Source organism: Periplaneta americana, chromosome 4, assembly GCF_040183065.1.
Source record: "Periplaneta americana isolate PAMFEO1 chromosome 4, P.americana_PAMFEO1_priV1, whole genome shotgun sequence".
Classification (NCBI taxonomy): domain Eukaryota; kingdom Metazoa; phylum Arthropoda; class Insecta; order Blattodea; family Blattidae; genus Periplaneta; species Periplaneta americana.
In genome coordinates, this window is record NC_091120.1 from 148040563 (window position 1) to 148300112 (window position 259550).

The 259550-nt window shown below is 34.9% G+C and overlaps 3 protein-coding genes and 1 long non-coding RNA gene across 8 annotated transcripts; 3 read left to right on the forward strand and 1 right to left on the reverse strand.

Annotated features, from left to right (window-relative positions):
- The first annotated feature begins 4180 nt into the window (after positions 1-4180).
- On the forward strand, positions 4181-92286 carry LOC138698300 (cytochrome P450 4c21-like). 4 transcript variants are annotated; one of them, XM_069824111.1, is made up of 12 exons: positions 4181-4316; positions 49604-49828; positions 56237-56343; positions 68198-68288; positions 70486-70671; positions 72465-72534; positions 75109-75235; positions 81839-81911; positions 84493-84602; positions 87732-87800; positions 90720-90888; positions 91177-92286. In XM_069824111.1, exons 2-12 carry the CDS (start codon positions 49657-49659, stop codon positions 91530-91532), a joined length of 1530 nt encoding a protein of 509 aa, XP_069680212.1. In that variant the 5' UTR covers positions 4181-4316; positions 49604-49656; the 3' UTR covers positions 91533-92286. The 4 variants fall into 4 exon arrangements, with proteins under 4 accessions (XP_069680212.1, XP_069680213.1, XP_069680215.1 ...); XM_069824112.1 differs by lacking the exon at positions 4181-4316 and adding an exon at positions 20312-20429; XM_069824114.1 differs by lacking the exon at positions 4181-4316 and adding an exon at positions 20563-20684.
- On the reverse strand, positions 89074-121608 carry LOC138698301 (uncharacterized). Its single transcript, XR_011331821.1, has 4 exons — positions 121414-121608; positions 91288-91373; positions 89514-89655; positions 89074-89429 (listed from the first exon to the last, which is right to left on the reverse strand). It is a non-coding gene; the product is annotated as an uncharacterized lncRNA (long non-coding RNA).
- LOC138698299 (cytochrome P450 4C1-like) lies at positions 92432-174970 on the forward strand. The gene is made up of 12 exons (XM_069824110.1): positions 92432-102596; positions 115603-115808; positions 125886-125992; positions 131604-131694; positions 138819-139004; positions 146382-146451; positions 157179-157305; positions 157968-158040; positions 161869-161978; positions 165909-165977; positions 170544-170712; positions 173100-174970. Exons 2-12 carry the CDS (start codon positions 115634-115636, stop codon positions 173453-173455), a joined length of 1533 nt encoding a protein of 510 aa, XP_069680211.1. The 5' UTR covers positions 92432-102596; positions 115603-115633; the 3' UTR covers positions 173456-174970.
- Positions 174971-198157: 23187 nt separating this feature from the next.
- LOC138698302 (cytochrome P450 4C1-like) lies at positions 198158-240267 on the forward strand. 2 transcript variants are annotated; one of them, XM_069824116.1, is made up of 12 exons: positions 198158-198295; positions 206335-206564; positions 211913-212019; positions 214314-214404; positions 217284-217469; positions 220213-220282; positions 224282-224408; positions 226894-226966; positions 230828-230937; positions 234234-234302; positions 235171-235339; positions 238245-240267. In XM_069824116.1, the coding sequence occupies exons 2-12, from the start codon at positions 206393-206395 to the stop codon at positions 238598-238600; spliced, it is 1530 nt and encodes a 509-aa protein (XP_069680217.1). In that variant the 5' UTR covers positions 198158-198295; positions 206335-206392; the 3' UTR covers positions 238601-240267. The 2 variants fall into 2 exon arrangements, with proteins under 2 accessions (XP_069680217.1, XP_069680218.1); XM_069824117.1 differs by having other exon boundaries at positions 198164-198308.
- Positions 240268-259550: the final 19283 nt, after the last annotated feature.

The following is a 259550-nucleotide window of genomic DNA, read 5'->3' on the forward strand; positions in this document are numbered from 1 at the left end:
AAACATTCAAACAATTAAGCGTTCAAAAAACAAAACAAAAAGCCATAATTCAATATTTAGTCTATCTTCCTCTTATCTCGATCATCTTGCAGTCGAGTGGGCATGGAATTGACTAGTCTATGCAAATAGCGACTGTTTTTAGACACGATATTCCAGGCATTCTGAACATACATACATAATTGTTCTGTCCATGGGCAGGTCTTTCATTGCAAACCCAGCAATCTCCAATATTTCTTATTTTCTGCCTTCCTCTTAGTCTCCGCATATGATCCACATATCCTAATGTCGTGTATTATTCTTTTCAACCAGAGACCCAACCAGTTACTTTTTATCTTTCTAATCAGTTTCAGCATCATTCTTTCTTCACTCACTTTTTCAAACACAACTTTATTTCTTATTCTATCTGTCCACTTCACACGCACCGTTCTTCTCCACATCCACATTTCAAATTCTTCAATTCGTTTCTCTTCATTTCGTCGTAATGTCCATGTTCCTTCCCCATACAATGCCACACTCCACACAAAGCACTTCATTAGTCTCTTCCTTAGTTCTTTTTCCAGAGGTCCGCAGAAGATTCTTCTTCTTCTATTTAAAGCTTCCTTTGTTCATGTTTGCAGTTTTTCTTGGGAAGGATAGGCCTAAATGCGGTAACATCCGTTGCTTTCCGCACACCACTATCTCTTTCGCATGTTATTAAATTCCAGAGGGCCCAAGCGAGGAGATGAGGGGAGTGGATTTGACTGATTGGGCCCTCCGGACTTCACCGAAAGTCACGGCAAGGGTTAAATATTAATTCTATCAGGATGTTTGACCCTATCAGAGATCGGGAAATCTCAATTAGCCTTTGCCCCCCGCATCCTGGACTAGCTTCTACGAATCATCAGAAAATCTTAGTGTGATTGGGCCAATTTTTCCGAAAATGTTTCCACACTTTTGCCCTCGTAGCTCAGCGGACGAACGTCGGGATTTAGATGTCAACGTCTCAGGTTCAATTCCTCGTTACTCCTTTTCATTTTATTGTGGTTCAAGATAGTATAATGTAATAATACAAAAAGAAAAACTAATAGCAGTATTATGCAACTGGATTTTTCCAAACCTAATATTAAATTTATGTTATTTATATCGCTAAAGAACGAATACAATATAAATAACTTGAATATTATTTATATAGTATCACTAAAGAACGATAACACAATATAAATGATAAATATCGGTTTGTTTAATTAATATAAGATATTATATAATACGTGTTTAATTATCTAAATAAAGTAACCTATTTTACAAAGAAAGATGTTTATTTGTGTTATAATAATTACCTACATAAAACACAGATTATTTATATTGCGAAAGAACAATAACAATATAAATATCTTGAATATTATTTTATAATGCTAATGAAGGAAAACAGAATATAGGGTAAATGATAACTTGAATATTATTTATATCGCTAAAGAACGATAACAATATAAAAAACGTGAATATTATTCATATCGGAATTTCACAGATTTATTACAGATGTATTTAAGAAATTGTAGAAGAATAGTAATTAGTAACAGTGTCCTATTTATTCTTCTTGGAGCCAAATTTGTAACTTTTAAAAGTGTGGTTACTATGTTGAAGTGTATGTGTTGCAACGGATGCTTGATTTGTTATGTATGTGAGTCAGTTATGGGATGCTTGATGTCGTCGCAATGTCGTAATTATAGTTTGATTGTGTTTGTGTGACTATTGTGTATTAATTTATGATGTATGGTATGGAAAGCTGCATATTTGTGTTATAGAAGTGTTACGTATGTGTGTTGTTAATGTTTTTGTATGTTTCAAATTGATAGCTGATGTTTGTTTTGCAATCGCAATGCCTAATTTACGGATTGTTTATGTTTTGTTTACATCGAATAAGCTAATTAAATATTCTTTTCCATTTCTCTTTATGCTTATCTGTTTTGTGTATAAAACTATAGCCCTAACATACATATGTAAAATAGGGCTAACCCCCGCTGGAGATACAATAATAATAATAATAATAATAATTATTATTATTATTATTATTATTATTCATATCGTTATAAAACGATAACAGAATACAAATGATGACTTGAATTTTATTCATATCCCTAAAGAACGATAACAAAATATAAATAACGTGATATCCATCAAGAACGATAACTGGATATAAATGATAATTTGAATATCATTTACATCGCTAAAGAACGATTAAAAAAATAAAATGAAAACTTGAAGAAGGCGCGAACCCACAACCTTTGAATCATTAAACAAGCACTCTACCGCTGGTCTGCGAGGAGCAAATATGGAACACTTCCATAGTTCCGGAACTGCTTGTACAAGCACATGCATCGTGTAACATCGCCGCGACCCGAAGTGGACTTTGAAAATATTCGCTGTTCACGAGTGCGACCACTTTTTTTTTTGACAGCTGTACATACGTACGTACATACAATACGTACATACATACATACATACATACATACATACATACATACATACATACATACATACATACATACATACATACATACATACAAGCATACATGCGTACACACATACATACATAAATACATACATACATACATACATACAAGCATACATGCGTACACACATACATACATACAGTACGTACATACATACTGTACGTACATACATACATACGTACATACAATACGTACATACATACAATACATACATACATACATACGTACGTACATACATACGTACATACATACATACATACATAGGCCTACATACATACATACATACATACATACATACATACATACATACATACATACATACATACATACATACATACATACATACATACATACATACATACATACACACAGAGAGAGTGGCGCGGTTTGGAGCGAGTCGAGACGGAACCGTTTCAAGGGATTGAACAACAAACGTAACTCGATGCGGAGAGGTTCATTATTTGACAATACGACGCTGTGAAAGGTAAATCGTACAGTTTTCCTGTGTGAAATTAATATTTGCAATGGAAAACTTAAAACGGACGGGGGAGTTGCACTCATATAAGTCTCATATCTCTACTGTCATAGTGAAGTAGAAATTCTTTAAGACTCCAAATGTTTATACATTGCCCTCAAAATGAGGAAAGCTGAGTTTCCTTCCATATTCATTATTATACCAATATCTACTACTTAGGCTCTTGAACATTAAATAATTACCACTATGGACAGCTACAATTATTAGTACCATATACATTGATTACAGCTGAACTTTAAATCGTATTTAATTTTATACCATTATCAGACAGGCACTTTGCGAATGTACCTTGTGAGATAAATTTGTGTACAAAATTATATCCTAATTTTTAGTTTTAATTTAGTTTAACGTAATAGTGCAGTACAGTACAGTACATAGTACATAGCTATAGCCAATGCCTATGTGTGCTTAGCTTGTTTTTATCAATAAAAAATTGGGTTTTTACTTTGTCAGACATTGTTTTTTTTTTTTTGTTAATTATTCCTGAGCTATATTCAATTATCCCGATTTCTGCCCGATCCCCAATTAGTCCTGATAACTGGTGTTCTACTTTACTTTATTATCGACGGCGTAAGTTTAGAGAATGCGATATACCAGCATGCACTCGTAACCTGTTAAGAAGTGAAAGCTAGTCTCGACGGTATAAGCCCAAAAAATGCTAAGAAGCACGCATTCGTAAACTGCTTAAGAAGTGAAAGTCAATGTCGACTTGCTCAGGTCACTCAATAAGTCGCAAATTGAAAGGACAGGGACCTCTCAAATTGCAGTTTAGATTTCACGGCGCTTTTTCCGACGGCCTTCACCTGCTTTGTCATCGAACAACAGATGACGGCGTCTTGCCATCCAAACGGCACACACCAGCCAACTCCTCCTCGCCCCGTTCCGTGATCAATTGATCAGTCTCAGCCCCCCTCGCGTATGTGGTACCTAAGAGGTTACGTCCAATTTCGGCTTCCCCTTCAAAATTTTCTAGAGCTCCTTCAGGGGAGCAGCGTAACCCGGAGTGAGACTAGTGGCCAACAGGCTTGGAGCTCACATATTTAGTTTTGTACAGCCCCCAACCCCTTGCAAGGACGCGTTTTGCGTACCTTTTAAATTTTCCTCCCAATTCTCCTTCGATTTTTCGATTTTCGATTTTTTTTCGATTTTCGACTTGCTCAGTCTACAGGTGGGATGCACACGAAAACAGATCGCACTGTACCCTCGGAGCTGTTGGGACTTCGCCAGCCGCATATTGAAGACAGCCCAGCGCAGTGCAGCAGTGGACAACCTAGCTGAGAAATCTGTAAACGGTAAGATAGAATAAGGCACCGCAGGTTGGACAAAGGGGAGGCTGACAGAGGCCTGGGTCTAGTTGTGCGAGGCTCACAGGTTCCTCTGCAGAGTTGGTGTAAAATCAATCAAGTATGGAGAGGTTGGTGTAAAATCAATCAAGTATGGAGCGATTAGTAGACGTTGTAAGAGAAAACCCAACGTCATAAGATTATATGAAAATGAAGCTAACAGAAGAGATATATAGAGCAAAATAGTTAGTGAGCTTAATTTTCCTAATGGTAAGTTTTAGAAAAATTCATAAAATGAATTTTCTACTTATTTTGTGTATTTTCATTATTATTAATTTTTTTGCTTATTAATTATTCATTAATTTAAGTCAGAAAGAAAGTTATCTGCAAATATGATATATTCTAAATGTACCTTTTTATAAATGCATTAATTAATTAATTGATTAATTAGAGCGAAGAAAGAAAGTTGAAATGAAATGTAACTTGTTCATAACTTAGTTTTCTTTATTTATGTGAGAAGATGAAGGAACAATGGCGGAAACGTAGGAATAATTTATTGTCGTAGAAACGCATTGTGAAGAGGAGTGACAATGTCGGTACAAGTAGGTCTGTAGTTATTAAACTTTGAAATAAATAAAGTTCCTCTTGTGTTATATGAACAACTGGCGATTCTCAACTACTTTTGCTGAACGTGTGGTCTTCAACAATGTTGTGGAGATGGAAGAATATTTACGCAGGCGAGAGGAAACTGAGGAAGTTGAGAACATGGATGCTGATGATGAAGAGTGGACTAATGAAAGTCCTGTAGTAAATAAAAAGCAAGAGCTACCTTCCGTAGGGTAAGGGGGTACAATTTCTAACAGTAAACACGTGTTTGTATTTTGTGGGCAAAATAAGCATACGAAATTTCCAAATTTATTGTGAATACAATGTTCAAGACCTAGTTGTCGTTCCACAACAATATAAGAAACAGGGGAAGTTTAGATTGTCCATAGTTATAAATGTTTCAATAATAAAAAAAAATTCGAAAATGTACCACAGAGGTACAATTCTGAACAGGTCAGGTACAATCGATCAAAGGCATTTTGCCACAAGAATCATATACAAACCAATATTTATCATTGTAATACAATACCACAACGGAAAACTATGAGCCATTTTATAACAGAGCATATTATGTAGCCAAATTGCTTACCTTTGTTTGAAAAATGATTTATTAGTGGTACTGTAGTAACACTTTACAACACAGCATTTTAGAAGACAAACTTATAGAAGACTGACTATCGACGCTATATAACTTAACCCTCAACTACCCAGGCATGGTCACTCAGACCTTTGCGGGATCAGGATCAAACGAAGGGAGCTGAATCTAGCAAGACACTCACTGGTAAAAGTCGCCAGCTTACAACCAACGAAAATGAACAGCGGGAGCCGGCCGCCGCCTTGTGTCGACAAGTCTCGGCCGGACGGAGGCCAGCCACCGGAGAAGCGGAAGATGAGACGGAAGACGGTGAAACCGACGGCCGCCGGAAAACCTGTCTCACCGGAAGCAACATCACCACCACAACCATCATCATTTGGTAAGTCCAGCGCTTCACCAACCAAGACGATCGACGACTTAAACACACTAAAGACCATGGCACCGATCACTGCTAATAGAGCAGTAGTGATCACAAACGCTGACCCCGACCTACTGGACGCAGTGACTCCACGGAAACCCACAACGACCTTGACTATAAACTCCACCACGAGAGCCTACGTATTTGCCTCACGAGAGAACTTACGTCAGATGACATTAATGCATCCACGACAATTCGGGAAGCACGCCCGATACCAAACTCCACCAACCGCCACTCTCCTCGGACCTTGGGAATTAACAGGCCACCCATCCCATCCCTCCTCCTCCCCACCCCACTCTCTATTGGACAGTGAATCTTCTTCTTCTTCTTCTGAGGAAGAGGCAGAGGTTACTTCCAATCCACAAGAGGGGCCCTCAGAAGGGCCGACTCCCAATCCAAAACCTAGAGCAGAGAGGTTTCCTGTCCCTAAACCCACAGCAGAGAAGTCTCCCAACGGACCACCTCCCCGCTCTGAGGAGTCGTCTCACGAATCCTCAGAAGGGAAGCGGTCCAACAGGCGCAAACCAATTTCCACAAGTATATCCGGTTCGACTCCGGCAAGCCCCACTCCTCCCACTCCCTCTGATACTACGCGTCAAGCCGCGCAAGAACCCAAGACAAGGACAGTACTGAAAATACTGAACCACACAAAAAACGGCAACAACCCACTACACATAGAGCGACTAATGAAACAGTACCGACTCGACATTCAAACCCCACGACAGTTCTGGGCACACACTACCAAGACAACAACACTCACATTCCCCACGATTGACGACGCGGAGAAGTTCGCTAGGGCAATTCCCCTGTACAACTTCGGCCCGTCCGCAGAAATCAACATTACGCCGCCCAGTGAAATAAGACAGAAACAGACCAGAAATAAAGAGATCAGTGTCGTCATGAAAAATGCCGACATGCTGATCTCTGAGGACGAACTAATGCAGATCCTGGCTGTAAAGCATCCAGGTATCACACGCATTACGAGAATTATCTCCGCACAGACTGACAAACCCACCAACTTAGTTCGAATATTCACAAAAGACATCACCACAGCAGACAAGTTACTAGCAGGAATTAAACTCGCAGGACGATACTACAGAGTAGAGCCATTACACGAGACAATCTTCCACCGACCGTGCCTTAACTGTGCGCAATACGGCCACACAAAGACAAACTGTGACAAGCCCAAGACTTGCTTTAAGTGCGGCAAGAATCCCGACCTTTGCAACCACAACCGCCTATCCGAGATTAGGTATTGCGCCACGTGCAACAGCGACACCCATTATACGGGCCAAGCTCGCTGTCCAAAATATCCAAGGACTAATCTCATAACGTCCACCGATCCCACGCATATCCCCATAGACACTCACAAACCAATACCGCCACCTATACCCAAACCATCACAGTCCGTCTTCAAACCAACACTTCCCAAACCCGAATTGTCTTATGCGGATGCAGCTAAGACTATGACAACCAAGACAACCACTACAGACGATCCACAGACAGACAAAACAACCACGGAACAGCTGGTCGAGGGGGTTCTACGTTCTGCTATGCAGAAAATAGAATCCTACATTGACCGGCAACTAAACAGACTACAGGACGAAATAGTGACATTCACTATTTCCTTACTCACTACAGACACAAACCCCACGAAACGACACACGACACTTGCCACAGCCAACCAGGCAGCCAGACGGCTTCTACGGAAACGAGTAGCCCACCACTTTGTTGGTAACAGGTTACGAGTCTCCCTAGCGCCACTACAAAAACGTGACTAGGACAGAACTGACCAGAGCACTGGACTCTCCACCTCTCATTAACATCTGCGAGGCATGGTGCTAACTTCACTTCATTCACTTCATTCACAATTCAACTGTTAACGTGTACATGTTTCATATAATCATTTACAGGGGAAAATACACTACTGTTAGATGAGAGGGCAAACGGCCTTCAGCTGGGAACCTCGATCTAAAGTTAGTGAATTGCAAGTCGGGAACCAATGGAGGCATGGGATGCTTACCCTGCCTGCCATTTTAAACATCATTCATTCTTTCTTCGTCCCCTTTCATTCATCGCGGCTCATCGTCACCTTTGCTTATATCTCCATTTCAAATTTAATTGCCACACCTATGGAGTAACGGTCAGCGCGTCTGGCCGCGAAATCAGGTGTCCGGGTTCGAATCCCGGTCGGGGCAAGTTACCTGGTTGAGGTTTTTTCCGGGGTTTTCCCTCAACCCAATGCGAGCAAATGCTGGGTAACTTTCGGTGCTGGACCCCGGACTCATTTCACCGGCATTATCACCTTCATATCATTCAGACGCTAAATAACCTAGATGTTGATACAGCGTCGTAAAATAACCCAATAAAATAAAAAAAATTAATTGCGCAGCTGTGATTCTGTGTAATTCTTGATTGTTGTCGACGAATGCCTCTGCCATAGGGATTTGTTTGTATCTGGCTCTGGCAGTAATTTATCACATTTAGACTAGTTCGGGCGGTCTTGTAGACCATGTCTGGGTACTCACTTTGACTAGCAAACTTGTTCCTTCGTACAATGTGAATGTGAATGTGACTAATTCTAAGACTGTCACTAGCAAACCTGCTTCTTCCTTTAAAGTGAATGTTATTAATCCTAAAACAGTGACTAGAAAACTTGCCTCTTCGTTCAAAGTGAATGTGAATGTCAATGAAACTATAAGAAGCAAACCTGATTCTTCGTTCACCGTGAATGTGAATAATCCTGAGACTCTGATTAGCAAACCTCCGTTTTCGTTCAAAGTGAATATGAATAAAACTAAGACTGCGACTAGAAAACTTACTTCTTCGTTCAACGTGAATGTGAATAATCCTGAGACTGTGACTACAAAAACCTTCTTTTTCGTTCGAAGTGAATGTGAATGTGAATAAAAATAAAACTGTTACTAGCAAACCTGCTTTTTCGTTCGAAGTGAATGTGAATGTGAATAAAAGTAAAACTGTGACTTAGAAAACCTGATGTGAATGTGAATAGAACTTAGACTGTGATTAGAAAACCTGCTTCTTCGTTCAACGTGAATGTGAATAATCCTATGATCATGGGTAACAAACCTCGCCCTTCGGACACAGTGAATGTGAATGATCCTAATTTCAACAGTACTACATATATCACAGTGTTATGAGGACGATGAAGGAAGTGATTGTGATCTAGAGTGCACTGAAGATGTCGTGATAGAAAGCAAGCATGAGTCAGAATCTGAGTTAGAATTGAGTGATAATGGCGAGAACAATGAGCAAAATATGAATGATGTAGATAGTTTTAGTGACGGAAACGGCTCTGATCATACTTTCACTAACTTCTATGGCAAAAATCGCTTCAAGTGGTCTTTGAAAGAAAGTCTGTCCCGTTCCAGAACAATACAACATAACTTAGTCTTGCAGTTTCCTGGTTCACGTCGTGAAGCTCGTGTAGGTGATGTGGTAAGTTCTGTGCAAATATGGAGTTTTCTTGTGACTAACGAAATGTTACTTGATATAGGAAAATGGACAAATACGAAAATAAGGATAGAATGCAGGAAGTATAAAGGTAAATACTATGTGCATGAAGTGGATCTGACAGAACTGAAAGCATTTATTGGTTTGTTGTTGTATACTGCAATTTTCAAAACAAACAATGAAGATTACAGACTTTTATTTGCAACTGATGGTACAGGTAGAGATATTTTTCGTTGTGTTACATCCAAGAATAGGTTGGCATTTTTACTAGCATGCCTGAGATTTGATAATCTCAATGACAGAGACGAACGAAAGAAACTTGACCCCACATCTCCAATATCAGAACTTTTTAATCAGTTCATTCGCAATTGTAAAAATGTGTACAGTATCGGTAGTTCAGCTACCGTGGATGAAATGCTGGTCAGTTTCAGGGAAAGATGTAAATCGTCGCTTAAGAACCAATACCGCGCTGACAAAATGTAAATTTTACAGGAGAAGGAAAAAAAAACGAATAAAAACCATAAAAATAACGTAATAGTCTTGAAAAGTGGTGTATGGCTATGAAATAGCTTAAATAATTTGTAACTAAGTGAAAATGGATGATCGTGGCCGTAGACATTTGGCCATATCACTTACGCGGTATTGGAACTCTGCCGTTGACTACATTTTGTTAGTTACGCGGTATTGTGAGACAACTTTAGCACCTTCAGGACACATGTTGACTAGCTTTTACTTTGCGTTAAAACTCCCTTCTGGAAATATTATTCGTGCTCTTGTATATGTCAATGTGTTATCTGAATTGTTGTCCTACCATCTGGCTTGAGGTCAAGATCGGTAGGCTGTAGCTTGAATCAGCACTAGATTACATTCCGGACAATGATTGCTGTATTCTTAGTCAATCAAATGCTGAAACTATTGGAAAGGAAAAACGAAGACAGTTCAATGTTTATTGTTATAATAATAATAATAATAATAATAATAATAATAATAATAATAATATGATAATGATAAAAATAATAATAATATGATGATAATAATAATAATAATAATAATAATAATAATAATAATCTGTTACTAGGTATTCGTACTTTATTTTCACACTACGTATTTGAATATATATATATATATATATATATATATATATATATATATATATATATATATATATATGTGTGTGTGTGTGTGTGTGTTTGTGTGTGTGTGTGTGTGTGTGTGTGTGACACTGTGCGTGTCTATTTTTCATATCTCCCTTCTATTTTATTTGTATTATTTTTGTGAAATTTGGTATAAAGTTAGATTAGTTATAATAGTGGTAATCAATGATAACGGTAGTAATAATAATAACTGTTGTTTCACTATTTTATTATTAGTAGGCATTATTTTCGTTTTGAAGTTTCAAACTGTGCATAGTTACAGCACGAATGGCTCGTGCAAAGGATCTTGTGTACATGAGTTTGTATAATTTATTATGCATCAATAAATGCACTTATCTATCTATCTACTTAAACGTTGCTGACAAGTATAACTTTATAATATAATAATAAATAATAATACTTACTTACTGGCTTTTAAGGAACCCGGAGGTTCATTGCCGCCCTCACATAAGCCCGCCATTGGTCCCTATCCTGAGCAAAATTAATCCATTTTCTATAATCATATCCCACCTCCCTCAAATCCGTTATAATATTATCTTCCCATCTACGTCTCGGCCTCCCTAAAGGTATTTTTCCCTCCGGCCTCCCAACTAACACTCTATATGCATTTCTGGATTCGCCCATACCTACTACATGCCCTGCCCACCTCAAATGTCTGTATTTAATGTTCCTAATTATGTCAGGTGAAGAATAAAATGCGTGCAGTTCTTATTGTGTAACTTTCTCCATTCTCTTGTAACTTCATCCCTCTTATCCCCAAATATTTTCCTAAGAATCTTGTTCTCAAACACCCTTAACCTATGTTCCTCTCTCAAAGTGAGAGTCCAAGTTTCACAACCATACAGAACAACCGGTAATATAACTGTTTTATAAATTCTAACTTTCAGATTTTTCGACAGCAGACTGGATGATAAAAGTTTCTCAACCGAATAATAACAGGCATTTCCCATATTTATTGTGTGTTTAATTTCCTCCCGAGTATCATTTATATTTGTTACTGTTGCTCCCAGATATTTGAACTTCTCCACCTCTTCAAAAGATAAATCTCCAAATTTTATATTTCCATTTCGTACAATATTCTGGTCACGAGACATAATCATATACTTTGTATTTTCGGGATTTACTTCCAAACCTATCTCTTTACTTGCTTCCAGTAAAGTTCCCGTGTTTTCCCCAATCGTTTGTGTATTTTCTCCTAACATATTCACGTCATCCGCATAGACAAGCAGCTGATGTAACCCGTTCAATTCCAAACCCTCTCTGTTATCCTGGACTTTCCTAATGGCATACTCTAGAGCATAGTTAAAAACTAAAGGTGATAGTGCATCTCCTTGCTTTAGTCCACAGTGAATTGGAAACGCATTTGACAGAAACTGACCTATACGAACTCTGCTGTACGTTTCACTGAGACACATATTAATCAATCAAATTAGTTTCTTGGGAATACCAAATTCAATAAGAATATCATATAAAACTTCTCTCTTAAGCGAGTCATATGCATTTTTTGAAATCTATGAATAACTGATGCACTGTACCCTTATACTCCCATTTTTTCTCCATTATCTGTCGAATACAAAATATCTGGTCAATAGGTGATCTATTACGCCTAAAACTACATTGATGATCCCCAATAATTTCATCTACATATGGAGTTAATCTTCTCAAAATAATATGGGACAAAATTTTGTACGACGTCAACAAAAGTGATATTCCTCGAAAGTTACTACAGTTAGTCTTGTCCCCCTTCTTAAAGATAGGTACGATAATGGACTCCTTCCATTGTTCTGGTACAATTTCCTTTTCCCAAATAGCAAGTACAAGTTTATAAATTTCGTTAGATAATGCGCTTCCACCCTCTTGTATTAATTCTGCTGGAATTTGATCGATACCTGGAGACTTATAATTTGTCAGATTTTCTATCGCAATTTCGACTTCAGAAAGTGTGGGTTCGGGTATAAATGGCTCAGCAGTTTGTATTTCAATTTCGTGCCGATCATTTCTATTTGGCCTATGTATATTTAGTAGTTGTCCAAAATAGTTTTTCCATCTGTTCAGGATTGAATGAGCGTCTGCAAACAAGTCACCATTCTCATCCTTGATCACGTTTACCCTTGCCTGATATCCATTCTTGAATTCCTTTATGCCCTTATATAAATCTCTAATGTTTTTATTCTTACTATTTGTTTCTACTTAATTCAGTTTTTCCTTTAAGTGTTCTCTCTTTTTATTCCTAAGCGTACGATTTGCTTCCCGTCTTATATTGAAATAATTATCTATATTCACCTCAACTGGATCCTGTATGAATTTCAATTTTGCCTGTTTCCTCCTTTCTACTACCATGCAACAGTATTCATCAAACCACGGTTTCTTTTTCTTAGTTTCATAATAACCTATGCTCTGTTCAGCTGCAATTTTGATATTATCTCGGATATTTTCCCACATGCTATTCACATCTAACTCTTCCTGAACATCGTCGGAACTTGCTAACACGGCAAACCTATTTGAAATTTCGACCTGATAATGTTGCTTAGTTTCCTCGTCCTTTAATTTCGGAATATTGATTCTTCTAATATTAACTTGTTGCTCTTCTCGCTTGGCTACTGATAATCTTTCTCTTAGTTCTCCAATTACCAAATAATGGTCAGAATTACAGTCTGCCCCCCTGAAGGTTCGAATGTCTACTATACTAGTATGTCTTCTTTTATCTATCAAGATGTGATCTATCTGGTAATGAGTCAATCCATCTGGAGAAGTCCAAGTATATTTATGTATATCCTTATGGAGGAATGTTGTACTTTTAACAATTAAATTTTTTGATGTGGCAAAGTTGACTAACCTAACTCCATTGTCATTAATAGATATGTGTAGGCTCTCTTTTCCAATAGTCGGTTTAAAAATATCCTCCCGTCCTACTTTAGCATTGAAATCCCCCAATAAAATTTTCATGTGATATGTAGGTAACTGATCAAAAGTCTGTTCCAATTCCTCATAGAAGCTATCCTTTATATGGTCGTCTTTCTCTTCTGTAGGGGCATGAGCATTTATAACTACGATAGCGCACCATCTACCTATAAGTACTAAATATGATAATCTACCACTGATAAATTCGACGTTTTTTACTGCTGATTTTATTCTTTTATGAATAAAGTACCCTGTTCCTAATTGGTGATTATCGTTTCCTTCCCCATAATACAACAAATAATCTCCTATTTGTGTTATGCCATTCCCATCTAACCTAACCTCCTGTACTTCCACAAAGTCTATTTAATATCTAGCTAGTTCTTTTGCTACTAATGTTACCCCTCCTGTTCTATATAGAATGAATAATAATAATAATAATAATAATAATAATAATAATATTATTATTATTATTATTATTATTATTATTATCATTATTATTATTATTATTATTATTATTATTATTATTATTATTATTATTATTGACAATGGACTTGACTGACTTGCGAATAATGAAAAGAAAATCATATAAAAATATAATAATGATGATAATTTTTCAGGCAAAATATTCGTTAAACACAAAAAAGAAATAATTATAGGCCTATGCTGAAATCACAAAAAGGAATCCTTGAGTAACCCTAATGTGGAATACTATCATAAAAACTGTGGCACAATCGGTTCTACATACAATAATGTGACGGTAATTTAGGCAGGCTACTAATGCTCTTTTTTCTGTGCTTTTGCAGGAGAACATGACTTTATTTTTACTGAAGGGACGCCATCAGTACTATTACCTAACCAATATCGCACAGTTCATTCTTTAATTCCCGATGTACACAGAAACATCATTTTGCAAACCTGAATTTTTTTGTCATCAACTTTTAGATTGTAGACAAATGTTCTCTTTCTTCTCGATTCAGAATTTGTACTGCTAGGTCTTTTCGTAGGAGTGAAATTCACAAGATTTGATACGTGAACGGTCCTCTGTTCCCAAGTCATAGTTTTCCAGAATGCCTGAAAGATGTGTCTTCTCTCATTAGAAATTAAATTACACCCTCTTACTTTCGAATTTTGGCACATTTTATAACTACACTCTGGCCTCAAATTCCTTGCATCTCTTTCCGTATTATGTGTCACTTTGCCATCTTTCGATCTCTTGTAGCTAAGATCAGCTTCCTCTTCCATTCTAAGTTTTCTATTTTTCATTTTCTTCCACTTAACCTTGTGTGGCTTTGAATTTCTTTTTCTCTTTTCTGTCAAATTTCCATGAAACGTTTGTAGATTGTTCTCTTTACCTTTTTGTGAAGAATGTAAAGATGTAGAATAAGTAGCACTTACGAATTCTTCGGGGTCGTCTACATCTGAAGACGCATCCGAAGTTTGATGTAGATCCTTCATTGCCGGGGTATTGTCTTCGGTTTCTGTCCTATCCTATTTCTAGCGGTATTATTTTAATAGTTTTGCTTTAAATGCACGAGCTTCTGCTCTTTCAGGCTGCAATGCCTAATGTAGCTCAAGTGTAAAGTATTAAATAAATAAATTAAATTAAATTAAAAAAAAATAAAATCATACCAGACTGCATAATATGATCATAACCTTACCGGTAACACTGGGCGGACAATGCCTGATCTGCAGCAGCCCATTTTCAGAAGGATGGTTTTCTTTTGCATTTGAATTATCATGCAGTACACCTACGAATAAGATGAGAATACTAGTGTTTATAAATGTGACATAAATGGATTAAAAAAACATGTGTAGTAAATATTATCATCAATTTAGATCTTCCTCCTATCGGAGGAGATGGAAGGAACCAAGCTCAAGACCACTGAATGTAGCGCAAATTATTTTAGCGGCCCATTCATGATTATTTATATTACTTAAATTAAGTTTGCTGTTATGATTCCGTAACTGAATAAAAATAAACGTTTAATAACTGTGATACTTCTTATGCCATACTTTGTTAATGTTCACAGAAGTTTCTCCCGTCTTGAATGCAGAACATACCACTGATAGGATTTCGTTCTCGCTAAACTGACCGTCGTCTGATTCATTGTCCATTTCTTTTCTTTTATCTGTAGGCTTATATAATAATAAAATATTAAATGTACTATATTTCAGTGAATGAACTTGCAGTAAGATTCTGCGTGAATTCAGCTCAACTAACATTCAATTGAAATCAGTGAAATAATTCTATTATATTTACCTTTTAAAATATTTGAAACATAACACTTCTTTAATCTTCTCAGAATATTACACTGTTGATACAATTTTACAAGGCAGTAACGAGAACCAGCTTCCGTACTGAGGGCGCGCAGGGAGTAGGCATAAGAGCCTATCTGTTGTCAGATACGCGGTATTTCCTATAGACTTCTCGTGACTTCAGATACGCGGTATTGTACCCCACTCCTTCGCACGCAGGCCATTCATGCAATCAAATTCCCGCGCTTGTCAATGCATGCAGATGACAGTGGAGGTACCATCTGTGCAAAAAAACAGTTTTGACCAAAATTGTCAATTACGCGGTATTGTTTCTTAAGCGACGAAATTCAAAGTGTATTTCCTAAAAAGCCTGCCAAAAATGGTGTAAAGATTATGTGTTTGACAGACGCAAGAAATGGATATCTACATGATGCATATTTGTACAGTGGTAAAGGTTCAGATGAAAGAACTCTTACACCAGACGAGCAGAAAGTTTCCATACCAACACAAGCTGTTCTTCGTCTCACAGCCCAATTGCAGAAGTCCAATAGGAATGTCACAACAGACAATTGGCTCGGATCAATTGAGCTTGTGAAGGAACTACAGGACAGAGGACTGACTTACGTTGGTACTCTTAAAAAGAACAAAAGGGAAATACCCAAAGAATTTTTACCACATAAAGCAAGAGCTGTTGACTCGAGTATCTTCGGCTTCGCCAACAATGTGACCATGGTGTCTCACGTTCCAAGAAAGAACAGAGCTGTTGTCCTGGTATCTTCTATGCATCACTCAAAAACTTTTGATGATGTAAGTGGTAAACCAGAAATCATTGCATATTATAATATGACTAAGGGTACCGTCGATTCCCTAGATGAGAAGTGTGCACAATATAGCTGTGGACGTCGAACCAGACGCTGGCCTATGGCCATATTTTTTCAGAATTCTTGACATTAGTGCAATTAATGCATATATCATGTATGGTTCCTACAAAAACAACGAACCAATTTTCAGAATGATTTTCATGAAAAATCTTGCAAATGCACTTGTTACTCCACACATGCATATTAGACTCAACAACAGATTCCTCACATTTGAAACCCGAGTCCCAATTCGAAGAATCTTGGGAGTTGAAGACCCAGTGCCATCATTTGAAGAGAAACTTGAGAAACGGAAGACTTGCTACACCTGTCCGCCAAAGAAACAACGGAAAACAGCATATATGTGCCATTGTTGCAGGAAACTTGTCTGTTTGGAAGACATGCCATAACTGCAATGGTACACAGTAAGGAAAAAGTGAAGAAGTAAATAAAAAGACACTTAATTATTATAATATGTAACTTGCAAAGTTTAAGTGTAAGAAAACATATATCACATTTTTACAATTTGCCGTTTTATAACAAAAGTACGTTCTTGTTAAAGTAAATATCAATTATGTACTATGCAAGGTGTAATCTGATGTTTAACATTGAAAAATACGTAAAATTGCAAGAAAAAATTTACAGAAATGAACATTTTCAAAATCTGTCCAATTTTAACAACATTTATGATAGGTTTAAGTATTATCAAAATAGTATCTTGATATTACTGCTTTAAATAATAATCTTATTTTAGACATATTAAAATATATCTGGAATAATTTTCAGAAGTTTGTGATGTTTTGTTATTTTAATATTTAAATTTATTTCAGCTGTCTCTGTGACCATGTCTGGGTGAAAGTGTGATTTAATATAACCTGGGTGGTTAAGGGTTAGTGCGTTCAGAATAATGATTGTTCTATGTTCGAAAATATACCCCCTTACCCTATCTGATGTCATCAGAGAGGCTATGGATCATAATATGAGAAAACGATCCGTAGAAAGAGATGTCATTGTAAAAAATTTTGCTTCCCAAAACGATGATCCGTTGTTTCAATTTATATGTCCATGTACAATACTATGAAAAGGATTCTTCTTGCGTCACTATTGAAGATTGAAAAGAAAATGTTCCTTGCAATTTTGGAGGACTTACAACGGAAGTTGATTATATAATTTTCTACTTTACTTGGTACAATCTGTAAGATATCTTCTTTTATATTGTATTGTATTGTATTTATGTATTTCATTTATATTATTCAAACTTAGCTGAGTGGAAGAGAAGGCCTTATGGCCTTAACTCTGCCAGACAAAATAAAACTGCTACTGCAACTGCTGCTGCTACTACTAAAGAGGAGAGGAAATCGTTCCTGAGGGAAGTTCTTGTAGAAGAGAGACAGATTCTCGGAAAGAAAAAATATTCTTTCAGCATGCATGGAAGTCGATAAGCTCGAGTTGATATTTAGCCGACACTTTGTTCATATTTCAGAGAAGGGAGACGCAAATAGTATTAAAATCGGTCTCAAAATAAGCCAGATCACTAAACCTCCGCTGAAACACGCATTTCATTTCAGAGAGCAGCACAATGTAGTCATCCAACGTCGACATAATATTATGTTCCCCATTTTCAGCCCTTAACAATGAATAGAGTTTCGTAAACGGATTAAGTTTCTATTTTGCAATTTTTTAACCCGAAGATCAAATTTTCGCTGAAAACCGAGAACTTAGTCGCAGATATCGATTATTAATTTGTTTTTACTCTATAGAACTGTTTGTAAAGCATTTGAATGGGCAGTTAGGTCAGCGAGAAAGGCGAGATTTTGAACCCAAGCTACATTGTCGAGTATGCTTACATGCTTACTTTTAGGGTCCATCAAAGATTGTATTTCAGTTCGAAGGCTGAAAAATCACTTTAAAATAGCCTTCCTCGTAACTGGTACCCAAATAACTGGAAATACCAAAACAATGGAATGCAATGATGCATATAATAATTCAAATAATGGACTTAAATTAATAAAAAATGGTTTTACATAAATTACCTTTCTATCGACGAAAATAAAACCATAATTATTACATTCTCATTATCTGAAAAATGTAACAAACCTCCTACATCTGTATTAAGTATTAAATTACATAATTCTGATTGTTGTCTTATACAGTGTAAATGTCCGATTATTAAAGAGTCCTCTGAAGTTAAGTATTTAGGCATAATTTTCGATAATCATTTCAAATGGAACCAACACATTAATTACCTTTGTAATAAATTACGTAAAATAGTATATTATTTTGTTTTATTGAGGAATTACTTGTCAATAAGTTTATTACGCACAATATATCTAACTTTATTTCAATCGGTGATTATGTATGGAATTATTGGATGGGGAGCTCATTTAAATCCAATTTTAATCCACTTTATTTATTACAGAAGAAAATAATTAAAATATGTCTTCATAAACCTATTGATTTTCCATCTCAAAATTTGTTTTTAGACTTTAATGTACTTAACGTAAGACAAATTTATTATATTGTATTAATAAAATTCATACATAAAAATCGAAATAATTTTGAATTGTATTCTCATAGTTATAAAACAAAAGGTATGAATTCCTTAAGATTGTTTGAACCAAAATGCAACATTGTTACAGTATTTAATCATAGTAGTAATTTAGGCCCAAGAATATATAACAAATTTATATTTAAATATCCTAATCTTGTCAATTCTGATAGTTCTAGTATTAAATTAAAAAAGTTATGTATGGATTTTATAAAAATTGAAAAATTGTAAATTTAAATTTATATACTATAATTTCATAGTAGACATAATACAAATTGTATTGTATACTTATTAATTTCAATTCAGGAATCCGCCCCTGAGCACGAGTTCTCCTCTTTCAGGGGCGAGCTAAAGTTTTTTTCCGTATATATTATATGTTATGTAATAGTTATTAGCAAAATAATAAATAAATAAATAAATAAATAAACAAATAAATGAATAAATAAATAAATAAATAAATAAATAAATAAATAAATAAATAAATAAATGGCACTTTTGTATGTGCCAAAAGAAATGTGTAAATCTGTCACATTGCCACAGTTTGGGCCGTCAGTTTTGCCACACTAGGAAGTTCGCACGAACTTACATTTTCAATGAATATTCGAACCTAAAATTATTGTATTACTTGTGTTGTGTGATGTGTTTTAATAAGGAAAATCCAGAAGGCTTTTATGTTTATTTTATTATGTTCGGGCCGTCAGTGTTGCCACATTAAGAAGTTTGTACGAACTTCATTTTTCGGTAAATATTCGAACCTAACATTGGTGTATTATTTGTGTTGTGTGATTTGTTTTAATAAGGAAAAACCACAGTTTTTATGATTACTCAGTTATGAGCAAGTCATAGAGAAATAAGATCCAGATGACTGCGGTTTCAACATTTGGCACCATGAAATACGAACTTATTTTGTATGCCTATATACCTGTATTTATTCAATTATCCGGCAAAATCTCGTATCAGGAACTAGCCTGGTCCCTTTGGTGCCGTATAAGAGGGATTCTACTATACTTCTCCTCGGCTAAGCCATCGAACTTCAAAATGATGAGGGATGTCAGAATAATCACAATCCAAATCCTACAACAAAGCTTTGAATCCCTGGTGCATCGTGGCTTGAGAATGCACATACGTGATTGTTTTGTCAAGCACACCCATAACATTACGCAGTTTTATATAACTACGAGTGAGAGGAATGGAGGGGAAATTGTTGCAGCTTGGAACTGCAGCTCTGCATTCCGGTCTGCAGCATGCGACATACAGTAGCTGCATGCACTCAGCTGTTTAAAAGTTTGCAAGTGCGAAAGGCTGCCAGACAGGTAGGAATCATTCAATGTGAATTTAAAGTAAACGAAGCACTAGTGTTACAATGATAAAAGTGAGAAGTGATATGAAAGACATGGTACGACAGTATGCTTTAACACAAACAATACCGGTATTAAAGAAATATGTGTCATAATACGATATAGGATGTGAAAAATGCGTCAACTTATGTAACGTACTACGTATTACAGGGGTGTCATTTGAGTTTTTGCTTGAGGGTGAAGCAAGTGTTTTACGAAAGGCTTTATAAGGTATATCGCATGAGGTAATCTGTCTTTTTCCATTCTAAAATTAACTATTTTCCATGCCGTTAAAGTATGTATTGACTCTAGAAATGTCAGATTTCTTAAAAATTTTGCTAAATAATATTTTTTCCTCATATGGAGGCTCGTTTCTATTAGTTTTCAAAAATATATAACTTCAACCAATTATCTCAATAATTTCATAATTATTTGGGTATTTATAAATTAATCGCACTATACTTTCTTTATACGCCATCTTCAGTGTCTGTTTTCTCCCATTTCACATGTTTCGACATGTTTATTATCCTTCCGACGGACAAAAAATAGACTTCCAGTTGGGCAAAAGACTTCATTGAGTACCAAATTAAATCTTGAACTTGTTGCTATGATGTAAACGTAAATTAAAATTATTATTTCCAATCGATTATAATTATTTTATCCCCAAATATATGTATGTTAAAGTGCTTAGTTAATGTGGCATATATTTTGAATGGTTCAAGAGAAATAATTGTAGTATGTAATATTCTCCGTATGTAGTGGTTCATTTTGGGAAATAAAAGTTTTCCCCTGGGTCAATTTATATTGGAGTTAGGTCTGCCCAAAGTTTTATTAACATTTCTAAAAAAAAATTCTTTGAGTTTCCAAATTCCATTTTAAATTTGAAGAATATAAATTGCTTAGTCAGTATACTGAGGCTTAAGAGTCTACCTCCGTTGGGAGACAGTTTGAAATAATAATAATAATAATAATAATAATAATAATAATAATAATAATAATAGTGAATTACTCGTACTCCCAAGAATCATGCCACCAAAGTTTCAAGGACATTTAAGAAAAATGTGGGTTTTTATCCTACGAGTCGATCTATACCTTAACTGAGATAAACTTGATCCCTAGGGTAAACTTAACACTAAAACAAAAAAGAAAAGATTTTAACTATGATACAACAGATGCACTGAACACATTCTGAAGTTCATATTTTTGTCCATTTCTTAAGTTTTTTTTTTAAATTTAGGTCACAAATAAGGATGATATCACAGTTTAATTCTTTTAATATCTAGTTTACCTCACTTTACACTGCATTTTAATTTTCCAAACTAGGGTTACTTTTAACTTCCTAGTCTATATGTACGACACGTAGTTATTATGCACTGTCTGTTACTATAATATATGTACGAAAAAGTGAACACACGCATTTACATTGATAAAGAAATTTTATTTTCACTTAAAAAAATCATATTTTTACTTCCAATATAGGTAACAATCACTAATGTAGCAAAGGGTAACCACTTGGTTTCATTTGATCAGTCATTAACTAGATAGCTCTTTTATTTCTTAAAAGCATTTATAAAACTGGATTATTTATTAGAAGTCTATTTCTTCCATATTTTTTTAGTAAGTACAGTATGCGCCAAAAAAAAAATACTGAAATTATCGCTCATGTGTTGTCCATGTTTCCCTAGCAACCAAATATTTATTTATTTATTTATTTATTTATTTATTTATTTATTTATTTATTTATTTATTTATTTATTTATTTATTTATTTATTTATTTATTTATTTATTTATTTATTTATTTATTTATTTCACATAAAATATCATATAAACAAAATCACACAATTTATATTGTCGTTATTATTTTTTCAACAAATGCTCAGTAGTACATTGATTGTTTTCATTTTTGTTAAATTTTTTAGGAAAATTTAAGGAAATATACATGTTCATATATAAACAAATCGCAAAGAAAAGGGATTTTAAGAACAAAAAGAGAAATAGGAAAAGTTAATTGTTTGTAAACCATTTTCCTGTTGAAAGCAATTATTTATTATTAAATACTTCACTTCATTGGTTAGGAGAAACTAATAGGTTCTACCTGCTCGACGTGTGTGATCTCTAAGTATCTCGCTATCACCAATCTCATCGGCGCTAAATAACCTCGTAGTTGATACAGCGTCGTTAAATAACCAACTAAAAAATAAAATCATATCTCAAAAATTAGGCTTCTGCGTCATGAAAGGCAGACGACATTGAGCTACCCAGGATTTTCAGAAATCTTTGCAAAACGCGATTATCAACGTGTACCTTTCAATTGATATTTCCTCCTCTCTCCCCATTCATTCTTTCATTCATTCATTCATTCATTCATTCATTCATTCATTCATTCATTCATTCATTCATCCATGCATTGCAGTTAGGTATCGTCAGAAGCAACAGATCATGAAACTACAATCGTCGTACCTTGAGAGTGTTTTTATTTTTATTAAAAACTTTTTATCCCCTTAAAAATGATTTATTAATGAAATAATAATAATACATTCACTTAGAATAATTAAAAGGCATAGACTTACACACATACACAATGCGTACACAGTTTTGAATTATTTGCATGATTAATACAAATTGAAATATATTACAAATACTCCAGGCCTACTGTATATTTCTTAAAAATATCCTAGAGACCTAATCTCAATCCATTTAGATCGTTGTAATCTTTTCAAAATAAACAAAATTTCACACTACTGTGCTTCACATTCTACAGCTAAGGCCTGAGAGCCTCACTACATTAATATGAGCTTCGACCCTAAGGTTGAGAAACACTGGAGTAAAATGTAGAACATCTATACTAATAATAAATCTGTAGCCGAAATTTTTCTGGTAATTTTCGATTTTCCAAAATTAATTCGTCCTAACATATATAATTAACCACCCTGAAACCGAAAATCGCTTTTTTGAAATTTTTGTTTGTATGTCTGTCTGTATGTTTGTTACCTTTTCACGCGATAATGGATCAACGGATTTCGATGAAAATTGGAATATAAATTATGTTCGTTGCAACTTAGATTTTAGGCTATATGGCATTCAAAATACATTATTTAAAATGGGGGTTATAAGGGGGCCTGAATTAAATAAATCGAAATATCTCGCTTATTATTGATTTTTATGAAAAAATGTTACATAACAAACGTTTCTTTAAAAATAATTTGCGATAAGTTTTATTCCTTGAAAAATTTTGATAGGACTGATATTTAATGAGATAAATGAGTTTTAAAATTAAAATAACTGCCATCTAAGGCATTTTAATGAAATAAAAAACAAATGACTTCGTCTATAAGGAGACTTGGACAGCAACAATCGAAAGCTATGAAAGATAGCCTACAGAGAATGTTTCTGTGTTTGTATGAAGTAATATCGGAAGTTAAATTAACCGATTTGTATAATTAATTTTTTCACCATTGGAAAGTGTAGTTTCTCTAGATGGACATAATGCTATAATGTTATTACAGTAACTTCTGATATAATATAATATAATATAATATAATATAATATAATATAATATAATATAATATAATATAATATAATATAATATAATATAATATATGTAATGTAATATTATTTAATATAATTTAAGTTCAGAACCATAGTGGGCCAAACGCCATTTACTGAATACGTAGAAATCAAGGGTTAAAATTAAGTTATTACCATAATTCAATGGAAACCTAGAACATGTAAAATAAAATATACACATTAAATCTAAACGATGTCAATCTTCATTAAACTATGGTTGCATGTAATAAAAATTAGAAACATGTTAAAGGAATTGTCATTGCACCAATGAGTGGTCTCTGGACCAAAATGATCGCATTTTAATTATTTAAATATAATTTAAATTAAGTAACATATTAAACGCTTTATCCTTCTATCAAACACGAAAGTTCCCTGGATCAAATGTCATATTTTAATTATGTAATTACTTTATATTTATTTCTAACGGGTGCAGCGAAGCGCACGGGTAAGGCTAGTAATAATATAAAATTCTGTACCAATTAAAAAAAAAACAAATTATGCCTTTATTAATGGAAAATAGTAGTAGATTTAAATTTTCATAAAACAGCTTTTAAAAACCGTTATTATTATTACTAATTATTATTATTATTATTATTACTAATTATTATTATTTTTATTATTATTATTATTATTGTTATTATTATTGTTATTATTATTATTATTATTATTATTATTATTATTTTGTTCGCGGCTCCCACTAACTACTCTGCGGACTTCCAGTGGACCGCGGCCTCATTTATTTTAACATTAAAATTACTTGAATGAACCAATTGCACAACTTCTAAATCAATGATTGTATATCTCGTATCATTTCTAGCATTCGAATCGAACATCCACTTATTTGAACAATTAAAGTGGACACATTAAATATCGGTATCTATATTTTTATACATCCTATGATTGACCCTGACAATAATATTATATGCTATCTCTGATATATTTAATCACACTATTCTTATTATGGATAGAAAAAATCTATTGCTACGATATAAAGAGATACGACAATATTACACTCACGAGTTATAATGTGTTATTGATTATAGGCCTATAGGGCGTCGGTTTCAAGCTGTCCATAAAGTGTTTTAGACATCACGCACAACACGACTAGGGTGGATACACGATACTTTTGTGCGTAGGTCATTACGAATTTCTTCCTTAAAATACTAGGCTATACAGTAGGGATGCAAAACTGTACTAGAATTGTGATAAACGTCACAAGTCAGAACACCTTCCCTTTAACTCTCGCGTCATTAGACATGGTAGGGGAAGAAGAGATTTGTATTCAGTATGCTTGCCAAACGTCACAGATATATCATTGAAGGCCGGATGTTTGTGGATGGGGGAACAAACTCCTTCCCCATGCTTCAACCCCCTCTTTCCCAGTTCTGCATCCAGTTATATAGAGTGTTTGATTTAAGGCGTTCATTTTGTATAGGCAGTCCAACCGTCGAAACTTATGGGAGGTTTCGTAAGCGGAATCTGGGGTTGGAACTACATAGCTAGAGAATTTACCTACGAAGCTTAGATCCTCGAGTGGCATATACAGTATTACGACAATATTTCCTGAATGAAAAGGGTACACTAGAATCTAAATAGAATACATAAAATTTTCTTAATAAAATTGCTTTCACTCCATTATTTTATATTAATTAAAATTCTAGTGCAGCATGAATTCTTACTGCATGCTGATTAATAATGGAATGATGATAATTGTTTTAGAAATAGTTTCGAAAACTTTTGAAGACTAAAAATATTCAACGATCATGTAAGGTAGCGATTTATTTGATCGACGCGTTGTTACATGAAGTTACGTAACCAATTCGTTATAATTTATTGAAAATTAAATACACATTTGATTTTATTAGTATAGAACTGCTCTTTCTTTTCTCTGGCATGTTCTGTAATTGTTTCCTTTTAATGCTGTTTGCTTCTCTAGCATATTTTAAATTCTTAATCTACAAACCGTTGAAATTTCGTTGATATTACTGAAAAAAATTTTCGTATCAATTTTGCGGCCACATTCCACATGGCTTTCACAGTAAGTTTATAATACATCCTAATATATTCATTATCAGTTGATTTTCTCTTGCTTAAACATCTAAAATATTTGGAATTTATTGACTTGGTGTTTTTCTTTTTAAATCATAACTACGTACTTCACAGAACTGTTGAAACTGACTCCACACGTAATTTATAATTATGTCTCTGTTTTATGGCTATGCGTTCCGAATTATTCAATTAATTTCGTCATTTGACGCTTGGCAAAAACGATTTGTAACTCCAGTCAGTGTCGCCATGTTGCAGTGCATATTGAATTGAATCACATTTACGCATGTTCAATGAACAGGGAAGATTTGAGCTGATAAAGTACAAAACATCCAAAACAATAAAGGTGAACCTGAAGTTGCAATAATTTTTTGAAAAATGACGGTAATACTTCGTAATTTGTTCATATCTCAAGGATTGTTCGCTTATTGGTTGCAAATAAGACGACATAACGTAAGTGAAAAAATGAACGAAAATACTCGCTTGACGACCTTCTTCCACAAGGCATTATGCATTTATTGGTAGGAAGTAGGATGACGTAATGAAACAAAAATGACTGAACATACTCGTTAGACGACCTTCATCCTCGTCGATTAAAACTGGGGAATGAAGTTCTGACGTAAATGTCTGAGCGAAAAGAATAGGACTATATTATGCAAAAGAGTGTCGTAGTCAAGAAGGGAAGTAGCAATAATGATTGGTATTACAATTTGACCGGAAGGGATGAAGTAACATTAGGGACACCGAATAGAGGTTTGTCAGTGGGAAGAAGTAAGGGACAGAAAACTTATAACTTAAGAGGTTGGTGCATGAGTGGCATGAGTGACAAAACGTAAGAAAGTGACAAAGTGAAAAGAGTGATAGTGACAGAAAAGACGGTAAGGCAAGGGAATAATGGTGAAAAAGGATACGATGCAAGTAATAACCAGAGAGTGATAATAAGTAAATAGTGATACAAATATAATGAAAAAAGTGGGAATGGAAAGATAATGAAACGGTAGAAACTACTTCATCTGAAAATATACAGATTAGATTAAGGGGAATAAGTGGTTAGTGAATGTTGGTGATTCAAGTGAATAAATAAGTTAACAACTGTGGAAGAGTTCAACAAATATAAACAATGTTCGGACCAATTAATAAGAGATTGAGAGAAGTCATTGTTTAGTTAAATGAGATTAGTAAGAATAAGATAGATAACTAGGAAAGGGAAGGGTAAATATAAGAAGAAGGGAGGGAAACAGAGGAGAGTGACGTGATAGAAAAGTGATCAGGGTCATTTATATGTAATAGCTGGATGTTTAAAAAAGCGTAAGCAGAATATTATGTATCCAAGGGAGTGATGGCACTGTATACGGAAATGTGAAGAGCCGTCACGACCGATGTAAGCTGGTGGAATAAATATATCATATCATATCATATCATATCATATCATATCATATCATATCATATCATATCATATCATATCAAGTAAAGTTTGATATTTCCGTCTTTGACCTATTTATTAAAATATCAACAAAGATATTTTTGCTAATACATCTTATTATATGTGAACGTTTTCGCCCCTTGTTATGGGCATCATCAGATATTTATGTGGATATCTATCTGTCAGTCAGTCAGTCAGTCTGTCTGTCTGTCTGTCTATCTATATATATATATATATATATATATATATATATATATATATATATATATATATATATATATATGGTAAATAAATCCATATTACATATTGCAAGAGCTTAAACCTTTTTTACAAACTTTAAAACTTAAAAAACTTTTAAAAACAGCTCTCGAATTGAAAAGTAAAGATTAAAAATAATTAACAGGAATTACATATAAAATTGTTTTAAAATATACATATTTAATAATATCATCCTAAAATTGTCTATGGCAGATAATAAATCTTACAAAATACCTGCTTCACTATGTTATGGATAGATTGTTGAATGTGTATTTTGCGCAGTGATTATATACATGTGGAACAACCTATAGGTAATCACTTGTTTATTTGAGAATGTGGAAAAAAATTAAATATGATACTTTTACATATCATTTATTTGTCATAATCTGACAGCATACAACGATTGTCTACAACAGTATATGAATCATAGCACCATATTACAATGCTCCACAACATATATACATCTATTTTATGATATATATTCGTAATTCAATAAATAGAACACTAAAAAATAAAAATAGAAAAGAGACAGAACTATAGTTCTATAAAATTGTGGCGGTACCCGTGTTGACATATGGAAGCGAATCATGAATAATTAAAGAAGGAGATAAAAGTAAATTACAGGCTGCAGAGTTGAGGATTCTTCGCAGAGTAAAGGGATGTACAAGAAGGGATCTGATAAGAAATGAGGATATCCGTAAAAAATTAAATATATACAACCTAAACGAAAAAGTTGAATATTATAAAGAAAAGTGGAAAGAACACCTGTCTCAAATAGATAATGAAAGAATTCAAGCACTGATACAACAATACCAACCTAAAGGCAAAAGAGATGTCGGACGTCCTAGGAAGAGGTGGAACTGAATAAAATGTGAAGACGAATCAGGCACTAAGCCTAAACCATGAAGTGATGATGATGATGATAATGATGATGATGATGATGATGATGATGATGATGATGATATTCGTAATTCAAGAATGTTCATACAATCCACTTTAATTCTATGATTGAAATAATGGAATGCATTAATTTTTAAATGTTCGATAAATTCTCAATCACCATATTGACTTTTTATCCATGGTTCTAGCAACATAATTATTAGTATACGATCTTATGTATAGTATTCACTTGTTTCTTTTATCTGCCTAAACAACGCTTATCTAAAATTTGCATATTATCTAATTTATGACATGCATTTATTTAAAAAAGTTCAATTTTTATTTTTCACATCTTCGAACATTGTTACACATATACAGGTTTCAGTTGTATAGATATCACTATTTTAGCGATCGTATGCACTCATAATGTCAATTTAATTTATTTCATAATCTGTTACACGCAAGTCTTTGTTACTTATGCTGTGTTCTTCCATTCACGTTCAGTACACCATTCTAGGAGTTCAGCTATATTTTTCCGTCACTGGTTTTTTAAAATTTGTAATTACAGAATTCTTTTGCAGACAATTCTTGTACATTTATCAAAAGAATGAATATTTAATTTTTTTCCACATTCTCAAATGAACAAGTGATTACCTACAGGTTGTTCCACATTTATATAATCAATGCGCAAAATACACATTTAACAATCTAGCCATAACATAGTGAAGCATGTATTTCGTAATATTTATTATCTGCGATAGACAATTTTAGGATGATATTATTAAATATGCATATTTTAAAAAAATATTATAGGTAATTCTTGTTAATTATTTTTAATCTTTACTTTTCATTTCGAGGGCGTTTTTAAAAGTTCTTTAAAAAGTTTTTTTTTTCTTTTTATTTTAAAGTTTCTAAACAATTTTTTAAACTCTTGCAATATGTAATATGGATTTATTTACCATGTATATAGATCTCTACATAGTTCTCTGATGATGCCCATAAGAAGGGCCGAAAACGTTCACGTGTAATAAGATGTATTAGCAAAAATAACTTTGTTGACATTTTAATAAATAAGTCAAAGACGGAAATATCAAACTTTACTTTTTCTATTTTTTATTATCAATGAGGTAGAAACAAATAGTAAGAATAAAAACATTCGAGATTTATATAAGGGTATAAAGGAATTTAAGAACGGATATCAGCCAAGGGTAAACGTGATGAAGGATGAGAATGGTGACTTGCTTGCAGACTCTCCATCAATTATAAACAGATGTAAAAACTATTTTGCGCTACTACTATATGTACATAGGCCAATTAGAAATGATCGGGACGAAATTCAAATACAAACTGCTGAGCCATTTATACCCGAATCCACGCTTTTAGAAGTCGAAATTGCTATAGCAAATCTGAAAAAGTACAAGTCTCCAGGTATCGATCAAATTCCAGCAGAATTAATACAAGATGGTGGAAGTGCATTACATAGCGAAATTTATAAACTTGTACTTGCTATTTAGGAAAAGGAAATTGTACCAGAACAATGGAAGGAGTCCATAATTGTACCTATTTTTAAGAAGGGGGACAAGACTAACTGTAGTAACTTTCGAGGAATATCACTTTTGTTGACGGGGTACAAAATTTTGTCCAATATTCTTTTGAGAAGATTAACTCCGTACGTAGATGAAATTATTGGGGATCATCAGTGCGGTTTTAGGCGTAATAGATCGACTATAGATCAGATTTTTTTGTTTTCGACAGATAACACTGGCCAACAAAAAAAAATTTTTTGAATGTTTCTTGCACTTCATGAGTCAATTCTTACAAATTTTGGGTTGAGAAAAACGAATATGACAATGAAAAATTTTTCTTAGCTCTAGTTTCTGTGATACACAATAGGTGGAATTCAGTTTAACGGATTAAAAGAAAGATACATTTTAATTACATATGCCAACAACATTGAAAGTGCATTTATTTTTTTTAAATGGCAGTTACATTCTAGGAGTTCTAAATTTATGGAAGAATACCTGGCAGATGGTTTGGTCTGAAGAGTATCATGTGTGGCTTCATGAGATCGTCGTCTTTTCGCTTGCCTCTTGTAAGTGAGTTCAGGAGCATCCCTACGCAAAGACAGCAGTAATCCGCAAGCATTGTTTCATTCCAGCGGCCCTGATATCTTTGTTTCATAACAGATATATCGTGATGGAACCTTCCTCCGTGTTCATCACTGAAAGCTCCGCAACTAGGAGGGAAAAAGTCTAGGTGGGAGTGGAGAAAATAGATTTTAGGGCAAATTTTGCATCCGAGTTGATGGTATTTTTGCAGGAGCACTGTCACCAACTGAGTGTAGTTATCATCTCTTCTGTTGCCTAAAAATCCATGAATAACTCCCTTGAAGGCTTCCCAAACTTCCTTTCCTTTCCCCTCCAAAACTTCGTCAAATGCAGCATCCTTTACAAGTTCTCGAATTTGTGGCCCGACGAAAATACATTCCTTGACTTTGGCATCACTTAATTTCGGAAATTTCTCTCTTACGTACTTAAAGGCCTGTCCTTCTTCGTTCATACCTATGACAAAATATTTTATCAAACCCAGCTTAATATGCAGGAGTGGAAGAAGAATATCTTTTGGGTCCATGAGAGGCTCGGCAACAACATTTTTCTCGCTAGGGTTATGATTTCTTGCAGGTCAGTCTGCCTGAATATAATGTGATTTCCTATCCCTGCTGTCCCACATACATAAAAAGCAGCAATATTTTTTGTACCCCAGTTGCATTCCTAAGAGTACAGCATTGAGTTTTAGATCACCACAGATTTTCCACTTGCGTTCATGATATTCGATTGAGTCGAAGAGGGCTGTCATATTTGCATAAGTCTCCTTCATGTGAACTCCATGACCAACAGGAATAGAAGGAAGACGGTTGCCATTGTGAAGTAATACAGCTTTCAAACTAAGCTTGGAGGAGTCTGTGAATAGCCTCCATTCAATTGGATCATGGTTCAAATTCAAACATTTCATCAAGCCATTAATGTCGCAGCAAACAAGATTCTTTTTCTTCTTCTAAAAAAAAAAAAAAAAAAAGGAAGCAGATCCCTGTGACGTTGTCTGTACTGTGAGACCCTGACATCACGTTCGAGAACATTCCATTGCTGTAGTCTAGATCCTAGAATTTCTGCCTTCTCCTTTGACAGGTCAAGGTCTCTAATGAGATCATTCAATTCCGCTTGACTCAGTCTGTGCGGTTTATCATCTTTTTTTCCTCAAAATCAGAGTCCAGGGATGTGGAAGGCTTGTTGGGTTCTTCTTCTTGTTCCACACTGTTTTCATTTTCTACTTCAAACACACAATTTTCGTGGCGTTTTCACAAATTTTACGCTTTAAAAACACTTCCAAACCAGAAATTCTGTATTAATTACAGCAGAAACAATATGACATTCACAGTGACAGCAACAATACCTATGTTTGTAACTGACAAACAGCTGAAGAACATTTGTGTTTTGTTATTTGACAGGTGTACCAACTCCCAAAACAAAATTTCCCCCAAATTTCCCCCAAAATTGAAAATATTGACTCTAAAAAATGAAATGTCAATTTATCTACAAAGCAAGAGCTAATATGTCATTTTTATGCTGATTTTTTTTAATTCAGCAGGTAGAAATACAAAAGAATTAGCTATTTTTGAGCAAGAAACATTTTCATTGTTGACCAGTGTACCTCAGTTATTCATAGATTTCAAAAAGGCATATGACTCGGTTAAGAGGGAAGTATTATATGATATTCTTATTGAATTTGGTATTACCAAGAAGCTAGTTCGATTAATTAAAATGTGTCTCAGTGAAACATACAGCAGAGTCCGTATAGCTCAGTTTCTATCTGATGCTTTTCCAATTCACTGCGGGCTAAAGCAGGGAGATGCATTTTCACCTTTACTTTTTAACTTCGCTTTAGAATATGCCATTAAGAAAGTTCAGGATAACAGGCAGGGTTTGGAATTCAACGGGTTACATCAGCTTCTACTCTATGCGGATGACGTGAATATGTTAGGAGAAAATACACAAACGATTAGGGAAAACACGGAAATTTTACTTGAAGCAAGTAAAGCGATCGGTTTGGAACTAAATCCCGAAAAGACAAAGTATATGATTATGTCTCGTGACGAGAATATTGTACGAAATGGAAATATAAAAATTGGAGATTCATCCTTCGAAGTGGTGGAAAAATTCAAATATCTTGGAGCAACAGTAAGAAATATAAATGACACTCGGGAGGAAATTAAACGCAGAATAAATGTGGGAAATGCCTATTATTATTCGGTTGAGAAGCTTTTATCATCTAATCTGCTGTCAAAAATTCTGAAAGTTAGAATTTATAAAACAGTTATATTACCGGTTGTTCTATATGGTTGTGAAACTTGGACTCTCACTTTGAGAGAGGAACAAAGGTTAAGGGTGTTTAAGAGTAAGGTGCTTAGGAAAATATTTGGGGCTAAGCGGGATGAAGTTACAGGAGAATGGAGAAAGTTACACAACGCAGAACTGCACGCATTGTATTCTTCTCCTGACATAATTAGGAACATTAAATCCAGACGTTTGAGATGGGCAGGACATGTACAACGTATGGGCGAATCCAGAAATGCATATAGAGTCTTAGTTGGGAGAACGGAGGGAAAAAAACCTTTGGGGAGGCCGAGACGTAGATGGGAGGATAATATTAAATTGGATCTGAGGGAGGTGATGATAGAGACTGGATCAATCTTGCACAGGATAGGGACTGATGGCGGGCTTATGTGAGGACGGCATTGAACCTTCGGGTTTCTTAAAAGCCATTTGTAATAAGTAAGTAAGTATGACTTAATGAAATACACATAAAAATGAATTCAAAATTCAATATACTTAGGTTTAGACCAATGTTATTCCTTAGTATTAAACTGGGATAATATTCTAAAACTTTTACCCCATGGAACAAATTACAATAATATCTAAACCTGAGAAGGCATTACTTGTATCCCATTCTCTGGGATATTTAAACTATACCATCTTTCGGACTCAATATGTTTGAAATCATGCGCTTCAGCATTAATTTCAAATACCACATATTTATACATTGAGTTACGAGTTTGCTTCATCTTTCATTTATTTAGTACTCCTTGGATCTCTAGGGAGAACTATACTATTATCTAAGGGATATTGTAGGTTTTGGTGAGCAAGTGCTTCGTTGGACAATCAAGTGAACTGGAAAACACATATATGAGTAGAATGTATTATTCATAGATTGGGCTCTGCCTGTTATGCAATAAGATCTTTATCTTCTATTGACGACTTAAGTACACTTGAAATAGAATAATTTGCACACTTTCATTCTTTAATTAAATATGGATTTGTATTATTTGACAAGTCTTCTGATGTTGAGCGTATGTTTATTTTGCAAGATAAAGTCGCTAGGATTATTGCAGGTGTATATAAAAGGATGTCATATAAAAGCATTTTCCAAAATTTGGAAATACACTACTTCACCGATTTAGTAGAATGCGTTTGAGTCTTAAGAAAGTATAAAACAACACAACACGGTATGTTTTAACGAAAATCCAAGCCTTCGCATACCGGTAACGCATCGTGTCACAAAACGTTCACGTCTGAGTATTTTTGACAATGTAAATATTATTCAACGCCTAGAAAACTGCACAAATATTAAGGATATTGCAGTAGAGTTTAAGGTAATATTTATTTATTTATTTATTTATTTATTTATTTATTTATTTATTTATTTATTTATTTATTTATTTATTTATTTATTTATTTATTTATTTATTTATTTATTTATTTATTTATTTATTTATTTATTTATTCATTTATTTATTTATTTATTTATTTATTTGCTTATTCATAAAATATGTACATTTGAATAATAATGTTCTGTACCAAAGAACTGAAGATATACATAATTACAACACAAGAATTATAATTAACTTGGCAATTCCTGTTTGCAGACTAACTGAAAGACTTGATAATTTTTTGTTTTTAGGTATTAAATTTTATAATAAATTACCAACACACTTAAAAGAAGCCAATAATTTTAATAAACCTGTTAGGACTTTTCTAATTGAAAGTGGTTTTTATAGCATAGATGAGTTTCTTAATACATAATGGTTGTTTGTTTGATGTATTTCAATAATGACGAAGCCTATTATAATTGAATTGTTTAATGGCTAATAAAGGTTATAATTATTATATTATTATTATTATTATTATTATTATTGTTATTATTATTATTGTTATTCCGTTCGTTCATTCGTGCATTCGTTCATCCTTCATATTATTTATTTATTCACTCACTCACTCACTCACTCACTCACTCACTCACTCACTCATACACTCATCACCAATTTATCTATCTAGTTATTTATTTATTTATTTATTTATTTACTTACTTATGTATTTGTGTACCGTAATTATTTCTTTCTTTCTTATATATTTATTCATTTTTTATTTATTTATTGCATTTTATAAGTAGATGAAGGCCTATTCTATGTAACCAAATTAATGTATAATAACGTTATATCAGATTCACTTTTTATAATGAATTAACAACTCTTAGCCACCGGCATAGCTCAGTCAGTTAAGGTGCTTGCCTAGAGAGCCGGAGTTGCGCTAGGACGAGGGTTCGATTTCCGTTTGGGCTGATTACAGTGTTAGGTTTTTCCGAGATTTTTTCCCAACCGTAAGGCAAATGTCAGGTAATGTCAGGTAATCTATGGCGAATCCTCCGCCTCATCTCGCCAAATACCATCTCGTTATCATCAATACCATCGACGCTAAATAACCTCGTAGTTGATACAGCATTGTTAAATAACCAAGTAAAAAATAACTTTTAAATACCCATTCCCGTATGATCGATATTTTCCTGTCCATAATATTCCTTGACTTTCATGCTCTACGGCTTGCCGATTACAGGGAACTTGCTCCGCGTGTTTTATCTAAATATGTGAGCATTGACTTTCTCCTATATATTGAAGGAGCAGTGTGCTGACTTTACCTTGTGTGACTCTTCTTTTCCTGATGTTTTGCGTTAAAAACAACATAGCATTCATCATTTTAAAACAACGCAAAAAATAGATATTCATATACCCTCTGTTAATCTCAGCTGTTATGAAAACGGAGTACGTTATTGATGTTTTATAGTCATCAGTGCAGTGTATGTTGTCTTGAAGCTTTGAATAGACAAGAGAAAAGTTTCGGAAAAGAATTAACGACATTTCTGCATAGTCATATGTTACACTCATGTTCCTAAATTATGAATTATTTGACATTGTAAATTGAATTAATCTGTTTACTATGCAATTTATATTTTGTACAACTTTAGATTTCTTCAATACCTTAAAATTACATTGCTGATATTGGATCTATGGAAAACAATAAATGAAATTAAAAAGTGAAATGAAAGTTCAAAGTGTTGGCACTCTTATATTTCAGGCTAAGAAATGTATCTACCTCTTACATGATATCATAGACCTAATGAAACTCTCTATCTGTATTTCGCCAGAAAATTGAATGACCTGCCATCCACTGTTCAATTTTCACTTTACCATCTCTTCTGATATACCAAAGATAGGATCTCTTAAGCAAACATTCTCATGGGGGCAGATAAAAAAGATATTTTTTTCTTACACTATGTTAATAATGTGAAAACAAGTGATTATACAATTACGAGACTCTCCAAAAAGTAATTTTCCTTCGGACCGTTTACAGAAAGAAAACACAATTTCACGGAAAGATTTATTGAAACAGGTAAAGCAATTGTTGCGCTATTTTTTCAACATATTCCCCACCAGATTCAATACATTTGTCATACTATAGGATCAACAGAGCAGACGTCTACGACACAGGGAACAAAGATTGGTCCCATGACAAATGTTTCAATTTCGGTGGGGAATATGTTGAAAAATAGCGCAACAATTGCTGTATCTGTTACAATAAATCTTTCCATTAAATTGTTGTTTCCTTCTATAAACTGCCCTAGAAAAAATCACTTTCTGGACGATCATTGCAATTGCGCCCGAGTAGGAAACATTTGTACAGGAACATCATTTTATTTTTACTTCTATTTTTATTGTACCTGAGTTTTTGAATGTACTTCACTCCCACCCCTTCTACTAATGAAGTTCAACCATCCTCCACACAGATCCAAGACCGCATATACAGTCATAGTAGCATTACGGTCATAGTAAACAGTACGTTCCAAAAATATGTTCGCGTTTTCCAGTGACGAAAGAGCTTTCAATATTGCATCATTTTCCATTTGCCTACGTCGTATCCCGGTTTCCCCCACCTGCTTCTATTCGCCTCTCTGTAAATGCTAGTGGCTGGGCTGTCTTAGCTCTTTTCTGAGAACATTAATTTCTATTAGGTATTGGACGTCTACGTAATATTATACAACTGTTTAAAATAACTTAAATAAAAGGGCCTCGTTAAGTAATTAACTGTCACGTGATTTCCCCCCTTTCTACGACGCTGCGACGTAACCACTTGGACGGACAGTAGATAGCATGTCTGAGTAATTTTATCTTTTCGGATCGGGCAGAAGTGATGATTGAATTTACAGTACGTAAGGTCTCTTTTATAGAGTAGGTAGAGAATTATTTCAACATGAGTTACTGATACGAAGTACGAACCTGGTAATTGGAATTACGTACAATAGTCTATAGTGCGGTAATATGCACATTAGAACTGAAGCCTGTATCAAAATGAACGGCCACCATTTTAAAAAATGTGTTTAAATATCCATATTATGATTATTTTTCAATTTAACTTCATTCTCTATAGGCTAGAGTACGCTAATGTGCTGTAGACAGTATAATATACGTACACTGCATAATGTATATGTCCACATGGACAGCTCAGTTCGTGAGTAAAAACACTCATTGTTAATAATGTACTGTATTTTTATTAAACAAAAACCTAATGAAAATGATCAAACACAAAAGAGCAATATTTCATAGTTTACGTAAATGGATGAACTACTTTTCTTCCCTCCTATACCTAGTAAAGTGATTTGTTTGTATATTACGCCAGTATCATCGAACTCCAGTCGTGGAAGGGGGTAGGAAACGGCGTTGATCCAGAGGTTTAGGCAAGTTAATATTAAAAATGTTAGTAAAAATAAAATGATGTCCCTGTAAAAGCACTTGTTTTGACATTGTTTTTTTTATTTGTCCATAAAATAGTTAAAATCATAAGACTTGTCAAAGAAAGAGAGAGAGAGAGAGAGAGGAAAAAGTAATAAGTAAAATAGATAAAAATGCAATAATTAGGACCAATGTAAACCCACACGTATTTCATCTAATATTTGGGGACAGAGGTTTGTTAAAATTCTTTTGGTGTATGTTTTAAAATATCTTAAATCATTCGTATTTTTAATTTCATGAGGCAACGCATTATATATTTTTAATCAATAGATCGTATACGTTTTGTTGGAACTTGTCAATCGGTGTGCTGGAATGTTACAATTTTCCTTTAAACGAGTATATCAATAATGAAAATCACTATTTCGATAAAAGTGATTCTTATTAGAATATATTAATTTCATAAGCTTAAAAATATATAAAGCATACACTGTTGAAAAATTAAAATTCTTAAAATATTCCCTACATGATGTACAATTATCAACACTTGTCATCATCATGGTGAAACAAACAATAAATAACTTTTTATCTGCCTCCATGAGAATGTTTGCTGGTCAGTCAATAAATGTCTATACAGTTAACTCATTACGCTGCAACTTTCGCTTTTCGGAAACTAGAATGACCAGAACTATAAACAACACTGAGTTACGTAACAAAACAAGTTTTTTTAACCAATAGAGGCTGCTCTTGAAGGACGTTGGCTGCATTGCCTTAACTTGTCTGACAATTTTTACCACTGTCTAGTGAGCGCGCTGTTGTTTGTTGACATTTGTATGTGTTGAGCAAGAGGGAAGGTATGTATATTTCCCCTGTAAAAGAATGAGACACTCTTGGTCGTCGAAAGTTAAAGGTTCTACAGCGCGGTTAACGCGATATCGACGTAGCCAGAAAGACAACTTGTCGCGCATGCGTAGGGCCATTTTCATCCTACTCCAAAGTACACACCAGTGGAAAATGTTATCAGTTGTCTGTCTACTTCTGGTGTAGGTCTCTTTTTACGTCCTTCATCGTTTATCTTTTATGAAAGTTCGAAATATATCGTGTAACACGGAAGTCATTCACAAAAGAGGGAGAACAATATTAATTTTGAAATGACAAGTGTAGACAAACGGAAAACATTGTAAGGACCACGACAAGGCCAAAGATCAGGACCACGATAACATATTACAAGCAACACGACAAGGATTAAGATAAATAACACGGCATGGACCACGATAAGGATTACAAGGACCAGAACCACGAAAAGGACTATTAGAAAGAGAACAAGGACAACGATAAAGACAAAGATCAGAACCACGATAAGGACAAAGATCAGGACCACGATACGGACAAAGATCAGGACCACGATAAGGACAAAGATCAAGACCACGGTAATATACTACGACAAGAAACACGACACACACCACGACAAGAATTAAGATAATTACCACGACGTGGACCACGATAACGATTACAAGCACCAGAACCACGAAAAGGACTATTAGAAAGAGAACAAGGACCACGATAAGGACAAAGATCAGGACCACGGTAAGGACAAAGATGAGGACCACGGGAATATACTACGACAAGAAACACGACAAACAACACAACAAGGATTAAGATAAATACCACGATATGGACCAAGATAAGGATTACAAGGACCAGAACCACGAAAAGAACCATTAGAAAGAGAACAAGAACCACGATAAGGACAAAGATCGGGACCACGATAAAATACTACAAGAAACCGACAAACACCACGACAAGGATTACGGTAAACATCACAACATGGACCACGATAAGGGTTACGACAAAGGACCAGAACCACGAAAAGGACTATTACAAAGACAACAAGGACAACGAGAAGGACCACGACAAAGATATCAACGACCTTCATAAGGACCATGAAAAGGACCAAAATATGAACACAAGGACCACAATAAGGATCACGACATGAACCATGGTGAAGAAAACGATAAGGATCACAACATGAACCACGACAAGAAGCACGATAAGAACTACGGCAGAAACCACTGTAAGGATCATGTCATGAAATACGACAAACTTGAAAATAAGAATCATAATAAGGACCACAATGTGGTCTACGATAAGGATCACGTCAAGAACGACGATAAGGATCACAAGGACCAGGATAAGGATCATGGCGTGAACCGCGACAAGCACCATGACAAGAATCGTAATAATGACTTCGACATGGGTCACGATAAGGATCACAGATATGGACCATGATTAACACCACGACAAAATAACGATAAGGATCGCGACCTGGACAGCGACAGACAAGTCAAGGACCACGGTAAGAACCACGATATGGACTTCGAAATTTAACAAGGTAAGGACCACGACAAAAAACAAAGAGTACCACTATAAAGACCGTGACAAGGACAACAAGTGGAACGATAAATAACATTACAGTGGCAACAAGCAATATGGTAATGGCCATGGAGAAAGCAACAAGGACCGCTCTAACGGCTGCGGTAAAGACAACGACCATGATAAGGACCACGAAATGAAGAGTGATAAGTACCACGATAAGGATTACGTTAAGGACCCGAAAGGATTATGATAAGAACCAAGAAAGAACCGTAAGAGGACCACGAAAAATTTAACGAAAGGATCGAGATAAGGACTGGGTCAAAAATAACAAGGACCACGACAAGGACAAAGCAAAGACAAGGACCACGATAAGGATGGCGATATGGGCAAGTGTTGAAAGTGGCCCAATGTAAAAAATTAAATTATGATTTATTTAACGACGCTTGAAACCACAGATAAACGTCGCCGTTGTGTCGGGATTTTGTCCCGCAGGAGTTATTTTACATCCCAGTAAATCTGCTGAAATGAGCCTGTCGCATTTAAGCACACTTAAATTCCATCGACATGGGCCGGGATCGAACCTGCAACCTCGACCACAGAAGGACAGCGCTATACAAACTACGGTATCGAGGCCGACCCCAATTTAAATGATGAACTCTTGTGTGACATAGGAAATGTAATAGAAATTATTTCTGAATCCAGACAGTTCTCAAATCGGAGATACTTAAATGTTCCAGAGATATCAAAATACTTAAATTGAATAAAAACAGGAGCTGCATTATAGTGATGTTACGATGTCCTAATTGTATCATTATTGCTAGGATTCATCGCTGTAAAATACTATTGTACTAATAAAGATGGTCTCTATGATGTGAAAGATGAACTAGGTACAGAGTTGTAACTTGGCGCCATTTGAATGTAGTAGGGAAATATAGTAAGAATAATCGTTTGGTGTAAAGATGTCCTCACTTTGCTCTACAACATTGCACCATTTTTTAAAATTGTTTCTGAACGTATTTATTGTTCCAAACATCTGAATTTAGAATAAATGTTTAGGTCTTAAGCATAGTATTGGCATATATATTTCAAGCAGCACATAAATAATTTTTTGTCGAGTTATTTTAAGAAAACCTTAAAATATGGTGCAAAGTTGTCCACTTTTATTGTACATAAACATTATAAGAAATAAAAAGGTACATTCAGTTACTTTGAAATCTAAAGAAACAAGACTTCGAAAGAAATTGTAACTAAATGCAATGCTAGGAATATAACTGCTATTTTTATATCGTATCACACCACACACGGGAATTATGTCTGATTTTCATTGCTTTCTTTCATGACCAAATGCAAGTGAGAGATGGAATAACTTTACAAACATACTCGTACACGCGGCACATATTACTTATTAATTATTCTGTATGGTAGGCCTACACATTCTTATTAGTTATTACTTATACGTTGATCTCTTTTCATAACCTCGAAATTAATTAAATTATATCAGCAATTTAATGTGTCTTTATTTTTAAATTATAAACAATGATAGACTTTTGTATTTCGGATATAGGTTAACATTCCTCGTTACTGATAGTCATAATCTCACTTCTGCTAAATAAAAAACCTATAAATAAAGTTATTTAAATAACTATCATTCAAAATATATATAATTTAGCTCAATAAAGTTGTTGTACACAGTAAGGATACACGTACCTCCCAAGGCTTACACCTCACACCCGTGAGGAGACGAGAGATGGGGCTTACACCTCAGACCGTTTGAGGGGCGAATGTGGGGGGGGCTGTTGGGGTGGAATGGTACACGAATTTAGAAGAATGGCGGGACTGGTCGTCAGGATGTTAGCGGTTAGGTCGGTTCGGCGTAGGTGCGGTCGGTGGGATTGCACCTCATCCCAGGGGCGCACGATAGACGTCAGGTCGCAATGCACAGAGATGTTCCCCTCCCGGTCTCATTGAGGGAGAGAGAAAAAGAGAGAGAGACAGGGTATACGAAAATTTATTCTTGCTTTAAACTTCAGAACCGGAGAAAAATATTAAATATGAATGCTTGTGATCCAGGTTCGAGGATATTAGTCGGAGAAAATTCGAGAGTTAAATGTGAACTTAGATTGAGATAACATGAACTTAGATTAGCGTTTATATAACAGAAAATCCGGGCTCAACTTGACTGAAGTCCATTTTTAACCATTAATCTCGGTTCCAACGTTTTATACAACCGGCCCTTAAAGTTTCACGTAAATTCTGACTCGGAATAAATTCTTCTTACGATTATAAATCTTGTTGGATTATTCGAGTAATCATTCAGTTCTTTCATACGGAAAGTAATTACAAAATATAGTGACAAGCCTATATTATCAATAACTACTAGAGTCGGGCAGACTGCCTCATATTATCGCCCGTTCTCGGTTGCGTAATCTCCACAGTCTCGCTTAGTGCGCGCGTACCTAACGTAGCCAAATGACTCATTGATAGAGAACACGAGATTCTCTTGGTCCCGAGATTACCGATAGTAGACAGTGTTGCCAATTCAGCGGTTTTCCCGCTAAATCTAGCTTTTTTTGGATAACCGTCTCGCGGGTAAAATTATATTATCCCGCTTAGCGGGAATACTAGCGGGTTTTAATCTTTAAAATTTCTGAAATGAAATTCATATTAGCATTATACGTGGCTTTCATAATTACGTTTAATCCGTTCAGTGTGTGTTCTGTGAAATAATGAATGTGTTAATGTATTGATAATTCCATATTATAGACTATATGTCACGGTTCAAACCCGAAATCCGTCAAAACCAGTTTCAGCTAGTAAAAACTAGTTTAAGCAAATAAAGATAGAAAGTGAGTTTTCGTATGATCTACAATCAATGTCAGGTTATGTTTGATTTGTTTAGGTTTTTGTTTGGTAAAAGTCTAAAAGAAAAAAACCTATACAAACCAAACCTGACCTGTCATTGATTCTAGATCTTACGAAAATTCGCTTTCTGTCTATCTATGTTTTAAAATTACTTTTTACTAGTTGAAACTGGTTTTGTCGGATTTTGGGTTTCAACGGTAACATATATAGTGCAACAAAAATTTAAATATGTTGTGTCGTGATAAAAGTGTTCAAAATTGCTTTATAGCGCCACATTGGGAATGAAAAAAGTATGCAATATTCGTTACATTGGCGGGTGGATGCTCTATCTTAACCATTATTATTATTATTATTATTATTATTATTATTATTATTATTATTATTATTATTGAATAATAAGTATACATTAAAATTTAGAGATATTTGTTAGAAAATCGCGGGTTTTCGAAAGTCATCTAGCGGGATTATACGAACAATTGCTGGCAACACTGATACTAGATCACTCCCGACAGTCTCGGATGTCTAGGCGGGACTGTAGAGCGTATTCCGAATCTCACCGGTAAGCAATCCGATGGCATCACGGTGTTCCGAATTCCACCGATGACGTCATTGATGCTCCACCGGTGTCGCACCGGTGCCATCAACTTGCAGAGGTGGTGACAGGCTCCATCAGCCGTCATCAGTGAATATGATTGGTTCTTGTATAGGGCAGGAATTAGCAGACGAATGACATCGTGCACTGTTCTGTCATGGCGGTGTGTTCTGTTTTAGTTCTGCTGTATTGTTTGTAATGAGCACAACGTAAAAACAATATGTTAATGGCTTATGAGCGAACATGTCAACCGACCAGTTATTACTACCGGTTCAAGAAATAAGTTGTTTATGATCTCTTTTATTTGAACGAGATGGCAGTACGGAAATTTCGCAAAATTTTGCTAGCGTAGCACAGATAACCGCTTACACAGTCGCCATGACAGCATCGATTCTTCCAGCAGTTTTGTTCCTTATTTTCGTTGCAACGTGACGTCATTGATGCCACCGGACCGGTGAGATTCGGAATACGCTGGTAGTAATGATAAGGAAGCAGCCGTGCAATTCTATAGGAAGCATTGGCTTATACATTTTCTGGTCCTTTAAATATATATCATGTCGTAGCTCCTATAATACTTAATCAATCGCGCTGTAATTTTTTGGATTGATAGCTCAATGTCTAAGGAAAGCATAGAAAAAAATCGAACTGAAAATCTTTTTTGAAAAGTGAGAAAAAAATATTAATTCGATGGAGATTGATCTATTCAGAAGTGACATTTTCAACTTCACCTTTGGTAAGCGGAAAACTTTTTTGTTTTTCACGTTAGATGGGAGGGTCAAAGCGAGAGACATGTTGAGAAAGGATGGAAATTACTTTTAAAAGTGATGGCTACTCTAAATCTTTACTGGTTCTCGAATAACGGCGAGTTAACCAAAGAAGCTATTGGCGCAGGACTCATGACTCAAACGTTTGTTCCGTAAAATTTGTAAGAGACCCTTCAACGCATGAAAACCCGTTATTTTACGGATGGTATTAAAGGGTATTTTCATATAGTATGTATAACATGAGGCTGGCCTTCCATCTAGGCCAGTGGTACTCATTACGCGGTCCGCGGCCCGTTTGCGGCTCTCAGAAACATTTATTGCGGCCCCTGAACTAATAAGTCTATTACTATTACTATTATTTTTATGATATATATATATGTATATATATATATATATATATATATATATATATATATATTTCTGTAATAATGTGCAACTGGAGAAAACTTTGGTTACCCTGCATCATTACTGCCAATGAAGATTTTCAGCTACTACACGTAGCTATTTGTTTTCTTTATAAAAGGATAGAGTCATGATGTCCCATGTGCTTATGTCTTGATATAATAATGTGTTGTGAACGTGTTTATCTTAATATATATTACAATAGCATGCATTCAAAATTTGATAAGAAGTGTCCAAAATATTCTCATCCAAGAACAGAACGCTGAAAATATTAAAAATGTCTCTGATATCTAAACAGAAATCAATGTATTCCACTGTACATAAAAACGAACTAAAACCAAAGTATCGTATCACGTAGCAGAAATTAAGCCATTTACAGGTGTGGAGATTGTTAAAGGAGTATCTTTCAGCTGTAGGCCTATGTGACACTTTATTTTCAAAATTTGGAAATTAAAACCAGATTACAGATTAAATGACAATTCAACCTTCTCGTACTATTGATGTGATTTTGCAGAAGAGTAGCAAAGTTCGCCCTTAATTTTCAGAAACACCAATCACATATTATTATTATTATTATTATTATTATTATTATTATTATTGTTAAATAACTAATAATAATAATAATAATAATAAATCCACGTATTTTGTTAAGCTTCAATACTATGAAATGCATTGTGGCTCTCGGAAAATAACCATTTCTCAATGTTGGCTCTTCAATAATTGCTAGTGAGTACCACTGATCTAGGCGGTTCGGGTTCACACCCCGGTCATGTCTGGATGGAATTTGTGATGGATAAAATAGACGTTGCAAATGGTTTTCCTCGGGTTACTCCCGTTTCTCTCATTCATCCCACCAATACACTCCACCTTCTCTCATTTCACTTATCATCTGTAATAGTCAAAAAGAGGCTGGAATGATATCCAGGAGTAGTGCGGATTTCCGATGCTTACCGAGGTTGTAAGAGCTTGAAGCTCCGGGCCCCGGGTTTGGCTTGTTAGTAGATTATGGGACCTTGCCTGCAAGGTACAAGAAGGATGGCGTGCTTGTCAGTGTCGATACACGGATGCCACCCGGGTCATCTTTCGGACTTATTGTTAGACAATCATCGCATATAGGGAGTACAATGGGCCTAACTGGCCTAAGTGCAAGGATCCATCCCGTATCCAGCCCTTGTGAAATCAATCAATCAATCAATCAATCAATCAATCAAACACAAAATTAAGCTCAAGTATAACTTAGTACATCTCACTTCGATTTCAACACAAACTGTGTAACCTTCAGGGAATAAGGACGTATGGAGACAGGCATCTGTGTTATGGTTACTTGGGTTAAAACGGGTCAACTTGGATGCGAGATGATAACAGCCCTTCACATTTTTTCGCAGATTGGACGATATGCTCAAGAGCAAATGTCATCGATATCTCAAGCTATTTATGAAGTGTAGACTCTGTAGAGATCACTCATTAACCCAGTATGCTATACGTGGTGATGAGTAAGGAGCGGATTTCTATGTAATTAAATATTATTTTTGCGTGTGATAAAACAAAATTAACAAAGTTAAACATTCCGAACATAATGTTTCAAGTTTAAAACCCGAATTTTATTTCACATAAAAACACATATTTTCACAAAAAAAATATGTAAATACATATTTTCAGGAAATCTATTATAAACACATAAATCTTGGAGTTTTTTTACTTAAATAATTTTTAAAGGAACTTTTAAACATTTTAAAACTAAATCAATTATGTCACTCAGAAGTACGTTATCTTTTTAAGAATTCTTGGTTGCTTCGAGTTTCTAAGCGCTGTGTGGTGTATCCGTGATCCATTTTTGTAATAGTATATCCGCAAGTTCTGAGAAATGCTAGGCAGCATATCAGTGTTATTATTAGAGAATAAATTAATGTGGACAAGGAGGAGAGATCTTGCAACACATAATTAGGAACGTTTATTGTTGCTGAAGATGATTTCATTCCACGCTTTGTTTGTGAAACGCAACAGATAAGAGCTCGGGTATGAATTTTAATTTAAACAAATTTCTCGCCTCTCGCTCATGTACATGAAGTAAGTATATCTTGTTGTGATTCCCTGTTATCGGGCTTGGACAATCGATATCCTTCAAGATATACTGAAAGATGGTTATTTAAAAAACGATATGGCTTTCCTATTAGCAAATTTAAGCTTTTTGTGTAACACCATAAAAAAACTTGAAACATCCAAAAACCTGTTGTCTGAAACAGGGAGGTGCGTGCCGTGGAAATTAAACTAGACTCGCTACCAGGTTCAGAAGCACAATTACTGAGGGACAAATTCCAGAATGTGTTTGGGAAAAACAGTGGATATAAAAAAATGCGTAAAGTTGCTCAAGTATTGGAGGATGTGCCTGTAGGTGAAATTGACGGTGTATGTGTTTGCGACATTCCTCTCTTTAAATATGCACGTCTGACGTCCTGTGGTGCGGAAAGGTCGTTTTCACAATATAAGTCGTTGTTCAGAGATAATCAGCGTGCATTTGTGATGGAGAATTTGGAGATGACCTTTGTTGTTCACTGCAATTCTCGGCCAACTACTAGCACTCAAGTGTGGTTGGTGAGTACCTAGTAACATTTTTTTTTTTTTTCCAAGCTAAGTAAGGTATTTTTGTCATTTTTAAAACAAATATTTTTTTGTTTTTAGCAAATATTTTTTTTTTTGTTTTTAGCAAATATTTTTTTGTTTTTAGCAAATAAAGAAAGAAATATATTTAAATTTTTAGCACATAAAAATCCGCTCCCTAGTGATGAGTTGCGCTTGCTAAATACAATGCGGTCTAATACAAAAGAAACCGTGAGGAGTAAATTAGAGGATGGAACCTACAAATTAGTGGGAAAGATTGTAAATGACAAAACAAATGCATGTTGGATAAATTTTCAGGTTTGAATTTTTAAGGAAGTTAAGGAAATTGTTCTTTAGTTATAATATTTAATTTTGACAAATTAATACTAATCCACGGTAATACTATAAATTCGTGAATTAAAGACTAATATTTACTGTATGTAAAGAAACGCACGGTAGCGTCGCTGTTAAGGCGTAACGCTCAAGCCAGAAGGTCGCGGGTTCGATTCCCGATGGGGTCATGGATTTTTCCACTGATCTAATCCTTCCAGCCGCACTATGGCCCTGAGGTCTACTCAATCTCTAACAGAAATGAGTAGGCCTACCAGAGACATATTTCATTGGGAGGTAAAGGCGGCGAGCACGTAGGACTGACACCCCTACTGCCATTAAATGCCGAGTGTCCGTAAAGATGGAAGCCTTAACCTCTCGCCATCCTCTAGACCTATTTGGCATGTCATGGGGTTGGCTTTACTTTATTTATAATAGTACACTTTTTTAAATCTTAAATATTTAAAATTACTATCTCAAATTATCTCATTTTGTAGTATTTAATTTTGTAATGACATAATTTGAAACCATAATTTGTCTTTTATGAGTTCGAACATTTATATTCCTATTATTAATGATTTTAAATTGCCATTATACTACCTCAAATTATTTAATTTTGTAATATTTAATTTTGTAATGACATAATTTGAAACCATAATTTGTCTTTTATGAGTTCGAACATTTACATTCCTATTATTAATGATTTTAAATTGCCAGTTATACTATCTCACTTTATTTCATTTTGTAACGTTTTATTTCATGTGAAAAAATTGGAATACTTTGCTTGTCTACTATGCGTCCTATAATTAATTTTTTATTGCCAATATTCTACTATCTCAATTTATTTTTTATGTCATTTTATTTCATAATGATGAAATTCGAATGACTACTTACTCTATTATGCGTTCTAACATATTATATTGCCGTATTAATTATTTTATTGTCAATCATACTAACTCAAATTATATCATTTGTTTTATAATATGTACTCTTATTGTAAAATCGTTCGTGTAATTTGTTGTCCAGTACCTACTGTTTAATTAGCTTTTATTTTTACTAATTTCGGAACCGTAGTCTGAGGCTTATTGAACCTAGACCCACAACTATATTGAACACATGCACACACGGCAGGACTTCCCCCTTTACTGGGTCAGAGTATTCGGGGAGGGGGGCCACTGCGAGACACCACACACACTTGGACAATGGACAGACAACCAGTCCCCGTGAAGAGGTTCGAATTAAATCCCCCTGATTTTACGACCGAGAATCGAACCCGGTCCATCTTGATCAGGCCAAGGAGGCGGACTAGCTTTTACTTACTATTGTAAATATACACTATTGTACATCCATTACAATAGCGGTATTCAAAAACACTATTGGATGAATAAAAACAATGTAAACGAAATACTGATAACAAGAAAACACGTTATAGATCCAATCACAGCTTGTTATTGAAGAGTTTAGGCAAATACTGAAAATGCTGCAATATTTTGTCTCCCGAGGAAGGCAACAGTTAATTAAAATAATGTGAATTCTATAAGAATGGCGTCATCATAATATGTTGTATTATTGTGTAGCCTACACACTTTATAAGCATTAACATTTCAATAAGAGTCACGAATTATTGTGATGAGCGGTAATTAAGCCGGCAGTCAGTGTACGCATTTCATAACGATAAGTCGGCCGTGCGATAACAGGCCGGGACCCGGTATTCCTAGTTCCCGAGAGTGGGAATCTCGAGAATACGATTTTCGGAACTGGCGTTATCGGCCAGCTAGTATCGCCTACGAGAACGAGCGGGAGTAAGAGGCTGTTTGCCCGACTCTAATAACTACTAATATAATTCAATATTACATTCCGTGAAGACGGAAAGAGACACAACATTAATTTTGGTGCATTGGCAATACCACATTAAGAACTACATGTTTTCTTGTACACAGGTAAATACACACTGCAATTTAGATAAATCGTTGCAAGAGAACCATTCGTGTAAATGGAACCCGCAACACTGCTGCTGGCTGCTACATTCATCTTGGGACTTCTGCTTCTATGGCCACGAGACCCAGAGAAGATGCGTATGAAGCGCATGATGGGTGAACTACCAGGACTGCCAAATTTTCCCATCCTTGGAAGCTTTCTGCCATATGTATTCGTAACACCGGAAGGTATGTTGCACAAACACAAAATACTATTAACGGTAATAAATGAATGAATTAGCCATTGTGTTCCCGCTGATAAGGGAGGGGGAAAGAGGTCTTACACGGTTGGCTACTCTGAGTATGTGATTATCAGGCTTCGGTCCTGGGCACAGAAACGCATGAAGTTCAGAACGCACTGACGATAGTGTTGTATCGGGCGAGTGGAGTGGGAGATGGAGCGCGCCGTTACTTCGTGTCTCAACGTGTAAACAGTCCGTCATAGTACGGCACAAAGTATATTTCACCCTGTACAGATGCAGTATACAGGTGTTTCAAAAATACGGGGCATAATTTCAGGTATGTATTTCCCACATGTAGACAATCAAAATAGTTCATTACAACATGTGTCCGGAAATGCTTCATTTCCGAGTTATGGCCTTCACAACATTGAAATTCACCAGAACATTTTTCTTTCCGCAGGTCGTTGTCATTACAGAACATGTTAAAAATGTCCACCTCCTGCTTGAATACAGACCTCACATCGATGTCTCATTGACCTGCGATCACGATCCCAAACTCCAGGAGTATTGCGTATGTCCTCAGAACATGCCACAATTCGATTCCGAAGGGATTCCAAATCAAGCACCGGAGACGAATAAACCAATGATTTTAAATGGCCCCACAAGTAGAAATCGAGAGGGTTCAGATCAGGTGAGCGTGGAGGCCAAGCAATTGGGCCACCTCTACCTATCCATCGATCAGGAAACCTTCGATCCACGTACCGGCGAGCCGTACGACTGAAGTGTGTAGGAGCGTCATCATGCAAGAAGTGAATATGTTGACGATTGATCAGTGGAGTGTCTTCTAAAACATGAGGTATGGTGTTTTCCAGGAAGTTTGTGTACGCCTGCCCCGTAAGTCTGTTTACAAGTACATGGGGTCCAACTAATCGACCACCAATGATACCGGCCCACATGTTGAGGGAGAACCGCACCTGGTGATGATATGGAACAGTTGCACGTGGGTTTTCATACGCCCATACATGCTGATTGTGGAAATTTGTTATGCCATCTCGTGTGAACTGTGCTTCATCTGTAAATAATACTAAGGCAGGAAAGTTCGGATTTACACCACACTGCTGCAAGAACCACTGACACAACCTAACTCGTGCAGGGTAATCTGCTGGTGACAGGGCCTGTACACGTTGCAAATGATAAGGATACAATTCATACTCTTTTAACAGTCTCCAGACAGTTGTATGAGGAACATTGACTTGCAACGCTACCTTTCGTGTGCTGATAGAAGTAGTCATGTTCACAGCCTCCAGAATCTCCTCCTGTACTTCTGGAGTTAGATCTTGGTCGTCCCCTACCCAAACCAGGAGAGTTAAATTTTCCATACTCGCACAGACGGTAATGGAGACGTACAAATGTCTTTCGATCTGGACATTGTCGCTGTGGGTACCTCTCCTCGTACAAACGACGAGCCAGCGCAGCATTGCCGTCCGCCTTACCGTACATGAAGTGTAACTCTGCCAGCTATTGATTTGAATACATGTCGCACAGTCTAACGCCTACACAACACTGAATGTAACCTTCGCCTCGGAATGAACAGTCAGAGTGCCCTCTTAATGTCTCCTTTGACGGCAACGACCTGCGGAAAGAAAAACGTTCCGGTGAATTTCAATGTTGTGAAGGTCATAACTCGGAAATGAAGCATTTCCGGACAAATGTTGTAATGAACTATTTTGATTGCCTACATGTGGGAAATACATACCTGAAATTATGCCCCGTATTTTTGAAACACTCTGTATACAGTACATTCCTAGTGGAGACAATAAATGTCTACCATTAAAGTATTAACGTGAGTTGTAACCTTCAATCAGGTGTCCCTACGCCGAGGCCTGTTACACATACAGCAATCAAGCAGCAATAAGCCTAAAACACAACGGCAATGCACATTACGGACCCACAGTCGGGTGACTGCACACGGGTCATGACGTCATTTATACTCCGTGTACTCTAACCCTCATACTGGTTACTCTGTGTCCCTAGGCCGAAGCCTGGTGATTATACAAGTTAAGATGTTGCATGCTAACTTAATTAAGATTTCACCCGCTAACTTACGGCTTCCACGCTCTCGTTATACCTTTCTAACAGGTCGCTTAACCTAATCCCTTACTGGCAGGCTTAGGATTATGGACAATTTAGCAACCAATGTATGCACAACTTGACTATACAGTTCCTTGAACATAGTAGACAGATATACCGTACTATGAATGTAAACAACGACGTCAATATCCTGCGTTATATTCCACTGTTAATAGCAGTGGCGATTCCTCCATGAAGGATATGAGGATGATCCTACAGTTTAATTTCGTGCCTCTGAGGATAGAAAACATTTTAATTACAGATTTTGATTTTAAATCCGTCCCGACGTATTAATTTCCTTTAAGCTTCCACTTTCTGTCGTGAGTTGTCGCGACTGCACAGCTCAGAAATAATTTCCGAGGAACCATCCAAATATCTTACAGCAAATGGTATTTCTACCAGTGAAGTTAGCGGACAGGAGAGGGTGCGGAGGGCGGGGTACGGCTTGAGTTTAGTCGCGTTTGAGGATTTGACCGCGTATCCTAATACTACGACCCTTCTTTCTGAGTGCTGGAAACCCTCTCAGACATTACAATAAGAATTTTCAAGTATTCTTATAGCCTCTTTAAATGCAATTCATTGGTCAATTTAAAAGAATAAAATAAAGGCAATGATAAATAATTTAAAATGATATAATATGAAAAACAAAATGAATATAAAACAAAATTACATAAAAATAAATAAAATAAGTTATAATAAATACAAGAATTAACAGGACTTTCAGATGACAGGACAGCCGAAAGAATATCTGAAGATATATTTGATCAATTAGAAGAATTTAACTGTAGCAAGAAATTAATTGCGCAAATGTACGACGGAACATCGGTAAGTACAATATCGGGCAGTACAATGGCTTAGGAGCCATCTTCGCAACTAAAAAGGGGAGGAGAGTCGAACTTCACTACTAATAAATTGCCAGTTTCAGTATGGTGTGACAAAGACTAACGCAGGCCTATTGTATTGATTTTGCGTTCTCTATTATTATTATTATTATTATTATTATTATTATTATTATTATTATTATTATTATTAATATTAGTTTCTGTCTTGGTTATCAGTCGCCAATCTCATATCCTACATACAAAAAATATCACGAGTCGCCACTGGTTAATAGTACAATCTAGTGACGGTGGAAAATGAAGTAGGATACATACCTCGCAAGTTTTCATGTCCCTCGGCGACGTTGAAGGCGTTGGCGTTACACTGAACAACCATGTACATACTTGCAACTAGTTCGAAAAAACAGCTCACTATGAACTGAAAATGCACTGTGATGGCCTGAGTTCGCTTCGTAGGGAGAGACGGAAGAATACTGTACCTCTGATCACGAACAGACTTGTACACTAACGCACAGGTAAACAAAACGCAACGCGCTATCTCACTCCATCTGTACTCCGTTGTACTGTAACTTCACTTCATTCTAAAGTAGTTCTCTCGGATAGTAAGCCTGCTTATAGGTATATATCTACGCGCACCACTGACACTGCGGTAATCTCAACAATGCTGTGCAGTTACAGGTTCTTGGTTTCTAGGCTGCGTAACTTACAGTTACCCTAGTCATTCTATTCACTCTGTAAGTTCACTAATCTCTGTCACTTTCACAAACTTACTGTAGGACTACACAGTCCTTTATTGTGGCGGAAATTGAAAGTTTTGCCAATCGTTTGCACTTCTTTCTGCGTTTTTAAATCCTTGACCACTGTCTTCCTGTGATCTTCTTGAACATGTCACACCATCTGAATCTGGGCGCGTACGCCATCTCGTCAGAGGTAGTCTCGACATGTGACCTCCCCATTTCCATTTCACCTCCAAGGAGCGTTTCACTCCATCAGTGAGTTGGATAGCTTGTGTAGCTCCTCGTTCGGTATAGATCACACGCTATGCGTACGACACACACAGCAAGAACCTTATGGTGGTGGTAAATGAACTACTGGGTGTTCATTTCAAAGTGTGTCATGACGTCACTGTTGTTGGGTCACCGATTTGAAGCGAGTTTCAGCTTATATATTAGAGAAGTTGCCTATTATTTAAGGCGTTCTTCAATCTGAACTTGAGAACGTGTGCGGTATAACTTGAACGTCGTAGCAACAGATGGCGGTCTGTACGGTCTGTGTGCTACCATAACCTCTTTCGAACTGTGTTTTGCGCCGGCAAGTCGTACGCAGGGTATTTGTTATCATCGGTTGCGTACGGTAACATTCCACAACACAAATCAAATGCTCCGTGTCCATGTTGACCGTCGAAGTTAATGTCAACAAATACGTAAGTAATCGTCTTAACCCTCCCCCCATATCCCGACAGTACGTATTTCCAAACAGTTCACATTCCTGTCACTACCGGCGTTACCGTACGTATCGGTACGTACTCTTCAGAATGAACGCCGTACTTGCTAGGCAACTTCTCTACCTCATAGGTTATACACCTCTGCGGAAGTGTAGGACGATTGAATTCTCTAGGCTCATCGGCTAGCCACATGACGGCATACAGCGAGCCATGACACACTTTGAACTGAACATCCTGTAGCTAGCTGCTAGTCGGAGCGTAACGAGAGTGGGAAGCTTCCCTGTCTACTTTTTCCTTCCCCTCAGGCGCAAGTAGATTTCACGAGATAACGAATGGCCTATACTATCAGCGTATTCCGAATCTCACCGGACTGCTGGACAACAATGACGTCATGCTGCAGCGAAATAGGAACAAAACTGCTAGAAGGCATTAACTTTTTTTTACGTTATGCTCATTACTAACAATACAGCAGAACACACCGCCATGACACAACAGTGCACAATGTTATTCGTCTGCTAATTCCCGCCCTATATAAGAAACAATCACATTCACTGATGTCGGCTGATGGAGACTGCCACCACCTCTGCAAGCTGATGGAACCGGTGCGACACCGGTGGAGCACCAGTGACGTCATCGTTGAAATTCGGAACACCGTGATGCCATTAGATTGCTCAGCGCTGAGATTCGGAATACGTTCTTTGTCTTTCAGGAAAAGGCCTAGAATTTTTTTCTCTCTTGCACTAGGATATGGACCGATGGCGGGCTAATGTGAGGGAGGCAATGAACCTTCGGGTTCCTTAAAAGCCATAACAATAATCCTATATACAGAGTAGTGGTTCTGATGGGAATAGTGATTTGAGGGCAATTTCTTATAAAATATTATTTCAGTTGTCTGCAGATGCCTCTATATTATTATTCTTTATCATTATAATTAACTCGTGTTATACTTTCAGTGTGATGGCACTCGTCTTTCGTATCATCATCATTATCATAATCACATTATTTTTTCTCCCTCACCTTTTATACCTTTCTCTTTTCTCGTCACATAGGCTAAGAAATATGATGGTATTAGGTGGTCTTTTATTATGTAAAAATGTCCTAATGTGGACACTCATTTAAAATTAGGAGAAAATAATACACAAATTAATGTAGGAAATACAAAATATATTTAATCTCTTGAATCTGGATTTCTCTTGCAGAGAGATGACAGTGATTTAACTGTAAAATTTAATTGTCATTGATGACGTTTTTGATTTTTCTGTTTCCATTGGCCACTATAACCTGTCAGGTTGCACAACTTCGGCTTAACCCATGATATATAATAAATATTGTAACAATGCTCTTGTAAAATTGACAGTTAATATGTAATGTACTTATTATTATTATTATTATTATTATTATTATTATTATTATCAGTTATCACTATCATCTTTGTACGGACGTGTAGAGCGTATGTCAGAAACACGATGGCCCAAACAAATTTTACAGTACTCTCCGAGAGGTAAGAGGAGAAGAGGAAGATCAGCTATGAAATGGAAATCTCACATAGCTTATGCTATGGAAGAACGTGGACTGCAAATAGGAGACTGGAATAACCGGCAATTTTGGAAACAAAAGACTAACTCTTAAAAGGAGAATGTCAAAGAGGAAGAAGAAGAAGAAGTTCACTATCATCATTGCCATCTTTGTTTTCTTTCTTTTTTCTTGTATTAGCTCGATTGGAGCTCTGTAGTGTTTTTTGACCCTGTTCACCTCTATAGGGCTTTAATTTAATTTGTATTATTTTCATCAGTGTTTGTATTTTTTTTTTGTATTTATGTGTGCTACCTGATAGGATGGAAGAGAAGATCTTATGGCCTTAATCCTGTCAGATTAAATAAATAAATAAATAAATAAATAATATAATGCATGTAAAATTGTGACAGATAATTAATATTAAAATTAAAACATTGCTTAACAAGTAGACTGTTAATTATTTCTTGACTCTGAATTTCTATTGCAGAGAGATGGAATTTATGTGTAAAGCTTATGAAAGAATACCAGCCTTTGATAAAGTTTTGGGTTGGTCCATTTCCAGCGATCGCTATAACTCATCCTGATTTTGTAGAGGTATGTATTTAATCAAGTGAATCTTATCGTTTGGAACTTAACGTTTTTGCCAACATAATATAAGACGCAATTTTTTTGTACGCATTTATCAGGAGAAAACCTTCATCAGTGATTATTGTGATGAATTCAAAATATTTCAAATATTAAGTAATTACTGGTCCATAGGTACATTCGTCAAGTGCCTAAACAGAATGGAAAAGTATACCTTCTAATCTTCTTCGTCAAAACGCTAAAATTAATCTCCAGAGATAAATTGAAGACATGGCCCGAATAAGGACGTATAAAGAAAAATAATATTTTCAGATAAAAGTAATTTACATGTTAAAGAGCTTGCTACGCCGATCGAATTCCAGTTAAGCAAATATTCAGGAACGCAACCTTATGTAAATTCATTTTGAAATAAATGTAATAAAGGAAACTGTTCACTAGCAGCTTTACATTTCTGTAATAAAACGTTTTGTCAGACTTTTCATACGTCCTTTTTCCGACAACAAGGTTATTTATAATTGGTATATTTAACAAACTTGTAAACCACTACAAAACTGGTTTGTTGAAGGACACAATTTTCTTACATCAGCTATACCACAGTTTCTTAAATCGTATCTCCCCTTTGCATTTATTGTACTTAAATAATTGCACGCTCTAATACAAATAGGGAATACATAACTTACACATATATAACTACAAATATGTTTATTTTTTACTTTTCTTCCTTCTTTTCTTTGTTATCATGCGACATCAGACGTCTCTTCTCCCGCTGTTGATGCTGTTGTCATTTGTCAAAACATTGTATTATACCATACTTTTCCTTCTTCATCGAAGAGAGACTTCTTACGTCTTTTTCCTTGAAAGGGTTAATAGGTACTGGTTGCATTTGTTGTGGATTCTTTAAAAATTCCACTGGAGTCTTCCAGACGTTAAAATGAATTAAAGATAATGACGTAGGGAGCGGGTTTTTATGTACTAAAAATTAAAATATATTTATCTTTATATGCTAAAAAGTACGAAAATATTTGCTAAAAATAAAAAAAATATTTTTTTTTTAATATGACAAAAATACCTTACTTAGCTTGAAAAAAAGTTACTAGGTACTCATCAATCACACTTGAGTATCAGTTGCTAGTAGTTGTCCGAGATTTGCAGTGAACAACAAAGGTCATTTCCAAATTCTCCATCACAACTGCATGCCCATTATCTCAGAACAACGACTTATACTGCGAAAACGATATTTCCACATCACAGGACGTCAGACGTGCATATTTAAAGAGAGGAATGTCACAAACACCTACAGGCACACCCTCCAATACTTGAGCAACTTTACACATTTTTTATACCCACTGTTTTGCCGTGAATGCACACGTGAAGCAGTGGCAATGTGCTTGTTTCCAGACAAATGTTGGGTTACCTGAGAGCTATGATCTGCACTTACTGATTTACCACATGGTCGGCAAAATAACACTTTTCCGTCGGTAGTAAAAATGTTTTAAAATTCATCTACGTATTGCTGTAGACGTGATCTTAAACTCAATTTGATTTTAGGCATCTTAAGGGGCTAATATACACACGTCTTAATGTAAATAATGTTTCTAGCTACTGACTGACAATGTCGGAGAAAAGCTTCCTACAGCGACGCCACCACGTCTACACTACGCATCTTATGCTTATGGCCCAATAACGGGGAATCACAACAAGATGTATTTCCTCACTTCATAGGCATGATCGAGAGGCGAGAGATTTCTTTAAATTAAATAATGATTGTACCCGAGAGCTCTTATCCGTTGTGTTTCACAAACAAAGCGCGGAATGAAATCATCTTCAGCAACAATAAGCATTCCTAATTATGTGTTGCAAAATCTCTCCTTCTTTGTCCATGTTAATTTATTCTCATATAATAACACTGATATGCTACCTAGCAGTTCTCAGAACTTGTGACGATACTATTACAAAAATAGATTACGGATACACCACATAGCTCATAGAAACACGAAGCAACCAAGAATTCTTAAAAAGATAACGTATTTCTGAGTGATATAATTGATTTAGTTTTAAAATATTTAAAAGTTCATGTAAAAAAATTATTTAAGTAAAAAACTACAAGATTTATGTGTTTATAATAGATTTCCTGAAAATATGTATTTACATGAATTTTTTTGTGAAAATGTGTTTTTCTGTGAAATAAAATTCGGGTTTTAAACTTGAAACTTGACATTCGGAAATTTTAACTTTGTTAATTGTGTTTTATCACACGCAAGAAAAATATATAATTACATAGGAACCCGCTCCTTAATGATGAGTACAATGTTGATGCTGAAACTACGCCAGATGGACTATACCATGGATGGGCATCGTGCCTCACTTGAGAAATAATGCCTCACTGACCTTCACACAGCTTATCCCTCTGAGTGACATCATCTTCACAGTCCCCGTTTCTCCCTCACGCAGCTTCTAGGCGTGGGCAGGTTCTATATCAGTTTCATAAGCAATATCAGTGGTGGAATAATGGCATTATGAAAGCAGTGTGTACGCGTTAGAAAACGATTATTTCATGAGAAATGGGAGGAAGGGTTTTTTTTGCTGTTTAGAAGAGGAGAACATACGATGTATGTTATGCTCGAAAATCCTATTAGGCATTAATAAATTTAATATACAACGACATTACTCCTTATGTCATAAAGAACATGCTGAATTAGAAGGTAAGACAAATTAAATGTTATTTTTCGTATTATTCCGAAGAAAATTTATGATCTTAACACTTGCGTAGTATACTAAATACGACATTATACCTTAAACACGCTGCATTAAAAGGTGCGAGGAATTAAATGTTGTTTGTACGTATTATTTCCTAAGAAATTTATAAAATATATATATATATATATATATATCAAGTGTGCGTGGAAAACGAAATATGATTTTCTGAAATTATTTTAGGTCGAGAACGTGCAAATCTATTAAGTAATCTTGATAAACGCCAGAATATTCAAGAAAATAAACGTAGACAACGTGATGGAATACTATTGGCTAGTTACGCAATTTCTCGTCTGTGATTTAAATCAATTCAATGATGGAGAAATAGTAAAGAGGTTTATGATTAAAGCTGCCGAATTAATTTGCCAAATTGAATAAAAGTTTTCGAGTCTCTCACGTTAACCAAGCGCTTTCCTAATAATTCGCCACTGACCGCCTTAGCGATTACGATAAGGTGACGCAGGTCACAGCAGTTTATATTTCCCATCCTACTCTGCAGTCTCCTCTCCTAGTAAACAAGCTATTTCAAATCGAGTGCCTCACGTAACCGAAAATTGTGCCCATGTATGGACTATACAGAAGTTGTTTGTATTTATGCATCAGGAAGGTCACTCCTTTGCAGCCAAGAAGCAAGAAAGGAATCTTGCTGAATTTTAGCACCCATGTCCCAAAATAATGAACAAATGGATTGTTGATCATCTTCAGACTTGCTGTGATGACAAGTTTCAATACAACACTTTCTTATCGAAACAAATAATTTTTCTATTAGTGTTCCCTTAGAAATCGTGTATGATTTACTATTGCTTCTAATAGTTTTCCGTTCTTCTCTTTTCCACTTGTTTTTGTCCACAGCTTTCATTTCCCCTTTGTTTTCAGACATGGTTTACGTATGGCACAAGGCACAGTCGTGAACAACTGTTTGGACTGACTCATTAGAACAACCTGAGGTTCCCAGTTACACTGACGCACGCGCAGAACTATGTCACGTTTAATGAACCTAGAGATACAAAACTTTGCTACAGTGTATAGCTCGCGCAAGAAACGATTACCGAAAACCAAAGGTGGCGTTGCTGTCTGTTTTGGCGTATGTATGTAGGCACTCCGAGAGGGGAGAGGTGCGAGCCGATGGAAGTATTGTCTCTTTCAAGATGATGAACAAATGAGGACATTGCTGTGAAAATAAAGAACGTCGCAAGAGAAAAATTCGAAACTAATTAAACGCGCAACATATGTTTACGAAAGAAATAATAATACCGTGCGATACAAGACACGTATTCACATGGAATGGAACAAACTAGAGACGGGTAAAAAATAACACAACAGTTATTTTGGAACTGTTCCGGTCTCGGACCTGTTGCAAAAATGAACAGTAGGTCGGAACCTCCTGTTCCGAAATAACACTGTTCCGACTCCGAGATGCTCACTTGTCCAGCTGTGGCGGGCCCGCAGTACTGCGTTGCGCAAGGCATGTTCCGACTCCGAGACAACAGAGAACAGTCGGAACCTGTTCCGTTGAACCATGACAGTTCCGGCTACATTGTTCTCGTCGTTCTTTATGTTGTACTTGGAACAAGTTGGAACTTGAAACTCTCACGTGGATGGATGGGGAAGCATGGAAATTGAAATGCTTGGAGTGTGGTCATGATTAATGACACTAATGACACAGAGCGAGGTGCGATGCGAAGTTTAAATTCTTACATTGGTACAGATACGTTTCTAACATTTTACTAAGCCAGTGGGGAGGCTTCAGTTTTCACTACTGCTAATATATAAATGTCTTTTTATTATTTATGAAATTATAATGTAATTATTATTATAACTAAGCATTAAGAAAAGTAAAAATAAGTATTAATGATTTGTTTTGTTTGTTTTTTTTATACTTAACACGGAGAACAAAAATTACATGCTACACGTTTTACATGTCATGTTAAATTTTTGAGTTGGCTACCGTGTCATTATGACTATGTACCAAAACTCTGTGTTGCATTCTGACCTTGTATTCAACAGCTGTTTAGTTACTGAACATGAAGCTTCTGTTCGCATACACAGCAAGTTTCCAAAATCTATTCGAATGTGCGTTGGAATGTCATCTATTGAGAAGCATGTGTGCTATGTCATGCCGATAACGTATTTCAAGAGGAGTCCGAGCGATGAGTGCTCCAACGCTATGTGGAAGCTGCTTGGGGAAGAGGGAGGGTACTCTTTTGAACTCCTCAAAAGGAGCGAGAGTCAATAAACGATTCCGACTCATCTCTAGACTACTTGTAAAGTTGTAACTGTTATTTCGGAACTGTTGTTTGGAACATAGTATTTTTCCGGAACATGAACAGTCGGAACTGTTCCGAGAAAAGAACAACTTTGCCCATCACTAGAACAAACTAAAGTCGTAATGTAACTATCACAACGCAAGACTGATTCTATCGATGTCATTTCTCTTCCGACTGTACTCTTGAATATCATTCAAGCTATCTCGTGACCTTTCCTGTCGCCCGGTCTTCCTTATCGCAGTGTTTGATTCGCATTCCTTCCGTCGGTAATCCGTACTTGCGAGACCTATACTGCAGACACCCTACTTACAGATTCAGAAATAATGGGAAAAGAAGCATATTGTACTCACCAAACTTAGACGACCCCAACTCGGAGGAAAGAAGTCAAAGAAGTCACATCAACATGGTCTCGATGTTTACGTTATGCAGTTGGCCGCGTCCGATAACTGAATTGCTGTATAACAGCATCAGCCTAAGTAGATAGGTCAGCTTATATTGCCGCAAGAGATAACTATTATACTAACTTATGTTTTAAAAAAACTTCATACTTGAATCAGCACAGCTGCTGTGCTAATTCAGAGTCATAATGTGACAACGCTGCATAACTAACAGTCATGCACAGTGTGATTTACTACGTTTTGGGTAAGGCACGAGTCAGCAGAGTGGTGTGAGTGAGATCGTCTAAGCTTGGAGAGAACAGTATAGCGGTAAACGCCCTTATTCGGGCCATGTCCTCAATTAAGTGTCACTTGAACACTCTTTTAAGGGGACTGGGTAGTGATTAGAGTTCAAAAATCGTATTATTTATTTTGTGTTTAAAAAAAGGTAGAAAATTTGCACCTTATTGTGCGTAGTATCTCTGCAGATAAGCCCTTTAAAGAGCCTCGTTAAATTTCGAGGAGCATGTAATTCATACAACTACATATTTATTTTTTAAATACAGTTTTCCGTAAGTTTATATTTTTCAAACTTAAATGCATTTTTGTCTGAAACCACTGAATCTATTTACAAGAAATGTTTACAGTGTTTTCTGGACCCTGTGATCCTCAAAGTAGATCCACGGGTTTATGAATATCACACACAAAACAGGAAAGAATATATTACATGCATTGAAAAATGCCAAAAATTGTTAATCAAAGTTCAATATTTTTTTTCTGTTTCACTAAGGGTCAAATATTCAACTAAATTTTGCTTTATAATTTACAATGTACACTACTTGATAACATAAAATAGTACAAGGCATATGAGTGAAGATTGTAGCAAGTAATATGTATAATGAAAAATATGCAAGTTCAATCATAAGACTTATCTTTGCAAATATTTATTTGCTATGAAGATATGAAATATATAAACGTTTTCGCCTTATTTGGCATCATCAGATATAATAAAATACGTGATCTGGAACTTGAGTAAATTGACAAGCGAACAATATGATATATATGGTAAATGGATCTTCATGAGTTTTATGTATGGAGTTATTAGTAAGTTTGTTAGAACTAATTTCAATACAGTGTGAGTTAGAAGGAATCGAAAAATAGTTACATATACATATAACTCATGTTACAAGTATATATACATGGTTAGATGATAAGCAGTTAAATTATGCAGAGTAACAGCGATGTTAAAACTTTGGTTATCATGTATATCATATTGTTCGCTTGTCAATTTACTCAAGTTCCAGATCACGTATTTTATTATATCTGATGATGCCAAATAAGGCGAAAACGTTTATATATTTCATGTCTTCATAGCAAATAAATATTTGCAAAAATAAGTCTTATGATTGAACTTACATATTTTTCATTATATTACTACACTTATCTGAACACAAAAAATGAATTGCAAAATAAGTAATATGTACCTGAAGCTTGAGATACATTCAGCAAAGTGGGAAAAGACGTTATCAGTTAGGACCTTATTTTGAATTTGGATAAGAAACTAATTAGTTGTTTTTATATCACTGAATTCAGAATGCTTTATTGTATAAATATGTAAATTTTTATTCCAATTTGAACATTAAAAACTTATTGAATTAAACTTTTGTACTGGAATTCTTTAATCGCACAGGCATCACTACCCATCAAGTAATGTGTACCTGAAATTTGAGATACATTCAGCAAAGTGGGAAAAGACGTTATCAGTTAGGACCTTATTTTGAATTTGGATAAGAAACTAATTAGTTTTTTTTATATCACTGAATTCAGAATGTTTTATTGTATAAACATGGACATTTTTATTTCATTCTGAACATTAAAAACCTATTGAATTAAAATGTTGTACTGGAATTCTTTAATCGCACAGGCATCACTATCCATCACAATCAGAATCAGAGTCCTCATATAACAAATTCTTCTCTGTATCATATAGTACATTAGTACATTTCTTAAGTGATTTAAGCACTATCTGAGTTTTCACAGCATTCCGTGAAGCTTTGATCCATTCACAAACTTAGTATTTGCGTATAAGACGCACTCTGTTTTCGGGCCCATATTGAAAGAAAAAAATTGCGTTTTATACACCGTGAATACGGTAATTAAAACTATATTTCAGTGCATTTATTCTATAAGCAATTGAAACCATGAATTTCAAAAAAGCACAAGTCCACTTACCAAAAATTTGATATAAACAGGTTTTCTTTGTATTTCTTTAAACCTAACAAGATATTACTTTGATTTCTTTCTGTGTATAGATATTATAATGGCTTTGTGGCTTACAAAGTATTACATCAAATCTATGAATGGATTCAGTATAAAAAATGTTAAAAATCGTGTTTTTGTGATGTTTTGGAAATCCCTGAAACTCTTTTTAACCCTTTTTAACACACAGACTGCTCAACATACCGTAGCTTCCCCTAACTATGGTCCACATTTGTCACATTTTTCTTTGTATATTCAGTACTAGTCATCCAGATTAAGTGAAATTTTGGCTTCGGACTCTTGTAAGTTTATATTAAATAAATATTGACATATGTGTTTGAAATTATTTAATTACAAGTGTTAAAAAATAATAAGCATTAGTACGTAGTTGTATTCTGAGTTGCCCAAGTATGGTCCACTCATATATTTATGCTTGAAAGCATGAATGGACTATAGCTGGAGCTGTTATTATGCGTAAATCAATACATTGAGTTTCTAATTTAAGGGTAGAAACATAATCTAGCACAGAAATATTAAAAATAAATGAAAAGTACATGGATTCTTTTATTAGTACACATTACATAAACACTCAATAAACAAGTGAAATATGAAAGTCATTTTTCTGCAATAATGAACAACTACACTCACCGGCAAAAAAAAAAAAAAAAAAAAAACCGGGCCACCTAAAATTTCTCAATTTTGTTTTCTGTTTTTTTTTTTTTTGAGGTGAGAATCAGAAAATCCTTTATCAAAAGTGAAGAAACGATTGCTTTCCAGAAAAAAAAAACTTATTCATTATCATTTGCGCTATTATTTTCAACGCCAAACAATGGATATAATTAAAATGTGTAAAAACTTACAAATTATATCAATTTTCTTCCAAATGTTCAACTGATTTTGTGGCCACCCAGATGTTGGTAATAGCGGGTATTATTTCCCCGTGACTGTACGACTGTTACCATTCGCCGATTCAACCCTTCGATCAGATTCTGGATGTCAGTCTGGTCGATTCTATTCCATTCTTTACTTAGAACATTTCGGAGCTGCTGTAAGTTGCTGTGAGGAGTTAGGCGACTTCTAACTTGCTTCCCTAGCAGTCCCCACACTTGTTCAATAGGGTTTATATCAGGACTTCTTGCTGGCCATGCCATTCTATTCAATCCAACGTCGTGAAGGAACTCATCCACGATTCTTGTAGCATGAGGGCGTGCATTGTGATGCATTAACAGGAACGTTTCACCAATAAGTGGGGTATATGGTACCATATGTTAAATTATACCTTCTTCGATGTATCTTGTAGCAGTCAAAGCACCTCTATTAATGAAAACAAGTTCTGTGTGAGCTTCATACGAAATGCCACGTAATCGTTCAACATGATGTTGCTGGAGCAATTCTAGGCCTTTAGCTGGTCTTCTGGAATCAGCCCACATTCATCCAGACGTATTTTTACAGTTCTCTCACTCACGTTAACTTGTATTATTTTCTGGAAGGTTCTTCTGGTCTCAATAGCTGTGGAATGGCGATTTCTTAATGTGTTTAGGACAATAAAATGGTCGTCACGAGCCGAAGTTACTCGTTTTCTCCCTGAACCGAGTCTCCTGGAATAACCTCCTGTCTCTCTAAAGCGATGGTACACTCGTTGTACGGTCGATCGAGGAATCCCAAGAACTGCAGCCACATAACGCTGACTATTCCCTCCTTCTATCAATGCAATCACTTTTGCTGAATCGGTAGGACTTAGTGACATTTGTATACAATGAAGTACTCCAATACTGCCTCAAAAGAGCTTACCAGTCTGTAGACATCTTCAGCTTAGCTCGAAATGAGTCCGAGAAGTTTACACACAATATTAAAGAAGAACGAATCTTCTTTTCAGATCATTGTTGGCTATTACGTATTCAGTATTACAGTGTTACGTATCACAAAATAAATGAATAACTAAATGAACTTCAGTACACCTACGATTATTAAAAAAATCCTCAATTTTCAAAAATTTTAAGGAAAATGTAGTTGGCCCGGTTTTTTTTGCAGGTGAGTGTATATCAAAGAACAAAAGTACGGTATCAAAATAAACTAACACATTCTTAGCAAAGTATTATGCAAATCAATTCACTGATAATATTTATTTATCGTACTGAGAACTACTTCCATTAGGCTTATTTCGATCCTTTGAATCTCCACTTCTCTTGTAATTCTGAAATTGAATCATAATCTGTATCCAATTCAATTTCACCGCTCTCATAGTCACTCACAGGGACGGTTGTTTTCCTTCTACCCTGAAGTTTTCGTTTTACCGGACCATCATTCGTGCTAGTACCATTGATCCTGGAACAGCCTGTTTCTTTGTTTACTGGACTATAATGTTAAATGGCGTTTTAGAATATACTGAGATACCGTATTTGCAGAAGTAAATTATCACATTGATCACATTTTATTGAAACAAATATTTCAAAATGAAACACAACTATGGTCCACGAAAACTTGTGGTACATAGTTGAGGACTGACTTCTAGCCTTGAGGTTAAACATTTTTCACGCAGAGTCCTTAACCTCTGCCAGTGTAATTATTACGTGAAAGTAAACACTATATAGCCAGGTTTAATTGTACAAAAAATCATATATCTATAACGTACCAGTTCTACAGAGGAGAGCTTAATAAAACAGACAATCACAAACTGAATGATTTCGTGTCTTCACACATTTAATAGAACGATCCACACTGACCTTGTTAAGCATCCATATGATTGCCACGTGTAATGGTAGATAGAAGCATCTATGGGGAACATAATTCCATCACAGTGGCGCCTCAGATGGCAAACATCGAACTCTTGGGGGACTAAGTAGTACATAATGCGTTTTGGACCATAGTTGGGTACCTGGACCATAGTTATGGGAAATTACAGTACCAATGAAACAGCAATACTACAATCAAGAAATACACACCATGAAATACATAGAACAAGATAATGTATACAAGCCCAACATAATAGACATCATAAAAAATGATAGAACATAATGATAAGAAACAAAGAAACACAACTAAAACACAACAACATAAAAATGACATCACATTAACATACGAAAAGGAAAACACACACACACACAAGATTGCATCTTCATTCAGAAAATGAAATTGAATTATATTATTAATTTGATCCTAAAGAAATCCCGGCCGCCTAAGTCACTCATATGCGTTCCCTTCTGTATGATGACCTAATAAAATGTCGAAATATGGAGTAGATCAAAAAGGTAAAAATCAAAGGAGAGGAGTTCAATCCGGTGCTGTGTATGCGGCCTCGGTTTAGCTCAGTAGTAAAGCGGCCATTGGTTCGATCTCCAGTGCCGGATCGAATTTTTCACCATTATTAATAAATTAAATTAAATATCGTATATGCAACACAAAAATTCTACAAAATCATCTAAAAACACAAACAAGACAAGCAAATACAACCTAATAGACATACACAAACTAACATGCAATAGTTATAACAACTTCTAACTAAATCACACAATATCTCCAAATCCGCAGAACAGATCCAAACACCAACCACAGCTACAGCAACATGGAAACAGACATGGAAATCCTTCACATCGAAACGTAAAACTATACATAAAATACACTAGAACAGTACGAAATATACAGACAGAAAAAGTACATTCATAACACATCCTCCATATACAACTAAATTTCAGAACACACAGTATTTGACTCCACACTACCAAAACACATATGCACCTCCCAGCAAAACAAATGAAGAAAACGGAAGGGGCAAGAACCTCACTAGTTTCGAAGATGGCTGATACGAAGTCGAAACTAGTCAACTAAGTAATTTACAACTTCGTGTTTATTTTAATACATGGAAGATGTTATTATAAAGTAAAATCAAATTAAACTACACAAACACACCCCCACAGAAAACACAAACGAAAGGCGCCAAGACTAGCAACAACCAGTTCTGAAGTTGGCCGATAGCAGGCTGAAACATGTTAACGAGGTAATATAAAATATTTAACACAAGAAAGACAAATAATACTTTTTCCGAAGTTGTGTAATCAAGATGTATAAAATAAAAATTGAAATTCTCATTAAAGGTCCGATTCACAAATATACAAATTCCATTCCGAAAATACATTGCGAAACTTGAGATATATGTAGTAGCCCACGTAATGGAATTTCATTTATTATATTACCAGATTTTATTTACAGACGGTACTCAGCGACACGAAGATGATAGATAAGTCTGAATTCTACAGTCTTCTCCATCCCTGGCTTGGAACTGGTCTACTCACTTCCACAGGTATATTTCCATTACTCAGGTCCTCAATATTACATATTCTAAACATTATTTTAACTTTTATGCTAACAAAATGTCGGTTGAAGCATGGAGTCGATCACACAACCTTATTCAAGTGCAGAGGTAATGAAAACATGGAGTTATAACTTCATGGCGTGAAGGTGATAACTTCATCCTTAAAATAATTCAAATAACTATTTTGATACTTGTAACAGTTTTTGGCATTGCATTACCAAGATGGCAGGATATATTCTTGAAGAAATGGTGAAACATATTCTTCACAGCGGTTAAATGATAACGTAAAACAACATCCAGGCGTCACAGACAATTCAAATCGTAAGTCGTCTTATGCGTAAGTAATAAATTCCTTATCTAAAAGTCACATTTAGTAATCGAGACTTCAGGCTCAAGGTACCTTAAGTTGAAGCATTAGTATACAGCTAACTAACATTCAGTGCAGTTCAATTTAGTTTATAGGAATATAATACACATCATAACAATCAATCTTCATTCATATATGACCCGCTCCTTCAGAAATTTAATTTGACAGGAAACTTAAGGAACTCTCAATGATCGGGTGAATCATCTACATTCTTCAGCGAATTGATTTTATAAAATTTATTTTAATCCATACGACAAAAATAAAGTATGACTTGGATATGGCTACTAACTTATTAAAATGTCCACAAAGCACTAATTTTCCTATATGAACAGCGAATCTTTCCAAAATTGAACACTAGTATAGCTGACTGTAAATATTTTACTGTTTAGTTGCAAAGCGAAGAAATGTATAGACCCTATTTTAAACTATATTGAGAAATACATTAAACACATTTGGATATGAATATTTTTATAATATGTACAGTGATAAGACACGGTTAGAAGTAACACCTAAGGAAAAACAGTAACCTGAATATGACAGTAATTAATACAATAAGTAAATTATTTTAGATACCCTCTAAAAAGAGGTTTTAAATGCATTTTCAATATTTGTATTAAATAACACTGAGGAAGAGACATGGCCCACTCATTTATATCGTAGCCTATGACTAAAACTTCTAACCCGTTCGTATAACTGGGACCGACATTGTACTTCTGGTGACTTCACATAATGGGACTATATTGGCGAATATTGTAATATGAACTATTTAATTTTCAATATTAGAAAGTTTTCGCACCCTCCTGGACGCTAAACTATTAACGCTACAGTATGTTCACGTCAATAATGACGTATTTGGTGACGTATGTTAATGTTCGTAAAACTTCGAAAATAATCATTATACGATATTTGCAATTCCTTTAATATTTATCATGACTTAGCTCCTATGATAGTCAATTAATTGCACTGTAATTTTTTTAGTCGATAACTCAATGTCTAGGGAAAGCGTAGAAAAAACTCTAAATATAAATCTTTTTTTGATACGTGAGAAATAATACTAACTTCAATGTGATCTGTTCATAATAGACATTTACACTTTCAAAAGTAGGTAAGCAGCAAACATTTTTATTTTTCACGTTAGATGGGGGTCAAAGCGAGAGAAATGTTGAGAAAGAATGGAAATTACTTTTAAAAGTGGTCGTTACACAAAATCTTCACTGGTGTCCAAGTTACGACGAGTTAAAAAAGGTGCGTTTTTGATTGACGGAGCAGTCACGACTCAACATTTTGTCTGTTCGAATCTCAACGAAAAATTGTTTCCTGTGCCTTCTTGTACTCCTGAATGAATAACTTATTCATCTTGAGCTGTTCTAAGTAGTAGTAAATCTCAAACGAAATCCCATGTTTTAACACCGAATTAGGCCTATAGTAAACTTCATTCACATCACGTTATCCGGCTAGAAATAGCGGGTTCCGCTATTGAAATAACGTGAGGTGAATGGCTCTGATTGGCTCTTTCATCAATGACGTCAACATAGGATTAGACGTTTGGCAGGCGTCGAGGATGAGAAAGCTCTTCATTATATAAGCAACAAATAATTTCTACTCTTTATTTTCCATTTAATATCATATTGAAAATACAAAGATTTATGTATGACTAATCTATACTAATTCTCAGCTTCAACCAAAAACATACTACATTTTTCTGCACACCATATTATTTAAATACTTTCCATTTTAAAGTTGCACGAATATTCTTAACACAAAGAATTATATAATTCAGATTATTTTAATAACGAATTGTACCTTTGATTTTTATAGGACAGAAATGGCACTCACACAGGAAGATTATTACACCCACTTTTCACTTTAAGATACTAGAAAATTTCGTCCCAATATTCGCCGAAAATTGTGATGTTCTAGTAGACAAACTGAAGAAAGAAGTTGGAGGAAAAGCATTCAACGTCTACCACTACATCTCTGCCTGCACCCTGGACATCATTTGCGGTAAGGGCCGTCGTTCGTTACAGGTAATAGAATAAAAAAGAGCTGAAGTAATCACACTTAACATGGAATTTTGCAGGAATGATATGAAACAATAATATTACATTTTGGACCCGTAAAAAGAGCAAGCAATTTACATCCCGGTTTTCTACATTTTAAATATATATGAATTACTCTTTCTGTCGAAAAAGAGAGCCCAGCTTTCTCTAACCGAATGTAAATGTTACAGAAAATCGGTGAAAAATTATCAACTGAAGCCCAGAAAAAATATTTCAAATTCAAAGAAATATAAATGAATCGCTGATTGCAAAAACACCTTAAGTAACAGAATACAAATTCTCAGAAACCTGAATAAATATTATAACGCCTAAATGAAATGACTCAAAAAGTTAAAATAAAATAACTGATTATAGAATGCATTGTTTCACATAATATCCCAAAATTTTAAATCAAAAATGGAATTGCAAATATAAAAATAAAAAATATTTGTTTACGCGGACTTAGGTTGTGTTTACAACCAGTTCTAAAAATTCGTACTTGGTCTAAAATAAATATATTCAGATTATTTAAATTATAAATAAACTTCAATTACATTATAGAAAAATAGGTTTGTAAGCATTTCCATTGTATTAACGCTACACTTCTTATGTTTCAATATTTCCCACATTATTTTATTATTTATTACGTTATATGAATTTTGATTGCCACTGAACATAGACAAACATTTTTTTCTATTGAAAAACCTTAGAATACACAACTACAAAACACATTCTACATCTTTTAACACTTTACACAACAGCTGCTGACCATGCCAGTATTTCACTCCAGAAAGAAGAAGAAGATTCATCATCAGAGACATACTGAACACACTTTCTAATGTCTCTCAGTTTCTTTACACATATTGTTACTCTTCAATCTGTGTAGGCTTCTTTTGTTGGTAGCTCTGGTTTTCTCTTGGGGTCTATTTTCAAGGAAAATCTGTGATTTTGAAGACTATGAATGAATTTCTTAGTCACAACAACTCCTAGTGTTGACATGTTGTAACAAAAATGGTAAAATGATGATATTTTCATTTGAACCTTGTTGGATTTACTAGTACTGTGGTTTTGGTAATACGAATTCACAACATTTTGTAATAGTCCAGTCTATTTGAAGAAAAACAAAATAATAAATTATTAATGAGTATATGCAAACATTAAATTTATTAATATGAAGTGAATAGAAAATTAGTATTGACTTTTATTTATTCAATTAAATTCATAGCTAGTTTTACAGTAGTGGCAATAATACTATTAGGAAATAGCAGTAGTTAATTACAGCACGCTACTGCATTTGATAATAATTGAGGACGTCACCCGAATAAGGGCGTACGAGTATAGAGCAAAATGTAGTTCCGGTATAAAATACGTTCAATGTGTGTCAGCTGTCAGATTGATCATAGTAATGTCGAAAAAGTATACTTTAACAGTGGAGAAAAACTTTTTCGACAAAACTGTGATGAACCTGACAGCTGATAAACAATTGAAATTAGTTTATATCAGAACAACATTTTGCTCTATACGCCCTTATTCGGGTAACGTCCTCAATTGAGGCTTGTATGCCATATTTTCTATATCTGGAATTTTCGATAACTCGAAGCATTACGCATTTCCCAAAGAACTTCGAGATTCAGAAATTAGAACTGTATAGGCCTATCAGTGCTACGCCTTTTAAACACTACAAGAAGTTTGGAAAGAGAATACTGATCTTGCACTAGCATAATTACTATTAAACACGTGTTTTGCCATTATTCACAGAATCAGCTATGGGGACATCTGTAAATGCACAGAAAGATGGAAATTCAGAATACATCACAGCAGTATACGAGTAAGTATATTATGATAATATTAACTATCATCTACTTTCACGTCGACCTGGTTGGCGAGTTGGTATAGCACTGGCCTTCTATGTCCAAGGTTGCGGGTTCGATCCCGGGCCAGGTCGATGGTATTTAAGTGTGCTTAAATCCGACAGGCTCGTGTCAGTAGATTTACTGGCATGTAAAAGAACTCCTGCGGGACAAAATTCCGGCACATCCGGCGACGCTGATATAACCTCTGAAGTTGCGAGCGTCGTTAAATAAAACATAACTTTAACATTAACATCCACTTTCACTATTGGACAAAATAAAATTGTATAAAATTATATGAAGGATAATCACGGAGTTATTACTGACGGTATATTGTTCATTGTTAAAGCCATTTTCAGCCAAGAAGTCCACATGAACATTTGTCCCAATACTCAATATATTTTACATTTTTAAATATATTCATATTAATTAAATACACGTAAGTAATAACTCCGTTACCTACTTGAGATTTGAAGAGGAAGAACTAAAGTATTTTAGTTTTATAAGAAATCTAATTATTCTACACAAAATAAATTAGAGAGAAAGGCATACCATAAGTGTAGCAAAATCAATGAATTTGTAGCTTGGAGATAGCATCGAAAACATTTTGTAATACATCGCAATGAGTAAATAATAGCGCGTATTATTAGGACTAACACTTTTTGGTGTGTTTCGACAATGTACAAGGGAGGATAGGAAAGTAACGCACAACAATTATTTTACGAAATACTATTTTGGTTTGGACGTTCAAACTTGGCAGATAGTTTGAATCTTGCGCTACAGACAGCAATGATTCGATCGGATATCACCCTGGCGGAACGAGCTGTAACTACTGAGTAAAAAGGTCACGTTCTCTACTATCGTTCACTTGTGAAGGGCAGCGAGGTGTAGTCCGTTTATTTTTTTGCGAAAAATGAAAAATTTGAGTGAAATCCACAGGGAAATAATGGAGTTGTATGGCGCTTGATTGTCTGGACCATAGCAACATCTCCAAGTGGTGCAGGTTCTTCGAAAAAATCCGCCGACGAAGCACGTTCCGGCGGACCAGTAACCGCTGCAACACCACTCAATGTCAGAGGCATCATGAAGGCGGCAATCACCCACCCTACAGTCCAGGCCTCGCACCGTCTGACTTTCACCTCTTCGGACCAATGAAGAAATTCCTATGAGGACAACGCTTCGGTTCGGATGAAGAAGTGAAATCAGTCGTGCACAAGTGGCTATAGGCTACGCCCAAAAGACGGAATTTTATGAATGAGGTGTACTGAATATGGTGTCACGATGGAGAAATGTATCGTGTGACTTGGTTCAAATGTCGAAGAATAGGTAAAACCTGTAGCTTTCTTGTGCACTATTTCATTTTGTTTAGCTATGAAATATGTTGGCACAAAAAATTGTTGTGCATTATTTTTCGATCCACCCTCGTAGTACCTATTTGACTGGAAAATATGCAATAACCATGATATTTTTATAACGTGTGACCACTGAGCGTAACTCCCCCTTTATAATTTGTCTATACAGTCTCAAATTTTCAGTTCTCTTTTCGGAAAGCATTTTTCCATTTAATATTCAGTATATGAACATTTATCTCAATAATCCATAATCAGTCGGTATTTCATCGTTAAGAGTCTTGACAAGAATATTACTGAGAGGGATGTGACGTCCATGAGAAAAATTATGATACAGTGTATTTCCTTAAAATACGTCACCTTATGAAACTAAACCATATAAATACAAATAATTTACATTTTAGTTCAAAGTTTAATTTATTATAGTCTTTCATACTAAATAAAATTGTACTACAATCTACTGATTATACAATATCTAATTGTAATTACAGATTAGAGTTAATTATTTAATCAACTTATTCTTATTCTATACAACAACATACCTTATTTCTCTCTCCTTTTTTTTTCTTTTTTTGTTTGACATCTTGTAACACTTACATACAGATAAAGCGTTGAGGGCTCCATACACGCAAAGACTTACCGAAAGACTTATCTGTACAGCCTTACCTCTGGGAAGTATGTCAGAATTGGATCATTCTCCAGACTTACCTCTGGGAAGTATGTCAGAATTGGATCATTCTCCAGACTTATCTCTGGGAAGTATGTCAGAATTGGATCATTCTCCAGACTTACCTCTGGAAAGTATGTCAGAATTGGATCATTCTCCAGACTTACCTCTGGGAAGTATGTCAGAATTGGATCATTCTCCAGACTTATCTCTAGGAAGTTTGTCAGAATTCGATCATTCTCCAGACTTACCTCTGGGAAGTATGTCAGAATTGGATCATTCTCTAGACTTACCTCTGGGAAGTATGTCAGAATTGGATCATTCTCCAGACTTACCTCCTACACTTCCAGTTCACAAGGAGTCGTAAGAAGTCGTTTAAATCAATTATCCCTATTCCTCATGGAGAAATGTGATCACTCGATGCATATTGTTGCTTCATGATTCTACGTTATAGAAATATGTAAGAATGGTTTCTCAAATAGTGTTCATTTGCATAACATTTTGTTTAGCTTTTTTACACTATATTTCGATTTCAGACTAAAACACTGCTTGTCAGAACGAGTTTCGAGGCCTATACTCCTTCCTAACTTCATTTTCAATCTCACCAAGTGGAGCAAAATTCAAGAGAAGAGTCTGAAAGTAATACATGGCTTTACTAAGAAGGTAAGATTTCTAGCTTTAAGAAGCACTATATTGGATCGGATTGAGTTTACTATTATGGAGAAGGTGGGCTTTATCATCAATGCTACAATCTTATGGTTTATTATTTTTGCTTCTCATTATAACGATAGACCTACGTAAACACTCTTCGACACTTCCCTGGATCAGTTCAAGCGAACTTTTAACAATAAATTTCCTTTAAAATATCACCTTGGAATTTAATTTCTTCTCCTTCATCACAAAACCTGCGAGCTGGTCTTTCCTCCAAGATAAAATTAAATTTAATCATTTTATCGAGGACATTATTCTTTAATTAATCATACTAAGATATTATCACACACGATCCATTAGGTTACTTAAAATCAGTAATGTAATATGTATAGGTGTACAGACCGATTATTTAGTCCTGACAGCTCAGCGACGCGAAAGAGGGGAAGTAATAGGAGTAGTGGGGAGAGTTCTGTAGTAGAGATAGGAGTGAACTGTCAGTAAAGAAATACTGTACAGCTTAACTGTACTGGAAACACACCGCTCTACCGCATGCGTGAAATCCAATCGCTCTGAAAGCAAGCGACTGACTAACCTGAACATCCCTTGGCGTAACTTAATGGACTCGCCTGACCCAGGCGCACATTGTAGGAGACTGTCAGGAATAAATAATCGTACTGTACTAATAGGAATGCAAAGAGCAATATTAGGATCCGTCTACGACGGTGACCTATCATGACTTCAACAAAATCCTGTACAACCACGTCCGTTCTCGCTTCACATATTCTCAAATTAGCAATTGATCTCAGTTTTCTCTTAGGTTTCTTTAAGTACAAGTTATACCTACTGATTTCATGTCAACAAATCTATAACTTAAGCAAGATTCAATATTCGAAGACTCTGTATATAAACTGGCTTGAGTGTCCGTACATTGGCTGTTTCAGAATTACTTCAGATTCTCATTCTTGATCATTAAAGCAAAAATGTAGAACTGAAGCAAGCAGTGAAAATGAACAATCAGTAATACAATTGCAACTTAAGGCGATTTTTTAAATTTTATTTGATTTCAAATTAAGATATAGGTACATATTTTCATAAGTTTCATGTATGAAGACAGCTACAATAGGCCTATAGTTAGATATATTTATTTATTTATTTATTATTAATACCACGTGCCGTTCTACATAAGGACATAATTCACCAAGAAGATCATCGCGTCTGTGAAGCTCTTAGGTGGAATGAAAAATGACACTGATAAAACAAATTTAAAATAATAACATAAAACATGTAATGTATTTCATAAGAGAAAACACTTCGGAAAACATACGATGAATAAACTTAAATAGTAAAAAATACGTCCTCCAAATGTTGGTAAATCAGGTGCAAATAAGATAGGGTCAGTAATTATGAACATATTTATTATTTTAAGAAATTCTGAAGAAGAAGAAGAAGAAGAAGAAGAAGAAGAAGAAGATGAAGATAGTGTTCTTCAATGTGGAATAGAATGTTTAAGATAACAATTTGTGATAAGAATACAGATTCTGTTACGAAACTCTGAAATAAAAAATTATAGATTTCAAATGAGATAATGATCACAAAGAAGCATTAGAGGCATATCCATAACATTATTCTAGACCAGCGATTTTATAACCTTTATGTCACACACTAAAGGTGAAATTTAAAAACACACTCATATAATCCAAAAGTCTAGACAAATGACGCCCAATTTTATTTTAGTATTTTGCGTAAGTATTTCTATTGAATTGTAGTTATTCAGCAATCGCAGGAAAAATGATTTGATCTTTACTAATAATGAATCTGTACGCGAAATTGTTCTGGTAATTTTCGATTTTCCAAAAATAATTGGTATCCTGAAACCAAAAATCGTTTTTTTTTTTTTTTACATTTTTGTTTGTATGTCTGTCTGTCTGTTACCTTTTCACACGATAATGGCTGAACCGATTTGTATGAATATAAATTAAGTTCGTTGTAACTTAGATTGTAGGCTATATGGATATTATTCAGTGCAGCGAATTCTTGTGTATGACCTCCATTACTACACTTATGCTGGGTTGCAAGAAATCTGTTCCATAAATTGTTATTCTCTCGTTAAGTAACGGACCTTTAAACTGCTCCAGTCTTTAAAGTATATGTCGTTGCAAATGTGATATTTAACGATCTGTTAGCTATTCCATCTTTAAACGAAAAAGATTCAAAACGACAGAGCCTTCGTAGCCGGCGCAAATAATTCGCCTATTATACGTGCGTGTCGCTATGGTAATTTTGTGCTTTTGGATAGTCATTGTTTTCAAACTTTGCACAAGACAGGCACCAAATACTGACCCAGGCCAACATGCAACGATTTTTGGTACAGATTGATAGAGAAGTAACTCTTCCTGTTTCGGTACATCTCATTCAGTGTCCACTAGGGCTTTGAATTATCATATGGCTACAGTCTATGCACCAATAACGTTGGAAAGATTGCAAATTGAGAAGAAATCCTGTTTTACTGTTTGTACAGAATTTCCTTGAGGCATAGTAATGTATTGTTCTCTCATTCATGCATTGCAGTCACACATCTTATTATTCTACAAACTGTAGATTTATAAACATGAATATGATCCACTATCACATTCTGAAACGCTCCTATTGCGTAATAGCGCAAGTCAATTTACTGCGTGCGATTTGTTTTCCAATACAATGCCCTCTTTCATGCAAGAGAGCCATGAATGTGTATTTCGATAATCTAAATCTAACCTTAAAATCAATATTATCGCATTCTTCTAGAGGATTCGCTCTGTCTCTCAGTATTCTTGGTTTTGGTAGATGTTGTACCATATCAAACATAACCTCTACGTCAAACGATTCTATAACAGTAATAAAATTGTTGTATTCACAAAACTTTCCTATATACACATGAATCTCGAGTTCACTGTGATATGTATATTACATTTCACTTACTTACTTCTGATGATAACATATCCACGAAATTACTTAATACTGTCAGATACAAAAAAAATAAATATACGTACAATATGGCAGCTAACGATTCGTTAACAGTTTACAGCTCCGATTTTCGACCTATAGTTTACAGAGTGCTTTAACGAACCAGTAGCTTTAAAGGTCGTTCTTGCAACGCTTACTGGCGCTAAATGAACAATTATAGGACCAATAGCATTTAACGAACCTATAAATGCTTTCTTGCAAACCAGCAATAGAAAATTTAGTTAACGGAGCATCTGAAAGTGACCGAAACGAGAAGAGGCGAAATTTTGTTGGCTGAGTTTTGAGAAGACAAGAGGAGGACGACGGCTTTGCGAAGAAAATCATCTTCAGTGAAGAGGCATTCTTCCACTTAGTTGGATTTGTGAACAAACAGGATTTACGTATCTGGGAATCAGAAAACCCTCACTTGATTTATGAAAAGGAAATGCATCTACTGCGAGTGACAATTTGGTGTGGATTTTGGACGGGTGGTGTCATCGGCTCTTATTGCTTTTGATGATAAGGCAGGACAAGCTGTGACAGTTAATGGAGACCGATAAGCGATTTTTTGCAGCCTCATTTTGATTCAACGGACATTCAAGAGTTGTGGTTGCATCAGAATGGTGCCACATCTTACTCAAGTGAAACAATTGCGTTGCTCCATGAGAGGTTCCCGGATCGGTGCATCTCGCTTCGTGGTGATCTGCAATGGCCACCAAGATCATGTGATTTAACTTTATGCGATTTTTCCTTTGGGGGTATCTTAGATCATTGGTTTATGTCAACAAACCCTAAAACATTTGTGAGTTAAAGGAGGAAATTCGACGAGTTGTGGCGAAATCGAAATACAAGTTTGTGAGGCAGTCATCGTGAACTTCCTGGACAGAGCTCTTGCTTGCCAGCAAGTTTGCCCGATATAATTTTCAATACCTCATTATGGGAAGGTGTGATGAACATGTTTATGTCTGCGTTTAATGTTAAAAATAAAGTTGATATTTGAATAAAATATAATCAGTGTGCTTTTTGAAAAAACTATGTGAATGAAATCACCCTACTTATCTTAGTAAAGGAAATGCAAGTTGCTTCATATTTCAAAGAGGAAATAAAACCTGGTACCTCATCTACTGTAAATGAAGCAATATGATACAATATAATATAATATTGTTTAATTAATTCAGTCTAATTGACATATCACAAATATAAAACGTCAATGACACTTACCCATGTACGTGATCATTGTGTATTATACAAATATAAAAATTAAAAATTAAGCAAACGTTTTCGCCCTTCGGGCATCATCAGGCTTTTTTACATACAATGTCTTGTACATTTTGTCTCTTATTGTGGAACGAATGATTAATCACAACCTTTTTAATAATGAAAAATAATAACTATTTAAAATTGACTTATGGTAATTAACAATCTAAAATTAATGTACAGATATGAAAATGTAATACACAATAATGATATAAAATTGTGGCTGCACTGCTGTGTTGTGTTTAAATTATAACATCATAAAACTATGAATATGATAAAAACATTTAATTCCTCTTTAAACTTCATAATTTAATTAATTGGATGTTTAAAGAGGAATGAAATTTTTTAAATGTTATATGGGTAAGTGTCATTGACTTTTTATATTTGTGATATGTCAATTAGACTGCATTAATTAAACAATATTATATTAAATTATATCATATTATATTGACTATCTGAACATTTCAACATGCTTTCCAAGATAAATGAAGCAAGTTGATTTTCATTTTTACAGAGGAAGAAATCTGAAAGTATTGAATTGTTATTATTTTCTAAAATTGGTCGTATCGGCATATTAGCCTCTATAATATTAGTAGGCTACTATTCATGAAACGTGTCAATATAGTACGGTGTGTGCTTTTTGTGGAGTGTAACATTATATGAGGCAGAAACATGGACATTACGACGAAGTGAAGAGAAGCGACTAGAAGCATTTGAAATGTAGATATGGAGAAGGATGGAGCGTGTGAAACGGACAGACAGAATAAGAAACGAAGCTGTGTTGGAAAGAGTGGGTGAAGAAAGAATGATGCTGAAACAGATCATAGAAAAAGGAATTGACTGTGTCACTGATTGAAAAGAAACTGCCTTATGAAGGATGCATTCGAAGGAATGGTAAACGGGAGAAGAGTTCGGGGCAGAAGAAGGTATCAGATGATAGACGACATTAAGATTATGGATCATATGAAGAGACAAAGAGGAGGGCAGAAAATAGGAAAGACTGGAGAATGCTGGGTTTGCAGTGAAATACCTGTCCTTGGGAAGAACACTATAAATAAATGAATGTACACCTTACCGCATTTTAAGCTGTAACGCGCGCGTTTAGTAGGAGAGATCCGAACGCTCCCTGGCATGGAAGGAAATCGAATGGGCGGTGAATGGCGGTGACTTAGATCTATAGCTATTGCCGTACAAATAGTGAGCTGGTGAGAATTGATAATAAAACGTTATGTTGATAATAAATTTTATAAATATATGTTAAAAATTATGTCCACATTACCGGATGCAAGAATCACATCTTTGTAATTGTACCTTGAGCGGAGAGAGGACATTTTCAGCATTTTCCATATACTCGTAGGTTAGTAATATTCGATTGGACAGATTTATGTATCTTCTCACCATTCGTGAGCTGCCACAAGGGACAAAGAGTACTTAACCATAGAAATTTTTACAAGTTCATGAAAAACCACTAATTTTGTTTTAACAATGAAATTCTTACAAGTACAGTATAGAGCTGCAAATATATATATATTTTTTTTTTGAGATTAGTGGAAATATACCTATTTTTAGAAAGGTAAGTGTTACAAAAAAGTAAAGAATGTTACTGAACTTAGTTTGATTTCGAATATAGGTGATTCTTCAGGAGAGCAATTGATCCTTTCAATGCAGCTAAGGTTATAATCGGAATAATAGATGTAGGTATCCCAAGCCTCTTAAACACATCTTTCATGAAGTGAGTAGCGGTACCTCTTGCTCCAACCAGAAGTCCGATTACTTCAAGCTCTTTTAGCTGGTATTTTTTTGGGTAATAGGGAATGGTAGGATTGTAATATTCTTTTTTTTCATTATCCACTTCTGCTGGCTGTTCCTCATCCGTTTCGAAACGCACAGTGGGATCAATTATGTATCCAGATCTTGTAGATTCCTTGAAAGCAATTATATCTATGCGCCGTGTACTGCCAGTGACGGAGAGACCATGTACTTCTTCAAATGTGTTGTAATCGGCATGTTTAAGGGCAGTGGCTATAATTGATCGTACTTGGTATTGTGTAGCGTTTCGCAGAGCTTCGCCGTGCTGTAAATTTGTGGTATAACAGATTGTAGTTAGCATCACTCTTGTCGAATAAAATAAATAAATAAATAAATAAATAATAGATAAATAAAAAAAGAATTGTGTTATTTTCATATGAATCACTTTGTAGCCTATATGCCGCGCGCTATACTATATTATAAGTTTATCTCTTCAGGAACAAAATAGGTTTTTACTTACAAACCGAAGTCTAGAAGTAATAAATAATTATATGAGGTACTGTACTTTCTAACTCTCTGTTTTGTCACTGAATTTTCATTTCAGTTAAATGAATTCCTTGTTTACAGGTGATAACACAGCGTAAAGAAGAGATGATGAATGAAACTTTGCACAAGGCTACAGACAACGATGTTTCTCTTGGTAATGGAGAAGACTATTTGGAGTTTGCATTGATTACTAGCTATTTAATTATACATGTTATAGTAGGACTGTAATTACTAATCATATTTCAATATCGTCTATAATAATCACTAGTCTCTGTCATTATATGCATTCATACGAATACGTTAGACTACAAACCTACCAGTATTTCTATTTCTACTCACATTAAAAAAACACGATATTTCTGTTTAAATATACAACAATTTTCTTTTTATTTGTTAAAGTATTCAGATCAAGTAATTGAATCAGTGCCTAATCCGCAGTTGCCGGTGAGTTGCGTTCCATACATAACTAGTCACAGAATCTACTAATTCTAGCCGAAGACTTTGAGAAATAACTCTTTATGTATATTGTGGGGCATATGAAGGGTTCAGAGCCATAGTGGGCCAAGCGCCATATATTAAAAACGTAGAAAACAAGAATTAAAATTAAGTGATTACCATAATTTAATGATACATATAGCAAGTGAGATAAAATATGCACATTGAAATTAAATGATATGCCAATCTTCATTACACTATGGTATTCACTTAGCTTTAACACTTCGTTTCTCTGTTATTAATAAATGGCGCTTGGCCCACTATGGCTCTGAACCCTTCATATAAATCTTCGGAAGTAGAAAAAAATGTTTTTTTTGTTAATTTAGTGAATGGACTTTCAATAGCATAGTGAACACATGTGTAAATATCTCTAATACTGTTCGAATTATTACCTAAAATGTTGACAGAACTTCTCATTCGCCGTACTTTATCGCTCATTTCCCATAACTTAAATTTTCGAAATCTGTTTAGATTTTAGATAAATTCATGAAATTTTGCACGCAAATGTATTCCATAATGAAGAACAAATCCTGATTTTAATTCAGTTTCATTACTAATTCTTTATTTAAAAATAATTAAATTTTACAATTCAAGACGAAAAAAATTCAAAATTATTTCTTATTTAGGCTAAATATCCAGGTCTTAATGGTAATATTGATTAACGCACTCATTATGAATAAAATAGGGAAGAAAGCATTTTAAAATATTCAAAATTGTACAAGATATTAGCAGCACCAATTTTGCTTGAATAAATTGAACGCTCCCTAATTTAAAAACATATTTACTCTTAACAATTAAATATTTTTAATTCTAAGACTTGTTTATGAACCTAGAAGTATTATCTAATCATTATACCAAATTCCAGTGTAAAATTTCAGTGTATGTAAATACTGAATCTTTAATTTTACTAAATTTATAATAGCGAAACGTGTACATGTCTCCTTAAAGCAGAAATATGGCAAGTTTCTTGTGGAAGTGCGGGAAGAAATTAGACTGATATAATGGCAAAATGTTCATTCTGTTATCTTTTTTGTCTATATTACATTGTGAAGTATTTGCAATAATAACTAGAGTTACATTTGGGATTTCTGTCATCTATGAATCTTGCCATAATTCTAAGATCTAATTTAGTGCTTTAATTGGAATAATATCTTTAATTATTATCGTTTGAGGTATCTAAATATCTGTTTTCTATTTCATACGAAGCAAAAGAAGAATACTCATTGCAATTTAATTCAAATATAGACGTAGAACGTTCCCCACATTTACAGTAACATGAAAACTAAACTCATTATCCCACAGTTGTCTTATTATTTACAAGAAGCAATTTATTGCATGTATTTTATCCATTTTAATCCACGTTTACACATAATAAAATAGTAAAGTTTTTAATAATAGGTATATATGTAGGCTGCACAGGTTGTTTAAAAAGGTGTCGCATATTTTTACAGGAGGTAACATTGGTCGAAATTAGAAAAAAAAGTTCTATAAACATGTGTCCGGAAACAAATATCTATTGAAATATGGATCATGCAGTATTGTGACCTACAATACCCACCTATCTGTTACGCAGACACTACAGAAAGTGCTCTATGTGGTTACCACGCACTTTTACACATGATTCAGCCCTTCTTAGTGAATCACGAACTCTTGCGACCACACCTGGCTGTTGTCGGATTTGCTCACATGAATTGAATACACGCTCCTGTAACGTTTGTACGTTGTCGATGAGTGTGCCATACAGCAATGTCTTCAAATATCCCCAGCAATCCAAGGGATTTGGTTCAGGTGATCGGGGAGGTCATCCTAGTAAACCTCCTCGACCCATCCATCGCCCATTAAACCTACGGGTTATGTATTGTCGCACGAGGCGTAGAAAATAGGGTAGTACCCCTTCGTGCATAATCAGAATGACAGTCTATACCACTGAATAGTGTACGTACTTACTAACACAAGTAAAATGATAGACTCCATAGTATCCTGGACCTTTCTTTACTACTGCATTCACTGTTTACGTCTGTTGAGGGATTCTATCCACCCTGAAAACATGAATTATTGTTTTGTGTTTTTAAACGAGTGACTGTCATAGGCTACAAAACAGCATGGCTCATATCTGAACAGATATTGGTTTCCGGACACATGTTTAAAGGAATTTTTTTCTGATTTCGACCAATGCTACCTCCTGTGAAAATGATCAACAATTTTTTAACACTCTGTATAAGCAATTCTTTTTTATTTAGGACAAAAGAAACGTGTAGCATTTTTGGACATGTTGCTGGAAGCAGCGGAAAATGGTGCTGAAATGACAGACGAAGAGATACAAGAAGAAGTGGACACTTTTATGTTTGAGGTGAGTAAATTAAGATTTTGCACTGATGTGAGAAGGAAAACGTTTCTTTGACGTGTAAGTAGTAATCTTCAGATACGAGGAAAAAACTCCGCGCCATATTATCCCTACACTTTTATAATATGAATGATGTAAGGATTATGCATATAGAGAGTTAGCTGGGAGACAGCAGGAAAAGAGACCTTTGAGGAGGCCGAGAGACGTAGATGAGAGGATAATATTAAAATATATTTGAGCGAGGTGGGATGTGATGATAGAGACTGGATTAATCTTGCAGAGGATAGGGACCGATGGCGGCCTTATGTGAGGGCGGCAATGAACCTGCGGGTTCCTTAAAAGCCGTGAGTAAGTAAGAATAATATAAGGATTAAGGAATGTAATAGAATAAATCTCCTTTCAAAGCTCAACATTCAGGTACACGATGTCCATCCTGTTTGCAACTAAGCAGAAACTGGTAACAGATTTAAACTCTTGTTACTCTTCCATGAAGAATATAATATACCTAGATAGACCCTAATATTATAAATAAACGGGAACATTTTCGCAGTTTTCAGGATGGCTGACTTACAAGTGAATATACTGTAATTTCGCGAGGAATAATTTAGGACAGGCTTCTGTGGCTAAAGGTAATAAAATTTAATTAATTTTAAGGACAACTAGGACATACACATGTAGAAGACAAACTGATGTTCCTATCATGAAAGTGATACATGCTTTCTCACTATACTTTTAACATGGAACGTTCCGTTAACATTTCTCTAATACTCTAGACGCATCTTGCTCTTAGCGAGAGCGTGTCGATGCAAAACGCGACACAGCGTAAAGAATAGGTTACAAATAAAAAACTCTTACTTAATAATGCAACATGCATTATGATATTTAACTTATTTCATACACATCATAACCTACAATCATCGAAAGTAATACAAATACACAACCAACAAGTACACAATTACAGGGATCTTAAGAATGCCTTGCCATTTTATTTAAGAAATACATAAAAATGAAATTCTTTAACCCTTTACTAATTATTTTCTTCACTGCGCAAAGAAGTTCACTTTTTGTAACATCTTAATGTGGGACCCATGAATGTTGAATAAAAACTGTTAGGCCTAAAATAAGTCGATATTTGTAATACATTTTTAACATTTTTCCATGACACAGTCCTTCATATTAAGCATCGCTCTCAACACTATCTTGTTCCCCATGAAATTAAGTGTATTTTAAGACTGACAAAAATGTGGACAATTATTAATTTACAATACGAAGTAACATTCTGATCAAGTTACTTGTTTATGAGTGAAGAGAACTATGAAAGCAACAATGGAATTATTTTTCTACAAAATATCTCTCAAATATGAAAGTAGTGCATAAGTCTGACAACGTAAAACTAGCAATCCTTTATTCTAGAAAACAAACAAACAAGTTCAGTGTGAGTAAGCTTGTTTTATATCACTTATTAATTTTGAGATAGAAATTATGACTATATATTTCCGATTTCTAACATTTTTACATAAGGCAATAAAGATCTCAGTATTTGGCCTCTTTTCATAACGGATAGAAAGCACAGTTTTGAACAGTAATAGGTACGTCAATAGTAACTGAAAAATGAAATATATGTGCCAGCAATATATTTCAATTTGTTAAATAAGTCATTGTCAATATCAATGTGGATGAGGATAGTGTGACGTGTTACGGCTACGAAGATTTGGTTTTGTTTTTTTTTTTTCTCTGAAGTCACCAATACACCTCTTTCTCGGGCTTCTATTCTACTTACATCTGTAAAAGTAATAAGTTATGAGCTAATGTTGTTGTATTTGTATCTTTTACATGTTGGTACCACATCTTCTTATAATCTTCTTATGTATTCTAACAGTCCAAACTTGTTACTAGTAATAAATCTACTTGTCTATTTTTTTCTATTTGTAATCTGTTAAAATGTAACCTGCTACACGTCTTGAAAGTTTCATTTCCGCTATGTCCCGTCGGTTCGTTGCTTTTGTCTAGTCGTTAATGCTCATAATAATTTTCTAAATGGTAATTATTCACTTACAGAAACGTTTATTTCCATAATAATTAGGTTTACATTAATTCTGAAAGCAATTTTATATGAAAACTAATTTATTAATATTTTGTCTGAATAAATATAGGATGTCCGGGAAAGACCTGACGAAAAATAAATAACTATATTTCTGAAACTATTGCATTTATTGTCGTGATGTTTTCACACTTACAAAGGGAAACACAATAAGTTTTAATGTACCTCTATATGAGCACCATTTGTGACCAGACCTATGTCCAGGCGATACTCAATCTTCTGCCACACACACGGAAGCATCTCCGGTGTGACTAGGCCTATTAATTCGTAGATTCGGCCACATAACTCACGTCCTTCACAAGCCCCACAGACAGAAATCCAGTGGGATCATGTCCGGTGACCGTGATGGCCATGGTGTAGGTCCGCCTCTTCCAGTTCAACGGTCAGGAAACGTGTCATCGAGAAAAGCGCGCACATGGTTAGCATAGTGTAGGGGGCTCCATCCTGTTGAAACACGGTTTCTGGTGATAGTTGTAGGACAGCGTAATTTCGCAGCATATCCAGGTATGTGTTACCTGTTACTGTGAGCTCTTGTCCGCTTGGAAACGACCGTTGTACACGCTTGATTGACTTAAATTCAGCCAGTCATAAAACGAATTCTGCTTTTTCTACTGTGGTAAACAATGTTCGGCTGTTCACTTGGTACACGCACAACTTGCATTCCCAGCTCTGAGAGCAAGGCTGTCTATATACGCTGCGCAGAACGAGCTTTTTCTCGTTTATCTCTAGCACAATGATATGCGCACGCGTGTAACATGCTGCTAGGTAACAAAACTTATTGAGTTTCTCTTTCTAACTGTGAAAACATTGAGGTAATAACTGTAACAGTTTCAGATATATAATCACTTCTTTTTCATCAGGTCTTTCCCGGACACCCTGTATTATTCGTCTGATTGTGCATTTATGAAAATCTTAAAGAATTTCTCTGATTAAATTTCGTTAATCCAAATGAAACTTTCTTTTTGTTACATGAATGACTAGAATATGATCAAGAACAGAAATCAGAATTAGGTTAAGTCTTTCTTTATTCACAGGGCCATGATACGGTAACAGCTGCAATTTGTTTTTCCATTTTCCTATTGGGCCTACATCCAGATATACAGGTAAAACTAATTTTAAAAATTATCTGTACAATTTCAGCATTGTTATTACTAGAACACAAGCAATTTCATTACAAATATTATAAGTTAAAATGAATTGTTATCAGTAAATGATACCTATACTTTCGCATTATATATACCATGAGTAATGTATTAGAATGGTAATCAGTAAATGGTAGGCTACTTATAATTTTGCATTATACAGAATGTTTCCGGGCTAGTGTTACAAACTTTCAGGGATGATGGGAAAGGGCACATGTATCAATTTGAGATAAGGAACCCTGGTCCGGAAATGACTGAGTCGAAAGTTATAAGCAAAAATAGTTGTGTGGAAATGGAATTGTAATTTGGCACCACGTGCCCTCCTTCCCTTAACCTTTGGAACAGTCGTGGAAAGATGATATGGGCTGGATGTCTCCTACGTGGGTACTTGTCGGATACACTCTGTGAGCTTGTCTACTATTCCCATTGGTTCATCCGTATTCGAAAATCATGTCTGCTTATTCCGCTCTCGTGTACTCCTCCATTTCACTAGGACTGATCAACTGGACACTGCAAGTTGTATACATACACTGCTGTATACAGACGTGCATATCAGGACCGACCATGTCCGTTACACATTACGCCATCTGCATTGATTTAGTGTAGTTTCCTGTCCCCACCCCTCAGACAGCGCACTGAAAGGAATACTGGAAGTAGACAACGTAAACAACGTCAATGAATACAGTATGTGTAAGATGTACAGATAAATACACATAAATAAGGTTTACAGAGGAAAAAAAAATATTTCATTTCCACACAAGTATTTTTGCTTGTAACTTTCGACTCTGTCATTTCAGGACCAGGGTTCCTCATCTCAAATTGATACATGTGCCCTTCCCCATCATCCCTGAAAGTTTGTAACACTACCCCGAAAACATCCTGTATATGTTACAGTCAGAACATGAAATCAGTCAAAATCTGAAGTTTCTAGGAAATTCTAGTTCTGACAAAGCTCTTTAGGAAATTCTGGTGTTCACTTACATAATTCAGTTACATCTAGATATAACTATGGCTTTCTAGGAAATTGTAGTTAGATGTAGAAATAACTGATTGTTATTAGTAAAAACCCGTTGTAACGATTTCAGAACTCGAAATCAATCAAAACCCGAGGAAATTCTAGTTTTCACTTACGTAATCCAGTTAGGGACTAAATACAGAAATAACTTATTAGTTATTACAGAAACGACTTTAGGAAATTGGTACTGACACATGAACATTATTATTACTATTCTCATTGTTGTTGAAAAAATAGTTTTATTACATAAATAATTATGTTAAGTGATGCTTAAAGATTACTATTTTTGTTGTTGAATTACGAATAATTATGTTACAGAAATCATTATTATTTTTTGTCTTACAAGTCATTATTGTTGCGACAAGGCATGCTATTGTTACATGCAGAGTTGCAGAGAGTATTATTTTTCATACACAAGCACTACTTCGAAATACAATTTGTTTTGTAAGCACAACGGACGAATCCTTGCCCACTTTCGACGGCTTTTTTCTTTGCTGCAATCCTGAGCGAAATTTCTGCATCTGGCACCTGTTCTAGTGTCATTTCTTGAGGACATAGCTATATCAAATTCGGATCTGAAAGAAAGAAAGTGTTGTGTACCGAGTGTTATTGAAATTAATTACACTATCAGTTTTTACTGTAAAGTTCAGTGAAACTACCTGAAATATAGTTTATTCAATACTTCATCCTTTGTTCCAATTCTGTACAAGTCGTCATTTCTCTCAAACACGACTCCTAAAAGGTTTCGCAAGTCGGCCTTTCCCCTGTCGATATCCGGAATGCTTATTGTGATGTTACCTGCTATACAAAATAGAAGATGTGTTGCATCTTAGTTGAAATCGTTACAACGGTTTTTTTACTAATAAATAACTACCAGTTATTTCTAGATCTAACTTAATTATATTAGTCAAAACTAGAATTTCCTTAAGAAACATAATTATTTCTAGATGTAACTGAATTACGTAAGTGAAAACTAGAATTTCCTACAGAACTTTGTTAGAACTAGAATTTCCTAGAGACTTCGAGTTTTGACGGATTTCGCATTCTGATTGTAACATATATACCATGACTAATATATCAATAAATGGTACTTATAATTTTGCTTCATAAATTTCGTGAATAATATAGTAGAATGGTTATCAGTAAATGGTACCTATACTTTTGCATTATATATAGCACGAATAATCCATTAGGATAGCGATAGTTTATAAAGATGACAGATTTTTTTACAGTAGCACTTTTGCATATTCTTTTTTATTTGAAGTTTCAAACATTTACCAACCGAAACTTATACTACCCTAGCATCCTCCATACGAATCTGCAACACAACAGCAATTACCAAATCGAACCAAAGTTCAAATTTCGTGCATAAATGTACTATAGATACTTTATAATTCTGATTAGTATAAGAAATGAGATTGTTATAAACTACCATGAATGGATATGACAGCATATAGATACCACTCTCTCTTTCTCTCCCTAAAATTAACTAATCTCTAAATGAATCCAATATTCTATAAAGACATAGGCCTACTCATTATTAATAAAATGTATTTCAAACAACTCATTGGTGTCATATTTATGTCTGAATCGTTTCAACTATCAATTGCATTGTTGTCTGAAGGCTAGGATTCAAGGAATGAGTAAGCGATTATGAAGTAACTAACAAGAAGGCTCCGCCTTGGCATATTTAAATGCGCAGAATATAATGCCAGGAATGAAAAGAAAATAATACTGTATAAATGTATCACGTAATTATAAGGATTTCATGAATATTCCGTTTTGATCTAAATAAAACTTGCAATAGTATTGACCATATAACAGCATTCCCCAAATATGATAGGCCTCTATGGGACGTTTTGCAGGATAGAGTATACCAGGAACTCGAGGATATTTTCCAGGACTCCGGCCGCTCTCCTAGCCTGAGGGATTTACAGAACATGAAGTATTTGGATATGGTTATCAAGGAAGCTCTAAGGTTGTATCCAAGTGTTATAGCAGTTGCAAGAACTAACGTCCACGATTTTGAACTAGGTAATGTTGAAATAAATATATATCTCTAATACAAATATTGCTTGAAGTTATTGTACATAATATATCAGGTTTATAAACATTACATTACTTTAGACTTTGTGTAATTAAATAATGAAAGACGATTTCAATGCATTTTTTCATTAGACAATCGTTCCTAATTCAGCTGTTTTAGATTTAGATGATTCTTGTTTCTCTGTGGATTAATTCACATACGTATAGGCCTATAAGAACTTGTTATATATCTTAGCAAACAGAAAGTAATGGCGACTGTATAACTTTTATTTGCAGGACCCCACAAGATTCCAGCCGGTGTTAATGTTATTATACCAATGTTCATCTTCCATTTAGATCCTAATATTTTCCCTAATCCAACAAAGTTTAATCCTGACAATTTCCTACCTGAAAATACGGTGAATAGACATCCCTATGCGTATGTTCCCTTCAGCGCTGGTTCCAGGAACTGCATCGGACAGAAGTTCGCCATGCTGGAAGTGAAAATGGTGTTGTCAAGTATTCTACGACATTATGAAGTTCGTTCTGTTGACAGAATGGAAGACTTAGTACTTATGTTGGAAATGATAGTAGAATCAAAACATGGATTTAGAATATGTGTAAATCCAAGGAAGTCTAACACGATGATTTGAAATTATATCCCAAAGGAAAGAACTTGATCATGCAATAAAAATCAAATGAATCGGTTTCTTTTAAAGGGCGTAAGTCAGGAAAGTTACGTTTGCTGGAAATTGAAAGAAAAAACTATTTTATACGAAAACTATCTGGAAATACATAATTCTGGTTATGTGGGCTGATAGACTAGGTTACGTTTCTTGGTTTTTAAAGTAATTAACAGGCGTTATGCGGGTACTTAAGGTTAAATCGAGATTTAAAATATGAAAAAGCCGTCCTTTAAAAAAATAAATTTCATAACAAGTAAAATCAAATAAGATACAAAATATTTTAGTGGTATTCTTGAATTACTTTACTGAAAATCATACGCAATCCACAACAAAATATATAGTAAAGATAAATGGAAAATAAAATACGAAAACATCATGAATGACAAATAAAGACAGATCAGTCTTTTCACTTGGGATGTAGTATTTTTCAGTCATCGTGCGTTGCATTTGCTCTCTGTAGGCCAGCTGAAAAGTTCTTAATAAAATGTTATATGCTCGTTTGGGATGCACTGCTTCATTTTTCGAGGTCTTGCATTTGTTTCTGTTTCATTGTCATTTTTCTTACTGGATTGACTAGCTTGTTGGTGGAGGAACAGATTCTCGCTGAAGTGCCATAAAGAATGTGTGACTTATTAATCCATTGATATTACTGGATTCTTTGATGTATCCAACTTTGTTATGTGTATACTCAAAGTGTAATAGACACAAATTGCAAAATTTATTCTCGCATTTCTTTGTTTGTTCCTGGTTTCTTCAGAAACAGCAATCTTTATGTAATATTTCCTTCGTTTTCATATGTTCCGCTGTTCCCACAAAACCACAATTGCCGTTTTAAAACAGCGCATGTCAATGACTACAGCCCATTTAAAACAAATTATGATTTTAACTTGCACCTAAGAAACTAATGAACAATATCATTGGAGCCCTTTGAAAGAACAACAATGGATTTATTCACGTATTTTCGAAACTACGATAAAAATGAAAATGACAAAATGACGACTTACATCCCATAGGCGGATTTATGGGGTGGCATGTGGGGCAGCGATCCCTCCAAACTTATCTGAACTCTCTATTTTATTAACATTAGAAAATATTGAATGCAAAAGACTTTTCTTGCTTTTGCTTTTGATTAAGTTTCTGTGCTTAAATTGACGAATTAATGTCTTCAGATCATATGTCTAGACTGTAATATTTATTTTAAATTTCTGACTGTATAAGAATTTCTATGCCTCGTTTGAGGAATGGAAGCACTGCAATATTTCTTTTGTAACAGTCTGTACTTCTGTGTTAGAAGTCTGTAGCGGCCATCTACTGAATTAGGTGTTAATGAAAAAAACACCATACTCCCATGTTAAAGGAGTGGTAATTTTCAGTAGTTTTCATAAAACAGCCATAGTCCAAAGATTTTTTTTTGTGAAAACAGTCATTTTCCAGGAAGATGGTACAATGGTAGCATTTACAAATTAATAATATCCCATTCATAAACAAAAGCAAGAAAAGTCTTTTGAATTCAATATTGTGTAATGTTAATGGAAAAAAAGAGTTCAGACAAAATTTGGGGGTGGGGGCAGTACTCCCACATACCCTCCCTTAACTCTGCCTATGGCTATGCCCTATTACAATTTGTAGTAGACCTACAGTTGAAGACCTATACAACTCGATCCGAAACATCGTGGATATGAATGTAACACTGTAAGAAACATGCACCCCACACACAAATTCCACAATTTGGGACATCTGGCCGAAATCTACGGCTGACCACTAGGATCCAGAATACAAAGCAGAGGTTAAATTAAAATACAATATGATTGCGGAGAGAATATGGAACAATGATAAATTTAAAAATGAAGTACAATTAGATTTCGGAGAAACATGATATAAAAATACATTAAAGAGGAATGAAATGAAGTAAAAAAAATGCATAGTATTATACAAGTGATTGGATAATGGATAATGGATCTCTCAATACCATTAGACAAATTTTGTTAATGTCCTCATTAGAAAATTTAAGAGAAAGGAGAATGGTTTTGGTTAACTTAAATGAAGTTCCCCTAGCGCCAAAAAGAAGTCCTTTCACTTCCCATGTGAAATGATGAAATGATTAGCCTAAAAAATGTCCCGTTAAGGGCAAAGGCCTCCTACTATAGAGGGAGAGCTCTATTTGTCTCACGCGTATTAATATTAATTTTGTATCTCTCACTGAAGTGAGGAATACATGGGTTGTAAATAGACTTCTTTTCATCGTTAACGTTATTGGCTTGTTGATCATCCTTCTCAAAACGGACAGTGGGGCCAAGAATGAGGGTTCTTTGATTCCGGCGATCGATGGCTATAATGTCTGCTCTTCTCGTTGACCCATTCTGAGCCAAGCAGTGTACTTCTTCGTAAACCTCCCACTTTGCCTTCCGAAGAGTGGTTGCGATGGAGCTTCTCACTTTATGGTGGCGACTGTTCCTCAGTAGTTCTCTTTTATTAAGATCATATTCCGATATTCTGTACCACGGTCAAGCTATAACGGGGAAGGAAATAAATTATATCCCCCGTAACTTCGTTATATCGGGATTCTTTGCCACCCCAAGGAAACCGCCTATGTTACACCCATTTCTACAAATTCAATTATCGGAAAATACCATGAGAGGATTATTTTCTTGTCGCAGAGAATCACTGCCAGTTACAAAACAATGGACTTCGATGAATGTTCATGGAATAGGAACTGGGAATGTAAAAGTGCTTGATGTCATTATTCGACAAAGTTAAAGGAAATAACTAATTTCTTTACTATAACTATCTGAGCTAGCACTGTCGAATGACAAAGTTGAAGTGGTATATTGAACGGTTTGAGAATCTCTATGATGATAGATATTTGTGACAATTTATTTTTAACTATAAAAGTTACCTAAACTGGTATTTTTTCCACATCCGTAGAAACCTAAACAATGACTTTATTCGCAGCAATGAATAAAAGGGTTTTAAGTCTACTGTGATTATTTTTAAATCAATACTCCATGACAACCAACACATTAGCAATATTAATATCTATAAATTGTTACATTTGTAAGTTCTTCTCAAATAGAACATTTCAGAGAAAATACCTATAATTTAAAATTAGTTGCCAGTAAACAGTAGCATTAATAGATAATATAACGTAAGACACACAAGAGTAAATAGATTTTATGCGTTCGTGGAAATTATTACCTTCAGCTTCGTCTCGCTCGTGCATTAAACTTTTCACTCGCGGATAAAATCTAAATTTACTCTTTTATACTGCAGAGTGATACATATATACCTCTACAATTTTAATGACAGAACTTTTGAAGCAATAATAGCAAACGTGTGCAATCTGCTATGAATTACAGACTAACTGTGGGAGATTCTTCAGAGTAAATGTGGAAAATATCTTCCACCTGCATCCATACACAACTGTATTCGTCGCACCATATTCCGTTACATTCTCCGAAGTGTATCCTCGTCAGTGTTGCTGATTTCATTCCCAATGGTATCACGGAGTTCAGCAAGTAAGCGAGGGTCTTTCTTGTATACTCTGTTCTTAATTAGCTCCATAAGACAAAATCCGGAGAGGTTAGGTCAGGTGATCTGCGGGGCCACAGATTTTTTTAGATTAGATGATCACCGAAGAAGCTGGCTATAAGATTCATGGAATCGTTGGACGTATGACACGTTGCGTCATCTGTTTCAATCGGTGCAATAATTTCTTTGATAAGTTCACTAAACGTCCTTGAACATCATCAACACAATTTTGACTCATTGTATGTCTATCTCTCCAGCTTTCTTGTCATCGATAAAACTGTTGGTCTAGTTGGAACATTCCGCAAGCCGAATTCTCTTCGAAATGTCCGTTATGTTTGAATCAAGGAATTTATGTTCCAATTAGTTTTCACAATAAAAACACGTTGCCGAATTGAGAACTACATGTTCGTGTTAAGGTTGTACAGTTATGAAACTTTGACTCTCACTTTGAGACAATAATATAGGTTAAAAGTGTCTGAGAATAAGGTGTTTAGTAAAATACTTGGGGCTAAGAGGGATGAAGGTACAGTAGAATGGAGAAAGTTACACAACGTAGAACTGCACACATTGTATTCTTCACCTGACATAATTAGGAACATTAAATCCAGACGTTTGAAATGGACAGAGCATGTAGCACATATCGACGAATCCAGAAATGCATATAGAGTGTTAGTTAGGAGGTTGGCGGGAAAAAGATCTTTGAGGCCGAGATATAGATGGGAGGATAATATTAAAATGGATTTGAGGGAGGTGGGATATGATGACAGAAACTGGATTAATCTTGCTCAGGATAGGGACCGATGGCAGACTTATGTGACGTCGGCAAGAAACCTCCGGGTTCTCTAAAAGTCATAAGTAGGTATATTTGTGTTATGGCTTCAAAAACTAGAGACTATAAACTAATTACTAATAGCCAACAATAGTCATAATATTCAGCAATGGATAGCCTCTAAGATATTTATAGCCTCTAAGATATTTAACTCAATTTCAAGTTTATACTAGCTTCCAGAGGAAAATTATAACCCATTAAAATTGTGTTTGTATGGATCGCTCTGAACAAATTTCTATTATACCCTTCATAATCTCAGATTTCATATTATAGTGTACAACATCTGTCTTTCGATTAGAGATAAAAGTGTATAATATTCAGAATTAGGATATATGAAGAGTCCACTGCAAGAATGATGGAAGTCACTTTCTTGTCGAAAATGAACCAAGACTGTCAATGCACAGCTTAAGACATATAGAATGTACGTAGAGAGTTACATGGCATTAACACTGATAGTCATTGTCCAGTAATGATCGGAAAATCACAGTTAAGCTTTGAGCGCTAAGCATTTCAAACCTTCAATTGCTTCTCCTGCAAAATGTATTCCAAATGACATCCATCATTCTTGCAGTGGACTCTTCATATGTTTTAAAGCGATTGTTAGATTTCATATCCAGTGTTTTAAAATACTTGCATATTCCAACAGTAGGGTTGTATTAGACATCTATATGAACAGAGTTCTGGGTTCCATTTCTCATTCTGAAGGTTCGTTGATATAACTAAAACCTTTAGATTTCTGATTGTGTCATGACATGTAGCCTACAAACTTCCAGAGCTTCCTAGCTATGTAATGTAGCACTTAATTTTGTGTAATATTTAACATGCCTATAATCTTGGACCTAATCTACTTTCAATACATAATTGTTTATCAATGAACACTGAGAACGAGGTATATAATTATGTGTTTTATTCTTTTAAGAGATGGACTGAAGAACAAGCTTTTGGCATCAGATCCAACAGATTCACATTTTAATGTTTGTGTATTAAACTACACATCAGGATAGAATTGTACATGAGTTTGAATTGAATGTATACAGGGTGTAAAAATATATGTTACACGGCTCGGTTGTAGGTATATGGGTACCATGTGATCATATTTTGTTAATAAACCCATGTTCAGAAACGCTTTGATTACATGCTAGCGTGTCTGAAATGTGGAGGAGGACGTAGGCAGTACGGATCACAAAAGCTAGGAAAGAAGTAAAAAATACAATTCAAATATTGCAACTAAATAGCATTTCAATCAACTACAAAAGGTGCTCCAAATGGCTGCCACCAACTTCGATACATTTTGTGCATCGCCTGGTTATGGCATGTCGAACTCTTGGAAAGATTTCCGGCATATCTCGATGATTCCAGTTGCTGCTTGAATTTTTTTGTATTCGACAGATAATGGAGAAAAAATGGGAGTATAAGGGTACAGTACATCAGTTATTCATAGATTTCAAAAAGGCATATGCCTCGGTTAAGAGGGAAGTATTATATGATATTCTTATTGAATTTGGTATTCCCAAGAAACTAGTTCGAGTAATTAAAATGTGTCTCAGTGAAACATACAGCAGAGTCCGTATAGGTCAGTTTCTATCTGATGCTTTTCCAATTCACTGCGGGCTAAAGCAGGGAGATGCACTGTCACCTTTAATTTTCAACTTCGCTTTAGAATATGCCATTAGGAAAGTTCAGGATAACAGGCAGGGTTTGGAATTGAACGGGTTACATCAGCTGCTTGTCTATGCGGATGACGTGAATATGTTAGGAGAAAATCCACAAACGATTAGGGAAAACATGGGAATTTTACTGGAAGCAAGTAAAGCGATCGGTTTGGAAGTAAATCCCGAAAAGACAAAGTATATGATTATGTCTCGTGACCAGAATATTGTACGAAATGGAAATATAAAAATTGGAGATTTATCCTTCGAAGGGGTGGAAAAATTCAAATACCTTGGAGCAACAGTAACAAATATAAATGACACTAGGGAGGAAATTAAACCCAGAATAAATATGGGAAATGCCTGTTATTATTCGGTTGAGAAGCTTTTATCATCTAGTCTGCTGTCAAAAATTCTGAAAGTTAGAATTTATAAAACAGTTATATTACCGGTTGTTCTGTATGGTTGTGAAACTTGGACTCTCACTCTGAGAGAGGAACATAGGTTAAGGGTGTTTGAGAATAAGGTGCTTAGGAAAATATTTGGGGCTAAGCGGGATGAAATTACAGGAGAATGGAGAAAGTTACACAACGCAGAACTGCACGCATTGTATTCTTCACCTGACATAATTGGGAACATTAAATCCAGACGTTTGAGATGGGCAGGCCATGTAGCACGTATGGGCGAATCCAGAAATGCATATAGAGTATTGGTTGGGAGACCGGAGGGAAAAAGACCTTTGGGGAGGCCGAGACGTAGATGGGAGGATAATATTAAAATGGATTTGAGAGAGGTGGGATATGATGATAGAGACTGGATTAATCTTGCACAGGATAGGGACCGATGGCGGGCTTATGTGAGGGCGGCAATGAACCTTCGGTTTCCTTAAAAGCCATTTGTAAGTAATTATTATTATTATTGTTATTATTATTATTATTATTATTATTATTATTATTATTGTATCTATTTCTTACCATGTTTATTATTGTCACACTAACATTACTTATCCAACTTTCATTAGTTACTTTCATGTTGTTTTATGGTCTAGATATTAATGTAATAACTATGTAAGCAATTGTATTCAATTAGAATTTGAGTCTGGCTGGGCGCAAGAGAAGGCCTACTGGCCTTAGCTCTGCGAGATTAAATAAATAAATTATTATTATTATTATTATTATTATTATTATTATTATTATCATTATCATTATTATTATTATATTAAAAATAGCAATCTTTATTATATTGTTATTTGTTTATATTAACCCTTAACTGGTATTGCTTTTAAATGTACATTACGATATTTATCCATATGAGTCTATATTGATCCATAGATACCAGTTGAGGGTTAAGATCTACAGATAATTTTTTTTCGGACTATAATCTGTTTACCGATTTTATGCTCAAGTGCGATGAAGTATTTTCCTCTAAAGCCAAACATTATTTATGTTCGGGGATGAAATTAATAAAATATTACGGAATTTCAACTTCTGATGCCACTTTTTTAACAACAACATTGAGTTATGCCACATTGTTCTAACATCAATTACTTTGCAGGAGATCAGATTCTCACATCGGTATGGTGTTAGCCTACTTAATTGCTTGCACGAATTATATTTATTTCTTTTATCATAGACACTTACTAACAGCTATCCTGCAAATACAGTCAAAAGAACAGAGTAATTCTATTACTCATATTTGTAAATAATATGTGGTGTATATCTAATAGAGGAACAAATGAAAAATAATCACTACTAATAAAACAGATAAGTTGAATTAAAATATTAATTTAATTCTCTGTCATATTCACATTCCTTATAAATAATAACCAATTCATTAAAAATATATCACCATAACATTCAACCGAGAGCATAAAAATTTCACGCAAATGCAAAGATTTTATTAATCTTCTGCAAACTTTTGCCTAAAATTTGTGTTACGAAATTGATATATGTAATTATCTTACAGGTAACTTATATATGATGAATAATACATAGGAAGTTGAATAGTATTTATGGTAATAAACAATAATGTTCAGCGGCAATGCCGTTTTACAGCAAAAGGACATTTCCACTGATATAATACATTGTCATATAAAAAAATTCAAATTAATTTAGTTATATTCTTTAATAGTTATTTACGTAACAAGGACTGGAAGTGATACTTTTGTGTACGAGTGAGATGTTTACGGACGAGTCTGGAATTTCTACTAGTTAGGTACAACATTTTTTGGCACAAATACATGGAAATTTGTACGTGAATTAATTAACTGGTTAAATAAATCGTAGACTACTAAGATTTTTGTAGGCTAGGAGTCATGGCCTACTAATACTACATTATTTTATAGCACCACGTCTAGCTATAATTATACTAGTGGCTTGTGCAGCAAATGCTGCAAACTAAGTTCATTAGACGTTCAAATAAACCTTTTTCAGGTTTATTTTCAATGAAGAATACCAGACATTCGGAAAGTTACTTGCTTCCATAACAATGAAAGATTCTCTCGAGCCAATACTGAAGAGAACCACGCATATAAATATCTACACCACACCGCCATTAAATATATGAAAAAGACCCAACCCCACTTGATTAATAATTATAAAAATATTTGATTTTTAATAATATTGTTAACTTACGTAAGTTTTATAGCTTTCAGTAACATATACTATATATACTATATAGCAGCCACTCAGTAAAATATAGAAATCAAAATCTAATTTAAGTTATTCTCTACATCTACTTATATAACCCCAAAACGTTTCACTTTCATATCATCAATATAGCATTAATATGTATAATTAATGAAAAATAGTCACATCATGGCATTAACTACAATAATATTTCATTTCTAATGGTAATAATGTCATCAAACCACCTCAAGTTTTGTAGTTTTTAATATCCAATACACAGCTGTACCCAGAAAATTACACACCACAGAATCGAACCTGTAAATTATTTTTAGTAAGTTAAGTTCTAAATATGTCAGCATTCTTGCAGATCATGGCCTTCGTGTAATATTGTTTACTGTAGTATGTGTTTTGTTTTATTCTGAAATGCAATACGGCCGACTTGTTGATCGCTTCGCTTCTCCTTTACAAAAAAGCGAAGGGAATATCAAGTCGGCCGTGAATGCTATTAGCTAGTTCTGAAAACTGACGAGAGATGGATTTTGGAAAATAGGAAAATTATGTTTAAAAATTGACATTTCACTGAAAACTACTATTTTTCCCAAAAACTTTGAGTTCCAAGCTTCAAAATGAGGGGTCATTTATTCAAATCCGTCCAGCCGCTTTCCCGCAATTTCCATTACCAGTTCAAATTATATATATAGATTATATTACTATGACAACTTTTCAGTATTAGTACGTAAAAGCGTAACAATGTTTTTGATATACCGTACAGCAAAGAAGAAATTTCTAATCAATAATGTGTTATGAAAATCAGCAGTTTCCATGTATGTGTGCCAAAAAAGAATTAATAGTACAATTGAAGGGTTCAGAACCATAGTGGGCCAAGCGCCATTTACTAAAACCGTAGAAAAATCAGGCTTTAAATGAAGTTACTACCATAATTCAATGAAACATATAGCAATTAATATAAAGTATAAACATTCAACCTAAAAGATATGTCAATCTTCATTAAATTATTGTAATCACTTAAGTTTAACCCTTGCTTTCTCCGTTTTTAATAAATGGCGCTTGGCCCACTATGGCTCTGAACTCTTAAATTATCCTCAAGAATTATCTCTGTTTTTTCATGTATTGTAGGTATTTATTACTGTCACGAAAGTGTTAAAACAAGCTACAGTGGCACTCTCCGGAACCTTATCTTCCTGTTCCTCAAGAAAAAGTAAAAAAAAAAAAAAAACTACCATAAGAAAGAAATAGAAAATTCAATAATTTTATATAAAATAATTCCTTCAAGTTTATCGTATTCATTTCTCCACAGTTACAGTCTTATAGTTCCTTTAGTCTTTTGAATCATTGCAAGGATGCATTATTCAAAATAAATGAGGTAGCTCAATATATTGAATACTTGCTTGCAAATTTTTTGTTCAGATATTATTGTGTCAAATATTTTCTAAAAAATGCCCAAAACATATATTTGATAAAAGATGATAAAGAGTGTCACATCAAGGTTGTGAGGGTGTTGAAATTTATAGACAAGAATGAAGAACATAATGGTGATGATTATTATGAACACTGGTGATAATGGTTTAGAATGCTAGCAGATGATAACCTATTTGCATTTCATCTATTCCCTACATATAAACTTTTACACAATTTCATAACAAATTAAGATATGAAGAGTCCACTGCAAGAATGATGGATGTCATTTGGAATACATTTTGCAGGAGAAGCAATTTAAAGTTTGAAATGCTTTAGCGCTCAAAGCTTAACTGTGATTTTCCGATCATTACTGGACAATGACTATCAGTGTTAATGCCATATAACTCTCTATGTACATTCTATATGTCTTAAGCTATGCATTGACAGTCTTGGTTCATTTTCGACAAGAAAGTGACTTTTTTTTTAAGTAGGTTATTTTACGACGCTGTATCAACATCTTAGGTTATTTAACGTCTGAATGATATGAAGGTGATAATGCCGGTGAAATGAGTACAGGATCCAACACCGAAAGTTACCCAGCATTTGCTCATATTGGGTTGAGGGAAAATCCAGGAATAAACCTCAACCAGGTAACTTGCCCCGACAGGGATTCGAACCCGGGCCACCTGGTTTCGCGGCCAGCCGTGCTAACCGTTACTTCACAGGTGTGGACACAAGAAAGTGACATCCATCATTCTTGCAGTGAACTCTTCATATGACATTGAAGATTAATAAAAGGCTGTAAAAGAAGTAAAGTCGATGGCCTTCAATACACGAAAAAACAAACTTAAGAAGTGATCACTAGCCCACTAGCCGAAAGTCTGGTTCCATGGTTCCAAATTACAACAGACTTGCAGACAGAAAGGTCTTCGTTCACTGCTGATCGCGAGAAGGCAATCGACAAAATCCTCAGTATTGTGTGAGTACCATTGGATGTTTCGTATTACGTTGAATTATAGTGATGTAATTGATTTTTTCACATAAGGCATAGTTTATTTTATAGGAACTGGCCATAGAAGTGACGTATCACGTGTTACGATGTGATGGATCACACATTGGTGATGTAGTACGACTTAGATTATACCATGCAATAACTCCTATGTGACATATTTATCAATTTTCAGATTTTTGCTCTATTACATAACTTAAATAGTGATACAGCAAATAACAATATGTCCTATATGTAATTATATTTCTTTCTTTCGAAAATGTAAGAATTCACACTCTCCTATGTACCATTGCCATAGTATGAATAAATGTTTTTTTTTTCTTACTGGATAATAATGCTAACTAATGTAAGTTCACTCTTAGCTGAGAGACTACAACGTGTTCATATTGTGTGAATACGATTCATCTGCAATACTCGTAAATTTGACCATATAACACCTTCCCTCCAGTTACTTTCATGGATGTGTCTGAAGGAACGAAGAACAATATATTCACTGTCTCTTCTGTTTAGAATCATGCATACTTTTACTCCGAATTATCTGTTATCGCGCTTTCAATTTCTTACAACTCTTCGAAACCGAAATAAAGCACTTCTTTCTATCCCTCATCATAGAACGTCTTTATACTCATCTTCCTATACTGTAGAAATACCTCGCCTCTGGAATTCGTACCTAATGACGTCAGGGATTGCCGGACTTTATCACAATTCAAAATTAAATTGGAAAATTTTGTCTTAGTTAATGTTTTTAGGTATTGCTAGAAGTATTGATTTGTGTTTTTTTTTCTTTTTCTTTTTTAATCTAGATTAAAATTGCAAGCTTCTTGTTTATGTTAGTTAATTAGTTAGGATACAATTGATTATAATACTTAATCACTCATTTAAAGTTTGTGTCACTGCAACCTGTGCATATTTTTGTGTGGCTTTACTTTGTTTATAGTGTTTTTTTCTCTCTCTTTATTTTTTGTGTAGCTTTATTTTGTATATAGTGTATTTTTTCTGTTTATTTCTATTATTGTATTTGTATTCCTGGTGTTGTGGAAGAGAAGGCCTGATGGCCTTAACTACACCAGAATAAATAAATAAATAAATAAATAAATAAATAAATAAATAAATAAATAAATAAATAAATAAATTATATATATATATATATATATATATATATATATTCTACATAGGTGTTATTGCAGGAACAATGACAATATGTAACACGTATTATACAGGGTGTATCTCTTGCTCCTATTTTTTTTTTAAGTTATATAGTCCCATACATTCGCAGTCAGAGCTGTAAATGCAAATCTGTGCTCCTTCAACCGGTGTGCGCGTCATTTCTGGACACAGTTTCGTACGTACAGCTGTTCCCTTGTTTATTACAGTAGAATAGGTGTAAAGCTTGCGTGCAGGGGGATTTTGCTATACATTCACCAGAATTCCAATGTCATACCATAAAATATAATGTTGCCAACATTCCGACAAATAGGGGCAATAGATACAACTTGTATATGTTAATGCAATTTGTTATAAATTTTATACTTGATATCGGAATTGTATATTGTGATGTGAAATGTTACGCATGATATACACAATACATAGGCATGTAACATATCATGTGATATTGACAATGATGAGAATCAGGATGGCATGAATGAACAGGTGGTCACTTCAGCTTAAGGGGTTAGGTACAGCTTACAGCAGTAAAATTTTTGGAAATATTCAACATTTTTTCCTCCATTACTGTATCTTGTACAATAATGAAAATTGGTGTGTTTAAAACACTGCCCTTCTGTATATGAAAAAAAAATATTTTTACGATTTAATCCCTTCAGACCTGAATTTATATTAAACAAAATTGAAAAAAAGAATGGTCACATAATTATTCTGGGGATCCACAATTCCCAAATTAAGTCTTCACAGAAAATAAAAATTTGGGGATAATTTTGACCCCTCGAATCCCAAAGTTTTAAATTTAATTTTAATTCAGGTTATAGAAATATTTAAAAAATAATATTTTCTATTTCTATCACATTGAATTTTTCGAAATATTTTAAAGTATCGAAGACGTTCAAAAAAAGAAAAAAAAGAAACAATATACACTATAATGTATATCAGGTCTGAAGAAGTTAAAAAATATTTATATATTTTTTTTTTCAAAATTCAATATGGTGGCAGTTTACTGTGCAGTGATGAAGCGTTTCCGTCATAACTTGTAAACTTGTTAACTTTTTTATGTTCTCTCCCTTTTATTTTATTGCTGAAACTCGTGTTTACAATAGGTATCATGCACTTTCAACTACATTCCTTAATAAATAATATATATTTTTTTTATTTTTTGTTAGAAGAATATACTGATATTTGACCATTTTTTTAAATGAATTTATTTTTTATCTTACAATCTATCAAAGGTAGACAAGTGATTTTAAATCATAATATAGATATGACATGTATAAATAAACACAAAAAATTTCATCACAGAATGTTGGATAGTTTTTGGGTTATGTGGAAAACGCTTCATCACTGCACAGTGAACTCAATTTTGAAAAAAAAGAAAGAAATGTCAATAATTTTTTTAAATCCTAATGTACATTATGCAACGAGCCTATAATGGTAGTAATTAAGACGCGAGTATGTTTGTTTATGAAACTCGCTTGCGCTCGTTTCATAATTTTCATACAAGCTTCTTAATTACCATTATAGGCAAGTTTCATACGACATTTTATGCTCGACCATATTTCTAACTTGAAATTATTCGTAAGTATTCATGTTATGGTTATGTAAGTGAAGAGCGGAAGTGACCTTATAAATAATTTATAATTATTGTGAGATATGCGCAGACGCGAAAGTATTGATTTTTTCCGAGGGACGAATGTCATTGACCTTGATATAATCTAGAGAATAATATGAACATTAATATTGATATAACCTGGAAATTGATTTAGAATTGAAAAACGAGATGACAAATTGAATTTATTTGATTATTATTTACAATTAACGCTAATTATTATAGTAACAGAACATAACCTTCTGCGACAGTATTGGATTTCCAGCCTCCATGACGTTTCGCTAATTGTCTTTCGATTGCATATCCGAGAATAATCGATACTTGCGGTTTTATAATGGTGCAATGGTGTTTTCTCATTGGCTGAACAACTGAAGTATAATGAATAGGTGTACTTTAATGAGGTGCATTAAAGGGCTACTATCAGGTGTATAATTACTACATTTCAGTTCACAAAGTGCAGTCGTAGAGAGCGGTCGTGTGGTAAACAGTGTCTATAAGTAGGTTAGCGTGTGGAAGAAGTTATGGTTGACGATCTAGTTTCCTACAGAGCGCGGATCGGAGGCTATAATGCAGGGCATTACCACAGGCATACAAAATGTGAAAATGCTGTAGTGATAGATAGTTTCAATATATTTCTGACCGCGGCTGTTTTATCAATCCTCTTAATTATTGGAAATGTGGAGTTAAACCCTGGGCCTGGCTCTAGGGAAGGAAGAGATAACAGTGATGAAGTGTTTCAAAGAGAATGGATAAACTATATGAAAGAAACGAGAGAAGACGGACAGAAAGCAAGTGTTCTACTAAATAAAGTTTCAAATGACTTAGATACACTAGTTAATAGGTATAATGAAGTGGAAAATAAGTTAAAAGAGGTCATTCAAGAGCAGGCGGTGTTAAAAGCAATAGTGGAAAGATGGGAAATTGAAAGCAGAAGAAATAACATTGTTTTCTATGGTGTGGAAGAGGAAAATTATGAAAAAGGAAGTGACACTTGTTTCGTTGTGTTAGACTTATTAACTACATTTTTCAGACTTAACTTGGACGTAAGCGCAATAAATAATGCTTATAGAGTTGGGAGAGGAAAGAATAGACCAATTGTCGTGAAATTAAACAGTTATTTCATCAAAGGACACATTATGGCTAACACGAATCAACTTAAAGGATCTAAGATTTACATCGAGAATGACTTCTCGAAAGAAATAAGAGAGAAACGAAAGAAATTAGTACCATTATTAAAAGAAGCCCGCTTTATAGGCTTTAAAGCAAGCTTAGTGAATGATAAAATAAAGATAAATGGGAATATAGTCGACCTAGAATTCCTCAAAGATAAAAATATTGAGGATGTATTGAGCAGCTGCAAAAATAATAGAAATACGAAAATGGCGACAGATAGAAATAGATCATCCTCTCCACATAACGCAAACAGAAGAAGAAGTGGGTCACGAAGTAAAAAATCTAGAAGCGTAGAGAGAACCGAGCAGATAAGTAATGCTACTGATAGGCTTCAGCAACCTGAAATAACAAATTGGAGAATGGATGGGCTTACAGGAGCGAAGGAGTTAATAAGCTACTTAGATAAAACTGAGAACGATGTTAACAGAAATCCCGACAGACAAAACAAGAGTGGAGAAGGAAAACCTAGTTTGGAAGAAGTTACAGGAGCTAGAGAGGATGCTGTTAGGGGAAGTGTACCACAGGCTACCAGGGAGGGTAGTCCGAGGAGCTCGAGTGGATGTATAGCAAGAAGGAGCGGTTTTGGACCAACTAATGAGGTCAGCGCAAGTGAAGATCTGGTGACACAGTCTGGTGGAAGTTCGTGGTGCTTGAGAGGAAGTGAAGCGTCTACTGTAAGGAGAAGCGTTGCTGGATCAAACGATGAGGTCGATGCAGGTGACGAACATTTGCTCAGAGGTAAAATGATACATAGGAACTTTAATAGAAATAGATATGAACAATCTAATTCGAATAAGGATATAGTTAATGAAAGAATTTACTCGCTAAGAGATAGGCAGCAACAACGAATAAACTTTCCTGCTATTAGAAAAATTAATAATTAATTAAGTAAGAATGGTAGACATATTTAAAAAAAATAAATAAGATTTATTAGTGTCGAAGTTTTAATAAATAAAATTGAAAATAATACTTTTATGAATTTATTAAGTAATAACGGTGTAAATTATTATAGATGATAAAAGTGATAAAAAGATTAAGACGTTATAAATTGGTAAATATTATTCTTTAATTTGACAGGATGGTACTAAGTTATAAATGTATTAGAAACATAATAGCAATGAATGTAAATGAGTGCATGCGATTGAATTGATTAAAGTGGAATTTATGTTATCATGTAATTAGTTTGACAATGTGTTTAAACAAGTAAGCTGACAGCTGTAATAAGGTTACGTCGAGGATTTTGCTGACAAGCGTAAGCACGAGGTTAGACACTGGCCTACATATTCACATAGAATGTAATGATTCAGCTATTCTGTTTGTTCACATATTGTCTGCATCTGCTAACCTCTATGCGATATTTATTACATGAAATAGTTAAGTATTGTGTAAACGAGGAACTGAAATTTAAATATAAATATGACTGTGGTAAAAGATAATTAGATGAATATAGCAGCAAGGACGATTTATATACACTTGTTTATTATAGAAAAAAAATGAGAATTTCTATCTTAGCATGTAAACAAGTTTTGAATGTGTAAAAAATAAATGCGATAGGGTGAAAACTTGCACTAAAACCAGAAGTAAGTGTAAGTTAAACCACATAAGTTGAATAATTATATGATAGAAAATTTGTTATTAAATTGTGTAAATATTGTGTATTTTCATTATTTGTGAATGTATCAGTTTTAAGATTAAGTTTATGTACTTTTGAACTATTAATAAATAATATCAATAATTACTACATTTCGGCATGGTCGAGCATAAAAATATTTTTTCCATATCGCAGAAGGATAGCGTTTTACACATACTAGTTTTCATTATTGTACAAGATACAGTAATGGAGGAAAAAAATGTTGAATATTTCCAAAATTTAACTGCTGTAAGTGTACCTAACCCCTTAAGTAACACAAAATGCAGTACGATTTTTGGAGTTATAAATTTCATTTTAAACTGATCATTATTATGACAATCTCTCATAACAATTTGTCATTTGAAATACTTTACAGTCGGAAGCTTCTTTTCACAGTTATCAACAAATTGTAATAATAATAATAATAATAATAATGATAATAATAATAATAATAATAATAATTAGTGGCATTACAGCCCTTTAAGGGCTCAAACCTGCCAGCCATCTTTTGGCCTCACCTCCACATGTCGAAGCAGAGGTGGACGATCATCTAACCAGAATGGACGTATCGTGTGGTTAGCACTATGATCCCCCCAACCGTTATAGTTGGATTTCGTAACCGGATTTCGCTATCTATCATAGCTCTCCATTTTCATTCCGATGCTGGGTGGGCACCTGTCCCATACACTGTTCGAAATTTTATAAGAAAACATTTTCCTCCACGAGTAGGACTATCGAACCAGCACGTATTCCGGAACACAATTCCTAGACAGGAAGCCTTAGACAACAAAGCCATGGCGTAATTATCAACTAATTGTATGCAAGCATTCGTTATTTATTACGTTCAAAACTTTATTACTTTTGATATTTCTGTTCATCCCGTAAGTATTCTAATTCTATACTGATAATGTCTATTTTTGTTGGCCGTCGCTTCATCTTTGTTATTGTCGTTATCATCATTAACTATTATTATTATTATTATTATTATTATTATTATTATTATTATTATTATTATTATCAAATCTGAGATTGAAACTCCTCTCCACTGAAATGAATTGTTTTAGGCGTTCCACTAGACATTCTAAATTGGAAAAAATTCGAAACACAACCATTAGACAAGAAATGGGAGCTAATAGTACATTATTAGATTTCGCTAGCTGCAAGCAATTAGAATGGCATGGCCACGTACGCGTAGAATGCCAGAGACAAGATTGCCCAGACAGATTTTGGAATGGATTCCGCCAGGAAGAGCAAAGAGGGGAAGACCAAGGAAAACCTGGATGGACGATATAAGAAGTGGAATGAAGGAGAGAGGCTTGGAAGAACGGGATTGGGAAGCAAGTGAAGAATGGAGGAAGAAAATAAGAATTTAAACACTTTGGATACAGGAAGATGTAGTTTACATTGTAACCCTGTTAATAATGATCATTATTATTATTATTATTATTATTATTATTATTATTATTATTATTACTACTACTATATCTAGTTTCCTAAGCGTCTTATTTTTAGTAGGTTATTTTAAGACGCTTTATCAACATCTCAGGTTATTTAGCGTCTGAATGATATCAAGGTGATAATGACGGTGAAATAGTCCGGGGTCCAGCACCTAAAGTTACCCAGCACCTAAGCATCTTATTCTCGAATAGAATTAACCTATGTTATCCTCTCAAAGCGAGAGCCTAAGTTTTAAAGTCATACTGGACATACTGTTTTATAAGTTCTAAGTTTCAGTTTTTTCAAAGAAGACCAAAGCTGTCCTTTATATGATCGTCCTTCTATGCTGTAGAAGCTTGACTAGGAAAACATTTGGGGCTAAGAGGGATGAACTTACAGGAGAATGGAGAAAGTTACACAACGCAGAACTGCACGTATTGTATTCTTCACCTAACCATTATTAGGAACATTAAATTCAGCCTGTCCTCTTTCAAAATTATTTCGCAAAGAATGTTGCTATAAAGAATTTGTTAATTTTGTAAGATTGTAGATATTTGTACGTATTTGTAGGTACATGTTTGTCGTTCTGGTTCACTATCATTAAGAGATGCGCTTTTACTTTTCATTCGGTAGAGATATAGTCAAGCTCACACAACTCAACAGTTTTGATGCCAACTTCGTAGTTGTAGTGATAATTTTCACGAACGTATAATAGGCTACATTACGATACAAGATTGGGGAGGGCTTTTTACAAAATCGAGGAAGAGTTTAAAAAACGAGCAGAAGAGAGTTTTTCATGAATACGGTATAACTAAATACAATTCTTAATTATACTTATAATTTGACAGAATAATATTGATATATTTTTATAAACATACAGTAAATACATCTACAGTATAATTGATGCAATATGAGAAATATGTACTTAATGAAATAGCTCTTCTAGTCTGTATTGGAATTTTTCTATCAAGTATTTTTTTAGTTTCAGGTTAAAGGTATTATCCTATACAGTTCTTATATGTTTAGGTAATGTGTCATATAGGAATATTTCTAAGATATATGGTCTTTTATCTATTGCCGCTTTGTTTATGCTTTCTCTATGATGGTTCGTGTGTCTTCTTGTATTATATCAATATAGTTCCTTATTCACTGGTTATAACTGTTTTCTTAACTACATAGTCTTATTAATTAGAAGCTTAGATACTTATTATTGTCAGTATGCTGTATTATTTTTTTTAATATTGGTTTACAGTTTTCATCTAAAGTTGCCTTGTTACAATTGAAACAAGTGATTATATATATATATATATAATCACTTGTTTGCTTCTATATATATATATATATATATATATATATATATATATATATATATATATATATATAGAAGCATTCTAGTGTTTTCTAGTGTTTATAAATGATCTTGCCCCCCCCTAATAAAAGATGTAGGTCATCCCATATTATTTGCAGATGACACAAGTATAGTAACTACAGCCAATAACTCCAACACATTCCAATCTTCAACAGAGGAAATTCTCTTCAAAATATGTGACTGGTTCTGAATGGTATTAAATTGTAACAAAACTAACATAATTCAATTTAAATCCTGTGCAAATTCAACCTCGCAAATTTCTAGCGCAATAATTAACATCAGATCCCTATTAGAAAGAACGACAACCAAATTTCTTGGCTTAAAAATCGATAATGTGTTAAATTGGAAATTCATATTAAAGAAATTACCCCCAAACTAAATTCAGCTTGTTCTGCTATTATATCTATGCAAAAGATAGTAAATATCAATACCTTAAAAACAATAAGTTATACTTTGCATACTTCCACTCGGTAATGAGTTTTGGAATAATATTCTGGGGAAATTCCACAGATAGTAACAGCATATTTCTATTACAAAAAAGAATAATTAGGTGCTAAATCTAGGGAATCTTGTAAGACTATTTTCAAAAAACTACAAATAATCCCCATGGCTTGTCAGTATATCTTTTCATTAATAATTTTCCTCGTATGTAATCCTGAAAACTTTGTAACTAATTCAACAGTTCATAGCATAAATACACGTCAAAAAATGACTTTCATACTCCATCGGCAAGTCTATCGTGCTATCAAAAAGGAGAGCGTTATATGGCAGTAAAAGTTTTAATAGCCTCCCTATCGATATAAAAAATGAAACTCAAAACATAAGATTATTTAGGGCCAAATTAAAGAAGTACCTAATTTCTCACGCCTTCCATTCTGTAGGTGAATTCATGACATTCAATAACACTTCATGAAATTGATACTAAAACTATGTGTTGTACTAGTAGACTATATTGTAAATCTCGTCTGTATATACTTGTATATATTTCATCTAGACTGTGACTATAAATTAAGACTTTATAATAGTATTAAGTTTTTTGACGTGTTCCTTATTCTAGCTGTAAAGCAATGTGTGAATACCATGGAATGTTAATAAATACAATACAATAGTCACTTAGTTACTATTTTCTCCGCAATATATCCGCGTACCCTCCAGTGCGTATAACACAATAACATCACATTTTGTAGCAACTAAGAGTACTCAGTTAGGAAACTATATGACGTTCCAGAATCTTAATTTTTAAGTTATAATTTCTCAGTTTTTTTTCACTGGGAAAAAGAATCGCGTATTATGATAATGCAAAAGAAAATTTTGAGACATTCATGAAACCATTAAAATTTTAGAAATATAGGTGTTATGACCCGCTAGTTTAAGAGATAAATTACGGTGGTCAAACATAGTAACTGTCATGAATTTCATAGCAAGTTTTACGGACAGCACCATGTATACACGAGTCCTTGGCGAACAGTACGCGTTAGCCGGAATCTGGACTCGCATTGTCAAGCTAGTGCGAAGTCAGCTTTTCCCACCTTATATTTCACGTGCTAAGAGTTCGCGTGCGTGACTAGATTGTTCCATAGCCCTCTCTTGCTTTGAACTCCACATTGAAACTATGCTGACAGCAGAGAAACTCATGATTTTCTTGTATGTTAAAATAACACAAATCTAGCATTTGCATCGAAAGTAACACTGGCGTATACGAAATACACTTCCTTTCAGTAGTAGCCACGGTTTTTCTCGCTCCCCGGATAGCGTCATGACCAGAGGGCGGATCAGAGTGACCAGGTTCCGTGGCTTCATGTTACTGATGCAGAGAGCAGAATGTCTCGGCACGTGTTCCCTAGGTACAGACAGTGGCTAAAGAATTATACAGAATGTAGTAGGAACATCACGTTCCGCTTCGCAAACAGGCGGCGTATGCTACTACTAGTAAAAGCAAATGCGAAGTTATTATTTGGGAATACAAGTATCCGATGAACTACTCATAGTAGTGGCCTACTGGAAAGAGATATTTACTAACGTGTGAGACGATAGAAAAGGTGAACCACACAACAATGGCAACTGCATTTTCTAATGCCATGGATATTTTGTGGCCTAATCATATCAGGTATAATAATGTATTTCTTTTAGCCAAAGATGCTGAATCCTATATGATATAGACGGCCAAGGACACAAAAATAATGTATCCTAAGTTGGTTAACTTAGCTCTTGATTAGCACTCCATAGGGTGGACTCCATAGGGTGGCGAAAGTAATTCACTCTTCTTATACTGACGTCGATAGCTTTATAGGTAATGTTAAGAAAATTTTTCTGAAAGCGCCTTCCCGAATACAAAAATTCAAGGAAATCGCTCCCAGGGTTCCCCTTGCACCAAACCCCATAATAACAAGATGGGGTAGTTGGCTGGACGCTGTCTTCTATTATGCCACATATTATGTTCAAATTGTGAAAGTGATCAATAATTTATATTCTACAGAGGCACATGCAATTGAAATAGCAAAATCCCTAATTTCAGTTGATCTTTCGAGCAGTTTAGATTTCATACAGAAGAGCTTTTGTCACTTACCGAAAGCCATAACGTTGTTACAAACATCTGATTTACACATGCCAAAGACTATAAACATAGTGAAAGAAGTATCTGCAAAACTTAAGAAAACCAAAGCCGAAAAAAGTGAACGAGAAACTTCAGAATGTGTTAGCAAAAAATAATGATTTTTCAATTATCTGTGTGTTGTGCGAGATGTGTTGCTGCAAAAATAAATAGAGTCCTCCAGGTCAAAAAGTGAAAGAAATATATCAGATATTGATATAAGTTAGAATATTATTCGTATGCACCTATTAGGTCTTGCGATGTCGAAAGGAGTTTGTCACGATATAATTTTTGTTTAAGTAAGATACGCAGAAACGTTCACTTTCGACAATCTCCGCATGTATATTATTGTCCACTGCAATGCAGAGACTACGTAGTATTCACTTTACACGTAAGTACAATCTAGTGTTTTATAACGGAGTACAAATTCACAGCCGTCATATACGCATTCTTTTGATACAACTGTACGGACATAGCAACTACGCGCCCGTTGTGTACTTCTGGAATCACCGTCTCTGCTTCAACATAAACAGACTATAGTAAATGGTAAGTAAACTTGTAAGAACAGTCACTCTGATCCGTCCTTTGGTCATGACTCTACCGACCTAATAAAACCAAAGATCTCCACGGGCGCGGCCCTCATTTTCGAGTGCTCACATCGATCAGATCAGTCAGTTTCGTTGCCGCAAGATAGAAGACGAACGAGAAGCTTGTAAGTCAATCAACTGAAGCCGGGACCATGGCGTCCGCCATCGTCAACATTACTTTCGTCTTACGTATCGCAAGTTATAATATTTCATCTTATACCAATTGCAACTAAAGTCGAGAGAGATTTACTAAATGCTACTAGTGTCTGAGTAATTTACCACATAGAATATAATAAGGAAATATCAGGGCTTGAAACTCAGTGAACTGTGTATATTTCAAAGTTCTACTTTGAACGAAACTACTTAGACATAATGGATTTTTCCGAGGTTTTTGAATGGTATTACCTCACGAGATATTTTGATGAGCAATATTATTATCAGTATTCGGGAATCCAAGCCCAATGGTAACTAAGTCAACAAACGCCTTTGTAGATAAACTCTTTAAATGAATTTTCATTGTTTTCCGAAGTTTGTTCGACTAATTGCACCTTACGTAACCAAGCTAACACACTGAAATTTCAATATTATTTCATTGTTTAATCAACTGCATTCAAATATAATCTATGATTTACGAGTATTTTACCATTTTGTTTTCATTTAAACTCATGTAACTGAGTAGGTATACCAAGTAGGTATATCCTAGATTCTCTTTTATTGGTTAAGTAAAGTAAAGTCAAGTAACGTAACAAGAAATATATATAACTAACTAGACCTGTTAGACATTTTGCAACTATTCATGACATAGCTAAATATATAATTCATGTATATAAGAAAGTTTTACAATATATTATAGTATAACCAGTGAAGTGACTTATTTGATTTGATTAAGCTAATATACTTCGAGCCTGATTCAACCTGTGATCCTGTTCTTGAATACGCAGTACCTAAGTTAATAGCTCGACCATTACCATCCTAATTATCCTGTCTTAAACATAACAAACTGGTGTCTGAAATACCTTGACAAAAGTAATGCTCGGTAGGGCAGAACCAGAACATAATAATTTGGTGTTAGAATTTAATCCTAATATAACTGTGACCGATAGCACCGGCCACAACAAACGTGTGCCCAACAACAACAGCAGGCACAACAAAGGCATAACTCTAAGTCCTTGATGATTAATTAATGTAATTAGTAGGTGAAAAGATTACAGGATAAAGTGAAGTTCTATAAGTAAACCTGTCTCATGATGTGTTAGTTAATAAAAGATCATGCTGTATATAGGCCTTTAGAAATGAAAATTCGACTTCCGAAAAATATAACTTAATAACTTGAAATTATGTGTAGAAGAGAATGCTAACTTTAAAAATATTACCTAAAAGTTCATTTCTGAAAAATTATATCTCTGTATTACAGATAATTTTAACGAAATCTGCTGCTGCATTTGATGATGGAGCCTACAACACTGCTTCTGGCCGTTGCTGTGTGCTTGGTAGTCTTGCTTCTATTTCGACGAGATCCAGAAAAGATGCGCATAAAAGAAATGATGGATAAACTGCCTGGTCCACCAACTTACCCTATCCTAGGAACTGCTTTACCATATATATTTCTGCCAATTGAAGGTGCGTGTGACTATTATTATTATTATTATTATTATTATTATTATTATTGCAGTAATGGTAGCAACACTGACAATAATAATAAATTATAATGACACCAACGAAAATAATTTCTGCAGTAACAGATGTAACAATATTAGTCATGTTAGGAATTAGTGCTGAACACGATAATAATAATAATAATAATAATAATAATAATAATAATAATAATAATAATAATAATTTATTTAACCTGGCAGAGTTAAAGCCATACGGCCTTCTCTAACACTCAACCAAGAGTAAAACTGCGATACAAAAATCACTACAAATTTACAAAGTACACTACAATTTTACACACAAACCTGAAAAAGATAATAATAATAATAATAATAATAATAATAATAATAATAATAATAATAATAATAATAACAATAATAATAATAATAAAATGTAAACAACAAGTAAGTAGAAATCAGACATAATATATAACATACAGAAAGAAAGGAAAAAGCATAATAAAATGTGAACAACAGGTCAAAGTAAATGAGACAAAGTATAAAAAATAAGACAATTGTTGACAATAATAATAATGATAAAAATAAGAATAGTAATAATAATAATAGTAATAAAATAGTGCAGTACAAAACATACAATGAATACAATATTTTTAGGTACACACAGTAAGGAGAATTATGATTACATATAACTCAACTTATCACATTATAGATATACCATTAACGGAAAATATAAAAAAGACATAAAATAAGTTAAATATCAGTAGAACATAAAAAAATGTGAATACGTGGAAACATGCAATACAACACTTGTCATAATAGTAAGTTAGTTTGGCAACTCATCATAAGATAATTTTCTAACTTGGATTTGAAAGATTTCAATGTTTGGCAGTCCTTGACTTCAGGCGGCAGAGAGCTCCAGTTACGAGAGGTAGCAACAGTGAATGATGAGGAATATAGAGATGATGTGTGAAGTATAATTTCTAGCGTGTTATCGCGTTGTGATCGAGTATTAATATTATGATAGCGAGAGAGAGAGTATGAAAACGAGCGAATAAATAATAGGGGCATGAAGTGTGAATAATTCGATATAAGAGAGAAAGCGAAAGAGATTATGTTGTCTCCGGAGCAGTTGTTTGCGCGCTTTCAATCGGAGTCCTCCGATTACTTCCCATTGATGCCACGCAGGTTGTATATGTGCTGTGGCGCAGAACATTTCTTTATTCGGATCATGTAGTGGTTCAAATCCGAGTATTTTTAATAAGTGTGTAATTTTTGTTTATTTGCTCATTTTTTACTCTCTCTCTTTTTTTTTTTTTTTGCTTTAAGTACTACTTTAGCCGACAGATTTTTTATACATTTGAAATTCACAGCATTTATGGAAGAGGGTGTTAGTTTTAGGTTACTGATCAAATTAATGGCATAAAATTCAATTTTTGCGAAATCTACAGCAAAAGTAAAGTTTTCAGTAGTTAATGTAAAAAATTATAGATCGTTTATTCACAAATAGTTACTGCCAGTTAGTCTAATCGATTGAATTTAACGTAAAATATATTAAATAGAATGTCAGAGTGGAACCAAAGAAACGTGTGGTATGATTGTTCTAAGTTTCACTGTTTAAAAATAATTTATTCAGGTACTTCGTTAGCTTTAACTCGGGGAATCACATTTACCTAATATTCAGGAATATGTTCTGTTAGAACATAGTATAATATCAATAAATATACGTTAATATAATAATAATAATAATAATAATAATAATAATAATAATAATAATAATAATGATAATAATAATAATAATAACAACAACAACAACAACCGACGAAGAATATCACTTTTGTTGACGTCGTACAAAATTTTGCCCGATATTCTTTTGAAAATATTAACTAAATACATGGATTATATTATTGGGGATCATCAATGTGGTTTTAGACGTAATAAATCGACTATTGATAAGATTTTTTGTATTCGACAGATACTGGAAAGAAAAAATGGGAGTGTAAGGCCACAGTAAATCAGTTATTCAAAAGATCTCAAAAAGACGGATGACTCGGTGGAGAGAGAAGTTTTTATATAATATTCTTATTGAATTTGGTATTCCCAAGAAACTAGTCCGATTAATTAAAATGTGTCTCAGTGAAACTTACAGCAGAGTCCGTGTAAACCATTTTCTGTCTGAAGAATTGAGAATTCCGCATTCCTCCGTATAGTCCCTATACCACCTACGGTATTACCGGAGATCACCGGAGGAGAACTTTATTCGTAATATTCGGTTCCTCGGCAGTATATTCGCTCAGCCGAGCAGCACTCTTACTAATACTAAAAACAATAATAATATTAATAACAAAAGCACACATGTTTGTGCTAGTCAGACGTAGTGGAACCAACACATTGAATGGTTCTGAGTTTTGGCAACATTGAACTGATAATGAAATCTGCAAGCAATTTAGAAATAATTGCCTATTTAAGATATGTTTATGAATTCAATATCTAATAATAAAAATTTGTTTCATCTGCATACTCACAGAAACAAATAAAATTACGTGTTATTTGACACACTACATCATACGAAAGAATTGTGTGCAATAATATTAATGTAACATCTTGTCTTACTGCTGGAATGGAATAACATAAATTGTACAAAGACAAACAGAACATTTCATCTATAAACTGGCAAGTGACATTACTGTTCTTATAGTACACAGATAGTTTATCTTCCTCAATGTATTAGATGTCATGTTCAGGAAAATCTAAAATAACTCGCATTTAAAAAGTGAGTGAATAATGATTAAATTGGTGTAACGCATTAAACGGATAAATGTAACAAACCTTTCACTAAAAATTTCATTCTACACATAAAAAGTGAAAATAAAATGTTATCAACAGTAATCTCATTGATTTATCTAGACTATTACACTTTTACTACGTCACACTAATTTTGACCAATAAAACGGTATGAAAGGACGTCTTTCAACCAATCATGGCTGCTTATCGCACAATTTTATCGCGTCCCTAGCATTTGTTTAATTTTATCGCGTTCCTAGCATTTATTTATTTTTATCACTACCCTAGCATTTGTTTCTTTGTTTGCCAACATTTCAAACTGCACTGGTCTGGATGTCAAAAAACAGAAAATTACAAACCACTCCAGTCGATGCACAGCACTTTCAAATATGACTCGCATTGGCATTCAAGAATAAGAATTAATAAAGATCACTGGTCATATATGAAGAGCACCATTCGGAATTCCTGAATAATTTGAGGGATACACCATGTACATCAACGAGTTCACTTCTTTTACGCACAGTCCAATATAACATCAACTGAACGACCAACCACTAAAACATTCAAATTTGAAAATTGTACTTTCAATAATTGTTTCTTTTAAAATTATTCATGTTTGTTTTTAATTTCATCATCTTTAATTAAAACGTTTCTTGTTTATTTCATCATCCCTAATTAAAACTTTTCTAACACTTGTTTATATTATTTAGGTTATGTTAGTTACAGCTTCTGCTGTATATTATTATGGATAGTCACATTTCAGAGATTGTTTAATACTAAGATTTATTGAAAATCATCTGTCAAGTGACGTTGATTACTGGGTTCTGGATGATTGAAGTGGAATGCAAATGTTTTAATAAAAATGAAACTGAATCATCAAAGCCTTCTTGACTAGTAACCAACGAGTTAGATACTAGTAATTAACTCGTTTGTAGTAACCGTCCACAGAGTTCAATGTAGATAACTGATAACAAGAAAACATAATCATAAAAAACTACTCTCATCTAGCGTAATGTTGAGATGGTACAATAATACATTTGGAGACAGTTGTATTTTCGTAAGCCAATTAATATTTTATTGTATTGGAGTACTTTGTTACTGCTAATCTTAACATAATATCTTCTAATCGTGTAATAGTAAAATCCCACTCGAGTTTTGATTTTCTCTAGATTAATCAAAACCTCTAGTGAGATTACTGTTGAGAAAATCAAAACTCAAGTGGGATTTAATTGACTATTACACGATTAGAAGAAAGTATATAAAGTTTAGAAGTAACGAACTATATTAATACAACAAAATATTAATTCACTTACGAAAATACTGAACTGTCTTCAAATGTATTATTGTACCATCTCAACATTACAAATTTATTTATTTATTTTTATTTATTTATTTATTTATTTATTTATTTATTTATTTATTTATTTATTTATTTATTTATTTATTTATTTATTTATTTATTTATTTATTATTTTGCTAATAATTGTAACATAAAATATAATAGACTATATACAGAAAAACTTTAGCTCGCCCCTGAAAGAGTAGAACTCGTGCATAGGGGCGGATTCCTGAATTTAAATTAATAATTATACAATACAATTTGTCTTATGTCTACTATGCAATTATAGTATATAAATTTAAATTTACAATTTTTAAATTTTTATAAAATCCATACATTACTTTATAAATTTAATACTAGAACTATTAGAATTGACAAGATTAGGATATTTAAATATAAATTTGATATATATTCTTGGGCCTAAATTACTACTATGATTAAATACTGCAACAGTGTTGCATTTTGGTAAAGAATTCATATCTTTTGTTTCATAACTATGAGAATACAATTCAAAATTATTTCGATTATTATGCACGAATTTTATTAATACAATATAATAAATTTGTCTTACGTTAAGTACATTAAAGTCTAAAAACAAATTTTGAGATGGAAAATCAATAGGTTTATGAAGACATATTTTAATTATTTTCTTCTGTAATAAATAAAGTGGATTAAAATTAGATTTAAATGAGCTACCCCATCCTACAATTCCATACATTATTACCGATTGAAATAAAGTTAAATATATTGTGCGTAATAAACGTATTGATAAGTAATTCCTCAATAAAACAAAATAATATACTATTTTACGTAATTTATTACGAAGTTAATTAATGTTTTGGTTCCATTTTAAATGATATCGAAAATTATGCCTAAATACTTAACTTCAGAGGACTCTTTAATAATCGGACATTTACACTGTATAAGACAACAATCAGACTTATGTAATTTAATATTTAATATAGATGTAGGAGGTTTGTTACATTTTTCAGATAATGAGAATGTAGTAATTATGGTTTTATTTTCGTTGATAGAAAGATAATTTATGTAAAACCATTTTTTTATTAATTTAAGTCCATTATTTGAATTATTATGTGCATCACACCAGGTTTTTCCACCAAAAAGTAAAACTGTGTCATCTGCATAAGAATAGTGAACACCATTGTATTGTTGTAAGTCAATTTTTAAGAAGTCATTAATATATATTAAAAATAGCATAGGGCCTAGAACTGTGCTTTGGGGAACACCTAGATGGCAGTAGTGTGTTATGATTTGTAGTGTAAATCAAACTAAGAAACAGTTTTATTTCTAGTGAGAAAGATACAAATCAAATAACAAACTGACATTTTAACGGAGTATTTGTAATATTGATGATATGTAGCGGGGCTTTTATCTGCGCCGCATTACGGAGGAAACGCCTGTAAAAATTAATAATACCGAGAAACTTACACAAGTCGGCGATGGTCTTAGGCTTCAGGTAGTCTGTAATTACCTTAATACGATCTTCAAGCCGCCTAACACCACGTTTATTGATTGTGTAGCCTAAGTAGTTAATTCACCGACGCCGAAAGTACACTTGGATAAGTTAATAGAAAGTCCATGTTCACGCAACCTCTGGAAAACAAGACGAAGATGTTGTTCATGCTGTCCCTCGTCTTTCGATGCTATCAATAAGTCGTCGATGAAACACGTGCAGAAGTAAAGTCCACGAAGTACGCTATCTATTAGACGTTGCATAGTCTGTGCAGCATTACGTAATCCAAAGGTCATGACGTTGAATTCGAAAAGACCGAAGGGCGTTATTACTGCTGTCTTGGCGCGATCGTCTTGAGCTATGGGTACTTGGTGATAGGCTCTGTTAAGGTCAAGAGTACTGAAAATAGTACAACCGTTTAGCCGTTGAGTTACGTCATGTATATGAGGAACTGGATAGTTATCAGGGGTAGGTGTATTGTATTTATTAACATTCCATGGTATTCGTACATTGCTTTGCAGCTAGAATATGGAACAAGTCAAAAAACTTAATACTATTATAAAGTCTTAATTTATAATCACAGTCTAGATGAAATATATACTGACAAGATTTACAATATAGTCTACTAGTACAACACATAATTTCAGTATCAATTTCATAAAGTGTTATTGAATGTCATGAATTCACCCTCAGAATAGAAGGCGTGAGAAATTAGGTACTTCTTTAATTTGGCTCTAAATAATTTTATGCTTTGAGTTTCATTTTTATATCGATAGGGAGGCTATTAAAAATTTTTACTGCCATATAACGCACTCCTTTTTGATAGCACGATAGACTTGCCGATGGAGTATGAAAGTCATTTTTTTGACGTGTATTTATGCTATGAACTGTTGAATTAGTTATAAAATTTTCAGGATTACATACGAGGAAGATTATTAATGAAAAGATATACTGACAAGCCATGGGGATTATTTGTAGTTTTTTGAAAATAGTCCTACACGATCCCCTAGATTTAGCACCTACTATTATTCTAATTACTCTTTTTTGTGCTAGGAATATACTGTTACTATCTGTGGAATTTCCACAGAATATTATTCCAAAACTCATTACCGAGTGGAAGTATGCAAAGTATATTGTTTTTAAGGTATTGATATTTACTATCTTTTGCATAGATCTAATAGCAAAACAAGCTGAATTTAGTTTGGGGGTAATTTCGTTAATATGATTTTTCCAATTTAACACATTATCGATTTTTAAGCCAAGAAATTTGGTGGTTCTTGTTTCTAATAGGGATCTATTGTTAATTATTGCGCTAGAAATTTGCGAGGTTGAATTTGCATAGGATTTAAATTGAATTATGTTAGTTTTGTTACAATTTAATACCAATTTATTGACTGAGAACCAGTCATATATTTTGAAGAGAATTTCCTCTGTTGAAGATTGGAATGTGTTGGAGTTATTGGCTGTAGAATTTATACTACGGTAATCCCCACAGGGTCTCCATACTCCGTTCTTTTTAGAAACAAGATGAAGAGGACTAGCCCAGGGACTTCTCGAGGGGGTACAGATACCTTGAGATGGGATATAATCAAACTCCGCTTTAGCGACCTTAAACCTTTCAGATGTAAGACGTCGAGCACGTTCTTTGATAGGTGAGCCCTTCGTTTCTATGTGATTTTCCACACCATGTTTTGCTGGACCAGTAAATGGTGGAACCTTAGTTATGTCAATAAATTCTCGCAATAACAGCTCGTATTTTCCGCTAGCTATCGTAGAAGAGGTTGACAAAGTAACTGTGGTTAACTTGCCAATTGTAGCTCTGGCCGTTGAAGGGTCGGTAAGCTTTCGCTGCTTGAGATTAACTAGAATGCCATAGTGTTTAAAAAAATCACCTCCAAGTATAGGCTGAGAAATGTTAGCAATTGTAAACTTCCATGGATATTCGCGTCCTAGATTAAGGTCCAGTGTAATGAGCATTTCGCCATAGGTATCTATGACTGACCCACTCGCTGCATACAGTTTGAAATCAGCTGGTTGCTTACCGATGAAGTTTGCCTTAGAACGGGGAAGAACAGATAAATCAGCTCCCGTGTCAACGAGAAAGTTCAAGTGATTAATCTTGTCTGTAACAATGAGACGATTTTTAAATCTCTGGTCATGGACCGCCTCGATTCCAGACGACGTCACTAGTTTTTCCAAATTTTCCCCTAAGCTTCAGCAACAAGGCTGTACACATCGTCTCGCGTTAGCTCCAAACCTAAAATAATAGTAGCAAACTTTATCTTTCGTTTGTTTGTTCAGTTTACTTCGCTGGGTATCGGATGATGACCTGTCGTTATTTTTAAGATGAGGAGATTTGTATTTTGCCAATTTACATTACTCGTCTACTTTGTTTTTCAATTCCATAACCTCGTCAACAATAGTCAATATTGTAAAAACATTTGAGTTCTTACGTTCGTCTCCTGCATCTTGTCAGCTAAAAATGCAAGCTTGTCCAAACTACCCTCTTCTCTTCAAAGCAAGGGTATTCTAATAGTGGGTGCTAGTTGTGCTAAGAAGAGTGACTTGAGGACTTCTTCACCTAAATGACCGGAAGCTAAACTTCTGAGCTCTTGTAGATAGTGAGAAGGTCGTTTCTCTCCCATAGATATGCCGCTCAATAATAAATTGAGCTTTTTGTTGATTGGTTCAGCAAACGCTGCAATGATACGTGTTTTAATAGCGTCATATCTCCCCGTGGGTGGTGGGGATTTAATAAAATCAGCTATAATTGGAATAAAGTATGATCAACGTTACTTAATGTATATTGCAATTTTGCTTGATCTCGAGTAATCCCTGCGAAACTGAGAGCATTTTCCACCACTGCAAACCACAGATCTGGATCGTCCTTGTAGAATGGAGGTGGCTTCTCAATACTTTGTGCACACACAACGACTCTGTCACCACTACCAGTTGATAAAGACCTTTGATCTGTATCTCGTGTATGTTCGCTGTTTCCATAACCAATATTGTAGTGTGAATACAATATAATAAGTAAATCAAACTCAGGAACAGTTTTATTTCTAGTAAGAAAGATACAAATCCAATAACAACAAACCGTTGCCGTGGCCAGAGCTATAATTTTCATGGCCCACTCCGTTGTGTAATGAACACAGGCGTAGGTCAGTCGTGAATGCAGAACTCAAGAGCCCTACAGATTAGCTGTTTTCTTGTTATCAGTTGTCCCAACTATAGAATCTTCATTGAACGCTGTGAACGGTTACTAGTCAAGTAGGCTTTGTTGATTCAGTTTCATTTTTATTAAAACAGTTGCATTCCACTTCAATTATCCGGATCCCAGTAATGAGCCTCACTTGACAGCTGATTTTCAATAAATCTTAGTATTAAATAATCTCTGATACGTAACTACCCATAATATCATATAGCAAAAACTATAACATAATCTAAATAATATAAACAAGTTTTACAAAAGCTTCAATTAGGGATGATGTAATAAACAAGAAAAGTTTCAATTAGGGATGAAGAAATAAAAAATAAACACGAATAATTTTAAAAGGAACAATTATTGAAAGTAAAATTTTCAAAGTGGAATGTTTTAGTGGTTTGTGGTTCAATTGATGTAATATTGTATGTATTTATTTACACTGCAAGTGGGCATGCACCCGGTGGCAGTGGTATACACAATATAAATAATACACAATAAAGAAATGATAAACAATATTTACAATAAACAATACAATTATACAATACACAATAGGCCTACAATTTTATACACAATACAATAAGAATACACGTGTGCGTAAAAGAAGTGGAACTCGTTGATGTACACGGTGTATTCCTCAACTTATTCAGGATTTCCGAATGGTGCTCTTTATTTATTTGTCAATAGGGTTTCAGGGAAGATGCATTGTTGTGGCCAGTGATCTTTATTAATTGTTGTTCTTGAATGCCAATGCGAGTCATATTTGAAACTGCTGTGCATCGACTTGAGTGGTTTTTAATTTTCTGTTTTTTGACGTCCAGACCAGTGTAGTTTGAAATGTAGGCAAACAAAGAAACAAATGCTAGGGTAGTGATAAAAAAATTAAAGGCTAGGATAGTGATAAAAAAGCAAACAAATGCTAGGGAAACGATAAAATTGTGCGATAAGCAGCCATGATTGGTTGAAAGAAGTCCTTCCGTACCGTTTTATTGCTCAAAAGTAGTATGGCGTAGTAAAAGTGTAATAGTCATAATAAAACTATTTTAGAAAGGAATAATTAATACTAACGTATATTTATTAGCAGTAAAGAGACGACCGAATATCAGAAAAGTCTTGAGAAGTACGAATTATAAAGTCTTTGCGTTTTGGAAACACGTTATTGATCACAGTAACTTAATTTTGAAATTAAAGAACATACCTATAATATTATTTTCTTGAGTTAAGAAAATGAGAAGATATACTAAATATTAAAATAATATACATTATTAATCTCAAGTTTCCTTTCCAGGGAGATGGGATTTGTGTTTTAACTTAATTATGAAATACAAGCCTTTTTTGAAGTGGTGGTTGGGTCCATTCCCGGGAATCACTACATGTCATCCCGATTATATAGAGGTAAGTACTCGTTTTTAGTACTGACTGAGAAAATGATTTGAGTCTTAACAAAGTCTACATTTTCCCTATTTTACTTGTATAAATTTAATTATATAATATTATTTCAATCAGTTTTTCTCTGAAGCTAACGACAGATAGAAAACAGTTCCTTGTCCTTTATTTAAAGGCGGTGTATCAACTAATAGGTTACTTAGCGTCGATTGAAAGGGTAATATGGAGAAGTATTTTCCGAGATGAGGCCGAGCATTCACCTTAAATTATCTGACATTCGTTTTATAGTTGGGGAAAACATCAGAAAAAAGCCTAACCAGGTGACCAATCCAAGCGGAAATGGAACACACGCCCGAGCGCAGCTACGGATCAGCAGGAAAATACGTTGCCTTTTGAGCTATGACGGTGACTGGCATATCTTGCTTATGCTTAGGTTAGGTTAGGTTAGGTTAGGTTAGGTAAGGTAATGGTGGCTAGAGGCGGGTTAAGGACGACCCTTTGCACGTCGGCCATACTGAGGCCTATTTTGCACCCCGAATTTATGGGATGAATGAGGATGAGGTGTACCAGCCCACCGGCTCAGTGTCCCTAACTCCCCGTCCTAAGTTCATACCGGCAATGTGACAAAGCAGCACAGGATCCAGTCCAACGGCCCTTCCAAGGTGTCGATACGCCCTTGGAAGTGCTCTTAAGGAATGAATCCTGACAGATATATTGCGGAACGCTTGGAATCCAGAGATAGTTGCAGAGAGGATGCCAACTCCTGTAAGCGGATGAAGACATACATCTTGACGTGAATATATCTATGGAATGAGTTGAAATCTAAATTATTTTTCTACACGAGCGGGGAAGAGAAATGGATCGTAGCAATGAAAGTTCTTAAGTAACTGTGGAAAACCACGGAAAAACCACAGTCAAGTTGGTCGGTCCGGGGATCAAATCGCGGACCTCCCGAATGGTTAAGTTCGGTGTAGTCTTCATTACTGTGAAACTTTGAGACCCCGTCACTGAAATCCGAGGCTCGAAGCAGGTAGTTCACTGTATGAGTTCCTTATTTGTAAAGAAGAAAGTTTCCTGTCTGTAGTACCTTGGTAAATTATTTCACGTGCAAAAACACACAAAGAAAATTCATAAGTAAACATTCAATATCCGTAGTTAAAACCATTCACACGATTCGATGGACTAAAAACTAGGTCAAGGGTGGGGGGGGGGGGGGAATTCATTTGGTTTATCTATACCTAATGAAATATAATTAGTGCGAGGAATATTTGGGTTATGATTAATGCAGAATTACAACTTTCAAATTTTACATAAGAAGTTAATACATATTTAAAAATGTAGACCTATATCAAACAAGAGTGATATACAATTCAAAAAGAAATAACATTTAAACATCTAAAGTAATTTCCTACCGTGGTATCTATAAGCCAAAAGACTAATTTCATCTTTCTGGCATGTTACCCATGTATCATATTATTATTATTATTATTATTATTATTATTATTATTATTATTATTATTATTATTATTATTATTATTATTAAATATCCGCTCAAGAGAACCCTAATTTACCAAGCGGTATGCCAGGGTTATAGTTTAGTTATGCGATATACTACATACATATACATACACATATAATACATACATACATACATACATACATACATACATACATACATACATACATACATACATACATACATACATACATACATACATACATACATACATACATACATACATACATACATAGTCTTCCTCCGACGAGTTTAGTGCTGGGACCTGAGGTATTCTTGCCATCGGTACGGGGGGATTGTAGATAGATTCTTTTGTTGCTACAGCTAAGCCGAGCCGAGCGGAATGGGAAGTATTAATCGTCCAAAAATACGCAGTCTTCAGTTTGTAGTAGTGTGTGAATATTTCATATACATATTGTTTACCTAGGCCTATGTGATTTTGTTATAAATATATTAATTATATTGTTGCAATTTTTGCTCAAACATCTCCCTGATGTTAGCTATGTTAATATTATATGAATTACTTATAATAAATATTTCACCGTTACAAGTCATTTTAAAGGAAACATGCTGTGGAAAATGGGTCAACGAGATGAGTAGATATTTTAACGTACAATACTGACACTAAACAGGGCATCATTGTGGACCCCATGATACGTTTTGAAGTAGAATGTCATCAGTCAGCCGAGGTGCACCTTGAGAAGAGGTCGATCTATGAGCCTACAGTCAACTATTTCAAGCTGAAATATGCCTTAATTCACGTTGAGGTATTCGGCTTGCTCATAAGTGCTCAAGGGACTATACAAGCTTTTTTCGAAGAATTTCGACGGCAGTTTGCTCTGCCAACATTGTGATAAGAGTGTTAAAAAATCCTGCCAAATCCTAATTAATCACATGGTGCCACATTAATAGCAATTGTAATTTTTCACGCCCTTTTCTTTGTTTCCCTTTTTTAAAACTTAATATCTATGTTTACATATGTATAATAATTCTTTGAGGATATACTGAGTCCGTAAGGGCTACCCTCAATGAGGGGCAGTTTAATAATAATAATAATAATAATAATAATAATAATAATAATAATAATAATAATAATAATATTATTATTATTATTATTATTAATATTATTATTATTTTAAATTGATTACTTCACAAATTTAATTCAATTCTACTAATCACTAAATTTTATAGTATGATTCTTCATTTCATTTATATTATTGTAGTTTTATTATGATTTTTGTGTTTATTTATTTTATTATATTTGTATTTCTGATGGTGTGATGGCCTTAACTTCACCAGAATAAATAAATAATAGACTATATAAATAAATAAATAAATAAAATGTTCTATAATACTTTCCTTCTCTGAACGCCTAAGTACGAATGGTTGTATCTCTATCTCGCCAAAAATACATTAGAAAACTAATAGGCATACTGCTCTCGTAAATTGGGCGAATGTTTTCAATATGATTGTACTTTCTTCCAGACTGGCGATGTCATTGTTCCCTCCCACTCCAGTACCGCGCTAGACTAGTCGGAACCGCATTCCTCTCAGCCCTAAACTCCTCATAGGATGACAGTACATACATTATACATACAAATAAACATGGTCTTCTACCCTTATTATTTTCATCCTCAAGAACCTTGAAGTTAGTACTTTGCCTATAACAATGATAGGAAAGTAATCAATTGAGGCACTCAGAAGCAAAGTGATACAAGTGACATTTAGTAAGTTTTGAAATAAGTGACTTTGAAGTTGAAACGGAAATTAAAAAATCTGTTACAGGACTATGTTGCTGTAAATTTACAGTTGTATATGTTGGTACCTATATTTTTTAACTTCTAAATAGAAATTATCTATTCTGAAACAGTTTAGGTAAAATAGAGTCCTAAATTCTCTTGTATTATTAACCGCCACGAAAAAAATTTTTGTGAAAAAGTAATATAAGTGCAAGGGTTTTCAGTATTTTTATATTATTTAAAACAAGAATAAGGACATTGCTTACAACATTGAAACATTTCTGTCTTAACAGCACTTCAGCTTTCTTATTATCATATTATAACAAAATATGTGTCTGTATAACCGAAAGAATCAATCAATCAATCTTCTTAATGTATCCAGTTGTTTGCAGACAACATAAAGTGAATTATAGTCCACTGTATTATTTTCAGTTCTTTTTTTCATAGTAAATTAGGGTATTTTGATCAGTGTTCATTATAGACGCCTGTTGCTAGTAGCCAGAGTTGGGGTGTAGTCAATATATACTGCAGAGATATGTCTTTTGCAACTGATACTGATGATTTTAATTTAATTCTTTGTGGTTTATGGATGGACAGTATATATGAATGTGTTCCAGATCTTCATCATGATTATTACACAACATACAAGTAGGAGTATCAGAAATGTGAAATCAGTGTAGGTACAATTGTGTGACAATGTGATCTGTTCTGACTCCTGTTAAAAATGTTTGAACATGTCTGGGCAAGTTTTTGTAAATTTCCAGGTCATTCGGTTTCTTTTGAACAGACTGTAAAATTTTTCCTTTGTCAGAAGAGACCCAATTGTTGGTCCATAAGTTTATAAAATAAAATTTTACTGAAGTAAAGGCATTGGCTAGAGATATCACTTGAGGAGGTCTTGGTTGCAAATATGTTGCCTGTTTCGCAACGTTATCGACTTTCTCGTATCCAGCTAGACCGCAATGACTAGGTATCCATTGAAATTTTGTTTTCTTTTGGAGTTTTTTTAGTTCACTTAGTTGTTTCTGAATTGAAATAATTCTATGTGCGTATAGGTGTGGTATATATTTGATTATATTAAATATAGCCCCCTTGGAATCGGTAAGTATTCAAATAGATCTTTCAGAAATTTGAGTATCACACTAAAGAGCAGCATCAATAGCTAGCAATTCAGTGTGAAGACGGGAGGAGGCTGAACATGCTATGAAATAATTTTCTTGATATTTTGGAATATAATATCCTGCTCCTGATGTTCCATCATCAGGGTTTAGAGATTCATCTGTATAAATTTTAAGGTAATCCTTATATGTGCTGCAGAGTAGTTCCATGGCATCTAACTTAAGAATGTATGGAGGATCATTTTTGAAATGATTTCGTGGAATTTGTAGGCTATGTTCTGGAATGATCCATTTTCATGGAGGAATTTCATTTACAACTGGAGTTTTAGCAAAGAGTGTGTCTGAGATATAGACTGGTATTTCTTCCTTGTTTATTTTCCAGAAATTACATAGGATATTATCTGACAGTTTGAAGAACATCTGAGATCTGGATGAGGCTTGCAATTTTAAATGTATTTTTAGATCCTATTTTAATACATAGTGTCTGATTGGTTAAATATTATATTCAATTTCTAGGGCAACAGTTGATGTGGTTTTTTGTACTCCGAAAGAAGAGGGCTAAGAAAATTTCAAATTTTAAATGAAATTCAGCCTTAGTCGCTGTTCATTACGTCACTAGCCTCATCTAATGAAGTCACATCTCTCTCTGCTGAAACATCTATGTTTCTGTCATGAAGTGCATCTGTAGTGTTCCTACCGCGAATATTCCTTCAACTTCCTCTTCCACGCACTTTTCCACGTCCTACAGTCCTTATTATAGGCCCATCCTAATGCTTCAGGTCATCAAGGAAAGAGTGGGATGAATTTCATTAGCTATTGCAAGTTTCTCAACTTAGCAAAAGTTATCCTTATTAGATCACTGTATTGTTGGTCCAACTCAATGTGTGCAGACCTTCCACGAAGATGTTTCGAACATGTAATATATTACCTCTCTCCATTATGGCAAATGAATTAGTCATACACAGAAGAAAAGCAACAACTACATGTAAACAACGCACTTGTATTAGTTTGCCTCTCAGTCAAAACTCTGTATGCATTGTAATACAAGAGTAAGGCCAGCATGGAGCGGCACTGACTGGAACTGCACTTACATTACTTTTTCTCTGAACAGAAGTGACGTTAAAGATTTAGAATATATACTTATTTCACTTTTTTAACAAAATGTCACTTATATTACTTTGCTTCTGAGTGCCTCAATTATGTGAAATAAAAACTTTCAATTGTTTGTTTTTTCAATTTCGATTCAGGCACTGCTGAGTAACACAAAGATGATAGATAAGGCTATACCCTACAAGCTTATGCACCCTTGGCTGGGAACTGGTCTACTAAATTCTTCAGGTATGGTACATGTTTGTCCCTATGTGCTATCATTATTTTGCAGCTTGGGTCCCTCATGTGACATTTCGAAGTTTCTAAAGTAAAATTCTTCAGAGATGTTAACTCTGAAATGAAACTTACAAAGAATAATGATATTGATTCTGAATGCAACTAAAAATAAGAAAAATGTACAATGACTATTAAACTTTTACTATGTCATACTACTTTTGACCTATAAATCGCTACGGAATGAAATGTTTCAATCAATCATGGCTGCTTATCCTACAATTTTCATCACCTACCTAGTACTTGTTTTTTTCAGCTCCTTAGTATTTCTTTGTTATCACTTTCCTAGCATTTGTTTCTTTGTTTGGCAACATTGTACTTTCAATTGTACCTTTCAAATTGATTCAAGTATATTCATTCATCATTAATTAAAAATGTTCTATCCTTCATCTTGTTTATATTATTTAGTTTATGTTGTAGCTTCTGCTCTATGAGATTATGGATAGTTATGTATAAGAAAGAGATTGTTTAATATATATTGATAACTGAAGTGGAATGCAATGTTTTAATAAAAATGAAACTGAATCAACAAAACCTTCTTGACTAGTAGTAGTCCATAGATTTCAACGAAGATTGTATAATTGGCACAACTGGTAACAAGAGAACAGCCGATCATAATACACTACTGCCCTCTAGCGGAATATTTGTAACGATGAAAAGGTACAATAATACATTTTCAAGATAGTTTAATATTTTAGTTATTTACTTACTTACAAATGGCTTTTAAGGAACCAGAAGGTTCATTGCCGCCCTCACATAAGCCCGTCATCAGTCCCTATCCTGTGCAAGATTAATCCAGTCTCTATCATATTATCCCACCTCCCTCAAATCAATTTTAATATTATCCTCCCAGCTACGTCTCGGCCTCCCCAAAGGTCTTTTTCCCTACGGTCTCCCAACTAACACTCTATATCCATTTCTGAATTCGCTCATACGTGCTACATGTCCTGCCCATCTCAAACGTCTGGATTTAAAGTTCCTAATTTTATTATGTCAGATGAAGAATGCAATGCGTGCATTTCTGCCTTGTTTATCTTTCTCCATTCTCCTGTAACTTGAACCCTCTTAGCCCCAAATATTTTCCTAAGAACCTCATTCTCAAACAACTTTAATCTCTGGTCCTCTCTCAAAGTGAGAGTACAAGTTTCACAACTATATAGAGCAACCGGTAGTATAACTGTTTTATAAATTCTAACTTTCAGATTTTTTCACAACAGACTAGATGACAAAAGCTTCTCAACCGAATAATAACACGCATTTTCCATATTTATTCTGTGTTTAATTTCCTCCCGAGTGTCATTTATATTTGTTACTGTTGCTCGAAGATGTTTGAATTTTTCCACCTCTTCGAAGGATAAATCTCCAATTTGTATATTTCCATTTCGTGCAATATTCTGGTCACGAGACATAATCATAGACTTTGTCTTTTCGGGATTTACTTCCAAACCTATCGCTTTACTTGCTTCAGGTAAACTTTTCGCGTTTTTCTTAATCGTTTGTGGATTTTCTCCTAACATATTCACGTCATCCGCATAGACAAGAAGCTAATGTGACCAGTTCAATTCCAAACCCTGTCTGTTATCCTGAACTTTCCTAATGGCATAATCTAGAGCGAAGTTAAAAATGTGTCATTAGAAAAGTTTAGGTAAAACAATTCATATTTTATTGTACTAGAGTACTTAATTTCTTCTAATATTTAAGCCTATATACTTTCTTCTAATCGTTTAAAAGTCAGTTAAATCCCACTCGAGTTTTGATTTTCTCTAGATAAATCAAAACCTCTGGTGAGGTTACTGTTGACTAAATCTTTACAATTAGTATGATTTTCACATACTTTCTAATGTATATACATTCTGTAAATTTTATATTTTGATTGTAAACTAAGTGCGTCAAATGTAATAGTAAGTACATTCATTCTCATTAGCTATAGTTTAACGCGTTTTTCAACAAGTCTGTTCCTTAATCGTACTGTGTATGATATTACTGAATAATATTAATGTTTATAGTTTATTTCATTGGTGTATTATTTAAGAGTACATATGAGATAACTGACATTTGATGAATTTTCACAAAAAAAAAAAAGCTGTTTTTAGTTTCTGCGTCTGAAAGGTCTAATTTCCTGTCATAGAATTGTATAATCGCCTATTTTTAAGTTTCGAGCAGAAGTTTTGGAATATATATGAATTACATTTTTGCATCTCACTCGCTGTATTCTCCGTTATTTTTTATTTTTCAATGTTTTTCTAACAAGGAAGGCACACCAAGCGATAATTGATTTTCACAACAATAACTGTTCTCCCATATGTTATATTTTAAATAAGAAACATCCCTATAGATTCTACATCCGGAAAAGTCCTAGTTTTCGAGATATGTTTCTTTCAAAATTCTTCAATCCGGTGCTAAAACAGCTAATGCAAACAGTTCTATGTGCTAGACATATAAGGAAATAAATCTCATCTATCCGCATAGCGTAATGTAAAAATTTTCTGAAATAATATAAGTTATGCAAATAAAATATCATCAGATATATCAGCTGGATATACTAGATTACACCGCAAGAGAGACGAAGATGTTCTTCAAGGGCTTGAAATATCTTCTATTTTGGATTACATCTATAGCTACAGAACTAACTGGCAGCAATATGTTCACCGCATGGAAAGGACTCTGCATTCCTCGTCACATTTCTACCTACTGTCCAAGAGGGAAGAGAACTCTAGGAAGACCTTTAAAGAGATGCCTTGAGACCGTAACGAGCCATTAGGCCAATACTTGTTAGGGCGATGATGATGATGTGATGATGATGACGATGATGTTGTTTATGATGATGATGATGATGATGACGACGATATATGAGATATATAATATTCATCAAATTGGCTATAGAATAGACTATGAAGAAATGATGTGTGTGTATATATATATATATATATATATATATATATATATATATATATATACAGAGTGTTTCAAAAATACGGGGCATAATTTCAGGTATGTCTTTTCCACATATAAACAATCAAAATAGTTCATTGCAACATGTGTCCGGAAATGCTTCATTTCCGAATTATGGCCTTCACAACATTGAAATTCACCGGAACGTTTTTCTTTCCGCAGATCGTTGTCATTACAGAATATGTTCAAAATGTCCACCTCCTGCTTGAATACAGACCTCTCATTGACCTGCGAACACGATCCCAAACTCCAGGACTATTGCCTATGTCTTCAGAACATGCCACAATTCGATTCCGAAGGGATTCCAAATCAGGCACCGGAGACGAATAAACCAGTGATTTTAAATGGCACCACAAGTAGAAATCGAGAGGGTTCACAGCCTCCAGGGTTCAGATCAGCTGAGCGTGGAGGCCAAGCAATTGGGCCACCTCTACCTATCCGGCGAGCTGTACGACTGAAGTGTACAGGAGCGCCATCATGCAACAAGTGAATGTGTTGACGATTGATCAGTGGAGTGTCTTCTAAAACATGAGGTATGGTGTTTTCCAGGAAGTTTGAGTACGCCTGCCCCGTAAGTCTGTTTGCAAGTACATGGGGTCCGACTAATCGATCACCAATGATACCGGCCCACATGTTGAGGGAGAACCGCACCTGGTGATGAGATGGAACAGTTGCACGTGGGTTTTCATACGCCCATACATGCTGATTGTGGAAATTTGTTATGCCATCTCGTGTGAACTGTGCTTCATCTGTAAATAATACTAAGGCAGGAAAGTTCGGATTTACACCACACTGCTGCAAGAACCACTGACACAACCTAATTCGTGCAGGGTAATCTGCTGGTGACAGGGCCTGTACACGTTGCAAATGATAAGGATACAATTGATACTCTTTCAACAGTCTCCAGACAGTCGTATGAGGAACATTGACTTGCAACGCTACCTTCGTGAGCTGATAGAAGGAGTCATGTTCACAGCCTCCAGAATGTCCTCCTGTACTTCTGGAGTTGTAGATCTTGGTCGCCCCCTTCCCAAACCAGCAGAGATAAATTTTCCATACTCGCACAGACGGTAATGGAGACGTACAAATGTCTTCCGATCTGGACATTGTCGCTGTGGGTACCTCTTCTGGTACAAACGACGAGCCAGCGCAGCATTGCCGTCCGCCTTACCGTACATGAAGTGTATCTCTGCCAGCTCTTGATTTGAATACATGTCGCACAGTCTAACGCCTACAAAACACTGAATGTAACCTTCGCCTCGGAATGAACTGTCAGAGTGCCCTATTAATGTCTCCTTTGACGGCAACTACCTGCGGAAAGAAAAACGTTCCAGTTAATTTCAATGTTGTGAAGGCCATAACTCGGAAATAAAGTATTTCCGGACACATGTTGTAATGAACTATTTTGATTGTCTACATGTGGGAAATACATACCTGAAATTATGCCCCGTATTTTTTAAACAGCCTTTATACACACACATGATTCAGGGTGATTCAAGAGGAAAGGTAAAAAATTTAGGATACGATATCTTAGGCCATTTTGAGTGAAAAAGTTCATATGAACATAGCTCTCTTTTCGAACGATGGCGGAGCTAGATGCATTTTTTTTATAAAACGTCTCGCCCCAATGTGAATCAGACGTTGCTGACGTGAGACGTGAGACAAGGTCACGGATCGCAATGAATGACGTAACATTGGAATCTGCATTTGAGCAATGTGGATAAGACAAATTCATTCACCTCACAAACCGGGTGGTTGGGCATTACAAATGTCCAGTTGCCTGCCCTTGTCTGATGAAATAACACAGAACCCGCTCATAATATAAATACAGTATCACTTATCAGTTCACAGAAGTTCAGTCAGCTACCTACAGTATAGTAGTTATACAGGTACAGCTATCGGAAGTGTTAAGTTATGTTTTACAAGATGCCTTGTAAATTTTCGACTGCATAATACGCCGATATTGTGTAAGTTTATGGTTTGTGTGATGGAAGTTCCTTGCGTGCCGTCGCTGAATATAAACTACGCTTTCCGAACAGAAGGGTACCAAAGCGAAGAGTATTTACTGTCTATGGGGCTGGATGAAAACTTGGTATACCAAAGGAAGGTGGAAACGAGAGAGGCGCTGATCATCCGCATTTTGGATGCTCCACGCCGCATAAAGAACAGCCACGAGCATCTCTCCTAAGCGACGAGCGCGATTCACGCCCGAACGCAACAGTGCATTGATGCAGAAGGAGGTACCTTTGAAAATGCGCGAAAACATCGACCCCGAAGTCTAGAATATTAGGTATGTATGCATACGTGAATATAAACTTTAAATTTGTCCGTTATCTGTCTCTAAATGAGAGCTAATACAATGGAATCCCAGACGTTTTTGTGAAATCAAAGAGCCATATCTCCGTAACCGTTCGAAAACAGACCCATATTCATATGAACTTTTTGACTCAGAATAACTTCAGAATTCACATCCTAAATGTTTTACCTTTCCTCGTGAATCACCCTGTAACTATATATATTTTTATGTCCATTTTGACTCAATTGTGTTTCTACAATAATAATAATAATAATAATAATAATAATAATAATAATAATAATAATAATAATAATAATAATAATTTCATTTCAATGAAAACGTCTGAGTGAGATCACCTTATCATAAATAATTTTGTTCTTCTCTCATAATGTTGTCATAAAGCCTGTTCAGTTTGTTTTTAATTATATTAGCTATAAATTGTTGAGTTCAAGATTCAAGAAGTTATTACCCCAATAATTGTTGCAAACTTCACGTTTCCTTTCCTAAAAATTGATATTACTTATGTTCTTTCCCAACTGGCACGTCTTGACATTGATAAATCCTGGTTATAAACCTGAGAAATCTGTGTAACTAAAGTGCTATAAACTGCAAACTTGTGGTTTTCTCTCAAACAGGAGTGTCGTAGGAAAATATTTCATGACAACAATATCCAAACTGAGCCCCATTAAATAAGTTAACGGCCATCCACCAAGAGTAACAGTTCTTTCTGGAGAGACTGTTGTTACTTGGAGGAGAGAGGGAATGTGTACCATTCCCTTACATTAAGAGGGCTTGCTGTTCCGAGCCCTTTTTAAGTTAGTACATGAAAATAAATGTTAAGGCTATGGATCTGCGAAATTAATTCTAACTTCTACATTTTTACACCAATTAGTCTGAAACTTTTACCACATATTTCTTACAATATACACATGCAAAACAAAAAATGTTTACTTTGATATTCCAATCAGTTTACTTATACATAATTTTTAATACCTACTGAATTACAATTGTTCTAATTTTCAAAGTTTACATAATTTTTTAAAATGTATATTTAATTTATTCCTGATAGACGTATGTAAAATATCACATATTTTTCATATTTTTCCAAATATTTTTGAGAAAAATATATTTACCCATTTATTTGTTAATTTTTTTAAATTTTAAAAGCTTATTAAATACTCAGCAAATGATTTGAAACTTTCAATAGCAAAAGAAAACACAGTTGTTAGTTTACTTCACATGTGTTTGTGGACTTCTAAGCAAAATTTCACTGAGACTGGAGAAAAACATTAGAACATTTCTAATGGTACATAATATTGAAAATTGGAAAATCGAGAAAACGACTATCAAAGTATAGCATGTATATGATGATATACTGTTGATATCCATCCTTTTTAAACAGATCTACCACATACATTTTTCTCCTACATAATAGCATAAAATATGAACTGAATGAACAGTAAAATTATTTAGAATGAAGGCTAAAGTCTGCTAGAATGACAGCTGAGTGTCAGGTTAAAAGGCTGCAGCCCCACACACGCGCTGGCCGCTTTAAATTTGTCCTGAGAGCCTTAAAATTATCATAGGGCAAAAATTGGGAAAAATTTAGAAAAGTGAAGCATTATATTATATTTTATAGGGTTAAAAACAAAATTCCCATTTTTAATGGTTTTTTCGTTACCTTACTATTAAAACAGCTTGTAAACTTGTCAATAAAGGAGATATCATAATTTATTATAATGTGCATTAGTTTCACTTGCAAGTATCATTTGTTTGTGAAGAATATGATCCACACTGTATTAATAACACATTTGCATTGTGACATTCGCAGGGACAAAATGGCACTCACACAGAAAGTTAATCACATCCTCTTTCCACTTCAAGATACTGGAAAACTTTGTCCCAATATTCGCAGAAAAATGTGATATTCTAGTAAATAAACTAAAGAAAGAAGTCGGAGGAGAGGTATTTGACATCTACCCCTACATCTCTGCCTGTACACTGGACATAATCTGCGGTAAGTATGAGCTAAGAATAATAATTGAATGAAGCAAATGTAATGTTATTAAGGTAAAATACGGTTGAGGGAGTTGTGGGTTCTAGTCGGTGCTTGTTAAAGATCCGAGATTCACGTCTCAAATCTGGCTGAAGACGATGAACTTTTCAAAGAGGTAACGATTCTTACGTTATTGTTATTAAGAAGTAAAGTAATGCTGGTACACCAACATCATTGATTAATATCACCCAAAACAATCCTGAATAACAATAAAGTCAGACAAATAATTTCTTTTCCTCGCCTAATTATTCTGCTTCAAGCAGATCCCTCTACGGATAATTCAGCTTTCAGATATTTATATTCTCGAGATATGAACATTAAAATCAGATGTTAATATTTTCAGAATGTCATAAATAAACCCAAAATCTTCAAAATTATCAGACGTCCTTAAACTGAATTGAAAATGTTTGGTAATTTGAGCGGTATAAAAGCGAAGACTTTGACTTATAGTGAAAGATATATTCGCCTCTCTAATTTCAAAATGACCCACTCCAATCTAATCGAATATACAACAATCAAAGCCAACACAAAATAATGTAAGCCAAAACATCGCACAGAAACGAAGCCAAAAGTGTATAATTCAAACAAACTCAATTTCATTTAACTGACTGTAAGCTAATAACTCAAATCAATTAATCATAGTATAACTATTCAAAATAAAAACAACACAAAAAATACAACTAAATATATTGTAATACAATGCAGTATAACGTAAATAATATATTAGGCCTATGATTAATATAACTCATAGTTCATAACCACCGTAAACCCACCCATCTCCTGACGAGTGATGTTCTATTGACAATACTTGCGAAGTTCCAATCTCTCTTCGGACAGTTGACTAAAAAAAGTCTCGTCTGGCCGCGAAACCAGGTGGCCCGGGTTCGATTTCCGGTTGGGGCAAATTACCTGGTTAATGTTTTCTTCCGGGGTTTTCCTTCAACCCAATATGAGCAAATGCTGGGTAACTTTCGGCGCTGGGCCCCGGATTCATTTCACCGGAATTATCACCTTCATCTCATTCTGACGTAAGATGTTGATAAAGCGTCGTAAAATAACATTCTAAAATAAATAAAAAATAAACTAAACAAAGCAAACAACACGACCTAAGGCAATAGAATTCAATCCCAGACAAACTTAACTTCGTACAGTCGAATTCAATTCCATAGGTATAATTCAACCCAATGCCTTATAATTCGACCCAATTCCTTATCGTCTGACTCAACCCAAGAAAATACGACCTACCCCCAAATAATCCTGCTTAGCCCCAAATAATACGACATAGCACAAACAATCCGACCCAGCCCAAAATATTCTGACCCAACCCAAAATATTCCGATCCAACCCAAAATATTCCAACCCAAACCATAATGTTCCGGCTTAACCCACAATATTCCAACTCAACCCAAAATATTCCAATCTCAACCCAAAATATTCCAACTCAACAAAAAATATTCCAACTCAACAAAAAATATTCCAACTCAACCTAAAATATTCAAACTCCATCCAAACTCAAACTCTACCCGAAGTATTCGAAATCAACCCAAAATATTCCAACTCAATGCATAATATTCCAACTCAAATGAAAATATATTCCAACTCAACTCAAAATATTCCAACTCAACTCATAATATTCCAACGTCACCCAAACTATTCCAACTCAACACGAAGTATTCGAAATCAACCCAAAATATTCCAACTCAACATAAAATATTCCAACTTCATCCAAAATATTCCAACTCCATCCCAAGTATTCCAATTCAACCCGAAATATTCTAACTCAACTAGAAGTGTTCCAGCGGAAACAAATTTATTACTACTTTTCACTTCGTCATAATGTCCAGGTTTCTGCTCCATGCGATGTCACACTTACGAAGCACTTCACTAGTTTCTTCCTTAGTTCTTTTCCAACGCTCATTTTCTATTAAAAACTTTGCTTTCCTCCTTTTGCTTTCCTGGCAGCAGCTTATGTCACTACTTATAGTACACCCCAAGCATTTTAAGGTGTCCACTTGTTCTACTGCCTATTTAGGATTCGCACGTTTACCTTCATTATTTTTCTTCCAATAACCACTGTTGTTTTATTTTTGCATTTTACTTTCTTCTAATACTGCTCGCAGCAGTCATTTACCTTCAGTAGCATATCCCTTAGTTTCATCTCGCCTTCTGTTAACATCATAACTTCAAGAAATCTATGTACTTTATTCTTCTTTCTCAAACTATCACCCCTCACCTATTCTGAAAACAGTTCTTCACTAAATCCTCCAAGCAGATGTTTAACCGGGTCTAAGTGATAAGCTCCTCACACTATTCCACTTCCCTTTGACAGTTCTTCTTCTATCCTATATCTGACACATTGTTTCAAATACAGATTATAAAACAGCCTCCTCGCTTTCGAATCCACACCAATTTTCTTTAGAATCTTTTTCTCTTTGAGCATCAGGATTTAGGAAAAAAGGCCTACTCCGACTTTAGAGGGTTATGTCGTTTATCCATCGTGTTTTAGGCCTTCCAACACTTCTTCGTCATTTCGGCTGATGTTAAAAGGAATATTTTTGGGAATCTATATTCATTTCTTCCATTCTTTAAATGCGTTCTTACCAATGTTGTTTTTCTGTCCTATTCGATGAACCAGATAGTATTAAAATGGTATCTTAGTCTTAATTTCTCTGATGGTCTAATAATGAATAACCTGCCATACTCCTGAGAAATTTCATTTCACTGCTTTCCAGTTTTCTTTCAGCATTTCTGTTTAAAGTCCAGTTTTCGCACCCAAAAGTTGTGTAAAATTTAATGTGTGTTCTTTTTAACACAATTAAGACCCACAATTGCATATCATAATTTATTTTGATATTTTATTACTAAACGAACTCAGATACATTGTTTGAGTATGTACAAATTGGATTTTCGAGAAAAAATTGTTTCATTTGAAATATGCACTATGTCCTATACATAGGACATTGGGGCTGTATGAGAAATCTACTAGTATATTAATTTACTTTACTAAGAAACATTTTTTTTCACATCTTCATCCATTAATTTTACAATTTGTAATATTTCTCAAAATATTTGACACAGATCCTCCTTTTAAACTTCACACACATTGTTGTCGGTTTTCTCTAGGCACACCAAAGTTGTTTTGCTTGATGGATTTTTTGCTATGAAATGTCCAATGCTGTAGAACCTGATGTCCATAAGACATTTTCTTTTCGATGTGGTCCTGGTCTGGGTTTCGGTGTACCACTACTCTTCAAGAAAAACGTTGTTAGTCTGTAAAATAATAATAATAATAATAATAATAATAATAATAATAAATGCATTATATGTCTTATGGTTACTAATAACATAAAATATGTTGATTACTTACTTTCTTCGAAACATAAGCAGGTCATGAGTACACAGCTCAGCAGTAGTGTAGAGCTTCCAGGATGCTACCACCATGGTGTTGAAGATATTTGTGAATAGAGGGAAGTACCACTTCTTGCCTCCAATCCGGATTTGGTATACAGCCATCAGGTTATAGAAGAGGTCAACTCCATTCTTGTACTTATTGTGGGAACTAATGCAATGTGGGATTGCGATGTTAGTTCTTGAGCCTTTTGTTCTTCGTTGCACTTCTCCTTCAGGGTCGAGGGATTCAAAACTATTACAACTTTGTTATCATTCCAGAGAACTATTCCATTATTATTATTATTTGTATCCAAACATTTGTCGATAGCTCCTCTTTCCTTTTTCTTCATTTCGGAAGATGGTTTGAGTGGACATTTTTCAATGCGATTTTCCCGAACAGTTCCTGTCATAAAGAAACACAAAGAAACCCTTTTCCTTCATCATGACAGCGTTTGTAGGATGTGAAGAAGTTATACATATAAATAACAAGCTATTTAGGGTTTTCAATTATGTGTGCAAGCGATTTTGAAATTCTAAATGACAATGTTTAATGATCGTTGTTCTTTTTTCCCCGGTATGGCAAAATCTGTAAAGGATAACCATCACAACTACATAGCATTCAGAGCTTGTACCCAAATTTTACATATACATTTTCTATGTGTGTCTGCCATAATACTTCACCACCCTTTCGTCAATTGATAACTTATCACAAAATAACCCCATATTTCTTCAGAGATTCATTAGCTAAATCATATAGTTGCCTCACTTTGTAATATGTCTTCTTTGTCAATGCTGCTGTTGTCATTGAAATGGTTCTTTTTTATGTCTTGGAATCTGTTACATGACATGCAGTCAGCAACAATTTATACGGTGCAATCTGGAGTACGATCCCAGTACATGAGCTCCCTTGGTAGTATATGTGGTACCCACTAAAAAGAAGAATATCCACGAACTTCATAAGCTCTTTTTTTGCGAGTGAAAATGAATGGTCATTTTTCTGTTGACTGTATACTCATGTTCTAATATTTTGTCAAAAATGTTGTTGGATATAGAAATAAACATGTCAGGGACAGATTTCCTTGCAGACTATTCTTTGTGGATTCCTTCATTGAAACAAGAAATTTGTCAGGAGAATCGGAATATTGGGGACACTTTCAATTCAATTTTTCCCATTTTGGAGACTTTACGGAAGTTGTTTCTTTACTGCTGGGTTGGCTATTTGGCCCAGTTAGTTTTGAGGTGTTGGTGTTAATTGCAAGAGAGATATCTTCCTTCTCCAGAATTGTTAGTTCAACCGTACCTGCAATATCAGATTGCATACCAGTAGTTTTATCAGGAACAACAAAGACATCGTCATCAATATCCTCAAAATCGCTGGGGGCATCTGGTGGTGGGGAAATTATAGCCACGGAAATTGAGTTAACTTAGTTTTAATCTGTTTCTTTATTCCATATTTGATACAGATATTCTACTGCCTCTTCAGGTGACAGCAAGTTGCGCTGTCTCTTGTCTGAAAAAATCATAATAGAGAAATAATCCATATTGTCCCAATGTTCTATAGATATGACACTGAATGTAAACGCAATTATCTTGAACTCTGATACAAATATCGACATGATTTAAATTATAAAGGGTTATATATACATTTCCAAACAACAATAACATGATAGAAAATTTTTAATTATATAACTAACGGAAATACAAATAAATAAATCTGCATACCTGTAGACATGATGTAACCAGCAAGCAGTTCATTCAACCACTGGCAATTAGATGGGAATAAACAAAGCGATTGTTGTAAATCTTCGACAGAGTGCGTTCAGAAAACATTGCTGAGTCATTTGAACTGATAATCTTTGATTGAGAGCCAACACACTCCACAAAATTCAGTTACTAACTGGAATGAAGTTTCCGTCATATTCATAGGACAATGGGATTAAATGGGTAAGTTTTATTTTCTAGCGAGCGGCAAATTGTTCCACACATTCTCTGATATTTGTTGAGTTTGTCAGCCATATCGTCTTCCTTTATGTTTGAGATATTGCAATCTAAGGAATTAAAGGATTATATTTCTTTTTTTCATAATTAATTATTATAATTTTACATCTTAAATGATCTACTCCCAAAAATTCCATTGTTTTAAATTTAACGTTGGAAATGTTAAGATTATAGGTCATAATGCATTTTTGAAGACGAAGCGCTGCAATTTGTAATTCGTCTTCCCATTCGGATATGAGCAGCTGGTCATCTGAGAAAATTAATAACGTATTTAAAACCATATTATTTATGTGAAGTCCATGTGTAAAATATCGTTCCCATTATTCAACAGCTGAGTCAATATATATGTTAAAAAGTTCTGATGATAAGGGGCGACCTTGTTTCACGCCTTGATTAATTGTAGTTTTTTTTACTAGTTTCATTCCTAATATCTATTAATATTTCTGTATTTCTGTATAAGCGTTGTATTATTTTAATGAAATAATAGTGATATTATTTATTATACATTTTTTCCCATGATTTATTACTTTAAACCTTGTCAGAATCTCCATCAGCTTATTCCAATACAGCATGTAAGCAGCACTTTCTAGGTCCACAAGTACTACATCCACTTCTTTATTCTTCTCTAGGTATATTTCGCAGCAGTTCAATTGCCTCTCATACTGTTTCCCTTCTTGAAGCCAAACTGCTCTTCTTCCAACTGTCCTTCCACCTGAGAATACTGTATACATGCCGATTCAGTATTCGCAGGAGAATTTTCGCACAGTGCGATATGAGGTAAATAGTCCTGAACGCATTACATTTGTTGGTAAGCCTATTATTTTTATTCCGTATTGGTACCAACACTGTCTCCGTGAAATCTTCAGGCCATCCTCTTTCTAATATATTTTCTTGCATAATGATAAAATTTCCTTCTTGTCTTCACTCAAACATTTCACTAAATCGATGACGATTTCGTCAACACCCGCTGCTTCCCAATTCTGCACATCCGTAAGTGATAGCTCAACTTCTTCCTAGAGAATAGAAAATTATTTTTCTTCTTCTAATGCGGCTGCTTCTTCTTCTATAGCTAAGTTATTATCAATATCCTTTGTTTGTGTGTTATGTAAATACTGATTTCGTCTTCATTGAACCAAATGGATTTCTAATTTGATTTGTGAATTCAAAACATTGTACTTCGCGGTACATTAAGTCATGTTTTGCTTTTTAGTAGATTCTCTATTTCTTCGCATATATATTTCATTCAATCTTTCTTCGCTTTATTAGTTTCTCTTCCTGGTTCGTTTTGTTATTTTATTCTTTTGCTTCATCTCCGACATTTTCCCTCTGACCTAAGATTTCTTAATACTAATACTTTCTCCGTATCCTATTGTTACTTCTTCAGTTGTCTTTATACAGATTTTAAGATGAATTCAGTACTCATTATTATGTACGGTTTCTTATTTAGCGGCTATCTCTTGAACATATTTTTTTTAAATTATCCTCTTCCTTTTTTATTCTTTATTTTTCTATTGTCGATTTCTTTATCACCTGTCTTCCTCTTATCTTCTTCAGACGAATATCTACTTCGCCTGTTAATAGGACAAAATCTGTGAGTTAATATCAAATCCTTGTAGGATCGTTGCACTTTCTAAGCAATTACTGAATCTTTCCTGTATTAGCATAAAGTCTATATCTGACAAATCCTGTGCTTCAGTAGGAATGTCTAAGTATATAATTTTTACGTTGTTAAAAAATTTATTTCCAATCATCAACGTATTTCTTTTACAGAAAATCTCCGAAGATTCCCCTCTTGCATTTCTTCTTCCCAATCTACATTTTATACCGTTTACAATGTAATGAAATATATGGGTATTATAATAATTATATTATAGACGTAATGAATTTGTTGATTACTGGTTTCCTATAACGTTATATCACATACTAATAATCTGATTTAATAATTCACAGAATCCGCAATGGGAACGTGTGTAAATGCCCAGAAAAACGAAAATTCAGAATATGTCACAGCTGTGCACGAGTAAGTAAACAGAAACATAATTTATATTACATTCATTCTTGAGCGTTGTGTTGAGAAGATAATATTTTACTTTACTGGCCTTATAGATTCGGAAAAATCCTCCGCAAACATGTTCCATTTACTTTCGTCCCCCTCCATGCTCCTCATTTCCGTCAAACTTTACCAAACTTCCTTCAGGGCTGTCTCACCCTCCCCTAACAATCACTCTCCTACCAACATCTTGAAGGTCATTTATACTCTCATACTCATGGGTTTTTAGACTTTTTCTTTTAGACCTACTGTCTTTGGACATACTGACCTGGGAGCAGTGCGTTAGCCTATATACAGCACAAGTCATGTATTATGAGAAGTTTGAAGCATACAGTATTGAAACATATGCCAATGAAAAGAGACACTCACCAAGTTTTAAAGCTACAACTGCTACAATTGCTCAATGTGCACTCCTCGCGTCATACGATAAACATCGATACGGTAGTCCAACTCCTTCCACACAAGCCGGAGCATATGCCTGTCAACACGAGCCACAGCAGCACGGATACGATTCTTCAGGTCATCAAGATTAACTGGCAAGGGTGGTACATAAACTTGATCTTTGACAAACCCCATAGGAAAAAAATCACATGGGGTTAGATCAGGCGACCGGGGAGGCCAGCGGATAAGACGCCGATCGTTGTTAGAGGCCCTTGCAACCCAATGTTGAGGAAGTTGCTGATTAAGATAACGACGCACTTGAAGTGGAAATGTGGTGGAATCCCGTCTTGTCGAAATAAAAAAATTGTTTATCTTCAAGTAACTGAGACATCAACCACTGCGTCAGCATGTCTATATAAGATAGGCCAGTAACAGTGTTGTCAGCAAAAAATAAGGGTCCATACAGTTTACCACATGACACTGCACAGAACGCATTGACTTTGGGTGAATCCCGTATATGTTTTAAAACCACACGAGGATTTTCCGTTCCCCAGACTCGAACACTATGCCTGTTTACTTTACCACTCAGATGACTTTTTTATTTTAGTAAGTTATTTTACGACGCTTTATCAACATCTTAGGTTATTTAGCGTCTGAATGAGATGAAGGTGATAATGCCGGTGAAATGAGTCCGGGGTCTAACACCGAAAGTTGCCCAGCATTTGCTCATATTTGGTTGAGGAAAAACCCCGGAAAAAACCTCAACCAGGCAACTTGCCCCCACCGGGAATCGAACCAGGGCCACCTGGTTTTGCTGCCAGACGCGCTAACCGTTACTCCACAGATGTGGACCCACTCAGATGAAAGGTGGCCTCGACACCGAAAATCAGTTTATTGCATGTGTCGTCTTCCCCTAACAATTGCTGGAATTCAGTGCAGAACTCAATACGCAGATTGTTGTCATTTTGCGACAGAGCTTGAGCATTTTCAGACGTTCACGCAGCACTTTCCATACTATCCGCTGTGCTATGGAAAGTGCATCCCTGCACAATTGATCCTCTGACTTCGCACATAAGCTTCACTGTATCACACTAGGATGTCACGGCAGCTCTGCTGGCAGCGCTGCCAATAACAAAACAGAAAGTAATGGCGCATTTTATTTTATTTTATTTTATTTTATTTTAAATCCACCACCAACAGAAGCAGGCTTCCAATTACAGGTGGCTTACACAGATGTATACACAAAATACATAATAAGAGAGAAAAAACAACAAAACAAACAACACAAACGAAAGAAAGAAAATACATAATGGTAATAGATGCTAGAATATAATATTACAGTTAATATAGTGCCAATTTGGCATCGCTGCCAGTCCGGACGCCGAGACAACTGGGTTGGTGGCATCGCTGTCATCAAAGCAAATGCGGTTAGGTTAGGTATCTCACATTCCGATGACAGCAGAGCTGCCAGTCATTAGTTCAGCACTTGTTGCCTCGCTACCGCCTTATTCCATTGTTGTGTGTTTTGTTTTTAATATTGACGATTTGATACCCGGATGATTGTGGTACCGTAGTTTCCCCTAACTATGGTCCACATTTTTCACATTTTTCTTTGTATATTCAGTACTATTCATCCAGATTAAGTGAAATTTTGGCTTCGGACTCTTGTAAGTTTATTTTTTATTTTTATTTTATTAGGTTATTTTACGACGCTGTATCAACATCTCAGGGTATTTAGCGTCTGAATGAGATGAAGGTGATAATGACGGTGAAATGAGTCCGGGGTCCAGCACCGAAAGTTACTCAGCATTTGCTCGTATTGGGTTGAGGGAAAACCCCGGAAACAATTTCAGCCCCGACCGGGATTCGAACCCGGGCCACCTGGTTTAGCGACCAGACGCGCTGACCGTTACTCCACAGGTGTGGACTTGTAAGTTTATATTAAATAAATATTGACGTGTGTTTGAAATTATTTAATTACAAGTGTTAAAAAATAATAAGCATTGGTACATAGTTCTATTCTGAGTTGCGCAACTATGGTCCAATTATATATTCATGCTTGAAAGCATGGAGATGTAATTATTCGTAAATCAGTACATTGAGTTTCTAATTTAAGGGTAGAAACATAATCTAGCACAGAAATATTAAAAATAAATGAAAAGTACATGGATTCTTTTTATTAGTACACATTACAATAAACACACAATAAACAAGTAAAATCTGAAAGTCATTTTCCTGCAAAAACTACACTCACCGAAAAAAAAAAAAAAACCGGCCACCTAAAGTTTGCTCCAGGTTCCAATTAGCAAGCTTGTGAGCTAAACGTAATAGTTCAACATGATGTTGCTGAAGCAATTCTGGGCCTTTAGCTGGTGTTCTGAAATTCGGCCCATATTCATCCAGACGTCTTCTTATAGTTCTCTCACTGACGTTAACTTGTATTATTTTCTGGAAGGCTTTTCTGGGCTCAATAGCTATGGAATGGCGATCTCTTAATGTGTTTATGACAATAAAATGGTCGTCACGAGCCGAAGTTACCATTTTCTCCCTGAACAGGATCTCCTGGAATATCTTCCTGTCTCTCTAAAGCGATGGTACACTCGTTGTACGGTCGATCGAGGAATCCCAAGAACTGCAGCCACATAACGCTGACTATTCCCAGCTTCTATCAATGCAACCACTTTTGCTGAATCGATAGGACTTAGAGACATTTGTGTACAATGAAGTACTCCAATACTGCCTCAAAAGAGCTTACCAGTCTGTAGACTTCTTCAGCTTAGCTTGAAATGAGTCCGAGAAGTTTAGACACAATATTGCAAGAAGATCGAATCTTCTTTTCAGATCATTGTTGGCTATTACATATTCAATATTACATTGTTACGTATCACAAAAGAAATGAATGACTAAATGAACCTCAGCACACCTACAATTATTAAAAAAATTCTACAATTTTTTTAAATTTTAAAGAAAATGTAGGCGATTCGGTTTTTTGCGGTGAGTGTGTATTAAAGAACAAAAGTACGGTATCAAAATAAACTAAAACATTCTTATCAAAATATGATGCACATAAATTCACTGATAATGTTTATTTACCATATTGAGAACTACATTCAGTAGGACTATTCCGATCCTTTGAATCTCAATTTCTCTTATAATTCTGAAATTGAAAATAGATCTCTCTTTTTCGAGACGCATTTGGGGTCTTCAATTTGTTTGATTATGTTTTACTTTCTATAAGATAAAATGTCTTCCATTTCTCGCCACCTCAGTAATTGCCGCTTCTTACCATACGAGAAACAATAGCTTCATTATTCTTCACTTCCAAAACTTTCCCTGTCCACAATTTCTCCTCATAAGTAATTACCATATAACTATGTGTCTTTAGCATTAATTTAACAGATTTTTTCTTCTTTTCCACATCTGACTCACTGTCTGTAAATATGGAGAGAACGCTGGAAACCTTATACTCTGTGCCCAATTCAATTTCATCGCTCACATAGTCACTTACAAGGACGGTTGTTTTCCTTCTACCCTGGAGTTTTCATTTTACTGGACCATCAGTCGAGCAAGTACCATTGATGCTGGAACAGCCTGTTTCTTTGTTTACTTGACTATAATATTAAATGGTGTTTTAGAATATACTGAGATACCGTATTTGCAGAAGTAAATAATTACATTGATCACATTTTATTAAAACAAATATTTCAAAATTAAATACAGCTATGGTCCACGAAAAATTGTGGTACATAGTTGAGGACTGACTTCTAGCCTTGAGATTAAACATTTTTCACGCAGAGTCCTTAACCTCTGCCAGTCTAATTATTACGTGAAAGTAAACACTATAGAGCCAGGTTTAATTGTACAAACAATCGTATACCTATAACGTAACAGTTCTACAGAGGAGAGCTTAATAAAACAGACAAACACAAATTGAATTATTTCGCGTCTTCACACATTCAATAGAACGATGCACACTGACCTTGCTAAGCATCCATATCATTGCCACGTGTAATGGTAGATGAAAGCATCTATGGGGAACATAATTCCATCACAGTGGCGCCTTAAATGGCAAACACCGAACTCTTGGGAGACTAAGTAGTACATAATGCGTTTTGGACCATAGTTGGGTGCTTGTACCATAGTTATGGGAAATTACGGTACTGTACTTTGCTTAGTGCAAAGAAACTTACAAGAAAATTTCCTCAAAGAATGAATGAAATGTCGCCTTCAGGCGTAGTTATCGGCAAGCCCCAAAACAATAGTTAATGTAGCCTATATCATATCGCCCGTGAGTAGACGGTTATGTTGAGAGTAGATCGGTTTTTTCCTGTTGCAAAACTTAAATGTACCAGTTGATAACGAGATACAATATGCATCTCATGATGATGACGATGATAACCTTCAGCGTTTAAGACAATGTAAAGAGAGTTTCCGTCACCAATATTAACCCAAATACTCAGTGTTCATTAATTATAAGAAAACATGCATTTTTCCCTGAAAACATAAACATGACAACCCGGAACAGATACTTACACTATATGTTAATTAAGTTCTACGCTAGAAGGATACACGATACGCGAGGATCAACAGAAGACTTTCTGTCTGTAGAAAATAAACCTAATATAATATTGACAAATATCAGCCTTATAATTTCATTGTGTTAATATGATGGTGTATTACGTTTTTGTTTTACATAATTTTTAATTTCATTATATTGTTGTAGTGATTAACAAACCACATTTTCAAATGTTTGAAGGAGAACGATTGCATATTGCTAGAAAACACAGCCTTGTATCTAGAGAAACTTCGTTCCACTTCTGCAGAAACAATGGGGGCGTATTTTAAATATTTTACAGAAGCATTATTTATCTCAAAATCTGTATCATTATTATAAATTTTCTCATTTGAAATTAAGTCACAAATTTCGTCATCGGCATCTTGCTATTATTCTTCTTTAAAAGACGTTGAATGTTGCCTGTTACGAATAGCAGTATTCGGTCGTAATGTAACCGATCAACGAAACACACTGAAATCCCCACCTCAACGCAATAACAATCTAGTACCTAAAGTCAGAGGCGCATGAAGCGCAATATAACAGAATAGAATTCTTAGCCATAATCATCACCATCACCATACCATCGTCACCACTATCATGAAATTTTTAAGTACCGGTATTGATACTGTAGAATACTCTGGCAGCTTAGTTGGCATCCGGCTGGCAGACCTTCCAGATGCTAGCAGAGCTGTTGTGGCATCCTAGTGTGATACAGCGCGCTCAACAATTTCGTCGGAGACAGAAGGGCGTTTAGAGACACATCCTTTCGAATACCAATCACGTATTGTTTTTATTTGGTGCATCTTTATGATATCGAGAGCGGAAATGTCTTTGTGCAGTAGCTACTGACCTTGTGTGGAATTCAAGTACGCAATACGCGCGCTCTTCTCTTGTTGCCGCCATTTCTCATACCTAGCCGCCTAGCGGTCACACAGTGTACTGAGATACTTCCGCGAAAATTTAAACGAATCCTGGAGAGTGTCTGTTTTCATTGGTATATGTTTCAATACTGTAGGTTTCATACTTTTTATAATACATGACAATGAAAAAGCTTAAATAATAATTTATGGTAGCCTTGTATATCTGCTTCATTGTAGACGAACTTCATTAAGAGTGTACTAACCTTGTTCAGCTTTTTTCTATTTAAGGGGTTAGGTACAGCTTACAGCAGTAACATTTTTGGAAATATTCAACATTTTTTCCCTCCATTATTGTATCTTGTACAGTAATTAAAATTGGTATGTGTAAAACACTGTCCTCCTGCTATATGACAAAAAAATATTTTTATGATTAAAAAATATTTATATATATTTTTTCAAAATTCAAAATGGTGACAGTTTACTGTGCAGTGATAAAGCTTTTCTCTCATAACTCATAAACTTGTTAACTTTTTCATGTTCTCTCTCTTTTATTTTATTGCTGAAACTCATGTTTACAATATCATGCTCTTTCACTACATTCCTTAATAAATAACATTTGTTTTATTTTATGTTAGGAAATAATAGTGGTATTTGAACATTTTAAAATTAACTTATTTTTTATCAGACAATCTATAAAAGGTAGAGAAGTGATTTCCTATCATATTGTAAATATGACATGCATAAATACATACAAAATTTTCATCACAGAATGTTGAAATTTTTTTAATTATGTGGGAAACGCTTCATCACTCGACAGTGAACTGAATTTAAAAAAAAAAGGTATAAATAATTCCTTTTTAAATCGTAAAAATATTTTTTCTTCATATAGAAGAGGGACAGTGTTTTACACATACTAATTTCCAGTATTGTACAATATGCAGTAATGGAGGAAAAAATGTTGAATATTTCCAAACTTTTACTGCTGTAAGCTGTACCTAACCCCTTAAGCTAAGTACAGTAGAGGAGGCAAGGCCTGTCCTGTGACATTATCATGTGCCATAGCTATATCATCTATGGATATGGTGCGGAAAGATAGGTCTTACAAGCAAAAATTCTCATGGGGGCAGATAAAAAAGTTATTTTTTTCTTCTTTCATGTTAATAGTGTCAAAACAAGTAGCCTGCTTATACAAATTTTGGCCACTCGAGCGTAATTACGAAGGTAGTACAAAAATAAGTTTCCTAGGGGTCGTTTACAGAAAGAAAATAGAATTTCATTGGAAATATTTACTGGACCAGATACAGCAATTGTTGAGCTATTTTTTTTTAACATATTCTCCACCTAAACTGAGACATTTATCATACCGTGGGATACAAAAATCTTTGTGTTATACGTGGTGTGTCTAAAAAGTTCGGTGAATTGTGTCATATCTGAACGGCAACTTCGCGCATGTGCTTGCGCATGCGAATGGTTCTTCAGAGACTTGGGGAGAATCGATACATAGCATGTAATGCATGTGACTGGCAGTGTAAACAGACTGCGACCAGTTGAACGTAGTCAGTGTGAGAGGAAGTGTCACAGCGCAATGGAGCAACGTGTAAACATCAAGTTCTGCTACAAATTGGGGAAGACTGCAACGAAGACACATGGAATGTTGGTGCAGGTATACGGGAGGGAAGCCGTGAGCAGAAATTGTGTTTACGATGGTTTAAACGCTTCCGTGAAGGGAAGGAAACAATTGAGGATGAGTCACGTTCAGGTCGGCCATCGACAAGCAGAATCCCAGAAATGATCGAGAAAGTGCGACAAATGCTGGCACAAGATCGGCGACTGACTCTAAGATTGATTGCGGAGGAATTGGACATTAGCAAGGACATGGTGCACACCATCGTCCGCGATGATTTGGGTAAGCGGAAGTTCTTCTCCCGATTTGTGCCGCATAAGTTCACAGACCAGCAGAAAGCAAAACGGATGGAAACTTCTGGTGATTTCATTTCCATGTGTGACCAGGATCCATTGCTTCTGAAAACCATCGTCACGGGAGACGAGACCTGGTGCTAGCAGTTCGATCCGGAATCAAAACGGAAATTGATGTCATGGTGTTCACCGACTTCCCCGCGACCAAAAAAAAAAGCCATCTGCAAAAATCCAAGGTAAAAACACTGTTGATCGCCTTCTCCGACAACAACGGCATCATCCACAAGGAATTTGTTCCTGCAGGTCAAACCATTAATGCTGCATTTTACCAGTCCGTTTTGAACCGATTGCTACAGCGTACCCGGCGGGTTTGGCCAGAGTTGCACAGGATTGGAAAATGGATGCTGCTCCATGACAATACCCCTGCACACTGTGCGATCCGCGTGCGCCAATTCCTGGCTCAGAAGATGGTAACTGTTCTTGAACACCCTCCCTACTCCCCTGATCTTGCTCCTGCGGACTTCTTCCTGTTTCCCCGCTTGAAGGCGACCATGATAGGTGAACGTTTTGCGGACGTGAATGCCATCAAAGATCGTGTGACAGCCGTTCTGCGATCGATTCCACAGGAGGCCTTTGCTGGTAGTTTCCAGAAGCTGTACGAACGTTATCAAAAGTGTGTTGTAGCGGGTGGCGACTATTTTGAAGGGCAATAAAGATACAACAAATTTTCTTTATTGCCCTTCAAAATAGTCTGAATGCTATCAGAAAACAAGCAAAACATATAGAAACAAATTTTCTTTATTGCCCTTCAAAATAGTCTGGATGCTATCAGAAAACAAACATAACATAGATACAAACAAATTTTCTTTATTGCCCTTCAAAACAGTCTGAATGCTATCAGAAAACAAACAAAACATAGATACAAACAAATTTTCTTTATTGCCCTTCAAAATAGTCTGAATGCTATCAGAAAACAAACAAAACAAAGATACAAACAAATTTTCTTTGTTGCCCTTCAAAATAGTCGCCACCCGCTACAACGACTTTTGACAACGTTCGTACAGCTTCTGGAAACTATCAGCAAAGGCCTCCTGTGGAATCGATCGCAGAACGGCTGTCACACGATCTTTGATGGCATTCACGTCCGCAAAACGTTCACCTTTCATGGCCGCCTTCAAGCAGGAGCCAGATCAGGGGAGTACGGAGGTTGTTCAAGAACAGTTACCATCTTCTGAGCCAGGAATTGGTGCACACGGATCGCACAGTGTGCAGAGGCATTGTCATGGAGCAGCACCCATTTTCCAATCCTGTGCAACTCAGGCCGAACCCGCCGGATACGCTGAAGCAATCGGTTCAAAACGGACTGGTAAAATGCAGCATTAATGTTTTGACCTGCAGGAACAAATTCCTTGTGGATGATGCCGTTGTTGTCGAAGAAGGCGATTAACAGTGTTTTCACCTTGGATTTTTGCAGATGGCTTTTTTTTTGGTCGCGGGGAAGTCGGTGAACACCATGACATCCATTTCCGTTTTGATTCCGGATCGAACTGCTAGCACCAGGTCTCATCTCCCGTGACGATGGTTTTCAGAAGCAATGGATCCTGGTCATACATGGAAATGAAATCACCAGAAGTTTCCATCTGTTTTGCTTTCTGCTGGTCTGTGAACTTATGCGGCACAAATAGGGAGCAGAACTTCCGCTTACCCAAATCATCGCGGAAGATGGTGGGCACCATGTCCTTGCTAATGTCCAATTCCTCCGCAATCAATCTTAGAGTCAGTCGCCGATCTTGTGCCAGCATTTGTCGCACTTTCTCGATTATTTTTGGGGTTCTGCTTGTCGATGGCCGACCTGAACGTGGCTCATCCTCAATTGTTTCCTTCCCTTCACGGAAGCGTTTAAACCATCGTAAACACAATTTCTGCTCACGGCTTCCCTACCGTACACCTGCACCAACATTCCATGTGTCTCCGTTGCAGTCTTCCCCAATTTGTAGCAGAACTTGATGTTTACACGTTGCTCCATTGCGCTGTGACACTTCCTCTCACACTGACTACGTTCAACTGGTCGCAGTCTGTTTACACTGCCAGTCACATGCATTGCATGCTGTGTATCGATTCTCCCCAAGTCTCTGAAGAACCATTCGCATGCGCAAGCACATGCGACAAGTTGCCGTTCAGTTATGAAACCATTCACCGAACTTTTTAGACACACCACGTAGATGTCTGCAGCCTGGAATCGAAACCAATGTCTGACAGCCGTCTGCACCTCTCTCTCGACCCTGCAGTATGACAAATATCGCAATTCCAGTGGGGAATATGTTGAAAAATAGCTCAACAATTGCTGTATCTAGTCCAATAAATGTTTCCAATGAAATTCTGTTTTCTTTCTCTAAACGGCCACAGGGAAACATTTTTACGACCCTCGTAATTGCGCTCTAGTGGCCAAAATTTGTATAAGCACTTGTTTTGACATTATTAACAAGGTGGAAGAAAAAAAATAACTTTTTTATCTGTCCTCATGAAAATGTTTACTTGTTACTCTGAGACGAACTTTCATGTCGGTAGCTCGTATAACATTAACCATCATGAAACAAACTTTCTTTCTGATAGCTCATTCTTTCTCCTCTCGCACAGCTCACATGACAGGTCTCGCCTCATAACTTATACGTCGGATATTTGCAGTTTATAATTAATTTTGCACGAGATACCAAATTGACCTTAGGGATAGCATATTTCTTTCATTACCTTATTTTACCTAAACTAATATTTTTACTTATTTCTAAAAAAAAAAAGGGTACATAAAAGTCTCAGAAATGATAGAAACCACATAACTTGCATCCAACATAAACATTTTCATAAAATTTTCTCCTTTATTCGCAATTTTTCTATAACATAGTTTGTAACTATTCAGTGCTCAATTGAATGTTCGAATTAGAAATAAATATTCCAGTTTACTGTTAATAATAATTAAAACTTTCCAGAATGAAAGCGATCTTATCAGATCGAATGGCAAGACCGTTTCTAGCTTCAGACTTTATTTTCAACCTTACCAAGTGGAGCAAGCTTCAAAAGAAGAAACTTGCGATTATTCACGGATTTACTAAGAAGGTAAGAGCTTGGAATTGATGGCACGTTGGAAATCACATTAAGACGTTTTGAAGGTATTTAACTTTAATTACCTTAAGAAGGACAACCGAAGTACCTTATCTCATTGAGTAAAAATACATAATTTTCCTTGTGTGTTAATATTAACTGAAATAAATATGGTTATAGATTATCAAAAATTTTAACATCATGTAGGAGAGTAGATATTTCATACCCTGCAGTGTTAAAAATATTGTGTGAACATGCAGACATTCGGAGAAGCAGAACATGGAAAACCACTGAAAATCAATAGATATGGAGGTATATTCACAATAATTTACCTTTGAAAATTTTGAGCCTAAAACATGTTGTATTGTAAAAACAAATGAAGAGTCCACTGCAAGAATGATGGATGTCATTTTCTTGTCGAAAATGAACCAAGACTGTCAATGCACAGCTTAAGACATATAGAATGTACATTCAGAGTTATATGACATTAACACTGATAGTCATTGTCCAGTAATGATCGGAAAATCACATTTCAGCTTTGAGCGCTAAGCATTTCTAACTTTCAATTGCTTCTCCTGCGAAATGTATTCCAAATGATATCCATCATTCTTGCAGTAGACTCTTCAAATAGAAAATGCATTACAAATTTAAATTGTTTCTTTTTTTTTTTCTTTCAGGTTATTAGAGAACGTAAACAGCAAAAAATGAAAAATATTCCAGAACATTCTCCAGAAGATGACGTATATTACGGTAATGGAATGTTATTTTGTATTATCCCTTCAACATTTTGTTTAACATGGTTATAGAGCAGGACTTAAAAGAGCTCTCGTACTGAAATCTATATCAAGGTGTAGATGAGGAGGAGAGACCTGGCACGTGAACTTTGTGATACGTGAAAGAATGAGCTATCAGAAAAAGACTTTGTTTCATGATGGTTACTATTATACGAATCTACCGATACGAAAGCTAATTTAAACTAAAACCTATTTTCCCTCTCCCATTGCCATTGATGATACAACCACGACACGTGATGATGTCATAGGACGGGTCTTGACCTCTCTACATTATAAGGTTAGATTCTAGACTACAGCTTATGTAGATCTGATATTAGACAGTCTGTCGTTTCATCCCGCATTAAACGATTTAAAATTTCAGTAACAAATTAGTCTTATAATATATTCGTATAAGCTTAGCAATGATTTTATTGTTTGTGGTTTATATCCTCAGAAAGCATCAATAATAGTTATTTATGTATTAAGATCAAATGGAAAAAATTTCCACCGAGGCATATTCAAAATGGAAAAGCAATGGGCTACAAATGGAAATCAATATCCAAAATGATTCATTACTGCAGACAAATTATGGCAGATATTCCAAATCCATCATATCGGCCAAAGTCATCCAGGAAGAACCACTTAAAATGTGAGAATATTCTATGTTTCAAGCTTATATTGTAATAATAGGCCTAATGCAGAATTTATGATTCTTAGACAATTTGTTTGAGCATTTTGGATTATGTATGACTTAGTTTAGATAGATGGATTCATTCCAGTAGTCTATTGCAAATAATATCCTAAAACGAATTACGAGTAAACAACGATGAATGAATTATTACAAAAATGGATATACTGTCACAAATACTATTAGGTGTTGGAAGAAAGCGTATTTGAAATTCGAAAACAGCGCATACCAATTACCTAAAATCACATATTTTTTTATCTCTGAGTGATAAAAGTCGAGATTTGTTGTAATGTGTTATATAATTATTTGGAGTTAGATAATCCAGAATTATATAACAGACATTCTTTCCAGATTTCATCTGCCACAATATTGGTAAATAAAGCTGGAAATCGAGTTCAGTTGCAGAAGAATATATTCAAGATTCAATGGAAAAAAAAAAATTAAAATTCCTAGACAAGTTTTAAATGAAAAAAATCAACAACAATTCAATGTGTTCAGTCTGCCTCAACTTGTTCAACAATTCATGAAACAGAATATGAAGTGCGGAAGAAAACCATAAACCAATCGAGATTTCTTTATTAGATCCTAATAATTGTGTTGTTAACATTAAATTGAGTTAATTATATGAAATGTTGTTATGTATAAAATGACACTTAATTTCATAGTCCCAGAACATTACAATACTGGTTTCCATTCAATTTAGAGTGCGATAATGCGTTGATTATTGACCAGTTGTGCATAAAATTATTCTTCGTGCACAACCATTTCTTCAAACATATTCTTATAAGTACTCTATTACCACAAGTCAAATTCCTTAATACAGAGTGCGGTAATGAATCTGGAGACTTTAAAAACGTTATCATGCGTGAATGACTACATTTATTCACCTTTATCACGGACGAACACAAAGTATACATACAAGCATTTAGTTTACAAGCAATTTAACTGAATGAACAGTCCTTATTTTGCAAAAATAACGTCCTACAAATGACCACTATCCCTCTGTACGCACTCCGTAAGTCGTTTCCTAACATCACCTATTACTCGTTGCAGCATCTGCACAGGAATTCGTTCAATTTCTTCCCGAATTCGGTGTTTGAATTCCTGAATCGTGTGCGGTGCTGGAACACTAGAAACATGAGATTTCAATTACCCACAGAGAAAAAAGTCACACGGCCATCCGATATCCCCTTGTCTGGAGATAACATGGTTGGGAAACAAATTCCTCACAGCTGCCAAGGAGATTCGTGCGGTGTGGCTTGTAGCTCTGTCTTGTTCAAAGAACATGTCCTCATTCACAGGAAGACGATCAAGTGCAGGAGCTAACAAGTCCTCCAACATGTCAACGTAGCATTGCCCTCGCACAGTTACAGCTCTTTCCCTCTCATCTTCAAAGCAGTACGGACCGATAATTGCAAAAACCGATATCGCGCGATCTATACTGTCACTTTCAAAATGTGAAGTGGTTGCTCATGAATTTCTTTTGGGTTTGTGGCAGCCCAATAACGCCAATTTTGTTTATTAACAAACCTTGATAAATGAAAATGAGCCTCATCGCTCATCAGTAAGTTGTTCACAAGATTCTGGTTTCCATTAATCAACTGCAGAAACGTCTGGCAGAACTGAAGCCTGTTTCCATGTTCCTGTTACTGTAGTGCATACGCAATTTGAATCTTATAAGGGTGGAAATGAAGACCTTTGTGTAAAATCCGTCGAACACTATGGTCAGAAATCCCGAGTGACACAATGACGACGCGCAGACCGACGTGGACTCCGTTCAATGGCATCTCTCACTACCGCATTGTTTTAACACTACCACCTTTCTTCATGTGTGTAGAACCAGTAGCCTCAAAGTTACGAACCCAGGTCTTGACGCCATGAAATGATGGGCCAGCATGATTGCGATGAATCCCGAACTTTCTCCGAAATTCACGCTGAGCGATCACGTAACTGTCACCGTTTTTGTAAAATGCTTTTACAGCGCTCCTGACCACAACCCCATTGTAACTGAAATCCCATGGATAAATATATAATAGGTTGCGAAACTGCGGTCAGCACCATCTGGCGGCGAGTGGCTGAAATAAGATGATCAGCGCCCAACGTCGTAAGTGGTGAACATTAGAACTACGTGTTGGGTACATTACCCAGAGTTCTCTATTTTATCCGTTCGAGATATTGCTCGAGGAGTCTAGATGGCAGACAGAAACTTGCTAATAAGTGAACATAAAGTGATACGTGTGTGTATAAGCAGTGTATGTTAAACAGTGATGTTTATGGACGTTGCAAAAATAGTGTTGTTGAATGTATTGTAAAGTAATAGTAATAAAATAAATTGAACTATCTAAGTAGTTCTTGCAGACTTTTCCATTGCGCTGTACAATAAATACCCAAAGAATACAATCCCAATTCTCTAAACTTTTGTTTTATTTTTTGTCTCTGTCTGGTTATATTTTATTAGGGTAGTGTAAAATAGATCGTCTCTTTTATCTTCCTGTTGGCTCCGGTAAGAATTTTCAGTAGAAGATGCTGTGAGGAATAAGAATGTAAATGTTTTATTTTAAATTGGGTTAGCTTTGAATATCTATGAGGGTGGGAGGGAATACTTTCTGCACAGTTTAATATTTTCGTCATCAGGTGCGGTGCTAAATGCATGGAATAAATTACTCTTTTCGCTACTTGGTGCGCTGCTAGTTGTAATAACGCCCCTCCCCCCAACAGGTGGCAGCAAGGTCAATTTCTACAACAGCGTCTCTAGTATGTGTTACGGGAAACTCAGTAAGTTTCGCATCCTATAATATATTCATCCATGGAAATGCTTACAAGTGCTTTACCAGATGGCGCCATCCTCATTCCCCCCCCCCCCACTCAAGCGAAAGCAAAATAAGCGCTGTTGCAAAATCGCCCGATTCACTGCCGCACCTTGTATAACCTGAGAAAAGATTATGAGTCTCCAAATTAAAGTGTATTATTGATTCCATATTACTTCCTTAACCATAATTACACTATCTGAAAATGATCGTCCATCTCCAAAATTCATTCATTTCTACTATAAATTACAGTCTACAATAGCTTGTATGTAATACTATATATATATATTACTCGCTATTGGTTCTTCAGGACAAAAGAAGCGTATAGCTTTCTTGGACATGTTGCTGAAGGCATCTGACGATGGTAACAAATTGACAGACGAAGAGATACAGGAAGAAGTGGACACTTTCATGTTCGGGGTAAGAGTTTACATGATGGATTAGCATTCGGAATATATTGTATTTAGTTTTCATTCTTTTATTTCACGATGCAATGGATATAAATGAATAAGTGATCAACGGAGGTGCAGCATTACATAAGAAAATTATACTGAGTGAACAAATAAATTATGGTTTGAATAGGAAACCTTAATTTAACAAGACTAACAGGATTCTGTAAAAATCTTCACAAGTGTACTGATCTTGTATTAGTTCCTATAACATAATAATATCTCAGTGTATGAAATGAAAATATATTACGTTACGTCATTAAAATTTACCTTCAAATAAACCACAGTCATTGCTATAGTGACAGACCAGATTCACTTTGATTGTTACAAAAACGAAATAATGAACAAAATGATGAAGGAAAATAATAACTTAAAAATATGTTAAAGAAGACAATAGCTTTTTGTCGTCTCAATAGCTCAGACGCTAAAGTCTTTTTGACAGTAGTATATTATGCACACTATTTAAAGGGTGTAATTGATGTTTTGTTATTTGAAGTGTTGTGTCAGTGAAGAAGTGTGTTGTGTCAGTGAAGTGTGAAGTATGTTGTGTCAGTGAAGTGTGTTGTGCAAGTGAAGTGTGTTTGTGTCAGTGAAGTTTTATAGTTTGTAGTGGTAGTGCAAAGTATTTGAACAGTGAAATTTTTTTGAAGTATTAGTGAAATCAGGATAGTACCAGTGAAATGTGTCGTACTTCCAGTGCAGTGAGTGAGTTGACAGCGAAATAAGTGTAGTGCTGAAAGGTACTTGTGCATGTATGAGCATGTCATACTCGTGGGTTTTAGTTCGTACTTACGGTTAAGATACAAATTAGATTTACTTTAAATGTTATTTTAAGTGATCGTGTTTAATTTAAAAGATGACTATTATTATTACTATTAATTATTGTTAATTGTATTTTTTATTGTGTTTATTATTAATTGTCATTATTGAGTGCAATTAGTTACCATTTTCACCGTGTATTTACCCATTTGCAGTGTGAAAAAATACACACATACACGCAATGAGAAATAGAAATTCAATAGGTTGTTAATAATTAAAATGTGCTTACTTTGAAACTCTAGAAACATTCGCCTGTATTTAATAGGCATTTTCATTAACCCTTCAGTACTCGCGTGGATTACAATAGTAATCCACTGATATTTAATCCTGTATTACGTCACCGCCTGCAGCACTGCGTAGCTGAGCGTCAATGCAATTTCTCGTCACAGTCTAAGTGAGGCATTACTGGTGTTTAGACGTATTTGTCGCAACGCTTTGGAAAGTTATACGGAGTTTTATCAAGTTATACGCAGTTTTTCCGAGTGGATTACCATTGTAATCCACGCGAGTACTGACGTCAGTTTCTTACTCAGGTAAGTGAAATAGTTTTTATATGGTTATGAGTGATGCAATGCAGGAACTTTATGAAAAAAGTGTGTGATATTGTTCCATCCTCTTTGTAGTTGGCTCCAATGGGCACGGAAAATACAAGCAATATTTGCAAGTGGCTAGATGAAGATCTGGATGTTGGCATTGAAAATGAAAGTGATGATGAAAGCAACAAAGAAGATCTTTTGAATGAAGTTCACGATTCTAATTCAGAACAAGACAATGAGGAGGAGGAGGATGATTATGGTGATGGTGATGAAAGACTAATGTCTATAAATGATGGAAACTGCTATACGGGAAGAGACAACACTACAATTTGGCAGGAAGAACCAGTATCTCTACGAGGGAGAAGAAGAGCACAAAATATAGTGATTCATTTACCGGGCCCTAAAAGAGCTGCAAAAAATGCGCGGACACACACAGAGTGTTTTGACTGCTTTATTGATCAGACAATAATCAATGTAATAGTAAGGTGTACTAATATTTATATTGAAAAAGTGAAGCGTAATTACGGACGTGACAGAGATTGCAAATTAACAAATGACGTTGAAATTCGAGCACTCTTAGGTATTTTGTATCTTGCTGGTGCTTTGAAATCGGGAAGACTGAACGTAAGAGAACTATGGGATAAAAATGGCACAGGTATAGAGTCAATTTACCTGACTATGACCTACAATAGATTCCAATTTTTGTTACGATGTCTACGCTTTGATAACATTCATGACAGGCAGGAAAGGAAAGAAATTGATAAACTGGCTGCTGTACGTGAAGTGTTCGAGTTATTTGTTCAGAATTCACAAAGGTGCTACATTCCAAGCGAATATGTAACTATAGACGAGCAGTTGGTTGCATTCAGAGGACGATGTCCCATGAAAGTGTATATACCTACTAAACCAGCAAAATATGGGATCAAAATTTTTGCTATGGTGGATGTGAAAACATATTACACTCATAACTTGGAAATTTATGCTGGTATTCAACCAGATGGTCCATTTCACCAAAGTAACAGTGCACATGCAGTGGTGAAGAGGCTGGTTCATCCCATCAAAGGAACAGGAAGAAATGTGACCACCGATAACTGGTTCACGAGCATACCTCTGTGTTTAGATCTTCTAGAAAATGACAAAATTACACTTGTAGGAACCTTGAAAAAAAACAAAAGAGAAATCCCTCCTCATTTCACAACTACTCAAGACAGGGAAGTTAACAGTACATTGTTTGGATTCAATGAAAACTGCACAATTATTTCGTATGTACCGAAGAAAAACAAAACAGTGTTAGCATTATCAACCATGCATTATGATAAGGCAATGGATGAGGAAACAGGAGGAAGCCAGAAGCCTGAAATAATATCTTTTTATAATAGAACTAAATGTGCTGTGGATGTCCTGGACCAGTTATGCTCAGCCTATGATGTAAGCAGAAATTCACGCCGCTGGCCTCTGACTATTTTCTTTGACTTACTGAACATAGCAGGTGTCAATGCTCTTGTTGTTTATTCTGCAAACAAACAAAAAATTCTACGGAAAAACTTCCTAAAAACCCTTGCTCTGGACCTAATGAAGCCACTAATTTCCGAGCGTATCACCCAACAGACAATTCCAAGAGAAATAAAGAGAAGAGGAGAGCAACTGTTAGGCATTCCACAAACAGGTCAAGAAGAAGGAACACGGCCAGAAGGTATTGGTAGGTGCTACATGTGTGGTAGAACAAGAAACAAGAGCACAAGACAATCTTGTTTCCAGTGCTTGAAGAGAATTTGTCCTACTCATTCAGATGTAATTTGTTTGAACTGTGTAGAAGAAATGCATAGGCCTACTCAGATAATTGAATCAGATGTAGATTAGACTCACGTGTGTAAAGTGTGAAATGCAAACATAAACATGAAAGTGCATCAATATCCTTCTTACAATACACAAAAACATCTGTAAAATATTACAAGTGAAGTGAGAATGATTGTTACATCCCTGAATTTTTTCATTGCTACACCCCTGAGTGAGGTATTCGGTTATCAAATATGACGTAAGTAAGGTCAGCAGTAGTGAACTTGCGTTTCCCGTGGGAGAGATTAAGAGAGATCAAGAGTTCAGATGACCTTCAAACATCGAGTGAGCAACAATGCTAGATAACCTACATAATTATGATGATAGTGAACTAACTCATAACTATGATGCAACAATAAATTATGACTCAAAGACACGACCAGTGTTGAAATATTATGCAAACATGTCACTTGAATGCAATTTGTGTACTATCCATTTCATTATTAATATTTATATTTAATACGTTCCGTTATGCGTACCATATCTATTCTTATTACTGTAATAACTGAAAACAATATATTTCTTAACATTTAAATCTAATTCCAATGTTTAAACCTTGTCTGTAAACAAAAACAAATGTGGATTACCATTGTAATCCAGGTGAGTACTGGCGTTACGGAATTTAACGCGAGTAACGAAGGGTTAAGACTTCATAGATATTGACAAAACGAAAACATTTCTGAATCACAGCATTATTTCTCTCTTCACAGGGTCATGATACAGTAGCAGCTGCAATTAACGCTTCCCTCCATCTGTTAGGCCTGCATCCTGAAATACAGGTAAGATATCCTGGTAGCTTCAAGTTTATTTTCTTCAATTGTTTTTCATAGTACATAAACAAAATCTCATATATAGCGACAACTCTGATTGAGGTTCTGGCTGATAAGTACATCTATTATCAAGCAGTACCTCTCACATGGCTATATGTGTCAGAGGAAAAACAATAATTGTTAATACACATTGAAGTTTGCTTAATGTAATATGTTACTATTAAAAAAATAATCAACCACGTATGCAATGGAGAGAAAAAGGAACTGGTCACCCTACCCCATTATCTCTCGGCTAAGTTGCTTCATGAGTGATACTATACGGATGCCACTTATGAGGTTCAAACCTGTCTTCGAACAGTTGACTAAAAAAAAAAGAACAACAATTCATCCATTCCTTTAGAGTTTTCTGCCCACGGGCAGGTCTTTCACTGCAAACCCCACACTCTCCAGAAAGACTGGTACAGTAGCCAGTTCCCACTTACTAGTATACACATTCGATACTTCGTAGAGATTTTCCCCACTCTATATATATATATATATAATCTGATATCTTTTCTGCCACGAAGTTTATATATATATATAAACTTCGTGGCAGAAAAGATATCAGATAATAGATGACATTAAGATATATGGATCATATGGACTAAAGGGAAGGCAAAAAATAGGAAAGATGGCACTAGAAGCAGTAGTAGCAGTGATTATAGTGGTAGTAGTAGTAGTAGTAGTAGTAGTAGCAGTAGTAGTAACAATGCTAGCAGTAGCAGTAGTATTAGTTATTAGTAGTAGTAGTATTAGTATTACTAACAGTAGTAGTAGTAATAGTAGTAGTAGTGGTAGTAGGAGTAGTAGCAGTAGTAGTGATAGTAGTAGTAGTAGTTCGAGTAGTAGCAGTAGTAGTAGTGGAAGTAGTAGTAATAGTAGTACTAGTAGCAGTAGTAGCAGTAGTGGTGGTGGTAGTAGTAGCAGTAGTGGTGGTGGTAGTAGTAGTGGTAGTAGTAGTAGCAGTAGTAGTGATAATAAGAGTAGTAGAAGTAGTGGTAGTAGTGGTAGTAGTAGTAGCAGTAGTAGTGATAGTAGTAGTAGTGGAAGTAGTAGTAGTAGTAGTTCGAATAGTAGCAGTAGTAGTAGTGGAAGTAGTAGTAATAATAGTAGTAGTAGTAGTAGTAGTAGTAGTAGTGATAGCGGCGTCGGCGACAGCGGCAGCAGCAACAGCGGTAGTGGTACTAGTAGTAGTAGTAGTGGCAGTAGTGGTAGTAGTATTAGCAGTAGTAGTGATAGCAGTAGTAGTAGTGGTGGTGGTAGTAGTAGTGGTGGTGGTAGTAGTAGTAGCAGTAGTAGTGATAATAGTAGTAGTAGCAGTAGTGGTAGTAGTAGTAGTAGTAGTAGCAGCAGTAGTAGGAGTAGTAGTGATAGTGTTAGTAGTAGTAGCAGTAGTAGTGATAGTAGTAGTAGTAGCAGTAGTGGTAGTAGTGGTAGTAGTAGTAGTAGTAGCAGTAGTAGTGATAGTAGTAGTAGTAGTAGTAGTAGTAGTAGTAGTAGTAGATTCAACACCGCTTTTATCTGCTGAGTATTTCGAGAGACATTGATGACGACAGTACAGTAGGTACACCTGTGTCGAAATGGTACCGTCTGTCAATAAGATATTATTACTTTTTTAACATTTTTAATACATTTAAAGTTTCAATTTTTAAGAAAGTTTTATATTTTTATAGTAAGTGTTATTGTCAACAGCAATGACAAAATAAAAATACTACAGCAGCCGTCGGCAAATTTGTACTGACGATGGCATCACTGAACGCAACCCCCAATATATAAGATGTAATATAGCAATCGAAGAGAATAAAGCACTCCGTTCGGATCCCGGTGGCGGACTCTGAATCCAATCATCTGACGTAGAGTAGACAATATTGATTTATAAATGGACAGATTATATTTTATTTCACTTTCATTTTTACTGTGCTCCAACAACCTAGGAAAATACGTCACAAATTACCACTCTTCATATAACTCGTAAATTTTCGTCTGCTAGTCACGATCTTTGTTCAGACTTTACAAGTTTTCGTTCAGAAAACAATTGTTCAGAAATATACTAAATGTAGAGAGCCAAACATAGTAGCTATGTAGCGGCAGACGACCTAGATAGGACTATACACATTTTTCTATGAAGAGCATTTTAAATAAATCTAAACTAGTCTGGTGCTACAATGGCAACGTTATATGTCCTCACTTACTTCCAGCTCTCTTAATAACACGTTACTGTACCTAATAAACTTTTTTAAAGTCGTATTTCGAGTCCCGTAAGTTACTACAAATACAAGTTGCTTTATGTTCAGATTCATTTCTTCTACATATTTTCTTCATGCTTGAAATAACGTCTCTTCTGTTGCATTTCCTTCGAGTGTATTCACATCGAGTAAATATTCTATGCAGAGAGATCCTTCGTAACTCCGCGAGTGAACATTACAAATTCTACTGTGTCAATAGCTGTGTTTCCACCTAAAGCGAGAGATTAGACCACTACTTATTCATCTTCGAATTTATTTCTCCTTCAGCTAGTGTTTCAATATCCCTTATCCTCCTTTGTATTGTCCGTGTGGATAACTTCATGCAGTTAAAAACATTCAGATTATTCGGGACAAATAATGTTAGCAACTTTATTCAGACATGTTTTACTGAATTATCCTTCTTTATAACACTTCAATGATTTTTCGATTTCAAAAGCGATAACATAACTTGCATGGAGTTCCCTTTGACTCAGCTTGTTTCATCATTTTGCGGCAACCATGATGGAAAGTTCTCGCTGCCTCGGGAGTCGAGCACGCGTTCGGCAGAAGAGTGGGCGCGCTGTGGCGCGGCGCGGGGAAAGGAGACGTTGGCAGCTGTGCGGGATGAGAGAGGAAGGAGACGCAAAGCTGCGGGCGCAGGGCTGTGCGAGGTGAGGTGAGGGGCTTGACGTGGACAGAAGCGCAAGAAACAGGTTCTGGAAAGCGACGCGAGCCGATCGGGTGGAAGATACTCGATGCAGTACAATCTAGAACTATGATTTAGTAATAAATGGAAGCCGCGAAGAAGAGCCAGTCAGTTTAGTTTGGTCAGCAAGCCAGTCGGTTTGTGAAGCAGCCGTAAGCGAGCAAGGAAGCCAGCCTTCGAAACCGGAGTTCGACTTGAGTGGGTCCGCAACTGGGGCAGCGACCAGGCGAGTGCGGCGTATCCGGAAGTCTGGGGTTCGACTTGAGTGGGTCCGCAACTGGGGCAGCGACCAGGCGAGTGCGGCGTATCCGGAAGTCTTTGGTTCGGCGTGCAGTGAACTTTATCTGAAAGTCTTGAGTTCGAAGTTCAGTGGACTGTCTCTGGAAGTCTTGGGTTCGATATACTGTGAACTTGAGTGAATGAGCTAGAAGAACTAGCCAAGGCAGACAAACTGTGAACTGAGAACTGATATTTTTGTTTTGTAAATAGTGCTTTGTGAACATTAGTTGAGATTAGGAGTACATTGTTGTTCTCAATAATCCAAGTGAATTGTCATTGTCGTCTGTGGAGTGCAATAACGGATACTGTGTTGCTGTGTGGAGTGGAATACCCATTGTTGACGGGAGTATTTAAATTCAGAAATAGAAAGCCATTATTGTTGTGAATAAAAGTAACATTATTGTTTTGAATTAAAAGACACAATATTTTAATACTGGTAGGCCTACTGTTATTTGAATTTAGTTTCTTATGTTTTAATTGCTTTGCCTCATTCAGCCATATGAAAATAACATTATTTTTATACTTATTTTCTACTGCATACATTTCTGTTTACATTTTTTTTATTACATTGGATATTGTTTTGCTTACCTATGATTTCGTGATAATCTTATGACGTGTTGTAAAGTCGATTCGATTTATAAATGCGTATTAGAATTTTAGAACACAAGAGGCGTCTACATTGTCACCATGTACACAACAAATACTGTTCCTCCCATTCTTCCTTAAACACACGTTTCCGAACAGACGTTGAAGGTTTTGGAGAAAAAGCAATCTAAATGTAATCATGTAACCCGACACTGATAGATGCCTGTGAACTGGAGTTGGAGGGGAGTTGGATGGACTGGAGGGGATGAAACAGTTTAGTGCGCTGCCCCTTTGACGTCACTAATGCTAGTGATCACGATGACATTTTTGCCGATCCCTGGTCTACAGTATATACTGTAGGCCTAGGATTGTACAGGCAAAAGTCGCATCTGCCCCCCCCTTTTTCCATAAGATTCTATCATGGGCATCTTCCATTGACAGGTTTCGGGAGTTCATAGCGTGCGAAGTTGTTTCATTTCATTTCATTCCTCGATGTCATTTTACTTCTCCTCGCAATTCTTGTCAACCCATAAGCTATTCTCTTTGGCAACCAATTAGCTGGCATCCATATTAGCTGACCGTATCATTTCAAGCTACGTTTTTATATACTGTGTGTGATCGTTTCACCTGCGTCCTTAATTATTATGACGCCATTATTATTTTGTGTTTCCCACAAAATTGCTTCATAAAATATGTTTTTCTTCTGTCTCATATGTGTTCTCACAAACTGATATTTTGCAGGACAGAGTATACGAAGAACTTAAGGGAATTTTTAAGGATACTGACCATTCTCCAACTCTCAAGGATTTGAAGAACATGAAGTATTTGCATATGGTGATCAAAGAAGCGATGAGATTATATCCAAGTGTCCCGATAGTCGGGAGAATGCTTACACAAGATCTTCAACTAGGTATCTTTTAATCAAACGCACATATACTATAAATACTGTAAGTTATTTAATCAAGTCTATTTTCAGTTAAATCTTTAGGACTGAAAGTTCATCAATATTAGTCTAGTTGTAGAACAGGGTTGGGCAGCAAGAGCGGATTCTGCTCTCTCACGGGAAGCCATATGATTTCTCTTCATCCCCTTTCTTCCCCGCCGAACACCGCGCAGTGTTGATTCAGTGACGGATGAATATTAAGCGCCCCCGTTTAGAGACCGGTTCCGCTCCCGATGCCCAGCTCTGTTGTAGAAGATGCTTGACTTGATGCGCTGAAAAGTTGAGAGGAGTTAGCCGTCAATAGGGTCTAATTTCTTTAGTTTTTTTTCAGTCGATTACTTAATGACACTATATATCAACTACTAGTTTATTTAGCGTCGATGAGATTGGTGATAGTGAGACAATATTTGGCTAGATAAGACTGAAGATTCGCCATAGATTAACTGACATTCACCTTACGATTGGGAAAAACCTCGGAAAAAACTCAAGTGATCAGCCCAAGCGAAAATCGAACCCGCGCACGAGCGCATCTTCAAATATGGATGCAGACCCCTCATCCGGTGGCTTGCACTTTTTTTAAATTTACTTAAAGAGCGTTCTTCTCTGAACAATTTCATATAATTATAATTTAGGTATATTCCGAAAATGTTGTATTCAATAAGAATGTCTATTCAAACCGTTGCACTATAATAACCAATATTATACATTTAACTTTAATTTGTTTTCCGAAACCTACATTTGCTAAGTTTCAGTACACTTTGCAGAAAAGATAACTAGACTTATGAAATTTGCAGATTGCCTTATCTGATAAATAATGATGTTACAGTATCATATTCATTCAAATATATTTAAATTATTCTGACATATTTCTGTGGCCGGGAGGAAAAAGGTCTTAAGTCAATTTTTTGTGAAAATGAGATTTTTATATATTCTGAAAGCGGAAACAATTCTCTGCAATCTGGTAAAACGGTTAAAGTCAAATAAGACTCCTGACTAGATTTATAAAGCGTTACCAAATGTCCTAAGTACTTTTTGAATCGAGCACACACAGAATAAAGGACTTAAGAATATTTAATACTTTATTCCTTACAAACATAACATGTTTACATTCCATGCTTCTCTATTAAAAAGGTCTAATTTGTACTTTAGCCCTTTCCTTTTAAAACTTCAAGCACCAGGGTAAACAGTCCTATAATTGTTTAAGACCCATTTTGCATTCCTAATAATCTACTTTTCTCATTTATTTTGACATGAAAAAGGTCTTATGTTTAATAGTCCCTTCTACTCAGTTTGGCTTCTAGTCTTAAAAGGCCTTAAGTGCGGCTATTTTTGGAAATAATCAAGAAAATTGTTAAATGAGCAACATTATCTATTTTAGAAGAAATATAAACAAATAATATCCAGGAAGAACCTCTTAATTAAAAAAACTCTATAATTGACACCAATTTCAATCTTCTTTCTACTGCTTTCCTGAAAAGTATAAAATTTTTACTTAAGACCTTTTTCCTCTCGGCTACAGATTTAGTCACAAGAGAGAAAATATGTTTTAAATTCCTAAAAAATTCAAATATACCCCAATGTCATAATATTAAAAGCAACCTTATTCTTTCTGAAAAGAATATATTCTACTTCTTGTAAGAGTACGCGATTAAAATTTGCTTGAAATGTAAAGTGTAAAAAAGGGAGATTGTACAAATGGTGTACTTACATTGACTATAATTATGAATGAAAACTTCAGTTATTTTTTCAAGATTTCTTCATAGACTATTCTGTAGTAAATTTCATGAATAGTATATATTTGGTATTTCATTTCCATAATTTATATTATTTAAAGAGATTTTGACAGCACCGTATGGAATGAATCTAGATGACATTTATTGCCCGATACGTCTAGATAATTGCACTGTCTTAGCCGTTATAGCTCTGGATTGAAAATTTTGAAACAATCATACCTCGAAAATTAGGCTTTCTGTGGATGTAAAAATGTATAGAGAGTTTTTTTTTTATTTCAAATGGAACGTATGGGGTAACAATCGTTGTGAAAATCCATTATCACTTGGTAAGTCTTCCTTGTTATTAAATTTAATACACTACCGTCGCGAGGGGTGACTTTGTGCCAGGAGGGTGACTTTGTGCCATTCGCGAATTTCATATGAAAAACGTAAGGAAGTAGTCTTTAAAACCGTCACAAGGTTTTAAAGACTACTTCCTTACGTTTAGTTGTCTTTAAAATCTTGTGACAGTTTTAAAGACAACTTTCTTACATTTTTCTTGTGAAATGCGCGAATGGCACAAAGTCACCCCTCGCGACGGTATTACAAATGTTCATTACTGTCATGCCTTGCTTGTTACAGGATCCCACACTGTTCCAGCTGGAGTCACTGCATGCGTAGCAATAAACGTGATACATCGAGATCCTGATATATTCCCCAATCCCACACAATTTGATCCTGACAACTTTTTACCCGAGAGAGTAGTCAACAGACATCCTTACGCGTATATTCCCTTCAGTGCTGGTCCAAGAAACTGCATCGGCCAGAAGTTCGCCATGCTGGAAGTGAAAATGGTGTTGTCCAGTATTCTACGTCGTTATGAAGTGCGCTCTGCCGACAAGAGTGAGGATTTAGTTCTTTTAATGGAAGTCGTATTCAGGTCAAAAAACGGGTTTAGAATAACTTTAAGTCCAAGAAGCAGGGAAAAGGACAAATAAATACATTCTACTGATCAAATTCATATAATTCATATATTCTTTACTGTGTTAATATGAGGAAATTACCTCGCTGACTAGTTTCCAAGTGATATTCTTCGTTGGCCGAAGACTACATTTTGTCTTGAATATAGTGGAAGACACATTTACGAAGATTTTGAAGTTTACATTCAATGAAAACATCTAACAATTTCAGCAAGAGGCAGACATTTACACAAGTAAATGTAATGAAAACTTAACAATGTAAACAAAATAATAGACTAGACTAAGGAATGATATGTTGGAATGAAAATATTGTTTCACCAGTGGCTGTAAATTTCTTTATTTCATAATCACTCTTACGCGATGGGACATCATTCACTTGCGTTAGTAATGAATAAGCGTACGTACATACATTGACTGTGTGAAAGACAGTGTGGTCATTGGACATATCGTTTCTGATTGGATGTTGCGGTCACGTGGTACAATGCCGCCGTTAAATTTCCAAACAAATAGTTGGAACCCGTGTTATTCGTCTTCAAGACGTGGAAAAGTAAAGGATTGCGTCCAATTATCAGCTGATTTTATGGATACGGTAAAGTGGTATATCTTCGATATAGGTGCTATTTCATTTAAGGATTTGGGTAATTATTTTACCCACAATTTATGTTTTAAAATGCACTTAAATCTCGTGGTAATTGAAGCATATAGAAAATTAGGATTTACAATCAGAAATACAAAAGAATTAAAAAATATAAATACTATTGATACTCTATATAAAACTTTAGTTAGAAGTGAGCTAGAGTATGCGTCTGTAATATGGTCACCTGAGTTCCAGTTCCATCAGATGCAAATAGAAAGGATACAGAAAATATTTTTACGTTATATATATTTTTAAAAACATCACGTGTCGTCTTATGACAAGCAAATTTTATATAATCTGTTACTTTTTTAATTTAATTATAAAACTTTAAAATCTCGACGATTAATAAATAGCCAAATTTTACTCTATAAGACTGTTAATGGTATATTGAATAACTGTGATTTTCTTTAAATTCCTTCAGTTCAATGTAAAAAGAACACAATTACGTCATAGGCAACCTTTTATTATTCCTATTCCTAGAACTGTTTTCTTCAAGAACTCTCCATTGTTTGCTATGTGTAATACTTACAACTCTCTGTCTTTAAACTGTGATTCTCAATTGGATTTCAGTTTAACAATTGAAAAATTTCATACAATATTAAAAAGAATTGTATTTCCTTAGATATTTAAATTATGGAGAAGTGTATCATAATTTTTTACTCTAGTTTTTAAATAATTTTGCATCATTATATTGACATTTGGCACTATATTAACTGTAATATTATATTCTAGCATCTATTACCATTATGTATTTTCTTTCTTTCGTTTGTGTTGTTTGTTTTGTTTTGTTTTTTTTTTCCTCTTAATATGAATTTTGTGTATATATCTATGTAAGCCACCTGTAATTGGAAGCCTGCTTCTGTTAGTGGTGGATTTAAAATAAAATAAAATAAAATTCCGATCGAGTTAAGAAAAACTGCCATATTTCGATTTATAATGTTGGTAGAACTTAATCGTGAATAGCTTGATTGTGTGTCTCAAAAAGTAAAGCTGTTTTCTAGATCACAAAACACCTGGTTGCAAGACATAAATAAAGCGTTGGCAGAGAAAGGACTGCAAAAACGGGATATGGAAGATAGAGAGAATTGGAGGAAAAGAATAAGAACGTAGGGAATTGGTCAAAGGAAGATGTGATATTACATTGTAAACCTGTTTGTAATAATAATAATAATAATAATAATAATAATGTAGAGTTATTTATAACCTCAAAAAAAATTCGAACAAATAAAATACTTGAAACTCGTGAGTCATTAATACAATATATTTTACTTATTATTATAACACCAATTTGATGGTTTACTATAAGCGAAAACAAAATTCCACTATGTAATTACTCTCACTCTGAGAGAGGAACATAGGTTAAGGGTGTTTGAGAATAAGGTGCTTAGGAAAATATTTGGGGCTAAGCGGGATGAAGTTACAGGAGAATGGAGAAAGTTACACAACGCAGAACTGCACACATTGTATTCTTCACCTGACATAATTAAGAACATTAAATCCAGATGTTTGAGATGGGCAGGGCATGTAGCACGTATAGGCGAATCCAGAAATGCATATAGAGTGTTAGTTGGGAGACCGGAGGGAAAAAGACCTTTAGGGAGGCCGAGACGTAGATGGGAGGATAATATTAAAATGGATTTGAGGGAGGTGGGATATGATGATAGAGACTGGATTAATCTTGCACAGGATAGGGACCGATGGCGGGCTTATGTGAGGGCGGCAATGAACCTTCGTGTTCCTTAAAAGCCATTTGTAAGTAAGTAAGTAATTTACGAGATATCGTAGAAGCAAACTGTATCTGATGATGCTGTAAAAGGCGAAAAAGTTTATACATTCCTTATATTTAACATGTATTTAAAATGTTAATATTAAATTGATAAGTCATAAAATTGACATTTTAACATTATTTATTTTATTAAATAGTAACAGTTCTCAGAACAAATTATGGTTTATTTAACGACGCTCGCAACTGCCGAGGATATAATCAGCGTCGCCTGTGTGCCGGAATTTTGTCCCGCAGGAGTTCTTTTATATGCCAGTAAATCTACTGATATGAGCCTGTCGCATTTAAGTATCCTTAAATGCCATCGACTTGGGCCGGGATCGAACTCGCAGCCTCGAGCACAGAAGACCAACGCTATGCCGTCTAGCTACCCAGGCCGACAACAGTTCTCATGTTATTTTATGTCTTCCTAAATAGGTCACCATGTATATTAATTTAGTATAGAAACATAAACAGCCCATTAGTTTGGTAGAAAGTTAGAATATGGAGAAAATGTTGTTGAAGACATATTTTCGATTTCAAGCAAAAGAAAGTAAAATTTGTACTAAACGCAATTATTCCCCCCCCCCCTTTTAACAAAGAGTAAGATTAGTTTTGAGAGGTCATTCGTATAAGTTACTTCAATGAACAAAACATCAGCCTAAAGTAGTTCTCAACCTAAGATAAATGTGTTGGAAATTGATATTATTCGAAGTAAGGAAATTCCTAATTACTCTTTTTCCATTACTAATCAATAGGGCCCGGAAGTTCATGCATTTGCATGTTTTTTTCTTAGAGGTTAAAAGTATGTGCTTATACATTATGTGCACGAATTATGAAATTTTCAGTTATTTGAACATGATTTTATGGTGCATATAACTGCATATTTTCGTGACTATGATAAATGCTTCATATTTTAATATTTCAGTGCCTACGTGGAATATTTTAATGAGTTTTATGGTTTTATTATTTTTTTTTCATCTGGATCATATTGGAAGTAACGTTGCGCGTGATGATGCCTTAAATAAGGAACAAAATATGATGCCTTAAATAAGGTACAAAATATGATACCTTAAGTGAATTGCTGGCCACTAACAATGTAACTGTGACCCAGTGTATGATGGACTCCTTGAAATTATTATGGCCATCTGAAATCAAATACGACCGGCTACTTTTATTTGTTACCGATGCAGTACTTATATGGTAAAATCAGGACAAACACTGAAAGGCATTTTTCCTAACTTAATTCATATAACTTGTGTGGCACATGCTCTTCAACGCACTGCTGAGACAATAAATAATTCTTTCCAACTGGTAGATAGATTTGTGGTCTCTACAAAGAGAATTTTTGTTAAATCTCCTTCAAGAGGCAAGTTGTTTAAATCAACAGCACCTAATATCCCACTTCCTCCTGCGCTAGTGTTAACTCGATGGGGAACATGGCTGGATGCAGCTTTATATTATGCTCAGAACATAGAAATAGTCAAAAAGGTTGTTAATTCATTGGACTCGAATGATGCTACATCAATAGGAACAGTGAAAAATATTCTGTCAGGCACTGGGTTAGAAGAGAATTTTGTTTTCATATCTGCCCATTTTCCTTTCTTACCAACAGCCATAACGTAACTGGAAGCTGTAGGATCTCCTTAAATTAATCACTTACTGTTTAAAAAAAAACAATATGCAATCTAAGTTGTGTTACTGGTAGTATAGGACAAAATGTGAAAGAGAAAGTGAATTATGTAGTTTAAAAATATCCTGGTTATAAACAGATCTGCGATTTTCGAGACATCCTCGAAGGAAAACCGTCTGTCACACCAAGAGACTTGCCTCTCTCAGTGAAGCAGTTAACATCATTTAAATATGCCCCAATAACATCTTGTAATGTGGAGGGAAGTTTTTACGTTACAAAAGTGTTTTGCGAGACAACAGGCGAAGTTTTTCAGTTGTAAATTTGTGCAAAGTAATGGTTGTGAACTGCAATTCATTAGTCAACATTGGCAGCGGGACCACTTCTGCTTCAACATCTAAGGAATAAGTTTATTATTATTATTATTATTATTATTATTATTATTATTATTATTAATACTAACTCGTCTTGTATACTGCCAAGGGACGTTAATACTTTTAATTTAATATTGAATATTTATAGGCATATTTTCAAGTTTTAAGAGTATATTTGCATGCATAGTTTATAGTTTTTATGGCATGAACTTCCGGGCCCTACTAATCAAATTTTCATTTCCAACTATCTTTCTTGCTGATATATGTAAGCACAAATTGTTTATCTGAATCCTTCAAATGGAGGCATAATTATGCATTTAATAATTAATTCTGACAAGAACATTTTTGAGCCATAGTCTATAATTAATTATGGAGTGTATTTATATAAAAAAGGAATATGTATATGAGGCACTCAAAAGCAAAGTGATACAAGTGATATCTAGTAAGTTTTGAAGATAAGTGACTGAAGTTGAAACGGAAATTAAAAAATCTGTTACAGGACTATGTTGCTGTAAATTTACAGTTGTATATGTTGGTACCCATATTTTTTAACTTCTAAATAGAAATGATCTATTCTGAAACAGTTTAGGTAAAATAGGGTCCTAAAGTCACTTGTATTATTTTGCCACGAAAATATTTTTGTGGAAAAATAATATAAGTGCAAGGGTTTTCAGTATTCTTATATTATTTAAAACAAGAACAAGGACATTGCTTACAACATTGAAACATTTCTGTCTTAACAGCACTTCAGCTGTCTTATTATCATATTATAACAAAAAATGTGTCTGTATAACCGAAAGAATCAATCAATCAATCAATCATCTTAATGTATCCAGTTGTTTGCTGACAACTTAAAGTCAACTATAGTCCACTGTAGTATTTTCAGTTCTTCTTTTTCATAGTAAATTAGGGGTTTTTTGATCGGTGTTCATTATAGACGCCTGTAGCTAGTAGCCAGAGTTGGGGTGCAGTCAATATACAGGGTGTTTCAAAAATACGGGGCATAATTTCAGGTATGTATTTCCCACATGTAGACAATCAAAATAGTTCATTACAACATGTATCAGGAAATGCTTCATTTCCGAGTTATGGCCTTCACAACATTGAAATTTACCGGAACGTTTTTCTTTTCGCAGGTCGTTGTCATTACAGAAGATGTTCAAAATGTCCACCTCCTGCTTGAATACAGACCTCACATCGATGTCTCATTGACCTGCGAACACGATCCCAGGGCCTGAACACGTTGCAAATGATAAGGATACAATTTATACTCTTTCAACAGTCTCCAGACAGTCGTATGAGGAACATTGACTTGCAACGCTACCCTTCGTGTGCTGATAGAAGGAGTCATGTTCACAGCCTCCAGAATCTCCTCCTGTACTTCTGGAGTTGTAGATCTTGGTCGTCCCCTTCCCAAACCAGGAGAGTTAAATTTTCCATACTCGCACAGACGGTAATGGAGACGTACAAATGTCTTCCGATCTGGACATTGTCGCTATGGGTACCTCTCCTGATACAAACGACGAGCCAGCGCAGCATTGCCATCCGCCTTACCGTACATGAAGTGTATCTCTGCCAGCTCTTGATTTGAATACATGTCGCACTGTCTAACGCCTACACAACACTGAATGTAACCTTCGCCTCGAAATGAACTGTCAGATTGCCCTCTTAATGTCTCCTTTGATCGCAACGACCTGCGGAAAGAAAAACGTTCCAGTGAATTTCAATGTTGTGAAGGCCATAACTCGGAAATAAAGCATTTCCGGACACATGTTGTAATGAGCTATTTTGATTGTCTACATGTGGGAAATACATACCTGAAATTATGCCCCGTATTTTTGAAACACCCTGTATACTACAGAGATGTGTCTTCTCCAACTGGTACTGATGATTTTAATTTACTTCTTTTGTGGTTTATAGACGCACAGTATAGAAGAATGTATTCTAGATCTTCATCATGGTTATTACACCACAGACAAGTAGGATTATCAGAAAGGTGAAATCGGTGTAGGTACAATTGAGTGACAATGTGATCTGTTCTGGCTTTTGTTAAAAATGTTTGAACATGCCTGGGAAAGTTTTTGTACATTTCTAGGTCATTCGGTTCCTTTTTAACGGACTGTAAAATTTTTCCTTTGTCAGAAGAGAGCCAATTGTTGATCCATAAGTTCATAAAATGAAACTTTACTGAAGTAAAGCCATTGGATAGAGATATCACTTGAAGAGGTATTGGTTGCAAATATGTTGCCTGTTTCGCAACGTTATCGACATTCTCGTTTCCAGGTATACCACAATGACTAGGTATCCATTAAAATGTTATTTTCTTTTGGAGTTTTTTTAGTTCACTTAGTTGTTTCCGAATTGGAATAATTCTATGTGCGTATAGGTGTGGTACATATTTGATTATATTAAATATAGCCCCCTCGGATTCGGTAAGTATTCAAATAGATCTTTCAGAAATTTGAATAACACACTAAAGACCAGCATCAATAGTTAGCAATTCAGTGTCAAGACTGGAGGAGGCTGAACATGGTATGAAGTAATTTTCTTGATATTTTGGAATATAATACCCTGCTCCTGATGTTCCATCATCAGGGTTTAGAGATTCATCTCTATAAATTTGGAGGTAATCCTTATATGTGTTGCAGAGTAGTTCCATGGCATCTAACTTAAGAATGTATGGAGGGTCATTTTTGAAATGATTTCTTGGAATTTGTAGGCAATGTTCTGGAATGATCGGTTTTCATGGAGGTATTTCATTTACAACTGGAGTTTTAGCAATGAGTGTGTCTATGTTATAGATTGGTATTTCTTCCTTGTTTATTTTGTAGAAATTACATAGGATATTATCTGACAGTTTGAAGAACATCTGTGATCTGGATGAGGCTTGAAATTTTAAATGTATTTTTAGATAATATTTTAATACATGGTGTCTGATTGGTTGAATATTATATTCAATTTCTAGGGCAGCAGTTGATGTGGATTTTGGTACTTCGAAAGAAGAGGGCTAAGAAAATTTCAAATTTTAAATGAAATTCAGCCTTAGTCGCTGTTCATTACGTCACTAGGCTCATCTAATGAAGTCACATCTCTGTCTGCTGAAACATCTATGTTTCTGTCATGAAGTGCATCTGTAGTGCTCCTACAGCGAATATTCCTTCAACTTCCTCTTCCACGCACTTTTCCACGTTCTGCAGTCCTTATTATAGACCCATCCTAATGCTTCAAGTCATCAAAGAAAGAGTGGTGTATGAATGGGATGAATTTCATTAGCTATTGCAAGTTGCTTCACTTAGCAAAAGTTATCCTTATTGGATCACTGTATCGTTGGTCCAGCGCAATGTGTGCAGCCTTTCCACGAAGATGTTCCGAATATGTAATCTATTACCTCTCTCCATTATGGCGAATGAATTAGTCATACACAGAAGAAACGCAACAACAATATGTAAACAACGCACTTGTATTAGTTTGCCTCTCAGTGAAAACTCTGTATGCATTGTAATACAAGTGTAAGGCCAACATGGAGCAGTAATGACTGGAACTGCATTTATATTACTTTTTCTCTGAACAGCAGTGACGTTAAAGATTTAGAATATATACTTATCTCACTTTTTAAAAAAATGTCACTTATATTATTTGCTTCTGATTGCCTTATATGTGTTCTGGCAATAAAGTATTATTATTATTATTATTATTATTATTATTATTATTATTACTACTACTACTATTATTAATAGATTTGTGCGATCGAAACTCGAATATGCATCTGTAGTTTGGAACTCGATTGCAACTACGGACTCGGCTACATTAGAAAATATACAAAGAAAATTTGTATCTTAATGTTCATTCAGATTTCTGCCCATTAATTCCGGGTAGAGTTATGAGAGAAAATGTGAATATTTTAGTTGTCAAAATCTATATGCTAGACGCAATGAGCTAGATTATCTGTTCTTTTGTAAAGTCCTCAAAGGTGATATATCCTGTGACTCTTTCTTAAACAATATTACCTTACGTATTCCAACAAAAGATATGAGAGCCCACAAACTTTTCTATATTAGAAATTCGAAATTTCTTTCACCAGTCTTCAGAAGCATTAAAAACGCCAACATGCATGGCTTCGAATTCGATCCCTTCAATGTATAGACATAGTTTTCTCTTGGCAACGATTTATCATTTATTTATTCTTTTAGGCATTATACTCAATTATCATTGTCCCATAGTATTCTTAGTTATGTATTTTAAAGTCATCCATTATTCATCCATTCATCGTCATTATTGTAATTAATTGTAATTGTATATATGTGTAATAATTATTTTTGTTTTATGTTTTTGTTATATTTGTGCTGAACTGTAATTGGCCACTGTCTGTGAACAGCACATTAAATATAAATAAATAAATAAAAATTATTATTATTATTATTATTATTACTATTATTATTATTATTATTATTATTATTATTATTATTATTATTATTATTATGTATAGTGTATTAACTACATGTCGGAAACCTTCGGGGACTTGATAGAAGACCTGTAAGCAAGCAAAAAGTTAATGCAAATATATATTCAATTTCGCTTTGTTTTTTTCCAGATACTTTTTATTGTCTGTGGTTTAATTCTTACATCATTGGGCCATTTTTATTAAATCAGTAAGCCTAGTAAAAAGAGGATCTACTCTATTTCCACCTGGAAACTGCAAACAAGGTGTAGTGAAAGATTCGAGATTTGTTATTTACTACTGAAATTAGTTACCGTAGTAGGTAGGCCTATTTGATATTTGCTATTCTGTGATACAAATGTATTCTAATGTGGAAATTCCAAAAATACATACATGTATTGATATACTAATTACAATAGGAATGAAGTAAGCCATTTGTGTGCTGAATAGTTTCTTATAGACGTTTGCCCAACATCAAGACCTTCAATTACTTTGTTGCATCTTTGAAAACACAGACGTTGAAAAAGGATTCCAGCAGTATACGACAAATACGAATACCTGGAATATGGAAGCGGTTAAGATAATCCATGATACCGCGTTTATAAGCCTGTGACTGAATTCGTTCTGGCCATTTTGAACACTATAGTATTATGCAGGAACTTTGCAAACAAAAATGTAAAAATGAAGCAAACATATTCATATTCATATTTATTGTCATCAAACGTCTTTCAGGTAGTGACTTCCCTCACATTTCTGTATACGGTCCACCACTACCTTGCTTACATTCCATCCTATATCCTTTATATTTCTCTTATCATCTATGACTCCCCCATTCTACCAAATATTTAAAGTTTAACCCTGCTTCTGCCTATCTCTTCTTTCTGATTTACAGTATTTACAACTCCTGATCTTCTATCTCTTCCCTCAATATAATTTCCAAATACTATGCCCTACTGTCCACCTTACTCTTATATAGTAACATTCGCGTCTACATCTATTCCTCCATCTCTACTGCTATTATTGTCATCTTTTGTTACTATTATCCCTACTTTTATGTTTAACGTTCAAACCTTTTTATCTCTGACCAGTATTTTCTAATATTTCTACTATCTCATCTACTTTATCTTATTATATTATTTGTCTCAATTATTCTTGCAATGTTCTAATGTTTGTGCTACCTCCTTGCAATTTCTTTATCGATTCACTTGTCACTTTTTCACTTTATTGGATAACTTTTACGGTACACTCTCACTACTTGCACATACTCTCTCCTACTCTTATTAGTCTCGCTACCATATTGCTTTTCTTCTCTCTAATTTACTCTATTCATCTTCTATTAACACTTCATTTCTTGATCCTCTATATTATTCGCAGTTCCACTTCAATTAACTAATTGATCTAATACTCACATTTTTGACCGCATCTACTGCCTCAGACTAAGTCAGATCTTTCCTCTAGTTCACTTTACACTTCACACGTCTTAGTTTGCACTTCCTTGTCTCTTTAACTATCACATAACTCGCTGAATTTTTATACAAGTTTCATCTATTTTTTTCGCACATCTTTTTTAGTTCCCTCTCAAAATCCTCCACGATTGCTGGACTTTGATCCTCTGCGCTCTCGTTGTCAGTTGTATTCTCGACTTCTTTCTTCTCTTCCCCGCAGTCCCTTTCGTAACTTGCACTCGAACCTGCACTCACAAAGACTCCTTTCCTTATACTCTCCGTATTCCCCTTCGATGATTCTCCTATTATTCCGAACCCTGGACTCCTCTCCTTCTCTTTCCTTCTTCTTACCCTATTATCCGCTCACATGATTCATAGCCATCAGTAGCTCGAAGCAAACATATATGGAAAAGCAAAGGGAAATTAACTATTTATATACATCAAATGTTATCGTTATAGGGCCTATGGTCTACTACGTTTCGTCCACTTTTTTTGTCCACTGACACATTTGTCTATTTCATGATTCCTCCATTAAGTTTTGTCCACTGACCATTTAGTCCATTTTCATGCTTCGTCCATTATGTTTTCTTCCACTGACTATGGCAAAGAAATAGATGACATGAAACATAATACAATTGGTGAAAAAGTAATTTATTTAAATTTAAATGCGTTGTTCAATGTACATAATGATTGTATTATAAACATGATTACTCGTCATTTTCTTCTTCCTGAAGAACTTCAGCAGGGTTAAGTTTTAATGTATATGAAATTGCTCTGATACCTTTCCAGCCGGCCGTCGTTCTTGTAGTCTTCATACCGTGTAACTATTTCCCTGATGCGTTCATGATTATTGACATATGTCTGACTTAATGGTGCACGGACTCGCATGTGTCCTCCCAACAATTCAGTATTCACCTTCTCATTTGATTCCTGTTCAACCAGCAAGACTTCCAAAACCTTCCAAATGCTGGAATTATGAACAACCATGAGTTTTTTTTTTTTTTAATTTACTATGCCAAACTTCGACGGCATTATTAATCCTCTGTTCCTCACTCAAGACTGTTTCGTACACATTCCATAACCATGTTTCCGGTGTTGTAATTGTAGGTGGGAAAAACAAATATGTATTCTAAGATGGACGAAAGATTATGAACATAAAAGGTGTGGACAAAATGTATGGATGGACGTAAATTGTATGAACCAATCGGCTGTGGACAAGAGAACGTGGACGAAAGTGAATGGACGAAACAAATTGTGACGAAAAGTCCGCAAACCAATTTTATTTCTTGTTTCCAGGCCTTCCAGGTGAATTTATTGAAATTGTATACAGTACTAATTGTAATACTCAATTTCATATTAAAATAGAAATTACTTATTGTCTTCATTGTTTGTTATTCGATCCGAGATTTTCTAGTTTAATATATTTATTATCGAAGATGATCAAAATGCCAGGCTTATCTTCCTTGGCAACAGAAATAGTGCCGAGATCGCATGTCATGGCTTACGTCATGTAAAAGTGTTCTTCGCCTAAATAAATATAGCTCCAAGCAAAACAACTCTTCTTATTTTTACAAATAACTGCTTCAAGTAAATGATTCATCAGGCATGTGGGACTACTGCTAATTCTAATAAGTATTTATTAACGTTGTAATTGAGTATACCTTACAACTGGTGTCAGTGATATATAATAATATACAATAACATTACAATAATTACAGCAATAAAATTGCAATAATTACAGCAATAAAATTACAATAATTACAGCAATAAAATAGCATACATAAAATAGACGTAAAATTAATTCTAACTATAACAATAAATGTAAGAAAAACTAGGACAACAAATAAAGTTTATGTTATAAATAACGCCTACTATAAGCAAAAGTGTCCCGCGCCGTGGCGTCGCGGTCTAAGGCATCCCGCCTAGGACTCGCGTTACGGAATGCGCGCTGGTTCGATTCCTCATGGGGGAAGAAATTTTCTCATGAAATTTCGGGCAGTGTATGGGACCGGTGCCCACTCAGCATCGTGATGCACTTGCGGAGTTACGATAGGTAGCGAAATCCGGTTGCGAATACCAGCTATAACGGCTGGGGGGATCATCGTGCTAACCACACGATACCTCCATTCTGGTTGGATGATCGTCCACCTCTGCTTCGGCATGTGGGTGTGAGGCCAGCAGCCGGCTGGTCGGTCTAGGCCCTTCACAGGCTGTAGCGCCACGGATTATTTATAAGCAAAAGTAAACCTAACTTAAGTATTTCTATTAAACCTAACTATTGCGAACTTAAGTAAATACAAGTCACCTTAATTACACATCAACTTAGTTAAATACATGTCACAACTTAGATACCGTAATTACACTGCACCTACAATTAAATTCTCAACCCAAACTTTTCTTAAATGTATTGATTTTAAAAGGACTATCTTGAAAGATTGCCGCAGGTAAGCTGTTCCAATCTACTATTGTGCAGTTAAGAAAGGAAAATTTTGCCACATCTGTTCCTCTGTATTTAAACTTCCTAATATGATAGCCCTGCCTGCGTATGATGGTGCCACTAATCTAGTATTGATGTCGGTCCATGCTTTGTGTCCCATTTGTGCCTTAAACAATCTGCTAAATCTGACTTTTCATCGCCTTGATTGAAGCAATTCGCACCCCAAATAATCAAATTGTAACCTTATCGAAATATATCAATATTAATGAAATCGCATGAATCTAATCCAAATTAATTTAAGCCAATCAAACACAATTCAATTGAAGTCAACTGAATACTACACAGTCTGAGCTACAAGAATAAACACCGTACAATCCATTATTAAAAACAACGGTTGAATGATAACCCTCTTGATCTGCTAAGAGCCGCTAAATACTCAGGACAAAAATCTCAGTGACTGTCTCTAATCGTGACTGGAAAGAGAACACTAGCAAGTAATTTTAATTGAATGCCTGCATTACTAAATTTAATATTTTGATAAAAGAATGAGAGCAAAAGGTAGAAGAGAGAATATGTAGGCCTATACACCGTGTCCAAAATGAAACCTACCGATAAAGAAATGAACTAACTAGGCATCCATAAAAGTTACATACGGCCAGCTTCCACTAAAATGTAGAGAAACTCAACAAATTTTTATGTCGTCAGATTCACGAACCTGTTATCCCTATTGTTGTGTATACAAAGATTGTTTTCCAAAATGGCTCCATTCACACCGCAAGAAAAAGTGCAGTGCTGTTCTGAGAATCCTAGCATTATTTTTTAACATGAACGTAACTCTCCAAAGTTAAATGTTTGGTGTGGATTAACTAGTTCAGAAGTGATCGAACCTTTTTCCTTCATAGAGAACACAGTGAATGGTGCGGTACATCTCGATATGCTTGAAAATTTTGCGCTACCCCAGATTCCAAACAGGTTCACCTTCCAGCAGGACGGAGCTCCCCCTCATTATTGGGGACCAATCGTTGAAACTTTACACAATCATTTCCCGGGACGATGGATTTGTCGTGGTGGTCATATTGCATGGCCCCCACGATCTCCTGATCTTACATCATTGCACATTTTTCTTTGGGCATTCGTGAAAGACCGTGTCTACAACATCAGAGTGTTACGTCAAAGGATTATCGACACAGTAAGATCTGTAACTCCGCAGATGTTGCACAATGCCTGGAGAGAGATTGAATACAGGTTAGATGTGTATCGTGCTACTAGAGGGGGACATGTTGAGATTTACTGATTGTGACATACTTGTTGAATTGATTAATATTTTCCCCTAATTTATTTTTGTGTGTCATAATTAAGGAATAAATTATTTATTATCTTTATCGGTAGGTTTCATTTCGGACACTGTGTACTGTAAATTCTGAATCCACACTACAATACGCAAGTAAAACACGAGTGCTGAAGTCATAGAATAAAACTAGATTAGAAGCAGCCCAGTTGCGATTTTTCATGTACTTAACAGTAATTTGAGTTAGAGGAAAGGGTCTATTAAGAAATAAGTATATCCGAGCACAGTTACAATGTAATTCCTAATTTATACTAAATTATGAACATTTTGAGTAAATCAGTGCCATTATTGAGAGTTTTCAAGCAAGTGCTGTGTAACATCAGGACAAAATTTCTTATGATTCTGTTATGCGAGCTACGGAACGAATATTGCCTCCGGATTCTCTATAAAATTATCATAAATAATATTACCTGCAATGTCCACAAATTCTTCGAGTTCTCTGTCAACAGTTTGTCTACTTTCAGAGAAATTTATTTTTAAAACAAATTTCTGATTCGCCTACACAAGCGCAGATATAACGTATCAGTTCTTAGTCATCGATATATTCCTACAGCAGAATGAGTTCAAGTCCTTCGTTCTCTGTAAATTATATTCCTGTTTTGCAAGATCTTCTACTGGAGGGAAAAATAATTATCTATACTGTACTCGTTTTAGATGACTGTTCAATTTTGTGAAACTAGTTATTCTAAATAATTAATTATGTGGTTAAACTAAATGACCATTTTTGTAGAGACGAGGTATTACTTCTTAGCAACTGATATCTAGAAACTACAATTCAGAATGCGACAAGAAAACAGACAAAATGTTAGATTTCTTTAAAATTTAAAATGCTGAATAAAGTCAAATGTTTCAGTCAAATTTTTTCATGATATAAATATAGCCTATATTGTATAAAATTTTATATATTTTTATATTCGAGTACGTGCTACTATACAGTGTTTTTCCGCGCTAGTGTTACAAACTTTCAGGGATGATGGGGAAGGGCACATCTATCAATTTGAGATAAGGAACCCTGGTACGGAAATGACCGAGTCGAAAGTTGCAAGCAAAAATACTTGTGTGAAAATGAAATAATTTTATTCCTCTGTACACCTTATTTATGTATATTTATCTGTACATCTTACACATACTGTAGTCATCTGACGTTGTTTACGTTTTCTACATACAGTATTCCGTTCAATGCGCTCTCTGAGGGGTGGGGACAGGAAACTACACTAAAGCAATGCAGATAGCTTAACGTGTAACGGACATGGTCGGTCCTGATATGCACGTCTGTAGACAGCAGTGTATGTGTACAAGTTGCAGTGTCCAGTCGACCAGTCCTAGTGAAATGTACACGAGAGCGGAATATGCAGACCTGATTTTCGAATACGGATGAGCCAATGGGAACAGTAGACAAGCTCACAGATTGTATCGGCACAAGTATCCACGTAGGAGACATTCAGCCCATACCATCTTTCCACGACTATTACAAAGTTAAGGGAAGGAGGGCACGTGTTCCAAATTACAATTCCATTTCCACATAACTATTTTTGCTTATAGCTTTTGACTCAGTCATTTCCGGACCAGGGTTCCTCATCTCAAATTGATACATGTGCCCTTCGCCATCATCCCTGAAAATTTGTAACACCAGCCCGGAAACACCCTGTATATGGTGTCCCGTTTGTGTTTACCACCCCAAAATAACTTTGTACGCAAGTACCAAATGAAAAATTGTTCCATACAAAATGTATACAACTAAAAGTGGGAAATAATACTCATGGAGAGGCAACCTTATAGCGTTATTTATTAATGAGATACGAGTATTAACAATTTTTAAAATGGTACTATTTATTTATTCTTCGATATTTCAATTAAGCTCATCAAGACTTGTTCGAAAATGTATCACAGTAGGTCATTGTAATAAAGAGAACGTTATTTGATGTCTTGACGGCATGCCTCCTATGCATAGTACGTACAAAGGATGTAGTTCGACTTTAAGTTGGTGTGAAGAAACGTAGTAAATTGCAGATACCCACGGTAACCCCTCTACGTAGTTTCGATTTACAGTAAACTAGCACAGACCTCTCAGTCATCAGTGTTCAGCTGAATAAAACTAAAGCTACATACGTGGAGTGGGTTACGCGGCCCTGAGCACCTGGAATGTACTACGTATTGTTTACAGCAACTTAGCCAAAACACTTTCTCTGTACGTAGGCCTACTATGCACAAGAGCCATGCCGTCAAGGCATCAGATAAAGTTCCGGATATTAACGTTTTGTTTATTAAAATTACCCACGGTGATACATTTTTTAACAGATCTTGATGGGCTTAATTTAAATATTGGATAATAAATATAAAGTGCCATTTAAAAAAACAATGTTAGTATACCGGGGACAGAACATCTAGAAGCTTGTAGACAGTTACTTTTAAGCGGTCCGACCACACCCTCCTCCCACACTAGCAGGTACGGTACCATTCAACTGCAAAACATTTTCTCAACGGAAGTTATTGTATTGTAAGAGAACAGCTAGATCAGTGAAAGTAAGTGTCAACGTTTTCAGTTAGTATTGGAACGAACAATTCTGTTGTGTGTGGGCTCTTCTGTAGTGACTTCACTGAAGCCTCTAGTTGTTCTGTCCCCGGTGTACTCATATCTCGTTAATAAATAACGCTACAAGGTTCCCTTCCCATCAGTATTAATTCCATCTTTCAGTTGTACACCTTTTCTATCAAAAATTTTTTTTATTTGGTGCTTACGTACAGAGTTATTTGGGTGGTCAAGTTAAATGGGATACCTTGTACAAGAATTCTGTTTTCAAAAGGGTTGTGATTACTAAGAGATTAAAGATAAGCCATGTAACAAAATTGGTAGTTAATTTTATGTGTTTTTTCAATAATGGATATATCTAAAAATTGGAAGTATTTTAATTCCCGCGACATGTGAGCTTTTGAGAAGTTTCACTATGTTTATTTTACCAAGAATGAATATTTGCCTAAATTTATACTTTACAACAATACTTAAGAAATATTAGATTTTTAAGAACGTGGAAAATATATTTTATTGCATTGAATTAGCTAAATATGTACTTTTTTTCTGCACTTAATCATTTTAGAAATTGTAATTATTTTTCTCGTATCCTGAGTTCAAAGCGCTCAGCAGAAGAACTGTGTGAATAAATGCTGGTCACTTGAAGAACGTCCATGTCAAGAAATAAATTATATACAATATTTAATGATCTGATATAAGCCTACAGTATATCATTTTGAAAATATGGAGTCTTGAGTCAATAACCAACTATTTATAATCTGTATTTCAAAATGTATTTATAATAAATTAACCATGCATTACGTAGACTTTAATTACCAAACTGTGTTGAAAATCGATCTTCAATAATCAATAACTCTTAGGTGAATCAAATGAACACCATAATAATCTTAATTTTCTATCTAGTCATTCACTTAAAAAATTACTTGTAGCACGTGCACTTAAGTTTACCTTTGTCGTCATCGGACTCATTTCGTTTTAAGACATCCAGAGATCTCTTTCATTCTCTTTTATTTTTTGATGAAATGAGTCACTAGTTTACTAATATCAACACTCATTTCATCGCTCACATAATCAAGTTGTATGCTATTATACTGTTAAACCCCTTCTTCAATTTCTCCACACGAATCGAAAAAGTGAAGCATGTGTTCTTCAATGAACATTACACTTGGAATGACCCTGTACTTTGGAGTAAACAAGAACCCGCACTTCTGATCTGTTTTGCTGTTCACTTGAAATCTCAAGTCTCCTAATATTTGCGTTTAATTTTTGCAAGGTCATAATTTTTTTTTAAGTTTCGTAGCAGGTGACGTTTAAGACTATTCTAGCTTAAATTTTTAGCTTTATAATGTTGCTAAGTACTCTATCTGAAGGCCTGCATCTATGCACTCTAATACTAAAACAGTGAAGCACCTATACAATATTTTTGGAATTTCCAACGCAAGCAGAAAGCACTATCATCTTTGGTGAGATCATGAATCTGTGAAAAGTGTAAGTTTTTTATATCACTTCCTGTCTGAGGACTTTTTTTGTTTTCAACGAAACTTAACAATAATCTTTGTCTAGCTTCTGACACACAGTACCTACATCCATCTTAGTTATTTCGTAACTAGCCTGGAAAGTGATACTTCCCGTAAGAGTGAGATAATTTCGAAGTGAGTATAGGAAGGACACTTTCTTGCATGTTGAGAACAAATTTTTTTGGCAACCGAAAGTACGGAAACTCTTACTTATTTATTTACTTACAAATGTCTTCTAAGGAAACCGCAGGTTCACTGCCGCCCTCACATAACTCCGCTATCGGTCCCTATCTTGTGCAAGATTAATCCAGTCTCTATCATCATATCCCACCTCATTCATATTCATTTTAATATTATCCTGCCATATACGTCTTGGCCTCCCTAAAGGTCTTTATCCCTCCGGTCTCCCAACTAACACTCTATATGCATTTCTGGATTGGCCCATACGTGTTACATGCCCTGTCCTTCTCAAACGTCTGGATTTAATGTTCCTAATTATGTCAGTTGAAGAATACAATGAGTGCAGTTCTGCGTTGTGTAACTTTCTCCATTCTCCTGTAACTTCATCCCTCTTAGCCCCAAAATATTTTCCTAATAACTTTATTCTCAAACACTCTTAATATCTGTTCCCCTCTCAAAGTGAGAGTCCAAGTTTCACAACCATACAAAACAACCGGTAATATAACTGTTTTATAAATTCTAACTTTCAGATTTTTTGACAGCAGACTAGATGACAAAAGTTTCTATTTACATTAATTCAATAAAATAACTATATTTAAAACCGGAATGAAATATATGACGTCAAGTAATTTTCCTAGAAGAATTTGACGTTATAGGTTTTGGTATCCAAGTCGTTATCTAGTTTATTTTTAACCATGGATATATGCAAATGACTTTACATCAAAGTGAGTCATGGTGTAAGTTCAGGCTTTCTTCTCTCCATTATAATTTTAAACACTGGTAAAGGGGCTGATTTTCGAATGATTAAGGATAAATCAAGAGACAAGCATTTAAAGAAGTGTGATTTCGTTCTGTAAGGACTGGAAGAAGTCTAACATGACAAAAAATGTTGCCATAGGATGTAATTATGCATTTTTTTTATCAGAAGGCATGCTTGCATCTTTATGGGCTATTTCCTCGCAATATGTGCAGCTTTACGTCTATTAAATTAGGCATTTCTTTTACGGTCAAAAACTATCAAGTCACCAGCACTGTGGTCAATATACTTCATGTTGAAATCAATATTGAAATTGTATGATGGTAAAGACATCTTTAAATATGCGAAGGATAATTCCTTTTGGGAAAGTAATAACGTGGGTTATCAGGCGCAGAAAGCGAGAGCCTTCGCAAGCGAATAGTTATAAAAAAAATCTTGATGGAAGAGCCAGATCATGATTATTTAACGATTAAGGTTTGTAAAGACTCAGAAACAAAATTTGAGCCACTTGAATTTTCCAAGTTCCAGTTGGCCAAAATTTTGATTCTGGATCTGTACAATTATCGATGTTAGCGGAGCTTAAGGACGTAAATATCAACATAATAGGATTGACGATGTACAGAAATGTGGTGAATACTAAAAGATGCAAGCGCGTCGTGTGATCGCCATTGTTCAGAAAATTATTGTTAACTAGATATTACATTGCTATTCTCGAAAAATGTTTAGGGCTTCATCCGAAGCATTTTAAAAACAAAAAGTCATTTTTTTTATTTAGGGGAGAGTCGGGTAGTATCGGACATCGGGCAGTATTGAACAGTACGTTTCTTTCATCTACCACCATATGGAAGTACCTGAATGACATGGTTACGTTTCTCTATGCGACATCATAGAAACGTAACCATGTCAATCAGGTACTATCATCGTGTTGTAGATGAAAGAAACTCACTGTCCGATATTACCCGATGTCCGATACTACCCGACTCCCCCCTACAAAGGAAAATGTAGTGTGTAACCAGTTGTTATTCACACATTTACATATTTCGTAGAGTACCGACAATTATTACAGAATTTGAAAACACTGAAACTATTGATTTAAGATGGCCAAAATAAGGTACGAACAATTAAGCACACAGACAAAACTAACTGTTAAAATTACTTCTCAAATATTTTGCGAGTATTTTTATTTTATTTAAAGTTTAATACTACTAAATTCCAAATCACTGACATCTGTTGGATCAGACATTGAACTCGATTGTTCGTTGACTTTTGGAGGAGTAGGAACATTCACTTCATCGTTGATACTTTGTAATTGAACTGCAGAAGAATGGTTAGTAAATGCCTTTTCCTTGACCTCCATTCTTGCACTAGCTCCAGTCTGCTCTGTCTGGTTTTTGGCTCGATTTTCAGCGATTCATTTCCACGTTTTATTTCACGCCACTCTCTCGTTGGTTTACTTCATGATTTTGGTACGCCTTTATATTCTACCGAAAAGCTTCCCAGCAACGTTATTTTTCTTATTAGTTTCAACTGTACAACGTCAAAACACTATACGGAAACGCACTCCCTCGTAACAGCTCCACTCTCTCTAATTTATGCGTTAATTTGCAAAACCGAAAGCATCAATAATTTTACTTAAGAACCTAGCAACCTATATGCATATTCGCTTGGCAACTATATGCAAAGCTCTCCTAAAACGCCCAACGCAGAATTTTGATTCACAGCGTTCAACCCGTACCTTGATAATAAAAGTTCAATTTCAAAATGTAGTAGTGGAAAGAATAGTGTGGTAGTGAGTCATATCCTGACTTCTTTTCAGTTCCATCGAGTGACGAAAACTTCAAGCAAAGTGTCTTCAGGTTTTATATGAATGAATGTAAGAAGGTAGAATTCGTATGCTCACGAAGTCGAATTATATTTTTCAGATATTAATTTGCTTCAAATGTGACAAGGACTGAAACAAATGCTAACAATAATTTCGCTTAGTTATGTGTGTGTGCAAGAAGAGCATAATATTTGGTTGAGATGAATAAGTATACGCATCAATTTAGGCGCTTAATATGTTCAATAAGGTGACAGAATTAGCTTTTGTATAGTGCCGCACATGAGAAATCATTCAACGCTTTGGTGGTAAGTTCCGATTCTACCACGAGGGAAATGCAAAGAGATTTTAAGTTTCCCATTTTTTGCCCGTGTTTGATAACACAGAAGACACGTGGCAGCAGGAATTTGGATTATTTTACTCCTACGCAGTATTATAAGCTGCAGCAGACTGCAATAGAATACGAAAGAGCAGTGTATTGTAATACGGTAGTTTTTCTAGCAGCATTTGCAGAATACAAGGCAAATTTGTATACACGCAGGTTGTAACAGTTGCATATACAACAGGCAATGTTACCCACGAATTATAATAAGCTGTGTTGGAAGGAGTGGATGAAGAAAGAATGATGGTGAAACTGATCAGTAATAGGAAAAGGAAAAAAGTAGAATTTAATTGGTCACCAGTCAAGTACTGACCTGTGATTGTTACCTAACCATCTTGCCTGTTGGAGGACAAATAGTCTGTTGTGAAAGAACTAGGTTTTATGTTCTTTAATGGAGTTTGAAGTTTATTTTGATAACAGTCAATGACACATATTCTGTAAAAGTGTTTCCCAGAATTAAATGCAACGAAGAGTCTGAATAAATTACTTTTAAACAGTACCTCTTTAGAAATTCATACGATATGTTTCTTTGGTTTCATTCTGAAATCTCCTTAATATGTATTTGATGTTAAACTAAATCGACTAGATAATAATTTATTATGTAAAAATCCTTCATTTACTGTCATAAACACTTTTAATCAATTTTTGTATATTAATAATATAAAATAAAGAGTTAACAACGAGTATTTTCGCCCTTTTAGGCACCATTAGGTTGTATTAGAAAAAACTCTTTATTAACGTTAATAAAATGTATAATAATGAATAATTACTTTGAGAATCTGTAGGGCTGAACTTATAAATTGCAACGAATTTGATTACATCGAAACATAGAATTAAGTTAAAACAATCAAATGTGTAGCTGGGAATGTTAGACCGTCAAGCATATAAGTTAAATAAAACTTCATCGTTTGGATCCCAAAGGATGAAGTTTTATGTAGTATATACCTCTTGACGGTATAACATGTTTTTTCAACTTATTTTTCGTAAAAGTATAAATTTCAGATATAAAAGTGGACTTAATCTTTTAAAAACCCGAGATTCATTTTGAAAAGAGTTATTTCCAGGAAAGAAGAATAATTTTCCTGGGCATACCGTATTGCCAGCAAAGATTATGTGGGCATTGTCATATCGTGTCCAATGTCCTTTAATGGTGAAACAATTATTGCTTAAATTTGTCGTCATTATAAAGGATTTAAAATGGTTTCTTACTTCTCCTGTAAAATTTAATACAGTGGAGATGACTCCTTTTCAAAATGACCGATTCAGTTATTAAGACTGCAAAATTTTGAAATGGAAACTCGGTAGGCCTAATGTTATTTTTAAGTGTTGTTTATTATTTGAATTGTTCGTTGTTCATTTGCATTGGAATCATACACCTGATCCCACAGGACGCGAACACACTGTACTCTAATCTAATATAATCTAATACACTGCGTACAATGCAGAATGTGCTCACAAGCTCACAATCAGTGTCTGGTTTCTAAGGCCCAGTTGTACGAACACGGAATAAGTCCTGTTAAAATCAATTCCATGGTTACACGAGAAAATATTGTACAAACACGGAATAGTATCTTATCCAGAGGATATCTTCCGAGTAAGCTATTCCCTGCTTTCAGTCGCTGCTAAATTGTTATCTAGAAAATAAATTATAAAATGGCAGCAACACTAGGCATGAATCTTTCGGATATTGTTGATGAGTAACTATAATAATGTATACCGTACCTTTGAGAACGCGCAAAGACCAAAAGAAAAGATAATAAGGTGTAATAAACCTGATGTATGAAATGAGTACTGGCAAGATACTGTTTTAAGCGCGTTAGAATAAATGATTTGAAACACATGACAAACCGGTAAAGATAGTTACCATCATCATCATTGTACAGAAATGGTAATTTTTTAATAATTAAAAATAAATTCTAAGAAAATTCATAAGACAATAAGTAGACTATTGTGGCCGGGAGGAAAAAGGTCTTAAGTCAATTTTTTGTGAAACTGAGATTTTTATATATTCTGAAAGCGGAAACAATCCTCTACAATCTGTTAAAACGACTAAAGTCAAATAGCCTAAGACTCCTGACTGGATTTCTAGAGCGTTACCAAATGTCCTAAGTACTTTTTGAATCGAGCACACATAGAATAAAGGACTTAAAAATATTTAATACTTAATTCCTTATAAACATCACATGTTCACTTTCCATGCTTCCCTATTAAAAAGGTCTAAATTTTATTTTAGCTATTTTATCACATACTGATGTCCTTTCCTTTTTAAAACTTTAGGATGCTATTCATATACATTTCGTTAGCCCGCGCTACGAGCGTGCTAAACTAGCCTCGGCTATCGACTGATTACTTGTACAGGATTCATATCACATCATATCGCTAACACTGGTTTATGAATACGAAAATCTTTAGTTCGTTGATCATCCGCCGGAAGCCCGCGCTAAGAATGTCTATGAATATGGCCCTTAAACACCAGGGTAAACATTTCTATAATTGTTTAAGACCCATTTTGAATTCCTAATAATATACATTTCTAATTTATTTTGACATCAAAAATGTCTTATGTTTAAATAGTCCCTTCTACTCATTTTGGGTTCTAGTCTTGAAAGGGCTTAAGTGCGACTATTTTTGGAAATAATCAAGAAAATTGTTAAAGGAGTAACATTACATATTTTAGAAGAAATATAAACAAATAATATCCAGAGAAATCTTCTTAATTAAAAAACTCCATAACTGACAGCAAATTCAATCTTTCTACTGATCTCCTGAAAAGTATAACATTTTTACTAAAGACCTTTTTCCTCCCGGCCACAAGTATCACAGTCTGCATTCCTGTAGATAATAATCTGAGCACAGAATCTAACTTTGGACTCCCCGTGCTGTTGACTTTTGATAGACGTTATATCTTCAGTTTTTTTAGCACATTCTTATAACCATTCATTATCTTAACTAACTGAAGTGCATCTTCTATTTTATAGTTTTGATTTCAAATTAATTTCGATTTATTTATTTCTTTACAATAAACTCCGTAGACAGAATAGTAACAATATGTTCAGAAATATAAAAAAATACTGGTATTATAAATGCACTTTATAAGCAAGACACCACGTCTAAAGTATTGCCAACCTCTGTTTCAATTCTGCTAATTATGGAATAGATAACCTTGGAATAAATGAGCGTCATACAACACGGTACTCCTTAACATTCTAAATGTGCTAAGTGTCAGATTTTCAAATTTAATTTTATTCAATTTAAGGGAGAAACATCTATATGAGAATATAATACTAAATTTTCTTTGTCGTAGCTCAATTGTAAGTGACTCATACCTGTGCCAAGAGACGGAGTTGTAGGTATCTCAATATGCATTTCGCAGTTTGTTTTTCATCAACAACTCAGACACTTATCATATTTGGAGTGTTAGGTCCTCAAATACTCAGCAATTAAAAATGACATTGAACAATGGTCGAACACACAGTAGCCTATATATTCTCGGCGGGCTTCAGCCTATTGAATACAACACAGCACGTGTCTACAAGGTGAAGATATAATTTTAAGTTGCAAGTGCCTGGCAGATCGGAAAGTTGTCCACAACAGAACGCGAGGTAGGAGAACTAAGTAAGAAATATCGATATTAAATACGTATCAGTTGTAATTGTATTTTATTACAATCAATTATATTGATTTAAAGTGAATGTGCCATCTAGGGGACAATTTCATACAGACATTAGTCATGTGACATGCGATATCGTAATAGTTTATACGAGATGTAAAGCGTTTCATATGAACATACAATGCGTCATATACAGAATGGAATATTATAACCGTGCAGATTTTAACAACTTATTCCTTGGAATGAGCACACAAATATTTCTAAGCCTATTAGTTCCAAATGAATATTTTTTTTAATATATTCCCCTAAAGGTTAACATTGTTTTACTCCATAGCTACTACAAGCACTATTCTGACTTTTACTGACTGATTAACTTTATATCTTCTTTAATGTGTTCATCATCGTCATCATCATCATCATCATCATCATCATCATCATCATCATCATGTGTGGTCCTACAGCCCTTTTAGTTTAGCCTTGACCTCCTTAATAAGAATCTTCGACCAATCCTCTCTATTCAACACTCTCTGCCTCCATCTTCTAATTCCTGTCTTGACAAGATCATCTTGGACATCATTCAGCCATCGTAATTTGGGCCTACCAACTCTTCTTTTGCTATTTGGTTTCGCATCTAGTAGTATTTTAGGAATTCTATTATTGTCCATCCCGATGATGTGGCCCAGTCACTCCAATCTTCTGATTTTTATATCAGTGACAATATTTGTATCCTTGTATAATACTTGTAATTCAGAATTAGTCCTGATTCTCCAAACTCCCTTATCCTAAACAGGACCATAAATTCTTCTTAAAATTTTCCTTTCCCAAGTATTTAAAATAGTTATTGCTCGTTGAGATAGGGTCCAAAAGTAACCGTAGGTTTCATGATAGTCTTATAAATTATTCTCACTTTAACTTTTCTTGAGATATATCTAGCTCTAATGATTCTATCTAATGCTCTAAGACATCGATTACCAGTAGCAATTTTCCCCTTAATCTCTGTTAACATATTGTTGTCATTAGTAAGTGTCGAGCCAAGATATCTGAAGTTAGAGACATTCTCAAGAGATATCATTTAAAACAATAGTTTTTTAGTTACTACTTTTGGTTGCGTTATTCATATATTTTGTTTTAGTACTATTAATCTCCAGACCTGATATATTTGTCTCATGTTGTATCTGTCTCAAGACATCATTAAGAGAGGATACATTTCGTGAAAATATAGCAATATCATCAGCAAATGCAAAATATTGGAACATTCTGTTAAATATTGTTCCACCAGGAATAATAATAATCTTTCTGATAATTTCTTTAATGTGTTAATATGAGGAAATTACCTGGCTGCCTAGTTTCGAAGTGATATTCTTCATTGTTCGAAGCCTAGTAAAGGTCCCGCGCTATATTCTGGTTTTCTCTTGTGTTGGGGTGTGTTAATGATTGTGTCGAAAAGGGTGTGTTTTTTGTATAGAGTTGAGTGTTCAGGATGTGCTGGGAGTGTGTTTTTGTATGTTTGTAAATGTCATATTGTTCTAGAGTATCAAGTTCCTGGTTTTTAGTCTGGATGTGTAGTATTTTCATGTCAGTGTCTATGTTGCTATAGTTGTGATTGGAATTTGTGATGTGTTCTGCGTAGGTTGAATTGTTGTGTAGTTCGTTTATGGCTGTCTTATCATTAGTGAAATTGATCAGGAATGATTTATTCATTTGTAGTTTTTCAATAAAATGTACTTTTTGAAAATGAAATTAAAAGATTGACAAGTATAGTGATTGTCTGCCATTACGAAATATGGCAACCCTACTGTAGTGATTAAAGGAAGGAATGCTGCTATTTCAGACCGATTTCGTACGTGTATTCGTAGGTGAGTCGGCGATCCGCTGTTGCTAAACTGAGCAGAAATGCAGCCTAATTTTCTAATTAGTCATAGACTTGATTACAAAATGCATAATTACTTCATTTTGTAACGTATTTTACTGTACTGTAATTTATGATATTAAATATAATAATATACGATTTACAGTAGTACACATTTTAATTAATATGAGGTCTTTTATACCATATGATATCTGATACAACGAATATGGCAGAATGAGAATGGAAGTAATAATCCGGTAACAATTTTATTCTGCTCACTTTATTGAAACCGTAATAAGCTATGTTTCAAGTTGTGCATATAAATTAAAAAAGGGCTTGTTTTTACTCATTACATATGGGTATAAAAATCAGTTTTACGTAACAGATATTGTAACAGATTCTGACATTACATTGCTATCTTGAATTACGAATTCAAATTCAGATAAATGTGGAAAAAGAATTAGTCGTTTATAATGAAATTCTATAGAGGATGATTTACTAAAAGCGTGCAAATGTGAAACAGGAAGTAATGGGTGCTCTACAGAACGTTTGGAAGTAGGAAAGTTGGAGTTTGCGAGATCAGATTAAAGGGATATGACCTTAAACCTATTTATCTCTATCGCTGTTGTCCATATGAACTACATTATTATTTACATTTATTTATATTTATCCTATTACACACCCTCATAATTATTTACTTTAGCTGAACCGTTCGCACCCATTATTTCTCTAATTCTTCCTGTGTGATCTCCAACCAGCTAGGCTTCAGACTATCACTCACTCTCCAGAAGTTAGGTTAGGTTAGATTAGGTTAGGTTAGGTTAGGTTAGATCAAGTTATGTTCGCCCTGAAACCTTCCGACCACACTTTCTTGAGTTTCTTTTTGGCGCTGTAAAATATTTGCCACAATTAAAAACAAAATTGTATGTATTTACTTTTACTGGCCGTTGGAAACATACGCATACGCCGTTATTTATTGTCTTTCTCGACTTGTTCAATTACTTCCATAAAAAAATTACTTCCATAAACAAGAGAGAAGTAGGCTACTGTTTAGCTAAAGTAAATAATTACCTTTGCATTCACTTACACATATTTAAAATTTGAAATTATTTTGTGTCATAAAATATCTCTGTTCAATTTGGATGATCGTTCAGCTCTATTGATGCATATGGATGGAGCCACTATCCGTTTAGTCTGCCTTAGCCCTTCGTGGGCCGTTCACGTCATGGACAAATCTCTTTAATGTTTGAGTAAGGGAAGAGATAATCAGTCCGAGCTAAAAGGAACTAAGTCACTTTTCACAACTTTTGAGGAGGAGCAAAAAACATTTCACTAATAACACAAATGTATATATTGTTATATTAATATTTTTATGTTAGGCCTATAGAAGACCAAACACATCTCAGGGTACTGGGACATGACGAGTGGCTATTTTAGCTCTTGAACTAGCAAATAACATATAGGCTCTACTGAAGCATTCCTATGTCACAGGTTTATGAAATTTATACCATGCATTAAACAATGTTTATATTATCTTTTCATGAAAAATTAAATCACTTATCTCCAATAGAATATTTATAGGATGTTCCCAAGTAAGGTAATTAGAAAATAAATTATTATGCATGGTTCATCAGTTAGGTACACATATCTCATAGAATTTTAGTCAGACCTCTCTCATTTTTTGTGGTACAATAAGAACATATCAAATGACAAAATGAATGCACTACTTTCTTGACTAAACATCACATGTGTACAAAATTAAAAAAAAACATTAATAACATATTTTTTTCCAAAATTGTCCTTAGATTTGAAGTTTTAAAAATTCAACGATGAAGTTTAAAAGAAAACCACTCCATTCATTTTAAAGAGTTAATTAATATGTACCTGCCACAAAAATTTCATGACTCTATCTTCATTAGTTTATGAGATAAGTGTACCTAAGTTTTGAAAAATCAAGGTTACGGGAAAATGCAAAAAACTGAAAACGTGTATTTTGTACTTCACTCACCAATCTAGAACATTCCAGCCCCATACTCATCCTGCTCCTGTATTTCTTGGTCCTCTCTCCTCCTTTTGGCATTCCTCTTTCTTTTTCTGGCCTCTTTAGTCATTTGCAAAGCAAACTTTTCACCATCTTCGAAGCGCTTCTTGTCAATGGTGTAAAGTGCAGTTTTTGTATTTGAGCCCACTTCAATGCCCAAACTCTCCAACACATTTAGTCTACTTACACAACCATCATTAAAACAGATGACTGCATCTAATACACCCAGTTTTAAGGTTTTTAAACCCACAAAAACTGTTTTTGGGATGCGCTCCCATATACAATGATTAAAGCTTTCATTAGGGTTTTGTGTATTCCCATGTAAGCATTTTTTCAATAGCTCCTGGTTGCTGAGGTCCCTAAAGATGGGTTTTATTTCATCCATCACAGCTGGAGGCAGTGAATGCTGATGGGAATACTTTTTTCCAGTGACTGAAGCTTTATTGTACCAACACCAGCAGTCTTCATCTGTACCTGGAGGACATAACGTGTGATATGGCTCCTCATCTGTGCTATACTTGTGGAAGTATATTGCCCACACTGCTCTTCTCATTTTTTCTACATCTTTTCCAGCATTCCTCCTTATGGCCAGTCCATAATAGGTTTGCAACTGATCTATTGCACTATCTGTTAGCCGCCCTCTCCCTGTTAGCGGTTTACCATCAGAACATTTTTTACCTTTCATGTCTTTACATAATTTTCTTAGTCTTGTTCCCATTCTCTTTTGCACATGTCCACAGCACTCCAGCTTACTTACTTCCACATTCCCATAAACATTTAATTCTTCAATTTTCTTATATCCCTTTGAGTCCCCATCTCCTAAGTAATTGACATACCTGACCTGATATAAATTCTCAGACCTCTGAAAAATTTTTACTACTCCATCGCTCTCCATCCCACCACTGAAGCCATCATAATTTTTCATGCAAACATATCCAGGCTGGTCTGATTTACAATTATGGCAGAATTTTGTCAAACATTCGACATCAATTACTTTCCCATTGTCTAGTGAAGTTGCAGTGATGACACCATTGAGGGAAGTGTGGCCTCGCTTCTGCCAGGACCCATCGAAAGCAGCAGTTATGTCCCTACTGTTTTCATTTAGAGCCACTGCTTCTTCTATAGCATTTGTCATAGATTTTTTTGCTACTTCTTCCAGACATCTCAACAGTTGGGAAGTGCAGAAATTAAATTTGGCAGTTGGTGGTGGGAGATCCATTATACCACACAGAGTTTGTGCTGGCTTCCTGCCTCTGCCAATACTTCTCATTCCATATACAAATCTTAAATTTACTTCATAACATTTTGTTTTCCCTACCTTATTCGATGTCATACTCGAAGCAGACTCTTTACACTTATTACAGACAACAGACAGTTTAGTTGCAAGCCCACGCCTACTATTTTTATTTTCTGTAAGTTCAACACAGTCGATGCCACTACAATACTTACACTGTACAGTTTTCTTCACCAAATTAGACAATAATTGAATATCCACAATGATAAAACCCTTTGAATATCCCTCATCACTAAAATAAAAGTTGTCATCATTCTCTGGATTTATGTGAGACAATTTTCTTGCAGAAGCTGAATGCATTTCACTACTGCAGCTAGGCTCTGACAGGTTATGTTCACTTATGTTATGTTTGCTTTTACTTACATTACCATTAAACACGGGTTTTCTTTTGCCAAATTTCTTTAATCTGCCCATTTTTACTACACACACACACATACACTAATAATGCTGAATAACACTGATGCGAATAACACCACAAAGATTCTTTTTGCAACAAAATTTACACGAGGTTATTCAAAACAAAACAAGAGTGCTTTCCACTGGGCTGTGTTTCATAGTATCCAGAAGCACCAACAACAGCAATGAAATTTACCCGGTCAAAATATTCCAATAAATAGCCCAGAAATTATAACATATATAATAAGTTGAATTGGGCATTTAAAAAAGGGGCGTGCAACTACGACGCCATTTTTAAATTCCCTATTTTATGGCATTTAAACCCAGAAAACCTTACAATATATATATTTTTGGATAGAGAATTTATTCAAGAATTCGAAAACAATGAAAACAAAAAATGACATTTTTGGCCGATTTTCACGTCCTAGTACCCTTAAAGGTCTAACTTAGTTCCTTCTTCCAGCCTTCGATGCGGATGACATCCGTTGTTAAAATAGTTGCATAACCCAAAAACTGACTTGGTTCCTTTTAACTCCGACTTGGAAATGAAAACTGACTGTAACTATTGCATTCATTTTCATTTAGTTCTTAATTGTCTTTTGAAACATGTTAGAAATGTATATTCTGTAATGCCCGTGTCACCTTTAGGTGACACCTTCAATTTCACTCAAAAATTAAAGACATAAAATTATAAATTCACAGATTGTGCTAAACAGCAATATCTAAGAACATTCTGGATATCGAGTTACTAAGAATTAATTACATTAAGTTACCATTTCACATTATTTCTTTGCTTCGAAGATGCTGGTGGTGAAGGGTCCTCACTCCGTGACGCTTCCATCTCAAATAATGAGTAATAACGGTCAACAATCGACATTAAACGACAGTTGTTGTCTAAAATTGAAAACGAACGTTCGAACAATGTTTATAATTCAAACATTAACTTCTTATATCAATTCAAAGATTTTATAGGGCTATTTGAATCAATTGCACCTGTAGGTGACACTGGGAATTGACGGGTTATAAAAGAAGGGAATTCAATTTACCAACATACATTATGTTTGTTGACTACGAAAAAGCTTTTGATAGTGTAAAACGTGATAAATTATGGAAAATCATGATTGATAAGAGCTACCCTATCAATCTGGTACGAGTAATTCAGAGTAGGATGTATAACACAGAAATACTCATTAACAATATTAAAGAAACAAGTAAGAATGCTAAGGTCAATCAGGGCGTCAAACAAGGTTGACCATTATCGCCAGCACTGTTTCACTTACATATCGACGCAGCCATAGATGACTGGCAAAGAAATCTTACAAGTGAACTAAAAATAAATAATCTGTCTATTAACACCATGTTGTTTGCTGTCGATCAAATTATTTTTGCAATGTCAGAAAGCGACCTACAGCGTGCTGCCTACAAACTACAAATATGTATGATGAATTTTAATCTAAAAATTTCTAATAGAAAAATTAAAACGATGGCATTTTTGGGACCAGATCATTTAAGATGTAAAATCGTTATAGAACAGGTATCATCTTTCAAATACTTAGGCTGCAATATTATATGTTTAAAATAACAAGACATGGATATAAAAATAAATAGATTTCAATGTATGTGTGGAACAATTATAAGAACACTGAAAAATAAAACGTTACTTGAAGCACAACTAAAATTTTATAAAACACTTGCAGTCCCATTACTCAATTATGGATGCGAAAATTGGACACTAAACAGAAATAACAAGAGAAAATTAGAAAGCAGCGAAATGAAATTTCTTCGAAGTGTTGTAAGCTTCACATTATTAGATAAACAAAAAAGTGAAGATATACGCAATACATTACATATATATTTTATTTTAGTAGGTTATTTTACGACGCTTTATCAACATCTTAGGTTATTTAGCGTCTGAATGAGATGAAGGTGACAATGCCGGTGATATGAATCAGTGGTCCAGCACCGAAAGTTACTCAGCATTTGCTTATATTGGGTTGAGGGAAAACCCCGGAAATAATCTCAACCAGATAACTTGAACCGACGGGAAATCGCACCCGGACCACCTGGTTTCGCATCCAGCCGCGCTGACCGTTACTCCACAGGTGTGGACAATAATCTTTATGAGCGGGTACAAGCACAAAAACAAAACTGGTACGAACATATTCAGGGTATGGATTATTATAGACTTCCTGAAATCTTTCTCTTGTTAGGAGAAGCGTTTGAAGACCTAGAACCCGCTGGATGGATGACATCATCCTTTGAAGTCGGAACAGGCCTTGAGGCCTATACCCCGAAGTTGAAGAAGAAGTCTATTACGCCGGACTCTTGAATGATATTGTATATAATACCTAGGGATAAAATTAAAAAACATATTGACAGTCAAAATTATCGAGAGTCATTTTATATTTTGTATAACTAAATTTCACAAAATTGTGTGTTTTTGTTTCACAGGAAGTTTTCCACTGAAATTTAGGCACGTGCTTCAAGAGAGCCTTTTATTTTATTCACAATGGAGCCCACTACACTGCTGCTGGTCGCTATAATTTTCGTAGGATTGCTGTTCCTTTGGCAACGAGACCCAAACAGGATGCGTATAAAGAAAATGATGGATAAAATTCCTGGACCACGAGGTTATCCATTTGTTGGAGGCCTGATACCATTTATTTTCTCAAAGCCGGAAGGTACAGTATGTTTCAACATTAATGGACAGTAACAGTTTTACTAGTAGTAGAGACCACAAAATATTGCATTCTCTTTGGAAAATTTTATGATAAGGAAGGGCAAGTTATTCGAAGTAGTAAATTATTACTATCGTTTATTGTCAGTAAAATAACATTTACAAAAATACAATCTTAGTTCTTCCCTGAAGGAGTAAAAACTCGTGCTCAGAGAGATATCTAAACAGAAAGATAAACACAAACAAAGTGTAATTATTTGACACAAACTGGGTCAAGAAAAAAAAATTACAGGAATATATTAACTTTAAAAATACAATTTCAGTTTTAACAATTTAAATCATACAAATACATATACCTTAAATCAATGTATATACTTTAAAAATTAAATTCCTAACGCTATTTTTTAAATTTTTGATACTAACAGATTCCAAATTTGGGTATTTTAAAATGATTTTATTAAGCTGTGCTTGTGAAACACTTTGGTTCATCTAGTCGTATAAAATCGGATCTTTTAGTTCCATATTTATGATGATACAATTTGAATTTATTACGATTTTTATGTATGAAGATTAATAAGGCAATATAATAAATCTGTTTAATTTTCAAAACATTAAAATCAGTGAAAAAAAGCTCGAATGAGTAATCAATTGGTTTATTAAGGCATATTTTAATTATTCTTTTCTGAATAAATATTAGTGGAGTGAGATTAGAATTACAAGCATGTCCCCACCCTAAAATTCCATACTGGAGAATGGACTGAAATAAAGCTAAATAAATGAGACGTAAAATATTAACTGGTAAATATGACCGAAGTATAAGAAAGATATAAATTGTTTTACGTAATCTATTGCATAAATATGTAATATGTTTATTCCATCGTAAGTGTTGGTCGATTGTAATCCCTAATTAGTTAACTTCAGAGGATTCGGTTAATATTGGACATTCACAATTTTGAGAAGAACAATCTGAATGATGAATTTTGAGTCTGAAAGAAGACTGAGGAGATTGAAGATCACTGGACCTTAGTGAAAACGGAACAACAGTTGTTTTGGATGTGTTTAAGGAAAGAGCGTTTGAATCAAACCACTCTTTAATTACCTGTAATTCATTATTCGTATTAATATAAGTGCCTTTCCAAGATTTTTCACCAAAAATAATTACGGTATGATCCGCATATGAATATATAACCCCATTATATTTGCGTAAGTCAGTTAATAACAAATCATTTATATAAATCAAGAATAAAATTGGACCAAGAACAGTGCCCTTAGGGACTGTGATTTCTGTTATTCAAATATGACTTAAATAAACTTAGAGCATGACCATTAATGCCTAACAAGTTTAATTTCTCTAATAAAATAGCACGGTTAACGGTATCAAAGGCTTTTCGAATATCCAAAAATATACCCAAGCATTCTAACTCACATATGATTTTGTTTGTAACACATGAAATAGCATCATCTGTGCCAAGTTTATTTTCAAACCGAATTGATTTGAAGAAAGTACGTTGTATTTGTCCAAATAGTTTAATAGACGACTTTTTGTGCATTTTTCTAAGAGTTTATATATACATGAGAGTAAAGACATTGGTCGGTAATTGTTCATGCATTTTTTATCTCCTGATTTGTAAATAGGGACAATTATAGCATTTTTCAATTTATCTGGAAATTTAGCATATAAGAAGCACAAATTAAATACATGAACAAGCGGTTTAGCCAAGAAAATACTGAACAGTTTAAATATTTGGAGGGTATAGTATCTTCGTCAGGACTTCTGTTATTTTTTAATGAGGAAACATGTGTAATTATTTCATTTTCTGTTCATATGGCAACGAGACCCATACAGGATGCGTATGAAGAAACTGATGGGTAAAATTCCAGATTATCCATTTGTTGGAGGCCTGCTACCATAAATGAATACAGGATACTCAATTTTTAGGAATGTCACTAAGTCCATACACGATAATTCTCGGACAGCTTCAGATATGGGGACCTCTCTCAATGTAAATAAGGGACTTAGGCAAATATATTTTTTCAATCACAACGGCCAGCATTGAAATTTTAGAACTTCGTGATGAAAATATACAAATAATAGGCCTCTACAATGGAATTTGTTTAGATCCCAAAAGTTATAAATGTCCACCATTGAAACAAGCCATATTTGAAATCTGAGTATAAAAATTTAAAGTTGTCTCATCATATTACTTATCTTTGTAAGAGGCTTGGTGAAACAATTGGTAAACTTTTAATCTTCGAAGCTTGTTACTGATTAGATTTATGCGTAATGTACAGGGTATTAAAAAAGTATCCAATATTTTAGGAGGTGCTAATGTCTAATAAACATGGGTCCTACAACACATACTTTCTGAGATCTGAATACTTGTTCATAGGAGATGGTCAATGTAACGTCCGTTCATGGCAATGAAGTCCAGGTGATTTAGGTTTGGGGAACGAGCAGGCCAAGGTGTGGGGCTTCCCCGATCAATTCAGCGGTCCTGAAATGTCAGCGTCAGGTGTTCAGCACATTGCGGAGAAAATGTGCTGGTGTGCCATCGTGCATGAACCACATCTGTAGTCCCGCTGACATGGCACGTTCTCCAGCAAGACAGGCAATACGTTAATAAGAAAGTCCTGAAAGTCTCTGTGGTGGCACGTATGGCCCTATTAATCTATCACCAAGAACGCCTCCACATACGTTGATTCATAATCGGTGTTGATGCCTTGTTTCTTCACCTGCATGGGAATTTTCATCAGCCCACATATGCTGATTACGAAAATTCATATCGTCATCATCTCTGCTGAACCTCGCTCATATCCGCAACCAGACTTTTATTTTCAGTATTCCTTACGACATATCAGTATTCCATGCCAGGGGTGTCAACTACGGTATGATTATCTGGTAGTCTGCTGTATTGTAGGGCAGAGAAATGCATTGCCATAAATGGACATCACACTGAGCACCTCCTATGAACAAGTGTTCAGATCTCAGAAAGTATGTGTTGTAGGACCTAAGTTTATTAGACATAATTTTCTTGTTTTGATACATGCTATCACCTCCTAAAATATCAGATATTTTTAACAACTCTGTATATTCAGCAAATTTTTTGTATGGTATATTCTTCTTCGAGTATACGACATTATTGCTTGGGGTGGAATTACAGAAACTAATCTTAATCCGTTAAATTCATTGCACGAACGAGTAATTAAAATATGTTTGAGGAAAAGTTATGATTGCCCTAGCAAATTAGTTCATTCTAAATTAACATATTTCAAATTGAATAAATTTATAAATTAATATACGCTGATAAAATTGTATCACAAAATCGAAATAAGTATACAATGGAGGCACATGATCATGCTACAAGGAGTCCGCCGAATTAGGTATGTGGTAGCGCGTCCGCCTCCAGAGTAGCCGATCCGGGTTCGATTTCCGGTGGGGTAAGAATTTTTGTGTAACATTTCTATCTCGGGTATAGAAGAGATGGAATCACTAGCTTGTGCATCAATTAAATTTCAAATCTGTCCTCAGAACATACGAATAGAATGCATATGAAGGGTACACGGGAAAAACGAACAATGTCACAATGCTGTTAAGGGTGATGTCATCATCTAATTCACTGTATTACTACAAACTTTAGTGTTATTTTTACCAAAAATGGTAAAGGAGAATTAAAACCACTGACACATCCGTCATTTCCTTCTTTTCAAATAGAAACACCAATAAATTTAGCAGTAATATACCGAAATAGATCAATATCTCAACCTTAATGGAAATGTGACATTGTTCGTTTTTCCCGTGTACCCTTCATATATCAATGTTGATAGTAATAATAAATCCATCGGACGGGGACTTTAAGCTTGGCGGCCCCCTTGGTGCTATTCGACAGGAGTAGACTACGTGCCGGCATTGGGTTTCTCCTTCTCCCTTTTCACCATCATCACTTTCATTCATTCCCTACACTAAACTTACGAACACTTACATATACATTTGTCCTAGCACACGACATAACTCTACACAGATATACATTATACATAGCGTGGTCAGGCCAAGTGATGTGCAATTTGAAAATGGACCAAAGTCCTGCCATCTGTCCGCAATATGCTCAACCCGAATCACGTAAGTAAAGTGAGTAGGCATTGGATACGTACATATCTACATCATGGTACAAGACGAAAAATAATAATAATTTAGCTGCTTTAATGCACACCATTAATTATTATGGCCCCCAGTTATATAATTATGTAGCCAAATTACACCCAGACCTTCTAAATCACTGAAATATAATAAAAAATGTAGCTCATATTATATTTTATTCTCCAATTTCTGGACATTTTTTATAAACTTATATAGGTCATATATTCCTTATCTATTTCCTGTTTCATATATTGTTCTAGTTGATTGAAGTACAAAATTATGTAATTTTTTTTCTGTATTATATTATACGTATGTGAATTCATTGTAGCGCCTATCTTATTTTAGTTTACAGTTTATTTATATTTTTATCTTGTAATAAATATATTTCTGAAATGCTCAGTCCGTCCTAAAATTTATTAAAATTAGTATATCCTGTGTTTTTTCTTATATACTGTATATATAAGATAAAGATAAAGATAGCCTATTGTGTCCCATGAAGGGCAAAGGCCTCCTTAAATAAGGGAAAGCTCTATTTGCCTAACGTGATGAGCTAGTTCACGTTAGATGTGATATTTAAGTCTAAGAACTTGTATTTCTTTAACAATGATTCTCTCACTGCCTTTCACAACTTCCTGTCTATGCACAAATGTCTCTCGAGTAGTTTCCACTTTCTTGTGTCTCTTGCCTCTCTGGACCACTGTTGACCTGCCTGTTCTCTGAAGGAGTCTGCCCATCTGCGCCGAGGTCTGCCCTGAAGTCTCCTTCCTATGCGGTGGTCCCACATGTAGCTCGGTATGTCCATCTGTCGCCTAGTAGCCTGGCCACGTGTCCACCCCATTTCCATTTGGATGTAATGGCTGCACATGTGTGATGTCCTGTGTATCTGATAGTTGGTACAGGGTCGCATTTGGGATTTTCTCCTTCAGTGATACGCCCATATATATAAAACATTTTCTTCTACTTGTATTTTGCACTTATCTGTGTATTATTTTAAAATAAACATTTTAAACTTTTAAATAAAAAGAAGAATGTTGCCTGTCCACTATGTATAGGTCTACTTCCCATATTCATGGTTCAGTTCCTATTAATCCCTCCTATCCCCATGTTGCACTTATTTCTCTTTCTTAGTAACTAATCGCTTGAAATTAAAACAGTTATCACAAAAAATATCGTAACAGATAGATAACTAACTTCCTGGATGTGAAAATCTGTTGCAGATTACTGGAATATGTGTGACGCGGTTATAAATACATACAAGCCTGTGTTGAAGTTCTGGTTTGGTCCAATACCAGGGGTCGGTGTAACGGATCCTGATTATGTAGAGGTATGTATTTGTTGTACTGAAACACACAATTTAGTCATACGTAGGCTATATTACATTTTTGGTATATTATAACAAGAACGTTTTCACAAACTATGTACGTCGTTGCTAACTAATATAAGCTCACTCTTAGCTGCGAGACTACAACATGTTCATAATGTGTGCATACGATTCATCTGCAATACTCGTAAATTTGATCACATAATACCTTCCCTCCAACGAAGAACAATACATTCATTGTCTCTTCTGTTTAGAATCATCTACTCCGAATTATCTGTTATCGCGCTTTCAATTTCTTACAACTCTTCGAAACCGACATCAAGCACTTCTTTCTATCCCTCATCATAGAACGTCTTTATACTCATCTTCCTATACTGTAGAAATACCTCGCCTCTGGAATTCGTTACCTAATGATGTCAGGGACTGCCGGACTTTATCACAATTCAAAATTAAATTGGAAAATTTTGTCTTAGTTAATGTTTTTTAGGTATTGCTAGAAGTATTGATTTGTGTTTTTTTTTCTTTTTCTTTTTTAATCTAGATTAAAATTGCAAGTTTCTTGCTTACGTTAGTTAATTAGTTAGGATAGAATTAATTATGATACTTAATCACTCATTTAAAGTTTGTGTGACTGCAACCTGTGTATATTTTTGTGTGGCTTTACTTTGTTTATAGTGTTTCTCTCTCTCTCTCTCTCTCTCTCTCTCTCTCTCTCTCTCTCTTTATTTCTTGTGTAGCTTTACTTTGTATATAGTGTTTTTTTCTGTTTATTTCTATTATTGTATCTGTATTCCTGGTGTTGTGGAAGAGAAGGCCTGATGGCCTTAACTACACCAGGATAAATAAATAAATAAATAAATAAATAAATAAATAAATAAATAAATAAATAAATAAATAAATAAATAAATAAATAAATAAATAAATAAATAAATAAATACAATGTTTTCCACGCACCTTAGTTCAAACGTCTCATCTTTCTCGTGGTTACAATATTTTATACATCTTGATTACACAACTTTTAACACTGTATCACTTCGGAATATGTATGATATGACTTTTTTGTGTTAAATTCTATCGTACGTTGGTTTACATGTTTCGACCTAATATGGGTCATCCTCAGAGCTGGTCGTTGTTGGTCTTGGCGCCTCTTGTTTTGTTTCCTGCGAAGGTGTGTTCGTGTGGTGTAAAGTGGAGCCAAAGTGTGTGTGTGTGCGTTCTGAAATTGAGTCGTGTGTTGAGAATTTCATTGGGGTGTGTTTTTGTGTGTCTGTATATTTCATATTGTTCTAGTGTGTTTAGCTTCTGGCTTTTTGGTTGGATATGTAGTATTTCCATGTCTGTGTTGATGTCTCTGTAGGTGTGATTAGCATTTGTGATGTATTCTGCATATGTGGATGTGTTTTTCAATTTTGTTATGGCTGTGATGTGTTCTTTGTAACGTGTTTGAAATGATCTGCCTGTCTGTCCTATGTAGAAGTTGTGGCAGCTAAGCTACAAGGAACAATATTTCCCGCTCCATTGAAACATTTCATGTCTTAGTTCCTATGATAGTCTGTCAAACGCGGTATAATTTTCATGATTGATAAGTTAGTGTCTAAGGAAAGCAGATAAACGAATTCAAAATCGAAATATTTTTTAAGTCAGAAAAAAAATAGTAACTTCGAAGTGATCTGTTCAAAACAGACTTTGACTCCACTTTCACCACACGAACACACCTTCGCAGCCAGCTAAATGTGCAAGTTCAGCTTCCCATTCTTGATGAAAGAAGAGCTCTGCCAAGTTTGACATTTGGTCTCGAAGAAATTGCTTCACTTCTCGTCGCGGATTGCCAAAATAATTGCGTGGATCTGCGGTTGAAAACCACTGGTTTAGAACATGTTTGTATTAGTGTTCCTGGACATAGCATTGAACTTGTCTTCCGCATTATTTATAATCAAATGACTCTTTCACATGTATACTCATAAACGGTTTTATATCAGAGGGAATACGCACAAAAATTTACTTCAATTACTACTGTACTCAATCTAGCTACATTTGAGGGCAGAAGCAAGTGCGATGATCATTACACCATCTATGACAATGAATATTGAAGCACGTAGTTTACCTAAAAGCTTTCTATGTGAAATACAATCAGTTATTCACATTCCACTTAAAGCTCTGGCTTATTAGGCATAGGCTACAAATTGTATTTCCATCGTCCAAAAAATTTTTCGAGCCATTTGCAACAATTCAATATGTAACTATGTTGTTCATTGACAATAATTTCTGATATTAGCAGTTGTTTTTCTTGATTTCAGGCAGTGCTAAATAACACGAAGATGATAGAAAAAGGTGCAGTCTACAAGCTTTTCAGTCCATGGCTTGGAACTGGTCTGCTTACATCTACAGGTATCATTTTTAAGTCCTTATAAATACTAATTAAATTTTCGTAAAATTTTATTACAGAAAATTAATATTTATCAATATAAAGTATATATAACTATAACGGATTATGAAAGCGCCGTCTCAACAGTGTAATGAGTTTTGTAAACGTAAACGAAATACTATGGAGGTCAAATTGGAGCACTGAGATCAAAAATGGGGCTAGTCATGCAGACGTCATTTTGATAAAAAAAACTGCAGTGTACTTGCTTTAACCCTTTGTTTTTAGTATTGTTACTTTGTAATTGGCCAGATCTACTTGTCCCACAAAGAGTTATTATTTTTTTCTTCAGAAAACATGACTTATAGAAATTAGTTTTGAAAACTGCTGACATGTCCACTTTTTATCTAACAGAACAGACTTTAATTTATTTACTATTTCTTATTATAATTTAGATTTATATTTTTTTCTCCCTGTAATATAGTTCTAGTAAACTTATATTAAATTAATTTTCATCATTTTACTAGCTATCTCAAATTTCAAATTAATTATAATTGATTGAATTAAATTAGCTCATAAATTAAGTTACTACTTTATCTTATAAGTTTATCTAAATTTAAATAAATATGTAGTCTACTAGTCGTTAAAATTTATATATTCGTAATTTAAATATGTATTGTATTGATTAAGGCTGGTTGAGTGGAAGAGAAGGCCTTACGGCCTTAACTGCCAGCGAAAATAAAACATTATTATTATTATTATTATTATTATTATTATTATTATGAAAGATGGTAATCTTTTTTTTTTAGTATTATACTAGGACATTCAATAACTAATTGCAACAATATTGTAAATCAGCGCTCCTGGCCGTGAGCATCGGAATCTTTTAGTACGTAATAGAGGGACAATTGTTTTATGAACGTGGAATATTAAAAGTATTTAAGTAATCATGTTTTGTGAATACAGGGATTGTTTCTGATATGTATTAAGTAACAGCGCCCTAAAATGTTCAGTACCTATGAACAAAGATGCTTCATAAAATACAAGTTGCAAGAGGAAAGAATGCAACTGAGTGCTGTACATTATTACAAGAAATTTTTTAAAGGCATGTTGGGTCCGATAAGTATAGTATCAATCAAATAGGGTAAGTTCTTACAGTCAATTACTTAACAATATTACATGCATTGAACCTTTATGTTATTATATGAAGTAGTATTCATAAATTATGACAAACGTTTTCACCAATAAATTTGGCATCTTCAGGTCACATTTGAAACGTATTAACATAAAATGAACACTTAAGATATTCCAGTTAAAACACAATCGTTAAAAATTAAAAACAGGTATAATAGGCAGTCTGAGCAATATGTCATTAAAATACGTGTAGCAAGATGATGTAACCAAGATATCGTGGAATATGCTGATAACACTGTATTAACATAGAAGTGTACATAACGAAGAAAGAAGGCATGACAATCTTAAAGTTTATGCAGGTGCAGTTCCCAAAATGATGAACATAAATAGCAACACGATCGTCCTATATACTGTAGCATATTTTCATCATTTTGGGAACTGCACTTGCATAAACTTGAAGATTGTCATGCCTTCTTTCTTCGTTATGTACACTTCTATGTTAATACAGTGTTATCAGCATATTCTACGATATCTTGGTTACATCATCCTGCTACACGTATTTTAATGACATATTGCTCACACTGCCTATTATATCTGTTTTTAATTTTTAACAATTGTGTTTAACTGGAATATCTTAAATGTTTATTTTATGTTAATATGTTTTTGATGTGACCTGAAGATGCCAAATTTATTGGTGAAAACGTTTGTCATAATTTACAAATACTTCTTCATGTAATAACATAAAGGTTCAATGCCTGTAATATTGTTAAGTAATTGACTGTAAGAATTTACACTATTTGATTATTACAAGAAACTTATGGGAGAGAAGTCCTACTATAGTGAACTATACAGTACTTCTGATTCTTTTTGAAAATCTACATTGTACTCCTGAATTGGATAAAATGACACTTTCTCTTATTTCTCTCTTGCAACATGTCCAGGATCATTTATGTCATACGTATTTTAATGTTAACTTCCTAAATATGACGCTATCAATTTTTATGTTTTACTGTAACAATTTCATAAAAATCCATTGTTATACTGGTTAGAGGTCTCATCTTATTTGTTTAAGAGGAAGACGAGTTTCATCTGAAAGACGACGAATTGTCCACAGTATTTCAATGCTACAGACTGGGCATTCTCAAACTAGCCTACTACTAATAAATTTTAACTTTCATTTCAATTTTATGTAATGCATTTACTAGTTAAATATAAAATTAATTAATATTATACCCACTTATGTCGATATTTATTCAAATTTATGCAAATTATTATAGCAGTCTATTTGAACCACATGATGCATAAATTAGATTAACTTTCTTACTATTTTGACTACGAAGAACGAGTTTCATTTTTATCCAAGTAAACAAAGAGAATCTTAGTATTACACTGCTTATTGCATTATATCTTTTAGTTATATTCATCTAATAACAGCTTAACAAAGTAAAGCGCATGATAAATGCACTGAATTTTTTTATTTTAGGAAAGTAAGGCACGAGAAAGTACATATTATCTTCGAGGCACACATAACGTTTATCTGAGTTAAGGACGTAATTTAAAAAAATGAGGTAATAATCTGTAAATCCAAGACTATAACGTGCATAACAGTATCCATGATTTGTAATTTCTTCAAGCAAATCAGTTACGGTATTTTGAAAATGGGAAACGTTAATTCCCGGACCCTGTATATAATTTATTAATTTTTAACAAAAGAATATTAAGTATTAGAAATTTTCTCAATGAATAATTATTATACGTCTGATATCCACAGGGCAGAAATGGCACTCACGAAGGAAGATTATCACACCATCTTTTCACTTCAAAATTTTGGAAAACTTCATCCCAATGTTTGCAGAATGCTGTGATATTCTAGTAAATAGATTGAGGAAAGAAGTTGGACGAGAGGTCTTCGACGTTTATCCTTATATATCTGCCTGCAGTCTGGACATTATATGTGGTAAGTGTTTTAAGTTACATCACACGTTTTCTTACTTTTAATAATAATTGACACGACACACTCGGAAGTCTTAGAAGAGAGATTATAAGGTAAAATTAGTAAATTCAGGAAAGACGATATAAGGAATTGTTACCGTTCTCAACTAAACTGGTGCTATTTTTAATATAAAATAGGATGTATTCACACTTTTACTGACTTTTATGGTGCATTTTTCTCTATAGTGATATTATTATGTTTACTTCTATCAATACGATAAACTACCATCACTCTCCACTACTACCACAACTACCGCTACCACTGCCGCCGACGCACTGCTATTGCTGCTACTGCTACTATTACTATTAGCCTACTACTAATGTTGAAAATATTCTTCTGTCATAAATTTAACCATAACACTTTAAAATAATGATGTAAAATGAAAAAAGAATGAAAACTTTCAAATATTAATGTAAAATGAAAAAAGAATGAAATTCATTAAATAATTGTGGCCGTAAATTAATGTCTTATTTTGCGTAGTTTTCTTGCTAATTTTCTAATTAACTAATTTTTTTTGGTATCCCCGTAACATGCCATGAAGGCACTTGGTGGGCATGGAGGTAGAGCCCCATGCTTTCCATGACCTCGGCGCTAGAATGAGGTGGTGTGGTCGGCACCACGCTCTGACCGTCTTTTACCCCCGGGAAAGACCCGGTACTCAACTTTATAGGACGCTGAGTGAACCTCGGGGCCGTTCTGAAAGTTTGGCAACGAGAAAAAAACCTGTCACCACCTGGGATCGAACCCCGGACCTTCCAGTCCGTAGCCAGCTGCTCTACCAACTTAGCTACCCGGCCGCCCTAATTAACTAATTATCAAAGTTTATTCATGTGACAAGAAGGTTTAACATTCGTTGACTAGTATTGCTAGATTTTTCTTTCTTATTCTTCATCTACCAGCCAATTCTTACTGTATTTATGTACATGTAGTAGGCTATCGTTACATTCTCTCCAAAATTAGAAGTTTATTTTTAAAATGTAATAATTATATATTACGATTTATATCCAGCAATTATTTTCGTAATATTATGTTTTCTCGCTTAAGATGGTGTTACGATCTATGTTACGGATAATGTGTTCTCCGAAAAATTGCCAGAGTAATTAAACAAAATTTATTAAATATTTCTTCAATTGAATATGTTTCTCAGAAAAAGAAGACTTAAAATACCTACAGAAATATGTCTAAAGAACTAACACAAAAATAGACTGCAGATAAACGGAGATATAGTAGGTATTTTGAAACAATTTTCTACTATTAAAAAAACTGACCGGAAGAAAGTTTTACATGATATATTTATGAATGCATTTAATATTCTGTGAAATTTTAACTTATATAGGCCCATAGAGTTGCTATAAAATTAGAGAATAAAAGGAATTAATTTTTAACAATATGTGTACTTTTCTATAAAGAAATGACATTTTTTTATTTATTTAATTAATTAATTTATTTATTTATTTATTTATTCTCGACACGAATAATTCAGAAATGAAGTTAAGATATTTTTCAGTCGATACTTAGTAATAATACTAACAGGTTAGACACACCATGGTACCACTCTATACTCGTGGTCGAACGCCCATAGTACAGATCTTGTATTTTATCTCTGCCTCTGTGCTACGTCACATTTGCAGCGGTGAGGTGAGTCGAGGGGAGGAAAGTTGTAATGCTCTTCAATACGCTGACGCCCACGTTGTAAAATAAGCTACTTGAAATTTAACGGCCACTGACCGGCAGAGATATCCGTATAATCTGAGGTCTGTAGATTGGTTATATTTTAATAGTTTGTTTTGCTCTCTTGGTAAGTAATTAATTTAGATTGGATTACTTTACAACCAAAACCACATATTCATTATTTATAAGAACAGCTATATCTGCCAATTTGTAGTGAATTACCGTAGTCTATTTAATAGTATGAGTTGTATCCATCTAAATCAATCGTGAAAAATGTAAATGATTTTAAATATTTGGCCCTTTGTTTTTGGCGTTTGTATTAAAACTGCGAAGTTTCCTATTACATGGAAAAAAAAAAAACTTTTATTTCAATATGTGGAAATCTATCTGACTTTCGAATCGCAGCTGAGGAAAATGAATTGTGAACCATAAATTCAACGGTGCATGATGAACGAGAATATTGCGAAATACATGAAAATTAAAATGTAAAGGTAGGCTATGTGACAGGTTTCTTAGATCTGGCAAATTATTCGTTTCCTATTAAATGTAATACACTAAATTTCAACCTAAAATTTTGAAGAAAAAATGTAATTTCAATTAGAGTGTCTTTCAATTTATTATTGAGAAGCACTAATTTGTAAACCGTAAAGCTATTGTTCTGTTATGACTAAGGTTATTGCGATATTCGTGGAAATAAAATGGATCTCGCACATTATTTTGACTTACAAAATTTGGAAATTTCGTCTCGTGATGTCATCATTAGGCCTATAATTCCTCTACAGTTGTGCATATAACAGCAATTTTTCCGAATAAACCTGTCTCACGTTTCACTGAAAGATGATGTTTAACAGTCCAAATAACTTGAGCCAATTTATATTTCTTGTAATATTAATAATTAGCCTAATATACTATATATTATGTATGCATGGGTATATTCTCCTAAATTACTAAAAGTCTATTATGAAGAATAAATTGTTCCTTTTTTGGACTTTGTTATTACTATTTATGAACATATTTAATTTTCGCTTATTCACAGAATCAGCCATGGGGACATCTGTATATGCCCAGAAATTTAATGATTCAGATTATATTAAAGCTGTGTACAAGTAAGTATTTTATATTCCTGGATATAATCCATATTTTTTACGTATTCCATAAATGTTTTAGTTTTTATTAGAAAGAGAAAGAGAAAGTTTCAGGATGTTATTATCATAGGTAGGACGTTTGTACCGAAACTGTTGATTCCAGTTGAGTACAGCGAGGAGTACAGATGCTACCCGCGCCTCGCCCAGTTCCCGACGCTACAGACGATACGCAATTTACCGTGGTTATGTTCATGACACGTTATAAACTGTTTAGTCTTCGCTCTTCGCTCTTTGGTGCCTCAGGGGGATCGTTGTGCTACTCAGAACTCCACATGTAACTGCAGACAATTATGCGCATGTGCAAAGCTGAAATCACTGCTCTGATTGGCTATTTTTACGTGGGAAAATGCTGTAGTCAGCTTCAGCACGACACAGTTTGGAGATTGCAAAAGTAAAGCGTAACGAAAGAAAGCTTGTTTGTGGAAAAACTCTGAACTATTTACAATGTATATGGTAATTCAAGTGTCTGACTGCTGCTGCCATCTGCCTGTTTATTTGAGGTTCCTCCTGAATCAGCCAGAAAAAAAAATGGGATCCCTGAAAATTGAAGCCAATGAAATATGTGACCGTATAATTCAGGAAGCTACTCCCGTTTCCAGTCTTTAAGATATCTAGACGCAACAAAATTGTTAAAGAGGAAATTTTTTGACAATTTTTCGCATAATTTTTCTGAAGGCGAACTTGAAGTTACTGTTAACAGCTATACTGTAGGCTACCGATACTGAACAAAAGAGTGTTAAAGACACAACTTGGAGTTCTATACGGAAGACCCGACTTCCGAAATATAGTTGGAGCTCTTCAATTGTGACAATATATAGCCTCCAACAATTTACAGGATCCATTGTGTAGAGTAAAGAAGTTGTTAAATATTTTGGTTACATCACCAGTGACCACTGCTTTGCCAGAAAGATATTTTTCTTGCTTGAAACGCATAAAAACATTTATAAGGAACACTATGTCTCAGGATCGTCTCACTGCTCTTGCATACTGTCAAAAAAAAAAAAGAGTATGATGTCCAAGATGAAGGGGTTTAACACCAGGGTAATTGACAAGTTCTGCAGTAGGAAGGAACGTCGTATGGACTTGATATTTCTTCACTAAGCGAGTCTCAAATTAAGATAAATACGTATAAGTATATACAGTAGGCCGATATAGAGATTGTAGCACACTCATTATTTTGGCCACCAGCCGCTACTGCGCATATTATTCTATGGAACTGTATACAGTCGTGAAAAGTTTGAATAATATTGTTAATTTATATGAATATTTTAGGTTCTGAACAAAGTGAGCTATTTTGTTATTATTGTTTTATTTAGGTAATGTTAATAAAAGTTCAAGAGCTCGATACTATAGGGAAAGTTCTGGTAGGTAGACGGTTAAGTGCAAGAATTGGCCTTATGACAGTAGACGACAGCGATGTTTCTTTTACACAGATACATCAATCACACATATGAATTTGTCGTGTGCCCATTTTTCTGGCAGGAATAAATGTCATAATAACTTACTACAGCGGTTGTCGAACAAGAAATATGCAGATGCGCAAATATGAGGCATATATATTTGCTCCACATTTAAATCTAACAATGCTTACTATTGCGTCGAATTCTGTGACTGCATACAATGAAATGCTGTTTTTGTAATGTAGTCATTCTAGAACTATTTACCTTAGTTAATTTATTTATGTAATATGATAAATAAAATGTCTGTGATTTTTAATATTAATATAAAGCACATTTTTCACAAGAAAACCAAATTCAGGCTAAAACCGATATGTACAGTGTAAGGGGTATAAGTGCCGACCTTTTCACAGTCGGGGACGGTCTACAAGATCAAAAATGTTCATGCAACATAGGGTCCAAAACTTTGTAGTTTCACAGTAAAAAATATTTCTTTCCTTATTTTATTTGCGTTATGCTGCTTAATATATCGTTAGTAAAATTACGAAAACAATTTCGTCAGTAGGTACATATAGCAAGGAATTAATAATAGTTTAAATAAACATTTGTGTCTTCTATCACTTTCGTGAAATTAAATAATAATGCATGCTTAAATTTGTTAATATTCTGTCGTGAGAGACGTGGCAACATGTTCGGCCGGATTCATGCAGCTGACGTACTCTGCACAGATGTACAGATAAGCTGAGTTCAAGCTCCCTGTCCATAGGTCTTCTGCCGAGCGGATGGCAGTTCAGTAAGGTATTCAATAAACAACTTACACTGTCATTCACAGTTCAGGAATATCATGATATGTTAATAATTTATGGAGAAAGTCGTCGTAATTCAAGTGCGGCAAGAAGGATGTACCGTCAACATTTTCTGCAAAGAAGGTTACCTAATCGACGAACTTTTGTAGCAGTTTCTCAACGATTATTAGACACTGGGATTCTCTTACCCAGTTTTATAAAATCGTGGATCTCAACCACGGTTCACACATGGAAAATATGATAAAAATCGGTATGTTCAATTTTCAAGTGTAATTTAACGAGTTCGTATTGATACGAAAATTAACTGAACTTTGACAATCACTTACGAATGATTTATCTGTAAGAAATTATTTTTCGTCAATTGTCATGTCCTACAATATGACAAACTGCAAACTTTAAATTTCTTTAAAAATGCAATTACTTTACGGAAGCGGGACAGATAAAAATTTCGTAGTAGTAAAAAACGTTATGTGATTTTGTGGCAGTAAACAATTATTGCTTATTTTAGATGTACAAAAAATGGAGCAATATTGTTAAATAAAATGGAAATTTGCCATAGTGTTCTATTAATTAGATTGAAATTTTGTATTTGCTGCTCGTTTTATGTAAACAACAGTTATCCTGGTCTTTCCCTGCATTGGAATAGATCATCTGTTTTGTACCGGTAGATGTTTGTCCCCGCTTCAGCTTTACTGTGTACCTGTAAACTCTCTCCTCCCCATCCAACAACGTTGCCAAACGCCTAATATTGTAAAATTTAATAATTAGTCAAATATCGCAATTAGAAAAAAATTGTGAGAACATTTTTGTCTCTTATGACATGAATAATCAACAGTTAAAATAATGGCACTGATACCCCTTATATCATCATCATCATCCTTCACCTGTTTCGGCCCCATCTAGCAGTCTTCTAAAAGGTCTTCCTGGTCGACGATGTCCTCTAGGTTTATACTGCATCATAATTTTTGGGATTCTTGAATTTTCCATTCTTCTTACATGATCTAGCCAATTTAATTTGTATCTGTTGATTTTTTTTCTAGTGAATTTACTTCTAATTGTTCTAAAATTTTCTTCATTCCTTTTTCGGTCTAAAAGTGTATATCCTGCTGTCCTCCTGAAAAATTTCATTTCCGTTGCTTTAATTCTGTCCATGTCTTTTTTCTTTTATGTCCAAATCTCGCTTTCGCATAAAAGGGAGGGTAATGCTAGTGTATTATATATTTTGATTCTTGTAGATTTTCGTATTAATTTAGCTGTTAATGTATTGTTTATTATTCCTAGAATTTGTGTAAATTTTGTAATTTTCTTATTCACATCCTTTTCATTTTGATAAGATATTTCACAACTCACATAGTTGAAATTTTGTACTTGTTCGAGGCATTGTTTATTGTGTATTATCTTACTTCTGACTGGCTCTTGTCCTAAAAATGCCATTACTTTTGATTTTTGTGCTAAAATTTCCATCCCATAATATTTTATTATTTTATTTAAAGTATATAATCCTCTTTGTCAATTATCCTCTGAATTGGAAATTATGACTTGATCATCGGCAAAGAGTAAGGTATTTAATGTTAGAGCACTGGTTATTTTGATTCCTGATGTGTAGATTTGGTTCCATTTTAAAATAATTTCATCTATATAAATTTGAATAAAGTTGGTGATAGTGGACAACCTTGTTGAACTCCATTATTAACATCTGTATGTTATTATTACAAGTGGAAAAATGTAAAATTTTCATGTTACTTCAAATGTTTCAGTATGAAAGAAATTTTCACGCAAAGGGTTGCAAAGCCATATCTGCTGCCTGAAATAATTTTCAATCACACCAAGTGGGGAAAACTTCAAGCTGAGAGCCTCAAAATTATACATGGCTTTACTAGGAAGGTAAGATATATTTTTATAATATTCGCCGAGATTTATTGGATTTAAATAAGTAGGATGTAGGCTCTAGAATACAGTAAGAAATCTTCGTTCATTATAATGCAATGACAGCATCAGCATACTGCTGCATGTCAGAGCTAACAGCCTTGGCTGGTCCCCCAGACAGCGACAGATCATTGGACTCTGTCATCCTCTTTCTGGAGAAGCCACTTTACTTGCCTAGCGACCAACGGTCAACTGCAGAACTTCCATGGACTTCAGACAAATGATTTTGAATATTCACCACTGTTTTTTTTTTTCGTCTGTATGAAGAAATTCTTTTACACCGCGTTGTTTATAACGAGCATCACTAATAGACAAAATTTTTAATTGTTGCAGAAGCTTCGCACATGCGCAAGAAACTTCAATTAATTAGTACCTACAAAATTCGTATTCTTAACACATTGTGTCGGCAGAGAAAAATATTTGGAATATTAATTTCTTGGCAACCCACATAACAAATTTCAGAAAACTTCAGATAGTATCTGCAGTCAATCTTTATTAATTCCAGCAAGTTTTGTCTCCTACAAACTAAAGTTTCACATTTTATGAGGTTTCCTCATCATTGTTACTTAATTTGTATATTGCGTTTCCTTGGAAGATAATTTTTACGTAGTTTTTTTCCCCAGAAACAGTGTCTTGAAATTGGCCCTGCTATCATCCAATTACATGATCAGTGAATGAAAAAATGAACAGCTAAATCTCGGTATTCATAGATATTCGAGAGTTGTATTCCCCATCATATAGCCAGGATATTAGACAATAAATGCCAGGTGATAAACGCATTGGTAAACTATCGCACAGCCAGTGCGTATACTGCCAAGTTTTATGAAATTGTAATACAACACAAGAAGATTATAATGAAAATCTTTCAACTCCAAATTTATTTGCTCATCATTAACTCTAGAGGTCGCTGTTAAACTAAAGTAATTAAAACGTTGTCATAGAATAAACCTCCTACCCGCGTCAGCGGTTTGAAAGTGAAGTTAAATAATGAAGATCTTATAAAATGGTACACATTATGACTTTAAATTCCAAACATAAAAATTATGAATTAATTAACTACATTTTAAGTTCTAAACCCGTGACACACATAAGACAAATATTTACATATCGCACATCATAGTTAACCAATAGCCATATAAGGAGGAAGTATACATACTTATCTCAACGATATACCTCATTTGAAAAACAAGAGTCTCAAACTTTGAATAACATGTTACTAACAGATCTTTATTATTTGTTGTTGCTCGAAAAGATTCAATTCTTTACGAAGCAACTATGGTATTAACAATACATTTTTAACTGCAGAATACTAGGTAATTAAATAAATGATACTCTTGAGTAGTTCATTCTTTATCTGTAATATTCTTTTACCGTTAAAACTCAAGAATAATGGTATTTTATAAACAATCTCATGGCTTCATTTATACACCGACTGATCCTTGATCTCCAGAGAACAAGGTGCCGGTGCAGGTGTTACGTGCTGTCTCTTCTCACTTTATAGATCACTTGGATATGGAACAACAAGTTTTGATGGTGAAATCATTGCAATAAGTGAATGTCTCAGGAATCTTCTATGCCACATCAATAAATTTAGGAATGCAGTTATATTGTCAGACTCCAAAGCAGCTATTCTATCAATCGTCTCTAAACACACACCTTCATCTCAAACAGCAGAAATAACTAAAATGCTCTCTCAATTAATATCACTCAATAAAAGAATTGTATTCCAATGGATACCATCCCATTGTGGAATCCTGGGAAACGAGAATGAGGATGCTTTAGCAAAGAAGGGCAGCACTGCTTCTTACAGACCTGTTACTAAATCTACGTATTACTCTGTGAAGAGATTCATTAAATCTACATACTTAGACTTCAACAAACAAAATTTGATAACACAATCCCAAGGGAAAAAATGGAACTCTCTGCATCAAAATCCACAGTTAATTCCCGATTTACCACGAAAATCGTCTGTAGCTGCATTAGATTGGCAACAGGCCATGATGGTTTGGCTAAACACCTGCATAGAATTGGAATATATCATTCCCCTAACTGCCCATTGTGCAACTCAAACCAAGAAATGGATTCGGAACACCTCAAAATCTGTGCTTCATTGGCTGGTCATGATAATATCTTTGAAAAATATTGGAGTGCAAGAGGTCAAATGACTTTATTGTCAAACGCCTGGCATTAGAAAACAACAACAAGATAAACAATTTCAAATTAGTGTAATTCTGAAAATACTGAGATTAGGACAAATGTTTATATTAGATTCTTTGCTCAGAATGTCTTCGGAAATAAGATCCGTATGTGACGGTAAATCCTCGTGAATTACTCTGTATATATTGAAAATCTTTTTTAATATAAAGAAATTAGGATAATAAAATCATTCAATATAAATATTGTGTTTGTAAGTATATAATATGAAAATATTTTATTCTTCCAGGTGATAAAAGAGCGTAAGGAGCAGCGGGAATATAGAGTTCAGAAGATTTCAACAGACGACGACACGTATTACGGTAATTAAAGCAATTAATATTCATGTTTTCCTTTAACGACAAACGAAGTAATTAATCACAAAAATTAGTCATCCAATTATGGTTGGATGAAATTGCTTCCCAGCAATTCTCATCATCACCATCACTATTTCCAGGATTATACAATTCCTCTACTTCTTTTCTAACGGTGACTACTGTGTAGCTCAGAGAGTAACGAAATGGACTCAAATGTTGAGGCTACACTCAGAGTCGGTTAATTTCCTGTTTCAACCGATGATCTGTTTGCGACATGTTGGATAGTTTCCCCAACTTTAAGGCAATTGGCAGGTAATTTCATGCCGAATCCGTGCATGTTTGCATCCTAGTTCACATTTCCGTCATACTATCTTGCCACTAAGTCTTGCTATCTCCCTCCCTACAGTTTTTCACTGCACTCTGTCACTGGCGATCCTTGTCCAGTCTGCTCCGGCTGCTGTCTGGAAGTCATCCTCCCATCCACATTTCCGACGACCTCTCATTTTCCCAATTCGAACATCCCACACTGTTGTAGTGTATCTCAATCTATCCTGTTGCAGTCTAGCAGCATGACCTCCCCCATTTACACTTTAGCTCTTGCGCCTGGTTCCCCCACGTTTTTCATGTTGGATCTTGTTCTTAGTCATTATCTATACCTAGTCATTAATGCTGACACCGAATCAAAACGGGAAAAAAATACGGAATGAGAGGAAACTGGACTGTCTACATCCAATGCTATTAACCTTTCTTTAAAACTGCATTAGAAAAATTCTAGATTGAAAACGAAAAATTCTGTCAGAAATTCCGCAGAACAAGAGAGGCTTTCGGCATTACCAATATTTACAGTGGAAAAATACCTTATAATGAACATTTCCAATTTCAAACAGCATAGCTCATAGCAAAGAATGTGGAATGGAATTCCTTTTGAAGAACGGTAGTACTATATTTTACGTTATTATCCGGAGTTCTATTTGTTGAAGTAACTGAAATAACATCTGGCCTTGTACATATCTGTGGAATTGTTTAAAGACAGTTTATAGGATGTAACATTTTTTAGATACAAACTAACTGCAGCCAACCATACTCCGTTTCTGGAATCTGTAGAGTATAGGAACCGAAACAAGTCTTTTGCGCAAGTGGTGAGTGAAGGAGGTCAGTCCAATGACCGCTCTGGGGAAAGCATTGATTGAAGACGAGCGTCTGAAATGCCACCCTACCTATCACTTTGTCACGCGCATCTTACGCCTTAGCGACCGTGAGCCGATGCAGCCCGCAATACACTCCCATTCGCTTCTCGTAGGCTCTACCCAAATGCGTCGATTTACGTCACAGATTCCAGAAACTGTGTGTAGTAATTAGATCTCGAACCCCCATTGATTTTCAGGACTCCAGAATTATCTTTTCAGCCACTCGTCGGCTTGAAAAAAAGACTACATACAAGGCGAATATTAAACCATTCTGTGAGGAAATTAATTTCGAATTCTGGCCTCGAAAAGCCAGCCGGCTGAAAATGCTTGTGACTTTATCAATTAAATTTGAATTTTCTTTATATATCCAGCATAACCATACTTCACTTCAGCACCTACAGTATTTTGAGTTTCATAGACTCTAATTACACCCCGCTAGTTACCAAAACTTTTGTTGCTTATCTACCTTCTTCGAAATCAGCAATATAGTGAAACTGGCACTATTGTGCTTGTATACAGAATAAAAGATGTTCAATGACAGTAACTTCACAGAGTAAATCCTTAGGATGAAAGAAACATAAATTTTCTTTGCCATTTTTAGTTATTTCTTTCCATTTAGAGGTAAATTGATTCTGTTCATACAACAATTTAAATACAGCAGTAAATTTAATAGCACTTACCAACGCATGGAAACAATCCTTCGCAGCAGTGAGATCGGTTACGTAACCATTGTCAAAATAAGCTCTGTTTCACGACTGACTTTGGTAACTACCGTATTTCATTTTACGTGGTTTTTAGTAACTTACTTTACATTTATAGGTAGTTAATTACATCTATGGTGTTAAATATAAGAACAAAATGTTGTGTAAAGAAATACCATAACGAAATTAGTTCGAAAGCAGGTTTAAAAAATCCATTTCAAATTAAAAATTTGCCTAATGTCACTCTAATGCTGCATTTAATTCGAGCAACGAAAAAAGTTATTCTTTTATTTTTAGCGAAAGAGCAGTAAAATTTAATGAACAATTAAAATTCACTGCTCCTTTAGAACACAATACCCAAGTTAAGAACATCTCAGTTGCTGCACGTTACAAAAAATAGTCACTCATTAATTGAGGCATTGACATGGGAAAGGTCGTAACTGCCAAAAATTCAAATTTTTAGGTTTTTCATTGAGAAGGTAGTAAATGGCCATGCCAATGGCACAGAGAAGGTAGTATGTCCGTATGTAATGAAAAGAAGTTGGAAACGTAGTCACCAGATGTTGTAAGTTGTATGTGCACAGCTGATGGCGCGCAGAAGGTAGTAACTCCTTTTACAACATCAGAGTGTATCTAGACAAATATGGGCTGATAACTGTGGAGGGCAGAATAAGAAACGGATGATTCTAATGGTCCTGATTTACATTATTGCCAAGAAACATTTTGATTCAGTGGACTTGAAATTCCTGGTTTCAGAACATTCCTACATGCCATGTGATAGGGAATTTGGCATCATAGAGAAAAGAAAAAAAAGATGCAAGACCATGGTTTCAGAAGAGGTAAGGCCTCATAATGTAATAATTATGAAGGATGAGGATTTCTTCGACTTCCCTGCAGAATGTGACAAGTTTTTGAATACAACTCCTATCAAAATCAGCACCCTCAACTGGATTAGACTCTCAAGAGCCGATTTTCCTCTAATAAAAACAAGCCAGTCATTTAATGACCTTCAAATGTGGACAGAGCACAGGATTTTTAAGAAAGGACAGTCATTAACGTCAATCACTAACTTGCTGTGCTTGCAACGCCTTGAAAGAAGACCAGTCGTCCCTGATGCCAAAAAGAGAGACTTGTTATATATGTCAGACTTCCTCGATGAAAAATATCATGCATTTTACCGAAAAATTTGTGCTTAATGTATAAATAACGTTAATTCTCAGTTTGGCTAAGGAGTGATTTCAATGTTGTATTTTCATAAAATAGGATTTCACAGATAAATCTGTGCCAGACTTTTCAAATTTCATATGTAACAAAAAACATGAGTGTATGCCTTTCATTTAGGCTAAAGCAGTTTCTGTAATAATATAAGTGAGAAAATGTTCATACATTTGTTTTTTGCTTCCCCTGAAAAATTTTGTTTTTGGCAGTTACTACCTTTCCCATGTCAGCGCCTCAATTAGTGGGCCAAGTTCAAAATAAATAACCACAGCAGGGGATGCAGTTCTTAATCCCAACCCATTAGCAGAAAGAACAGACTTAGGTTCAATTGTTTAAAGAACAATTTTTACGCATCTACATTTCGGTAAGAGCGTTACCAAGCATCCCTTAGCCTACTTAAAATGATTTATTAAGAATTTGAAGTTTTGCAAAGTATCTATTGGAACTGAGAACTCTAACAAAAATGTTAATAAAATATGTATTCTTAATCTTTTTAAAAGATAAAGGAAAAAAATTGTATTCTCGTGTAAAATAATTATTTCTGAGAAATGTAAATATAAAGGGACGAAAATGTAGATCACATTTTCATTCATATTATCCTAAGGATTCGTCCTATATAAGGATTATCATACGACTCCTTCCATTTGTATAGAAGGATGGCTTTTAAAACATTTGCTGTAAACATGGAAATAAGATAGTGTGGTTATTGGTGTGAAGATTTAAGTTCGATTAGTTTTTATGTACATAATTGTATTCTTCAGGGCAAAAGAGGCGTGTAGCATTCTTGGATATGTTGCTGGAAGCAGCGGAGAATGGTGAGACGTTGACAGACCAAGATATACAGGAAGAGGTTGACACTTTTATGTTTGAGGTGAGTTAAAAAGTAAGAGCTTCGGTGAGTACCAAGAGTTTTAATAAATATGCAGATACGAAAGACGAATTCCAAACCACAGCAGTCCTTCATTTTAACGATATCGATGTTCTATTGATTACGATACGGATTTGAATTTTTTAATTACACGTTGCCTACAAGTTGTATAAAAGTTACTTAGAAATGAGAAAAAATTTTATTTTTAATTTACAATTGCAAGCATTACAAATTATTTTCTTTGAAACAAATTTGTTAGTAACGACATTATATCGTGAAATATCGTAGAAGACAATACTGTGACATTGCATTGCTCTCAGGTAAACATAGCTAGATCGACATTTCTTTTCATTACTGTCTTTATACTACCTGCATACAGATTATCCAAGTGGAGCTTTATTGTAAATTACTTCATGATTACTTCCACAGTCCGTGTCAGAGTCAGCAAGGAAATTGAGAGTCGAAACAATTTTGAGATATCAATCTGATTAGTGTACTGTAGCTAAATAATCGGTGGTGTATGCTAGGGAGGGGGAAAGGAACTGGCCCCCTACCCCATTGTCTCCTGGCCTAGCTGCCTCATAAGTGGTGCCTTGTTGGAATTACGTGTGAGGTTCAGACCTGTCTTCGGACAGTTGACTAAACAACATGACGCCAAAGAGTTATTTGAAATTATTGTAATGAATAACAAGTCGTTACAGAGAATTTAATACATTCTTAAATTAATATCACAGTTAAATACTTTAGAATAATACCGTACTTTAATAATATGACGTCACATTTGTTTCCCTTTATGTTTTGTAATTGCTGGCTTGATTCAAAACTACTTTTTTCCCAGTATCCAGTCTCCATTTTGTACTGCAATTAATGACGTTACTGCATTAACAATAATGTCACCAGATTTCTCGATTATCAAGTAGCCTACATCAATGTTTCACGCTAAAAATCTAGAAATGAGCTCTGGTGAACGTCGAGGCCATGACTGTGTTTACCTTATCCAATCAGGTGCACACCATTCATGTTATTTAATTTCTCACGAACTGTCATAGCATAATGTGTTTGGCCCCATCTAACTGAAACCATATGCAAATTATTTATGAATTACACATTTAAATGCTGTCAATAATAAGCCAGACGTGTTCTGGTTCTCATGTTCATAAAAAAAAATTGGTCCCAGAATTGTATCGTCCAATATTCCACATCGCACCACTACTTTTTGGGCACTAGTTCTATTAGATTCACCTATTTATCTTGGTTTTTCTTTGAATCAATATCGTAAATTTTATATTTGAGGATAGACATATATCAATGAACGAAACATGCAGAAGGAAGGATTGCGATTGGTGAATACGCAAATACATCATTATGCAGTCTCGCCTCTTCGGCGGACCATTTTCTTTCATTGTGTGTAGCATGTTGCAATTTGTAGGCGTGGAAACGTGCTGATTTCAATATTATGAGAAAAGATTCTTTACTAATAATCCACTCCCACCATTCTCTCGAGACTCATAACGCACTGAAGTTTTAGGGCTGACCGACATTTTTACAATCACATCCATTCATTGTTGCTCGCCGGTATCAGCTATGGATGACCATTTCTTTCAAGCTGAGCACACAAAACGTTGTTCTAATTTATTTTAAAAAAAGTGCTTATATATTGGTGACATGGTTTTGCATTACTCACATGGATAAAAAATCATAAAGCATTTACTGGATATTCTCATGTTCTTTTATAGCAGCTAATTCGTAATTGTATGCGGCACAAAAACAGCGATACTCTTACTCTTTTATTACAGTGCGTCCAGAGATAGAGTGGACCGCGGCGACCTTGGACTGGGCGAGAGTTGCCGCACCTACTCTCAGATTTACATGTAAACAACCAGAAAGTCCACTCTATCTCCAGACGCACTGTAGTACACTGTTTCATTGCATTAATCCATTTTTTATTTATTTATTTATTTATTTATGTATTTATTTATTTAGTTCCAGTGCGTTACAGTGTTGAGTCACAGCATTGACCATAGCATTATTATTATTATTATTATTATTATTATTATTATTATTATTATTATTATTATTATTACAGCACTGTTATTCATAGCTTATTTGTTGCATCTACTTATTAGAAACAATTTAACCTTACAGCAAATTGTATTCATTTATCCTAATCCCATTGATATTTTTGTCATCCAGTATGCTGTCATAAAATCTGAAAGTTAGAACTTATAAAATAGTTATATTACCGGTTGTTCTGTATGATTGTGAAACTTGGACCTTCACTTTGAGAGAAGAACAAAAATTAAGAGTGTTTGAGAATAAGGTTTTCAGGAAAAGATTTAGGTCTAAGAGGGATGAAGTTACAGGAGAATGGTGAAAGTTACACAACGCAGAACTGTACGCAGTGTATTCACATTAAATCCAGACGTTTGAGATGGGCAGAGCATGTAGCACGTATGGGCGAATCCAGAAATGCTTATAGAGTTTTAGCTAGAAGGCCGGAGGGAAAAAGACCTTTGGGGAGGCCGAGAAGTAGATGCGAGGATAATATTAAAATGGATTTGAGGGAGGTGGAATATGGTGATAGAGACTGGATTAATCTTACACAAGATAGGGACCGATGGCGGGCTTATGTGAAGGCGGCAATGAACCACCGGGTTCCTTAAAAACCATTTGTAAGTTAGTTAGTAAATCCCATTGCTGTAGATGTTACACCAATCATATGGATTTCCTCAAATCTTTTGTCACTTTTTCTTTTATAAACTATTCATTTCAAAACGTAATTCTGTAGTCATTTACCTTTCTTCCCATATTTTGCTAACAGCGAGCAATGGGTTATTTTGAAGTATTAACTACAGGTATACTGTATATCTTTTAAATTCTAAATGTTTTTGTTCCTCAGGTGGTTGTCTGAACTTTTAATTAGCTACATTAAATACATTTCGGTAAATTACCATCAATACTCTCCAACTACGTTAAGTATAAGAAGGATTCAGAACCATAGTGGGCCAAGCGCCATTTACTAAAACCGTAGAAAACAAGGGTTAAAATGAAGTTATCACCATAATGCAATGGAAAAATATAGCAAGTAATATAAAGTATACACATTAAAACTAAATGATATGTCAATCTTCATTAAACTATGGTTTTCACTTATCTTTAACCCTTGCTTTCTCGTTTTCAACAAATGACGCTTGGCCCATTATTGCTCTGAACCCTTCACAAATTAATCGTTATGAAAAAAAAAACTACTTTGAATTTGTTTTCAAAATAAGCTATAGAATCTGTGTTCTTCTTTGCAGGGTCACGATACCGTAACTGCCACACTTAATGCTTGCCTCTTTCTGCTGGGTCTACATCCACAAATACAGGTAAGATTTATCCACCAGTTTTGTGTGCAGTATTTTCCCTTCGCAATACAAGTCTTCGTACTGTTGTTACTAGAACAGAAGTAATTTCACAATAAGTAATTTTTAGTTAGTTATTTTGACGACGTTTCATCAACTGCTAAGGTTATCTAGCGTTTGAATGAGTTGAAGGCGGCAATACCAGCGGAGTCCAGGGTCACGCCGAAAGTTACACAATATTTACACCTGTTAGGTTGAGGGAAAACCCCAGAAATAACCTCAACCAGATAACTTGTCTAAACCAGGATTTGAACCCGAGCCCCTCTTGTTTCACAGTCAGGAATTCTAACCGTTACTTCACAGCGGCAGACCCCATAATGAATAACTTAAATTAGAAGATAATAAAAATAGGTATTATGGAACGGCATATTTTCACATTTCATTTTAAACTCAATGGAATTAAGAACTAGCTAAACTAATAAGTTTTACCATAATTTTACAGTCTCATTCTCTCAGAGCCTTGCACATTATAAAATCTTAACTCTTGTCTCAGAAACGCCGTCCACATTACTCCAAATGCAAACAAATCGCAGCAACAGGGATGGGAAATCATGCTACTTTAATCACTTTAATATTCATCTAATATACTGATACTTCTTACAGGTAGACTTGCATTGGATTTAAGAGAAAATTCTGATAGTGTAGTGCATCTATGATAATTTTGCTGAATAAATCCTTATATATAACATTCCTTCATTCTCTCTCACAATAAGGGGCCAAAAATGTTGTAATATTAAAAGGCGAAACTGAATTCAATGTGTTTTCTTATATTTATATTCCTTGAAGGTATGAGGTAATTTTCTTAAAATCTACTGTATTCCACGTTTTGCAGGATAGAGTATACCAGGAACTGAAGGACATTTTCCACGAATCGGACCGTTCTCCTACCTCGAAGGATTTACATGACATGAAGTATTTGAACATGGTCATCAAAGAAACTCTTAGGTTGTACCCAAGTGTTCCAATGATTGCGAGACTTGTTCCACATGATTTTGAACTAGGTAATTTTTAAATTAAAGTATAATTACAGACGTGGACAAATTATTAGACAAAAACGTTTTATTGCAAATATAATATAATTCGTCATATCAACTATCAGTATAATTCACAGAGTCTCTATTGTTGTAAATATGATTGTTTACACCTTCTGGTATATTTTTCCAATGATTAAGTATATTTTGTCTTGCTGTGTTGGTACTACTGGTGTTTTAATTATATACTACAGAAGATATTCAACAGTCTGTTCTCTCATGACCTGCAAGAAGAAAGAAACTGAAAAATCTGTGATCTATACTGAAGAAGAAAGTGAACAAAAAGAGGCTTACAACAAAACATGGACTCATTTTAGCATTGTCTGATATCTGGCTAAATGATGGTATTCAAAGAAAGTGTCAAACTTTGGTTTCCAGCATCCCTGACAAAATCAACGTGTTAATAAAGAATAAGGGAATGTTCACAAGATATTAGTAACCTCCAGATTCAATTTTCTGTTCATTATTTCTGTGCAAAATACATTTTTCTTCATTATTTCTGCCGATAAATACAGCTTCGTTACACATATAATTAATTTAGTCTAATAATTTGTCCACGTCTGTATAATGTATGTATCGCTCCATGTTCGAAAACATGCACTGTAGAGGCTGAATACTTACAAGAAAATATTAACACTGATTACTCACTGCAAGTGAAGAACACTTATGGCCTCGCAGGAAAACATGGCATAGATTTGACTCATTATTATTATTATTATTATTATTATTATTATTATTATTATTATTATTATTATTATTATTTATTACTATTATGGAAAAACACGGAAATTTTACTTCAAGCAAGCAAGGAAATATATTTGGAAGTAAATACCGAAAAGAAAAGGTTTATGATTATGGCCCATAGCCAGAACATAGTAAGAAATGGATATACAGTGGCAGCTCTTAAGTTCGACAGAAATCAAGTGCGACATCCTATAGTTCGACTGCTTACATAGGAGAATTAGACGCGCCACTATATGGGCACTAGGAATTGGGTTTGACATTTAAATGGGAATTGGTTCTGTGTCTTGTAGTAACACTTTTGTTAAAGGAAAACAGAATATTTTATTGATTAGGACATCCATACTGATAATTGATTTTAAATTAATGAACTCTCCTTTTTCTACTTGAGAATTGTGTCGTTTGTGAGACGGAACTGTCTAAACCTACTATGGTATTAGAAGCGCATACACAAGTCTCGGGGCGGGCAGGAAATGCAAGTACAGTACTATATTCGTTGATGGATAACCAATAAGAATTTGTATTCATTTCACCTGCCACACTACTACCCTTATTGGACTGAACTTTCAATTCTGTTTTGTCGAACTTAGGAGAGTCCACTGTATAAAAATTGGAATTTATCGTTTAATGAGGTGGAAAAATTCAAATGTCTTGGAATAACATTAACAAAATATAAACGACACTCGAGAGGTAATTAAACGCAGAATAAATAATTATGAGGAATGTCAGTTATTATTTGTTTAGAAGCTTTTGTCATCCAGTGTGTTCTCAAAAAAACTGAAAGTTAGAATTTATAAAACGTTTATATTACCGGTTGTTCTGCATGGTTGTGAAACTTGGACTCTCACTTTGAGAGAAGAACAGAGGTTAAGAGTATTCGATACTATGATGGTTAGGGAAATATTTGGGGCTAAGAGGGATGAAGTTACAGGAGAATGGAGAAAGTTACACAACGCAGAACTGCACTTTTGTATTTTTCACCTGACATAATTAGGAACATTAAATGCAGATGTTTGAGAGGATATGTCGGGCAAATCCAAAAATGCATATAGAATGTTAGTTGGGAGGCCGGAGGGGAAAAGATCTTTGGGGAGGCCGAGACATAGATGGGAGGATAATATTAAAATGAATTTGAAGGATGTGCGATATGATGGTAGAGATTGAATTAATCTTACTCAAGAAAGAGACTGATTGTGGCCTTATGTGAGGGCGGCAATGAACCTCCGGGTTCCTTAAAAGCTATAAGTAAGTAATTATTACTATTGGGCTACGATTAGGTTATTATTATTATTGTTATTATTATCATTATCATTATCATTATCATTATCATTATCATTGTCATTATCATTATCATTATCATTATTATTATTATTATCATTATTATTAGGGCCTATGTATTTTTATTTCTTTTGGTGTCCTGTATAACCTCTCAGACTTTGTCTGTTTAACTTTTTTCATCATGTATATTCTCCACGAACAAAATCTGTCGAACATTTTATACTAAAAATTCATTTTCATAGATACAGATATACAGACAGGCGGAATATGCAAAACAAATATTACGGTAAGATGAACGCTAAAATCTTATATTATTTCTTTGAAAATTTTGAAGTCTGATTGCCCACATCTTTACACTCCTTTTACTTCATATGCTTCATAATTGAAGAAGTAACTTTCTAAAGGATTTAAGTTTCAATATTTAAAATTTTATTTTATTTAATCTAGGAGAGGTATATTCATATGAGTGTATTATATTAAATGGGCTCTGCCGTACTTCAACTGTAAATGATTGATTCGAGTGCCGAAAGACGGTGTGGAGTGTATCTCAACATGCATATGGCAGTACATTTTAATCAATATCTTACAAATATGATTTTGGAATTTATTCTATATTGAAATTTAGGTCGTCAATTGCTAGACGATGAGACTTTCGGAGCAAATATTCTACAACAAATTCATAAACCAAAATAATAAAGTAATTAATGGCAATGAAACCGTGGTAATCTTGATACAGTATGAATTCATAAAACTATTCAAGACATATTCAAAATATCATCTATGTTTCTAAAACATTAATAAATATGCTATTTCCTTTAACAAGCATAGATGATGATAACAGACTTTCGTGTTACAGGATCTTACAAGATTCCAGCTGGGGCCAACATATTTGTACCAATATACCACTTCCATCTAGACCCTAATATTTTTCCTAATCCAAAAGAATTCAATCCTGACAACTTTCTACCAGAAAAAGTTGTCAGTAGACATCCTTATTCATATGTTCCGTTCAGCGCTGGTCCCAGAAACTGTATCGGTCAGAAGTTTGCCATGCTGGAAATGAAAATGGTGCTATCGAGTGTCCTACGACATTATGAAGTACGTTCTGTTGACAAAGTAGAAGACTTAGTTCTTCTACTTGAAATGGTAATCAAATCAAAAAATGGATACAGAATATCTATTACTCCAAGGAAAACTAATACAGTGAGTTGAAAGTGCTCGCCAAGGAATTTAACGTAACGAGATATTCAACAACAATTATGGGAATATTCTTCTGCATCACATACTTGCATAGATTAGATCAGCTGAATAAAGATGTTAATCGCATGGACAAGAATACTATAATATGCTGTTTAAAAATATGCAGTAACAACGGAAAATGTATAATTATAAATTATAATCTGTGTAACAAATCATTAATTAATTTACCCAATTGCTATCCTAGCACTATAATGGAATCAGTTTGTCGTGTATTTGTTTTAAATTGGAGGAAGAAAACATATGAAAATTGAGTGACGAACTTTTTCGCGCATTTGACAAACTGAAGACTATTTCCATACAGAACTTCTAATTCAGGCCTGCACAAGGTTTGCGCTCTCCGAGCCGGCTCACAGCTCATGAGCGGAATGCAGATATTAGCTGCGCTCTGTTATGAGGGTGGACTGGAAGAAGGGGTGATCTCGTACAAAATGTACACAAAAGAAAGTACTATTACGAGTGCTTATGAAATAAATTCCCATTCAGTGTTTGCAAAACTATCTTGGACTATTATTAATTAATAAAGAAATATTTATTTTACAGAAGTAATAGAAATTCTATAGCTACTTAAATGTACAATATCATTTTGTTATATTCTTATTTATCAGTACATCAAAACGAGATTTTATGCTCTTGGCAGCTGAAAGGAACAGTAGCCTACTGATCGCAATGAAACTTCAGTTACAGATGTTTGATGTCTGCCTTTATTAAAGTTGATTATAGAAAACAGTTGCTAACAAATATAAATGTTGAGCCAAACATAGCGATCATTTTCACAGCCAGCCTGTGTAGTCGTGGATAGTATTGTTAATGTTGAAGTTCGAGCTGTAAATCGTTAAATGTTAAATGTTATATTCCGTCTTTTAGATTCCTCCATATTATACTGTAGCAGTAGGTAAGCAACGTGAAACAATTACTGAGAATAGGCCTACACACTGCACTCCACTAGATAAATGAGTGGTCGTTTCCCCTCTCCTCTACCTATAGCAAGTCTGTCATTCTGACGTATCTTCCTCCCCGCTCCGAAAGAGCGCGCGCGCTCGTTGAGCGCTGTTTATGCAGGCCTGTTCTAATTGTAATGGTGCACTTCAATTTCGTTATATTTATTTCTACGATTAACAGCAATCACCAACTATTGATATTCCTTAGAGGTGGAGTCAATTAGCAGCGGAATATCCTATCTCATTTTCTTACTTTCCAGAAAATGACATAGGTCAACGTGCAAAGAATATGTTCACAAATCAAGTGTTAAAAATATAAATGATTTGTAACTGTTTATGAAAAGAATGCATAATTACTTAATGGTAGACATTTTCTGAACTTTATTGCTATTATTCTACATATAAAATGAAATTAAATAACGATTTGTTTACAAACTTGATCCACGTACTTAATGATAAATTACTTTGTACATTATTTTCGTTATGTATATGTTGAATTTAAATTTGTGCAATAAAATTAAATATATGCAATTATAAGAAAAAACGTAACGTACTTTACAGCAAATAATTTTGTACCTACTCAATGTCCTGCATTTACATGTTATACATTTGTACATTGTGTAGTTAAGTGAAATATGAATCTGATTTCTTTGAAATAAAAATGGTATTGCATTAAAAGTTTTCATTCACAACATTAATTTTCTACCGTATATCGCCATCATAATAATTATTATAATTTTAATCGAAGACGGAATATATTACCATCTTCCTTATAATATAAGTACATAATCATTTTCTCCATGTCAGCGTCCTCGCCATTTTGATGATTTTCATTACCTCTCCACGGTTGAGTCGCAGTTGAGCCGCAGTTAAAGCGTAACGCTGGCGCTGCGAAGTCATTAGGTCGCGGGTTTGATTTCCGATGAAGTCATGAATTTTCTCCATTGTTCTAATCCAGTGATGTTCAATCTTTTCTGCTAGCGTACACCGAAATACATTTTGTTTCACCTCCGCATCCGCAAACTGCATTATAATTACAGGGTGAACCGTAAGTAATGTCAATAATTTCAGGAGGTTATTCTTAGAGATATTTGAAACAAAATATTTAATAGAATTTGGTCGTGTTTGCTTCCTTTTCTAGATAAGACATATCTTTAGATGAAACATTTCATATCGCTTTTTTGGGAAAGCAATTGATGTAATTCTCAATATGCTCAGTCAATTTAAGGAGTTAGATACAGTTTAAAGGAGTAAAATCAAATCAGACATCAGTCTCGTGTGTGGTGTGGGAGGATATCGAAGTTTCATAGCCGTATTTTTAAGAGTGTTTCGTAAAAAACGAATATTTTTGCTGGACCAAAAATAAAATACAAATGGGGTAAAATTTGGTATTTCAGTGTGGAGCTCACCACAGTTTTTAATTTCCATTGTCTAAGTTATCCGAGTCATTTTACAAAGTGAAAAGTTTCACGAAATTGATATCCTATGATTATAATTAGTATTTGCCCAATTTGTTCCCTGTGTTTCTTAAAACAATATTTACGTACAACATTAATTTTCATTTGTTTTATTTACGTAAACAATAGTGCACAATGCTGCCAACACAAAAAAATAATCTTTATATACAATTCACGCTATATTGATATTGGTTTGGAGTGATTTATTAAAGAATGTATTCAAGACTAATTTAGAAACCTGTTAAATGAATTATCCTTGCACCAAAAACGGATACTCTCTGAACCAAATAATGGTATTTAAATTATTTTGATAAAATAGCAATTACATTAAGAAACATGTTAAATTGTTTTGTGCGAGATCGTGCGTATTTGCTTGGTTTCCACACAAAACCAATCCGCGGTAAGTCTAAAATTCCACATTCAGTATTCCCAACCTAACACACATAACAATTTCCCTCGTCGTACCGCTTAAGTGGCATATTGATTTTACTGCTTTAGGCTTTTAACATGTTATTTTTAGAGACGTTCAATATAGTAATAATTATAAATTGCAAAACTTACCACTGCAAGTTCACCTAAATTGCACTGTTAATTATTGTTTTTAAATATTTTCAAAAATTAAGTAAACTCTACAACTCCACTAAAGTTACTGCTTTCTTGATGCAAGTAACATTAAAGAAGCCGTGAAAAAAACCAACAAACTTGCCGATGTTATTACTGCAATATGTTATATAAATAATATTGTTAAAATATTAAAATGAAAAATAAATCATTACATAACCTTACCGTTTGTTTTAAGTTCGCATTTATAGACTGGGGGAAAAAAAAGACAGACGTATATCATGGCCTGCTGGAGTATAGTAAACACAGAAAACATTTTAAAGTAACAATGTTGAAGATAGATATTTTTGTTTTGCAAATTTGCCGTCATTGAACAGACACCAAGATGGAGATTTCATTGCAACTAATTAGAAATTCCTCTTTCAGGTATGTAATAAACGATCTTCGCACAAAATAATGTCGATACACGAGCGGTATGTTTTCTTTCAATTCTCGGAAATTAAAAAAGCTCAACTACGTTTCGCTTTTTCAACCTTTTCCTCCAAAATGAAAACTTCAACGCATATTACTATTTCATATTCGATATGAAGCTGTCAATCTCATTATATGGCCCACGAGTAGAGTCAGTCACTCTATGAAGCCAATAAGCAAGGCAGGTTAGGTGAACTATTTTCGTATAACGCATCTGTATTATTTTTTTAAGTCGGTTATTTAACGATACTGTATCAACTACGAGGTTATTTAGCGTCGATGAGATTGGTGATAGCGAGATGGTATTTGGCGATATGAGACCGAGGATTCGTCATACATTACCTGGCATTCACCTTACGGTTGGGGAAAACCTCGGAAAAAACCAACCAGGTAATCAGTCCTAGCGGGGATCGAACCCGCGCCGAAGCGCAACTTCAGACCGGCAGGCAAGCGCCTTAACCGACTGACCACACCGGTGGCTCTGTATTATTTGGCTGCTTTATGAGCAGTATTTGCTACAAAAAGAAACATCTTCTTCTTCAGCTATAGGGATTACGCCTATTGGCCTGTTCCGTCTTCAAGGCTTAAATCATCTGTTCATCTTATTTTCGGTCTTCCGATATTTCTATATCCTGTTGGTGCATAATCCATAATTTTTTTTGGTAATCTGTCATTAGTCATTCTTGTAATATGTTTCTACCAATTTTGTTTCTGATTTTTAATCTTTTCTTCTAAATTAAAAATATTTAATAATTGTCGGATATTTTGGTTTCTTTGGTGATCCAATAAAGTATAACCAGCAACACCTCGTAGGAACTTCATTTCGCTTACTTCAATTTTTATTTTTGATGAGCGGTTTAATGACCAATTTTCTGAGCCGTAAGTTAATAATGGAACTGCTAGGGTTTTGTTAAATTTTAATTGTGTTGAGCGCTGTGTTTTATTTCTTAAAGTTCTTCTTATTGTTCCACAGATCTGTTGGAATTTGCTCAACTTACTGTTAATATCCTGTTCACCAAAATAAGATATATTGCAGCCTAAGTAGTTAAAAGAAGATATCTGTTGTATAGTTCCTTGATTGATAACTATTGTACATCGCCTATGGTTAAGCCCTCTGAAAGCCATTGTTTTAGTTTTGTTATTAGAAAATTTTAGGTTATATCCTTCTGTTATTAGCTGGAGCTGGTAAGTTACCATTTGTAGATAATCCTCAGATTCTGCATCAATATTTGATCATCGGCAAAAAGCATTCTATTTAATACAGTTGTTCCTAAATTTATACCAAATGCCATTTTATTCTGCCATTCTTCTATAGCTTTATTGAGGTATATATTAAACAATGTTGGAGATAGCTGGGAACCTTGCTTCACACCTTGGTTTACTATTACTGAATTGCTTATCTGATTACATACTCGTATCAATATTTTTGTCTCATATAAGCTTTTTATGATATTTACCAAATGTTTGGGATATCCTTCTCCATTCAAAAAGAAACATAATAATAATAATAATAATAATAATAATAATAATAATAATAATAGTAATAATAATAAGAAGAATTTATTTATACTGTCGAGTTAAGGCCATAGTGAGTTCTCTTACACTCTAACAGGTCACAAAGTATACAAGCAGTGAAAATTTAACAAAAAGTTAAAGAACAGAACACTAACATATTACAATAATAATAATAATAATAATAATAATAATAATAATAATAATAATAATAACAATAGTAATAATAGCATAACAAAATCGACTCTAAACAACATGAAAATAATACCATAATAGAAAAAAGAAAGTAAAATACATTGCAATGTAATAAAAAGCAACACATTTAGTACAAATAGTTAATATGGAAAACGTAAGGAAAAATCTAACAACATAGAATGTAATAAAATGAGAATAAAAAAAAGAAAAAAAGAAATACGAAAATTAAATAAAATCCACAATAAGAAAGGTATGATAGTAAATTCATCTGGTGATTAAGAGAACAAAAAAGTGGAAAGGAAGGAAATGAAATATATATATTTTTACAAACCTATTGCAGAGAAAAGAACTTATTATTCAAAGAAATCTGAATTGAAAAAGTGCAATTTTAGTTTATTTTTGAAACTAGACAATGTCCGACAATCTCTGACATGTTGTGATAGAGAGTTCCAGAGATGAGCTGCAGAGACGGTGAAAAATAAAGAGTAGAAGGATGTTCTGTGTTTAGGAATGGAGAGTGTAATATGGTGTTGTGAGCGAGTATCTATTTCGTGATATGAGGACAAGCGTTGAAAACGAGAAGCTAAGTAGCTATGGTTAGAGTTCTGAAGACTATTGAAGAGTAAAGTGAGAGAGGGAATAGTTCTTCGCTCTTTGAGACGGACCCAGGACAGAATATTTATTGAAGATGTAATACGGTCAGATCTACGGACGCTGGAAATAAATCGAACACATGCATTATTATGAGCACGCTGTAGTCTGTCTGTCAGTCTCATGTTAAGGTCAGTGTAGAGATGTCACGGTAATCAAAATGAGGCATCAAGAGCGACTGCACTAAATTCTTCTTGAGAACAACGGAAGGATATTTTGAACTCTTTTTAGTGTGTGAATTTTCTAAAAATTATTTTACATGTGTGTATGTGATTTGAGTGTCATTGTAATGAATACCAAGAGGCCATAAAAAAGGTACATATTTGTTTTAAAAGATTGAGTCAGTAGTTCAATGGTTCACATTTTCTGAAACTTCAGTCATTAATAAAAATTTCTGTCTTGCATTTGTGGCAGACTACCCACAATCACATTAGTCACGTATCTGTCAGTTGCGTAAGTAGTTTCATCACTCGAAACACACAAGAGTTTAAGAATGCTGTGTAATAGCCTCCTCAATCATTCAATCAGAACGCAGGAAGTCGTTAAAATTATTTCTATAAAAACTGGAAAACATAACATAAAATTGCTGCAGCATAATTTTTTCACAGTGCTGCAATCAATAACTTCTAAGTTGCAAGTAAAAACTAGTTTAGAGAAGGCTATGGCATTATGAAAAAGATAATGAGAATGTGCATTCATTATACGTTTTTCTGAGTGAATTTGTAGCCGAGTTTCTTCAAGAATTGGATTTAATTCAGTGGCGTATTCTAGAATAATGATATGGGCTATCACTGACAGGAGAAACTAGATAGGTCTAATAAACCAACACGTAAACATATAATAGTTAAAAATGTGATTAAACAAGTCATCTGTAATACAGCCATTACAATATTTAACTAGCATTACATTTTCATTTATATTTTTTATGGATACATGAACTTCAGCAGTCTATTTTTTTTATTTTATCGCATTATTTTACGACGCTGTATCAACAACTCAGGTTATTTAGCGTCTGAATGAAATGAAGTTATCCAGCATTTGCTCGTATTGGGTTGAGGGAAAACCCCGGAAAAAACCTCAACCAGGTAACTTTCCCCGACCGGGATTCGAACCCGGGCCACCTGGTTTCGCGGCCAGACGCGTTGACCGTTGCTCCACAGGTGTGGACTCAGCAGTCTATTCTTTCGAGAGATTTTTGAGAGAACTCCTTAAGAGAATAGAAGTCCACCGTTGTGGCTGAAGGGTTAGCGAGTCTAACTCTGAGCCCAGCGGGCCCGGATTCGATTTCCGTTCGGGACGAGTTGCTTGGGTGAGGTTTTTTCGGAGTTGTCTCCTCACTCCTATGGAGGAATATCAGGTAACTTTTTCAGGCGATTGGAACCCCACTCATCTTCGCCACTTCCTTTCCTCCCCTATCATCCTTTCATTCATCATCCCGTTACTTCTTCTGGTTTTCAGATCACTCTACAGGCGGCCCTCCGAAGCCGTTGGCTCTCTCGACCGGCCTCCGTGGATTATATTCAAGTGATGATGGATAGCTTCTGCAAAGGAACCCGGGGCAGACCTCGGGGGAGGACTTCCGCCTCGGACCGTTAAGGGAGCCTTGGGGGGGGGGGGTTGCCGAAGCAGGAGTGGTATATGGACTCTGTTGGCTGTAGGGACCGGATTAAGTGGTTAGGTTGGTGCGCGTAGAGAATCGGTGGGCACGCAACTCGTCCCATATAGAGGGGTGTACAATAGACCTCAAGGTCGTAGTGCGTGGGATGTTCCTTCCCTCCCTCGTAACAAAAAAAAGAGTATACAACCTTTAATTTCTTTTTTCAAACGCACAAGGTTAAAATATAAGACTTAAGGTTCAGAAAATTCGAACTTGAGGAAGGGTTGAGGCAGGGAGATGCACTTGTTCCCTTGCTTTTCAGCACAGTGCTTGAGATATCAGTACGTAAGGCGAATATACAGGAAAGTGGAACTATCTTCAACAAATGTAGCCAAATCCTAGCATACAGTATGCGAATGATGTGGTGTTCACGGGTAAGAGAATTCAGGATGTAAAGGAAACCTTTGGAAGACTAGAATATTTTTTTCTTTTTATTTTAGTAGGTTATTTTACGACGCTTTATCAACATCTAGGTTATTTAGCGTCTGAATGAGATTAAGGTGATAATGCCGGTGAAATGAGTCCGGGGTCCGACACCGAAAGGTACCTAGCATTTGCTCATATTGGGTTGAGGGAAAACCCTGGAAAAAACCTCAACCAGGTAACTTGCCCCGACTGGAATCGAACCCGGGCCACCTGGTTTTGCGGCCAGACGAGTTAACCGTTACTCCACAGGTGTGGACAGGCTAGAATATCAAACCAAGAAACGTGGTCTACAGGTGAAAGAGACCAAAACTAAATTTATGACAGTTTCCAAAAATGTAAGGCCGGCTAGACAATTTGAAGAGTTTGGCACTTTTAATTTCGAAATAGTCGATGAATTTGTATATTTGGGATCTACTATAACTGGTAATAATGACCTTAGAAAGGAAGTTTAGAACAGGATTAAATCGGCCAACAGAGCTTATTATGCACTACTTCCAGTGATAAAGAGCCAGAATGTATTTAGAACTACCAAAATCCAAATGTATAAAACCTTAATTACACCGGTGATTTTATATGCCGCTGAAACGTGGATGTGTGTAAGCGACTCGGGGTGTTCGAGAGAAAGGTATTGAGGAGGATTTTGGGAGCGGTATGTGAAAATGGTAACTGGAGAAAGAGACACAATGATGAGTTAATGGCCATCTATGGTGAACTTGATGTAGTATCTACGATTAGACTTAGCAGATTGAGATGGATAGGACATGTTGGTAGAATGACGAGCGAAAGGAAGGTATATCAGATATTCCACAGTCAACCAGAAGGGAGAAGGAGGAGAGGAAGACCTAAGAATAGATGTTGAGATTCAGTTCAGGAAGATATGAGGAGGTGTGGAATCAATGGATGGCTACAGTTGGTGAAGGATAGAGCAGCATGGAAGAGGACATTGCAGGAGGCGAAGATCCACTTTAGGCTGTAGAACCATGAATGATGATGATGATGATGAAGTTCAGAAAATACATCAATAGGAAGGTTTGCATCATAACTGTCAAAATTATAACAATTTAAACACACCACAAACTTAAAGTATTTCTGAGATTCAAATTATAGCTTAGTTTGTGAGCTATAACGATTTCCCAACTTCACAAAACACTCTTGAATACATGACACCAATGTCTTCAACATTACAGTTTCTAATTTTATACCTTGGATCTTCTCCCTCTTTCAGAACATCGGCGATAACAATCAAATACCTTTCGTAGGGATTCTTATTTTTCTCCTTCAGTTCACTCTGCAGTTAACGATTTGGAGTGGCCTTCCACTCCTTACGGTCATAAATTTATCTTCGTTTTTAAGCTAGGAAAAGTGATTACCTAGTAACTCTTTAACTTAGTATGAGTCAGATACTGAATATGTATCTAGTTAAGAAGAATGTAACTCCACACACTATTAAAAAAATATTAGAAATACATTGCCAGATTCCCACTATAATAAAGAAAACTGACACACGCTTTAACGCTTGCAACAGTAGGCTTTATTTCTCCAAATCACACTAACACGTGGCCCGTGACTTCTGCTTGGTTTGAGGTTGGTAACAATCTATATGGAGTAATGAATTATGTGAAAGTAATATCTATAGGCACATCCACACACATTATGTCAGATATATACAGTATGTCACGGAATAATTAAAATACATTATTGTTCATTCTTCATTGTGCACTTTGGCTGAAAATTTGAAAAATATATTTCACGTAATTATTATGATACTGAAACTGATCAGAAAGAGGAAAAGGAATTGGTTGGGTCACTGGCTGAGAAGAAACTGCCTATTGAAGGATGCACTGGAAGGAATTGTGAACGGGAGAAAAGTTCGGGGTAGACGAAGATATCAGATCATAGACGACATTAAGATATATGGATCATATGAGGAAAAAAGAGGGAGGCATAAAATAGGAAAGATTGTAGAAAGCTGGGTTTGCAGTGAAAGACCTCCCCTTGGGCAGAATACTGAATGAATGAATGAATGAATGTAATTATTTCACATTTCTCCGTGTCACCGTTCACGTCCACAATCTTTCCGTACGCCCGGAGCGGCTGGGAGGAGTACGGGGGGCAGTCGGGTTGAGGCCGCGATTCGAGAACTGAAGTCTTGGAGTACTACAGGGTTGTTTCCGATCTCTCGTAACGAATTTGAATGACGTCATGTGCGTGAGGAATCACACCGACAGCTGAATTGCGGCGAGAGGTGACAGACCAGTTGTGAGTGATTTCATAATCAGAGTGCAAGGTGTATCACAGTAGCAATGCCCAAGAAAATCGAGCCTTTTTGGGAGGGATACATAACAACTCTTTCCGATCCCAAGTACAGTTACGTGAAAGACATCTTATGTGTACCTAATGAGACTGGCAAAGCTCCGATGGGATTAATTCCAGAGTGGAAAAAGCAAGCAAATCCACCCACCGTCACAAGTCGCCGCATCCACGAGATGATAAAAATTAATACCATTCGAGCTTCACCAATATTATTAAGTACACGGAAGATGCTTTTCTTGGAAAAAAGAAACTTCGTTTATTGGAGGCTTCTTTTATTTTCACTTAACTGTACTTGCCATCGGAAATGGTTGTTATGTACCCCTCCCAAAAAGGCTCGATTTTCTTAGGAATTTCTGCTGAGAGTCGCCGTGTACTCTGACTATGAGATCACTCTACTGGTCTGTCACCTCGCGCCACAGTTCAGCTATCGTGTGACTCCTGACACACATGATGACATTCAAATTCTTTATCAGAAATCGGAAACAACACTGTATTCCCTGGTTTCTCCTCCCCTTACCCCACCTCTGCCTAACGAATCAATTGTGTTGAGAGAGCCGTGGTACACCATCCGAAGCCATCTTCTTGCAAATAAACATAATCTGAGATTTATATTGCACGCGAAATTTATAAAATAATTATTACAGACGAAAAGCGTATACAATGTTATAAATTATACATAATTTTGGTTTTCTTTTACTTTTCATTTGGACGTGGGCTTTGGTGATAACCTTGATAGCCCACAATATAGCCACTGATTTAATTGTAGATATTTTTCTTGCGTTTTCAATTAAATATTGACTCCACGTAATTAATTTGGAACTTTTAGTTCATAAACGGTTTATTATTCAGACTGGTCTACATATACAACATACTTCAATCAACAACGAATCAAATTTAATATCTTAATGTAATATTTTATGATAATTTAAGACAATGCAAGTACATTTTGTGATAATACATTACAAATTATAAATTAACAAGCATTATCCATTATCTGTTTTTAATAAAATATTTAATTCAATGGAAAAGTCATTCCGTACAGGAAGAGGTTCTTCCATATTAGGTCATATACGCATGCTGAAGCTTCTTCAGGAAATTCATCACCATTTGACTCGAAAAATGATGCCGACCCTCATACTTTTAACTTCTCAACCGACACCACTAAAGAAAAATGTCCTCATCGATATATAAATGGTATATTGAAGATGTCAATGTATTTGAAGCCTTCAAGCTTTATATTAATGAAACTGAAAGTGTACTTCACTGCCATATACTGCTAATCGCTCAGAACTACTAAGATTGCCAGCAAAAAATAGCCAATTTAAAATAATTTAAAAATTCATGGAACATAGAAAAATAACGTTAATAGTACAAGGTAATGGTATGTTCCTGTTCAGCAAGTTCATTTACTCAATTAACAAGAAGAAAAGAAAATATAGCATTTTTGTTGTTTGGTGTAATGATTCCGTAACAAGTAGTCTCGATGGCCTTCAATCTATAGAGTAACCCCTGCAAGCGGGTCGAAATGTGAACCATAACTGAACGCGAGGTAGAGGAACTTAGTAATCTGGAATCAAGGAAGAATCATCATATTGTAGCATACTGGTACGTACCACATTAATGTTGTACTATTTTGCATTACACTGATTATTATTTTTTTACTTCGCTATTTAATGACACTGTGTCAACTACTCGGTCATTTAGCGTCGATTTTTTGTTTCACTTGGTTATTTAACGACGCTGTATCAACTACGAAGTTATTTAGCGTCGATGAGTTTGGTGATAGTGAGATAATATTTGGCGAGATGAGGCCGATGATTCGCCATAGATTACCTAAAATTTTGCCGGTTGGGGAAAACCTCGGAAAAAACCCAACCAGGTAATCAGCCCAAGCTGGAATCGAACCCGCAACCGAACGCAACTTCGGATCGGTAGGCAAGCGTCTTAGCCGACTTATCTTTGTCGGTGGCTGCACTGATTATGAAGGAGTAGCGATTATTGCAGTAAAATAGAAGTGTTACTAGCACTAATAATGGTGCCAGTGTTCGAATCGAATGTTTTGACGTGCGGGAAAGTTAAAAATTAGACCAATATCATCATCATCGTCATCATCATCATCAACGTCAAAGATTAACCTTTTTAGACTGTTCCGTCTTCAAGGATTCGTTTCAGGATTGGTCTTTCCATCTCGTCTGTGATCTTCCTCTGTTTCTCTTCCCTATTGCTCTATATTTGTATAGTTGTTTAGGAAGTCTATTATTATCCATTCTTTCTACGTGCTCCAACCATTTCTGTTGATGCTTTCGAATTTAATCCACAAGGCCTTCAGCCTTTGTCTAATATCATTATTGTTTATTCGGTCTGCTCTTGTAAATCTTAAAATTGTTCCTGAAAACTTCATTTCTGCAGTCTGTATTCTCTGTTTTTGTTGTTTTGTCATGGTCCAGCAATCTGCTCCATAAAGAATTTTGGAAACTTTCATCACTTTATAAAACATTAACATTATTTCAATACTCGTTTTGCCATATTAAGAATTCATAGCCATAGTGGGCCAAGCGCCATTAATGAAAACGGAGAAAGCAAGGGTTAAAGTTAAGTGAATAGCATAATTTAATGAAGATAGACATATAATTTAGTTTTAATGTGTATACTTTATATTACTTGCTGTATGTTTCCATTGAATTATGGTAATAACTTCATTTTCTACGGTTTTAGTAAATGGCGCTTGGCCCACTATGGTTCTGAACCCTTCATATAGAGTTTTTCTTATTGTTCCATATAAACTTTGGGATTTTTTAATTTTATAATCTACATCTTTGTTCTTATTTGGACTTAGAATGTAACCTAGGTATTTAAAATCACTAACCTGTTCAAGAGGAGCACCTGATAATATAATCTTTATTCGTCTGAGGTATTTTCCTACAAATGCTTGTGCTTTGGTCTTGTTGAAGTTTTTTTTTCCGTCATATGGAATTAATAAATTGACTTCTTTATCTGTCAATATAACTTGGTCGTTGGCAAATAAATTAATCATTGGTAAATATTTATTATACTTTGACATTCTTTTTTCTATTTTTAAATTACTTCATCAATATAAAAATTGAATAACGCAGATGTAAATATTTTGTTCTTTCATATTTTGTTAAATTTTCATAGCTTGTGTAGACCTACTTTGTTTTTTGTTTTTTTCTCTTTAAGAAGATTTCTTTTTCTGAAATAACAAGCTGTAACTTTATTTATACTTACTTACTTACTTACAAATGGCTTTTAAGGAACCCGAAGGTTCATTGCCGCCCTCACATAAGCCCGCCATCGGTCCCTATCCTGTGTAAGACCAAGCCAGTCCCTATTATCAAATCCCACCTCCCTCAAATTCATTTTAATATTATCCCCCATCTACGTCTCGGCCTCCCCAAAGGTCTTTTTCCCTCCAGCCTCCCAACTAACACTCTATACGCATTTCTGGACTCGCCCATACGTGCTACATGCCCTGCCCATCTCAAACGTCTGGATTTAATGTTCCTACTTATGTCAGGTGAAGAATACAATGCGTGCAGTTCTTCGTTGTGTAACTTTCTCCATTCTCCCTTAACTTCATTCCTTTTAGCCCCAGATATTTTCCTACGAACCTTATTCTCAAATACTCTTAATGGTTAAAGTTTATTATACTTTGAAAATAACTGTTTTTTCCATTTTGAATTTACTTCATCAATATAAAAATTGAATAACGTAGATCAATATACTGACATAATTAATTATATTCAAACTCACATAAAAATAAAAATAAAAGTATTAATACCAGTGATTCTGATAAGTAGGACAAACTTTTTTAACCAATTTAAAACGTGTCATAAATAATAAGTTATTATTAATAACTAATAAAAATTTACTCAAGGAATTTACTGGAACAATCTGCTCTGAAAAGACCAAATTTTCTAGATCCTTTCCTATGTGGTAAGTCTCTTGCAAAATGATGCGTTCGGCTGTAAAACCTCTTATACAAGGGCCATTAATGACAATAATCTTCACAGTGTTTTAATTTGCATTCGATTCAGGAAAGTTTTGCTGTTCTCGTAAATACGCCAGCGGTCACTTATAATTTCTATACATTTAATCTTTCCTTTTTTATGAATTCTGTGTGTGCATTCAATACTTCACTTACGTGATTCGGGTTCCGCATATTGCGGCTAGATGGCAAGACTATAATCCATTTTCAAATCGCACACCAATTCGGCGAAACAGCCTATGCATTATATGCATCTGTGGAGAGTTATGTCGTGTACTAGAGTTTTTTTTTTACTTGGTTATTTAACGACGCTGTAATAATTACGAGGTTATTTAGCGTCGATGAAATTGATGATAGTGAGATGATATTTGGCGAGATGAGGCCGAGGATTCCCCATAGATTACCTGACATTTGTCTTACGGTTTGGGAAAACCTCGTAAAAAACCCAACCAGGTAATCAGCCCAAGCGGGAATCGAACCCGCGCCCGAGCGCAACTCTGGATGGGCAGGCAAGCGCCTTAACCGACTTAGCTACACCGGTGGCCTGTGTATTACAGTGGATGTATGTGTGCTAGTTTAAATGTAATTAGTAAATGTTGGTGTAAATTTAGTGGAGGGAATGGGTGAAGATAATGATGGTGAAGATAAGGATGGGGAAGGGGAAACCCGATGCTGGAACGTAGCCTACTCCTGCTGAATAACACCAAGGGGACCGCCAGGCTTAACGTCCTCATGTGACGGACGAATCACTATTAAAAGTGACATATTATGCCTTCTCTTCATATGCATTGCGAAAATGTTTGGGATTTAACCCAGGCATATTGGTACACAATCTAGTGATTATAAGTTGTGTACCACCACGTCTCCTAGCTCTGAGGTAGAAATTTTACACGACAATTTCTGAACCCACCGGTAATCGAACCCGGGTTGACTATTCTCGAGGCAGACGTCCTATCACAGAGATAACGTGGTGGATCTTTCTAATACTGGGCATAGCCCGTTTCGTCTCAGAATCGACCAACTCGTCCGAACGTAATTTTCGGTGCGTTCATGCAATAGTCTAACTCGTCCCCACCTACTGTAATTCTCGGCGCGTTAATCCTTTAGCCCAATTCGTCTCGGGTGCGTAAGAAGAGGTGAAATCAGGTAAAGACAAAATATTCCCTATCACTTTCTGCAGACTTGGGACTGCGCAACCATTTTACAGATTGGTATCGTTAAAAATGTTGTCTTTGTTGAGTAAAATATTAACTATTTGATAAAAAAAAAATGCCATCAAATGGTGAAATTTCTTAAAAATTAATAAACGTCACTTGTTTAAAAGTAAACAAGGTCTCATTTAACTAATATATTATGCCACATTATCAGTACAAATTGAAGACGTGAGTATTACCCATTCTTATATTTGACCAGGTACTTTTCTGGTAAATTAAATTTTTTTGCGGATATGAAGCGGATGTTTGAAAGGATCATTTATGCTGTTACACTTAACGTAAATATTTTCTCCCCTGAAACCAATAGTCTGTGTATATTAGATTTATAATTATTATTTAGCACGAGAATTGTTTTACACCGCTGTCTCAAGATTTCACTCAGTTGCGACATATTGTGTTGAGTAGATACTGATACAGGAAATACAGATATTATAATTATGGTATTAATTACAAGAATACTCTTTGCAGAAATAAGACATCCATTAGCAATAGGACTAATATTACTAATTCAAACAATTATTGTATGGATAATAAGAGGAAGATGTATGGAAATCAAAATCTTTGTGATAATAGTCCTCTTATTATACATACAATAATTGTTTGAATTAGTAATAGATATCGAGTAGGTACTGGTACAGGCAGTACAGAAACGCAGAATTGCCGTAACATTAATAACCACACATCGCCATCTTTCGGAGGGTTGCATGAGAACTGGTTTACCCTGTGAACATTTCACTCACTTGTGTATACGAGTAGTCGATGCACGAGAAGTGGAATTGGAAATATATTTAAGCCGGGGACGAAATGGGTTCCTGGACTAACGAAACATATTTCAGCCGGGGACGAGAAGGGTTGTTTATTTACAGACCGAGGACAAGAGGCGCTTCGCCTCTGAATTCTTTTAGAGAGAGATTTTTCAATTTCTTCCTTTTCCTTGTCATTCGAAATTAATTCACTCTTCAATTGAAATTTGATCATGTCATGATCATTAAGATTTTATTATTGTTAGTATTCAACCTTTTGATAGAAGCTAGTAAAATATGCATTTTACTCTCTTTAAGAGCACTATGAATTTGAATTTCTGAATAGCACAAGCATATAATGCCTCCGGTACTGTTTGATGAAAGCGAAGGGCGATTTGCTTTTCATTTTTTAAATTCTGGCTTCATTTATAAATCCCCCCAATTAGGCTATAGCACTTAATCTCGCAATTTTGACCAAGGTAAAGTACCCAAATAAGAGACAATTTTTTTAACTGCTTATAAATGAGGATGGGAATAGATGTTTTTAATATGAATGAGTGGAATACATACAGCATTTCTTCTATTTTTAGAATTGACAATAGGAATTTTAGTCAGTTTTTATTATTATTTAAAACAAGAAACTGAGTATAAATTAACTCTGCAACTTTAGGACCAAATCCAAAGTACAGGTGGTGAAGTTTCACAGTTAATTTATACTCAGTTTTTTGTTTCCCATGTAAAATTTCCTTTTTATTAGCAGGTTTACATTCTCAGCCGATGATTTGGGTTAGAGATTAGGGTAGGGAGAAAAGATACAAAAGGATCCATCAAACTCTACTGAGAGAACTTCAGTGTGAAGATGTGAAATCCTATATATATATTAAGTATTTAATAATGGACGATGAAACATTTTATGTGACTCATAATATGATCTTAAAAGTTCTGTGGTTTTCACAGACCATCTGTACTTAATGTCCGCCATTTTCTTTCTTCTCTGTCACAGATTTTATCAAAGGTATGATGATGACCATAATTTTTATCACAGAACTATGTCACAGCTAGATGTGATCAAAGGTGCTATATTACACTATAAAAATTTTGTCATATATATTTTATCAAACTTCTGTTACACAGAAATTTGATAGTGTAATATAGGCCTAAGACGTATACAAACAATTTAGCCGGTTAGAGTCATAAGTCACATGCTCCAAAAACTGAAAATTTGAGATACCGTTATATTCGCATGCAGTTATCTGCGAGAACACGATTCAGAGGTTAATTTGTCACATTTCTTACTTGACGCTTGTGTAAACGGGCGACAAACTTCCCGCCTTCTTTCAAAAGTCTCATGATCAACTGGATCTCGTGAGTTCTGTTGCATAGTGCTTCTCGACCAATCACCGATCAGGATTTTCCTCCCGCTTCTCATTTCTTATTGTGTAGAATAGGGTTGTGGATGAGTATCTTACATGTGCCTTGTTATTTTTATGAATATCAATGAATTTAGCGGCTGTAATTGAGCATTTTGTAAGCGTAATATTATGGAAGAGAACGTATCATCGGTTGGAGAGAAAGGACGACCACGGAAATGTATAGCTAGCAGCTCCAGAAATAACAAAAAGAAACCAGGCGAAATTAGAACGGTTAATATTCTTTTCTGATTGTACTTGGCTCCTACTGATGTATTGGTAAGTTAAGCAGGGCCAGTAATATATTTTAAACAGCTCCTTTCTCACATCAAGAGCAAGCTGTAAGCACATCCCCTTACAAGAATTTCCGTAAATCTGTTCCTGAAACGAAATACCGTGACAAAATTCTAAGATAAACGATAGTGGAAAACACAACGTAGATCAACTAGCACTAGGTAAAGTGTAAATTAAAATACTACTAATAAAATACTGCAAAAGTAACAGACTGAAACTTACATTACTTGGGAGAATCTTTCGCACTAACTTGCGACTCCATCTTCCTTGTTGTATACTCAAAATCACAATCCCTCAGCGACTTTCGTGGCACGTCTTTCCACTTATTAATATGAGGCGCATCCAGAAAGTAAGTTTCCCGATTTTTTCCCCTTGAAAGAAAACCTAATTAGTCATGTCAATTGCGCATGCTTAACAGGTCTATGACGTATCAATCATATGCCAGCAGGACAGGTCCCGCCTGGTGCCAGTAGCGTGGCAGCAGTGGTCCGAAATGGAAGCTCTTATTCCTTCTCCCGCCGCCTGCGAGGTTCGGTCGGTGATGCACAAAGCATTGCACCAATTGAAATTCATCGGCACCTCTGTCAGGTCTATGGGCCGAACATCATGAGTAAGCAGATGGTGCGTCGATGGTGTAGGCAGTTTTCCATAATGTCACATGCGCCCATTTCTGACGTAACATGGAACCCCCTACCTCCACCCTACAGCCAGCCTAACTCCAGGAGGTTCCCATCATTTGTTATCTACTCATGATGGTTACTATAGCAACCGATATGTTTACTTTCAATGTATACAAGATAGCTACTTCTCGGAGTTCCAGCATAGTAAAGGTATACCGACTTTTCAGGGTATCTGAAAAGAAGAGCTGTTGATTGTTACTGCTGAAGTTTACATTTAACAGTATTAAATTCTATCTGCGACGTATTCACCCACGCGGCGGCGTCTCTGATGCAGTTTTCTTCGATTTTGTTTATTTGTGATTAAGAATTTAAATGTTTATAACGAATAATTAAATCCATCAATAGATACTTCAGACTCACGTAGGGATATAATCATTTTGTATTTATAACTTCCAATTTGTAAGATTTTGATCTAACAATACCGAGAAACAAAGAAATTCAATCTGGAAATACAGGGAGTTTCCGAATTGGTGTTACAAACTTTCAGGGATGTTGGCGAAGGGTACATGTATAAATTTGAGAAAGGGAACCATGGTCCGGAAATGACTGAGTCGAAAATTATAAGCAAAAATAGTTGTGTGGAAATGGAATTGTAATTTCGCACCACGTGCCCTCCTTCCCTTAACTTTTGGAACAGTCGTGGAAAAATGGTATGGGCCGGATGTCTCCTATGTGGGTACTTGGCCCGATACAATCTGTGAGCTTGTCTAGTGTTTACATTGGCTCATCCGTATTCGAAAATCAGGTCTGCTTATTCCGCTCTCGTGTACTCCTCCATTTCACTAGGACTGATCGACTGGACACTGCAACTTGTACCCACGTAGGAGACATCCGGCCCATACCATTTTTCCACTACTATTCCAAAAATCAAGGAAAGGAGGACACGTGGTGCCAAATTACAATTCCATTTCCACACAACTATTTTTGCCTTTAACTTTCGACTCAGTCATTTCCGGATCATGGTTCCTTATCTCAAATTGATACATGTATCCTTCGCCATCATCCTGAAAGTTTGTAACACCAATTCGGAAACACTCTGTATAACAACGCCTAAAGGTAAACAATTGCAACACGAAAATATAGGGTATGTTAGTTTCCATGTAGAGCGGTTTAAGCGCAGTATTTTTAGAACTTGACTTCCATTTTTATGTTTAATTTTTGTAACTTTATATAAACAATGCACCATCATACACTTACTCTGGTTGTAATATGAGGTGTCAGCTAAGAACGTGTAAGTAACCAGTGACTATAAATGGTGCACCGACATTAGACCTACATTGTACACACTCAGAAACAAAATTTGGGCCACCTGAATTTTCCAAGCTCCAGTTATAACATACTGCGCATGCTCAGTCAGTACAGAGAGAGGCATCGAAAAGATACCGCACTATGCAGAGGACGTCGGGGAAAAGTTTGTCCGCAATCCATTGCTCGAATTACCGGTAAGCTGTACCAGGGCGGGCGGGCGTTCAGTTTCGTTACGGTAGGCCTAAATTATAGTTCATTCATTTATAGTGTTCTGCCCAAGGGCAGATCTTTCACTGCAAACCCAACATTCTCCAGTCTTTCCTATTTTCTGCTTTCCTCTTTGTCTCTTCATATGACCCATATATCTTAATGTCGTCTATCTTCTGATAGCTTCTTCTGCCTCGAACTCTTCTTCTGTTCACCATTCCTGCCATTGCATCCTTCAGTAGGTAGTTCTGCTCAGGCAGTGACCCAAACAATTCCTTTTCCTCTTCCTGATTAGTTTCAGCATCATTCTTTTTTCACCCACTCTTTCCAGCACAGCTTCGTTTCTTATTCTGTCTTCCACTTCACACGTTCCATTCTACCATTTTCTCCATATCCACATTTCAAATGCTTGTATTCGCATGCTTGTATTCGCTTCTCTTCACTTCGTCATAATATTAAACTAAAAATAACATTTCACTAGAATTAGATTGTGACTGTAATCATAATCGTTTATTTGAGGACATAAAAATACCTAAGCATTCTATTAGGTTACAGCCGCCAAATTACTCTTTAAGGAACGACCACTCATATAAATTGAGAGAATGATTACAGAGGACGGACACTGGAAAGTTTTCTTTTCTGAATCGTACTATAAAGGACTGAAATGCTTTACCTGCAGACTTACTAAAGGCTTTGCCAATAACCAAAAATGTATTTAAAATAGACTTAGGGACTTTACTAATAGACGGTAATATAATATACACACTATTTAAAGGGTGTAATTGATATTTTGTTATTTGAAGTGTTATATCAGTGAAGTGTGAAGTGTGTTGTGTCAGTGAAGTGATCAGATGTCGACATACTGTAAGTCATGAACCTGAATTAGCTGACTCGATACATTCTATATGTAGGTTGTCTTT

Excerpts from the sequence above, each read along its gene's own strand:
- LOC138698302 (XM_069824116.1), top strand. The coding sequence starts at position 206,393 with ATGGAGCCCACTACACTGCTGCTGGTCGCTATAATTTTCGTAGGATTG. Across the intron at positions 230,938-234,233 it reads TTGACACTTTTATGTTTGAG|GGTCACGATACCGTAACTGC; the intron begins GTGAGTTAAAAA and ends TCTTCTTTGCAG. Across the intron at positions 234,303-235,170 it reads GTCTACATCCACAAATACAG|GATAGAGTATACCAGGAACT; the intron begins GTAAGATTTATC and ends CACGTTTTGCAG.
- LOC138698299 (XM_069824110.1), top strand. The coding sequence starts at position 115,634 with ATGATGGAGCCTACAACACTGCTTCTGGCCGTTGCTGTGTGCTTGGTA. Across the intron at positions 115,809-125,885 it reads TATATTTCTGCCAATTGAAG|GGAGATGGGATTTGTGTTTT; the intron begins GTGCGTGTGACT and ends TTTCCTTTCCAG. Across the intron at positions 158,041-161,868 it reads AGAAGATGACGTATATTACG|GACAAAAGAAGCGTATAGCT; the intron begins GTAATGGAATGT and ends TTGGTTCTTCAG.
- LOC138698300 (XM_069824111.1), top strand. The coding sequence starts at position 49,657 with ATGGAACCCGCAACACTGCTGCTGGCTGCTACATTCATCTTGGGACTT. Across the intron at positions 72,535-75,108 it reads TACATCACAGCAGTATACGA|ACTAAAACACTGCTTGTCAG; the intron begins GTAAGTATATTA and ends TTTCGATTTCAG. Across the intron at positions 81,912-84,492 it reads AGACAACGATGTTTCTCTTG|GACAAAAGAAACGTGTAGCA; the intron begins GTAATGGAGAAG and ends TTTTTTATTTAG.